General features: G+C 46.4%; 1 protein-coding gene and 2 long non-coding RNA genes across 4 annotated transcripts; 1 reads left to right on the top strand and 2 right to left on the bottom strand.

Annotated features, from left to right (window-relative positions):
* Positions 1-17,249: 17,249 nt before the first annotated feature.
* Positions 17,250-34,525, bottom strand: LOC146036364 (uncharacterized). Of its 2 annotated transcripts, none has more exons than XR_014460809.1 (3): positions 34,366-34,525; positions 32,209-32,330; positions 17,250-17,453 (listed from the first exon to the last, which is right to left on the bottom strand). It is a non-coding gene; the product is annotated as an uncharacterized LOC146036364 (long non-coding RNA). The 2 variants fall into 2 exon arrangements; XR_014460808.1 differs by lacking the exon at positions 17,250-17,453 and adding an exon at positions 30,326-30,541.
* Positions 34,526-58,540: 24,015 nt separating this feature from the next.
* LOC146036361 (protein diaphanous homolog 2-like) lies at positions 58,541-276,907 on the bottom strand. Its single transcript, XM_083160325.1, has 4 exons — positions 276,749-276,907; positions 232,471-232,606; positions 195,253-195,348; positions 58,541-60,227 (listed from the first exon to the last, which is right to left on the bottom strand). The coding sequence occupies exons 1-4, from the start codon at positions 276,866-276,868 to the stop codon at positions 60,163-60,165; spliced, it is 417 nt and encodes a 138-aa protein (XP_083016451.1). The 5' UTR covers positions 276,869-276,907; the 3' UTR covers positions 58,541-60,162.
* On the top strand, positions 91,580-144,986 carry LOC146036772 (uncharacterized). The gene is made up of 3 exons (XR_014460955.1): positions 91,580-91,628; positions 94,064-94,297; positions 144,832-144,986. It is a non-coding gene; the product is annotated as an uncharacterized LOC146036772 (long non-coding RNA).
* Positions 276,908-288,358: the final 11,451 nt, after the last annotated feature.

The raw sequence follows: 288,358 nt of genomic DNA, 5'->3' as shown, positions 1-288,358 counted from the left end.
TAGACATATGGTCTATGTTAGTTATTAACTATTTTGAGTGGTATGATTATTTGTCTCACAAGCCGAAAATTTAACATTTTGAAAATTGCTAAATTTTCCATTTTTTTACGACATTTTGGTATTTTTCACAAAAAAACACAGACTGTATCGACCCAAATTTACCACTAACTTGAAGTACAATGTGTCACAAGAAAACAATCTCAAAATCACTGGGATAAGTAAAAGCAAAAAAAAAGTTATCCCCACTTAAGTGATACATGTCACATTTGAAAAAAAGGGCTCTGTCAGGAAGGCAAAAACAGGCTGCGGCGGGAAGGGGTTAAACAAATAGTTTTGTTTTTGCTTTTTCACTAAGGAGCCGGGACACAGAGCTTATCTCCGCCCCTGACACCCGCAAAGTCCCACCCCCGCATTTTGATTGGCCCCCAGGCCAATCAATCAAAGTAAATGGATGACCATCGATATGTAAAAACATTGATGGTCATCCATTGAAAAGAAATACACTATCGATGGTCTGTTGCCTTTTTTCAATCGATGGTAACCATTGATGGCAAAGGCAACGATGGCCATCCCTAGGTGAAATCCTGACTTCAGGTCTGGTAGCCCGCTGTGCTCTGCTCATGGTGTAAATATTGTTACTTGTATTTTATATCTAACTTAACTTTTATTGTAGCATTTTATTACATTATTATTTCTCTTTAAGTGATTTTAATTGAGCTACCTGAGTGCTGCATTATTATAATGTGACGTTCCTTCTTTGCGCCAGTACTTGCATGATTGGTGCTAATTGTGACCCTATACCAGGCATGTCCAAACTGTGGCCCTCCAGCTGTTGTAGTGAAACTACATGTCCCAGCATGCCTTGTCATAGTTTTAGCATTCCCTAATAGTAAAACTGTGGCAAGACATGATGGGGCTTGTAGTTTCACCACAACTAGAGGGCCATCGTTTGGACATACCTGCCACCTCCTATGGACTGGGCACCCCCAAGGTGCGAGGTGGCAAGGGTGAGAGTGGAGGAATCGCTACTGCTGTCATCGCGCCCGGAGCTGGTGGAGGGTTGGGGCTGAGGAAGGGAACAACCACAGGTGACTGAAAGCGCCGCTGCCCTGAGCCGCATCATGAGGTGGGGAGAAGAGGGAGCGCATCAGGGGACACTGCTGCCCGAAGCCGCACCATGTTGCCCAGAAATGCTCCGTACTGAGGGGAGGAGCTTCTGCTATTGTCTGGTTAAGGACAGAAAGTAATGGTGAGCATTCCAGCATCTATTTGTCAGTTTGTCTTTGCCCCCCCCCACAACTCTTCCCTCTGTCTATGCTGCCCCTCCATCCATCTGTCAGTCTGTCCCCCAATATGGTACTTGTCCCCATCTGTCTATTTCCCCCCCCCCATCCATCCATCCATCCATCCATCCATCTGTGCTTGCCCCCCCCCCCCCCCCCCTCGTCCATCTGTCTATCTATATTGTTCTATCTGTCCATCTTTGCCTGTCCTGTGTTGTATAATATGTAATGGGCATTACGGTGTGTGTCATAATATGTAATGGGCATTACGATGTGTGTGTCATAATGTGTAATGGGCATTACAGTGTGTGTCATAATGTGTAATGGGCATCACGTGTGTCAAATAATGTGTAATGGGCACAACGGTATGTGGCATAATATGTAATGGGCAACACGGCGTGTGGCTTAATGTGTAATAGGCATGACGGTCTGAGACGTAATGGGCATCACGGTGTGAGGCACAATGTCTAATAGGTATCACATGTGAGGCGCACTTGTAATGGGTATCACGGTGTGAGGCGCAACATGTGATGGGCAATTTGGTATGTGGCATAACGTGTAATGGGCATCACTTGTATCAAATAATGTGTAATGGGCATCATGGTATGTGGCATGATGTGTAATGGGCATCACGACGTGTGGCATAATGTGTAATGGGCATCACGGTCTGAGATGTAATGGGCATAACCGTGTGAGGCACAACATGTAATGGGCATTATGGCATGTGGTATACTATGTAATGTCTGTGTGATGTGTAATAGGCATTACGGTGTAAATTTTCAGCGCGCACACTGTCCCTATGGTCCCTATATTACAAAAATTTGTCAAGCCCTGGCATGTGGATTGGGCATTACAATGTGTGGCAATATGTGGAATGGGCATTACTCTGTGATGGGCATTATGGTGTGTGGCATTATGTGGAATGAGCATTATGTTGGATGGCATTATATGTAATGGGCATTACTGTGTGTGGCATTATGTGGAATGGGCATTACAGTGTAAATTATTGCAGCGCACCTTCGGCGTGCACTCTCCCTGTTTTTAGTATTCTGAAGTGCATATACATAAATAAGTCACCTATTTAGTTTGCATTGATGCCCATAGGCGGTGATGGACACACCCAATAGACCAGTGGCGTAACTATAGCCACGCAGCCCCCGCGGTGGTGAGGAGTCGCTGAGGAGATGTGGGCGTCGGGGAAGCTGCGGGGCTATAGTTAGTTGCTGCCATCTGCCCCTGCCACCGGCGATTCTGTCTTGTGGGTCTCCCGGCTCCTGCTTCTTATAAAAAAAAGTGACATTCAGAAAATGGCTGCGAAAGACAGTTTTTGAGGATGCTAGAGGAGGCGGCGCCCCAATATATTTTGTAGTGTCATTGTGATATTTAAATATATAATCTCAATCAAAGAATTTAGAGGACACTCACCAGTTTTCTAAAACAGCGTTTCGGTCTGCCCCCAGACCTTTTTCAAGGCCCCCACTATCTCCTCCTAAAGTGCACTTTAAGAAGACTGAAGACTAGTGAGTGTCCTCTAAATTCTTTGTTATGATGGTGAACAGGACTTATCTGAAACTCGTGAGCTGACACCCCGGCAGTTGATCCCCAGCAGTTGATCCCCGGCAGTTGATGTTATTAGGAGGAGAGTGTGTATGTATGTGTGTGTGTATATATATATATATATATATATATATATATATATATATATATATATATATATATATATATATATATATATATATATATATATATATATATATCTCCCAGATGAAGCAGCACATCCGCTGAAGAAAAATACTTTAAAGGGTGCTCAGCCAGAAGACCAATGGTGGTCCCCAATACAATCTCGGTGGCACTCCCCAATAATACGAGATACACACAGGTATGTGGATAATGTTTCGAGGCACTTTATTGCCTCGTCATCAGATGACGAGGCAATAAAGTGCCTCGAAACGTTATCCTATCCACATACCTGTGTGTATCTCTATATATATATATATATATATATATATATAATCCCAAACTTTTTTGAATTACGGCACTCTAGAGTATCAGAATATTTTTTGCGGCACCCTTAGGTTAAAAGCTGGTTACCGAGAATTTCAAAAAATATATTAAATGAAATAAGTTGTGCTTGCATGTCATCCTTAAGTCCAGTTATGTGGTACGGACAGGGTTGCCAACCCTTCCGGAATTTCCGGGAGTCACCCGAAAATGGGGTCCCCCCCCCCGGCCCCCCGGAAGGGTGGGCAACCCTCCCGGATTCAGGGGGGACCCCTGATGTCCCCCGGATCGCGGCATTAAAATGCTGCAATCCTCGGGTCTCAGAGGAGGGGGCAGAGCTAAAATGACACAATCGCGTCATTTTAGCCCCACCCCCTCCATGGAGATCCCTGAATTTGATGGTTTAGCATAGTGTGGGCGGGGCTTAGTGATGTCACGCTTAAGCCCCACCCCCTGAGCGGCTGCTGAAACTCTCCTCTCCGGGCTTCTCCCGGAGAGGAGAATAATAAAGTCGGCAACCCTGGGTAAGGAACATGGATAAACACTTCTGTTTATCCACATATTTATAGATATATATAGATATTATAGATACATATATATAAAACTAGGTGATTCATCGCACCCTACGGGCGCTCTTCACACCGTCGTCAGGGGCTCCGCCCACTTAACATGTGAACGCCTTTAGTGTGTGAAATCTGGTTTGTATTATATGGAGGATTACCTGTATTGGTACTATAGTTAGAGGTTTCATTTTTAAGATGAAAAGGGCATATGATTGTGAAGAGGGTGCAGGTTCTTTTGTTGGTATGAAAAGTACTTACAGACGATGGGTGTCTGTGGTGTTGGTGTGTCTTGTTGCAGGGGCAATGCGGAATGGAGAGGGGCAGGTGCAGTGTTTTGGCAGGTGGATGTGGGGGTGCTGAATGTGGTGAGGGGGGGGTCTTGGTGATGTTGGAGTGGCGTTTCTTTTGCGAGTGGTGGAGTTGGAGGTGCATGTGGGTGGTGTAGGTGTGTGAGGTGCGGGGATGAGGGTGCTGTAGTTGGGTGGGGGGTGGTTGACGCCAGTGTTGGAGGGGCGGTTGTGGGGTTTTGGGTGGGTTAGGGAAGGGGTTTGGGCATGTTGTGGATGTGTGAAAGGCCGGTGTAGCATTGGTGGGGGAGGGGTGGTGTGGCTGTAGTGGAGGTGTGAGATGGGGCAGTTGTCGTGTTTGCGCAAGTGGATGGTGGGTGGTGGTGTGTTGTGTGTGTTTTAGTATGGTGTGTGGCAGGGGGTGGTTGTGGTGTGGGTGGGCTAGTGTGAGGTGCGAGATAGTGAGAGTGGTGGAGTTACGTGTGTAGGTGTGGTGCGTGGGTGCACTGGTTGCGAAATATGAATTTGCGGAGGTGCTGTGGGAAGTGTGTGGTGTGGTGTGGTTGGGAGACAGATGGGTGTGTGGTTAATGCGGGAGGGGAGAGGGGCAGGTGCAGTGTTTTTGCAGGTGGATGTGGGGTTGCTGCGGGTGTTGGGGGGTGATGTTGTTGTGTTGTTGTTGTGGGTGTGGTGGGTGTGTGAAGGTTGGGTGCAAGGGTGCTATGGGTGTGAAAAGGCATTAGGGGGTGGTGTGTGTGTGTTGTGAAGTGGCGGATGGGGGATATTGTGTGTTGTGGAGTGTATGTGGGGTGGTTAGGTGTGGTGGTGCACCAATTTAGTGCAGTGCATTTGCGGTGGTGGTGTGGGTGTAGTAGCAAGGGTAGTGTGTTTGGGTGAGGCATGGGTGCATCGGCAGTGTAGGTGGGGGATGGGCGGGTATGGTGTTGCCATGGGTGGGTGCATGGATACTTTGAGTTAAGGAATTTGGGGTGGAGGTGTGGCGTGTGTTGGTGTATTCGTGCCACGAAGGGCAGGTGCAGTGTTATGGCAGGTAGATGGGGGAAGTGTAGTGTAGGTGTGGGAGGGGCGGTTGTCGTGGTTGTGTAAGTGGATGCGGGGTTGCTGTGGGTGCTTGAGGGGCGGGTGCGGTGGTGTTGCGTGTGTGTTGTAGTGGTGTGGGTGGAGGAGGGTGCTTATTGGTGTGGGGGCAGTGGTTGTGTGGGTGTGGGCGCATTGGTAATGCGGTAGGGTTAGGGGAATAGTGTTCATTCTAGCACCCGATATCTTTGAAAACCCATGCAGTTCCTGTTCCCTGCCTGGGTGTAGCTGTCTGCTGTGGTGTTTCTAGCATAGATCTGGTTTGCATATCAGTGCTGATATACAGACCAGACTGTGCTAGAAGCTCTACAGCAGACCGCGACACCCCAGGCAGGCAACACTTTTGCCATCGTTGGTGGGAAACCATCTGGTTCTCCCCCATCGATGATGCACAAGGCATATTATTGGCCCACAGCCTACTGAATTACAAAGCAGGAATGACCATCAGTGGGTGAAACCATCAATGGTTCCCTTGCAGGTGGTTTCACACCATTGTGGTGACCTATCAAAGGTACTATCGATGGGTAACTTATAGGTGACGATCCCTGTACAGCATGTTACATGTGGGAACTTGTTTTATATCCTTTAAACCTGGGGTAGCCAACCCTAGTCCCCGAGATCTAGTACCAACAGTGCATGTTTTGCAGGTCTCCTCACAGAATCACAAGTGAGCTAATTAGCTCCATCTGTGTATCTTTTAAAATGTGTCAGTGATTAATGAGTGCAGCTGTGCAGCAGCTAAGTTGTCTGGAAAATGTGAACTGTTGGTAGCTCTCGAGGGCAAGGGTTGGCTACCACTGCTTTAAACCTATTTATACGGCATCTAACGCGGGGTACACACCAGGACGACCCGCTCACGATGCACATCGTGGGCGGGAAGTCAGTGTTTGTTCCGACCCGCTCACGATGACGCGGGGGGCACGACCCACTCACAATGTGCACCATGAGCGGGTCCGATCCGATGGCGACCCGCACCCGGGAGTATGGTCATTTCCAGATCCTACCTGCAGCAGGTATGATTTGAAGCACGACCGACCCACTGGACCGCGCATCGGATCGGTATTGGACCACACAAGGACAGAAAAGGGTCCAATCGCCACACAATCTACATCAAATCGGTCGGAATTGGATCTAGATTGATGGGATCGGACCCTTGTCGTCCTGGTGTGTACCCAGCATAACAATAGAGGGTACTTTCCTGTAAGTAGCAATCTATTGTGCAATAGGTCATTTTAACTCCTCCTTTTTTTATTTATTTTTCATTTACTGTGATTACCCTTTAGCAAGAACCTGGATTCGATGGCGCAGAGAACCTAATCTCTGTATCACTCCGTACACCAGTGCGATTATTTCCGAGAGAGCGAGCGTGCATTTGTGTCGTACAACACAGGCGGCAGCTCTGGGACACGTATCATGTGAGTTGGAATTAATCTCAAAGACCGACATTAAAAGGGAAAGAAAAATATCTAAAGAGCAATATTTTCGAAATGTCAGGAAGTGGTGGAGATAAGTCTCAGCAAAAATGCTCTGCATCACCTTCTGCCACGCTGGCCCTGTTTACAAAGTAGCGCTGCGAGTTGAGCATCTCTGCCTTGTCTAGAACATCTGTGCCAAGGGCTGGAGGGGGTTTCAGACTGTGAACTATAAAACTCTTCTAACAAAGTGCCGGCTCGGCCCAATGACCCAAAACAAAAGCACGCAATGGATGATTGGGTTAGGTTGGGGTGGGGTGGGAAGGAGGAGGAGGGGGGATATATCTTGTAGATCAGGGCAATGCAGGAAGATGGAAAGGTTGGAAGAATACAAGTCTGAATGTGAGGAGTTCTGACAGTGTCAGGCCGCAGATTACCAGGGAAGTAAAAAATAGGTATAGGTATAGTTCAATGGTGGAGAGATGTTCTACGGTGGAGATGTTCTACGGTCCATTGACTAGATCAATGTGGACAGCGCGATTAAAGGATTTCGGCAGTTCCCTTGGAACAGAAAGAGGTCACATTAAATGATAAAGTCATATATATATATATATATATATATATATATATATCTATATCTATATCTGGAAAAAAATGATGAGAGCAAGCGCTCCATAGTGCGTGAATCAATTTAAAAGAATTTTATTGGTACACGGTAAAAACAAGTGATAGACAGCAGGGATCACGTACCAAATACAGCGGTATAAACACCGCAGAATGAATCGCATAAAGTGCTGACACCGCAGCAATGTGTTGGAGTGGTTACACTCAGATGTTTTTCTCACCCAACGGCAAACAGCACGTGGCGGGCGGTGATCCGATGCAGACAGCGGCAGTGGTCTGTGCTCAGAATGGGATTCGGTCAGAGATGACGCTAAGCCACGCCCCAACGCGTTTCGTCATCGACTTCGTCAGAGGGCTGGCTTAGCGTCCATCTCTGACCTCTTTTAACAGGTAAATGCAATTAACAATCGTGGTAACAGCTGGCTGATTAACCTTCACTTTGCCAGACAAGTTTTATGCCGACTTGCGTCATCTCTGACCGAATCCCATTCTGAGCACAGACCACTGCCGCTGTCTGCATCGGATCACCGCCCGCCACGTGCTGTTTGCCGTTGGGTGAGAAAAATATCTGAGTGTAACCACTCCAACACATTGCTGCGGTGTCAGCACTTTATGCGATTCATACTGCGGTGTTTATACCGCTGTATTTGGTACGTGATCCCTGCTGTCTATCACTTGTTTTTACCGTGTACCAATAAAATTCTTTTAAATTGATTCACGCACTATGGAGCGCTTGCTCTCATCATTTTTTTCCAGATAAATCTACCTGTGGATTCAGGATTACCTCGTTGGAGGTGGAGAGTTTAAGCTGCCGGGGATACAGTCACCTGAGTGCATTTTCAAAGACATTTATTACAGAGGAAACTCTCTGACGGTATTATTGTCCGAATAGGACATTGGCTTTCTTCACTAATTTGCGCACTGTTTTTTTCTTCTTGTATGTATGTATATATATATATATATATATATATATATATATATATATATATCTCCTATATATTTGGCTACATCTGTCACTCAAAGTGGGTGTCTGTGTCTATAACGCTCTGTTCCTGGACTTTCCTCTTAATGTGTGATTGCCTTCATCTGTGCTGAACACCTTTCTGAGAAATTAACCTGTTTAAAACAGGTGATGGCAATCATACATTAAGGGGAAGTCTAGAAACAGAGCATTGTGTCCCTCCTGGAGAGGGTCATGTTGGGAGGTATGTGACAGAGAACCAGCCCAGTGAGCCCACAGACAGTGGCAATTCGCGTCACACCCCCCGCAGCCCCCCCTCCGGCAATTCGCGGCAACCCCCCACCGGAACCCCCATGAACCCCGCTCTCCCGCGATTCGCGGCACCCACCCCCCGCAACCCCCCCCCTCCCGCAAATCGCGGCACCCCCCGCGATTCGCGGCAGCCCCAGGATTAAATGGCACATGCAAAACACTGGCACGGCTATGGTCGACAATGAAAAAGGTTGACATGAGTTTTTGAAGATTTATTTCATTTTTTGAATGTTTTCATATTCATTGTCATGTGTCAACATGGACACCAATGAAGTGGCACACTTATGTCAACATTTACATGTGTTGACCTTTCTGTGTTGAGTTTTTCTTGTGGCGATTCGCGTCACACCCCCCCCCCCGCAAACCCCCCTCCCGCGATTCGCGGCACCCCCCGTGACCCCCCACCTCCCGCAATTCGCGGCAACACCCCACCGGAACCCCTGTGAACCCCGCCCTCCCGCGATTCGCGGCACCCAACCCCGCGACCCCCCCCCTCCCGCAATTCGCTGCACCCCCCGTGATTCGCGGCAGCTCCAGAATTAAATTGCACATGGAAAACACTGACATGGCTATGGTCAACAATGAAAAAGGTTGACATGAGTTTTTGAAGTTTTTTTTTTCATTTTTTGAATGTTTTCATATTCATTCTCATGTGTCGACATGGACACCAATGAAGTGCCACACTTATGTCAACATTTACATGTGTTGACCTTTCTGTGTTGATTTTTTCTTGTGGCGATTCGCGTCACACCCCCCCACCCCCCCGCAACCCCCACTCCCGCGATTCACGGCACACACACACACCCCCGCGATTCTCGGCACCCCACCCCGTGACCCCCCCTCCCGTGATTCACGGCACATCCCCCACGACCCCCCCTACCATGATTCGCCGCAACCCCCGCCCCCGTAACCCCCCTCCCGCGTTTTGCGGCAACCCACCCCCCGACCCCCCTCCCGCGATTCTCTGCAATCCCTCCCCTCCCGCGATTTGCAGCATCCACCCCCCCACAACCCCCCCTCCTGCAATTCGCGGTACCCCCCGCGACCCCCCCTCCTGCAATTCGCGGCACCCTCCGCGACCCCCCCTCCCGCGATTCGCGGACACCTAAGTTGCAATACAGGGCATCTTTCATACAATTCTAACCATATTTCTCATATACAAACGTTCACAAATTAAGGGGGCGCAGCCCCTTACGACGGTGTGAAGAGCGCCCGTAGGGCGCGATGAATCACCTAGTATATATATATATATATAATTATCCATATTGTAATGCTACATCAGACTTTCCGTGAAGGTTTTCTTGTCCAAGCCACAATTCAGAGTTTGCAGAAAGAGGTCGGGGAAGACTCGCTGGTTGTGTCTTGGATTGATAAGGCTCCGTAGCCCATTTGTAATCCACTTTGAATAATGATTTGCCAAGAGGTCTCTGAAGATTCTTTTTGTGTTTTATGCCCTGACCTGTTTTTCTTCGGCTGCAAGAAACCGCGGCTGCGATGCGCGGCGCCTTATGGTTGGTCCAGATGTGTGTTTAATCCTCTCTGTTCCAGTGTGCCATAGCTTACCCGCGTACAGAAGAAGTAAGCACAAATGCAAAGGTTAGCCATTTATCAAATGCTTTGTTTGCTCAGGATAATAAGACCTGAAATATAGTTTTGTTACAAGTTCAGTGAAGTTATGCAAAACTAGAGCAACTGCACAGTCTCCCCCCTCTTTCTCCCTCATCGGAGGTTTTGCAGACCTAACCTGCTACTCTTCAGTAATTTATTCTAATGTCTGCACTCTAAGGAATTTAAGGAAGACTGAAGACCATGTATATGCTTGGTTGGATTTAAACTATACTAGGTTGTGTCAGAATACATTACAGAGCAAGGGTTAAAAAATAAGGTGTGTCCACTTCGTATAGCCTGCATTTTGAAGAGTTACGTTGTGTGGTTGATAAATCTTTATATGATTATGAGGTGACTTCTACTGCATAGTTTCCTCCCCTCCCCGCTTCCCGCAGGAGGCTCCTGTTTTGCCATAAATCTCCTGCTGCCCTGCACCGTACTCCTGATCTCCCGGATTCTTCAGGTTCTGCCAGGGATGCCACTAGGGAGTTTCTTTGCAAGGAGAGCGATTTGCTGTAGCTGCTCAGGAGTTTCTGTTGGCGACTCTCCTTATCCCCATCCCCGACCCCATGTGTGAACCCCTGACAGGAGAGACAGCAGCACAGGATCACACACAGGTCATCTGATCTGTGCTGGTGTGCACTTATCTATAGCGTGCTCCTGCTGTTCTGCAAGTTATTTGTGATTTAGGGTAAGACTTTTTGATAGTAATATTTCTGTAGTTGCCCTAATTTAAAAACAAATGTGTTTTTTTTTTCCTGGTGTCCATATTGATTTGGCTAATGCAGGGCCGAAACTAGGGTTTCCAGCACCTGGGGCAAGGCAGTCATTTGGTCCCCTGACTTGGAGGAGGGGGGGACGACGGCGACACACCAAATGACTGCCTCTTCCCTGGCGCCGGAGGCTGAGCGAACCCTGCGTCCACATACCTCTGTTGTGCCACGGGGTCCGGGGTTGGGTAGCAGGGTCCGGGGAGGGATAGCAGGGGTTCCGGTCTGGGCAGTGGGGGTACCAGGCTGGGCAGTGGGGGTTCCGGTCTGGGCAGTGGGGGTTCCGGTCTGGGCAGTGGGGGTTCTGGTATGGGCAGCGGGGGTTCTTGTCTGGGAAGCTGGGGGATGGGCAGCGGGGTCCGTGGACGGGCAGCGCCACGGCGGCTTTCACTTGTAGCAAGCTATGCTATTTGCCTGGTGGCGGGAAGTGCTGCTGATTTTTAAAAGACTTGCCGAATGCTGATTGGCTGAGAGAATTCAGCCAATCAGCGTCCAGCAAGTCTTTCAAAAATCTGCTTCCCGCCAGGCAAACAGCATAGCTTGCTTCCAGCTGCCGCTACGCCCATCCCCCAGACCCCCACTGCCCGTCCCCGACAGCGCCCCCCCCCCCCCCCATGCAGCACTCGGTGTATGTGAGCCCCCCCCAGTTACGGCCCTGGCTAATGCTACAATAGTATGGAAAGCAGCACATCCAATAAATAACGGTAGTGCCTACAAGATGCTAACAGACCAGTGTTCACCATAATATAACATTTACTACATCAAAAACATACTTCTATATTTAGGGATGAATATACACAAGGTTGAATTGCATTTGGAATGTCTTGTATTGGCATCACATTAGTCATGTATACTGTGCTGCATAAGAAGAAGAATATTCCGGTGAAAAGATATTTGCAAACAAGAAATCTCGCTTTGCAGGCTGCAATGTTACTATCAATACTGTCAAAACCTAAAATATAATAATGTTTTTTAGAAACAAGGCGCGTCATGCTGTAATCTGCCTGATAGTTTTCAAAAGTAAGTTAGTAAGTTTAATTTATATAGCGCACTTTCTCCAACAGGACTCACGGTGCAAATGGTCTCTTGCCTTTTTGGAATTTTCAACCCCCTCCAAGTTATTGTTGTTATCAGTTTTACTGTTCGGCGGGAAAAAACAGGATCACTGGAGGTGATTGCAATTGTTTTTTGGGTACTCCAAAAAAAAATGGCCGCTCATGGGAGTAATTCAGCTGCGCCCAAAACTCGACTTCAGTCCAGACCAAGATGTGAAGAGTGTATTGAAGGTGCCCAAAAGGGGAAATTCTTGCACAGAAATGTTGGCACCCATATGGTCGCACAATTGAATTGCTGCTGTTGGACAGCCTCTATTGGTGACCATCCAAACAACAACATATTCTCCTCCAGTCTTGTTGTAAGTCTAGAGACTCTCCTGGCCAATAGACTCTGATTCTACCCTATTTGGGGTCAGTGACATGCCATTCATGGTAGGCCGTGTTTGCCATTGGCAGAGGAATTTGTATACCTAGAGTTGTTGGTAATGGGCTGGCATTGGTCTCCATCAAGCTTAGGTACCAAGCTGTTTCCAGGTGCATGAAGATGAGATCTGTGTATATACCATTGGTTCCCTTCCCACACTAGGGCCTCAAGGCCAGGATTTACAGATATCCATGTCTTGGAATCCCTGATGGACTCCAGTGATGTCTGCCATAACTGCTAGATTGCAACAAATCTTCATGGGTCAGTTCTGGGGCAAAGTGTGGTTATACCCAGTTATCGGAGGTGGATCAATGTAATGGTTATCATTACTGCCTCATCACGCTGGGTTCATGGGTTCCATTCCCACCATGGCCCTAACTGTGTGGAGTTTGTATATTCTCCCCATGCTTGCGTGGGTTTCCTCTGGGTACTCCGGTTTTCTGCCACAATCCAAAAATGTACTGGTAGGTTAATTGGCTCCCAACAATATTACCCCTAGAATGTCTGTGTGTGCGTGTACATGTGGTAGGGAATATAGATTGTAAGCTCCACTGGGACAGGGACTGATGTGAGTGTTCAAATAGTCTCTTTACAGCGCTGTGGAATAGGGATGCGGTCATTTGGTCTACAGCCTGATGGTTCATGGAAAAAGGTCGACATGGGTCTAAGTCGACATAGGAAAAGGTCAACATGGTTCTAGGTGGAAAGGTCGTTAGTTCGACAGGTCATTAGTTCGACCGTGTATAGGTCGACAGTCAAACTGACATGTGCCGACAGGCGGTATTTCATGCCCTACCATCCGCTAGGGCGTGGCGGGAAAATAAAATAGTGTGCCCAGCGTAGCGAGGCACCGTGCCCGATGCATTGCAAGCGCAGGGAGCGATGTGAGAGGATGCAGTGCACTTTCAACTGTGTCCATGTCGACTGTGTTGACATTCAGGTAAAAAAAACTGTGAAAAAACCATGTCGACCTTTTGCCTTTCGACCTACACATTGTCGAACTAATGACCTGTCGAACTAATGACCTTTCGACCTAGAACCATGTCGACCTAGACCCATGTTGACCTTTTTTCAATGTCGACCTAATGGTGTTGAACTAATGACTGACCATCATGATGTAGACCAAATGATCCCAACCCTGTGGAATATGTGTGCGCTATAAAATAACTGGTAATAAATCTATAAATAAGTTAAAGAGTGTGTGTGTGCGCGTGTGTGTGTGCGCCTGCCTGCATGTCTGTCGCATTGTTTGGACATGTGGCCACCAAATTCAGCAACAAAGTACCTCTGGATCCGGTGGTGTGCACCTCAAAGCCAGTTTTGGGAAATTTCATTTAGAAATGTAACCCTGGTGGGGTACCATGAAAATAGTCACGTTGTTAGTACCAAGTCCATGGTAAAAAATGTACTTAATATATCACCAGATTAAACACTGCTTATTAGGGTAAGACTTTTTGAGAGTAATATTTCTGTAGTTGCCCTAATTTAAAAATTAATGTGTTTTTTTCTGGTGTCCATATTGATTTGGCTAATGCAGGGCCGAAACTAGGGTTTCCGACACCTGGGGCAAGGCAGTCATTTGGTCGAGGCCCCCCCCCCCCCTTCCCCTGACTTGGAGGGGGGGGGACGACGGCGACACACCAAATGACTGCCTTGTACCTGGCGCCGGAGGCTGAGCGAACCCTGCGTCCACATACCTCTGTTGTGCCACGGGGTTCGGGGTTGGGCAGCAGGGTCCGGGGAGGGACAGCAGGGGTTCCGGTCTGGGCAGTGGGGGTACCAGGCTGGGCAGTGGGGGTTCCGGTCTGGGCAGTGGGGGTTCTGGTATGGGCAGCGGGGGTTCTTGTCTGGGAAGCTGGGGGATGGGCAGCGGGGTCCGTGGACGGGCAGCGCCACGGCGGCTTTCACTTGTAGCAAGCTATGCTATTTGCCTGGTGGCGGGAAGTGCTGCTGATTTTTAAAAGACTTGCCGAACGCTGATTGGCTGAGAGAATTCAGCCAATCAGCGTCCAGCAAGTCTTTCAAAAATCTGCTTCCCGCCAGGCAAACAGCATAGCTTGCTTCCAGCTGCCGCTACGCCCATCCCCCAGACCCCCACTGCCCGTCCCCGACAGCGCCCCCCCCATGCAGCACACGGTGTGTGTGAGCCCCCCCAGTTACGGCCCTGGCTAATGCCACAATAGTATGGAAAGCAGCACATCCAATAAATAAAGGTAGTGCCTACAAGATGCTAACAGACCAGTGTTCACCATAATATAACATTTACTACATCAAAAACATACTTCTATATTTAGGGATGAATATACACAAGGTTGAATTGCATTTGGAATGTCTTGTATTGGCATCACATTAGTCATGTATACTGTGCTGCATAAGAAGAAGAATATTCCGGTGAAAAGATATTTGCAAACAAGAAATCTCGCTTTGCAGGCTGCAATGTTACTATCAATACTGTCAAAACCTAAAATATAATAATGTTTTTTAGAAACATGTCGCGTCATGCTGTAATCTGCCTGATAGTTTTCAAAAGTAAGTTAGTAAGTTTAATTTATACAGATGGGGCAGGTCCCATCTTGGCAGGGGATGGCGCTGGCGTCGCCAGCCGCCATCCCCCGCCAGCGCCATGGTGATGGTGAGAAGGGGACGCGTGCGCACGAGAGGCGCGCGCGTCCCCTTCCGACGGCGCTTCCATCCATTCCACCGGGACCCCGCCGGCTTGCCGGCGGTAACCCGGGGTCCCCGCCGCCTGCTCGCATCCCCCCCTAACCCCCCCTAACCCTGTCCGTCTCCCTGAGGCGGAGACGGACAGGGTTTCCGTCGCGCTGGCGACGGAGACTGAGACGCGCGTGCGTGTGAGACGCACGCGCGTCTCAGTGTATTCGCTGGCGCGGCTGCTGGCGGGTCGCCAGGGCGGACGTTCTGGCGATCCGCCAGCCAGGATGGGACCTGCCCCATCTGTATAGCGCACTTTCTCCAACAGGACTCACGGTGCAAATGGTCTATTGCCTTTTTGGAATTTTCAACCCCCACCAAGTTATTGTTGTTATCAGTTTTACTGTTCGGCGGGAAAAAAACAGGGTCACTGGAGGTGATTGCAATTGTTTTTTGGGTACTCAAAAAAAAAATGGCAGCTCATGGGAGTAATTCAGCTGCCCCCAAAACTCGACTTCAGTCCAGACCAAGATGTGAAGAGTGTATTGAAGGTGCCCAAAAGGGGAAATTCTTGCACAGAAATGTTGGCACCCATATGGTCGCACAATTGAATTGCTGCTGTTGGACAGCCTCTATTGGTGACCATCCAAACAACAACATATTCTCCTCCAGTCTTGTTGTAAGTCTAGAGACTCTCCTGGCCAATAGACTCTGATTCTACCCTATTTGGGGTCAGTGACATGCCATTCATGGTAGGCCGTGTTTGCCATTGGCAGAGGAATTTGTATACCTAGAGTTGTTGGTAATGGGCTGGCATTGGTCTCCATCAAGCTTAGGCGTTGTAACAAGCTGTTTCCAGGTGCATGAAGATGAGATCTGTGTATATACCATTGGTTCCCACACTAGGGCCTCAAGGCCAGGATTTACAGATATCCATGTCTTGGAATCCCTGATGGACTCCAGTGATGTCTGCCATAACTGCTAGATTGCAACAAGTCTCCATGGGTCAGTTCTGGGGCAAAGTGTGGTTATACCCAGTTATCGGAGGTGGATCAATGTAATGGTTAGCAAGACTGCCTCATCGCGCTGGGGTCATGGGTTCCATTCCCACCATGGCCCTAACTGTGTGGAGTTTGTATATTCTCCCCATGCTTGCGTGGGTTTCCTCTGGGTACTCCGGTTTCCTGCCTCAATCCAAAAATGTACTGGTAGGTTAATTGGCTCCCAACAATATTACCCCTAGAATGTCTGTGTGTGCGTGTACATGTGGTAGGGGATATATATTGTAAGCTCCACTGGGGCAGGGACTGATGTGAGTGTTCAAATATTCTCTTTACAGCACTGTGGAAAAGGGATGCGGTCATTTGGTCTACAGCATGATGGTAGACGGTCATTAGGTCGACATGGGAAAAGGTCGACATGGGTCTAAGTCGACATAGGAAAAGGTCAACATGGTTCTAGGTGGAAAGGTCGTTAGTTCGACAGTGTCTAGGTCGACAGTCAAACTGACATGTGCCGACAGGCAGTATTTCATGCCCTACCATCCACTAGGGCGTGGTGGGAGAAGAAAATAGTGTGCCCAGCGCATTGCGAGCGCAGGGAGCGATGTGAGAGGATGCAGTGCACTTTCAACTGTGTCCATGTTGACTGTGTTGACATTCAGGTAAAAAAAGTGAAAAACCCCATGTCGACCTTTTGCCTTTCGACCTACACATTGTCGAACTAATGACCTGTGGAACTAAAGTCCTTTCGACCTAGAACCATGTCGACCTAGACCCATGTTGACCTTTTCCAATGTCGACCTAATGGTGTTGAACTAATGACTGTCGACCATCATGCTGTAGACCAAATGATCCCAACCCTGTGGAATATGTGTGCGCTATAAAATAACTGGTAATAAATCTATAAATAAGTTAAAGAGTGTGTGTGTGTGTGTGTGTGTGTGTGTGTGCGCCTGCGCCTGCGTGCCTGTCGCATTGTTTGGACATGTGGCCACCAAATTCAGCAACAAAGTACCTCTGGACCCGGTGGTGTGCACCGCAAAGCCAGTTTTGGGAAATTTCATTTAGAAATGTAACCCTGGTGTGATACCATGAAAATTGTCACGTTGTTAGTACCAAGTCCATGGTAAAAAATGTACTAAATATATCACCAGATTAAACACTGCTTATTACAATGATTTTATTTTTGTCCAAATGATATTGCACAACACTTCCTGTGTGAGTTTCTGATTATTTTACATTAGGTGATTATCATTATCACTGGAGGCCTAACTTTTACTGCTCCCAGCTCAAATCTTCAATATTGTCCTCATCTCCACTGTCCCCCTAAAGACGCGACAACGGCTTCGGGTGACCATCTCTGTCGTTTAAAAATTGTGTTCCGCTGTGCACTTCATAGAACCTTGAAATAAGGAAAAATACATATAAAACATGGAAGGTGCTATGGGGCCCATTTTAACCTCAACACAAATAACAGTAAATAGAAAATAAACAGACACAAAAACTAGCGAACATGTGCCACATTCTTAGGAAGTCCTTATGGGAAATAACGTGAAAGGCAAGGTCACTATTGGTGATCGTTTCTTTGAAACAATGGTTCAAAGAGGAGTGGGGTCAGATAGATCCCATGGTACCACACCAGGGTTATAAAACACCAAGGTTCAATTTGCCATGATTGAAAACGGAAAAGATTGACTATCTGGGAAACTGATGAGGAAGGAACAACACCACACCTGATTTCATTGCGGTCATTGAGTATGAATGCAAACACATTCTAACATACAGTATGGTGGAGGCTTTCAATAATTGGGAATACTTGGGGATGTTCTGTACATATACCACACATCACACACACACACACACACACACACAGTATGCCACCATAGGCGAATCTAGAATTATGGTAATGGGTGGTCCCAGATGTAGACATAACAGCAGGGGAACCTTTGCGCGGCGTAGCCGCGCGGCAAAAAGGGGGCGTGGCCTCATGGGAAGGAGGCGTGGTATCACAAAAAGGGGTGTGGTATTACACTTTAGACCATACACAGTAATGCCCATTACACATTTTAGCAAACTCCGTAATACCCATTACACATAAAGCCACACGCCGTAATGCCAATTACACATAAGGCCACACACCATAATGCCCATTACACATTGTGCCACACATCATGATGCCCATTACATACATATCAAACTGTAATGCCCCTTACATATTTGCCACATAAGTGCTGCTTACCTACGTGCTCATTGCTAGGGGGTTCTTGCTTGATGGCACCATAGTACCCATTACACATGATGCCGCACACCATAGTACCCTTACACATGATGCCGCACCCCATAGTACCCATTACACATGATGCCGCACACCATAGTACCCATTACACATGATGCCGCACACCATAGTACCCATTGCACATGATGCCGCACACCATAGTACCCATTACACATGATGCCGCACACCATAGTACCCATTACACATGATGCCGCACATGATTAAAGGGGGGCGGGCTGAGGTGAAAGCGTGGAGAAGAATTGGAGCGGAAACTGCAGGGGTGACAGTCATTGACAGCTGGGCAGAGAGCAGGGGGCTGCCCGGCTGTATTCAGAGCACTGCAGGTCACGGCTGTTTGAAATAATACCCCTTTCACAATAGAAAATGCAGGGATTTTCCCGGGAATATGGTCCCAGGATCATGCAGGGACATTCCCAGGCTGACCCCTTATACACCAGCCTAGTCCCTGCATTTTATGGTATGAGGGGGAGAGACAAACACTCCCCTCTTCCTACCCCCCTTTAACCAACCAGCTATATCATCGGAACCAACTGACCCATTTACAGGAGACCAGTATCATATTGAAGAACTTTTGAGTTGGCTTTGAATGATTTTGGTCCCGTGAAACTGGGCTGCTTGGTTCCAGAGAAATCTGCCCTCAAAAAACATAAATAGTCATGAAATTACAATTAAGAAATGAAAAAAAAAAAACAACCAGTTTAACCTCAATATCCCTGGAACCAATTAACCCATATGGATCCAGCCTGGTATCAGATTGAAGGCCCAGCGATTTGGGTTCGACTGAGATCAACCTCGAGCTTCAGTGATACCGAAGGGGGAACTGGCAGCCATTGAACTGGGTGGGGGTCGGAATTAGTGGGTCCCACCCCCTAGATTCGCCTATGTATGCCACATATGCTCACTACACACACACACACACACAGGCAGAACTGTGGGAGGCAATGGAGTCATCTGCCGCCGGGGTCCTGCTCCCAAGGGGGCACCTCTCCTCCCCTGCAAGTTTAAATCCGTTAAGCGGGGGAGGCTTGCACCGGCCCTGTATACATGCAATTCAATATACATGCCATATAATGGCCCATGCGATTTACCTACGGTGCCGTACGTAGAAAATCTGGGCGCCGTGGTAGGAAAAAAGTACCCAATTTTTAAATAAAAAAGCCCCCAAGGTTTTCCCGGGCAGGTCAGCTAGTAATAAATAAATCAAAGCCTTCATCTCTCGGCCCCTCCACTTCCCCTCTCCTCCTTACTCACCAGCAAATATTTACACTCCTCCTCTTTTCCAGTAGAGAAGGTGTGAGGCAGATTCTTGTTGGCCACACATCCGCAGGGCCGTCATCAGGGGGGTACTATGATAACACTTGTCCCAGGCCCTGTCACTCTGAAGAGGGGGGGGGGGGGGGAGTGTGTGTGTGTGTGTGTGTGTGGAGGGCCCTGCCTATCTTGTCAGTCCCAGGCCCCACATCCGAGTTACGGTGGTGCTGGCTGCGGCATAGGGAAGGTCGGTGTTGGCCAGGCCCTGGGGCAGGTTGGTGATGGCCAAGGCCCGGAGCGGTTTGGGCTGTCCTGCTAGTCCTAAAAATGTGTACCTAATAAAATGTCTATTCTACGTACATACATAGAGAAATTCCTGAGGCATGAGGTACTTCCTTAGGCTCAGTACTGGTTCATGACTCATAGCTGTTACCATGTCTAAGCACCGTACTACTGAATATTACTTCTGCTCACAAAATGGCCGTCTCCAGTGTCTAGGTGACTGATGCTCTATAATCATGTGTTGGGCATATAATAAGGATAATACATTACCCACCTCATCACAATTACCACACTCTTGTTCCCCAGCCATAAATGGCATCACCCAGTCAGTTGTTTGGTTCCTCAAGTCTACTTAATGGGAAAAAAAAAGAAAACAAGCTATTTAAACTGCACCCGCAGGTCCCCTCTGCCGACACCCGGCTGCGGAAATAATTGCAAGTTGCCATTCTATGGAAATCTAATGGAACTTGAGAACCGCACATTATGTAGCCTTCTGCTCTGTTAAATAATAACAGAGAGGGACAAATGACAAATACAGATGTGTATTAAATTGCGATTCTAATCTAAATTAGCATAACGCCTGTGAGTGATCCTGCGGAACAGTTTCATGAATTCTGTACTTGGTTCCAGTCCAAGACGCTATATTTAGTTTGTATGCCAGCGCCGCGGCGTTTATTTACTGTACATTAAATTATATAAAGAGGGAGCCTGATTATTTGCCGTGCAGGCAGAAATATATTACAGGTAATTAACCGGAGTCCTCAGGAAAATAATACCGGAATACATGTGCTTTAAATGAATTTGTGTACTCCTAATTCTATTCATTGATGAGTATTAACATTTTGAGCAGAATTTTTAAAAAAAATTTATGTGACTAAAGAAAAATCTTAGAGTAACGTCTTCTTTTCTGACTGTTCTGATTGTCTGCTTTATATACTGTAGCACCAACATATTATTTAGTATATTTAACCCCTTCATGACAGAGACAGTTTTTGCCTTCCTGACAGAGCCCTTTTTTTCAAATCTGGCATGTATCACTTAAGTGGGGATAACTTTTTTTTGCTTTTACTTATCCCAGTGATTTTGAGATTGTTTTCTCGTGACACATTGTACTTCAAGTTAGTGGTAAATTTTCGTCGATACAGTCTGTGTTTTTTTGTGAAAAATACCAAAATGTCGTAAAAAAATGGAAAATTTTGCGATTTGCAAAATGTTAAATTTTCTGCTTGTGAGACAAATAATCTTACCACTCAAAATAGTGAATAACTAACATAGACCATATGTCTACTTTATGTTGCCATCATTATTTCAACCTCATTTTCATTTTTTTGGACACTAGGAGGCTTCAAATATGAATAGCAAATTCTCAAATTTTCAAGAAAATTTCAAACTCTGATTTTTTTAGGGACCAGGTCAGTTATGATGTGACTTTGAGTGACTTGTATGTGAGACACCCCCATAAATGATGCCATTTCAAAAACTGCACCCCTCACAGTATTCAAAACAGCATTTTGGAAGTTTGTTAACCCTTTAGGTGTTTCACAGGAATTAAAAGAAAGTGTAGGTGAAATTTCAAAATTTCATTTTTTTTGCAGATTTGCAATTTTAATACATTTTTCTAAGGAACACAGTAGATTTTACTAGAGAAATGTGACTAAAAATTGATTCCCCAAATGCTTTTGTTTTCATAAATATCCTATATGTGGCCCTAGTGTGCACGGTGACCAAACCACAGGCTTCATAATAGAAGGAGCACCTACTTGATTTTGGAGCCTCCTTTTTATGAGATTATTTTTTAGGCACCATGTAGGTTTCTAGGCACCATAAGATGCTAAAAGTTAGGTACCCCCCCACAAGTGACCCCATTTTGCAAACTACACCCTTCAGGGAATTCATCTAGGGGTATAGTGTACATTTCAAACCCCCAGGGGTTTCACCAATTGTGGTACAACTGGGCAGTGAAAATGAAAAAAATTAATTTTTCATTTTCACAGCTCAGTTGTATCAAAATTGGTGAAACCCCGGGGGGTTTGAAATGTACACTATACCCCTTGATGAATTCTCTGAAGGGTGTAGTTTGCAAAATGGGGTCACTTGTGGGGGGGTTCCACTGTATGGGTGTTTCGGGGGTCATTCAACCAGAATCTGTGCTGCAAAATCCAAAAATCACTCCTTCCCTTCTGAGTCCTGCCATGCACCCAACTGGTATTTTTTGGTCACACGTGAGGCATTGCCGTACTCGGGAGAAATTGGGGCACAGATTTTGGGGTGCTTTGTCTCCTTCATTCCTTGTGAAAATGAAAAATTTTGAGCCAGATCTGCATTTTTCTGTAAAAAAATTTAATTTTTTACAGAAAAATGCAGTTCTGGCTCAAAATTTTTTATTTTCACAAGGAATGAAGGAGACAAAGCACCCCAAAATCTGTGCCCCAATTTCTCCCGAGTACGGCAATGCCTCACGTGTGACCAAAAAATACCAGTTGGGTGCATGGCAGGACTCAGAAGGGAAGGAGTGATTTTTGGTGGTGGAATGAATGGTGGGTGCTATGTCGCATTAGCAAGACCCCCGAAGCACCAATACAGTGGAACCCCCCCACAAGTGACCCCATTTTAGTCACCAGATTTGGGAGGGGGGCTGGCGCTGCGGCTGGCGGGGGGGTGGGAGGGGTGCTGGCGCTGCGGCAGCCGGGTGGGTGGGAGGGAGGGGGGCTGCCGGGTGGGAGGGGGGGGGGGGCTGGCGATCGGTGGTAATCGGTGCGGTATATACACACACACACACACACACACACACATATATATATATATATATATATATATATATATGTGTGTATATTTATATATATATATATATATATATATATATATACACATATATATATATATACACACACATATATATATATATATATATATATATATATATATATATTCCATTGACAAAAAACCTCACGGTTTCACATGTCCCATTAAGGCTTCTTACACATGATCTGGCATTTCAGAAACCTGTTGTAACTCTTCCACTCAAACGCCAAAAAGCAATGAAATTACGATCATTAAGGCTGATGCCTTAATGGACGTGTTCCTTGCGCAATACAGATATGGTACGCCATCACAGCCTGTGGGTAAGTGCAGATTCAGCACTCTCACAGAGTGAGATTGCTGTCACTCACACAATGGTGGAGCTGCTAATTCACAGATTTGTGTGCTCATTGGAATACACACATGCAGTCTATGCAACTGAAGGTTTGAGCAGTAAACAGAGCCGAGAGGATGGGGTAAAAGTGGTTTTGATTGGGGTAGGAGGCAGTGTGGGGCGGATGGGGAGGAATAGAAATGCGTAGATGGTGGGAAGGCAAAGCAGCACTGATGGGGGACTAATGAAGCAGATGCGTGGAAAACAGTGGCACAGATTGGGGAAGGTAAGACAGAATGATGCGATTGGGTGGGAAACAGAGGAGCAGTTGGAGGAAAGACAGCACTGATGGGGGAGGGGGTTCGGGGCAAAGGGGATAAAGGGAAAACAGAGCAGTACAGATGGAGAGGGGAGACAGCAGTACAGATGGAAGGACACTGTCATGGATGAGGCGGGCAGAGCAGCATGGATGGAGGGGGAGACAGAGTATCACTAATAGAGGGGAAGCCAGTGGCACAGATAGAAGGAAACAGTAGCATCTGTGTGGAAAGACAGGGCAGCACAGATGGGGAAAGACACATTGGTGCAGATAAGGGAATACACACAGCAGTAGGTATCGGGGAAGACAGAGCAGCATTAAGGCGTATAGGAGAACAAAGTGTAGATGCATAGTAGTTGGGAGTATTATAGTTACAATTATGAAAGATGTTTCTGGTAACTGTATGTGAATACTAAATGAAATGGATATATGTAGTGAGCGTGAAAGATGTTGGACCCTCAGTGGAATAGATCTAGTAATAATGTTTATTTTAGCACCCGCTATCTTTGAAAACCCATGCAGTTCCTCTACCCAGTCTGGGGTGTTGCTGTCTGCTATAGTGTTTCTAGCACAGGTCTGATTTGCAGTACTGATATACAGATCACACTGTGCTAGAAGCACTACAGCAGACAGCTACACCCCAGGCAGGGAAGAGGAACTGCATGGGTTTTCAAAGATGGCGGGTGCTAGAAAGAACACTATAGTAATTCAGTGGGATAGACAGCGTTAGATGATTGCAGGTACTTATTAGGATGAGTGCGCCACATAACTGCTCAGACCTTCAGTTGCATAGACTGCATGTGTGTATTCCAATGAGCACACAAATCTGTGAATTAGCAGCTCCACCATTGTGTGAGTGACAGCAATCTCACTCTGTGAGAGTGCTGAATCTGCACTTACCCACAGGCTGTGATGGCGTACCATATCTGTATTGCGCAAGGAACACGTCCATTAAGGCATCAGCCTTAATGATCGTAATTTCATTGCTTTTTGGCGTTTGAGTGGAAGAGTTACAACAGGTTTCTGAAATGCCAGATCATGTGTAAGAAGCCTTAATGGGACATGTGAAACCGTGAGGTTTTTTGTCAATGGAATTTCATCGCTTTTTTTAAATTTATTTTTTGTTATTCAAAATAAAAATTTCAGTGTAAGAATAAACATTGGATTTTTTAAAATGTTTAACAATAACACACCCTTGGCAACGAGCATTACCACTGCCTACAAGCATTACAAACCCCTGGCAGGAGTATGACACCCGTCCCAGAGCATGAAAGCCCTGGCAATGAAGACACCCATCCCATGAAACCCCTGGCAATGAGCAGTACTTTTAAGCAGTAGTTTTAAGCAGTACTCACAGTGCCAGGGGCGGAGGGCTACAGGCTCAATAGGGCCAGGCAGCAGAAGTGTCCTCAAGGGAGTGTAGAGAGCTGCCACCGCATCCCAGACCGCTTCCTCAGCTGTATGCAGTCCTGTGCTGGGTCCTGCCGGAGAGGCCTCCGCAGGTGATATTAGCCCAAGAGATGGGCTGCTGGCACTGTCGGGTCTAGTAGCAGTAGGGACGGCAGGTGGACAGATGGGACCCATGTAAACATCTACAAAAGAGAGGGCCATCCTGGAGAAGAGTGGGGAAGGTTTCATACACGGGGTGTGTTGTACAGGGGGGTTACAAGCCAAGGATAAGAGGGTTGTCACACACAGAGAAAGGATGTAGAGTGTGGAGAAGGTGTCACACACAGGAGATGTGTGGTACAGGAGGGTCACACACTATGGATAAGGGTGGAAGAGGGGACAAGGTGTCATACAAGGGAATAGGGGGTGCAGGAGGAAACACACCAGGGATGATGGGGGGTCAAGGGGGGTCACACACAGAGGAAGAGGGTAGGTGGGTCAAAAGATTTCATGCACACACACAAGGGATCACACACTGGTACAGGTAGGAGTGTACAGGGCTCCATGGGCACTGACCAATCGGGGGGTTGAGCTGCAGGAAATGGGGCCTGTGGATCCAGCCACAGGATGAAGGGGAGACTGGTGGCAGGAGAATCCAGGCTGGACTGCAGCAGTGTCATCCCTGTATGGGAGGCAAGCCCAGCGCTGCTTATTTTCCATCATGGTGCAGCTGCTGGAGGAGGGAGGCTCTGGGACTGCTAGGTGGGGGAGAGGGAGACGCAGCATCTCCGGCACCTGGGGGGAGCATGGCGACGCACATTTCAGTGTCTGGGGGGGGAGAGAGCGGCGCAGGTCGCACATTCGCCAATATCCTCCCCTTTCTGTCAATCTTCTAGCGATGGCCTGTGCAAACATTTTTTTCGCACAGTCCACCGCTGAACAGCTAAGTTTTTTGTATGCGTCCAACGCACATGTGTGTTGCGGTGCATATGCATGCGCAGTTTGAACCTGATTGCAGCCGTGCACAAAACACATGGCAGTGATCAGGTCTGAATGACCCCCTGTGTTTCCTACAAAAGATGCTATTCTTTATTGAGAGAAATCATACACGGACACTTCTTGTTGGACAAGTGAGTCAGGCCAAACCTTTTAAGAAGATAATAAAAGTTATGAGATCATACACTGGGTACAGGTAGGAGGGTACAGGGCTCCATGGGCACTGACCAATCACGGGGGGGGGGGGAGCTGCAGGAAATGAGGCCTGTGGATCCAGCCACAGGATGAAGGAGAGACTGGCGGCAGGGGAATCCAGGCTGGACATAGCAGCGCTACAGCAGTGTGATCCCTGTGTGGGAGGCAGGCCTAGCGCAGCGCTGCTTATTTTCCCTCATGTTGCGGCTGCTGGAGGACGGAGGCTCTGGGACTGCTAGGTGGGGGAGAGGGTGGCGCAACATCTCCGGCGCCTGGGGGGGAGCGTGACGATGGGCGCACAACTCAGCATCTGGGGGGAGCGGCGCAAATCTCAGCATCTGGGGGGGGAGAGGGGGCATCTGGGGAGGGGGGAGAGGTGCACACATTTCCAGCGTGCTTCACCATGCTCCTGCGCCCCTGTGGAGTCGGCTCCCCCACCACCGCAAGGGCTGTGGAGCCCTAGTTACGCCACTGCAGTCACCCACACAGCATCCAGTCACACACACACAGCTGTCACCTACACATGGCAGTCATGCACACACAGTACCCAGTCACTGACACACACTCATGGCAGTCACCCATGCACAGCACCCAGTCCGTGACACACACACACTCATTGCAGTCACCCACACACAGCTCCCAATCACTGACACATACACACAGTGTTACCCACTGTCACCCAGTCACTGACACACACACACACACACACACACACACACACACAGCAGTCACCCACACACAGATCCCAGTCACTGACACACACACACACACACACACACACAGTGTTACCCACTGTCACCCAGTCACTGACACACACACACACAGCAGTCACCCACACACAGATCCCAGTCACTGACACACACTCACAGCAGTCACCCACACATGGGAGTCATTCACACAGCACCCAGTCACTGACACAGGATCCAGGTGTGCTGGTACTGGGCTCTGGCTGGGGATCAGGAGCATGTGTCAGAGACATTGACAGTGACCATGTGCCTCGTACATTCTACCTGGAACTCACACCTGAACGAGAAAAATAGTGATTTACAGTACAGAGGATTAGCTAGGTGACATGGTGCCTGGAGCAACAGTATGTTTCGGCGCCCCCCCCCCCCCCCCCCCCCCCCATGACATTTTAGTGCTACTTATACACCCCCATACTCACAGTCACTGCCCATCAAATTAACCACCCCCCATGCCCAGTCCTTGCCCAAATTTCACAGCTTCATGCCCAGCATACACCCCCATGCTCACAGTCACTGCCCAGCAATACACCCCCACCATACCCAGACACTGCCCAACATTTCAGCCTCATGCCCAGCACATACTTCCCCATTCTCACAGTCACTGCCCAGCACATACCCACTCATGCTCAGTCACTGTCCAACATTACACAGCCTCATGCCCAGCAAATACACCCCCATGCCCACAGTCACTGCCCAGAACACACACCCCTACCATACCCAGTCACTACCCAGCACATGCACCCCCATGTTCACAGTTACTGCCCAGCAGATACACCACCCTCCATGGCCAGTTACTGCCCAACATTTCACAGCCTCATGCCCAGCAAATACACCCCCATTCCCACAGTCTCTGCCCAGCACATACACTCTCCATGCACACAGGGACTGCACCATGCATGCATCCCCCCCCCATTCCCGCAGTCACTGCCCAGCTCATAGATATTGCCCTCCCCCCATGCCCACAGTCACAGCGGATCACACATACTGTACCTTTATAAATATCACTAAATGTCTGCCTGCCCGCCCATCCATAGCAGAGGAGCAGAGTCTCTGACAGTATTAGAGACCCTGCGCCCCTCCAATGATGGCCGCCGCCACAAAAGGAGACAGCCGCTAGAGGTCCCCCTGCATCTCTAGCGTCTGTCAGTGTGACAGACGCAGGAGGACCTAGCATGTGTCTCTTGTGTTTCCTGTGGCGGCGGCAGGGGCGCAGGGTCTCTGTAATACTCTCAGACTCTGCGCCTCTGTTATGGACGGGCGGGCGGCATCCAGACAGTGGACCGGCGGCCGGGCGCCCTGCTACTCGTCGGCAGCCGGAGCTCACGCTCACCCGGCACCACCCTCGCTACGCCACTGAGTACAAATGCAAATTAGGACAAGTACATGGTAAATAAAAAAAGACAGTTGCAGCAGCAGACACTGATGTAATTATAATAGTGGCAGAGATATATTCTTAGAAAAGCACATGAGAGAGGGCCCTGCTCGTTAGAGCTTACATTCTAAATTACTACATCACCTTACTTAGAGACATCGGTGACAGGCAAGACTAAGGGCCAGATGCACTAAGCTTCAAAAGTGATAAAATGGAGAGTGATAAACAGCCAACCCATCAGCACCTACCTGCCATGTCACAGGCTGTGTTTGAAAAATGTCAGACAGGAGCTGATTGGTTGGTTCTTTATCACTCTCCATTTTATCACTGTTGAAGATTAGTGCATCTGGCCCTAAATCATCAATAGTGTCTGGAACTATACAGCACACATGGCGGCTCCCCTTGACTGATTTGGCATACTTAACAGCACCCTTGCAGTAAGAAAAAAATTATATATATTTTTTCTTATTTTAATAAAAAAAAAAAGCCAGCTCCCCTGGACTGATACGGCACACATGGCGATGCCCCTGGACTGATATGGCATACATGGAGCACCCCTGGAATTATATGGCACACATAGTGGCACCCCTGAAATTATGCAGCATACATGGCAGCACCCCTTGACTGATATTTCACACTTAACAGCAAACTTGCAGTAAGCAAAAAATTAAATACATTATTTTAATAAAAAAAAAAGGAAGAAAAAAGAAAAAAAAAAGCCCTCATACGTGCATACATACACCGCGGCCCTCATACGTGCATACATTTATACACCGCCACCCTCATACATACATAAATACATTTATACACCGCCACCCTCATACGTGCATACATTTATACACCACCACCCTCATACATACATTTATACACCGCTACCCTCATACGTGCATACATTTATACACCATCACCCTCATACATACATACATACATACATACACCGCGGCCCTCATACGTGCATACATTTATACACTGCCACCCTCATACATACATAAATACATTTATACACCGCCACCCTCATACATACATAAATACATTTATACACCGCCACCCTCATACATAGATACATACATTTATACACCGCGGCCCTCATACGTGCATACATTTATACACCGCCACCCTCATACATACATACATACATTTATACACCGCCACCCTCATACATACATTTATACACCGCCACCCTCATACGTGCATACATTTATACACCGCCACCCTCATACGTGCATACATTTATACACCGCAACCCTCATACATTCATACATTTATACACCGCCACCCTCATACGTTCATACATTTACACCACCACCCTCATACATACATTTATACACCGCCACCCTCATAAGTGCATACATTTACACCACCATCCTCATACATACATTTATACACCGCCACCCTCATACATTCATACATACATTTATACACCGCCACCCTCATACGTGCATACATTTATACACCGCCACCCTTATACGTGCATACATTTATACACCGCCACCCTCATACGTGCATACATTTATACACCGCCACCCTCATATGTGCATACATTTATACACCGCCACCCTCATATGTGCATACATTTATACACCGCCACCCTCATACGTGCATACTTCTGCAACGGGTGGGGGGGGAGGCAGGGCTACCCGGGGACACGGACTCGGGCTGCCGTCTGCCACTGAGGCTGAGATGTACACTGAGTAATGAGGGGCCCGGCCGAATTGTGTGGGCGGCACTGGTGTGCTACACACCCGCCTGCATCTTTCCTACTAATCGGCCTCCCGTGAAACTTCCCGATGAATTTAATAGCCAATCCGCCCCTGCCCACACACACAGCACCCAGTCAGTGACACACACAAAGCTCCCAGTCACTGACACACGCAAGGCAGTCACCCATACAGCACCGTCACTGACACAGACACAAAGCAGTCACCCACACACAGCACCCAGTCACATAAACACACAAGGCAGTCACCCACACAGCATCCAGTCACTGACACACACACAGCTGTCATCCACACATGGCAATCACACACACACAGCACCCAGTTAGTGATACACACTCACGGCAGTCTTTCACACACACACTCATGGCAGTCACCCACACACAGCACTCCGTCAGTGACACACACTCACAGCAGTCACCCACACACAGCTCCCAGTCACTGACCCACACAGCGTTAACCACTGTCACCCCGGATATAAGTCTCAGCCCGCCCCTAGGCACCAGATTATTTGCGCCCCCCCCCCCGGCTATTATAGGGAGGGAGAGTAGAGAAAGCAGAGCATACGAAGTACCTTCAGCAGCGCAGGTGCTGTAACTTCATGCGTGTGGCTGCATGTCTTCAGTGTAACTTTAACTGCATGGGGCTGCATGTCTTCAGCTCCCTGGCAGTGCAAAGCTCCGTCTTCAGCATCAGGGCGGCTCCAGTGCTGTGTCTTCATTAGCAGACAGGCATCATAGGGCTGCCTCTCTCTTGCGCTGGGGATTGGGTGCCGAACACCCGGAGAGAGGCTGTCCTGTAATGTCAGTGACAGGAGTTTGTGCTTCTGGTGCCAGGGATCAAGCAGGGGCGGATTGGGATTTTAAACCAGCCCGGGAAATTTCTCAAAGCAGCCCTAATGGGGGTGGGATCTCGTGAGGGGGTGTGGTCAGCCAAGGGGAAGGGGATACTCCTGCCTCATATATCACTCCTCCCCCTCCTGGCTGACCACGCCCCCTCACAAGATTTAATCACCACAGATATGAATAGGGTTAAGTTATGGGTATGTGTGTAGGGTTAGGCTGCAGCTGTGGGTACTTATGTATTATCTGGGCTTTCTTAAAGCTTTCTTATTCGATTCCAAAATCGGGCACCCAGATAATACATAAGTACCCAGCTGTGTGTATATGTGTGTGTATTGATAGGGTTGGGCTGCGGCTGGGTATGTATGTGTGTATGAATAGGGTTAAGATATGGGTGTGTATATGAATAGAGTTAAGCTGTGTGTGTGTGTGTGTGTGTGTGTGTGTGTGTAGGCTTATGCTGCGGCGGTGTGTATATGGACAGGGTTAGGCTACAGGTGTGTGTGTATGTATGGGGTTAAGCTATGGATGTGTGTGTGAGTGTGTGTATGAATAGTGTTAAGCTATGGATGTGTGTATGAATAGTGTTAAGCTATGGATGTGTGAAATCAGGGACCACCTCCAGGCACCCCGGAAAGGGGGGCAAGTCTCCAGCCAGAGCCCCTGCACCCCCCCTTCCCTGCTGATTACCGGCATTTACCGCAAATCGCGGAGAGGGAGCGTGGCTAAAATTACACAAATCACATAAATTCGCGTCATTTTAGCCCCACACCCTACTCGCGTGGATTGGGGCAGGACTTTGAGTCAGCCGCCTTGTTCCCGCCCCCGACCCGGAGATTTGGCTGGCCTCTCCGGTCTTCTCCTGGAGAGGCAAATGTAAAACTCGGCAAATATGGGCTACAGGTGTGTGTGTGTGTGTATTGATAGGGTTAGGCTGCAGCTGGGTGTGTATGTGTGTATGAATAGGGTTAAACTGTGTGTATGTGTGTAGGGTTAGGCTATGGCTGTGTGTATATATGTGTGTATGGACAGGGTTAGGCTACAGATACGTGTGTGTGTGTGTGTGTGTGTGTGTGTGTGTGAGTGTGAATAGGGTTAAGCTATGGGTGTGTGTGTGTGTGTGTGTGTATGTATGTATAGGGTTAGGCAGTGGCTGTGTTTTTTATGTGTGTATGGATAGGGTTAGGGTACAGGTGTGTGTATGGAGAGGGTTAGGGTACAGGTGTGTGTATGAATAGGGTTAAGCTGTGTGTGTGTGGGCTTAAGCTATGGCTGTGTGTATATATGTGTGTATGGACAGGGTTAGGCTACAGATAGGTGTGTGTGTGTGTGTGTATGAATAGGGTTAAGCTATGGGTGTGTGTGTGTGTGTGTGTGTGTATGTATATGTATAGGGTTAGGCAGTGGCTGTGTTTATATGTGTGTATGAACAGGGTTAGGCTACGGCTGTGTGTATGGAGAGGGTTAGGGTACAGGTGTGTGTATGGAGAGGGTAAGGCTATTTGTGTGTGTATGCATAGGCTGCGCTGGGGTGTGTAGTGGCTACTAACCTGGCCCTCCAGTGGTTGAAAGGATGAAATAAACCTGCCTTTGTGGGGGAGACACACAGAACATCATTCACCTCATGTCACCGCACTCCGGCTCTGGATACCTCCAGCGAAGAACTCCGGTTCCCTGGATCCTTCACTCCATCCTGAGCTTTCTAATCTGCATTAGCTCCAGAAGATGCTGAGACCACAGTTACTGTTGACAAGAACAACAACCAATGTTGTTTCCAATTGACACAGTGATGCCACGCGCACACCTCTGCATGGCCTACAGGAGTCATGGGGATCTGAGGCAAAACCGTGAGCTGTCGCTCAAGTGCTCTGCTCTGTAAAGGCACATGAGAGGAGCTGCGGGTAGCAGCGCATGCACCGCAGTCCACCTGCAGCCATCTTGAATCCTCTCTCACACACACACACACACACAAAGCACCAACCCCTGCCCCACTGACAACTCTCCCACACACACAAAGCACCAAACACCTCTCACACAGCACCATCCTCCCCCACTGACACCTCTCCCACACGCACAAAGCACCAAACACCTCTCACACAGCACCATCCTCCCCCACTGACACCTCACACACACACACACAAAGCACCAAACACCTCTCACACAGCACCATCCTCCCCCCCACTGACAGCTCTCACACACAGCACCATCCCCCCAACACCCGCACTGACACCTTTACACACAGAACCATTGCTCCACACTAACAGCTCTCTCACAAACACAAAGCAACCAACCCCCACCCCACTGACACCTCTCTCACACACACACACACAAAGCACCAACCCCCACCCCACTGACACCTCTCACACACACATACAAAGCACCAACCCCCCCACTGACACCACACACACACACACACAGCACCAACCCCCACCCCACTGACACTTCTCACACACCAAAGCACCAAAACCCCCTCCTCAGTGACAGCTCTCCCACACAGCACCATCCAACCCCACCACCCCCCCAACTGACATATCTCTTAAATACGCAAAGCACCAACCTCCGCCCCCCCCCCCCCCCCCTTCCCCATCTCACTGTTCACATCAGCGGCAGGCTCCGGAAGCTAGGGGACCGACACTTAATCAGTGGCCTTCTCTCCTAGCGCGGCATTAGGCAGCGGCGCATGAGTGTTGAGCTGTGCCCGCTGCTTAGATTTCTACTGTCCCGCGGCAGTGCCTGTCAGCATGGCGGGGGGCGGGATATGGCTGGAAGAGCATACACACTGTTCTGAGTTCAGCAGTGTGTTTCCTCTTCCAGCCGCATCTCGCCCCGCCCCCACCGCGCTGATAGGATGCTCGGCGCTCACTGTTTCTACTGAACTTTGTTAGCCACATTCTTCCCCCGCCACCCTCAGCCACTCTACAACTTGGTTTTGGCCGCTGGTAACCGCTGAGATAGCGCGGCCCGCGGCCAAGCCATGGAGGAGAGCAGGCAGCCCTGGTTTAATGTGTTATGAGCCAGCCCACCAGGGAATGGCCCGGTTTCCCTGCAGGCCAATCCGCCCCTGGGATCAAGTACCCATAGTCAGAAGTGCAAGCTCCTGTCACTGACAAAACATGGGCCTAGTGGGAAATACGGCCCTGCACCCAGTCACTGACACACCCACACATCATGGCAGTCACCCACACACAGCACCTAGTCACTGACACACCCACACATGGCAGTCACCCACACACAGCACTCCCTCAGTGGCACACACTCACAGCAGTCACCCACACACAGCACCTAGTCACTGACACACCCACACATGGCAGTCACCCACACACAGCACTCCGTCAGTGACACACACTCACAGCAGTTACCCACACACAGCACCTAGTCAGTGACACACCCACACATGGCAGTCACCCACACACAGCACCCAGTCACTGACACACACACACACACACATGGCAGTCACCCACACACAGCACCTAGTCATTGACACACACACACATGGCAGTCACCCACACACAGCACTCCGTCAGTGACACACACTCACAGCAGTCACCCACACACAGCACCTAGTCAGTGACACACCCACACATGGCAGTCACCCACACACAGCACCCAGTCACTGACACACACACACACACCGCAGTCACCCACTGTCACCTACACACAGCACCAAGTCACTGACACACTCACAGTAGTCACACTGACACACACCAGTTCCCCACACATGGCAGTCAGTCACACAGTCCCATTCATTAAAACACATGCACTGCACAAACACACTTACATTACAAGCAGCTGGGGATCTGTAGTGGCTCCCTCTCTCTCTCACTGCTGACAGCACAGCAGCCCCTCTGGATTCCGTGTAGCTCCGCCCCCTCTGGGGTCCGTGTAGCTCCGCCCCCTCTGGGGTCCGTGTACCTCCGCCCCCTCTGGGACCGTTTAGCCCCGCCCCCTGTGCACAGTTGACTACCTCTTGGTATGGGTAGCTACTGTTTAAAAAGAAGAGGGAGCGGAGCTGGCTTGGGAGGCTGTCGGGAGTGGGACATAGGCTGTCCCGTGTAGCTCCGCCCCCTCTGGGTCCCGTGTAGCCCCGCCCCCTGAGACCCATTTAGCCCCGCCCCTCTGCACAGATGACTATCTATTGGTATGGTAGCTATTGCCTATTGTTTAAAAAGAAGAGGGGGCGAAGCTGGCTTGGGAGGCTGTCGGGAGTGGGACATAGGCTGTCCCGTGTAGCTCCGCCCCCTCTGGGTCCCGTGTAGCTCCGCCCCCTGAGACCCATTTAGCCCCGCCCCCTGTGCACAGTTGACTACCTCTTGGTATGGTAGCTATTGTTTAAAAAGAAGAGGGAGCGAAGCTGCCTTGGAGGCTGTCGGGAGTGGGAGCTGATGCAGGGGAAAAGGAGGAACCCACTGGGGCAGATGTCGGGGGGAGAAGGAGGCTGCACAGTGCACACAGTAAGATCGGGAGATGTGTGTGCACTGTCCCTGTGTGACCGCTGGCAGCACTGACTGACAGCTGCTGCAGGTACACGGAGAGCTGCTGCTGATGCTGCTGGAGGGGTGCTCAGTTTAGCTGAGCTAATAAGAAAAGGCACAGAGCTGATAGCCTGCAGGGAACATGGACAGGCAGTGCTGGGCACCTATCAAAAGCAAAGCACTTTTGAATATCCCGCCCAGTTCACTGACGTCACTGATTCTTCCCTCACCTCTGGCACTGCACGGAGCTTATCAAACTACTTAAATAAAGCGGTGCCAGTGCTATTATTCACACACTCTGTCCCTCTTAACCCCATAACACCCCTTAGCCCCCCTGTATAACACAAAGAATGGTAATTGCCCTCCTGCTCACTAAACAAAACAACCTACTCGGGCAGGTCGGCCATGTTTGTGCACCCAAGTGAAGCTTCTGTCTGTAGTGTACTCCCCCTACTGGACACAATGCGCATGCGCAACAAGTTGGAGCTCCTATCTTTATAATGGGGGACGTTTCACTAAATTTAATAAAAACTGTACCTATCTGAAAATCCTCAACCCAAAAGGCACTCCACTGGGACAATATCTACCTAATAAAACAAACCCCAAGTCTCAATTGTTCCTCTACCCCGAGTTATGCCTTCCCAAAAAAACCCTCATAGACTAACATGGGTGACAAAGTGTCATTTCTGAAGTCTCAGAAAAAAACTGGCAGTTGGAAGGTTTAGATCGCTCCCAATTGCTCATTTTTTAATATTTCGCCCTGAAATTTGGCACGCAGCACCGGTTGACGATTCTACGCGTACATGCCAAATTTCAGCTCAGTACGCCCAGTCACTTTTGAGGTGCAGTCCCTCAAACACCATGCCCCCATCCGAAAAGTTCCCTATGGGAAAAATCCGTTCGTTGGATTCAGCCTTAATATAAGGGCACTACCGTGCCCTTATAATATGTGTGTGTATATATATATATATATATATATATTTTTTTTTTTTTTCAGTGCCTATATTTATTTTTTTACTTTTTCTGCAGCTTGATGCTGCTGCTGCGGGGGGAGGGGGGAGGAGGGCAGCGCTGCGTGCGCTCCAGACGCTCCGGGGGAGCTGCTGCTGCTGCCGGGTGAGTGCCCGGCGGGTTCGAGGGGGGCTGCACATCGGTGGTGATCGGTGCTGTACTTGACAGCACCGATCATCAGTGAATCCCTGTGTTACCGAGCGGCTTAGCCGCCGGTAACACAGGAAACGCTGTGAATGGCTGTTCAGATTTGAAACAGCCAATCACAGCGATCGCCGACCGGGGGGGGCACCCCTGACCCCCCCTGGGCGGCGAGGGGGGATGTCTGCTGTCAGGGACAGCAGACATCACCTAACTGTCACTGCGTCTCTAGACGCAGTGACAGTTAGAAGTCATGACGTATATATACGTCATGTGTCGGGAAGTACTTCCCGACCATGACGTATATATACGTCAAATGTCGTGAATGTTTTCACTGTCGGTGACCATCAAATGATTTTCTCTCCCCTTTGACCGCATGCGAGGAGATGTGTTCTCTTACATATCCCCTTACAAAAAGACTATTTACGGAGTGTTGACCAGTGTAATCAGGGGCCTATTGTTGCTGTGTGGGTGTGGCCAGAGCCATGTGGGCATGTTCACCCCTATATTACCCCAACGTCTACCAGCTGGTGACTGTTCCCCCTCCTACTATCACGATGATGGGCCTGGTTTGATGTGGGGGCCTGGAGCTGTAATGTCCCATTGCCCTGAGGTGTTTACACGAGTTACATATACAGATGTGTCCTCCCTTGTATGTCCCATGCATTAGTTCTAATCATTTTACCTACATGCTTGTTGCTAGGGATTTCATGCTTGTTGCTAGGGATTTCTTCCTTGTTCCAAGGGGGCTGTGTGTTACCAGCGTGCCAGCACTCCCAGAATCCACCACTTCCGGCTAGAGCTGTACACGCTGTGGTCCCCTGACAGACTCTAATGGTACCGTAGGACCTCTTGCATCTGTCTTCTCCAAGACAGCAGCCATGTTTCCAGGGCTGTTATCATTCCATGTGGACAGTTAGAACACATGGAATCTAGGGATGGCCATCGGTGCACTCACCATTGATGCATACCCTCCAACATGACCCATTCCATTAAGTACAAAATGCTCTGTTTCTGGACTTCCCTGCCAGTGGCAGTTGCAGAGGTGGGACTGCACCACTGTCCAAAATTCAAAAAGGGGGGCCACACCTACTGCCACCCCAAACATCACTGTCCTGGACACACTGGCAGTTGATGTGACTCCCCTCTTTGAATTTTAGACTGTGCTGGAGTCCCACCTCTGTAACTGCCACTGGCAGGGAAGTCCAGGAACATAGGGGCAGATTTATTAAGCTTGGAGAAGAGATAAACTGGAGATAAAGCGGAGAAAAGGTAAAAGGAGATAAAGCACCAGCCAATCAGCTGTGTGTGAAAAAGACAGTTGGGAGTTGATTGGCTGATGCGTTATTTCCTTTTACCTATTCTCCGCTTTATCTCCAGTTTATATCTTCTCCAAGCTTAATAAATCTGCCCCAGAGCATTTTGTACCTAATGGAATGGGTCATGTTCGAGGGTATGTGATGGTTGCCATCAATCGTAGCACGTATGATGTAATGGTTGGCATTACTGCCTCACAGCGCTGAGGTCATGGGTTCTATTCCCACCATGTCCCTAACTGTGCAGAGTTTTTATACTCTCCCCGTACTTGCGTGGGTTTCCTCCGGGTACTCCGGTTTCCTCCCACAATCCAAAAATATACTGGTAAGCTAATTGGCTCCCAACAAAAACGAACCCTGTGTGTGCGTGTACATGTGGTAGGGAATACAGATTGTAAGCTCCACTGGGGCAGAGAGTGATGTGAATGTTCAACTATTCTCTGTACAGTGCTGCAGAATATGTGTGCGCTATATAAGAAACTGTTAATAAATAAATGGTGATACTGCTCCTAGCCATTGATGTCAATAAGCTATGGGAGGATGACCTTCGACAGTTTTAGCTATCGATGGTAATCCATTTTCTTTGACTGACTGGCCATTGGGGGCGGGATTTCAGGATTTTCAGGGGCGGGGCTATGCTCCATATCTCGGTCCCTTGGGGGGGGGTTAACATATCCGTGCTGTGCAATCTATGGAGGGAAACCATCTGGTTCTCCCCAACGATGGCAAAATAGTAAAAGTATTCAACATTGGCCATAAACCATCGATTTATTTTGAATCATCAATGGTCATCCCTAATGGAATCTGCAAAGACCCTGTGGCTTCCTCTCGCCACCGCTTGGGCTGTGCCACTGCTTACAGTATCTGTACATTACCTGTTGATCAGGGGGATATACATTATGCTAGCGGTATTAGGAGTGATGGAGGGTAGTTCGGTCCCAAGCTTAAATATCTAATTTGGGACTTTTAGCTGAATGACTGCTTTTAAAATGCAGAATTTGCAGCCTCTTTAGCTGACGGAAACCAAATCAAGACTGGGCCTCGCATTTCTCCCTCATCCTTGCAGAAATCCATAAGACTTAATATACCTTTAAAACCCGGCATATTTTTATGTCACAGCAGGAAAATCAGCCTAAATGTAATCGTGGAGCACATTTCTGTGCATAATTCTGATTTGAAACACACATCTTTTATGTATCTCTTATAATGTGTAACTTCAGAGAGTGCTGTCACTTCTCAGATGCTAGGAAAGTGGATGGCGTACTTGAATAGTTTATTTTTATGCAGTAGGACGGTATAAAACCACAGGAAGGATCTGAAGTAATGCAAATTTAATTTGCACTGATACCAATGCAGGTTTCACATCTCAACTTTAAATGCCAGAGAAAGTGAATAATAGGCAGTTAAAATAGACTTTCCCGAGTCGGAGGAGACATATTTTTTTTTTCTTTTTCTTTCAGTAAGTTTGAGATGTTTTTTTCATCGTAGATTAAAGTATTTTCATTGCTCCAGACAAGTGCGGTGTGAGTTGCAGGAATGTGGGGCACCCTCTACATCCGATGTTGACTAATAAAAACAGCCAGGTAGGATGACGATTATAACAATAATAATAGCCGTAATATTGGTGCGTTCAGCGCCAGGCACATTATTAATTCCAAATATTTATTTCCCGACATTAAAGCCCCTTTTCCTAGAATTTCTTGTTGTTATTTTTAAACTAATGATACAAAAATAAATAAAAACTAATAAATAAATCATACTGGACAACCCCATATCTCCACCCCCCCCCCACCCCCACAGTCAGGGGGGCCTCTTGTGAGGCCACTACTGGGTAGGCCAGCAACAGTCAGGAAGGCCTCTTGTAAGGTCACTGCTGGGTAGGCCAGCAACAGTCTGGGGGGCCTCTTGTGAGGTTGCTGCTGTGTAGATCAGCAACAGTCAGGGGGGCCTCTTGTGAGGTTGCTGCTGTGTAGGCCAGCAACAGTCAGGGGGGCCTCTTGTGAGTTTGCTGCTGTGTAGGCCAGCAACAGTCAGGGGGCCTCTATTGGTTTTTAATGGTCTGTAAAAACAGATCAAATGTACCATTTTTTTTTTGGGTGGCTCCTGAATCCTAGATAATTCTTTACTCTGGGCTTAACTTGTACCTCTTCTGCACCCGTTCCCAGTGGGTCCGGGGTGGGGTTCTGGCAGAGGGGGGGGGGGGATGCGGGCAGACCTGCCACTCACCTGGTGGCTGTGAAGTAGCAGTGTCTTTGCCTGGCAGCATGGGGAGGCAGAGGGTGTCTGGCACTGTGGGCTCCTTCTCTGTCAATATGTGAGTGTGTGTGTGGGCGGAGTCAGAGGCTCTGATAGGCTATTAGCCTATGAATCCACCCAGCGTTATAGACACACTCACACATTGAGTGACAGATGTAGCCAAATATATAAGATCTATGTATAAGTATAGGGGGGCCTCTTGTGAGGTCACTGCTGTGTAGGCCAGCAACAGTCAGTGGGGCCTCTTGTAAGGTCACTGCTGTGTAGGCCAGCAACAGTCAGTGGGGCCTCTTGTGAGGTGACTGCTGTGTAGGCCAGCAAAAGTCAGGGGGCCTCTTGTGAGGTGACTGCTGTGTAGGCCAGCAACAGTCAGTGGGGCCTCTTGTGAGGTGACTGCTGTGTAGGCCAGCAACAGTCAGTGGGGCCTCTTGTGAGGTGACTGCTGTGTAGGCCAGCAACAGTCAGTGGGGCCTCTTGTGAGGTGACTGCTGTGTAGGCCAGCAACAGTCAGTGGGGCCTCTTGTGAGGTGACTGCTGTGTAGGCCAGCAACAGTCAGGGGGCCTCTTGTGAGGTGACTGCTGTGTAGGCCAGCATCAGTCAGTGGGGCCTCTTGTGAGGTCCCTGCTGGGTAGGCCAGCAATAGTTCTTGTTGTGTCAGCAGATACTGCTAGGTAGTCCTACAATATTTATAGCTCACGGAAGCTCGCCAAGGTTGTGTCATGTAACAAGGCAAAAAGCACCTCACTAGCCTACAATTGATTGGCTTAAAAAGAGAAGAATCAAGGTTTTGAAATGGCCATAACCTCAAAAGACAATTAAAAGTCAGTAATAAACCAATAAATAGTTGAAACACATCTGAGACATCTTTTGCTTGCACCTGTACATACGTATTGGCTTTGAGTACAGAGATGGAGCAATAGTTGCTTATTACTAATTAAAAAATGGTTCAGTCTGGTTAAGAATATTTGGGAAGCTGGAAATCTTGCTACAATAGTCCACGAGCTTTAGACCAGGAAGTTGTCTTGGCTGCTCCGGGACATGTGCAATGGAGAACAGATGTGGTAAAAGGCAAACTTCCTTCCCAATTTTTGTGTTCTGAGAGGGGGTGGGAGGTTCCTCCTGCAGTGCGCACTGGTCCTCTTCCCATTGTTACTGTAAAAAAAAGATGGCGCTTGTTACTTAAACACCATATTCTTTACAACCGAGCTCCGAGGAATGTTTAATAGCTTGCAATAGACTACTGTTGACCAGTGGCGGATCCAGAGGTGGAGCTGCAGTACAGTCCAAAATTCAGATAGGGGAGCCACACCCATTGCTATTTCAAATGCTACCAAACATCACTGGCTTGTTCTCACTGGCAGTAGGTGTGGCTACCCTGTTTGATTTTTGGATTGCGCTGTAGCTCCACGCCTGGAGCCGCCATTGGTCTTCAACGCTTCAGCAGATGTCTGCCCCTCTCTCCTCGTTTGCATTGTTCTTTCATCTCCCTTTTCATTACATAGATTTTTTTTTTAAATTGTTTACAAGACATCCCGCTGTAGGACCAAAGAGAGAGGTCATTTACAAAGAATTGACATGAGGTGACCACGAACGTCTAAGGCAGCAGTGTCCACGAGTCAATGAAATGAGTTGATGTATTACACCTGTTTCAGCTTCTATTACAGGGGGTATGAATACTTTTATCAATATGATGATACTAGTATATTAGTAACTTGGAGCAAGGTATTGGAACCTCTGTTGTTTTTTTTTTTTTTGTCTTAGTTTTTTTTTTTTACTGAAAAAAAAATAATATTTTGTACACTGAAGAGCTAACCATTGTCCTGAAAATGAGCACGATTTCTCTTTGCCACGGGACAACTGGCACGACCAGCCACAGCTATTTTTCATTGCCTGCCATCTGTAGGAACACGTAATTGGGTATTTAGGGAGTAGTTGCTTATCACTACAACGGAAAGTGTCAAGATGCGAATGGAGAGACGCTTGGCGAGAACTTCTCTCGACACTTACTCCGGCCACATCCTAATTGAATGTGCCCCAGTTTTGCAAACTTTTTGTGCCAATTAATTCCAGTTCAAGTAAGTGTTTGCCCCAGTCCCCAGGAGGCATCATACAGAACTGGGGATAGGGATTTGCTTTTATTTTTCCACTTTTCCTTTTAACTGTAAAAAAACTGATTCCGAAATATCACACTCTGGGCAGATCTGTAAAATTGTATGTTTGCACAGTTGTTGGAATATTCAGCAGTTGTTATAACTGGTCATGGTTTATGGTTATTACTAATTAGTGGTGTCTTTGGTGGATGATGGTCACTATAATGGTGATGGCCCCACTATACGATTATAATAGACCATATAATAGTAATGGTCCATACACACTGAGCCGCTTTCCCCTTGCCCGACACTGTCAGCGGGGGACAGATGGCATTGCATAGCGCAGAGCTATGCAAAGCCGTCCACAAAGTGATCCTCTGCTGGTAATACCAGCAGATGAGCGGCTTTCCCGGCGATGATGCGGGCAGTGGGTGTTTACAGGCACTGTGCTAGTTCCTGGCTCTGGGCAGTGGGTGATTACAGGCACTGTGCTAGTTCCTGGCTCTGGGCAGTGGGTGATTACAGGCACTGTGCTAGTTCCTGGCTCTGGGCAGTAGGTGTTTATAGGCACTTTGCTAGTTCCTGACTCTGGGAAGTTGGTGATTACAGGCTCTGTGCTAGTTCCTGGCTCTGGGCAGTGGGTGTTTATAGGGAATCGGTACATCTGTCAGAATGAACTTAGGTCTACAGTCATTAGGTCGACCCCACTAGGTCGACTGGCAGGAAGGTCGACCTGACTTAAGGTCGACATGGGCCAAGGTCGACATGACTTAAGGTCGAATTTGCATAAAGGTCGACATGAGGAAGGTCGACTGGTCATAAGGTCGACATGGGTTTTTCACTGTTTTTTTATCCGAATGTCGACACAGTCGACATGGACACAGTTGGCAATGAGAATTGGACGCTCGCAATGCATCGGGCACGGTGGCTCGCTTCGCTCGCAACAGCTTTAATAACCTCCTCCACGCCCTAGTGGATGGTAGGGCCTGAAATACCGCCTGTCGGCACATGTCGGCTCAAAAAACAGTGAAAACCCCATGTCGACCTTATGACCAGTCGACCTTCCTCATGTCGACCTTTATGCAAATTCGACCTTAAGTCATGTCGACCTTGGCCCATGTCGACCTTAAGTCAGGTCGATCTTCCTGCCAGTCGACCTAGTGGGGTCGACCTAATGACTGTAGACCTAAGTTCATTCTAATAGATGACCGCATCCCGTTTATAGGCACTTTGCTAGTTCCTGACTCTGGGAAGTTGGTGATTACAGGCGTTGTGCTAGTTCCTGGCTCTGGGCAGTTGGTGATTACAGGCGCTGTGCTAAATCCTGGCTCTGGGCAGTGGGTGATTACAGGCACTGTGCTAGTTCCTGGCTCTGGGCAGTTGGTGATTACAGGCACTGTGCTGGTTCCTGACTCTGGGCAGATGGTCATGACAGGAAATGTGCTAGTTCCTGGCTTTGGGCAGCAGGTGATTAAAGGAGCTGTTTTATTTCCGGGCTCTTGATAGTATTATAGGCACTATGCTAGTTCCTGACTCTGCGCAGTATTACAGGCACTATGCTAGTTCCTGGCTGTTTGCAGTGAATGAATACAGGCGCTGTGCTAGTTCCTGACTCTGCTCAGTATTCCAGGCTCTGTACTAGTTCCTGGCACTGGGCAGATGGTGATGACAGGAAATGTACTAGTTCCTGGCTCTGGGCAGCGGGTGATTAAAGAAGCTGTGCTACAGTAGTTCCTGGCTCTGGGCAAATGGTGATGACAGGAAACGTTCTAGTTCCTGGCTCTGGGCAGTTGATGATTACAGACACTGTGCTAGTTCCTGACTCTGGGCAGTTGATGATTACAGGCATTGTGCTAGTTCCTGGCTCTGGGCAGTTGGTGATTACAGGCACTGTGCTAAATCCTGGCTCTGGGCAGTTGATGATTACAGGCACTGTGCTAGTTCCTGGCTCTGGGCAGTGGGTGATTACAGGCACTGTGCTGGTTCCTGAGTTTGGCATTATTACAGGCGCTGTGTTAGTTCCTGGCTCTGGGCAGTATTACAGGCGCTGTGCTAGTTCCTGGCTCTGGGCAGTATTACAGGCGCTGTGCTAGTTCCTGACTGTGCACTTACAGGTGCTGTGCTAGTTCCTGGCTCTGGGCAGTGGGTGATTATAGGCACTGTGCTAGTTCCTGGCTCTGGCCAGTTTTACAGTCGTTGTGCTAGTTCCTGGCTCTGGGCAGTTTTACAGGCGCTGGGCTAGTTCCTGGCTTTGGGCAGTATTACAGGTGCTGTGCTACTTCCTGGCTCTGGGCAGTATTACAGGCGCTGTGTTAGTTCCTGGCTCTGGGCAGTATTACAGGCGCTGTGCTAGTTCCTGGCTCTGGGCAGTATTACAGGCGATGTGCTAGTTCCTGGCTCTGGGCAGTATTACAGGTGCTGTGCTAGTTCCTGGCTCTTGGCAGTATTACAAGCGCTGTGCTAGTTCTGGCTCTGGGCAGTATTACAGGCACTGTGCTAGGTCCTGGCTCTGGGCAGTGTTACAGGCGCTGTGCTAGTTCCCGGCTCTGGGCAGTTGGAGATGGGAGGCTTCTGTCCTTATGTATGTGGTTTCAAATTTTTATTACATTTAAATAAAATAAGTCTGTGTAATCCTTTTGTTTTTTTAAAGTATCACGGGAATATCAGACGGGGGCATATATTAATAGACAGATTTGCCTTTTAACTGTTTTCTTTAGCGCAGGAAACCTTGATGCACCGAATAAACGACGCAGATCTAAACTCTCGTCACCTCCTTTTTGCAAGGAAGTTCTCATTTGTGACAGTGACACATTTATTCCCACGCAAAGCTAATGATCTCTTGTTGCTTTTATTATTAAGGGGGAATTGCTTGGAACTGTTTTACCAACAGAGTTTTATCGGAGGCGAGAGGTTAACGAGAGTCGATTCGCTCTTCCCTTCTGCAATTGCTCCGAAAAGACGGAGGGGTTAAATTTTCTCACTCTACATAATAGTTGGAGTGAAGTGTGTTTAGTCTGTGCCCGAAGCGTATTGTTCTCCTGTTAGAATCAGCTTTTTCGTCTGAGAGAAGTGTGTACTGTAACACTTCACACCACCTCGCAGCTGATGAAAAGGTTCAGGCCTGGCAATGTTTTCTGTTGTTGATTGCTTGAAGATGTGTGGAGAGCTAATGACGTACTCGCTCTGGGTTTATGAAGTATTTTTTCTCCAGTTTGTCATTTAAAACAACACAAAGCACAAATAATAAACAGTACAGAATAAAGATGGGATTAGCGTAGAACAGGCCATCACTGACTGCCAAAGCCATTATAATAATGCACAGGGCCGCCATCAGGGGGGGTGCTCTGGGTACAACTGTCCCGGGCCCTGCCAATCTGGCAAAAAGGGGAGGGCCTGGACCTGTTCTGTTGCACATTCCACCCCCCGGATGATGGTCAATCGCATCTTCATTTAACAACAGGGGGGGGGGGGGGGCCTTCCGCTGCTGCAGCCTGCCACCAGCCTCCTTCATTTAACAGATGCGGGTCTTCTGCTACCCGGTGGTAAAGCAGGCAGTTCAGCAGCCAGACAACTGCCTACTACCGCGCGTAACGACCTCACACCATGCCATAACAGCCAGCAGAGGATCCACCATCCCAAAGAGAAGGGAGCTGAGCAGCCTGTTAGCATAAGCAGGGAGAGGGGGGCCTTGTCTATTTTGTCCGTCCCGAGTCCTGCCATGGTGCCGACTTTTTAAGTTCTGTCTTAGCCAAAGTTCTCTAATTGGGGTTCTCTGATTCCTGCAGCCCACTAACTAGCAAGGGACCACATCCAAGGTCTCACCTGAATCCCATATATACAGTCAGTGGCTGGACAGGAGGAGAGCAGAGCATTTCAGCAAAAGGGGTCTCTACGAAGTAAAAAATCAGGGAACCGATTATGCTTTCCAATCCTAATACAGGTTGAGTATCCCTTATCCAAAATACTCGGGACCAGAAGAATTTTGAATAACAGATATTTCCGTATTTTGGAATATTTTTATATTTGAGTGAGATATGTTGAGGTATCCTGTATTTATGTTGTATAATCACATCAAACACATGAAATACACACAAATATATTTTATTTGTGCATGAAAAAAGGTTTTAAAACATGGAACAAAGATTGTGTATTATTTCAGAAACTGAATCTGAATGCCAAGCAATCATGTCCTTGCACATATTTAGTGCCAGTTACATGCTTTTTCCCCAGTAGTGCCAATTACATGCTTTTTCCCCAGTAGTGCCAGTTACATGCTATTTCCCCAGTAGTGCCAATTAAATGCTTTTTCCCCAGTAGTGCCAGTTACATGTTATTTCCCCAGTAGTGCCAGTTACATGCTATTTCCCCAGTAGTGCCAGTTACAGATGTCCCCAGTAGGTTTAAAAAAAATAAAAAATAAAGTACATTTTGGTTTTCGGAATAATTTGGATAACGGATATTTGGATAAGGGATACTCAGCCTGTATTATCATTTTATGCTGCCACAATTGTTGCTTCGGGCACACTATTCTATTCTCCCTCCATGGAGCAGGCATGTCCAAACTATGGTCCTCCAGATGTTGTGAAACTACAAGTCCCATCATGCTTTGCCACAGGTTTGCTATTAGGGAATGCTAAAACTATGGAAAGGCATGCTGGGATGTGTAGTTTCACAACAGCTGGAGGTCCGCAGGTTGGACATGCCTGCTCTAGTGGATGGTAGGGCATGAAATACCGCCTGTCGGCACATTTTTGCTAAAAAACCCCAGTAAAAATAACCCATGTTGAGCTAATGACCCTGTCGACCTAATGCTTGTAAACCATCAATCTGGTGACCCAATGACCGTATCCCGTTTCCTCCGAGTTCTAACCTGCAACTCGCACAACCTCACTTGCTAACCGTAACCCTGTTCTTCCTAACAAGCCCTTCACATAGCACCGGATCATGCAGCCTTTTGTTTCAGAATACTGTACATCAGACTGACGCATGATGGAACATGTTACTACTCTTAGTGTGTGGATATAATGTCACCCACTTCTTCCATGTCACCCCTCCTTCTGTCACCCACTGCCTCCATAGTCACACACCATCTCCCTGTCACCCCTCCTTCTGTCACCCACTGCCTCCCCAGTCACACACCATCTCTCTGTCACCCACTGCTTCCATGTCACCCCTCCCTGTCACCCACTGCCTCCCCAGTCACACACCATCTCCCTGGGGGGGAGCGGGGGTCCTCGAATCGGGGGTCCTCGAATCGCGTGAGTAGAGGTCAGAGAATTGCGGGAGGGGGGAGGGTACGGGGGGCCCCCGAATCATGGAAGGGGGGCGGATTGCGGCTCACCTACACCATGGTGGATGGTGGGTGTGTACTGTAGCCCTGGCTGGGTGGGGGGAGGTGATGTCAAGGGGGTGGTGGTGTGTAGAACACTGGTCTTTTCCCTAGGGGGGGCGTGTTTGTGTATCCCGCTGGGTGGGAACGTTATACACATAGAACACTGGTCTTTTCCCTGGGGGGGCGGGTTTGTGTATGCCGCTGGGCGGGAACATTATACACACAGGGGATGAGTGACAGATCTGGCTAAATATAGAAGAGATTAATAGAGCTACCGCCACATTATGCAGTGTAAGGGACAGAGCGGAGCTGATGCACATGCCCAGTGTACCAGATTCGGTACTTGTTTCCTAGCACGGCCACACCGATTTGTATCGGGGTGATCCTGTCGGAAAAATCGCGTAGGTCGCATCGCATGCGACCAAATCGCATGCGATGCGATTACATTGAATCAAATGTTAATAGGGCCCCTGGGACCCAATTTTACATTGGATTGAATGTAAAGTATTCCCCAGACCCCCAATTTTACCCCCTCAACGGCACCCCACGATTGACGCCAACCCGAAGCGTGGCGAGCGCAGTGAGCCCACGAGGGGCGGCGGTACACGTCCTCCGACCTTTTCATACCCCCACTATCCACGTCGCCGTGGAGTTGAGAATAGAAAGTGTGGCGAGTGCAGCCACAATATAATAATATTTATATAGAAATGTATATTCACATGTAAACTAGCACTTTATTAATGTCTGTAAAAATGATACTTTGAAGATAAATATAGTTGGAAATGCAGAGGACACCAAAGGATGCGCCTATTGGGAATATGCATATTGCACTCCCTGTCTTTGGAACCATACAGAGACACGGAGGACCAGATGACGTACACATCCCGGAAATAAAGAGACGATGCGTTCCAGGCGTCAGTACGCCTGGAACGCATTCGTCACTTCCGGTCCCGCCGTTACTATGTGACGGGAGTCAGCGGAGTTTATAGAGAGAGCATTTACTTCTATTTAGTATCACCATCGGACACCTCTGCATAATAAATTTATACCAGACACTTGTACAGCTCCAGTGTATCCTAAAATAAATCGATGTAATGGCCGTGCGTTCCACTGGGTTGGAACGCATGACCACTTCCGGCGGATGTTAGCCCCGAGATATGGCTTTCTTACGGTTTTCATTCTGTTTAAATAGGAAAATTCAGCAATTTATTAAAGATGTATTATGGAATTTATATATTGAATGTATAGGCTGGATTTTAGCCTTTATTTGAAAGATGTATTAGAGAGGAACCCCATAACCCAGGAAGTGCAAATGGGGTGGGAGGTCCTTACTTAGGTATATAAACAGGCATAGTGTGTTTGCCTCCACACACCCTGAGGAAGACTTCTTATAGTCGAAAAGCGTTGGTGGTTTTTGAGGCACCTGGGAACCTGTCTGGAAACCTACACGCCGGGATCAGCTTTTTGAGAACCTATGCAGGGGTCCACCCGGGTTGTTACATATGCTCCTAAACCGGCCTTTGGTGAAAGGCCAGACACGGTACCAGGCTTTGTTTGTGAGTGTTTCCCTTATATATCTCTGAGGAAACGGAAGAACAGGACCTAAAAGGGAAATTATTCCCTGAATCTACTAAGTGACCCCAGACATATGCTTGATTTCTTGGCCTAAAGGAGAGGCCCACACATGGTACGAGTACCCCCACTTTCACGTTATTTGATGTTGTGTGTGTGCTAGACATCCCAGCATGCACTGCTACAGTTTTACTATTTTGCCATGCTAACACTGTAGCAAAGCATTCTGGGATGTGTAGTTCAACAACAGCTGGAGGGCTGAAGGTTCCCCATCCCTGCACTACGGCGTGGAGGGAGAATATAACAGTGCTCGGAGTGTAGCGAGGCACCGTGCCCAAAGCATGGCGAGCGCAGCGGTACACTTAGACAGTATCCATGTCGACCTATGTCAACATAGACACCAAAAAACATGAAAAACTCATGTCGACCTTTTCCATGTCCAATTAAGGACCTTGTCGACCTTTGGGCCCTGACAATATTTTGACTGTTGACCTTAGGACATGTCGACTTTTTCACTGTTGACCTTTTGACTGTCAACCATTAGTGGCCTACCATATGATTGTAGACCTAGACACTGTAGACTATGTGTCTTCAAACTGTGGCCCTCCAGATGTTGTGAAACTACATGTCCCAGCATGCATTGCCACATTTTTGTCCTATAAGAGCATGCCAAAACTGTCAGGGCATGCTGGGACATGTAGTTTCACAACATCTGGAGGGCCACAGTTTGAGGACCTATGCTGTAGACCCATAACCGTATCCAGTGCACAAGAAGACCACTGTGTACATTAATGTCCAGGGTCGTTACTAGGTTCTTTTACCGCTCCACCAGACCCCCACACTTGCTCCAATGTTCTGAAGGGTGGGAGATTGTGGGCTGCAGTTGGAACCCCCACTCTAGAAATCCCAGGTTTGCCACTGCAGGGCAATCAACACGTCAGCCTGATGATGTAGATACCAAGCCGATGAGCACAGGAGACATTCGTGTAGTTAGTAAAAGTTACAGCGCACAAGCCAATCTCTTTGCCATGTGTGAATAACCCCTTCGCCTTGACGCCGTCCCTGACAATAGTTTTCAACTGTGAATCTTTAAACTTCTCAAAGTGCCGCGTAATTATAGATCATTTCTTTTCCAAAGGCCGCATTCCGTTAGCACTTCCAGGATCTGACAAGCCCTTGGCGACTATTGAATACAGCGTAATCCGTGTCTGGCGGATGTAGAGAGGAGAACAGATGGGGCGCGTTACTTCTACTCCCACACTGCTGAACGATGGGAGTTTACATGAGGAATCTGCCAGATCTGGGCTCACAGACACCTCTGTGTGTGTTCAGCATTTTCTTGGGAATTCTTTTGTGTTCTTCTCCGCTGCAACTTTCTTAAGTGGTCAATGTAACGTGGCACGTGCGAATGGGTGGGAATCGCAGCCGCGCGAACCAGGGTGTCTATAAACGTGCAACAGCTTGGCACAGCATTTCCATGGAATTATTGCAATTATAATACATTGTGCGCAGCTACGCGTGGAAATAATCGTCGGCTAATTAAATGCCAACTTGGCTAAACGCTCCCGGAGATGTTGGGGCCAGCCCCGTGTCTGTTTTTGACGCTGGCGCGCTAACTTATCTGGCTGCTCTGAAACCTGACTGTATACATAGACGTATAAGCAATGACTAACATTATATTTTTCCAACCAATGTAGAATGAATACGCTATTTATATTCTGATCTAAATAAGCGGATTTAATGTGCACGATTGCTTTGTATGATAGATGTATCATGCGGCATAGTTGGTGTAATGGTTAGTATCGCTGCTTCACACACTGAGGTCACGGGTATGGTTTCCGCCACTGTGCAGTTTCTACATTCTCACCATGCTTGCTTGGGTTATATGGAATATGGAGAGTAAAGGTGGCCATAAACACGCAGATTTATCTGCAGATCTGTCTGGTTGGAACAAAAACCTGGTAATGGATGAGCGTAAATGACAGTTGACCATTTGCTTGGAAATGCTGGAAAACTGCCAAACTGTCACTCATCTATAACCATGTTTTGCTTCCAACCAGCTCGATCTGAAGATACATCTTACTAGTGTATGGGCACCTTAAGCTCCAAAGGCCAGAGACTGATGTGAATGGGCAAATATTCACTGCGGATGGAGTCAAAATCCCAATGGTCAGAATCCCGGCGGACGAAATACCGACGCCGGAATCCAGACTGCCGCAGTGCCGGCAATTACTCCCTCCATGGGTGTCCACAACACCCATAGAGGGAGTAGAAAATAGTGTGAGCACAGCGGGCCCGCAAGGGGGGGGGGAGATCCACGGCCCCCCCTTGTCGGTATTTAGGCGGTTGGGATTCCGACTGCCGGGATTTCGTACTGAATCCATTCACTGTGTAGTGTTCCGGAATATAAATGGAAAGCATTTTGAGCTATCTGATGCCACTGTTATCCTGCAGTGGATCTAGTAAAGATTACATCTATTTTCTTAGGTGCTAAATAAGAAGTCGATTCTGATTGGTTGCCCATAGCAACATCCCTTGTGAAATAGAAATCTTAGTAAATTTTCCCTCTCGACTCATGCGAAGACCAAAGGCGGTGATCATGGCCAAGTGCTTGGCTACCAATGACCTCAACAAAAGGCCGTCTCTCTCTAAAGGTGCATACACATTGGGTGATTTTTGCCCAGCGTGTATGCACAGCGATGATGGGGAATATTTTTGAATCGTTCAGTGCATACACACAATGTAACAAAAGTTTTTAAATGAGTTTAGTAGTTATTTACATTTTGCCCCATATGCTGTTCAGCAAATAAATCGCAAGGTTTTCCCGTACAAAACTAGGAGATCCGATAACGGATACTCCCAACTGAATGCAGTGCCTCTGCCTGAAATGACATGTTAAAAGCAGAGAAACACACTTCTGTGCAATTTACCAACTTGAAAGTAATGGCTCTTCCTTACCAACATCTGTAACCATGGGAACAACTTGTGCAGCGTAGTCATCAGAAACACTGGAGGGTCATCCGTAGCACCCAGCAGAGATGGTTATAAATATTGCTAAGGAAGATCAGCTCTATACAATATATATTTAAAATATCAAAGTTTGTTTCTAAAGTTTTTTTTTTAACTGTGTATTTCGTGTAGGGAAGTCCACTTTTAAGTATTAGTGTTTATACCAATACATTCATACTTGGCATGATCATTTTGAAATGGAATTTTTATTTATTTATTTATGTTAACATTTTCTTTAAAATATGGATGGTTTAATGGTTTGCGTTACCTCACAGCACTAAGGTCATGGGTTCCCACAAAGGCCATGTGTGGAGTTTGTATATTCTCCCCATGCTTGTGTGGGTTTCCTCCAGGTATTCTCCCACAGTCCTAAAAATATACTGGTAGGTTGATTGGCTCTCCACAAAATTAACCCTAGAATATCTGTGTGTACATGTGGTAGGTAATATAGATCAGAGTTGCCTACCTCCCGGAATGGTCGTGAGGCTCCCGAAAATCGGATCCCCCTCTGGAAAGGTGGGCAACCCTCCCGGACACCGGCGGGCTCCACCGCTGCAGGGGTAATTTCCTGCGATTCGTTGCTTTTCGGGAGAGGGACGGGGCTAAAGATTTTGCATGAAGCCCCACCTCCTCCAAATTGCAGAATTTGCCATACTTGATGGCATATCCTGATGAAGTGCTGCTGGGAGGAGAGGAGACTTTAAAAGTAGGCAACCCTGATATAGATTGTACGCTCCACTGGGGCAGGGAATATTCATTGTAAAGAGCTGCAGAATATGTGTGCGCTCTATAAATAAGTTAAAGGTAGCAGTGTGTAGAGTAGACTTGTCATTGGGACAGGAAATTATAAATGTTTATTTTCTATACAGAGCGGTATATTCCTAATAATAGGATCACACTTTGGTGGCCAAATTGGGACAGTCCTGTCTATTTGGCATTAAGACTTTGGGTACTTGTGGAGTATCACGGCTCCCACGACCTGCATCGTATGCAGATCGTATGCTAAAAATCGCATCGCATCAAATCGCATGTGGCATACGATGGCATACGATGCGATGCGATGTTTTACCGATTTTTGACTATTTTAGCTCAAAAATCGTATGCCATCGCATAACATCGTATGCCATATGTAGTGGCATACGATGTCCTACGATGCGATACGATGTTTTACCGATTTTTGAGCAAAAATGGTCAAAAATCGGTAAAACATCGGATAACATCGTATGCCATATGTAGTGGCATACGATGTCATACGATGCGATACGATGTTTTACCGATTTTTGAGCAAAAATGGTGAAAAATCGGTAAAACATCGGATAACATCGTATGCCATATGTAGTGGCATAGGATGTCATATGATGCGATACGATGTTTTACCGATTTTTGAGCAAAAATTGTGAATAATCGGTAAAACATCGCATGGCATCGTATGCCATCGATGCGATACGATGTTTTACCGATTTTTGAGCCATTTTAGCTAAAAAATCGTATGCGATCGCATCGGATGCCATACGATGGCATCCGATGCGATGGCACCCGATTTTGCACTGAAATGCATCAGAATGCATTGAAATGTGTATTAAAGTAGTGAAATGCCCCCAAATGCCATTTTTCATAGTACACCACCCCCACTATCAACGTCAACCCGAAGCGTGGCGAGCGCAGCGAGCCCGCGAGGGGCGGCGGTACGCGTCCTCCGACCTTTTCATACCCCCACTATCCACGTCGGCGTGGAGTTGAGAATAGAATAGTGTGGCGAGCGCAGCGAGCCACCGAGCCCGAAGCGTGGCGAGGGGACGCGGATACCTTCACAGCTATACGCGTCTCCTCGCAGGCTTTACAGGTATCCGCGTCCCCTCGCGGGGCTCGCCGCGCTTCGGGCTCGGTGGCTCGCTGCGCTCGCCACACTATTCTATTCTCAACTCCACGCCGACGTGGATAGTGGGGGTATGAAAAGGTCGTAGGACGCGTACCGCCGCCCCTCGCGGGCTCGCTGCGCTCGCCACGCTTCGGGTTGACGTTGATAGTGGGGGTGGTGCACTATGAAAAATGGCATTTGGGGGCATTTCACTACTTTAATACACATTTTAATGCATTTTGATGCATTTCAGTGCAAAATCGGGTGCCATCGCATCAGATGCCATCGTATGGCATCCGATGCGATCGCATACGATTTTTGAGCTAAAATGGCTCAAAAATCGGTAAAACATCGTATCGCATCGATGGCATACTATGCCATGCGATGTTTTACCGATTTTTCACCATTTTTGCTCAAAAATCGGTAAAACATCGTATCGCATCATATGACATCGTATGCCACTACATATGGCATACGATGCCATGCGATGGCATACGATTTTTGAGCAAAAATGCTCAAAAATCGGTAAAACATCGTATCGCATGCCACTACATATGGCATACGATGCCATGCGATGGCATACGATTTTTGAGCAAAAATGTTTAAAAATCGGTAAAACATCGCATCGCATCGTATGCCATCGTATGCCACTACATATGGCATACGATGCCATGCGATGGCATACGATTTTTGAGCAAAAATGCTCAAAAATCGGTAAAACATCGCATCGCATCGTATGCCATCGTATGCCACTACATATGGCATACGATGCCATACGATGGGAGCCGTGATACTCCACAAGTACCAGACTTTGTTTGGTTGGCACTTGGCAGATGAATGAACAGCAGCATAAATAGCATTTGTCAGTCAGCAATTCTGTTTTTTTATGTGATTAGGGTGGATTGACCAAAGGGCACACTGGGAAGATTCCTGGTGGGTCGATGTGTATATGAGGCTTGTCCAGCCCACCTGCATACATTACCCTGCATTGTTTCCATTCATTCTGTTATTCCACCTCTGCAGTACAGACTCTGCCATCCAGTGATGCTGGCATGGCCAGTGGCATAACTACTGTAAGGCAGCCCCAGCTTTAGCTTGGGGGAGCAAGCAGCAGCGAGGTCTGTGTGGGCTGGCACCAGCTCGACGCACTGACATGCTGCTGCCTGCCACTGCCCACTGACTGAGCACCGAAGGCGAGTCAGCCGCAGCGCGGGTGCTGCCATGGCAGAGACGTCAAATCCCCCCACTGATTCAATTGACTGTATACAGAGCCGGCTATTGGCTACTGTGTACAGGATGGGCGGGCGCATGGGTGTACTGGGGCGGCCTGGGATGCATCGGAACCAAGGGAAGCAGCAGTGTCTGCTGGTCTCTCTACCTCTCTCCTGCTTCAGCTTCTCTGTTCGGCGTGTGACGTCATCACTCCACACATTGGGGAAACACGTTGGAGGGGGGGGGGGGAGGCACCACAAACTTTTTGGCAGGGGGGAGCAAAATTTATAGTTACGCCACTGGGCATGGCTACACAGCATGTTATACCTCGGGTGCTGCCCATGTCTGGCCATGCCTACATAATCTTCCACTTTTAGTTCCCAATCCATCCCTGAATGTGAACATCCTCGGTCATGCAGAGTGGGGCCTAGTGGGCAATGATAGTGTGTGTGTGTGTGTTGTATGTTTGTACAATTAGTCACTTTATCAGCTGAGTCCTTTTATTAAAATAAATGAGAAACACATGTTTTTTTTTTTCTTTTGGTCACAATTTATTTTATGGTCACCTGATACATCAGGACAAGTCAATAAACACAAAGTAGAAGAATGCATAGTGGTATGTTATGTATAGTCACCAAACTGTAGTTTTTGTGGTGTAACATTGTAGAGCTGCGACCCAAACTCACGGAAGGAATCCTAAAGGCACCGAATTGTCTCGTCCACTGTAGGAACAGTGTGATGTCAGCACTGAGGGCAAAGAGCTGCCGCTACGATTTGTAATGTGAATGTACAGTATACAGTAGTTTGTTCAAGGTATAAAATATACATTTATGTGGCAAGAACATTAAATTGTTTTTTTTTTTTTTTTTTGTGTCCGTAATCGGTACTTTCCAAAAATACTTCTTTGATGCCAGTCCACAACAAGGAGTTCTAACTTGAAGAGTTATGGCCGCCATCTTGGATCAACTCTGCTAAGGGGATACCCAGACAATAAAAGCTGCCTGCTTAGTAGTCAGTGCTGCAAGTAAGGGGGTACGGCGTGGTACGGAGTACCTGTAAGAAATATGTTGCAGGTACGCAGTACCACTTACCCTCTGACCCACTGTCAATTCTATTTTTATTTTAAGTCTAAATATAAAGCATCCGCAGCCCACCCACCCAGCGTTATGATTGGTGATGGATGCAGCTATCGGCTACTGCTGATTTAGCCTGTCACACTGACAGGCATCAGCGGTGCTGACAGCATGAAGAGCAGGCTCCACAATTGTAAGCTCAAGCTGTCCTGCTCTCCCCCAAGCAAGAGCCAACCCACCCCCAGTCATTCCCAGTTTCTCATTCCTTGTCTCCTGATGCCATGCTACTATTGTCATTTAGTCACTCCTCTAGCTTTGTATGACCATTCCCCCTCATGACACATGGCCACGCCCATTTTTGGTGGAGGCTATCAGTACCACCAAGAAAAAAATCTTACTTGCACCACTGTTAGTAGTACAGTGGGGACCCAGCACCAAGATACTATTATTGGGGAAGAATATATATGTAATAAAAATAGATTTTTTTTTTAAGCGGAAAACACCTTTTAGTTTACCAGTGTATACATTTAAATAACAACTGAATGTTACACTATTTGCAGACACTGGTAGCAACATTAGCTGGAGCGCTGTGGGATCTGCAAAATTAAGCGGATTCCTGCACCTGACCTAGAGGCAAAACCCACAATCCTTAATCGAAAACCATCGGATTCTGCAAACACATGTTTCAGTGCCGCTAGGGGAGCTGTGCAGCATTACTATGGACAGGCGTTTTCATGCAGAGTTATAATTTGTGTAAAACCATCAAAGTTTTTGTTTGTTATAGTTTAGCCTTGTTAAACATTTCTTTTGTCCATTTTTTTTTTTATTATACAACAACATAATCCTCCTATTAGCAATGTGTGTAGATGTATAAATGTATACAGGGCCTATTTGCTGGAGAGAAGGAAGCAGTTGAAAGGTGTACTGTAGGTACATTTGTAATAGGTTATTGACAAAATGTCGAAAAAAAGGCTGACATGGGCTGGCATTGGACGTCAGCTCATTTTTTTTCTTTGTTTTTGAACTTTTTCATACTTGACCGTTCCCAACTTTAGAACACGTAGTTTACAGTTGGGAATGGTAAACTGTCTAGACTAATTGGGGGTCCATGACAATAGGTGTTAACGGTGACACCATAAAAAAGTGAAAAATTCATGTCTACCTTTCCATGTGTCAACATTTCCTGGTCTATATATTGCATGTCGACCTATTGACTGTCTACCTAGATGCTGTAGACCAACTCAGTACACATCCGCTGGGGATGCAGAACTTAAGGGGAGAATGCCTGTATTTTTAAAGCGGCAATCATTGACAAGGCAAATCCTACCTGGTTTTGCCTAGTCAATGATTGCCGCTTTAAAAATACTCGACACCCATTACATTTACCCCATGACTTGTCCTGTGTGAGATGGATGATGCACAATTACTGTATATTAATTATAGGGGACAGTTCATTGACCGCCATTGGCAGAACTATATAAGGATTGCAGTCAATAAAGAGAGGGTTAAATATTCATTTTAGAGTATTTTACTTACACTTGTCCTTTCAATTCTACAATACAGAATAGTTACCCGTAAAATGATACTGTAGCTCTAAATACTCCGTTAGGAGCACGGGGCTTGAAGAGCGTTAATTACGGCGTAAGGGAAATACAGAATACAAGTTCCGACAGGGAGTGTGAAATAAAAAAAAGTTTTTTAGCATATCAATATAAATTCAATTATTTTCCAAAATTTTACATAAACACTTCAATAAGATAAGTAATAAGTCTCTATAAAATAATTTTGTAAAAAGTACAATATCGTAAGTGCAGAATTAGAAAATACTTTCCTTTTTAATTCAATTACAAATTCCTGCAGCTGCTACTTGTGGATTAATCGGTTACCTTTGGTCGTCTGTGTTCGCAGTGCTGGAGAGATTAGGTTGTGATGTCACTCAGGAGCATTTTTATGACATCATGCACTTTGGCACATGATCTACAGGCCCCATCGTAACGCATGGTTTCAAAGGTCAAAAGAAGAATTCTTATAATTGAAGCCGTTTTGAACACTTTGGTGACTACTATATTACCCTTCACATCCCCAGAAACAATCTAAGGCTCATCAATGAGGTCATTGATGATGACCCCGGTGAACTCAAAAAAATGCAGAACTGGGGAGCTGCCTGTCCCATAATCCTTTGCCAGCAAGACATTTTAAATCCCCAATTGCCACATAAGACACCAGGAGGGCATCTGATAATTGGTTTGTCATGACTGCTGACACTAATGGGAAGAGGTGATATAATGTTGTATAAAAAGAGGCACACACACACACTTATTACGTTTTTGCCCAGTGTATATGCAGAGCGATTATGTGAAAATCACTGACCGAAAATCGCTCAGTGCATACACACCAAGCAATTTTCATGGTGGGGAGCAATGACGGCCACAAACCCAGGGCTGGCACAACCACCAGGCAGCTTTAGGCATTTGACTGGGGGCATCTGCCACTGGAGGGTATTTGGGAGCATCCCTACCCCCCCTTGGCGCCTAGTGAGCAGCGTCCGCACCAACTCTCCCCCCCCCCCAGACTTGGTGGCTGCATCACCCCCTCCCCCCCAGACTTGGCGGCGGCGGATGCATCTCTCCCCTCGCCCGGACTCAGTGGCGGCATACATATTGTGTATGGGCCTTTAGGATCTACTTGTGGGTACATTCTAATTTTGACATTTTCAGGGTTCAATTCAATTGTTTTTCCCCACAGTTACCACTAGAGGGAGCCAAATAGAGAAATTCAATTGTTGCTTAGTTTAGTAGTCTATTAACCATAGGGGTAACATTTCTTCTAGTAGCTAAATGCATCAGGTTTAAACAAAATGGCAAAAATAGATCTTTGCACCTACTGCAATGCTGGGTACACACTAAACTATGTGTGTACCCAGTGACCTCGTAAGCAATGGAACTAGGTGGGGCAACTGGTATAGGCGTACACACTTCTCGGTGCGGGGGGCAGTGTTTGGTATGGCATCGACAGCTGAATATCTCCCCTTGCTTCCCCGTCACTTTAGCTGGATCTGGCCCAATATAACAATTGAATTCCGCCCATGTCTATAAAAGAGAGACCAGCTGTGAAAAATGTGTGTGCTAGATACACCCTAATAAATGCTGTATCTGAATCCTGCATGCAAACGATCCCCCTTCTCAGATGTGTGAGCGCCTCATTTTATATGTAACCATAGAAATCTAAAAAAATCTGCCCCCATCAATCAGTCCGAATACGTTCTACAGCAAATTCATATTCACTTCCGGACTCTCGTTAGTGCTAAACTAAATGTTTGTGGCTACTATAGTGTAATTCCGCGCAGGTGCTAAATAGTAATGTTAGAACTCACCGGTGGCACAATACAATTATAGTGAGGATGAGGCCGGAAGCCTTCTGACCTGTGCAATAATTGCTTATAGACTAACAAAAATATATATATGTGGAAGTTTGTGTCTAATACAGGGTACACACCAGAACGACAAGGGCCCAATCCCATCAATCTAGATCCAATCCCGACTGACTGGATGTAGATTGTAGGTAGATTGGGCCCTTTTTTTCCTGTTCTGATTCGATCCCGATCCGATGCGCGGCCCCGTGGGTCGGTCGTTATTCAGATCCTACCTGCAGCAGGTAGGATCTGAAAACGACCATACTGCCGGGTGCGGTTCGCCATCGGATGGGTACCCGCTCACTGTGCACATCGTGAGCGGGTCGTGCGCTCCGCGTGATTGTGAGCAGGTCGTCCTGGTGTGTACCGGGCATTAGTTTACAAGTAACCTCCGTGCCTCATAATAGTCATAGTTCCTAATATATCTCTTACAAATAAACCTCCTATATATATAATAAAGTCCCGGCTAAATTCTTGTTCATAATCATTTCAAAGTATCTGTATACCGCTCTTCTGCCATAACGTAATGACAAAAAAGTTACCATACAGTATATAACCGCACATCGCTAACACTGTTTACAAGAGTGGGGCATTTAAATCTTTCTTAACCGATATAATTATTAAAGTCTCTGCAACGCAACTCAGCGTAGCGTAATCCATCTCGTTCCTCTGATATTATAGAGCAAAAAGTTGTTTCCATGGTCAATGTTTTGATTTTTTTTTTCTGGGCGCCTGAGCTGACGTCCGGTGCCAGCCCAGTAATATTCCTTTTTATCGGAGCCGGGTGCGGCGCCGAATCCTCTGTTTGGCGGGCGGAGGCTCATGTAGCCAGCATTTTCCCATGATGCCTGGAGCGCGACCTTTCCAGAACAGGTACCCGATTATCTGTAACATGAAGAGAAGACAAAACGTTAGGAGGTGCCAGAAACACGGATACAACTTTGTCGACGGTTCTTCAAAGTGCCTGTAAAACTATATGAGAAGGAATATGTAAATAGGTATCTGGGAGGCAAAACGGGTTCAGAGTACAGTCAGATGCATGAAATGAGTGTGTGGATCAGAGAATACCGGGGTGATAAAAGCTGGCAATAGCGGAACAAAAAAAAATAAAAAAATGCAAAGGTATAGAATGTGTGTCACTTTGTGGAAAGCTACTTCAATGACCTCCCAAGGTATAAACACAGGAGGTAACGCGTACGCGCAGACAGCTGAGCAGCTGAAAACAGTCTAGATCTGCTTTTAAAAATGGAAAACGTAACCTTGGTTTGTGCTGCCAGACCTGTATGTTTCTCAGTGAGCGAGAACTAATGGGGGCAAGTCAATCAAAGCCTGGGCCCATGGTAGCCTTACATACTGCATTTTCCTGCACAATTGTATGGGGGGGGGGGGGGAGGTATAATGCACACATACAGATGGGCCCGCATACACTATTGCTGCAGTGGTGCCAAATAACTCATCTTGCCGCACCTGATATAGGAAGGTTCTGGTAGTGTTTTCATGGTAAGTTCTGTTCCGCATACAGATTCATCCGCACACAGACTACATATCAAACTAATCAGTAGAGTCTCCTGGTGCGTACTAGTCACATTGCGTTGCAACAAAGACACTTTTGTCAAAAAATAAAAAATCAGTAACCTCCGTCACTAAGGAAGCAATTCAATTGATTTATGGGAACTTATTGGAGCAATTTAATTGTTGCTCCAATTGGGAGACCATTTTGTCTGATGTAACCAAAAGCACTAGGTTTAGCTGTAAACCCCATCCACAATGCAAAAAGTACCATTTCAGGTGCAAAACAGTAAATTTTCATACAACTCTAATATGCACAAAAAAATAGATCAATTGAATAACGCACATCTCCTGTCACTTTCCAACTCCCATCCAAAATGACAGGAGATTGTGGTGCGGTATTCAAATGATCTATTTTTTTGTGCATTATGTTCAAGTTTAGCTGCGTATTTTATCTCACTAGCCCCAGGTATATCGAGCTGAAATGCTGGTGAAAAAAAAAAAAACAATTGAATATGTTTAAATGCAAAATAAGCAATTCTTGTTATTTCAAATGTCAGGTTCAAGTGAAAGGTGCTGCAGGCCATTCACATGCTTTACATCATAAGCCCCACCCCTGCGGAACGATACTGCAAACTGTTTTGTTTGGGGTAGAATTTTGCAAGTATTCTAAAATTGCAGCCTATTCCTTTCCTGATTAGGCCACACAAATGCAGCAAATTCAGTGTCAGCCAATTATTTCCACCCCAAGCTCACAGTTATTCCCCGCATCTAACAAAACGTGTTGATCCCTTCTTAGCAGTGATTGTTACTCCTGTTGTTATTGCTGTATATTGTTAAACTCCTGCAGGAGATGTGTGTCAAACCAGCATTTAATAACCATCCTAATGTGTTACACAGATGTATACAGAGATTTAACTAATAATTTCTGATACAGAACGAGCGTAAATCATCACTGCATTTTCCAAAGTAACTTGCATTAAAAATAGATTGGTCTCCTCGGGGTACATACAGATTAATTAAACATTTTTCTGTGATAAAAAATGAAGTGTTTTTCCAGCGGCTGAATCTTACTTAAAATATTGTTTCATTAAAGTCTCATCTGCTTCCTGTAATCCATTTAGCTGAAGAGTTCCCATCACCTTTTTTGTCAACTGCCACCCCTATTGTTCCCCTACAAATAATTGATTCCCTTTATTATCATGTATTAGGGTGTAACAAGAGCTTAATAAGCGTCTAGGAACAGGCAGGGACATTGCTTCGCCCTCTGTTACACCCCGGGAGTTATTTTGGTTCACTGGCAAAGGCAAATTCACTCTCAGATGGGCAAAACCATATGCACTGCAGGTGGGGCAGATGTAACAGAGAGAGTAAGATTTGGGTGGGGGGTGTACTTCAAACTGATATCTAATATTGCAGCGTAAAAATAAAGCAGACAGCATTTACCCTGCACAGAAACTCGCCCAAATCTACCTCTCTTTGCACATGTTACATCTGCCCCACCTGCTGTGCATATGGTTTTGTCCATCTGAGTGAATTTGCCTTTGCGAGTGAACCAGAAAAAAAAAACCATATCTAGCCCATTTTTATTCAGTAAAATATCCAAGAAGTTGTTCGCAGCTTTTCTCCATATAAGCTTAGTGGTTTCCCTCATTGCTTTTAATTTTCTGGGATGGATGTAAAAACTAAATTTACTAAGACTTTTGCTTGCAGAATGAGATGTCTCGGCGATAAATACAGTAGACTGTGGTTAGGAGGATAAAACATTCCCATTTCTTCCACGTTCTTGTCAGCTGTAATTCACGCAAGTGTCAGAAGGACGCAGCTTTCTTCCATAAACGCAATTTTTAAAATGGATGTAAATATAAATAAAAAGGTGGGCGCGAATCCTTGGTCACTCCTGGCTGGGCCGCAGACCGCACTACCACAGCTGTTAGCAGCTGCAGCGACCGTCTCCTGCCTGCCCAAACTAAATATGGGCACGGCCGGCCGCAGTTTTGACCGCTTTAAAGATGGCCGCAAGTCACAGCGCACCCGGGAATGAACGGCTGCAGCGTGGCGTTGGGCGGACTCGGCCCCAAGCCGGGTAAGTGCCGTCACACTCCCCCCCCCCCCCCCCCCCCTAGGGTCGTACGATTTAAAGGATATGACTTTAAGGACCTAAAACTACATGAAGGTACAATCCGAATCTGTCTCATTTTATAGGATGTAATATAGAAATGATAGACAGACAGAATCAGATTGGTTGCTATGGGCAACTGCACCACTTTTTTTCTTTTTAGAAGCTTTAGTAAGCACACATTACTATAAACCCGCCCAAAACACAATACACGAAAGATACATTGATACACCAAATATATACAGCACAAATAGGGGCACTGATCAAACAATCCGATCTGAGTATAATGGGGGCGATTCAGCCCGTCCCCGATGGTGGGAGTTTGCATATGCCGGGCCGTTTGCACCAGGAGGGGCGGGCAGGGGCACGCATAGTGTTTTTAATGGGCATTCCCCTGCACACGCAGGCTGGCGTCACATGGCATCAGCACCCACCCTGAATTTGTCCATCTCTGGCCAGGATAAATCAGTCTAGACTGACTTTTAGCTGAGATGGGGGGGGGGATCATTTGTTGGTTAACTACCATCGTTTCGTCCATGCAGCCGCCTGTGAGGGGATCTGTAAGTGTAAACATCGCCTCCCATGCTAGTGCTGGGATATATGTAGTCTAGCGTGGTGGTTATATTCCGCAGAAATGCTTACGCCGGTCCAGAGCAGTGCGGCCTATGTGTAGCAGGAAACGGCAATTATGTAAATGTCATTTAGACTTTTATATCCCATCCGCCCCCCTGACCAATATGTGTCAGCAGCCTATTAATAACTGGCAAGCCGTGGCGAGAGCAATGCTGCAGAGCAATAATATGTAGTAGAGATGGGTCGTTTGCGAAAGAAGTGGGTCTTTTGGACGGATCCCATAAAAGAGTGAGCGAGTCGCCGATCCCAAAAAGGTGAACCGTCGTTCTTTTACTTTCAGTTTCGTTTTCCATTACAATGCATTTGCGTGAGCTCAGCACTGCCACCTGTGGCAGCTGAGATGTACTGAATATGGAGACTGAGTTCAGTGCTGCTACTGCAAGTGGAAGAAAGAATAACAAGGCTGCTGCTGCAAGGGATGGCCATCGGTGCAGACGCCATCGATGGTTGCCATCGATAGCGATTCTGCACCCAGCCATCGAACAGTGTTTTTGCTCGGACATGTATGTTCTTATATGTTCAGCTCAATGTTAAAAAAAAAAAAATGGCAAAAAATGATTGTAAAACAAATTATGCTTCGTTATTATCAAATTACCCCTTCTTTCAAAGCGAACTGATGATTTGTGCAAAAGATCCGGATCTTTCCACGGACTGATCTACTGGATCCCAGCTCTCGTTAGCAAACCGTTTTGCCCATCTCTAATATGTAGTGGCTGAATGCGTGACCTGTCCTTATACAGGGCCCTCCGCACTGTCTCTATATATAGTGTGTCACCAGTCTGATGGCGTGAGGGACTAGCACTAAACCAATTCTTTTTTCAATTCCCTGCTCAACATTGCCTGAAGATCTTAATATCTGCAGCTCGCTTCCATCGCAGCCCGGGAAGCCAGCGAGAGCCAGACCACACTTTTATGAACTTTACCCTTTAAGTTCTAGAACTTTTTGTCTGCTCGTCGCATCAAAAAAGTCTCTTTCCTATAATTATAACACTTTGCACAATGAGTCATACGGGTGACTATAAATACATTGGAGATAAAAGCATACACATTTGCACAGCTTGAGACTGCATTAAATACGCCGGCATTCATGTCTGTGTCTAATGCTCGTTAACGAAAGAACAATATGTGATTTATGCCCAGAAACCACGGAAATCGGTGAAAAGTAAAACTTTTTCCACCCTCCCCATATGAAACGTTATGTTTTTGTTTTTTTTCCTTCAATGAGTCTTATTGGGTGAATGGGAAATCACTTAACGTGTTGACTGTTTACAAGATCGTGGCCGGTTGCGAGTTATACGGCTGATGAAACACTGGCTGGATGTTCCGTCAGGACCCAAAGACACAATCTTCTCTTCTACAGTCTCTCCCCAGGGAGGTTATTGAATTCTAACGAAGGACACACTGAGTCTATGCAGATAATCCCTATTAACCGCTTGGCGGTTGGAATGGCTGCGAGGAGTACTGGGCACATGGGCTGTAATAGGCTTCTGTGCCCGCGAAGGGGTTAAACTGTTGACTACTAATAAAGTGTGGTACACTTAAATAATACATGAGAATATGGATATGGTAACGTGGAACCTGACACTTTGGGAGAACTCTGAAGGAAGAGGAGAGAGGAATAAAGGCATACTGCCACCTACTGTAGCAGCTGCTAGCTTATGTCTTATCTGCAGGATACATACAATACCTCAGCCAGTATACAGTCTATAGACACAGTGGGGTAACTCGGATGGGGAGGGGCAGGGTCGGGATGCAGCCCATTCACTATTTAGTCCTCTTCTGAGCATGCTCAATGTGCTGTTATGGCAACTGGCACTTCCCCGTGCATGTACTGCCCACTGCGCAACAGCATTCGCTGGGGCCGTCTCATCACTGCCCTGCACCTTATTATCGCCTGTTATGCATAGTTACCTCCCCTCCTGCATTCTGCAGGAGACTCCCTGTCATAGCAGCAATCTCCCTCTCTCCCTCATTAGTCTAGCAATCTCCCTCATGTCACCTAGCCCACATTACACTGTTACATTATAGTTACCTCCCCTTCTGCATTCTGCAGGAGACTCCCTGACATAGCAGCAATCTCCCTCATTAGTCTAGCAATCTCCCTCAAGTCACCTAACCCACATTACACTGTTACACCATAGTTACCTCCCCTCCTGCATTCTGCAGGAGACTCTCTGACATAGCAGCAATCTCCCTCTCTCCCTCATTAGTCTAGCAATCTCCCTTATGTCACCTAGCCCACATTACACTGTAACATCATAGTTACCTCCCCTCCTGCATTCTGCAGGAGACTCCCTGACATAGCAGCAATCTCCCTCCTCTCCCTCATTAGTCTAGCAATCTTCCTCATGTCACCTAGCCCACATACACTGTTACATTTTTGGGGATAAAAGAAATGAGAGATAGATACATTTACATTGAATCATCAGCGCCATTTCCCAGCACTTTACCAAGTATAGTAACTCTTACTAACTGCTTTGGGGATCATCTACATTTGGATATAAGACATTGTATAAGAATTCCTCTCAGATGTAGCAGTACACACCCACGCTTCTAGGTTGCTGCGTTCACAATCTCTTTTCACAATCTCTACATATATGGAACTAGACACGCCCTTTGGGAGGAGCATGGCACACCCCCTCAATGGGCGCTTTACAAAATTCTATTACCAACTATAATTCTCCTGAAACTAATTTTCAAAAGTAGACAAGTATGCTGTTATGACCTCTATCCACCAGACCCCTGGTTCGGATTGATAGATCTACAGTGTCTAGAGTAGATAGTCAAAAGGTCTTCCCCAAAACAGCGAAATGCAGGTTTAAAATGTCAACATGAAAACCGTAGACACGGACAGTTCGACATGAGTTTTTCATGATTTACTTTGTCATACAGAGAGAATATACGTGAGGCACCGCGTTTGAAGCATGGTGTTCACGTTACACTAATTGGGGGTCCATGTCGACAGTTTTTAAAAAAAGGTGAAACTATGTTAACCTTTTTCATGTATCTACATTTAGACCCTATTGACCTTTCCCATGTCAACCTTTTTGACCCTGTCTTGTGATCTACTTATTGACTGTTGATCTATCTAATAGCCCACACCCAATACCCCCATTATCCCAGATCGCCCAACCACTGCTTGATCTGTCCAGATTTTTTTTTGGGGGGGGGGGGGGGGTTTTGGTTCAAAGTTTCGACAGGAAATAGCTCAGCAGTCAATTGGTCAACACCCACTAGGTCAGCATTGACGAAAAGGTAGACATCAGGCAAGAGATGACACTTTTTTTTTTGGTGTCAATGTCGACACCTGGTCATGTGGACCCCAATTAGTCTACCACGTTGCCCTCACAAGGCTCGCTGCGCCTTGCACCTTAATCTGATGCAGTCAGGTCTGACCCCGCACTGCACCCATTGTGATTGATGACCTTTTTAACCCTTGAACTGCCCACTACATTTATCCGTGCCCGGACCCAAACTGCTCGGCGTTGAATTACAGCATCTTTTTCTGCACCATTATATAAAGTACGCGCCAGTTGCCAGAAGCTTTATTCCAGAATGTGCGTCTGTCGTATTACTTTGAGATTCAATCTCACTTTTACAATGATGGATAAAAGAGACAATGAAGCACATTCCCGTATCAAACGCACGACACCGCAGCATTTATAAATTGTGTATATTGTTCTGTGTACATTGAAGCAGGCAAACATGCCCCGGAATCTGAGGCGAATAATTGCAGCCAGGATGACAGCGTACGTGCTGCAGCGGTCTGTGGGGAATATTTTATTCCTCTACTGTGATACAAGTTACACTCGGATGTGATATGTGTGGGAGGCGAGTTATATCTGCTGGTTGTCTTGGTATGCAATTGATGCTGTTAATGCCATTATTTCATACACAGTTTTATTTCTTCTAAATGTCGGTTTCTTCAAATCCAGAGTTAATCTAAACCTGACAGCCCTCGGCTGATTACCATCTGTATGGGAAGGTAATGGGAGGATGCGCTAATGTAAGACAATGGCTGATCTGCAGGAAGAAAACCAGTGCAAACTAAATAAGATAAATAGTCATTTGTGACATTTAATAGGATGCGAAAGTGATTTTTCGCCAAAAACGGGCGAAATCGCACTTTTTTCCGAATTCGCATATTTCATGATACCTCAGATTTTGCCGCGAAATTGCACATTCTGAAAGTGCGATTTTTAGTCGCGCCGGAACTCGCATCCAGATGTTTTCCCATTGAAAAGTATACAATATTTAATGAGATGCGAAATCGGGAAAATGTGTCTAAAATTCGCCACATATGTAGACCAGGTTCTGACAGGCGAATTGCCCAGAACCCTGCACAGATCATTGAGATCTGTGCATGGTCCTGTCTTAAAAAATGTGTAAAGTTTTTTTTTTTTTTATTTAAAAAAAAAAATATCGCACATTTTCCTTATTAAAATTCGCACATTATCGCACTCATTCGCACTTTTTTATCTGGAATACGCACCTCATTAACTATGCGAATTTGCGGCAAAAATGCGATTTTAAAAAGTGCGATAATGGCGAATTTTAAAATGACTAAAAATCGCATCCTATTAAATGTCACCCAAGAAACTTCACTCCCACCCCCCCCCCCCCCATTCTGAGCCATTTCTGCACTAGCATACGAGTGGTTGTGTGCGCTCACAAATCGACTCGCAAGCGGGCGCATCTAATAAAATCTCTAGCCTTCGCTCTGAAAAGTAAGTCTATACTTTTTCGGTGTGGTCTGTATTTCAGCACTGATACACAGACCAAACCTGTGCTAGATTGTAAGCTTGCAAGCAGGGCCTTCCTTCCTCTGTCTGTTTTATCAATGTTGATTCCAACTGTGCAGCGCAACGGAAAATGCTGCGCTATATAATAAACTGGTAATAAGTTAAATAGAAGCACCACAGCAAATAGCGACACCACAGGCAGGGAATAGGAACTGCAGGGGGTTTCTCAGATGCAGGGTGCCAAAATGAGCACTACCAGTACAATTACCCTGTTCCCTACTTACTAGACTGCCTTGAATGGGGCATTTACTGCAAGCTCTGCCTAGTAAGGTATATTAATACCTCCTCGCCTGTGCATAGTATATATGTGTTTTTAGAAAAAACAGGACATCATGTATGGAGGGCTGCAAATACTGAAACCGAAGTCCTTGATATGAGAAACTGCCGGGAGATACAAAGGCAGCAGGAAAAGCCAGGTCAGCTCGATAAGAAGTTGCACATGCATAAAAAAACCAGGAGATAAAGGACATCAGGGATTCTCTTCACAAGACAACAACTGAAGATGACTCGCTGCGAATTTGCTTTCATTCTTTATGCATTTTAAGTGTAGATTTCAATAAGGACGAGGGTCTGACCTACTTGGTCCTCAAAGAAAACTGCAAAAAAATAATAATAATTTGAGCGTTTTATGTGCAGATGTAATTCCCCGGCTCTGTGTCGGCACGTCAATCTAGGATGAGGTTTGCTGTAGGAGACGGGCGAAATGACTCCACGGGCGCCTCGCTTTCTGCAGTCCTCTTCGATAACTGAACGAGGCATTGTTTATTGTTGCTTTATTTATTAGTGGTTTGCGGAATGGGAAAGTTTGAGGGCGTATATATTTTTCGTTTGATCAGAAATAACCAAAGTTGTTTCCCATCATTGATCCTTAGGGGATCATTGTGGATAAGGGACAGCACAAATGGTGTAATGGTTAGCATTGCTGAATTGGTCACCCTGTCTTAAAGGAGTGGCTATGATTCCATGTGGGCCTTGACCGCTTACTCTGCTACAGTGGCGTAACAATGGTACTGCAGCCCATGCGGTGGCTTGGGGGAGATGGCACTGTTAGTAGGGGGGGGGGGACATGGTCTTTGCAGATTACAATGGGTCTGACCGTCCGAATGGAATCTGCTAAAAATGTTCCTTCAAAAATGGCTGCTGCCTTGAGGTAGACAGTTACTAGAGGTCCTATTGGATAGGTGGATAGATGCTAGAGGTCCTACTTGGTAACATATATAGCTAACTGAAAGTTTCTGAGTAGCCATATATATTGCCCCTTGCAATAAGCATGTATCTCCTGTCGCCAATGAGCAAAAAATGATAATAAATGTATTGGGGATGATGCAAGCTGTTAAGATTAACATCAGCCATTGGATCAAACAGCGGTAAATGGCCCAATTTATTATGTTTTACTTTTGCCTTATTTGGGTGAGGTTTGGGTGAGGTTTGACCCTAACAGTGCCACAATACAATAGAAAAAGAAGTCCCCTAAACCACGGACCACTCATAGGCAGGGTCAGCATCCCAAAATTCCTATTGGAAGAGAGAGGGAGGAGGGGCAGCAATGTGGGTGTGCTCTGTGTGCAAGCACTAACCCTGCCTACCTACAGTATACTGGTTTTTCCCTCCCTACAGCAGGGATGGGGAACCTTTGGCCTTCAGTTGTTAAATTACACATCCCAGCATGCACTGCTAGTTTTGCTATTTGGCCATGATAAAACTGTTGCAGAGTATGCTGGTATGTGTAGTTCAACTTCAACAGCAGCTGGATGGCCAAAATTGCGCCCTCCTTGCCCTACGGCATGGGGTCCTCAAACTGCAGCCCTCCAGATTTTGTGAAACTACAAATCCCAGCAAGCCTTGCCACAGTTTTAACACTCCCTTATAGCAAAACTGTGGCAAGGCATGCTGGGATTTGTAGTTTCACAACATGTGGAGGGCCGCAGTTTGAGGACCCATGCCCTACACTAGCTATCTAGTGTTCATTCTAGCACCCTACATCTTTCTAAACCTGTGCAGTCTGTATGTCAGCACTGATATACAGACCAGACCTGTGCTAGAAGCACCACAGCAGACAGCGCCACCCCAGACAGGGAAGAGGACCTACCTAATATCCTTCTGGTAACAAACATAAGGGCCTGGCTGTATACAGTATGTGCAGCTATAGCACAATGGCCGGGAGTGTCCTGAAAATCATTCCCCCCCCCCCCCCCCCCCCCCCAAAAAAAAAAAAATAGTGGGCAAGTCTTCCGCATTTACCGGGGCCCCTGCACAGCCTCCCTCTGCCGGTCAAATACCAGCATTCCTGGCTCATTGGGGAGGGGGCAGGCTAAAATGATTCATATTGCGTTCTCCCGTCATATGTAGACCAGTCTAACTTTGTACTTGTAGTACTACTGTCTCCTCTGTGCGGTCTACCTCTGGTGTGCTGTGCTGTAATTATTTTATTCGCTGGGTCTGTCTCCCTCAGTGCTGCTGTGTACTCTGTTCTCCTCTATGCTTAGGAGAACAGACTAACTGTGTACTTGTAGTACTACTGTCTCCTCTGTGCTGGGACCTACCTCTGGTGCTGTGCTGTAATATTATGTATTATATAATAATTAATTATATTATATATATATAGTCCACAGGTGCTGCCTGCACTGAATATGCCAGTATTATTAATACCCCATTCACACCAGCCTAAATTCCCGGGTTGAGTCCGGGAACAACCCGGTACTAGCGCTGGTGTGAAAGGTTCCCGGGACAAAATCCCGGGCAAATTTCAACCCGGCTAGGTACCAGGGTTGTTCCCGGGTTCAACCCGGGGACCTGGCTGGTGTGAAAGGTACAGGGTATACTTACCCGGGTTGCCGTGTCCTCCGTGTCCTGTCCGATGGGAATTAATGCAGGCGGCGGGCGCAAATGACGGGACAGCCGGTGAATGATGATGACGCAGCTCTCCGGCGGCAGTGAGGACGCCGGAGAGCTGCGTCATCTTCATCCGCAGCCTGTCCCGTCATTTGCACTGCCGTCTGTGTGGATCCCTGGCCTGCATGGAGGACCAGCAACCGGGGTGAGTATTCTCCCCACCTCCGCTGCCTGCCGACTGCCCGCCTCCTCCCCACCTCCTTCCCGCCCCCTTCTCACACCAGAAAATGCAGTGACATTTCTGGTGTGAATGGGTCCAAACCCGGGAATGTCCCTGCTTGTCCCGGGAACTGAATTCCCGGGTTTGTCCCTGCATTTCTGGTGTGAATGGGGTATTAGTTACTCAGTCCACTGTTGCCACTGGCAGTGCTACTGCCTACCTAGTGTACCTACCTAGTACATACTAGGCTGCTATATCTAATTTAATTAAAAAATAATACTTGTGCTGTGTGGGACTGTAAAAAATAATTCCATGCTGCTGGTGCACTGACGTGTGCCACTGAGTGCCACTGCCAAGCAGTACCTAATATAAAATTAATTATTATAAATTCTGCTGGTGCGCAATACTAGTAATTGCTGACGTATCTACCTGTCTTGTGCATAGTGTCCAGCTACCTTGGTGCAACCTTTTGCCCTAAAAACAATATTGTGAGGTGTGAGGTGTTCAGAATAGACTGGAAATGAGTGGAAATTAATTTTATTGAGGTTAATATAGCGTAGGAGAATTAATTAATATAGCGTAAAAAAATTTAGCAGTTTTTATGCTTAACAAAAAAATCAGAACCCAAAACCCAAAAAATCCAAACACAAAACACTTAGGAGGTGTTTTGCCAAAACCCATTAGAACCCAAAACCTCAAGGTAATCAGAACCCAAAACCCGAAAAGTGGCCGGTGCACATCCCTCATTTCTGTGCAGTAAAGTATATAGATTCCCATGTTGAATGAAGCAGTATCACTTAGTACTGTAGTGGAAGTACACACAGCAAAGACCCTGGTAGGCACGTTTGTGGTGACCTCATTCACACCCTAGTTGGATACATCCGACACCTCTGTACCGGGCTCCGACCAAACTCTCACCCCCTAAGTTTAACTGACGCGCTCTCTTTCTTCTCTTCTATTACGGCGCATCTTGTCACATCCCTCTGACCTTTTATCATCTGCCTGTCGCGGACATGATTGCAGGATTACAGCAGCACTGTCCTCACAAAGCTGTTTAAGCCCTGGGTGCAAGTTTAAATCAAACACCGGATCCCGCTGCCAAAAGTGTGGTAACGATTCACAAGGGACAGACAATGAGGGTCCTCACATGGGATGTTATCATTAAATACATTATGATTCAACGCCGAAAGCATCCCGACCTCTTTTTCTGTGCTGCGACACATTGGGGGGGTGATGTTACATTGTATCTCGGCCTGGGTTGCAGACAAGCTCAGACAATCCAGACGGCTGGCAACGCACAAGAAAAAAAAATAATACAACAGGGAATGAAACGGAAAACTTTTCCAAATATCTTTATTTTATTTCATCACCTAATACGCCGCCTTTGATTCGAGCTCCTGGTGCGTAATGCGAACAAAAGTTGTTTTTAGCCCGTCTGCAGAGCGCTGTGAATGTGGCAGATTGACTGCGGACTGAAGTAACCCACATGGAAACGGAGATCAAAAGACCTTTATAAGCACAGCAAATATGCTTTTTCCCTTTCTTTAAGACACGCGGCTTACATTAGCCCTTCTTGTTTAAAGGAAATCAGCTTGAAGTGTGAGCAGATCATTTATGGCTAGAACAAGGTTTATTCCGGGGAACAGAAGCAGACAGACGGTATTGTACTAAAGCTGGACATGTTTTTTAAGAACGGTGGACACAGAGGGGTCTGATTATGCTGTGGTACCCCCTTGAGGGGTTCCGGCGCAGAGACCTGTTCCCCACAAGTTGCGCAATCCGCCATTTGTGGGAACAAGACTGGAAAAAAAGAAAAACTCGTCTTAAGCATATGTTATGTCGAACATTTGACCGTGTTGACCATTTGCTGTCGACAATATTGACTGTCGACCGCATAACCATCAGTGGACCATTAGAAGGATCTTGTGGGAGGGTCACAATTGGGATGGGGTTGGTGGGATTTGTAGTCCAGGCTCGGCTGTATAGAGAACAGTAAGTAACTATGGATTAAATATGGTGATACTAGTAGTGAAATGGTCAGACAGAAGCGATGGTCTGTAATGGGCTACCGGGCAATCAAATATCAATGATTTCCTCTACTCGGCCGATGTTTTCCCCATCGATTTGGGGAGGTTCAATAGTAAAGGCTGTTGTTGCTTTTTTGCGTTCGCTTCGGCTGCCAACTGTGCCCGTGTGTCCGCGAACCTGACTCAATGGTATTGACCCCTCAATGGTTAAAGACCAATGGTTAAAGACCATTGATCATTTCCTTGTCAATGGACAGCCCTAGCACAGAGACAAACAGTATGTCAGGGCCTTTGCCATCGGCAAGTCGATAATCAGATGAACAGGCCATAGGTCTACACATGAAAAGGTCGACCTACCTTATGTCCACATGAAAAAGGTTGACGTGTTTTTTCATACTACATGGACAGAGTGTGAGAACATAACAGTTTTCCTGAGTGAGGCACCGTGCTCAAAAAAATATGGCGAGCAAGGCGGTAGACTTATACAGTGTCCATGTCGATGTAAGTCAACGTAGATGCCAAAACCCGTGAAAAACTCATGTTGACCTTTATTGCTTGTGTCGACCTTTTGACCTTTTTAATGTGATAACCTTTGGCCTATGACCAATACCCTTTAAATTGCAGGGAAGGAGGCCCAGTGCTGGCTAATGGCATACAAACTAAAGGCACAGAAGCAGCGGGTTGTGATCAGGAATATAAGGTGAAGCTGCTAGAAGCGGGGACGCGATGCGCTGCGGCAGGCTGCATCTATTTAGAGTAAAAACATCATCACGTATTAATTTTGAATCTCTTGCAAACACAAGTAACTGAATATGCAAGTGGCTGAATTCTGAATTATGGCTCCGGGTCAAATTGTTGTTGTGTAAGTCATTTAACTGACAATTAAGTAAGTTAATGTGCAGAGTCTGTCTGTTAACTTGTACGTATGATGACATTTACCAGTCCAACAGCCAGACCCAGATGTGACTGCATAAATCAGAATAATTAAAGGGAAGAGAATTGTGTTCCTTGTCTGCCTTTATTCCCAATAAGCAGCGCTCAACGGTGGTGGCTGACAAGTGTGCAGGAATAGCAACACTTCCCTCTCTTCTCGTACATCCAACAGTGTTGTCCCTGTAGACCAGTAATGTGACGGATTTTATATTTAACGTACTCTTCCACCTAAGGGGTATATTCAGTTGATGTTGAAACTGCCGTCTTGCCGAAAAGATGGCAGTTTTCGACATGAATACTGTAGGTTGGAAGGGGTTCCGATCTATTGAATGCTAGCTGTTTTTCTGGGGGAATGTTCCAAACTGCCAAAAACCAGGTGGATTGACGTAATAGCTAATAATCGACCTGCTTTTGACAGAAACACAGCCCACACCGGAAGGTTTTGGCCATGTTTACGTCAATCTCAATCCGACATGAAAAGATGTTGAATTGAGGCAAGGAGGATGGCGCCAGACGAGCAGCAGCAGCTTACGCAGCGCCATCCTCCTGCCTGCCATCTCCCATAACCACCCACCGCACTCACCTGTCCTGCCGCCGGGCTGGGTGAGAGCATTTCACCCGGTCCCGTCCCGGCTCCCACTGCTTCCCCCCGAAGCGCTAACCCGGTCCCCACACCGGATGAGCATCAATCAGCGTCCAAATCTGACATCCGGATTTGCCCACTGCATTGAATAATGGATGACGGATCCGTTACTAGAATAATTAGACGCCTGTATTTAAAGCCTACTACATAGTGTATAAAGGGAAGAAGTGCCCGTTGACCTAATGCTTCCGTCTATCTTGCTTTACCATCGATCTAGACGCTGTTGACTATCTTTATGCGTCTAACCAGCAGTCAACCACGTGATTTGTAGATCTAGACGCCGTATAGCCGTATAACAGAACCAAATAATAGACAGTTGAAGCTGATTGGGTAACTTCAACACTCTATCACTCTGGAAGGTTTGCTAACTCTCTCTCTATGACTAGTGGAGGCTTCAGGGATCCGGCGGATTAAGCAAATGGTATACAGTAATTATCATCAAAGCAAACTCCACCCAATATCAGTCTTTTTATTTCCATATGATGATCATGGCAAGCCCTGTCTTTACCTACTAGATCTGCAAATATGTCCGCTTCTAATTCAGGTGTCTTCAGGTACTCACTGCTGGGGATAGGATGCACTTAAGTGAAAATGCGGTGAAAACCCCATTTTTGGGGATATTACCGCATTTTCATATGCACTAAAGACCCTCCGCCGGGGCACTGCTGAGGAGGGGTTTAGACAGAAAAAATGAGATGGCGATACCCTATGGGTATCGCCATCTATACAGTGCTGTGTGAGGGGTCCTAGCAGTTTGAATGGCTGCCACACTGCACTGAGGTCTTGGGTACGAGTTTATATGTTCTCCCCAAGTCTGCATGGGTTCCTCCCAAACACCAAAACATACAGTAATGTATGTTGACTGGATTTTCTACAATATATAAAGTGTGTGTAATGTCCTCATAGCAAAGGCACCCACTACGGTTACGCTTCTCTTCCTAAATTAGAACCTGCCACAGTAAAAATCTGTTTTCAGGGATTTTGCTGCATTTCCATATATACTAATGGTGTGTACACACGTTAGATGTGCCTTTAGATCCTATCCACGATCTGATCAGATAGGATCGTGGATAGGATCTTAAGGCACATCCGATTTGCATCCTATCTTGACTATATAGTGCAGATCTGCACTATATAGACAAGGCAGCCAAGACTTTCTGGCTTCCGATACATGAACGCGCATCAGGATCGGATCGGGATCACAAGGGTTAAAACCCTTGCGATCTGCATCCGATGCCGATCCGATGTTGACTATATCGTCAACATCGGAAAGGAAATCGGACCGTATGTACACAGCATAAGGCACCATTCCAATCTGTCCTCAATGCTGCTGCTGGCTCATCTTCCTCTCCAAACGTACTATGTCCACCTCCCCTCTCTTACACGGCCTACACTGGCTCCCCTTCTGTATCCAATTCAAGCTCCTCACACTCACTTGCAAAGCCCTCACCCATTCCTCTCCCACCTATATATCTGACCTCATCTCTCTTTACACTCCCACCCGCCCTCTTCTTTCCATAAATACACAATATACCTTCTGCCAACTGGTTACTTCCTAATATTTCTGCCTCCTAAGATTTTGACTGTGCTGTACCTACCTCAGGAACTCTCCCTTATCAGAACCTTCAACTTTAAATAGGCTCTCAAGACCCATTTCTTCATCAAAGCTGTTCAGCTCTCTTCTTAACTCACTGATCCATCAAAGCCATCCAGCTCTTTTCTTAACTCATTGCTCAATCAAAGCCATCCAGCTCTCTTCTTAACTCACTGCTCCATCAAAGCCATTAAGCTCTCTTCCTGACCTACTGCTTCATGCTCATTGTCTTTCACCCCGTTAGAATGTAAGATTTTACAAGCAGGGCCCTTTTTCTTTCTCTCCTTTTCCTTCCCTCACTTATACCATCATCTAATTCACATTCCCTAAAACTGCACTGGGTATAGGTCATAGGGCCGACACTATAAAGGGTTGACATACATCAGATCAACCACTAAAGGTAGACAGGGTCAGAAGGTCAACACAAGCATTAGGTTGACAATGGGAAGGTTGACAAGTCAAAAGGTCATCAAAATGGGGTTTTTATGTTTTTTTTTTTTTTTACCAGTAAGTCGCCATGGACACCATATCAGTGTACCACTCGCCATGGGGCACTATGATCTTCTCCCTCCATGCCCTAATGAATGGTAGGGTATGAAATACCGCCTGTTTAGAGAACATTTTTTTAAAAACTCCTTTTGACTGTTGACCTTGGCTCTGGCCTCCTCCCTGCTATTCATGTACTATGACCGTTGATGCAGCGACGTTCTGTGCTTGAAGTGGTCTTTTTCTTTTTTGGTTTGGACCATGGGTGGCCAAACCGGTCCTCGAGATCTACCGACAGTCCACATTTTCCAGATCACCCATCTGGTCATTACTAACTGTCACATTTTCAAACCTGCTGCATTAATTCCTACTATATTTACCTGATATACATGAACTGTTGATAGATCTTGAGGACATGTTTGGCCACCCCTGGTTTAGACAGTTTATGTTCTCTGTAAGGCACAGTGGACCCTTTGCAGCGCCCTATAAATATTGGATCCTAATAATCCCGTACCACGTCCTAGCAGAGCAATGATATACCTCCCTCCCATGCTAATAATTCGTAATCTGTAGGAGTAGAACGGTAGAGAGTATTTTATATTGATCTAGGAAATGTGGCCCAGGATACAATTGCCCGTCTTCCCCTCCGGTTTCATGAAGAGGAATGTGGGCCGAGGAGTGTGATCTTTGCTCTTCGCCAATTAATGTTTGAAAGCGTCTCTGGCAGCGCCGGGAAGAGAACGTTTATTGGCAGAGAATAAGTCTTAAAATAACAGCTCTAAAAGTCCTGCTGGGCTCTGACAGCAACGTGCTAAAGTCACAGTAACCGGCGGTAGAAGAGATTCCTGCAGTTCCTGGCTCAGGATGATTATTCTCTATGTGACATTATGTACAGCCTGGCACCTAAAGACGCTGGGGTGCAGGGAATGGGTTGGTATAAAGGGGTAAATATACCAACACTTATCAACCAAATCCAGCCTTTTTAGGGGGATCGCGCCACAAAAAACGGCAAAGTATCCCCTAGACTAGTGGTTCTCAATCTCGGTCCTCAGAACCCCCCAATAGTTCAAGTTTTCCAGGTCACCCTACAGGTGCAATCATTATTCACTGACACATTTTAAAAGATCCACAGGTGGAGCTACAGGTAATTACTTCACTTGTGATTCTGTGAGGAGACCTGGAAAACTGCCCTAGACATTGTAACCATACTGCGGAGAAGGCATCCCAAAAATTCTTTATATAAAAAAACTCAATTTCCACCATTTCAGCTGTCAGCCATTGCCGTGTTGACCTACTGTTGACCCCAGATCCAGACGTTCCCTCCTCAGGACTCCCTGCTTGCAGATACTGCTCAGCCAGAAAACGTTGCGTGCGCAGTACTGCACCGATGTCCTGGAAATTATTGCATCACCAATTTCTTTTTACGCATTTTTTTTTAAAATGAATTTGGGAGATATTTAATTTCATATACTGTAGCTGCTATAAGGGGCGGTAGACAATTATAATTATCGTGATTATTATAAATCTGCCCCTGAAATATTGTGTGTATGGCAGTGGTTCCCAAACTGTGTGCCGTGGCTCCCTGGGGTGCCTCGGGACACTTACAGGGGTGCCACGGGTTGGTGGTCCAGGACAAATTCAAATTTTTTATGATCAATTATTTATGGACAAAACCAGTGCTGATGGCTGCCAATCATAAAATATGTGTACAATAAGAAGCAAATCCTGCTCTTTACCACATAACTGAACCTAAGAAGCACATATAAACACAGTCTACTTAATGTTATTTATATATTGTTTTGGGCCTAGGGGTGCCGTGGAAAAATTCTGATATTCTAGGGTGCCGTAATTCGAAAAAGATTGGGAACCCCTGGTGTATGGTATACAGGCCGAGTATCCCTTATACGAAATGCTCGAGACCACAAGCATTTTGGATAAGGGTTTATTCCGGATCATTATTATTTATTTTTTACACACTCAGTTGGCGGCCATTGGTTTCATCTTCAGAGCTATCCGAGTCCCAAGGATGCATTGCGCCGGTGCGTAGATGATGTCATGATGTCACCGATCTTTGGGATCAGGGATGTCTATAAAGACAAACCTGATGGCTGGTGTAAACTCCGGGAGACCAGGTGAGTATGAAAAAGGGGGAAACAAAAAAAAAAAAAACGTCAAAATATTCTGAATACCTACTGTTTTCTAAATATTTCGGTTTTTAGATATACGGATAACGGTTACTCCATCTGTAGTCGATTAGTCATCAAAATACTATTTATCGAATATATATTGAATATTACAGGAAAGCATTTAAATAAATAAAAATATATACTTTATAATGTTCCCTTACCATGTTACCATTTTCATTTTCTATCAGTAATGAAGCGACTTATTTTCTTATACTAGTTTTTCCCAAAGGAAAACTTAAAGTGCATAATCCGGTAGCCCCGCCCATTACGCAATACCTCATTAAAGAGCCGTAAACAATCCTGCCTTGTGCGTGTTTGTCATTCGCCCTTCCATGTGTGTCCTTACTGAATGACCGTTGCACATACATGTAGAATTATTTCTTTGCAGTGTTGGAGTTCTAGAGAATACCATAGAACGACGATTTTATTTTAATATTGTTTCCTTTTTTTCCTTCTATTTCATAGTCCATAACAATGGCGGGCGAGCAGCAGGCGCAAGCTCTTATCTCCGCGGCAGTCCTGCTGATCAGGCGGCATTGGAATGATTGCCAGACGGAAACCAAAGTTACTGTCTATCATCGAGTCTTTTAACACAACATACGCCGGCCCCCAGGGGTACTCTACAAATCAATCTGCTTTAACCTTTCCCTCCAAGGGTAGATGGCCTCAGACATCACAGAGAAAATAGTCCTCTGCGAGAAAGCACGGAGATCAGCACCGACAGCACCCCCCCCCCCGCTCTTATTCTGCATCTGAGTTCCCAGGTGAGCGTTAAACACACACAAACGCAGACCTAGGGGATGACAGAGGGATAACATATGTCACATTAATGACACTTAGACGGTTTCTGAGGGGGGGGGGTGTATTAAACGCTCTTTGTGGGCTTAATTGGAAGTATCAAAGGAAATTCACTCTGATGTGTAGGGAAAGGGGAGACGCAGGTTTATCGGATATAGGGGCAGATGTATTAAGCCTTAACAAGAGATAAATGCAAGGGTGATAAAAAGAGATAAACGTCCAGCCAATCAGCTCCTTACTGACTCTTTTCAAACACAGCCTGTAACATGGCAGTTGGCAGGTGATTGGCTGGACGTTTAACTCTCTTTATCACCCTTGGATTTATCTCTTGTTAAGGCTTTAATACATCTGCCCCACTGAGAGCATTCTGGAGAGGGACAGGCCGTTAAATAAAAGAGAAACAATTATGATACTCTGGGGGTGATTCAGGATGATTTACAAGGCACATTTGGTTTGCTTATGCGATAATTATAGCACAGGACAGCTCTTGCGTTAAGAGCTGTCCTTTGCGGTGAGAGTCGCCGGTTCCCAACAGGTCCCGGCGGCTCTCCCCTCCCTCCTACACCTGGCGCTGCTGCGCCGGGCTCTCCTCCTCCCTGCACCCGGAAGAGGATCAGTGCAGGGAGGAGGTCACAGGTCCGGGCAGCACAACTCTGCCCGGACACAGGTGAGGGGGCGATGTGGGGCGGCGGGGGTGCGTGCGGGGCGGCGGAGGGTTGCGGTAGAAGCCCATTGGCATCTATGGGGCATCGCCAGATTTTTCTGGTGATGCCCCCCCGCCGGGCGATGCTTACAGCATCCCAAATGCGGTAAAACCCCTGATAACTGGGTTTTTAGCGCATTTTTTGCTTAGAGAATCCCGCCCTAAGTATTTGGCATATTCAAAGCAATTTATTTTGCTATATGGCGTATTTCTGGGTTGGATGGTGCAGAAACCCTGTAACTGGGAAATGTGTGTAATGTACACTCTGCACCAGTATAGAGCAGGGGAATTTGACTGTAGAGTCTTGGACCCATCTACAGTTTAAAGGAAAAAGTCTAACTCTCTGGAGTGGAGGGGAGGTGGTGGTGACCACTCGCCCCCAGGTACTGTGGAAGCCACACCCTCTGCGCCTGCTGTTTCCACCACTTTTCCAAACCAGCACTGTTAAGTGACTGCTAATAATTTATAACTACAGGATAACATTCTACCTAAGTTACCACAAGTGAGTGCAACATACAGTAGCGTTCCCAACACAATGTACCGCCGCCGGGGAACCTGATCCAAGACACTCTCTGACACCTTAACGCGAGCCTGATGACCAGGACCGTGTATTTAGGTGCGCAATAATCACATGATTGGAAATCTACATGATTTCAGGACCCCCACAAGAGTCCACACAGCAGAGTGACCCCATTATCTTGCATCAACTTAATTATTCTGACTGGTGAAACATATAAGACACGACTTTGTGATTTGAGTTAAACCAAATGGGAGAACTCATTATAAAAATAACACAAAAGCAAAAGAGGGCTCTGATGAAGAAAAGGGTCTTTATATTTTTGGGTTATGTGTACGTACATTAGACAATTGTTACATCCGTTTGCTGGTTCCAGCAGACATCCGGGGCCGCGAGAGGCTGTCAAATATTCAGAGGCTTCAGAAACATTTGAGGCTGAGAAACAAAGTGGGATCTGGCGATAGAAGCGGCTAATGAGCGCTGCTGTATATCTGAAGACTTCATATTAAATAATGAATATTAGAATTATCCTTTCATACAACTGAACAAATAGACTGAATTATGGCAAAGGCGATTCTGTTCCTGCGGATCGTACAGTGCTCTGAGAGAAATATATTATACACTGATAAGAGGAACTGTGGCCAGCGGGCATTGGTGGCAAGGAATGCCAGCCAGAGCCATATACAGAGTGTCCCCCCAGTGCGTCCACTAGGCCGCACATCATCCCGTCACCCCCCATATACAGATACCTCCCCAGTGCATCCACTAGGCCGCACATCATCCCGTCACCCCCCCCCCCCCCCCCCGCCATATACAGATCCCTCCCCGGTGCATCCACTAGACCACACATCATCCCGTCACACCCCCCCCCCCATATACGGATCCCTCCCCGGTGCGTCCACTAGGCCGCGCATCATCCGGTCACCCCCCATCAATGTTCCCTCTAATTTTACGAAGGCTGTGTGCGGCTAAAGATTTTGGCTGTGCAACTTTGAAATGAAATTAAAATTTTTGTGCGTCACTTATATATAACTGGAAAATGACATTCAGCATTTGTGTTAACTTTACTTCAAAATGATATTAAACATTTAAACATTCAAAATACAGTACACAATGTAGTTAATGGGTGAAACACACATTAATTGAGTCCACAACTGCAAAAAGGGACCACTGCTGCTTTGTGCGCTCAGTTGTAATATCTGTGCGCATGCTCCTCAAGGTGTGTGCGCGCGCACGTGCGCACAGCTTAGAGGGAACACTGCCCCCCATATACGGATCCCTCCCCAGTGCATCCACTAGGCCGCACATCATCCCGTCACCCCCCATATACAGATCCCTCCCCAGTGCATCCACTAGGCCGCACATCATCCCGTCACCCCCCCCCCATATACGGATCCTTCCCCGATGCATCCACTAGGCCGCACATCATCCCGTCACACCCCCCCCCCATATACGGATCCCTCCCCAGTGCATCCACTAGGCCGCACATCATCCAGTCACCCCCCATAGACAGATCCCTCCCCAGTGCGTCCACTAGGCCGCACATCATCCCGTCACCCCCCATATACAGATCCCTCCCCAGTGCATCCACTAGGCCGCACATCATCCCGTCACCCCCCCCCCCATATACGGATCCTTCCCCGATGCATCCACTAGGCCGCACATCATCCCGTCACCCCCTATATACAGATCCCTCCCCAGTGCATCCACTAGGCCACACATCATCCCGTCACCCCCCATATACAGATCCCTCCCCAGTGCGTCCACTTGGCCGCACATCATCCCGTCACACCCCCCCCCCCCCCCATATACGGATCCCTCCCCAGTGCATCCACTAGGCCGCACATCATCCCGTCACCCCCCCCCCCATATACGGATCCCTCCCCAGTGCATCCACTAGGCCGCACATCATCCCGTCACCCCCCATAGACAGATCCCTCCCCAGTGCATCCACTAGGCCGCACATCATCCCGCCACCCCCCATAGACAGATCCCTCCCCAGTGCGTCCACTAGGCCGCACATCATCCCGTCACCCCCCATAGACAGATCCCTCCCCAGTGCGTCCACTAGGCCGCACATCATCCAGTCACCCCCCATAGACAGATCCCTCCCCAGTGCGTCCACTAGGCAGCACATCATCCCGTCACCCCCCATAGACAGATCCCTCCCCAGTGCGTCCACTAGGCCGCACATCATCCCGTCACCCCTCATATACAGATCCCTCCCCAGTGCATCCACTAGGCCGCACATCATCTCGTCACCCCCCATATACAGATCCCTCCCCAGTGCTTCCACTAGGCCACACATCATCCCGTCACCACCATATACAGATCCTCCCCAGTGCGTCCACTAGGCCGCACATCATCCAGTCACCCCTCATATACAGATCCCTCCCCAGTGCATCCACTAGGCCGCACATCATCCCGTCACCCCCCATATACGGATCCCTCCCCAGTGCGTCCACTAGGCCGCAAATCATCCCGTCACCCCCCATATACAGATCCCTCCCCAGTGCTTCCACTAGGCCACACATCATCCAGTCACCCCTCATATACAGATCCCTCCCCAGTGCATCCACTAGGCCGCACATCATCCCGTCACCCCCCATATACGGATCCCTCCCCAGTGCGTCCACTAGGCCGCAAATCATCCCGTCACCCCCCATATACGGATCCCTCCCCAGTGCATCCACTAGGACGCACATCATCCCGTCACCCCTCATATACAGATCCCTCCCCAGTGCTTCCACTAGGCCACACATCATCCCGTCACCACCATATATAGATCCTCCCCAGTGCGTCCACTAGGCCACACATCATCCCGTCACCCCCCATATACGGATCCCTCCCCAGTGCATCCACTAGGCCGCACATCATCCCGTCACCCCCCATATACAGATCCCTCCCCAGTGCATCCACTAGGCCGCACATCATCCCGTCACCCCCCATATACAGATCCCTCCCCAGTGCATCCACTAGGCCGCACATCATCCCGTCACCCCCCATATACAGATCCCTCCCCAGTGCATCCACTAGGCCGCACATCATCCCGTCACCCCCCATATACAGATCCCTCCCCAGTGCATCCACTAGGCCGCACATCATCCCGTCACCCCCCATATACAGATCCCTCCCCAGTGCGTCCACTAGGCAGCACATCATCCAGTCACCCCCCATATACAGATCCCTCCCCAGTGCGTCCACTAGGCAGCACATCATCCCATCACCCCCCTCCATATACAGATCCCTCCCCAGTGCGTCCACTAGGCCGCAAATCATCCCGTCACCCCCCATATACAGATCCCTCCCCAGTGCGTCCACTAGGCCGCACATCATCCCGTCACCCCCCATATACAGATCCCTCCCCAGTGCGTCCACTAGGCAGCACATCATCCAGTCACCCCCCATATACAGATCCCTCCCCAGTGCGTCCACTAGGCCGCACATGATCCCATCACCCCCCCCCCCATATACAGATCCCTCCCCAGTGCGTCCACTAGGCAGCACATCATCCAGTCACCCCCCATATACAGATCCCTCCCCAGTGCGTCCACTAGGCCGCACATCATCCCGTCACACCCCCCCATATACGGATCCCTCCCCAGTGCATCCACTAGGCCGCGCATCATCCCGTCACCCCCCATATACAGATATCTCCCCAGTGCATCCACTAGGCCGCACATCATCCAGTCACCCCCCATATACAGATCCCTCCCCAGTGCGTCCACTAGGCCGCACATCATCCCGTCACCCCCCCCCATATACGGATCCCTCCCCGGTGCATCCACTAGGCCGCACATCATCCAGTCACCCCCCCCCCATATACGGATCCTTCCCCGATGCATCCACTAGGCCGCACATCATCCAGTCACCCCCCCCATATACGGATCCTTCCCCGATGCATCCACTAGGCCGCACATCATCCCGTCACCCCCCCCCCCATATACGGATCCCTCCCCAGTGCATCCACTAGGCCGCACATCATCCAGTCACCCCCCATAGACAGATCCCTCCCCAGTGCGTCCACTAGGCCGCACATCATCCCGTCACCCCCCATAGACAGATCCCTCCCCAGTGCGTCCACTAGGCCGCACATCATCCCGTCACCCCCCATATACAGATCCCTCCCCAGTGCATCCACTAGGCCGCACATCATCCCGTCACCCCCCATATACAGATCCCTCCCCAGTGCATCCACTAGGCCGCACATCATCCCGTCACCCCCCATATACAGATCCCTCCCCAGTGCGTCCACTAGGCAGCACATCATCCCGTCCACCCCCCCCCCCCACATATACGGATCCCTCCCCAGTACATCCACTAGGCCGCACATCATCCCGTCACCCCCCATATACGGATCCTCCCCATTGCATCCACTAGGCAGCACATCATCCCATCAACCCCCCCCCCCACACACATATACGGATCCCTCCCCGGTGCATCCACTAGGCCGCACATCATCTAGTCACCCCCATATACAGATCCCTCCCCAGTGCATCCACTAGGCCGCACATCATCCCGTCACCCCCCCACACACACATATACGGATCCCTCCCCAGTGCATCCACTAGGCCGCACATCATCTAGTCACCCCCATATGCAGATCCCTCCCCGGTGCATCCACTAGGCCGCACATCATCCCGTCACCCCCCCCACATATACGGATCCCTCCCCAGTGCATCCACTAGGCCGCACATCATCCCGTCACCCCCCCCCATATACAGATCCCTCCCCAGTGCATCCACTAGGCCGCACATCATCCCGTCACCCCCCATATACGGATCCCTCCCCAGTGCATCCACTAGGCCGCGCATCATCCCACTACCCCCCATATACAGATCCCTCCCCAATGCATCCACTAGGCCGCACATCATCCCGTCACCCCCCCCACATATACGGATCTCTCCCCAGTGCATCCACTAGGCCAGGCATCACTGCAGCAGCTAACTGATTGCCGGGCTGCCAGAAGTAGCAGCCCAGCGATCTGATCCGAATTGGTCCCATAGTCTATATTCCGTGGTCAACTGATACTTTCTGTATGTTTGACCGATTTATTTAATAACACTTACAATAATTGTTTAAGGGTCCCTTTAAAGCACAACAAAGACGCAGCCCCCAACATACAGTAATTATGTCTCCTCTCCCTCCACGCAGCAGAGCGACTTGTAATGTGTATAATTATTGTTTGCATGTATTAAATGGCAGAAAGGTCACTTGTGTCTCAGAGACCTGGACTTGTACGGGAGAGAAGAGAAAGCCTCTCGGTAATATTTGGAAGCAGTACACGGAGTTGACCATATAATTCACTTTGCAGATAGAAACCAGCGGGGAAAAGGCTGCAGTAAACACTTTACCACAAGTAATTCCTCAGTGCCACTTGTGTTTCTTCTTACAAACAACCTGAACTGACATTAAAATGGTCCCAGAGCCCCTCGCCTTCTCCCACTAATGATATGTAACGTCTGCTGAGCCGGCAATCACTGTGGTGGTGTCCGGTCTGATTGCCGTCAATCCACAATGCGATCTGGAGCTTTAAAAAGCTGAGCCTATTCGCAGGAGACTGGCACCGGCTCACCCTTCAGGCGAATCCTGCCGTCAGGCATCAGTTTGTACATCAGTGAGATACCCTGTCACACCGCACAGCAGTCTGGAGACGCGGCTCTAGTGGAAGAAGGAGAAAAAGGCCTTGTTTTCTTCTCTGCAAGATGGAGAGCCAAGGGCAAACAGTGTGAGGGTAACACAACTGAGAGGCGCCTGAGCGGTAGCTCCTATGGGGATGCAGTTAAAATCCCGGCGGTCGGGATCCCGGCGTTCAGAATCCCGACGCCGGAATCCCGACAGCCGAAATGCCGACACATTCTCCCTCCTGGAGTGTCCACGACACCCCTGGAGGGAGAATAAATTAGTGTGCCGAGCGTAGCGAGGCACCGGGCCCGCTGCGTGGCGAGCGCAGCGAGCCCGCAAGGGGGGGCGATCCACGTCCCCCCCTTGTCGGCATTTCGGCTGTCGGGATTCTGAACGCCGGGATCCCGACCGCCGGGATTCAATACTGAATCCCTCCTATGCGGTATAAAGAATTACGTATTGAGCAATCATGAGTTTGCATTATGCTTTGTAAGAAAACCAGGTTGTGTAGAGGGATCGTATTGGATCCCTACACCCCCTTTTGGGCCAGAAGCATGGCCCATACATGAATATAAAATAAATAAGTGTTCAGGAAAAGGTTAAACATACCATAATAAATACATACACAAGCATTCTCCCACCTCATGGTAAGGCTCCTGTCTCTTCTTCCTGGCACCTGCTCTCTGGTCCAGGGCACTGATTGAGAACTCAGATCCACACACAGCAGACGTGATAGAAGAAGCTGCCACCGCTGGGCATGTGCAGTAGTAGCTCTGCCCTGTCCCTTATTATTGTCCTATTATATACCATTGCTATTGTAGCCATCATTTGAGCCATTTGCCAAGAGGCGGGGGGTTTCCCATAAACTGTAACCCCCCCCTGTGTTTGCCTATGCACATGAATGAATACTGCCAGCATTGTGCCATTCTGCTGCTACTAATTAGCGGGGGAATCTGTGGTGGTAAGTACCGTGGGCATGAGCTCCTTTCAAAGCAGTCACCCGTGAACAGGAGCAATTCAATATTTGTGGCTACTTGGATTCCTAATTGTCCGGCACCAATGGGTTTGTGATAATTAAGAGAACCGTAACTGAGCGGAAAATAAATTTCTGTAAAAATCTGAGAATATGTAAAAATAAGATTTTAGAGTTATTAAACAGTTTGCATGACCTCGGTCCATGGTTACTTTGGCACTCGCTGCCTTCTCCGTTCGCAGTATGTAACACATTAGTATTTGAGCCTCAGTTTGCTGCCCTAGCAGAAGATGTGTTAGCCGAACACATTAATACCCCCTCATTGGCCCCGTCATAAACGTTACTGACACGCATCTGTTCACACGCTGGTACAGGGTCAGCAATTCATTACCCGGTGCTAATTTATTGGGTTTGCGGCGCAGCCGCTCTCCAACCCTCAGAATTATTTTAGCAGGCAAACAGCCAAGCCTTAATTTGCCCTATGATGCTGGGTCTTAAAGAGCAGCTTTCCCCAGAGTGAGGATTATTTAGTGACAAGTGAGGGGTCCGGCTATCACCTCTGTGCCGTAGAAGGCCTTGATTAGAATAACCCCTTGTCATATTTTATTATATGGAGTGGATGCTACAAAATACCATTCCATTGTCCCAGTACCTGGGTAGCAACAATGTGTTCTAAAGAAAGAGAAGTTCAGAGAGGGCGTGTCTATGCAAATGTGGTCTATGCAGTACTGGTGGTCATCGGGTGGATTAGTGTTCGGTGATGTGTCTTGTGCATCTTGTATGGGGACGCACTCACTGAGGATGTGGATTTATCCATTATTACTCCAGTCTGCTGCCTGATATTGTTCCCTATGGGTACATAGGTACTGGCATGCAGTTTTAAAGCAGCTACAGTCAGTAAGTACAAAAGTAGCTTGAATTGACACGTCTGTGTGTGTACTGCGTGTGTGTGTGTCTGCGTGTGTTCAATGTTTAGCCCAAAGAGATTTAGGACATCATTGCTTTTGGTGTGACTCAGTTTGGCGCAGGGATGAACCGGATCTAAATCGGACATACTGGAGGGGGTGGGGTGTGTGTGTGTTTAGGGGGGGGGGGGGGGGTATAAATACTGTGGCCACTCTACTGATGAATTCTCTGGGTAATGGGATCCAGATAGGTCAACAATGTTTACTGCACGTCAACAGATCAACACCACAATGTCGACTTTGGCAACAGGTTGACACGAGTTATTCACAATTTTCTTTTCAGTTTTTTAGACTTTTTCATACTTTAATATCCACGTGGACAACGGATAGGAACGATCGGAGCGAACCATGCAAGGTAACTCGCTACACTTATTGGGGGCAATCACACAGAGGCAATCACAAAGTACTGTAGCAGACTAGCTTTCGAAGCTTTTGCTTTGAGCGGGCTTACTAGTGTTATATAATACTGGACGCTACCGGTAATTCTCTCCCAGCTTTATGCAGCAGTAGGAAGTGAGCGAGGGGCTACACAAGATCTACAATACAGAGAGATAAACCAACGCTCCTTACAGAGGTGACATTGAGAAGTTTATCGTCCCGTGCTCGCGGTTTTAAATGCAATTTATCTTTTGATTATATGGTGCCCCCCCCCACACTTTTATTGACAGAACCAATTGTCAGTCACCCGCCTCTGCCAATAAAGCCTTCCAGATTTCGCTGTGACCCCACTAAACGTGATTGCCCTCCCTTATGTGCACCCCCAGCTTCCCTGTAATACAGAGGAACACGCCGTTTGATTCATTCCGGCAGCAAAACATATCAAACTCGTTTGTCACCCCCGTCGCCTGTTCCAGGTTCCTCAGCGGTCTGCGAAATAATACAGAAAGGTTATACAGCCTAAGGTGGGCTATTAAGTCCTGTAAATAGTATACCGCAGCACAGGGAAATAGGACATCGTTTACCAACTGCCACCGCTGCAGGAGCCATCTCTCCTTGGCACGGTAATGGCGCTCTCGGGTGGGTTTCGCAACGGCGCAGCTGTGTGGCTCAGTGCTCTTTCTGTAGTGTTGGATTCGGTGGAAGTTCATTAGAGTTGGAACGTCGGCGAGGACAGAGCACATTGTTGTGTACAGCTGCCCGCGAAACAGGACTATTTACCAGGGAAATAAAGAGCCTTTAAAATAAATCTGGCTGACAAAGGTTTTGATCTGGTGACCAAAGCGTGTCGGCATCTGAACGCGCCGCGGCGTGTGGCAGTGGGAACACTGCGAGATGCGCTTCTTTTTTTCTTATAAAAACTAGGTCAGGCAACCGATAGCTGAGGGTGGTGATGAGCTTTTATGTATGTACATTAATTAACAGGCGTAACACATTGAAAATACAGTTGTCAACATTTGTTTGTTTTTATGGGTGATTTGCGATAGGGCAAAATCTATCTGTTTAGCTGTGTGTGTGTGTGTGTGCGTGCGCGTGTCTGGATCCGTATCTCTTAAAGACGCATCCACTTGGGGCAAGATCACGAAGGAATATGGTATCATGTAAGGTGCAATCCGACAGGCCCTATTTTTCCCAGCGAGTAAATCCCGCACAGAGATCCAGTTTAACCCTTTGAGTGCCAAGGGAATCTTTCAAAATAGATGTGGAAATTGCCAAGCAAGGCTTTGTTTTTTTTTTTTTTTAACCCTGTGTCAACATTGTTGTGAGAGAGCCTTAGAAGTATCTGCTAAAAATGCCAGCGCCGCTCACAGCGCCTTTTTTTGGGTGCAGTATTTAATTTATATTTGGCTGCATTTGTATGTAATTATACTGTAAAGAACAGTCGCCGGGAGAGTCGCTGGCATTTTTTGCAGATATTTTTAGGATTGCTCACGGCAACGTTGGCACGCAAAGGGTTAATAAGCTTCTGCTACCAGCAATATCTTCCCTGTGATTTTGGCCCTTATTCAGATCAGATCGCAGTACAAATTTGATCTCAAAATGGGCAAAACCATGTGCACTGCAGGTGGGGCAGATGTAACATGTGCAGAGAGAGAGTTACGTTTGGGTGGGATGTGTTGAAACGGAAATCTTAATTGCAGTGTAAAAATAATGCAGCCAGTATTTACCCTGCACAGAAACAAAATAATTCACACAAATCTAAATCTCTGTATACATGTTACATCTGCCCCACCTGCAGTACACATGGTTTTACCCATTTTGAGAACAAATTTGTACTGCGATCAGATCTGAATAAGGGCCTATGTGAGATCAGATCCTGGACCAATAGCAGGACAAGATTCTTCCATTTACCGTCGCTGCCCCATTCTCAAACCTCCCAACTGTCCCATTTAGTGGAGTGGAGCAGTCCCACCTGCGGGTCACAGTGTCCTGCGGTGGGCTGCCCAGCTGTGTGGGGAGCGCTGGGCACGCCCCCAAAATGGCTACCCAGTTTGTTTTATCCTTATTTCCAATTGTAAAGTGCATGCAAATTTGCTGCACTGTATAAGAAACTGTCAATAAATAAAAGTAAATAATGAAAATGGAAGGTCGCGGAGCTAGGTCACGCCCGCTCTACCCAGAGGCCACACCCACTCTCCAGTGGCTCCTCTTTAATCAAGCACGGCAGATCCCAATTCAAGGAGGGACAAAGTTGGGAGGTATGGTTTCTTGAAAACGTAAACGTAACATAACACCTTCATTCCCGCTTAAACATGCAACGAAGAAAGAACGTACTGATGTAATGTAAGTAGAGCATTTACAAAACAGCCGATTACAAGCATTTCACTAGTGACGGTCACCTTTGTCATCCTCGATGGTCCACTGCCCCTGTACTTCTGCGTCTCTGCTATGTCTCTGCATGCTACAGCTGTGCAAAACAACACTCATACTGCAGACGGCCTGTACCAGCATTGCACCGCCACTGCCACCCTGACCCGTTACACCCCAACAGGCACGTAAGGGTGAAACGGGCAAAACCACCCAAATGTGCATGATTCACTGCCCTGGACGGTATCCAGTTGACAGGTTACAGGTCGACACCAAAATATCGACATGCGAAAGTCAACATGAGTTTGTCACTTTGAAAGCGCTTCACAAATTGTGGGTCTGTGTCAGTAGACACAAAATATTTAAAAGCGTGTGTCGACCTTTGTCAATGTTAAACTTTTGCATATCGGCCTTTTTGCGTAGACATTTCCATCCACAACCATCCCGGACATGCGCAGTGCAAACGCACTGGCGTAGTACGCGTTCCCCACCAGCCCGTATGACACAGGATCCCGAATTGTGCATAGAACCAGGCGCGAGACGAGACAAGCATCTTCTTATATTTATTTTATTTAGGATGAATTTGATGGAACCGTCTTATTCAGTTTAAATGACTGACGATGTCACTAATCCGTATTAATTGCACAGATAAGTGACTTCCGTTCCTGCCGTACAAGAGAGAACAAGAGGAGAAATGACAGCTAGTCGAATATAGGTCATCGGAACCCTAAACACACACACGCACAACCTGGTGCAGCGCCCAACATTTCATCTGACATTTCATAAATAGCTTTTACACTGACATTTTTCCGTTTGATGTTCTGGAGGTCTGGCTGGAGACGATTTGAAGAGATATTTTGATGATTTGATGAGAGATACTTTATTCTGACATCCTGTCTCTGTCCTCGGCATTTGCTGACGGGAGGCTGACCTGATAGTCTTTCTGGAAGTGTCTGATACTCTATTGTTTATGTAAGGTTCTGAGGCAACTGTACAATAGCGGGAAAACTTTATTTTAATGAGTTACAATAAATAGATCTTCATTATAAGAGTACTTTGCAAACGCTGCTGCCTATTTATGGATTCTGGAATTTTATAGAAATATGGTAGTGTGCGGTAAGTCATTTCTCCCAAAAAAGAAAAAATTAATTCGGTACTTGTGAGTTATCTGGGCTGCCGATTTTTTGATTGTATGCCTTAAGTTAAGGCATACAATCAAATGCGATGCGATGACCCGATTTTTCCATAGGAATCAATGTTAAAATGGACTGAGTCCATTTTAACATGGAATTCAATGGGAAAAAGGGGTCCTTTTCATACCCCTACTATCCAAGTGGGCATGGAGTTGGATATAAACCTGTGGCGAGCGTAGCGAGCCACCGAGCCCGAAGCGTGGCAAGCGTAGCGAGCCCCGCGAGGGGACATAGAATACCGTTCGCTCGCCACGCTTCGGGCTCGGTGGCTCGCTACGCTCGCCACAGGTTTATATCCAACTCCATGCCCACTTGGATAGTAGGGGTATGAAAAGGACCCCTTTTTCCCATTGAATTCCATGTTAAAATGGACTCAGTCCATTTTAACATTGATTCCTATGGAAAAATCGGGTCATCGCATCGCATCGCATCCGATGGTCGCATGCGATGCGATGCGATGTGCCCGATCCGACCCGATTTAGAAATCGGCAGCCCGGATAACTCACAAGTACCATTAATTCACAGAGAGTATGTTACACCCACTCCCGCTGCAAGCTTCTTCGTCGACAATTCACCCCGAATACATAATATGAGCCTCTCAGAATACCCCTGCAGCCTAGTTACTGTACATACCCAATCAGGGGGCCCGAGCTAGCAGCTCAGACCAAAAAGCAAGGCTGGGAGTACTCTGAGGATCCTTCACTGGCATGTGGAAGCCCCCTAGAGGTTATTCAGTATACTTCAGACCAGACATGTCCAACGTTGGCCCTCCAGATGCTGTGAAATTACACATCCCAGCATGCTCAGTCAACATCTGTTGACATGGGCCACCGATTAGTGTAGTGCAAACATTAACAACTATATTATACAAGACTTTGTTGCTTGATATTTGTCAAAAAGACGGCTTCTGCAAAGCACTTTCCCTTTGAACTGTGACCGTTTTTATCCCACAAACTCTCCACCCCCCACCCCCCAGTCCCTATCTGCTCCTACCTCCAATCTCTCTCTTCACAGCTCCCTCTCAGTATCCCTGCAAAAAATGCTTTCACTTTCTGAGTAATTTGTTCCGTTCAGTGGCCTCTAGTGGTCACTGGCGTTTCTTCACCTCATAGAGGTGAGGAGTAGTGAGCCTTTTATATATAAGTCAAATATAAAAAAAGAAGAAAATAGAAACTCAGAAACAAGATAAAAATAAAGCAGAAATTACCTTTCTTTCAGATGTCTCTTTTATAAAGCTATGTGAACAATAGGCACTGAGAGAGGAGGTACACCGACTCCAAAAAAACATAAAAAGGTCACACAGCATGGAGAGAATAGACCCAGAGCGAGAGAGAGAGATATCTGAAAACAATTCTCTGTAGTCACGTGTGACTCCTGAAAGGGAGAGGTGGGAAATATTGTGAAGGTTAAAACGAATCAATGACAACGGCTTCTTCATTTTCCCGGTCAGAGGTAAGAACAGCTACTGTACGCAGCGAGTTCGGGGAAGAATCGCACAGCTTGGTCATTATCGGAAGACGCTTACTCTACATAGCGCTAAATATGATCATTTTCACATTCTTATGGTTGGTCATATAATAATGTTCCTTAGCTTCAGCTGTGCATGCAACAGAAAAGCTCTGAGACACTTGGCGTATATAGCTTGGAAGAGTCTGTGGGTGACTTGGCCAAGGTCAACTGGATCCGTCATCGAAAAGGAACACTTTTTATCTGCAGAATGTCTGAGTTCTGTGCAGATGCCTTGTTAGGGGAAATTACTGGTAGGACGTTCATCTAACATTTTAGAAACTCTGTTGGGGGTGGGGTGAGGGTGACAACAGGACTACTATAAGTGGAAAGTGGTGGGAGCACAATGGATCATCTAGATCCAGTGGTTCTCGGACACAGAGGTCATGTTTTCCAGGTCACCGCGCAGGAGCACTGTGACTTTTTCTTTTACTTTTTCATACTTCTCCACTCATTATAGGTAATGGAACTCGGGGGGTTCTCCACTACTGTTGAGGTCCGCACCTTGCCCGAAGCATAGCGAGCATAATTGGTACACCAATTGGGGGTCCATAAAAGAAAAAATCCTTGTGTCAATATTTTCACGTGTCAACCATTTTCACGTCGACCCTTTGTGTCAACTTTTTTTGTTGTTGCTAGAAATAAACATATTTATGCAAAAGAATACCCTGACCCTAGGGGTGAAATAAAAAACCACAGAGATTGTAACTATTTACAGATATTGAGGTCTATTTATCAAAAATTCTACGTGGCTGAAGGATTTCGGTGATATACGGTACAGAGGCTGAGATATTTCCTGTGTTAGGTTCTACCGCTGCTTATATCATCTTCCATGGGGACTTTGGTTGGACCCAGTCTACCGGTCTTGTTAGATAATGCGATCTGAAGAAATATCACTGGGTAGGATCAGAAGGTTCATCAAGGGCAGTCTCCATGCTCCCCATCATACTGTAGATTTATTTTCAAAATGGTCCTGGGTATTTACCATCAACCTATTCCATTGAAGCCTCTGTCGCTGTCATGGTGTCTTGTTTATATAAGTCCTTTCGAGCAACCAAAGATACCCCCCGCCCCCATGATCTTCCTCTACAAGTTATGTATCAATGACGTAACATTTCCGCCTGCCATGACCTCATTGGTTGGCAAGCCTTGGCTTGTAAACGTCATTAAACCATGGGGTCTGGATCAATAAATGCATAATTACTTTGAAGAAAAAGTTAAATTCTTAATTTTTTAAAGAAATTTTCCAGCAAAACTGAATTGACCTTGGCTTGGTAGGAGGATTCTAATTACTGAGAAGAGCTCAAAATATTCCAGTTAGAGGTCCTTGTAATCAATCGTAAATCAGCGCGGTGCCCAACCGGAGACATTTGGGTATGGTACAGAAAAGCACATGAAACGGATCATTATTAGTCTTTTCATCACCGTTACAGTTTTCCTGTTGGTCAGACATTCCCGGCGTCAGGCTCTGGAAGCGTACCGGTACATTTGGCGTACTGTAGGTGACAATACATTTCTGTCGCACACAAGATGATCTCTGCTTAATTTGGAGTTGTATATAGAGTGACGCCAGTCTCTATTACTTTTAATAATGTATCACATCGATGACTAAGTGGGTGCCAGGGGGCTTTCAATTGTCCGACATTAATGTTCTGTGAAAGATTGCTGGCAAGAGGCCAATGCCTACTGGGGTTAGGCGTAAAGGCCAGCGTGCGCCCGTCCACTGTGGCAGCAGACTGAGAGCACATATGGTCAATTTCTCTGCAAATACTCAAATCTGCTTCTAAGGACTTCAGTATCCACAGAGAACAGCTGGACCGTGTGCAATGCAATTAGGTTCTCTAGGAGTCCAGTTAGCGGAACAGTATCTAAGTCAAAGTTACGTTTGCTTGTTACAGAGTATTACAGCCATGATGGGACGGACAAGCTGTACAGGTTATTTCCTTATCTAGGCTGTTTAGTAGGAGAGTTTGCCAGGCGTCTGGGATCTCCATGTTTATGCCCTGATGATAAGCCCCTTAATGCTGCCCCCTCATTTACCTGCAGGTGGTGGATGATGGGCAGGGCCGGCGCTACCCACTCAGCAGCTCCTGCAAAGCAGGGAGGCGCCATGCTGAAAAGGCACCGTCTCCCTCCCTGCTCTGCTAAAGCTGTCTCAGCCCTCACTGTCACTGCTTCCTGCACGCCGCCCACAGCGCCTGTCTGGCAGCGGGAGGGCGGCAGTATAAAGAGCTGCTCCCTGCACCGCGCACACACTGTCCTCCTCCTGCGACCTGCCCCCTCTTCCTCACGGACACTTGCGCTGAGGAATGTAGCGCTGTCTGTGAACGCCTGGATGACATGTCATGTCCGGATCCGCCCCCTACCCATTGCTTCCTGCGCCTGTCAGCTGTCAATCAAATGACGAACAGGCAGCAACGCCGCCTCCCCTTCCTTCCCTCTTTTCAGTGTGCTGTGCCAGTGCCACTGCCAGTCCTCAACACTCCGCCCCCTCAATCTCCTCCCCTCTTCTTCCATCTCCTCCTTCTGTCCCCACCTTTCCCCCTCAGTCACGAGAGGGGTGTAATGTGCTGCACATACAGTACTTTTTTGTACTGCTTTCGGATTGCATCGCACACACATTGCATGCTGTGCGTGTGATCTAGCCCATAACGTATGCGATACTCGCAGCGTGTATGGACACCTTTAGTGCCTGCAACATTTTGCAGACACAGCACTGGGATGGCGTATGCAAAATGTACAGTACATGTACATACACCCGAGATCCTCCATAGGATCGCATGTTGCATACACTCCCACAATCGGGCTGCAGCTTGTTGCAATGGCAATGTGAAAGGGCGCAAAATGTATGGTTTGCAAGAGGGCGCCGGACACCCTAGCACCGGCCCTGATGATGGGTCAAAAGTCAATAGGTCGACACCATGGGCGCTCTCCTCCACCAATAAATCTGTTATTAGTGCACACATCCCACAGCACGTTACAGGTACTGATCCAGTGCAGCTTGCAATGCAAGGTCGACACATGAAATAAGACAACATGCTGTAGGTTGACACAGCTGTTAAGTAAACAAAAGCATTAAGTCAACATGGAAAAGCTCGACATGAAAAAGGTCAACGTGTTTTGTTTTTTATTGTCTGTCGACATGGACACCATATAAGTGTACGGTTTCGCTCGCCCCGCTTGAGGCACGGTGCCTCGCTACGTTCCTCACACTATTATATTCTCACTCTATGTCCACTTGGATAGAAAAGTATGAAAAACCACCTTAAAAAAAAAAAACCTAGTAACTGTTGACCTAATGCATGAAGACCTAGTGACCACCACCCCACAGCAACCAATCAGATTCTACTTCTTATTTAGCAACTTCTAGAAGATAGGTAGAATTTGGTTGCTATGGGCACCATCCTATATTCAATAGATCTCCCATCTTATTACATTTACCCCATTGAGTGGAGTGAGAGACAGAGGGTGTCTGGGAAAGAGAGCAAAAAAAGAGAGAGGAGCAAGGGAGGTACAGAGGGGTGGTCAGGGAAAAGATAGAGGGTGTCAGAGAGAAAGGTGGAGGAGCAAGATAGGTAGTCAGGGAGAAGGAGAGCTTCATGCAAATAGAGAGAATGAGAGAAAAAGGGCGAGGAGAAAGAGAGGTAGAGAGGGGTGGTCAAGGAGAAGGAGAGCTTAACTGAAATAGAGGGTGTCAGAGAGAAAGGGGGAGTAGCAACGAGGTAGTCAGGGAGAAGTGGAGCTTCATGGAAATAGAGAGAGGGTGTCACAGTGAAAGGGGGAGAAGCAAGAGAGGTAGAGAGGGGTGGTCAGGTAAATGGAGAGCGTCATGTAGAGCATCATGTAAATAGAGGGAACGAGATAGAGGGTGCCAGAGAGAGAAAGGGGGAGGAGCAGTGGTCGAAGTGGGGCGGTATGGGATGGTATGCCATACCGCCACTTTCATATTATGGGGGTTAAAAAAAAAAAAAGGAAGCCTGGCAGCCGCATATCTTTCCTGAGCGGCCCGGCCAATGACTGATCGGAGAAAGCAGGCGCCGGGGGTGGGGTGGATGTGCAGTTAGGTTACTGCCCGCCACTAGCTAGAAACAATTTCTCTGAATACCTGCTGCTCCCTCCCTCCTTCTTCAGCACAGCCGCGCAGCTCACTCGCAGTGACAGCGGAGTGAGCCAGGTCCCCAGCGTGGAGGTCAGCAGGGTGACCCAGATGACCTCCGTGCCGGGGACCCGGCTCACTCCGCTGTCACTGCGGCTGAGCTGCGCGGCTGTGCTGAAGGAGGGAGGGAGCAGCAGGTATTCAGAGAAATTGTTTCTGCTGGCCGAAGGGTGACCCGGATGTCCTCCGTGCCGGGGACCCGGTTCACTCCGCTGTCACTGTGGGTGAGCTGTGTGACTGTGCTGAAGAAGGAGAAAGCAGGTATTAAGTGAAATTGTTTCTTCTGGCCGAAGGCTTAGGGTGGGGGGCATAGGCGGAGACATCTCTGAAGCAGAGGAAGGAGAGCGGAGAGTGTGCGTCGGCGGGCTGATATGTCCTACACGCCGGGGGAGAGGTGAGCCGGCGGTGATGGAGACAGGGACCAGAGACACCCTCCCAGCCAGCGGCAGCCAAGTGACCGGAGGGGCAACTGAGTGCGGTGGTGCCTGCACTAGTTTGCCCTCTCTGGCGGACATCAGAGAACCGGAGTAGACCGCCTACGTATGTGCCCAGCTACTGAGGCAGCAGACGGCGAGGTGGGGAACGGCAGCATGACCCGGAGCGGGAGTTCGTGACGGGCAGGAGCCTGCAACTTGATGCAGCATCCAGGTATACCCCACCACGCAGTGCCCACTCGCCCACTCTCACCCCTGAACAGTGCCAGCAAGCCGCACACCCAGTAAGGCCACAGCAGTGCATTCCCCACACACCAAGACCCCAGCCTGGTGGTTATCAGTGTCAGCAGGACTCTGGTGAATCCCTCTTGTAGTTAGGGGCCCCATAACCCCCACCAGGAGTTCCAGGGAAGCGGGTAGTGTATCTGGACAAGAGGACACCCCATACGGGGAAGAGTAAAGCTGCCAGACACAAAGGCATTGCGGTGTGCGGCATATGTATAATGGAAATCACGTGTGTGGCATATGGATAATGGGCAGCACGGTGTGTGACCTATGTATAATGGGCTCATTATACATATGCCACACACCGTGATGCCGATTATACATTTGCCACACACCGTGATGCCCAATATACATTTGTCGCTCTCTTCTTGTCCCCGCTGTCACTCTCTCTGTGTTCCCGCTGTCACTCTCCCTGGGCCTTATTCTAGTTCACTCAGAGGCAAATTCCTTCTTAGCTGGACAAAGCCATGTGCACTGCAGGTGGGGCAGATGTAACATGTGCAGAGAGAATTACATTTGGGTGGGGTTTTTCTTCAAAGTGAGATCTATATTGCAGTGTAAAAATAAAGCAGTCAGTATTTAGTCTGCACAGAAACAAAATAACTTACCCAAAGCTAAATCTCTCTGCACATGTTACATCTGCCCCCCTGCAGTGCACATGGTTTTGCTAAGCTAAGAAGGAATTTGCTTCAAAGAGTGAACTAGAATAAGGCCCCCTGTCCGTTTGTCCTTGCTGTCCTTGAATTTTGGCTCATACCACGTGGCACAATGTGTAAGGGGCACTAGTATTAGCTAGTATAAGGGGTCCTACTAGTGTGGTGTATAAGGGGTATGTGGTGTGGTACGCTACACTTAAAGACATGCCCCCTTTTCAGTGGCCACACCCCCTTTTTCCTGGAGCGCACGTATAACTAAATTTTTTATTTTTCCATACCCCCACTTTCAAATTTCCACTTCGAGCACTGGGGAGGAGCAAGAGAGGAAGGTGCACGAGAATGTCAGGGAGAGAAAGAAAGGTGGGAACAAGAGAGCGTGACAGCGTCAGGAAGAGAAAGGGTGATGAGACGGAGTGAGATAAATATGATGTCAGGGAGAGAGAGGGGCATCACTGCGGAAGGTATCACTAGCTTTTACTGGCGATACCCTGTATAAGCCTATCGGCTTTTCTCCGCATCGCTGTGTGAGGGATCTGTAACTGATCCCTCCCAGCATGCCCTGCGGCCAGTGCCGTCACTGTGCGCATGTGCACGGGGGCTCTTGGTTCTCAGAAACGGATGTCCAGGACCGGCGCCATGTCGCAAGGGACAGCTCTTATCGCGAGAGCTGTCCTGTGCTTTACTAATCGCATATGTTAGCACATATGTGATTAGTAAGAATAGAGAGGTGAGATGGAGGGAGAGTAGTTAGAGTGGGTTGAGAGAAAGAGAGGGGTCAGGGGGAAGAGAGCTGGAGAGAGCTAGAGTAGGAGGAGAGAGAAAAAGAGGAAGACTAACAGGGAAGAGAGGATGAAAGACAGGGTGTGAGAGATAAAGCATGGGAGAGGAAATTTTTAAAGGGGGTGTGGAGAAAGGGAGCGGAAAGACAGGCAGGGTGGTAGGTGACAGAGGGTAATGTGACGGGGAAAGAAAGAGGGGGTGTGGTGACAGGGGGTGCGGTCACTGGGTGATGTGACAGGGGGAGGGGTTGAGGTAACTTGGGGTGTGGTAAGAGGGGGTGAGGTGAGAGGGGGTCTAGTGACAGGGTGTGGTGAGAGGGGGTAAGGATGAGAAAGAGGTAGCCACTGAGCTCCTGCTTTGGCCACAGCAGTGGTGGGTCTCCTCACCCACTCTGGCAGCCGCAGGGTCACTGCTCCTGCCACTGCAGCGGCAGTTCTCACTGGTACCACTGCCAGCACGCCACTATTTTCAAAAGAGAAACTTACAACAAAAAAAATCAAAAGGATACAGGGCTCCTTAGTAGTTGCTACCCCTGTACCCTCTATAATTACGCCACGGCCTACAAGTATATTTTTGGAGTGTGGGAGGAAACTGTAGTACCTAGAGGAAATGCAAGAAAGCACATGAAGAACATACAAACTCCACACTGTTGGGGCCTTGCTGTGAATCAAACTCAAGACTACAGTACTGTGAGCAGTACTCCTAATCTTTGAGCCATGACAATGCAACCACAGGGACACCATGCAACTTGTTTAAATTCAGGTTCCAAGATGTGTCCTTGCCAAAAGTTGTGACCTGAACAGATGTATTTCTATTGCAGCTATGATATGCAAACACACATTTATGATACTATAAGCGATCTCCCAACCTCCCTCCACCATTAAAAGGGTGTAGTATGCAGCTTCGATTGTCGGTCATTATACGACATCAGAATCCCGACTGCCGGTACTCTGACACTGGGTGGCGAGTGCAGAGAAGCCAATTTCGGGCTTGCTGCGCTCGCCTCAGGTTCTACTATCCCTCTATGGGAGTCATGGAACCCCACGAGGGAGAATAGGGAGTCAGGATCCCGACTGTTGGGCATCTTACAATTGGGATTCCGATGTTTGTGCACTGACTGTTGGGACCCGATTAAAAAAATAAAGACTAATTCCATTTGCAAGAGAAAATTTAGTTATGAATAGAATTTGCGGAGTTCTTATTAAAAAATAATTAAGTTGTAATGGATAGATGGTTATAGCACAAGTGATGAATCCACCTAGGTCTCCATGGCGATAACACCAGGGATGGGTCCACCAAGGTACCCATGGCTATAACACCAGGATGGACCATAAAGGTCTACAGTAGATAACAGCAAAGATGAGTTTGCCAATGTCCCCGGAGGCTAGAACACCAGAGATAACTCCTCCAAGATCCTTGGGTGTCCATAGCACCAAGGTTGGGTCCACCAATGTCTACAGTGGCAAAAAACAGCAAGAATGGTTTTACCATGTTCCCCAGTGTCTAGAACACAATTGATGGGTCCACCAAGGTTCCCATCACAAGGTCCTTTGGTGTCTGTACCACAAGGCTTGGGTCATCCAAGCTTCCTAGATAGCTACATCACATGGTACTTTGTTGTCTGTAGCACCAGGCTTGGAGTTACCAAGGGTCCCGGATAGCTACATCATAGGCACCTTTGGTGTCTGTAGCACCAGGCTTGGGTCCATCAAGGGTCCCAAATAGCTACATCATAGGGGCCTTTGGTGTCTGTAGCACCAGGCTTGGGTCCACAGAGGTCCCAAATAGCTACATCATAGAGACCTTTGGTGTCTGTAGCGCCAGGCTTGGGTCCACAGAGGTCCCAAATAGCTACATCATAGGGACCTTTGGTGTCTGTAGCACCAGGCTTGGGTCCACAGAGGTCCCAAATAGCTACATCATAGGGACCTTTGGTGTCTGTAGCACTAGGCTTGGGTCCACCAAGGCTCCTGACATTTATTATGACTAGGAATGGTTTCCCCGTTCTATTTAATTCCATATCTGTTCCAATGTAATCTATTCTATCTTCACTGGTATATTCCAAATTTTTCGCCAGCAAGCTCCTATTTATTACCTTATTATTCACAAGTTCTGCGCTTCTTCCTGTATTAAGAATGTAGCTTTTGTGATTATTATGTAAGAACAATTATAATGATCCACTTAAGTGCACTCTAACTCATAATGAATACATAAATCAGAGGCCTCGCAATAATCTTTGCTGTAAATTATGCAGTGTGACAACAGTTGTTTGATATCGTTATTTGTCATAAAAACTAGAAGGCCAATTCCAGCTTTCAGCTATTTGTCACTTATCATCGCTATAAATATTATTTTTTTCTTTTACAAATGCATTTTATTTTTCAGCGACTTGTTTTTTTTTTTTTTTTTTCCAATGATTTCAATTTGTTTCAGAGGAAACGATAAATCACTTAGGCCGCTCTCTGATTTATATTATCTGAGGAAACGCGTAAATTATGCGATTTATCAGAATTGCTACCCCAGGAGTTACAGTAGCAATTATTTTTCTTCGCTCTTAGAAAGAAAAGAAAAAAAAAACGTTTTGGAACAGAAAAATCCTAATGTTTCAAAATAAGTCAAAGGAAATGTTTTTCATGTTACATATACAAATAATATTTAGCGTAGAACAAGAAAGGATGACCTGTACTCTGAAAGGACGGTTTATTCTGCCGGTGTAGAGTAAACCAGCCACCTACTAACAGCGGATACAGACGCTTCCATAGAAAGGCAACAAATTAATTCACAAGTAACCAGTGACAACGCCGCTAAAGTACTGTATGAGTTTTAATGATCCTCGGAGAAGACATAGAGGCTGGTTGATACAGTAGGTGGATGCAGGAGTGCCCACATTGCTAACGGCGGTCTTCTTTTGTGTACAGTACCACTGTGCGTCAGGATGTGCAGGATTTGAGACACCCATATTCAGCTTCCTTACATAAACATCCCCCCTCTATCCCCCCCCCCCCCCATCCTATATGTCCATGTGCCACCTATCTTTTACATGCTGTTTCTGCAGCAGCCTTTGTACCCTTAACCCCTCTCTCTGTCTTAACAGAGCCTGTGCACGCCAGAGACCCAGCAGTGATGGGAACGAGCGCAACGTGTTGTGCTTTATTCCCTGCTGTACGCAGTAACAATGGGGTGTGGCATAGCTCAGAGACAATGGGGTTTATTCTAGTTCATTCTTTCTGACAAAATCCTTCTTAGATGGACAAAACCATGTGCACTGCAGGGGGGCAGATGTAACATGTGCAGAGAGAATTAGATTTGGGTGAGTTATTTTGTTTCTGTGCAGGGAAAATACTGACTGCTTTATTTTACACTGCAATATAGATCTCACTTTGAAGAAAAACCCCACCCAAATCTAATTCTCTCTGCACAAGTTACATCTGCCCCCCTCGCAGTGCACATGGTTTTGTCCATCTAAGAAGGATTTTGTCAGAAAGAATGGACTAGAATAACCCCCAATGTCTTGTCACAGTCAATAAGATCGACACCAAAAGTTAGACATGCATTCGTTAGACATTGAGAAAAGTTAGACATGTGCCCGAAGCAACGCGAGAAGACCAGATACACTTAGACGGTGCCATGTCGACTATGTCAACAATCTGGACAAAAAAAAAAGGTACTTGTGAGTTATCCGGGCGTCCGATTTTGTACTTACGATTTGCATGCGATTTGCATGCGATATCGCATACGATATCGGATACGATTTGCGATTTACATACGATTTACATGCGATTTAGCATGCGATTTGCATAAGATTTGCTATTCATTTCATTACCCCACTATCCCCAAAGTGTGTCTATCAACGTGAACCCGAAGCGTGGCGAGCGCAGCGAGCCCGCGAGGGGCGGCGGTACGCGTCCTCCGACCTTTTCATGCCCTACTATCCACTAGGGCGTGGAGTGAGAATAGAATAGTGTGGCGAGCGCAGCGAGCCACCGAGCCCGAAGCGTGGCGAGCGCACGCGGACACCTGTGAAGCCCGCAAGGGCACGCGGATACCTGTGAAGGTGTCCGCGTCCCCTCGCGGGGCTCGCTGCGCTCGCCACGCTTCGGGCTCGGTGGCTCGCTGCGCTCGCCACACTATTCTATTCTCACTCCACGCCCTAGTGGATAGTAGGGCATGAAAAGGTCGGAGGACGCGTACCGCCGCCCCTCGCGGGCTCGCTGCGCTCGCCACGCTTCGGGTTCACGTTGATAGACACACTTTGGGGATAGTGGGGTAATGAAATGAATAGCAAATCTTATGGAAATCGCATGCTAAATCGCATGCAAATCGCAAATCGCATGCGATATCGCATGCGATATCGCATGCGATCTACTAACAAAATCGGACGCCCAGATAACTCACAAGTACCAAAAAAAAAGTGACAAACTTTTGACTGTTGACCTAATGCTTGTGTCCACCTTCCGAGACTGTCGACCTTAGACATGTCGACTTATTTCAGGTGTCGACCATTATTGTTGTATAGGATAAGCATTTATCTGCATGAATCGTTGGTGATGACAAAGACAGAAATGATGATCCGGTCACAGAAACGCACCACATTCAGCGGCCATATACCAGGCGCTGGAAATATTGAAATCAATGACTTGATTCTTAGAGAAAGAAAACAAACAAAATGATTTAATTTTCCGCTGAAAAATCCCCTTCCCGTCCCATAAGATTTAAGAGCTTGGCCTGGAGTAATAACACAAATTTATTTTTAAACACTGGCTGTGTACATAGAGTTAGAGTCGCAATTAACTCCTGCCCCGGAGAGCTAACGGGGTAATTTAGTGCTCAACAGTTATGGAGGGATGAAGCGACTTGACCGTTGTCATCGGACGAGATGCCGGGACGTGCCGTCTCGCCGCACAGCCGCAGCAATACAGGAAAGAGCATATTGTGGGGCCAAAGTGCGTTTGACGAGAGCCGCAGTATTGTACTGAGAATTTTTAATATCTATGGGCCCCGATTATTTGGAAACAAAGCAAAAAAACGCATGAGACTGGGCAATACCGTGCTGCACTGCAGATGGGGCAGATTTTACATGTGCAAAGCATAATGTTGACACTTCAATGTAGATTTCAATTTGAACACACCCCGCTCAAATCTGTCTAACATCTGTGGGCTACATGCAAAAGCAGTCAGTATTTACCCTGCACAGCAACAATATAAATAGACTTACATGCTTTTTTTCTTTAATTACAAACATGAATCAGGGAGATGCCAGTGTAAAAGGGAACAAACACCGGGCCGCACCCAAAGTGCAGCCGAGTTCAAAAACCTGGGTGTGACCGGGCATTTTGGTGTAAAAGTGGTATTAGTAAGGTAGAGGGTAAAAAGCAAGGGCAGAATATTGAAAGCCCCATACACACTAGGCAATTTTTTTGAAACAATATCGCTCATTTTGGCCCTTCTAAGCAATATCGTTCAGTATGTACACTCAATCACCTTAACGATGTGCACTCCCGCAGATCTTTAATGCTTAATGTTGACTATATTGTTAAGGGATGCATACTAGAATTGGGGGGGGGGGGGGGGGCAAGGGAAGTCACTGAACGATATCGTTAACGATAACGTTCAGTGACATCACCCTATCCTAGCATGCATCGTTGTCAACATTGAGCATGCGGCACAGACAACACGGAGGGTCATTAAAAACCTGGAACTGCGCGCAACGTTAACGATGAACAATACTATAAACGAGCCATAAATGATCGATATAATTTAATATCCCTTAGTGTGTTTGGGACGTTTGTCTCTTTAATAAAGGTGTGGCAGCGCTGGTGGGTTAACTAGTTAGATCATAAGCAGGAGATGGATTGAATTTCTGCACATTTACTTAAGAGTACATTGGGATTCTGTTGCAGAATGTATGCGTTCCTGACTCCTTACACGGATGGATCTCAGACTGGTCCTAAAGCCCAGACATGTCACAGCCTGCAGACACTTTGATTTTGAGACAACGTCTAGGTGAATCATCTGCTGAGAACTGACAGATGGCACCTTGCCTTAATTATTTATCCACAGGACAACACAACACCTCTCCGCAGCGCAGCCTTGACCTACTTCTGCTTCCTTTCTCCAATTAAACCTGTCGGTGGGTCCTGCAGTACATTAATCTGCAGCATGCGGTGGCTTCGGTCATGGAACGGATCGTTCTCTAGTCATTTTAGCTGTTATGACTACATACAACTGACCCTGCGTTCCAACAGCAAAGGCCAGAAAATCATTAATGATAAACATTCCGGAGCTTTCTCCCTGCATTCATCGCTGTCCCCAGGGTTCTCGTACGGAGATGTCCCCAAGCTCTTGAGAAATGAACCTTAATGAGTTTTTGTATATAACGTAAACACTCTCTATAGACCTCTCCATAATTTGCTCAGCTAAAAAAGGACTGACATGCTTTTACCAAACAATCGACAGAACCTCGCAAGTTGTACACCCACAAATGTTACATCTGCGGTGAAATGGAATGTTGTAACCGCTATAGATGCCACATTCCTCTAAAGTGGGCCTTAAGTGCTCTCATGTCCCACTATGGAAGGCAGCATTCGGAACACAGGTTGTAGAAAGCTGTGTGAGGGTCACTAATGAGCGGCTTCAGTCGTTGGGTTGAGCTTACTTAGTATCCGTCTGCTCAAAAGGATCTAGCATCCTCACTGAGGCCTGAGGTCCAAGGTGATTGCAGAGGGGGGTTATATGGCTGAGCCAGCACTGGTAAATTACGATACAGTATATAATTTCAAGGCAGCACAGTCATGGGCTGGATCTGACTGCAAGGTGGGCAGTATAAGACCCGCAGGGCCGTATGTGGCCCACATCTAGAGCAATGCCACCTGAAGATCCATTTTGGTTGGATCTCCTTAGACCAGGGATGAGAAAACTCTGGCCCTCCAGCTGTTGAACTACACTTCCCAGCATGCCCTGCAACAGTCTTAGCATGGCCAAATGGAAACACTGTTGCTGGGCATACTGGGATGTGTCAACAACAGCTGGAGGGCCAAAGCTTCCCCGTCCCTTCACTAGAAACGCCCTTTAAGTGGAGCATGACACGCCCCCTCAATGGGGAGCTGTGTAAAATTCTACTACCAACTATACTCTCCCTGAAACTAGTTTTCAAAAGTAGGCAAGTCTGGTTTATACCCCTGGATTTTTTTTCCAACTAACGTATGTTTGTTTTTACTCCCCTAACCGAAAAAGCATTTCCTTCTAGGGGTACGAAATCATCTCTCCTCTAGTCTGAGCGCATGCACGTGTGTCCTAATCTCAGTCCTCAAGGTAAATAGGGAGCCTGACAGGTGCGTATATCGGCCCCTAGCTTGTTCAATAAATGCATAAAATAATATATCTTACCTTCAGTTACATGTACAGTATTATACGGTTTAGCTTTACATGTATTACACTGTATAAATTATACAAAGGCGACTAGCCTACGCCACATACACAAGATTTTACCAATAATCTGAATTTTCCCCAAAGAAGAAGAAAGTAATAAACATCGACCTTGTCATGTACAAGATTTCAATCAGAAAAGTATATTATTGAGAAAACAAAATGAAAAACTGACTTATTGGCAAGAGGGTGACATTTCAATGAAAGCACAATACACAGCGGAAACAGCGAAATAAGAACAGAAACCGGCATTTTGATTATTTATCTATATTAAAATGGACTTTCCATCATTGTGCTGCCAGCGCTGCGGAGATTTCCGTTAATTTATGGTGGGCTTGTTGGACGTGGGCAAAGAAAACAAGGTCGTGTGGTAGTAAGGCATCACCGTGTTACTTTTCTTAATGGTGCACAATCTGGGTTTTTGACTTTCTCTATTTCCTCATTGTAACCTTTTGTCTCTCCCCCTCTTACTCCAACTTTTTCTCTTGCCCGTCTGTTTTTTTTTTTTTCCACAAACTTTCCACACATCTGAGACAGTATTGCGTAGACATAATCAACCTGTGTCTCTCCCATAGATGTGGCGGACCACAAGTGACAGCATGCCTTACCGACATTTCTAGAATTTTAACAACTGCTTGGGAGTCAAAGGAACAAGCAATATTTGGGTTATTCCAACTTTCTTAAATTATTTTAAAAAAGATAGTAAAAAAATTAATCAACTCAAAGAAACAAAAAAGTTCCAATAACAACACTGTAGAGAAAATACTGTACTAATGTTATGAAACCGTTAATAGCTTAAAATACGCAATCGATAGACGTCAGATGCACATAACAGTTTCCAGATGGTAGATTGATTGTTGGTAATATTAAACATGTATTAGGAGATACATTTACAAACACACACACCCCTTTTCTTCCACATGATGGAGGAGCTGGGTCAAAGGAGAAAACAGTTGGAGGCAAAGGGGCAATTAGTCGGAGAAAGCAGAAAAAGAACCGAAACTGTTGGTGCGCTATCGGAGCGAAGAGCTGCCCTGTTTCCAGTAATAGATGCAGCATTGAAAAGGATTGGGGTGGCTGATGTGTGGCCCATGTTTTTGGATGATGTCCAGTGGCCCAAGCACTGGTGGGGTGGAGACGGAGACGCGTGGCGCTGGGTCTCTGGCTGCGGATTCCATGCAGTCTGAATGTCCGCCTAGAATCTGAAAAAATGGCCGCCACCTTAGAAGAGACAGATGTGAGAGGTCCCACCTGACCTCAAGTGTCTGTCAGGGATCACAGCCTGTACAGCACTACCCCGAAGCACCTACACCCTGGCAACAAGCAAGTAATCCCTGGCAATAAGCATGAAACACCCAACAAAGAGCATGTAACCTCTGGCAATGAGAATGTAGGGTAATAAAATAAAGGTTAGGGTGGTGGGGTGCCATAAACTTCTTTTGAGGTGCTCATGCCCCTTGGCTGGTGAGGACATGTCTATGAAGACCCTTACTACATTTTTCCCCTACACAAGTCTATATATATATATATATATCTGTATGCCTGGATGCATTATCATCACTCTGGGGTAGATGTATTAAGCCTGGGAAAGCGGCAAAGTGGAGAGAGATACAGTACATTATCACAAAATCACTGTTTGGTTTCTAGCACAGTCTGTAAAAAGAACAGTTACAAGCTAATTAGTTGTTACTTTATCTGTCTCCAAACTTTGATACCTCTCCCCCCAGAACAACTCCCATCCACAGTATTAACCACAGTGAACAGCATGGAATAACGAGAGACAAAAACAGCCCAGGAACTCGGAAGTAACCACCTGACTGTATTTTTGATGGTTAGACAAATATCTACTGCAGCGCCGCAGGTAGACAGCTGTCAGTTAAATAACCCAAGTACAGTAATTAAACCGCCACCGCCAGCCTGCTGAGGAAGCATTGTGCATGGACATATATATTCTAGCGGGACATATTGACCATCAGATTTACAGTTTGGACAATAATCTAGAATGTCACGTATAAGTCAATGTTCAATTTATTAACTCCTGAGCATTCAGCTGCCTTGTTCCAAGGTGTTTTACACAAGCTGACACCCCCTCAGCCCACACCGAGACCCCTTCTATCTTCCCCGCACGTCTCAGCAGTTATCTGCACACAAGACGCAGCGACAGGCTGCAGTAACTTCACAAGGAGAACCCCTCTGTGGCTCCAATTGATTTTCCTCTACCGATGGCTTGCGATCTGCGGCTCGGAGGGGAGAGAGAGGAAAAAATGGTCGGAAAATCATAAAACTAAGCCGTTTAAGGCAATAGAATATAATGTCCGCGGAGCCTTGGTTGATTGGTAAGTAATTGACAGCTCTTAAGTGAGGCGGCGGTGGAAATGTGTGTGGGTTTCTTTATTGCATAAAGATCTCTAAAATCTGCGAGGGATCGATGAGTGTGTTATTCAGCTAAATGCGCTTCGATTTGCACAGGTACATATTATGAAATGTAGGTTATTGATCCTTTATATTGCAAGAAAAAAAAAAAGGGACGCCATGTTTTCCCACCGAGAGCCGTCTAAGTAGATGAAAATAGATTTTTATTGCAGAAAAACAACTGTATTTGTCCATTTTAACCCAGTTAAACAGAAACAAATATAAGAGGAAAGAGCCGCTAATAAGGTGAGCTAATCCTCCCCCCGGACCCTCGACGAGCTTAGTGCAAAATTGGAAAAACAATTTACATTCGAGAGAGTATTCAAATATTCCACGTCAATTCCTCCACCGGCTCAAGATTCATTCGACAGGCGAAGACTACTAATTCCGTCTGACAGAAAATCAAGATTTAATGAACAGCTGACAGGCCGGCCAATGTTCAGGAGACGGAGAGCTAAGGATCTCGGAACGGGCAACTTTGTGAAACAACAACCAAGACTGGCCAGAGTCAAGGATCTGCTGGCGGTGTTCAACGGCTCGATCTCCACATTTAGATCTATAAATCTATTCAGAATAGTGCATGTAAGGAAATATGCAACTAAATAAAGAACTCTGGTGAGCATCTAAGTGTAGAAAATGTTGTCTGGACCTCGGAGTTGGAGGAAAAGGTGGGTCTCCGACCAATGGAGAGCTTCCATTTGCATGGTCAGGTTACCCTGTTGTACTAATTCTTCCCATTTTACCAGAAATGTTACCAAGTCTTGAATTTAGCAATCACGGCAGTGTCTTGGCAGGATTGACTCATAACCCTCCCAAATGTGGGGGTTTCTTGTCATGACATCACATATAAAGTGATGGCAAAACACGAAGCAAGAAGATGGTTGCTGGTCATTTTAGAAGAATGAGCAGACACCCTGCAAGGTACAAAATGGTGGTGGGTTGTCATTTCAGGGATCCTTTAGGACAGTAATTGTGGTGCCTCCAAGGACTCTACCATGGGCCCTGGGTCTGCCTAATGTGGGGAGGGGAGTGGGCAGGGGTGGATTGGGACTTGATTCCGGGGGGCATACGTAATGCGCGCAGGGGGGGGGTGTGGCGGCGGGATGTAACGTGCACGGGGGTGCAGCAGTATGCAGTGCGCGCGGGGGCAGTATGTAATGCGCACAAGGGTGGCGGCTCACCTGCTGCTGCTTCTTTCTGGGAGGTGCCGCTTGAAGGCCCTGGGAGGTGCTGTGCGCGCATGCACAGCAGCCTCCCGCGGCCATTTTCGATTTGTGCATAGTGAGGTGGCCGCTACCCGCGGCCAGCCAGCCCAGGGGGGATCGCGGCTGGCCCCTTTTTAAAGAGTTTTGGGCCAGCCCAACAGGAAATGGCCCGGTTTCCTGGTGGGCCAATCCGCCCCTGGGAGTGGGTTTATTAGGTGGCAGAGGGATATTAGTTCCCCACCTCTCCAGGACCACTTGCCCCTATTATATACATATATATATATATATATATATATATATATATATATATATATATATATATATATATATATATATATAGATCGATAGATAACTATTTTTTCAGAGATTTCTGCTCACAAGTACAACAAGCAGATCTGAAGAAGCGACTGCAATGTGGTGACAACACCTTCCATCTCCCACTTGTAAATACATCTTGTCAGATAAGGCAGGTGAGACAAAGCCAGGATGTAACTCTGTCAGACAGGGATCAGACTGGTATTTGTCTGGGAGATGGAACCGAGCAGCATATGATCTTTCCACCAGGGACCAATCTCCGATGTGAAGAGGAGCCCCCGGAATGAAGTCACTGCCTAGCCGCGCTCCCAAGTTAATTGGCTCCAGTCATTATATATCACTACTTCTCATAAGGTTAAAGCAGATTTAAATGTCAAGTGCATTTATAAATAAGCTAAATTTCCTGCCAGGGGCCCACAGTAAGATACCGGCTTTATCTCCCATGTTCTCAAGTAAAAATAAAACAAACACTGTCAAACCCCATAGGAACCGTTAAGGAGTTAAGTTTCTCTGCTGCCATTGAATGTCAGGTTAAGTTATCATTTATTCTGGGAAATGCTAAGGTAGCAACTGTACTTCTGATTTCCCTGTTCTAAGCACACTACAGTAGTTAAACAGTGATCCAGTCCAGGTTTTGGTTCCAGTCGAGGACACTACTGCAGGAGAGTTGATTGGTGGCACCTGTGAGCTGCCTTTTAAAAATGGTTTCTATGGACAAGTCCAACGCTCCTGACGGTGGTCTAGCTGCCCAGGTTATACAGTAGGCTTAGAGTCTGGGATTAATATAGGAGCCTTGCGATTGTTAACTGTACGAATGCTGTAACCTGTTACTGCTGGACTACCTGTGTACTTTTTACCAATATAAAATATACATGGCACCAAGATTCTCATAATGATGTCTTTGACTGTTATTGCATCAGGGTTAAGTGGGAGGGGGCATCATGCAAATCACAACAAGGCCCTGCCCACTTTATGTCGGCAGTGGATTTACTGTACATCCTACGCAGTCTGTGTTCTTCAGCTCAGAGAGGCCATAAGGGAAACCTGACGGTCACTGGGTCTGCATGAATAGTGTGGGTGGGGCAAATCATGTGTGAGGGTGGTGCCAACAAGAGGGGGAGAGCTGCAGAATTGGGAACAGCACCCCCATCTCAAGTGCCCTCCCCCAACCCATACCACACCCCTCACCCTCGAAAACATACTCAGGCCAGAATCTACAGTAACAGCCTTTGAATTGTGGGCATTAGCTTGCTGTTGGAGAGATGAACAGGTAGGCGCTGAGTGGTCAAGCCACCCAGATCGTTACGGGTTGTCGCCCACTGCTTTAAGGCAAAATTAACCTGGTTTTGCCCTAAAACTTAAGCTCTGCTTTAATTACAGGTGTTCTAAACAAATGTATTTGCTGCAATCATTATAATATGTAGCTAACATTGTAACCACTTCTGCGCCCAGTGTGGTATGCAATTAAAATGTATCTAATGGAAGGTAAAAAGGATATCGACATGTAAATACTCCAGTGACATTAATGTGGAAGAATTCTCTACCTATTACAGTGAGATGCATCATGCCTGTCAGTCAGGGGGTGACAGGACGGAGCCCTTAAGTCACTGGCACGGTGTCTGTGTAACAGAGGTGAGTAACCATAAGCAACGGGATCACTACAGAGCAGGAGGCTCAACGCTCTGCAAATATCTACACCTCGCGGCCGCAGAATTCCAGCTTCCATGGAAACTTCTTCAGAAATTAGATTTTATGTTTAGAACGATAGTTATGTTTAACTGCTACAGGAGCGGCCTCTGCATCCCACCAGCGCACATCATCCCCCGCGTCTTTATCAAAGCAATATCTGCTGCTATGGTGTCCCAAAAATCACACATTTTTGGGGAATAGCCGCAAAAGTGTCCACTGGATGTATGAAGGAGAGACACCATGCCGCACATAGGGGTATTCCCCTTAGTTTAGCCTTTAGGTTACAGATGGGGAATGTAGATCATGGGTCCCTTTGAAGTGGCTGCTGTGCAGCGCATCGCCCGCGTGGGCACCATTCAGAACCAATGTCCCTGCGAGTGCTGATCAGTACTGGTTCCGTTAGTGACTAGGTCGAAAGTCAATTGGTCGACATGTGTAAAAGTTGAACATGCACTATGCCGACACATGAAAAATGACACAAGCTTTTCACAACTTTTTTAACTCCGATAACTTTACAATCCGTATGGCCGGAGCATGGTGAGTGAAGCGAGTCGTGCGCGTGTTACACTAACTGGAGGTCCATGTCCGCAGGTGTCGACATAACAAAAAACATAAAAATATTATATCAAACTTTTTCTGTGTTGACCATTTCCATGTCCTTTATTCATGTGTAGACCTTTTTTTCACTGTTGACAATTTAGAGTCGACCAACTTACTGTTGACCTAGACATTGTCGACACCTGATCACTACATCAGCATGATCCAATGCGATCCTGGGCAGTAAGATCCGAACCAGCTTGCAGGCAATATGCAATCCATGATAAATGGATCGCACAGACACTGCCACGTGACCCGGAGCAATCGCTAGAGCAGCCACATCTGAATTAGCCCCATTCCGCACATTCAGTAGAAAGGGAACCATTATCAGTGGTAATTCAGCAGAGGCTGCTAGGGTGTTACTGGATGTTGGGCAGTGGCGGATCCAGGAGGTGTGTGGGGGGGGGGGGGGGGGGGTGGCTGCCACACAGTTTACAATTCAAATAGGGGAGCTGCATCAACTGCCAGTGAGTCAGGTAGGAACGGCAGTTGGTGGCAGTGGGTGTGACTCCCCTATTTGAACCCCTAATGGTGCCGCCATTGGCTACTACGCAAAGTGCTGGCGGTCACTGGAGAAGTTTTTGAATGACATTTATTTAGTAAACCTGGCGCCTGTTGTTCCGAGAGAATGGAACCTGGCATCTCCTTCCCACGCAGGGTACAGCGCTATATATATATGCATAGAGATTTCACGTTCCATTTCACTCCGGAAAGATTACACTGGTACCTGTAATGGCAAACACCAGCAAGCTCCTAATAATCCTGATGAGTTAGCATGCTGCTCAGTCACTGAGAGCACCTAGGCGGGAGAGCGGATACAACACAAGGGCTGGGACGCGATGGAGTCTGACAGCCTCTCCAGGAGCTGCCTCTCTCTCGCCGCCCCAGATGTGTCCTTCGCTGCCTTTGATATTCCTCAGACATCAGCACTTTCCATTCCGTGTTTATTTGCAGCATGTTCCCAGTATTGAAGTTCCACGCGTGTAGAATCGCCTCTTATCGCCGATTTACTGTCCCAGAAGGAATTATGTGGTTGATGTGGAAATGGTCAACATATTAAATGGTCGACATGAAATTTTTATGGTGTTTTTTTTTTGTCCATTTGTAAAATTTCATTGCATGAAAGCAGTTGTTCTGCTTCGCCCCATCCTCAAAGATGGTCAAGTATGAAAAATTGTAAAAAATAATGTTTTCCATGATGGGGGATGGGCGATGTGGCATTGGCAGCTCACCTCCTGCTGCCGCCGGCTGTGCTGCTGCCACCAAGTCACTCCACGGAGGGCGGGGGGATGACACCTGCTCCAACTTCCGCCCTCAAGTGGCCGGCACCCAGCCTAAAGCTGACGGCGATGTGTTGGGCCGATCCGTAGGTGTGTGCCAGTATGAAGCACCACTGGCACACACCTATGTGCAGCAGTGGGGTCCAGTCAGCGGGGTAGGAGTGGCAGCTGTATTTGGGGGCAGCGGCGCGGGAAGCTCTGCTGAATTTGAAAAAAATATTTTGATAAGACTGGCTAGATGCCGATTGGCTGACAGAATTCAGCCAATCAGCGCCCGGCTAGTCTTTTCAAAATGTTTTCAAATTCAGCATCGCTTCCCGCCCCACAAATACCACTACGGGCTCCCAGCCGCTGCTACCCGAACCCCGTTTCCTGCCCCCCCCGCCGCTGCTGCAGCTCCCCGGGGGATATTACATGTAATAAATTGCATGTGATTTATTGCATGTAAAAATGGCACATCAAGTGCCAAATTGTAAGCAGCCTCCCGGGAGCTGACAGGGGGCGCTCAAGGGCAAACTGCTTCCTACTTGTCCTTAGGATATGTTGGACTAGGGCTGGGGTAGCCAACTCTAGTCCTCGAGAGCTACCAACAGTGCAGGTTTTGCAGGTCTCCTCACAGAATCACAAGTGAGCTAATTAGCTCCATCTGGGTATCTTTTAAAATGTGTCAGTGATTAATGAGTGCAGCTGTGCAGCAGCTAGGTTGTCTGGAATATGTGAACTGTTGGTAGCTCTCGAGGGCTAGGGTTGGCTACCACTGGACTAGGGTATTGGGCCTTAAGACATTTATTTTCCAGCTAGCTGATACTGAATGTGATGTAAAAACAGATTAGTTATTGTAACACAAAAATAGAAACATAACAATGTTATAATTTATAAATAGAAGGTGCTTTATATACAAGTGGACTCCTGTGTGCAACAAAAGAGGCGTGGCCTCATGCCAGTGAAGGCCCGCCTCCCATTTGGGGGGCGTGGCGACATACCAAACCTTATTCTCGTCAATGCTAGGAGCTTGCAAATGCTAACATTAACGTAATGATTTTAAATGATATTAATGGGTTATGGATCATATAGTCGACAGAACTAAGGCTGACATTGGGTTGCACACAGAAGGTCGACATGGGCTTAGGTCGACAGGGTCATTTAGTCAACACAAGCATTAGGCCGACAGTGAAAAGGTCGACATGCACTCGGTCACTATTAGCAAAAGGTTGTAATTGCAGCCTTTCCCATGCCATCATTTTTGCCTGTGTCAACCTTTTTGCGCGTCTTGACTTTTTGTCAATGTCTATGTCCATTTTGAGCATGTCTCCTTTTTGGTGTCGACTACACATGGCCTTTTGATGCAATTGAAGCCACAGCGTATACAGATGTAGCCGGCCTGGTCTTTGCAGGGGATGGCGGCAGAACCGCCAGCCGCCATCCCCCGCCAGCCGCCATCTGATCTGCGAAAGGGGAGACACGAGATGCGTCGCCCCGCCGCATGGAAACTGAGACATGCGTGTGAGATGCGCGTGCGTGTGAGACGCACGCGCGTCTCAGTCAGATGGAGCGCCTCGCCGCTGGTGGATCGCCAGCGGAGACAATCTGGCGATTTACCAGCAAGAGAGTGCACGGCTACATCTGTAAGTACCCACTTGCTTATACACTGGTCACACACCCGCTGCAATAGTTATAAACCCATCGGCCACCTGGCTAAAACACCTACAGTATGTCCCCATGCCTTGTACCGATCGCACTTATATACATAGCTAACTACTCCTCACCTCTATGAGGTGAAGTACCGCCAGTGACCACTAGAGAAAACTCAACGGACCAAACAACTCCTCTGTGTGCTAAAAGATGTCAAAACAGAAAGTGAAAGAAATGTTTGCAGGGACAGAGACCTGTTTCAAACTCGCTGGATATGGAGAGAGGGAGCTGGGAAGATGGAGATTGGTGGTAGGAGCAGATTGGGACTGGGGGCGGGGTGTAAAAGTTTGTGGGCTAAAAACTGTCACGGCTCAAAGTGAAAGTAAAAACGGTCACAGCTCTAAGTGAAAGTACATATCAGAAGCCGTCATTTGACGGACTTTCAACTACAATAGTATATCATGACAATAGTAGAAGGGAATAGCATAAAATAAGTATGTGATAAACATTGTCACAAAACAGTCAAAGCCCATAAAAATATATATATTTATGGGGGGAAAGGTTAGTAATGGATTCCATGCTCGGCCCATAAACCACATCCTGGAGAACGTCCCGATAACTCACAAGGCCACCTTAAATCCTGCTCACACAATGCGTAATGACAGTAATGGCTACCAGAGGATCCCGGCTGTTTGGTGAAATTTCCTCTGTACTTATTGAGAAGTGTGCGAGGTAGCAGAGTGACACGGTAATGTGCGTCCGTTACAGCCTCCATCAGTTCCCCGCCTGCGCCCAGCCACAAAGCACTCTCCTCTGGCTTTTGTTGTCTGCACATATTTGGGGGAAAATATTATTTTAAAGCATGTTGGCTTTTGACAGCCTACAAAAGAGAAAGTCTGGCTTTCATTAGGATAGTAGGGCTCTGCCGCTGAGAATAAATTCGGGAACCTTAGGAGATGGTCTCCAATTATTGTTCTGTAGAGTGCTAGATGCCGGCTTTGTCTGGCTGAGGAGAGAGGCAGCGACTAAGTCTCTACCTGTATTTTATTTTGTTGCTGCGGTTACTAATAATTATCTGTCGCATGGCACCAAATATCACAAAGTGTCCTATAAGCTGACACTACACGACACAGTAAATTGTTAGAAAATTAAATTATTACAGTATTCTAAATTGGTTAACATTATTTTGTTTGTTTTTAAATAGGAAAAATTACACAGAATAAATACTGAAAAATAAAGTTTTTATTTGTTATTTTTTGTTTTCTGTTACTGTTATCTACATATCATTATAAGGCCAGATACAGTGTACACGCGGTCAGATTCCCTTGCTATTTGACTTAACATTCGAGTGCTATACAATCTTTGCTATCTCTGTACCATACCTCCCAACTTCTGTCCGTATGAAGGGGGCGGGGCGTATGTAAATGAGGGCGCGGCTTATGCTAATTAGCCACAACCTCATTTTCATACGAGAATAGACGCTGTGCGCATGCGCACAGCGTCTATTCTACTAGATTGGGGGTCTCCCAACTGCCACCCCCCCGCAGCGGGACAATGCCTGCCGCGGGTGGGACAGCGGGACAGGACCCGAAAATCGGGACTGTCCCTCTAAAATCGTGACAGTTGGGAGGTATGCTGTACTTACAATTTTTGCTATCTGCATTCGATTTGCACTATATAGTCATTGCTGCCCTGTCTATCTGGGTTTCGATTTATGCTGTCACGGGAGCGAGCATCGGGATCGCAAGGTAAAAAACCTGTGCGACCTGCATGCGATTTTGACTATATAGTCAAAATCTCATGCTGGATTGTACCGTGTGTACACAGCATGATCCATAAGGGTACTCTGCGTGGGGATCCATCCTCTCCTCTAGGTTTAAGAATCTGTATTTGAACTATACGTTATAAATGTGTTACATTATACTGCACAGGACTATTGTGTATTTTCTACAGTGAGATTTGTATTATTAATCACTAGTACATTATCATGCATGCACTACCTAGATATCAAGAGGCCCAACCTATGCACTCTTTAATGGTTAGGCAAACCAATGTTGTGGTGACCACACCCCCTCTGGAGACTGGCCACACCCCTAAACATGGGTCCCTACCACTGCAGGCCCTTCATGCCCCATTCCAACACTGGTCACTCATAGCAATCTTTTAACCGGGGTATTTGCTTGGGCAACTGGGATTGTGGTTTGGTATGAACCAGACGTGTTACCCGGGGATCTGATCCTGGTAGCTCCCAAGGCCAAACTTGGGGCCGACTCGGATAACTGTGTGGTGCAAACGGCATGACCCAAGAAGTATAGACAGCCTATCACTGGCACGTGGAGATGATGCAGAACAATCAGACTTGGGAGCAGGCTGGGAGGATTCTAAACAACAATGCGCGGAGTCCAGCCTGTGGTGTGACTGGGGTCTGACCCAGCGGTAATGCAGAATGGTTTAGGTTTGGGTTGGATGTGGCCTATAGGTAGAAAAGTGGGTATTACTGAAGGATGAGTGGTTCCAGACAATATCTGTATGATAGAGCTACAATGTCTATATAGAACGTCAATAGATTAACACCAGTGGCGGCTACAGAGGTGTCTAAAATTCAAATAGTGGAGGCACACCAACTGCCACACGAAACTCTGCCAACATCAACGGCTGGGACACACTGGCAGTTGGCGTTGCTCCACAATTTGAATATTGGACTGTGCTGCAGCCGCCACCTCAGGAGCCATCACTGGTCAACACCATATTGTTGACATACATTAGGTTGACAGATGAAAGATCGACAGTGTTAAAGGCTGACAGGCTCAAAAGGTCAACAGAATCAAAATGTTGACATGACAATTGGCGACACCTAAATAATACAAGTTTTTGTGGTGTTTTTCACCTGCTTTACCAACAGTTGCTTGATTTACTAGTCATGTGGACCTCTACTGGGAATAGTGAGCCACCCTGGTGCAGTGTGGGGAAGGTACACATTTGTACTGGTGGTGGTCACATATCGTTGAATTTACACGTGGCCTAAAACCCCACAAAAGCTTGTGCCTACCATTTTGGCCAGTCTACCATAATGTTGTCAATCATCAGTTCCAGCCAACTAGTATCAATGTTATTTCAGAAGTCTGAGCTATAAGCTGGGTACACACTATACAATGTGATAAAAAAGGGGGGGGGGGGGGTGTTTTAGGCAAAAATATATTTGGGCGCTTCTCCCAATCACCGGCAGCCTCAACCTCAACTAAATGGGACTCATCCCATCGGTCCGATTGCAGAAATAAAAGTGTTAACAGGGGTTTTGATGAGTGTGGAGGTGCTAGACTGATGTTAATCTATAGTGAGATAAGTATTTGTTCTCACTATAGATTAAGATCAGTCTAGCGCCTCCACCCTCATCAAAACCCCTCTTCACACTAGACAATGTTCCTGATTATGTTGGTCCGGACGTTGGTCTTGGTGTCTACAGAGAACATGACTCCCATGGGCCAAGAATCTGTTACAGTCCTTTTTGACACCCGTAATCCTGCAAATGAATGCACAAGGCAGAATAGGGCCATTTGTGTAACTCTAAACCCCCTATGTGTCCGCCTATTCCGTGCTTGGCTAATAAGCCCCGCTGTTCTCTGCTGCCGCACTACAGAACTACAATCATTTGCATTTCTCGCAGAGTCTAGAACACTTCCCTAAGTGGGGAAGGAATGGGCCATTTTCCTGTAGGGTAACCCTCCCCTACCTTCTAGCAATCCATGCTCAGCATCCGTTTCCTAATGCAGTTACATTAACTTTAACCCCTTAAGCACTTTAGCGATTAATTAAATGAAATAAATGAATACAGCTTAATTAGGTTAATGAAGTAAAAAAAAAATAAAGAAGAGAGAAAACTAATGGAAAGACGGAGGGGTCACCGGAAGAAATGACTCGGAATTGTAGAGTGAAACGGATTTAATTGTTAAAAGGGAAGAAAGAAAAATGACAATTAAGCGAAATATAATTAATAGACTGATTTAAGGTTAACCGCTCGATTAATGTTCTGTAACATTAATTTAACAGATCTAATACACACATAGCTGATGTTGGGGAATTGTACGAAGCTCATTTGCCAGCGACACAATCAGATATAGAAATATTTTATATTACTCTCATTTGTATTCATATAATATAGAGATGTGCAGGTTCTGATTTACTCTGATTTCAAAGCAGGATCTTATTGGCTATCCCAAATCACATGACAGTTGTTGATAGGCAATAAGATCCTGCTTTGAAATCAGAGTAAATCTGAGCCTGCACATCTCTAATATAATACCTATATCTCGGTGTGCGTTAGTCTAACACGTCGTTTGCAAGGAGTAAAGGGAGGTGTGCTTTATTTAAGACCCCAGGTGGGAACTTATTTGTGACTTTCAGCACCCCAGGGGTGTCACTCTGATTTGATTTCTCCCACGCGCGAGCGATGTACGCATGTGCATCATGAATTGCGCAGGGTCCCTAAGCGAAAGGACTGTTCACATGGTACAGTGCCGGCGGGTCCAGAACTTCATGGGCGTCGGTGGCCATTCCCATGGGATTGTGGATGGGAGGAGGTGCGCCGGGGGCGTGTGGCTGACGTTACTTGACGCCCGCCCTGTCTTCGGCCAGGCCCACGCAAATATAAGTCGGTCTCTACTAACTTATATTTGCGTGGCCTGAAGAAATCATCCGATTTTCGCCGACGATCATATGATTTCTCCGCCAGCGGGACATGTGAGGGATGTGTCTTCATGACAGATTCCCTTGCATGGTTGTGAAGGGATACGGCGGGGCGACCATTCTGGGAATCTGTAAGCTGTAAACTCCGCAGCTTACAAGTCAACCAGAATGAGGGCCCAGGTGTATTGGACCTACAAGTCCCTGCTTGCACTGTTAGTCTAGGTATGCAGGTCTTGCTGGAACTTGCAGTTCCTCCGAAGCTAACAAGCCACTGGTCTACCTAATAAAACATATACAGTATAGCTATCAGGGTTGTGCTTTCTTTGAGCTGCATTAAAAACACAATTCAAAATGCCAATGACTCAGCAGGTCAAACAGAGACTAATTGGACAAGTAGTTGTTAACTAGCGTCCTCTCTTGCGTCTGGAAGGTCGCTGAAGGTCACTTTGTTGACCTCATTGTCTTTAATTTGAGCTGCGTGCATTGAATGGAGTATGAAGCGTTAAGTACAAAAGTACAAAACCAGCGCAAATGAGCCCTGAAGAACTGGGTATAGATGTGCCAACATAACCAACCTTCAGTTCTACTTACAGGCGCGGTGTATGCCCAGCGCGTATGTACCCCAAAATACTGGATGAATCTGGCAAGTAGCACAGGGAAGAAAAAATATTGGTAACGATATAGTGCAACCACAGTAGAGGGCGCATTGTTGATGAGAGTGTTTGGAACAGACCCAATGTGCACACACCCTGGCCCTTATTCTGATCGCAGTACACATTTGGTTGGAAAATGGGCAAAACCATGTGCGCTGCAGGTGGGGCAGATGTAACACGTGCAGAGCGAGTTTGATTTGTGCGAGTTATTTTGTTCCTGTGCAGGGTAAATACTGGCTGATTTATTGTTACACTGCAATTTAGATTTCAGTTTCAACACACCCCACCCAAATTTATCTCTCTCTGCACATGTTACATCTGCCCCACCTGCAGTGCACATGGTGTTGCCCATTTTCCAAATAAATGTACTGCAATCAGATCTGAATAAGGGCCTCTATCTGATTGCTACGAAATTGTGCAAGCTCAGTACTCGGATTAGAATTCTGCTTACTACGTAGTAAAGTAAAGCACTTCCCTATTCACAAAAGAAAAGGAAATGTTTTCCTACCGCAATGACCGACTGTGTGCCAACACATATGACGCAGTCAACTAACTAAATCTGCCCTAATATTTATGCTCTGTGTTTTTACTAATACAGACACAGAGAAACCATACAAAATACATGCAGAGAGGGCATAGTCTAGAATTGAGACCGTGATCCTATAATTGTGAGGCAGCACAATGCTAACCACTGTCCTACTGTGCTACCCACATATTAAGACATTTAATGTATAAGGCGCCACAAGGAGTTTGCGCACCGTACACACATTAGAACAATACTGGGCACACACAGTGGCGTAACAATAGCGCCGGAGACCCGTGATGGCGGGGAGGCGCTGAGTAAGTGTGGGCACCGGGGGCCATTGTTAAGCTACCACCTGCCTTACCACGCGTCTGTGTCCCGGTGCTCCTCCTGGCTCCTCATGAAAAATGTCCCTCACAAAATGGCCGTCCCCTTACAGCAGACATTTTTTGAGGATGCTAGAGGAGCCAGGATGAGCGCCGGGACGCAGACAAGCAGATCTGCGGATCCCAGCCACAGACATGGAGTACAGGTAAGGAAGGGCTGTGGGGGGTAGTCTTAACTCTACTGGAGGGGGGACGGACGAAATTTGTTGTTACGCCACTGGACATGCACAACATCACATTACAGTAACCTAAACTAAAATGGAGCACAACTTACAGATTGCAGCCCAATTGTAAGTAAACAATCCAGCTGGGATGTAGGGAAGCAGTGGAGGGGTCCGCATACTACCAGGGGTGGCTACTGTAGGTAGAATGAATAAGCACAGGTCAGGAGAGATACCGGTATAGACGGTCGTCGCTGGGTAGGAGACAGCTGTAACTGAAGTGTGAGAGAGGAGAGCTGTGAGGAGAGGAGGGTAGGGGGCCCTGCTCCAAAAAGCTTGCAGGGAGGTCTGAAGGTATAAACCATGAGGCGGCACTTAGGGAGAGTGGCTACGGTACTAGGTTATGTGGAAGGGTACTCTGTAAGGAACAGGTGGGTTTACAGTGCCGTTGAAGGTTGGGGAAAGTCTAATAAAGAGAGCAAGCTAATTCCAGTGAATAGGGACAAATCTTGGATATGATCATGGGATGCAATGACCAGAGTTGAGGAGAGGCGACGGTCATTGGCCGAGGGAGTGTTTAGGGGAATGAGGTTGGAGATGTAGGGTGCAGTGGAGTTACAAAGGGCCTTGTATGTGAGGGAGAGGAGAGGACACTAGGGAAATGGGGGCCAGCGCAGATTTTAGCAGAGGAAGAGGAGTCTAGCTGCAGAGATGAGAACAGACCTACACACACCGGTCAGCCATAACTTAACGCATGGCTTAGATCAGCGGTCCTCAAACTATTTTGCTCTGGGACCCCGTCAGGACAATAAAAATTATTACAGGACCCCAGCAAGTTACCACAGAATGGTCACACATGTGTGGTCAGCAGACAGCACATACATGACAGTATGGTGGAGGCACCTAATGGTGGGAGGAGTCTGAAGTAACAGACAATTCAACGTATTTTTCAAACTACTTGGATGAGTGATTAGAGAAGTCATCAGCCTGATGGTCAACAATATGGAGTCGCGACCCCATGCAGAGGTGGTCGTTACCCACTTTGGGGTCAGGACCTACAGTTTGAGAACCACTGGCTTAGATACATTCAGTGTTAGGCGGGTAGGATACTTCTCAGCGACAGTGCCCAGATGTTCTGTTAAGCTCTTGAGATACCAGAAAGGAGAAGACCGTGCAATGATCAGGGGATGATAAGGAGCTGATGGGAACAGAGCCTCCCAACATTCATTCACGGTACACAGGTTCCTTCTCTCTGCAACCTTGGGATGTATTAAAGAGACACTAGCAACGTCAGGGTAAATAAATCCGGTTGTAGGAACACAATGCGATTTGGTTAAAAAAGACAATAATAGGCTTACAAGGCCGATGGGAGCTATAGAAAATGCTGGCGTCATCTTCTGCAGATGAAAACACTTATTACTACTGTATAATATTCAGATCGGTAATCAGGAATCAGATACAATTTAACCTATTAAATCTGCAGTAAGATCTTATCCTAATTGTTACACGGCAGATCTGTGTATTCTCACGTGCGCTGCCAATATCTCTGCAGAAAGCAACAGGGGGTCAATGAATTAAAAGTACAACATGCATTGTATAGATTTAATTGTGCTCTAACTGCTGCGGCCGACGTGCATTGTGTATAGATGTATTGTATTGTGCTCTCAGAATGCACGTAAGGACTGAAATATTTAAAAAAAAAAAAACAGTTCCCAGCCTGACAAAATGACGTGACTAGATAACAGTAATGTCATAACAGAAAGTGAAAGCAATTTTTGCAGGGACACTGATCTGTTTCAAACTTGCTGGATATGGAGAGAGGGAGCTGTGAAGACAGAGATTGGAGCATACTTGGCTACTTTCAAAGTCTCCTCTCCGGGAGAAGCCCATAGAGGACGGTCAGCAGCACTTCGGGGGCGTGGCCTGATGCAGACGTCATCAAGCCCTGCCCCCAGCACTGCAAATCCCCCGATTTGCACATCCCTGAGGAGGGGTGGGGCTAAATTGCACTATTTGCATATATAGCCCCACCCGCGAAAAGCCGTGAATTTAAAGAGGCGGCGTCCAGGGAGATGCAGGAGGCCCGGCAGGATTGCCCACCCTTCCTGGGGGGGGGGGGAGGGGGGGCAGCAAGGGGACCCAATATCTGCGACCCTCCCAGTCAATCCGGGAGTGTAGGCAACCCTGGATTGGAGGTATGAGCAGATAAGGAGACTTGGGGTGGGTTGGAGAATTTTAAACGGTTACAGCTCCAAATGAAAGTAAAAACCGTTACAGCTCAAAGCAAAAGTACATTGCAGAAGCCGTCATTTTAACAGAGTTTTAACTCATCTGTAATAATCATGTGCACAAAGCTTATCATTTCCCCTCCCACCTACGGGTTATAATTGGCCACATCTGTCCTCTCTGTGATGCACAAGCGATGCAAGAGAACTACAGTAGGAAACAACAAAGATTGCTGTCAAAGGAGAGCAATGATGCTCCATGGGTCAGCCCTTACCCCCCACACATGTCATGATATGACATCACCAACAGGGGGCAGAGCTGCTAGGAAGCATAAGCAGCCCAGTGCCTGGTTTGTCCTAAGGCTATAAATGTGCCATTCTCATACCTCCCAACTGTTTATTGCGGTAACATCCCATTTTTTGGTGGAAGTTCCCGCGTCCCTCCCGGGGCCAGCAGTGTCCCGCGGTGTGGGTGGGGGGGGGGGAGTTGGGAGTCCCCTGGGAGTCCTCTCCTGCAGCCAGAGGAGCTGGGGGCATAGCCAGCAGCTCACGGAGCTGCTGGGCATGCCCCCACAGCGGCGCAAACAGGGCAGGCACGTCCCTTTTTTGCAGTCCCTCTTTTGGACTTCAAGAAGTTGGGAGGTATGCATTCTAGTCCCCTGAAAACCAAATACAGATGCCACCTGGCAGCAATAGTGCCGCCTCCTAGAGGCTGTGCAGCGGCACTACCCACACACCCTATGTTACGTCACACATGCTGCAACCAACTGGTGTTTTATGGATTTGCATACTTCCCTTGAATAAATCCAACTTATAAAGGCCAGCCAATATATAAATATATATATATATATATATATATATATATATATATATATATATATATAAAATCGCAGAAAAATATATAAAGAAAGGAATTAAATGACTGTAGGTCATTAATTCAAAATTTTGACACCTCCCCTGCGACAGTGCCTGAAAAGTAGGGACATTTGGCAGAATCCATGATATTGGCGATTGTCATTTTGTACAGCTACGTCACACTCCCCCCACCGTGGCCGTACGCGGTTTCAGCCCGGTCGTGTTCTACTTACAGCATTACATGGTTGCCGGCCCATACAATGAAGCATTTCCCTGTGTGTAACGTGAACTTCGCTTCCCCTGTTAGAACCCAGCGAGTCTTCACGATACACCGGCAAATTATATTTGACATTTAATTTAAGAACGGAACTTACCTTAATCTCGAGCTGTAATACAACATCCACAGTGAAGCGATGAAGCTTTTCCATAGGACTAAATTATTTTTTTTACTCAAGATAATTTTAGTTACCAGTAATTGAACATGCAATTTAAAACATTTAAAATTCATTACTTTTGATAGTTAATTACACAAGAACTTGAACAATTCCTGGAAACGATGAACCTCCGCGTTCCAATTTTCTATATAAACTGCAGCCGGCCTAGGCTGACGGAATGTACATGGGAAGTGGAAATCCGTACACAGACCTCTGTACACCACAATGCTGTATGCCGCAGGTTCTCAAAGTCGGTCCTCAGAGACAGTGCATGTTTTGCAGGTCTCCTCGCAGAGTGAATTAAGATAATTAGCTCCAACTGTGGATCTGTTAAAATGTGTCAGTCAGTAGTGACCTGGAAAATGTGAAATGCGTGGATTCCTGAGGACCGAGTTTGAGAACCACTGCTGTATGCAATACATGGGTCATATGTCCAGGTTTTTCCATATACAAGGAAGTGGCACAGGACAAACCATGCTGCAAAGCAATGGGGAGCAACCACCTTCAATATGTTTGCATGCAGGGTAAATACTGGCTGCACTTGCATGTAGTCCACAAATACTGGGCAGTTTGATTTGTACTGTGCGGCATTATGTAAATATATATATATATATATATATATATATATATATATATATATATATATAGAAAAAGAGATACCCAGCGCAATTAAGTCCACCACAGTCTTTAAATCAGGTCCAATCCACAATCACCAATGTGTGCAGCTCCAAACAATAGGATCCAACCACGAATCCAGGGCATATGTTTTGTAAGAGAAAAAATAGATAGAGCGCACAGTCAAAAAACCATATGTAAATTTGTAATAGTTTTTACTGATATTTTTAGCAGGGATAAAAAATGACATACATGGGATATAAAAGATAAATTGCCACAATACGGCGTTTGTCACTAGCACAGCGGGGTTAACCAGATTTTCAGGAACACGCGGGGTGATCAGCCCAGCGGGGTTTGTCCACCCGCCGCAGTCAGGACAGAGCCGAGAAAGTCTTTTCACCGGACCAGAGGACGTCAGCCGTCAGCAAAGGAAGGTAGCCACGCCCAACGCGTTTCGACAGAGGTCTTCTTCACCCCCTGAAGAAGACCCTCCCGCAAACCGCGGGACCCCAGCGACCCCTCCCTCCCGCGAGCCCCCTCCCGCGATTCGCAGGACCCCTGCATCCTCCCCTCCCGCGATTCGCGGGACCCCTGCGACCCCCCCTCCCGGCATTAAAAGGGCCCCCCGCGACCCCCCCTCCCGCGATTCACGGCACCCCCCCTACTATGATTTGCGACCCCCCTCCCGCAATTCGCGCCGCCCCCCTCCCGCGATTCACGGAACCCCCCGTAGCGCCCCCCTCCCGCGATTTGCGGGCCCCCTCGGCACTTCTCGCGATTTGCGACCGCCCCCTAATTCACACATTCGGGGACCCCACCTCCCGCGATTCATGCCCCCCTCACACTATTCACGGCACCCCCCACACCCCCCTTCCTGCGATTCGCAACCCCTCACGACCCCCCCTCCCGCGATTCACGAAACCCCCCGTAGCGCCCCCCTCCCGCGATTTGCGGGCCCCCTCGGCACCTCTCGCGATTTGCGACCGCCCCGTAATTCACACATTCGGGGACCCCCCCTCCCGCGATTCATGCCCCCCTCACGCAATTCACGGCACCCCCCATACCCCCCTTCCTGCGATTCGGAACCCCCCACGACCCCCCCTCCCGCGATTCATGCCCCCTCCCGCAATTCACGGACCCCCGCACCACCCCCCTGCGCCCACCCTCCCTTGATTCACGCCCCTTTCATGCAATTCACGGCAACCCCCCACACCCCCCTCCTGCGATTCGCAGCCCCCCCACGACCCCCGCCTCCTGCGATTCATGACCCCTCCCGTGATTCACGGACCCCCGCACCACCCCCCCTTGACTCACGGCACCCCACGCGCCCCTCCCGCAATTCACGGACATCCGCAACCCCCCCTCCCGCAATTCACTAACCCCGACAACCCCCCTCCCGCAATTTGCGGACCCCCCTTCCCACGATTCAAGCCCCCCCGCGCCCCCGCCCACGATTTGCGGACCCCCGCCCCCTCCCGCTAACCGCGGATCCCCACACACCACCCCCCCTCCCACAATTTGCAGACCCCCCAGACTCCCTTCCGGCAATTCCACCCCCCAGCGGACCACCGCGGCCCCCGCTCCCGCATTTCACGTACCCCCGTGACAATGGGGGATCCTGTACCACCACAAGCAGGTACCGCCCCTAGGTGGAAAATCCGGCCCTGGCTGCCGCACTGCAGGTTTCCCCACTGCCCTCTGCACCAGCGCCACAACTTTTATCAATGTCTTGCCCACATACCACTATTATACAGCCTCCTGCTCTCATGCACGCTCACTCCCTTCCAGTGGGAGGAGACGCTCACCCACTGCCGGGAGCTGCATACTGTCCCCCACCCTCCTCCAGTTCTAGGGATGCCCATCGACCATCAATGATTTTCAAATAATCGATGGTTTATGGCCGATGTTGAATACTTTTGCCATCAATGTGGGAGGACACTGCCCTGCCTCCTGTTCTCCTGCCCCGTAACTTCCGCCAGTGGAGACCCGCTCACCCTATGTTGCCCACATTCCCCTATCATGCTTTACCGCCCAGCCTCCTGCTCTCATGCACCCTAACTCCCACCCAGTCGGAGGAGACACTGACTTCTGTATTTCTGTGCTGCCACGCTGGACCCTCACCCACTGGCAGAAGCTGCACAGTGTCCACCACCCTCTTTAGTCCCCCGTATGCCCACACACCCCTATCACTACCCAGCTTCCTGCTCTCCTGAACCGTAACTTCCACCACTGGGTAATCGCTGACGCTGTGTTGCCCACATACCCCTATCATGCCTCATATCCCAGCCTCCTGCTCTCATGCACCCTAACTCCCACCCAGTAGGAGGAGACACTGACTCAGGGCCACCGTCCGGTACTCCTGTGCTGCCACGCTGGACCCTCACCCACTGCCAGAAGCTGCAATACAGGGCATCTTTCATACAATTCTAACCATATTTCTCACAATACAAATGTTCACAAATTAAGGGGCGTAGCCCCTTACGCCGGTGTGAAGAGCGCCCGTAGGGCGCGATGAATCACCTAGTATATATATATATATATATATATATATGTGTGTGTTAGGACCTGCAGAAAAGTGGGGTCCCATGAAGGGGGCTGCAGGCTTAAATGCATTGATCAATTCATGAACCAAATCTCCACTATTTATTATCAGTTAATTTAGTGTGTGCAGAGCCCCTACAATGGGCGGTATTCAATGAGGCAGAATCGCCAAGTTTTATGGCGATTCTGTGTTTTTTTTCATGTGTGCCGGCGATTTTTTGAGCTGTATAAGCGAATCACCCTATTCAACGTCTTCTATTCGCCGATGACGACCGGTGAATGAAGCACCAATCGCCAAATGTTATTCTCTACAAATCGCCGTTTTTTGTGTATAGGGATTTTCATGGGGATTCGCCGGTAGTCGACGGGAATCGCCAAAAGTGTATTCAATGAGAAGTTGGCGATTCTTATTTCTTGTTTCATATCGCCGTTCCTCACCGAGTGTCCCTCGTCATCTTTTTGTGGTGAACTTTTATAGGAACCTGTGAAATAATTGGTTTTAAGTGTTCAATTTAACTCTGCAAGTGTAATATAATATTATTTGCTGCCCTTGTGTGATGTGATGGTCGTAGAAGTGCTATACAAATATATATTTAATTTTTTCTCGTATTTTTTTTTTCTCCCACAAAGCAATGTTCTTACCCATGGTGCACCTCACTTACCCATGATTCTCCTCCCCACCTCACTACTTCGTTTGGCGTTTGCGGAGATTACACAGCTTTTGCAGTCTGCTGTATAGGAATCGTTTTTTCAGGGTAATTTGCATTTTTCTTGCATTTCACTGCAATTTCTTACAGTACTGAAGCTGTTTAGGGAAACGCCGGATTGGCTGAGAATCGCCGTTGGGGGCGGCGATTCTCAGCCACGTTGAATAGGGTGACACATCTAGTCCCGGCGACTCCCTACGCTTGGCGAATCGACGTAAAAAAACGGTGAATGGCTGGCGAATGTAAAATCTGAATCACTGTGACCAACGATTCAGGTCATTGAATACCGCCCAATGTCTGTTTAAACAATGTGGTCACAAGCCATAGGGCACCCCAAAACTAGGAAAAGTGAGTGCCGATGTTTAGTGTATATATATATATATATATATATATATATATATATACACACAAGAGCATTATCAATGCGTGGCATAATGTGTAAGGGGCTAACTGTGGTGTGAATGTGTGTAAAGGTTGCTATTACTGTGGCATTATGTGTAAGAGGTGCATTAGGGTGTGGCGTTATGTGTATAAAGGTCATTACGAGTGTCACATAACATGTACAAAGAGCGTGAGTACTGTATGAGATGAAGTGTGAATAAGGAACTATACAGTGTGGTGTAATGTACATAAGGAGCTAGGGGACAGTGAACAAAATCTTGCCTCGGACATAAAATTAGCTAGGGTTGGCTCTGTGTGTTTGTGTCTATTCTTATTAATACCAGTTATTTATATAGCACACACATATTCTGCAGAGCTGTACAGAGAATACTTGAACATTCACATGGAGCTTACAATCCACATTCCCTACGTTCCCACATGTACAGTACATGCACACACAGACATTCTAGGGTTACGTTTGTTGGGAGCCAGTTAACCAGACAGTATACATTTTTGGATTGTGGGAGGGAACGGAACCTACGCAAGCACAAGGAGAATATACAAACTCCACACAGTTGGGTGGGAATCGAACTCCTGGCCTCAGCGCTGTGAGGGAGTAATGCTAACCATTACACCGCCCATGCTGCCTTATGCCTGTGTGTATGGTTCAGTGTGTGTATAGGGGTCAGAGTGTGTGTGTTTGTGGCAGTGTGTGTGATGCGGGGGTCCTGCCTACTTCATCAGTCCCGGTCCTCATGATTTCTGATGGCTGCCCTGCATGAAGCGGTTAGAACAGAACAGCAGAATGCGGGGACACTATATACGTGCAGCACTGTACAGAATATACTCCTATACACAGCCAGCAGCAGCTACAGTAAGTGGAAAGTTTTGTGCTGCACAGAGATACAGAAGTTGTGGTGTCCGTCCCCTCTGCTCTCGGTGGTGGTGACCCAGTGGCCTCATTGTGTGACAGTAATGCATTGGTGACGCTCAGGTGCTCTGTCCCACCGAGCCAAACACAGGTTACACCATGCGGCATGATGAATCAGAAGATTAATGGTTACCGGATGTAAGTAGGAGCAGAGCATCTCCTTACAGAAGAGAGGTGTGCGGCTATTACTGCCAGCAGTGGGAGGCCATGGTGACGCCGCCTAAAGTCTTTCATTCCCAGGGAATTCTCCAAAGTCGTCTGCGTACAGTAAATAGGAGCTCGCTGTCTATGGGGTATACAGTATACATTTACTATACAGCACTGGATATTAATACTGTACTGTATATATACTACGATGCCTAGGTACAAACTGTCACCCACCCATAATACACTTCCTATTGCTGTCAGTGCAGTTCATAAACATCTGGAGGGCCGGTGTTGCCCAGCCCTGCCCATGTGGATGGTAGGGCATGAAATACTGCCTGTCGGCACATGTCAGCTGAAACAAAAAAGGGAAAAACCCTATGTCGACCCAGCTTGTGTTGCCCTTCCATCCATGTCGACTGTAGGCATGTCGACCTATTGCATATGTAGACCGAAGCCACGTTGACTTTTAGTTGCAACCCTTCCTTTGTCGACCTAATGACTGTGTGGTGGCCACCAATATTTATCTTACCTCCAGGCAACAGGGACGAACTTACGCCACTGTACTGTATACTATATAAGGGCGGGATGTTCCAACATCTGCTGCCCAGCTCCGCCCCCTTCGCCGTCCATCACATACATTATTATCGCATATGCTCTAACATATGCGATAATTATGGCAAAGGACAGCTCTTGCGTTAAGAGCTGTCCTTTGCGGTGAGTCAGTGGGTCCCGGCGGCTCCCCCCTCCCTCCCTTACCTGGCGCTGCTGCTGCACCGGGCTCTCCTCCTACCTGTACCCGGAAGAGGATCATAGTGCAGGGAGGAGGTGGTCACCGGTCCGGGCAGCACAGCTCTGTGCTGCCCGAACACAGGTGAGGAGGGGTCGATGCGGGGGTCGGTGCGGGGCAGCGGTGGGTCGGTGCGGGCGGTGGTGGGTTGCGGTTAAGCAATGCAATCGTTGAAAAGCACTGAGTGGATGGCGGAGGTTTCCCTGGGACTTCTCTGCATCTCAGATGGAAGATGAACCTCGCCCTACCGAGAAGTTTGTTCTTTTGAAGCACATTCCCCAAATCAGTGAAATTGCCTCGGTTGCGCTGATCACCTGGCTGATCGCACCCCCCAGAGGTTCATCTCACCTCAACACGGCTCAATCCAATCAAACTCAATCAACTCAAGCACTCTTGGAGCAATCAGCCGGCTTATTTATTGATGGTACATGTCTGGCTCGCAGCGTGCGGCGTAAGCGGGGAGACATTATTACGCTCTTGCTGTATCCTTTGTGGCCATCTTAGCAAATTGCTCACTTGCAGCTTTCCTGAGCATCTCGTGCTGGAGTCAGTCTGCCATGATATCTGTTCCTGGTGATACCTGCGGCTCTGTCCCACGCCCAGGGGTGCACTGTGTCACCAAGGGGTCTTGGGACCCTAAAAGCATTATACAGTACTTGTAATGAAGGAGAACATTGAGACTTCCATAGATGTAAGAGTAATGGTATAGTGCAGCGTAATGTGTGCAGTCAGCCCTGATGCTGGCATCCCCTTAATCCCCAATAATCAGCCGTCTGGACCTGCGAAAACACATAGGATCAGAGACTTAGGGGGTCATTCTGATTGACTCGGTAAGCGGGGAAGTTTGCAGCTTACCCAGTCCCTGTGACACCGCCTGCACAAAGGGTTGGGATCATTTGGTCTACAGCATGATGGTCGACAGTCATTAGGTCAACACCATTAGGTCAACATGGGAAAAGGTTGACATGGGTCTAGGTCGACATGGTTATAGGTCGAAAGGTCATTAGTTCGACAGGTCATTAGTTCGACAATGTCTAGGTCGACAGTCAAAAGGTAGACATGAGGTTTTTCAGTGTTTTTTACCTGAATGTCAACACAGTCGACATGGACACAGTTTCAGGTGCACCGCATCCACAGTGTCTCGTTGCGCCCAGCACACTTTTTTTATTCTCCCACCACGCCCTAGTGGATGGTAGGGCATGAAATACCGCCTGTCGGCACATGTCGGCTCAAAAAACAGTGAAAAACCCATGTCGACCTTTTGAATGTCGAAGTAACGACCTGTCGAACTAATGACCTGTTGACCTTGACCCATGTCGACCTAATGACTGCCGACCATCAAGCTGTAGACCAAATGACCGTATCCCCTGCACAAATCCCCCCGCCCCCCCCCCCCACTGCCGCCGCTTCCCCTCGGGCATGTGCCTGCTGCAGGAAAAATCATTTGATGGTCGTCATCCATCAAATGATTCCCCCGCCTTCGTAAATATAAGTCAGTTGAGACTCCGCCAGGACGACTATAGGGTGGGTGGCTGGTTGGATACCGTATGGACGAATATAGGGTGGGCGACTAGTTGGATACCGTATGGACGAATATAGGGTGGGCGGTTGGTTGGATACCGTATGGACGAATATAGGGTGGGCGGCTAGTTGGATACCATATGGACGAATATAGGGTGGGCGGCTAGTTGGATACCATATGGACGAATATAGGGTGGGTGGCCAGTTGGATACCGTATGGACGAATATAGGGTGGGCGGCTAGTTGGATACCATATGGTCGAATATAGGGTGGGCGGCTAGTTGGATACCATATGGACGAATATAGGGTGGGCGGCTAGTTGGATACCATATGGACGAATATAGGGTGGGTGGCTAGTTGGATACCGTATGGACCAATATAGGGTGGGCGGCTAGTTGGATACCGTATGGATGAATATTGGGTGGGTGGCTAGTTGGATACCATATGGACGAATATAGGGTGAGTGGCTAGTTGGATACCATATGGACGAATATAGGGTGGGTGGCCAGTTGGATACCGTATGGACGAATATAGGGTGGGCGGCTAGTTGGATACCATATGGTCGAATATAGGGTGGGTGGCTAGTTGGATACCATATGGACGAATATAGGGTGGGTGGCTAGTTGGATACCATATGGACGAATATAGGGTGGGTGGCTAGTTGGATACCATATGGACGAATATAGGGTGGGTGGCTAGTTGGATACCATATGGACCAATATAGGGTGGGTGGCCAGTTGGATACCGTATGGATGAATATAGGGTGGGCGGCTAGTTGGATACCATATGGACAAATATAGGGTGGGTGGCTAGTTGGATACCATATGGACGAATATAGGGTGGGCGGCTAGTTGGATACCATATGGACGAATATAGGGTGTTTGGTTCGTTGAATACCATATGGACGAATATACCATATGGACGAATATAGGGTGGGCGGCTAGTTGGATACCATATGGACGAATATAGGGTGGGTGGCTAGTTGGATACCATATGGACGAATATAGGGTGGGTGGCTAGTTGGATACCATATGGACCAATATAGGGTGGGTGGCTAGTTGGATACCATATGGACGAATATAGGGTGGGCGGCTAGTTGGATACCATATGGACGAATATAGGGTGGTTGGCTCGTTGGATACCATATGGACGAATATAGGGTGAGCGGCTAGTTGGATACCATATGGACGAATATAGGGTGGGCGGCTAGTTGGATACCATATGGACGAATATAGGGTGGGCGGCTAGTTGGATACCATATGGACGAATATAGGGTGGTTGACTCGTTGGATACCATATGGACGAATATAGGGTGGGTGGCTAGTTGGATACCATATGGACGAATATAGGGTGGGCGGCTAGTTGGATACCATATGGACGAATATAGGGTGGGCGGCTAGTTGGATACCATATGGACAAATATAGGGTGGGTGGCTAGTTGGATACCATATGGACGAATATAGGGTGGGCGGCAAGTTGGATACCATATGGACGAATATAGGGTGGTTGGCTCGTTGAATACCATATGGACGAATATACCATATGGACGAATATAGGGTGGGCGGCTAGTTGGATACCATATGGACGAATATAGGGTAGGTGGCTAGTTGGATACCATATGGACGAATATAGGGTGGGCGGCTAGTTGGATACCATATGGACGAATATAGGGTGGGCGGCTAGTTGGATACCATATGGACGAATATAGGGTGGGCGGCTAGTTGGATACCATATGGACGAATATAGGGTGGGCGGCTAGTTGGATACCATATGGACAAATATAGGGTGGGTGGCTAGTTGGATACCATATGGACGAATATAGGGTGGGCGGCTAGTTGGATACCATATGGACGAATATAGGGTGGTTGGCTCGTCGAATACCATATGGACGAATATACCATATGGACGAATATAGGGTGGGTGGCTAGTTGGATACCATATGGACGAATATAGGGTGGGTGGCTAGTTGGATACCATATGGACGAATATAGGGTGGGCGGCTAGTTGGATACCATATGGACGAATATAGGGTGGGTGGCTAGTTGGATACCATATGGACGAATATAGGGTGGGTGGCCAGTTGGATACCGTATGGACGAATATAGGGTGGGCGGCTAGTTGGATACCGTATGGACGAATATAGGGTGGGCGGCTAGTTGGATACCGTATGGACGAATATAGGGTGGGTGGCTAGTTGGATACCATATGGACGAATATAGGGTGGTTGGCTCGTTGAATACCATATGGACCAATATAGGGTGGGTGGCTAGTTGGATACCGTATGGACGAATATAGGGTGGGTGGCTAGTTGGATACCATATGGACCAATATAGGGTGGGCGGCTAGTTGGATACCATATGGACGAATATAGGGTGGTTGGCTCGTTGGATACCATATGGACGAATAAAGGGTGGGTGGCTAGTTGGATACCATATGGACGAATATAGGGTGGGTGGCTAGTTGGATACCATATGGACGAATATAGGGTGGGTGGCTAGTTGGATACCGTATGGACGGATATAGGGTGGGTGGCTAGTTGGATACCATATGGACCAATATAGGGTGGGTGGCTAGTTGGATACCATATGGACCAATATAGGGTGGGCGGCTAGTTGGATACCATATGGACCAATATAGGGTGGGTAGCTAGTTGGATACAATATGGACGAATATAGGGTGGGTAGCTAGTTGGATACAATATGGACGAATATAGGGTGGGTGGCTAGTTGGATACCATATGGACCAATATAGGGTGGGTAGCTAGTTGGATACCATATGGACGAATATAGGGTAGGTGGCTAGTTGGATACCATATGGACGAATATAGGGTGGGCGGCTAGTTGGATACCATATGGAGGAATATAGGGTGGGCGGCTAGTTGGATACCATATGGAGGAATATAGGGTGGGCGGCTAGTTGGATACCATATGGAGGAATATAGGGTGGGCGGCTAGTTGGATACCATATGGAGGAATATAGGGTGGGCGGCTAGTTGGATACCATATGGAGGAATATAGGGTGGGCGGCTAGTTGGATACCATGATTATGACCATCGTCATTAATCACGATATCTGTCCGATTCTGTTGGCTGTAACAGCGTTGGTGATAACAGCATTTCCCCCAAATATGTTTCTGTGGATGCTCCAGGTCATAATGGTCACTACAGATCTATGGGGCAGATTCAGTAACCAAACCATGTTGCAATGCAATTAGGGAGGAGCAAATACATTTATATTGTTTCTGTGAAAGGTAAATACAGTCTGCTTTTGCATGTAGCCCACAGATGTAAGACTGTATTATTTTTACACTGCGATTTAGATTTAATTTTGTACACACCCCACCCAAATCTATTTCTGCACATGTTACATCTGCCCCAACTGCAGTGCAGCATGGTTTTGTCCATTGGCATGCTTTGTTGGTTTGCTAAAAAACCTGAATCGGGCCCAACAGATGTGGTATGAAACATCTACAGTGTCTAGGTCTAGACCAGGCATATCCAACCTGTGGCCCTCCAGATGTTGTGAAACTACACATCCCAGCATGCCTTGCCATTGTATTGCTATTAGGGAATGCAAAAACTATTGCAAAGCATGCTGGGATGTGTAGTTTCACAACAGCTGGAGGGCCACAAGTTGGACATGCCTGGTCTAGACAATCATTAGGCTGACCCCATATATTTGACATACAATAGGTCAAAAGGGACAAAAGGTCAACAGTGGGTAAGGACGACAGGGTTAGAAGATTAACAGGTCATTGTCAACACAGAAATGGTCAACACAATTCTTTTTTTTGTATATTGGGTGTCATTTTATATGTTTCATCATACCACATAGTTCCATCAGTAAGGTGACGGCTTCTAGTGCAATAGGTCAGGGGTTCGAATCCCACGCGTCACACTTCCTTAAACTTTTTATAATAAAAGAGATCTGTGCAGGGACTAGAGTTGGAGCCAACACAGATGAGATAGCCCCAGCTATCAATTAACGGATTGAAACGTGAATTGGGGGGCGGGATGTTGTAACATCCGCAGCCCTCTATTGCCCCCCTTCGCCGGCCACCGCATTCTTAATGATCGCATATGCTCTAACATACGCGATAATTAACGCAAGGGACAGCTCTGGCGATAAGAGCTGTCCCTTGCGATGCGGCGCCGGTGCTGGACTTCCGGGTCTGAGACCCGGGAGTCCATCTGTGCATGTGCAGAGCACGGCGCCGGCCGCAGGGCATGCAGGGAGGGATCCGTGATGGATCCCTTACACAGCGCTGCGGTAAGAAGCCCATAGGCTTCTGCAGGGAATCGCCTGCTTTTGCTGGCGATTCCCTGCACAGCGCTGGCACTGCGGACAGAGCATACAGAAATGCGGTAAAAACCCGATAACGGGTTTTTACCACATTTCTGCTTTAGAGAATCTCCCCCATAGTATGGTGGAGGAGAGCTGCCCCCTTCAGAGCAGGAGCCCGGTAGCTGGTGACTCCCAAACTTCTTCCCCTGGAAGGAAGCCAGATATCAGACCCCCACAGGGAAAAACACATTGGCCCTCACGGCCGTGATTTTGATCCGTAAAAGAGCAAAATCTGTCAAATTTTTCCCTTTGTATATTTGCCGGACCAACATGGGTACAGACAGGACATTCGTACCCATCCGATCTGATGTGAGCACATTTCCCTAACAGTGGGGTGATTCTGGGATAACTCTTATGCCTCCATTCCGGAGCTCTCCGCTCAACACATTTCCCGCTCGCTCCCGATGCTTCCCCGTTCCAGAGAGACCTTGACAAATAGTCTTAAAAAATCATCACAGCGCCGATAAAACGTTTATTATTCTCATAATTGAACTCAACATGAAAATATATGCAAGAAATACCAAGATGAAGAGACAAATAAGATGAAATGCCCTTGAAACAGAAATGCTTGAAAAAGCCTTTGAAACTCCCGTCCCTGCTTGTATCTTATTTTTACTTATTCTCTGCAGATACAGTCAGAGTATTCTTTCATCCTCGGAGCAAAGCTTTGTTTTGCTGCTATTCAAAATGATTTTCGCCATCGAGAGTCATAAAAAAAAAAAAAGAAACTCATTATCACAAGGAATTTACTTCTATACAAGCAAGATTTGGTTTTTAAACACCTATGTTAAGTTAAATGCTACATCCCAGTCCCCCGGGGATCGTAGAACGGATCTATGGCGTGTGCGGAGTCTAGGAATCGATGGGGCTTAGCAATGCGATTTGCTGTCAATTGCGCCATTTCGTAAGTGATGCGCTAAATTGCGCAGCGGTCGGCTGGTCCATGAGGACAAAGAGGTGCCATGGTCACATCAAATCAGTTGGGTGCTGATTCTAGAGGGGGGTGTTGACATGCATCAAGGGGGAGTGGCCGCACCACCTTGGGGGAGTGGTTACACTGCACTGACAAGGCAGGGGGCACTTGGTCTCTTTGCTGATTGGCCTCCCTGGTCACACCTCCGTGCTCGCCCTTTCGACCTCCCTTCCAGGATGGTGGCTGATGGAGGTCAAACCCAAAATTTTGACATGCGCAAGCCGAAATGGAAAAAGGTCGACAAGCCAAAGGTTAACACCTGGAAAGGTCAACATGCGGTTTTCACTTTTTGGCGGTCAATTTGAAGATTGCAGCACATGGATGCCAAATTAGTGTACCGCTTAGCTCGCCATGCTTCGGGCAAGCTGCCCCCGACTTTACTGCTTCTAATCATAGTCCACATAGACCGTAAAGTATGAAAAACTTCTACAAATAAAGAAATCGTGAAAAACACATGTCGACATTTTCACGTTTGCGACAATGACCACGTCGACCCTTTTGCTTGTGTTGAGATATTGTGCGTGTCAACCTAATGCATGTCGGCCAATCCAGGTGCCTCGCCCACTTTACTGTTCCTGAGCATTGTCCACTTGGATGGTATAGTATGACAAAATAAAAAATAAAAAAAATCGAGAAAAAGTCATGACCTATTCATATCTCGACAACAACCATGTCAACATTTTGCTTGTGCCGACCTAATGAATGTCGGCCAATCCAGGTGCTTCGCCCACTTTACTGCTCCGGATCATAGTCCACTGGGATGGTAAAGTATGAAAAAGTTCTAAAAATCCTAAATAAAACTCAGGTCGACCTTTCCATGTTTTGACCACAACCATGTCAACATTTTGCTTTGTGTCAACAAATTGTCCTTGCTGCCCCAATAGTAGTTGACCTATTGACCCAAGGTCCGGTTCCCTTCTCATGTACGCTGACGCCTTTCTGCGTCTGCGTTTAAGGCTTGGAGGTTAGATCAGCGCGTGGCACAGGAGAGAGGACAGAACAATAGCAGATGGGGGTGAAGGAAAGGCTAGGCCTCTTTTAAAGACCCACGTGTGGGAAGCAATGGAGATATTATATGGACGTTTATTACGGCCAGGCGAGGTTGTGCTATTAACGGAAACAAAGGAACACCGAGTCGCTGATCTCAGAGATTCCATAAAGGAACCTGGCGGCACATAAGTAAACACATTTTATGGGGCCGACCTTAGTGTAAGTGTGGCCGGGACGGATACACCGAGGTTGTGTTCTCTCTGCCGCCTCGGTGCTAACTAAGCACCAGAAGAAGATTTTCAATTAGAAATAAAGCAGGATGGAGTATTATAATCGGAGAGGTTTTATATGTACACAACATGCGGAAAGTGTGAGAACGGTGTAAAAGCCGCTTTATGTTCCGTCACAGGAGAGCGCTGGAGCCGTTTCAGGCGGTTGGTGAAAGCACATATAATCGTTTAATAAAAGGAAATAAACTTGTGTGTTCTGTTCTGGGAAATGTTAACATTCTATGGCGGTGAGAGGCGGAGGAGGGGGCGACCTAGGCAGGGACACGTCCCCACTGTCTGCCAGACATACAAGGGGACGGGGTGCACTAATTGGGGTCCACAAGTTCAGCTGTCCACAATGACACAGAAAATTGTAAAAAATACATGCTGATCTTTTCATGCGTCAACAGTTTCCCAGTGTTGACCTTGTGCATGTCGACTTAGAGATTGTTGACCTAATATACCTCATCCCCCCCAGATTAGATGACCAGGGTTTTAGAGTGTAAGCTCTCACGGGCAGTGCCCTCTTCCCTCATGTGCTTTCCCTCTCGCATAGTCCTGGGGGCACCTATATAAAGGTGTGTGGGGTCTGATTCAGCTTTATTAACTAAGCAAAGAAGCACACAACTGGGCAAAACAATGCCGCGCTGCAGGTGGGGCAGATGTAACATGTGCAGAGAGAGTTAGATTTGGGTGGGGTGCGTTCAAACTGAAATTTAAACTGCAGCGTAACAATAAAGCAGTCAGTGTTTACCCTGCACAGAAACAAATGAACCCACCCAATGTCAAAATAACTCTCCCGATATCTTGCAGCAGTGTATGGCCATCCCGATCCCCCTTGAGCCGTCTGCCTGGTGGCTGGATCACGTGCGGGCCTTTTACGTGCGATGCATCTAATTTGAACCCATTACCAGCCACTGGAAGAGGGGTCAGAGGTCGGACCTGCATGGATGTCCAACCTCAGACTCCGATCTGAGGCGCACGAGACCGCGCATCGGGGAAGATGGAAATGTCAAACACATCTGATCCAAATCGGACTAGTGTAGGGGCCTTTACTGTCTCTCTGCACATTACATCTGCCCCATCTGCATTGCAGCAGGGATTTGCCCAGTTGAGTGCTTTTTTTTCCCGCTTTGCTAACCGATCCGCACAGCCCTTCGCCATTTGGGATTCGCGAATACTAATGCCGAATATTTGTGCCCCAACTGCTCATGCGTGTGCGATTATTTAGCGTGTAATTCTACAGCGACCACGCCAAAGCAACGTTCCTTTGATGCCGCTGCCAGTTGGGAGACACCCTGTAATCTATAAATTATGAGACAAATTGGCTTTTATCTTTTATTATTTTACTCTCATTCAACGTAAAAACGTCTCTTTCTTCCCCCATAACTGATTCACGTGAGGCTGGAACGAGTCTCTGACATTTGGGTAATTGAGTTGTAAGGTTTATCTTCTTTATATGGCTGAGTGTCATTATACGGGATGGGGCGCACTTTCTAAAACTTCCTCCTTTATGACAGATTTCTAATTAGGATTGCTGGTGCTCTCATTAATTCAGAGGCTAAAATCTCATATTTCTTCCCCAGTGTTTGTGTCCCGGGCAGTCCGGTAATGTCATTACGGCATCTTTTTATGGTACATCTCAGAGCAGGGTGACAACTGATAGGTCAACTAAGCAATGAATGAATATCTATCATACTGTGTTTTTATCGTTTAATCGTGTATCATCTCTACGTATAATGGTCTTACAAGGAAATGACTGTACGCGCGGAGCTTCCACACTGCTATGTTCCAGGATCAGCCGTTCTAAGCAAACTCACTATACAGTAGGTTCAGGTTAGCTGTGGCTACCCAGCTGTTGTGGAACTACAAGTCCCAGCATGGCAAGCCACCTTCTTCATCTTTTATGAAATGGGCAATATCCCACGATAACCTGTGTGTAAAGTGTTATACTAGACTTTCCATAAATGCTCCCATACCTGCCTATTTTTAGGAATCCCCTCTGGATGGTCCGCTGCGACGCAATGCGCATCATTGGGTAGCGCCCGCCCTCAGGGTCAAATGAGCCTGAGGTTAAAACTCATCCTTGGCCTGTTGTGAGAAGAGATGGAGCTGTGACCAGTAATGTGTGGGTGTGGCCAGTGCCATGTGGGGGCGTGGTCAGCTGTATATGGGTGTGGCCAGAGCCATGTGGGCTTGTGCACACCACCTATACTAGCCCCCTTGTACCCACTAACACAAATAGTAGAAACACTGCATCATTCTATGAGGACAATAGAAATACAAGCATCCATACTTGATTCATGGCCGCCCGTATGGCTAGCTGGATGGACATCTGGCCATCACCATGTCGTCATGGTGATGGGTCTGTTTTTATGTGGAGGCCCGGTGGCGTGGCTCCATGTGCCTTGTTATTAATCTGGCCCTGCCCATTTCACTGGGGAAGAGTCATAGATATAAGTCAGTGGTCTTACGAAACTGGTGCCAGAAGACATTTCCATGGGTGCCACGAATTGGTGGCCCAGGACCAAATCATTTGTGGTCCAACTCAGTGGCCTTACTGTGCTGCCCTAGCTGGCTTCTATGCAAGGGCATAACTACCATGTGATAGAATAAACCAGTGCCAGTGGCTGCCGTTAATAAAATATGTTGCTAGCAGAAGGGCAACCCCGGCCATCACCAAATAACTGACCCTAAAGGTGCACATACACTGTACAATTTTTTGGACCAACTTTTTTGACCAATTTCGTTCATTTCGGCCATTCAGAATGAAATTGGTCAAAATATCTTTCAGTGCGTTTGCGACGAACGACGAATGATGATGCGCAGACCCGCCAGCTGTTCATCAAGGTTGTTCATCAACTGTGCATGCAGCGCAATTTGGGTATCTTTCAAATTTGGATATATTTTTGTAGCTAGATCTTTCGGCTTTCGTCTGTCGTCCATATCTTTCGTCAACATCTTTCGTTCAGGACACTGGGTTAAAGGGAAATGTCTTTCAATGAAATTGGTCCAAAAAATTGTACAGTTTGTATGCACCTTAAGGATGACAAGTTGGCATCATTTACTATTTCAAAATATTGGCATCATTTCCCAATAAATAATCTTTGGCCTAGGAGTTCTGTACAAGACATGGATATGGCATCATTGTGAAGACAGTCAGTTGGTGGAAGACACCTTAAATGGGTGACAAGTATAAAAGGTGGAAAAGGCCGACATGGAAATATTTGATAAGTTTTTCTTGGGGTTTTTTAGTTTAATTTTTTTTTAATGTTCCCAATCTTAGTCTACATGGAAGGTAAATGTTGAAGTGACGTTGACCATTTCAATTTGTTGACTTAATGAATGTTGACTTGGGTCATATTAGGGTCACGATTCTGAGATTAGACAGAAGAAAACTTGCAGCATGGACCACATATGCATTTTGGATATTGCAAAACATTGTTCTAGATGGCCAAACTGGAAGATAATCCCTTTTCTGTATTACAGGACTACACAGGACGCTGTCTGTGGCCCAGCTAGACACTTCAACAAGCTCTAATAAACTACTTTGGAAACACCAGTGATGACTTCTAGACTATTCCTCTGTTTTGTGCTTTTTGATTTATTGTAAATGACACATTCATAGTGATAATATAGCTAAATGATGCATTTGTAATTCATCTGAAACAACATAATTAGTTCTCCAAGGATTCAGTGATATATTATTCCGGCTAAACACAAGGCTGGGAACTACACTTGAGCTTTAAATGTTGTATAAAGTCTTTTATTTTCAGCATGGCTGCCCTCGTTTTGTATTACCATAATGAATTTACAGCGCCATCGGATTATATTTTAATGTAAATCGCCCGCACTGTACAAAACACAATTAAATATTGCATTGTCAAAAAACAGATCTCTCACATTCCGAAATGACTTGTGGTAGGGGGGAGGAAATGAATAACGAAAAGTAGATCAAGTATCTCTCACCAGAAGGCCAGAGATATATTGCGGGGAGCTGTGGCCGAGTGACACTATTAACGAAATGATTGATGTTTTGGGGCAAATTACTTTAATGAATATGGTTTTAATGAGCTAACTAGTCGTCATTCAGTGGAGATTTGAGTACAGATGCGAGAGGGCAAATACTTACATTATGTTCCCTGCTCGTATTATTGCCTGATTAACGCACCCACACCACCTCGAACGGACCCCCGCCGCCTCGCGTCGACCCCCCGCCTCACCTGTGTCCGGGCAGCACAGAGCTGTGCTGCCCAGACCGGTGTTAATCACAATGCTATGCAATCACTTGCCCCCAAAACACGTGGGGTGGGATGTAATGCTGCCTGACTTCTGTGGTCATACGGGATGCTGGCCGAACTCACAATTTTTTAAAGGGGCAATCACTTACAAGGCATGGTCAAGTCTTGTAAGTGATTGCCCCTTTAATAAAAAAATTCCGGCCTGCTTGGCATCCTACAGGCCTCCGAACTAGGGCGAAGTTACATCCCGGATGTGAATTTGCACCCTTGCGAGTCAACCAGAACCCGCCCTGCAAATAGTGGTACGTCGCCCCCCCCCCCCCCCCTCGCAGCCTGTGGGGCAACACCCACATCATTCGATGGTCGCCGACCATCGAATGATGTGGAACGTGCGCGCAGATCTAAGTGACTCTCAGGTCATTTAGATGTGTGTGCACCCTCGGGAGGAAGTGGGTGGGCAGCCGACGTCATGGGCGGATTATGCACGCACCCGGCGTATGCACATGTGCAGAAATGCCGCTGCGCCAAACATCAGTCCCTGTGGCTGCGAATGGACCAGAATAAGGTCTTCACAGCTCCCTCTCCCCATATCCAGCAAATCTGAAACAGATCAGTGTCCCTGCAAAAATTGCTTTCACTTTCAAATGGGGAATTTGGGGCCTGATTCAGACCTGCTCACTAGGCTGCATATATTCGCTGGTAAATGCCGCCCCGTCAAATTCACGCCCACGCCGCCGCCACCTCATCCACAATGTATTGCAAAAATTCAAGGGCCTTGAGATCATACAGTAAGTATCTGCAGCTTTCCTGTGGTGGAAAAACCTGGAGACAAGGAGCCTGACTAAGACCCAATGGCAGGGCTCCTGCACTGCAGGTGGGGCAGATGCAAAAGGTGCGGAGAGAGTTAGATTTAGGTGGGGTGCGTTCAAACTGAAATCTAAATTGCAGTGTAAAAATAAAGCAGCCAGTATTTACCCTGCACATACCCAAAGTCCGATTATTTCCACAGCAGCCTCTATAGCCCCCTGGTCAGATATGTACACCGGCTGTCTATTCCTGTACGGCTATTTATCATCGGGAAACGGATACTCTCCGCCGTCATTGTCTTTTTTGCATTTATTACGCCGTTCCTGCGGATTTATTTTTGTATTTCCCCTCCTGTGCAGACAGCAGCTTTCTCCGCTCGGCAAGAAGTGGGCCAGATGCCCCCGAGGAGAAAGTACAACATTATTTCATTCCCACCTTTTGCTTTTTCCTTGGCATCTCTGCGGCCTACTAAGCCCAGAAGTGCTTCTCCTTAAGCCGGACCATCAAATCAATTATCACAGCAGTCGGCTTTCTAAATATGAATGGCGATGACTGACAACGGGCAAAGCTAACTTTCAGCTTTGATTTGTCACTGGCGATGTAAATCTTACAGCCCCCCCCCCCCCCCCCCCCCCCCGCTCCCTCTGTCCCCTCCTCAGAGATGCTGCTGCTGCTGCTTCTTAGTACTCTGACAATCTGGTCACAAGCTTCCCCCTGCTGTCTGCAATGGCAATGCCGGGTGATCTGAGGAAAGGCTTCACCTTCTGCTGAGTGAAAGTCACAGAATAAGAATGAAGCGGTGGTCACTACGGCTGTTAAAGTCTCCGCGGTGACCTTTTTGCCCCGTTTATTTTTGCAGAATGAAAAGTTGCTTTATCGCAGCGCCTGAGGCGTCTTACTCTGCTGTAGACTGTCACCATCAACACCCCCCCCCCCCCCCCCCATTGTGTCTAAATGTAAAAAATTGTGTTTTATCCACAAAAATGCAACTGGTGCAGCTTCCTCTATTAGCTTTCTCTATTAAGTGCAAAACAATACCTCCGAATTGGGGTCGCTCAGGAAACCTCTTGTTCTGCCGGATCAATGTCTGACCACCATTCGAACGATGACGTCCAGCTTATTATTTGCAGAACTACATGTATTGTGTTAACCTTTGTTTATTTCACAGGTGCATCAGAAGGGGGTTTGGTAAAAGTATCCTGGTCTGGGGGCGGGGGAGTGCAGGGAAAGAATAGCCACGCCCCAATATGTAGTGACCACGCCTCTTAACGTAAGCCACGCCCCATCATCCCCCGTGTCTCACCGACCCTGTTATTTCAAAGTGATCAGAGGGCGGTTTCCTGCAAATGAGGAGGGGGAGGGGGAGGGGGGAGGGAGGGGGGAGGGGGAGGGGGGAGGGAGGGGGGAGGGGGTTGTCCTTGACTATACGTAAGAGTGAGCCCTTGACTGCACCCCCTAATGGGATACAATCGCTAGGTTGACACTAGGAAAGTCGACGTACATTAGGTCAACACATGAAATAGGCCAATATAAATAAGGTCGACAGGGTTGGAAGTTCGACACAAGCATTAGGTCGACAATGGGAAGGTTGACATTTTTGGGGGGGCGACAGGTGGTATTTGATACCCTACCATTCACTCCTCCCCCAGAGGAGCCCAGAAACACCCCAGAAATTGTTACATCCCCAGATAACGCTATTTACCCTGCACAGAAACAAAAAAACTTACTTTCTCTTCACACGTTACATCTGCCCCACCTGCAGTGCACATGGTTTTGTCTGCTAGAGAGAGAATTTTCTTTTACCAAAGTGAATTGTAAACAGGCCCCAAATGTGCAAAGAGGTAATGAAATTTGGGTACTAGTGTACTAGCACGGCGCCCATCGCATCGCAGACCATATCGCATGCGATGCGACGCGATATTGGCCGATGTTGTACAATGGCATACAATGTGATGCAATGCGATTATAAATTGTATAAGCACCCCAATGGGTGATTACAATGGTTAAATGCACCCCCACGCCACCCCCAAGTATAAACGTGAACCCGAAGCGTGGCGAGCGTAGCGAGCCCGCGAGGGGCGGCGGTACGCGTCCTACAACCTTTTCATACCCCCACTATCCACGTCAGCGCAGAGTTGAGAATAGAAAGTGTGGAGAGCGCAGCGAGCCCCGCGAGGGGACGCGGATACCTTCACAGGTATCTGCGTCCCCTCGCGGGCTTCACAGGTATCCGCATTCGCTCGCCTAGCTGCGCTCGCCACACTTTCTATTCTCAGCGCCACGCCGACGTGGATAGTGGGGGTATGAAAAGGTCATGGACGCATACCGCCGCCGCTCACCATGCTTCGGGTTCACGTTTATACTTGGGGGGTGGCGTGGGGGTGCATTTAAGCATTGTAAGCACCCATTAGGGTGCTTATACAATTTAATATCGAATATGAGTTAAAATCGCGTCGCATCGCATGCCATCGGGTGTATGGCATGCGATGCGATTTGATTAAAAAATCGGGCGACTAATTATCGGGGCGCCGTGCTAGTACACAAGTACCGAAATTTGTATTTGCACATCTGGAGGAGCCACAGGCTGCGCCCCACCGCTCAACAGCCGGATTCCACTTCTCTACCCGCAGAACATTTCATTTCTGTTCTCCCCTCTTCCAGCAAGAAGGCGGCGAAATAACTGCAGTCACTCGGAGCCGTAATGGAACTGCAATCTATCCAACGCACATCACTCACACACAACCTAGTAAACAGGAGTGGAAATAGAACTGGAATAATTAGCTTCCAAATGGTCCATTCAGCAACAAATGATTTGGAAAATCTAGGCTGCATTTTCGGAAATAGTCATTTTCCGTGTATTTGCTAATTATTTAACTGCTCTAATGAATGCATGAAAACACAATGTTTATTGTTGTCCAACACAGAGAGAGAGAGTTGTGTTTTCCCTTCCGCTCTATAGGAAGTGTATATACCAGAGACAGATACATTTATGGCTGCAGACGTGGATCTGTCACTCCCAGACAGTGATGCACATTACCGCCGCTCGGTTAATGAGCATGCAGGCTATAGCATAGATGCATATGCAGTATTTAGAAGCGACAGGCAAACATTAAAAGCTTAACGAGCAAACAAATGAGAGGTGCAGGATGTAATGCTAGTGGTAACGAGATGCAGTCCTGTGCTGTGGATCTGGCGCAGGATGAGACAGGCTTTGGTGTGTGTGCTGTTCCCACTGAATCACTACTTCATAGGACTCTGCGGCGTGAATGACAGCGTTTGCCGGTCGTTCTTGGGAAATCTCTTCCTCTGCCAAAAGCAATTAGGCGCTGGGAGAGAGGGAGCGCGCCAGTGCGCAGTAGGCAGGGACGGCGTGCGCTGGGGAATAAACAATGAAACTTCTGTGTGTTTGAGGAACGATTCAGTCAGTGCTTGTCACTGACTGCACATATATTACCTCCATACACTACTATCCCGCACTGCGTCACCTGATATTACCTGGGATCCGGCCCCGTACACTACTATCCCACACTGCGTCACCGGATATTACCTGGGATCCAGGACCGTACACTACTATCCCGCACTGCGTCACCAGATATTACCTGGGATCCGGCTCCGTACACTACTATCCCGCACTGCGTCACCTGATATTACCTGGGATCCGGCCCCGTACACTACTATCCCGCACTGCGTCACCTGATATTACCTGGGATCCGGCCCCGTACACTACTATCCCACACTGCGTCACCTGATATTACCTGAGATCCGGCTCCGTACACTACTATCCCGCACTGCGTCACCTGATATTACCTGGGATCCGGCCCCGTACACTACTATCCCGCACTGCGTCACCTGATATTACCTGGGATCCGGCCCCGTACACTACTATCCCGCACTGCGTCACCTGATATTACCTGGGATCCGGCCCCGTACACTACTATCCCACACTGCGTCACCTGATATTACCTGGGATCCAGTACTGTACACTACTATCCTGCACTGCGTCACCTGATATTACCTGGGATCCGGCCCCGTACACTACTATCCTGCACTGCGTCACCTGATATTACCTGGGATCCGGCCCCGTACACTACTATCCTACACTGCGTCACCTGATATTACCTGAGATCCGGCTCCGTACACTACTATCCCGCACTGCGTCACCTGATATTACCTGGGATCCGGCCCCGTACACTACTATCCCACACTGCGTCACCTGATATTACCTGGGATCCGGCCCCGTACTCTACTATCCTGCACTGCGTCACCTGATATTACCTGGGATCCAGCCCTGTACACTACTATCCCGCAATGCGCCACCTGATATTACCTGGGATCCGGCCCCGTACACTACTATCCCGCACTGCGTCACCTGATATTACCTGGGATCCGGCTCCGTACACTACTATCCCACACTGCGTCACCTGATATTACCTGGGATTCGGCCCCGTACACTACTATCCTGCACTGCGTCACCTGATATTACCTGGGATCCGGCTCCGTACACTACTATCCCACACTGCGTCACCTGATATTACCTGGGATCCGGCCCCGTACACTACTATCCCGCACTGCGTCACCTGATATTACCTGGGATCCAGGACTGTACACTACTATCCCTCACTGCGTCACCTGCTATTACATGGGATCCGGCCCCGTACACTACTATCCCGCACTGCGTCACCTGATATTACCTGGGATCCGGCCCCGTACACTACTATCACGCACTGCGTCACCTGATATTACCTGAGATCCGGCTCCGTACACTACTATCCCGCACTGCGTCACCTGATATTACCTGGGATCCAGCACCGTACACTACTATCCCTCACTGCGTCACCTGCTATTACATGGGATCCGGCCCCGTACACTACTATCCCGCACTGCGTCACCTGATATTACCTGGGATCCAGGACTGTACACTACTATCCCTCACTGCGTCACCTGATATTACCTGGGATCCGGCCCCGTACACTACTATCACGCACTGCGTCACCTGATATTACCTGAGATCCGGCTCCGTACACTACTATCCCGCACTGCGTCACCTGATATTACCTGGGATCCAGCACCGTACACTACTATCCCTCACTGCGTCACCTGCTATTACATGGGATCCGGCCCCGTACACTACTATCCCGCACTGCGTCACCTGATATTACCTGGGATCCGGCCCCGTACACTACTATCCCTCACTGCGTCACCTGCTATTACATGGGATCCGGCCCCGTACACTACTATCCCGCACTGCGTCACCTGATATTACCTGGGATCCAGGACTGTACACTACTATCCCTCACTGCGTCACCTGATATTACCCGGGATCCCGCTTCGTACACTACTATCCCGCACTGCGCCACCTGATATTACCTGGGATCCCGCCCTGTACACTACTATCCCGCACTGTGTCACCTGACATTACCCGGGATCCAGCCCTGTACACTACTATCCCGCACTGTGTCACCTGATGTTACCCGGGATCCAGCACCGTACACTACTATCCGGCACTGTGTCACCTGATATTACCTGGGATCCGGCCCCGTACACTACTATCCCGCACTGCATCACCTGATATTACCTGGGATCCCGCCCTGTACACTACTACCCCACACTGTGTCACCTGATATTACCTGGGATCCCGCTACGGACACTACTATCCCACACTGCGTCACCTGATATTACCCAGGATCCAGCCCTGTACACTACTATCCCGCATTGTGTCACCTGATATTACCCGGGATCCAGCACCGTACACTACTATCCCGCACTGCTTCAGCTGATATTACCTGGGATCCGGCCCCGTACACTACTATCCCGCACTGCGTCACCTGATATTACCTGGGATCCCGCTCCGTACACTACTATCCCGCACCGTGTCACCTGATATTACCTGGGATACAGCTCTGTGCACTACTATCCCACACTGCGTCACCTGATATTACCTGGGATCCAGGACCGTACACTACTATCCCGCACTGCGTCACCTGATATTACCTGGGATCCAGCACTGTGCACTACTATCCCGCACTGTGTCACCTGATATTACCCGAGATCCAGCACCGTACACTACTATCCCGCACTGCTTCAGCTGATATTACCTGGGATCCGGCCCCGTACACTACTATCCCGCACTGCGTCACCTGATATTACCCGGTATCTAGCACCGTACACTACTATCCCGCACTGCGTCACCTGATATTACACGGGATCCGGCCCCGTACACTACTATCCCACACTGCGTCACCTGACATTACCTGGGATTCAGCCCCGTACACTACTATCCCACACTGCGTCACCTGACATTACCTGGGATCCGGCCCCGTACACTACTATCCCACACTGCGTCACCTGATATTACCCAGGATCCAGCCCTGTACACTACTATCCCGCACCGTGTCACCTGATATTACCCGGGATCCGGCCCCGTACACTACTATCCCGCACTGCGTCACCTGATATTACCTGAGATCCGGCTCCGTACACTACTATCCCGCACTGCGTCACCTGATATTACCTGGGATCCATCCCCGTACACTACTATCCCGGACTGTGTCACCTGATATTACCCGGGATCCGGCCCCGTACACTACTATCCCGGACTGTGTCACCTGATATTACCTGGGATCCGGCCCCGTACACTACTATCCTGGACTGTGCCACCTGATATTACCCGAGATCCAGCACCGTACGCTACTATCCCGCACTGCGTCACCTGAAATTACCCGAGATCCAGCACCGTACACAACTATCCCGCACTGCGTCACCTGATATTACCCGGGATCCGGCCCGTACACTACTATCCCGGACTGTGTCACCTGATATTACCTGGGATCCGGCCCCGTACACTACTATCCCGCACTGTGTCACCTGATATTACCTGGGATCCAGCACCGTACACTACTATCCCGCACTGTGTCACCTGATATTACCTGGGATCCGGCCCCGTACACTACTATCCCGCACTGTGTCACCTGATATTACCTGGGATCCAGCCACGTACACTACTATCCCGCACTAGGTCACCTGATATTACCCGGGATCCAGCACCCTACACTACTATCCCACACTGCTTCACCTCATATTACCCGAGATCCAGCACCTTACACTACTATCCCGCACTGTCACCTGATATTACCTGGGATCCGGCCCCGTACACTACTATCTTGCACTGCTGGGGGGAGTAGATCAGTATGACGGGAGCACACGGTGTTGTGCCGTTACAGTTTACGTGTTTCTCTGCACATTTTCCTTTAATAATATCCATTGAAGTTGTCTCACATTGATATGAAATATTAACCATAGACTACAATACAGCAGGAGAGGAAGCTGGAACAACCATATTGCATAATTAATGCAACAATAAGACAATACCTGCTTGGCGTGAAGATGCCGTACAGTCTGAATAAAGTGTCTCTTCGCCAGAGTGCCGGATGGGTTCTAGTCAGCAAAAATAAATATTCTAATACATATGTTTCCCTAATTCTCTGTATCTCGTTTTATTTTGTGTATTGTTTTTGGATCCTCTGTCCCCACATTCTATGTACGACATAACCACACTGACGCGAGCTCTGTACCAGACGTTAATTCTAATGGCTTCACCCGTCCAGAGCTAAAGCCTGCAGCTGTCTCCAGCACCCCTGGGCTGTGGGTGCATGGCTGATTTTTTGGTGTAAAAAAAAAAGATGAATAAAATTAACATTGGGTTGTGCTGTTGAACTACAAGTCCCAGCAAGCCCTCATGCCTCATGCAGGGACTTGGAGAACCACAGGTAGGAAAAACGAGTTACCCGACCCCCAGACTTGAGGAGCTTCAGTAGAACTCCCATCTTAGTAAATTTAGCCCAAAGAGAGGTGCCGGGAACTTCTTACCCATGCGGGTGTGGTATAGTTTACCGACAGTCGGGATCCTGACAGTCATTAGCCCGACATCGGGATCCCGACTGCCCAGACTCAGACAGCATGGTGAGTGAAACAAAACCCCTTACGGGCACGGTGGCTCCCCACGAGGGAGAATAGCAGGTGGCCGTCGGGCAACCCTCTGTCGGAGTTTTGACAGTCGGGATCCCAATGTCGGGTAAATGACTGTCGGGATCCCGACTGTCACCCACCCATGCATGGGCTTGTGTTAGAAAGGCCTGGGCCAGCTGGGCTGTACGATTGGGAAGAATGTGATGGGGGGAAGGGGGGCACTCCCCATGATTTGGACACTGCTCCCCCACCACCTGGGCCCGTCATTGCGCTCTGCGACCCAGTCCAGGAGACCGCAAGTGCATTCCGTGGCATGTAACGCGTCGGCTGACATGAATAACAAATCAGAATGCTAATTCACCCCTCAAATTTGTACCGTTCCATCCGTAGGATTATAATACTACTATAAATTACCATGTGAGAAATATAATGACCTCATTACCGTTCCCGTCACGTATAGAAAGCCATAGTATCTACTGTAATGATTTTATAGCTGCTACTAAGCGTTTAAGCAGCACAGAAAATAAAGCCGTTTTGCGTTACATCAAGGTCATCGGAACCGTCATCCGGCTGAAAGAATGAAAGATAGAGCCCAGTGAATATCTCCTTCTGTCCGCCAGAGATGAAGATTTCCCTGTGGTGTGTCTCAGCAGCTGTGACAGTGGGGGGCTGATGCTGGAGGCCCCTCACTATCTCGCTAACCATCCTTATTCCCCCAGCAGCCTGTGATGAGTGACATCTTTTGTTGGTGAACCTAATGAGCCCTCAAGCATTAAAACTGCGCACGTCCAGCGATAAGTGGCAAACAGAAGCCGGTGTCAGCGGAGCCTGAGAGAGCGCAGTGCCAAGATGGTCCGGCATGCTCCAGGGATGTCCCAGCAGGGGATCGCTGTGATTTATCCCCCTGATATTCCCGGCTACATTCCGAGGACTTTGCAGTTATTCAGCACAATGAATACTTTGCACGGAAGAAAGTTTTCTACGTACGTTTATAACACGCCGCTTCCCTACGGGAGGAATTATCCGCACAGCTACGTGTCTCACCTACATATAGGCCACATTATTTTTTTATTTTTTTTTCTGAAATATTATTATTTCAATTATTCTTTATTTATATACAGCCGCAAGGTCATCAGAACACCTCGCAAAGGGCCCGATTCCATAACAATCAGATGTATTCTCGTATAAGCATGTGGAGGGCCGCTGTATTGACATGCACAGTCGCAGAGGAGTGCGCGGGGGGGGGGGGGGCGGGTGGACGCTGTCACATGGGGACACCCAGGGTTTCCTGGGAGTGCCCACAAAAAAAAAATGGGCATCCAAATGCATAAGCAGGCAAGCCGATGCTTCCAGGTGCATGATGTCAGTGCCCGCCCCATTCTCGGAGCCGGACGCCGCAAATATAGGTCAATCAAGACTGACATATCTGCGAACATGGGAAAAAACTTCTTTTCACCTGCTCTGCGCAGGTTAAAAATTGGGGAGAATCCCTATTTTTGGGTAAAAAAGGAATGAATTGGTTCAAAACCCCTTAGCCACCCCTCTTAGGCCCTTATTCTAGTTGACTCGGATGGATGCATATTTTCAGAAGGTCACCGAGTGTTCTTAGCCCCGCCTACCGTACGGATCGCTCACACCGTCCGAATGCGGTAAAACGCAGAGCGAACGGACCGCGAGTGGATGTTTCATGTAAACACCTCCCCCATCTGTGGGAACCTCCCCCATCCTCCGATGGTTGCCGACCATCGAATGATGGACCGAGGGGTCAGGCAGCACCGAGTGCTCCAGACCACTTGGACATCTCTCCATGCAAAAGAAGGGATATGGGTAGGCAGCTGGCATCCGGCTATGTCAGCTGTCCGCCCCCCACACGTGCAGCACGGCCGGATTACCATACGCATGCCCAGCGTTTTCATGGGAACGCCCATGAAACGCGGGGCAAACGCATATGGTAATGCACCCAAACAGCCCTTCACGCCCCTCTCCACCCCCTGCTCGGATTGTTCTGACCAATCGTTTTCTGTACGGAATTGACCAACCAGGCAGTTCAAACCAGACTCTAAGAAGGGTTAAACCTGGGTCACCCTCTGTCTCAGTCCGACCCGGCAGCGCCCCACAGCTTTCCGTGTCGCCGTTTCGTGAGAATGGAATGTGCGTGTGTGTGAGACGCTCGCGTGCCCCATTTGAGGCAATGCGGCGTGCATATCGGCTAGATGGAAAGCTGTGCCGTGCCGCGCCGCCATTTGTATGTCATTAGCACGATCATGAGCGTAACGTCTACACTGAACAAGACCCCGCCACTGGTGACTATGGGGCAGACAGTTTCAATCTGATTGGACGGTACTTTATCTCTCTCTCACTCTGAGCAATGATAAATCTGCCCCATCTGTATATTATGCTTCCAGATACATTGGCTAATCCTGGAGAGCATTTCCATACATTCTGCGTCCCTTCCGTGAGCCGCCCAGGGTTGCCGGTGGGGATTACGGTGACATTACTGATGTATTATACATTATTTGTTTGCTGGAGCAGTTATGCAGCAGGATAATAAGTGTAACCGCGGTTAACGAACTGCCGCCCACTCCAATAAACCGTCAATTCACCGTCAAGCGTTGACGATGATGAAGATGGTTCTGGTCAGATGAGTATTGACGGGAGTCACGGAATGTTAATGGATGAGGATGAAGCCCAGGCAGAAAATGAATTAGCAGCCATGGCGCACAGAATTGTATACATCCAAACTGACACGTGCGAGGCAACGATCAAGAAGAGGCAATAATTTAATCGATACCCTGCTGGGTCCACACTCCGGGTGTATAAAGGGGAATATACTCGCTGCATGACCAAGGGAACCTGTATTTTGCTTTGCCAAGAAATATAATAAAGTAAGAAAGTGAAATGTGTCAACAAAAAATGCAGCTTACAAAACTGTCACCAGAGCTACACATGCAGGTCTGTGTCTCAGTGCTGAGAAACAGACCAGAGTGTGCTATAAGTAAGAAAGCAGATTGTGACACCTCAGGCAGGAAAGAGGAACTGCATGGGTGTTGAAATGAGCAGGGTGCTAGAAGGAACACTAGGGGCATATTGGCATATGTAGCCTTTCAGGTTGACTACTCCTGGGTGGGGGGAGGTGACTGCAGCACAGAAATTCAAATAGAGTAAAATCCAACTGCCAGAGAGTCAGGTTGGAATGGCAGTTGGTGTGGCTCCTCTATTTGAATTTTGAACTGTGCTGCTGTCCCTCCCCTGGATCTGCCATTGCTTAATAGCACGAGTAACAATCCAACTCCTCAGATTAATCTGTCCACTCACCAATCCCGCTCCAATTTAATCCCCTCCTTCTCGTTCATCCCATTCCCTCCCTGCCATCAAAGCCTATTCCTCAAGCAATTAATAGGAGGTGAGCCCGTTATGAAATACCCATAAGGACACCGTTGAGAATTAGGCCTGAACGATAATACACCGCCTGCATACCGGGTGAGAGGCTATAACTCACCGGTGGCTACCGGCATTTCTAAAGATATAGTTAATCTGTATACGTTTTAGGGCTATATACCGTATCAAGCACTTCCACATACGGCGTTGTCACTACTATCCCGCACTGTGTCACCTGATATTACCCCGGATTCGGCCCCGTACACTACTATCCCGGACTGTGTCACCTGATATTACCCGGGATCCAGCCCCGTACACTAATATCCCGCACTGCTGGGGGGAGTAGATCAGTATGACGGGAGCACACGGTGTTGTGCAGTTACAGTTTACGTGTTTCTCTGCACATTTTCCTTTAATAATATCCATTGAAGTTGTCTCACATTGATATGAAATATTAACCATAGGCTACAATACAGCAGGAGAGGAAGCTGGAACAACCATATTGCATAATTAATGCAACAATAAGACAATACCTGCTTGGCGTGAAGATGCCGTACAGTCTGAATAAAGTGTCTCTTCGCCAGAGTGCCGGATGGGTTCTATTTAGCAAAAATAAATATTCTAATACATATGTTTCCCTAATTCTCTTTATCTCGTTTTATTTTGTGTATTGTTTCGGGATCCTCTGTCCCCACATTCTATGTACGACATAACCACACTGACGCGAGCTCTGTACCAGACGTTAATTCTAATGGTCGGAACTCTCCACTATACACAGTATATAAAAACAGAATATACATAAATCCAATCTAATGTGATATGATTGAGTAAAGGTCTCAGCAGACAGTCACTGAGTAGAACAGAGATTACATTACATTTGTTCCCATTGGTCACCGGTCCCTAAGATCCCGAAGGGTATGATACAGAGGAAGAGGAAAGAGGACATATTGGCTGATCAGGAAAGAATGAAAGACCTTTAAAGAAATATTGAAAAATCTAATTGAAGTGAGATTTTTCCCCCGACGGATGAGGAACTTGGCGGGAATGGCTGCCCCTTAAGATATGGAAAATTAAGGTCAGCAAAGGCGAACGTGAAATGCAGAATGGAAGATATGAACTAGATGGAGCTGAGGTTACGGCAATAATGGAATCATCCTACATAAATAGACACAGGCCCCTTGGTGGGACGGACATTGGTCACATAAGGAGAACCAAAAAAAAATGAGCATTGATGCGGGTAAGATGGGATGACGCGATAGGCTACTTATTCAACAATTTATGCACTGGTATAACTGGAAATTAGAACCTCTGTCAGTTCATATATTTGGGTCAAATCTGAACCGTTGACTCATTTAAAGATTCATGAAATTTCATTTTTATTCCTGAAGTTTAGTTTTACAACCTGCAGGCCTAGAAAATGGGATTATATACCTGTAGGCAGTGTCATTATTGAGAAATAGGTCACAATTATTCCATCCCTTATCACCGCATACTGCGTCACCATGGAAGGTACATTCCTAGGTAATTTCCCAACATTCTCTTTCCAGGACAAGAGCTCCGATAGGGCTCCAGCGACATAGGGTGAGAAGTAACAGGGTACATTTTATTGTAATGAAAACGTGCGATTTTTTAGTAATGGGAGTGTGTGGTTTTTCAGTAAAAATAAAAATAACAGCGTGGGGTCCCCCCCCATAAAGGGGTCCCCGCTAGGCTTCACCCGTCCACAGCTAAAGCCTGGAGCTGTCCCCAGCACCCCTGGGCTGTGGGTGCATGGCTGATTTTTTGGTGTAAAAAAAAAAGATGAATAAAATTAACATTGGGTTGTGCTGTTGAACTACAAGTCCCAGCAAGCCCTCATGCCCCATGCAGGGACATGGAGAACCACAAGTAGGAAAAATGAGTTACCCGACCCCCAGACTTGAGGAGCTTCAGTAGAACTCCCATCTTAGTAAATTTAGCCCAAAGAGAGGTGCCGGGAACTTCTTACCCATGCGGGTGTGGTATAGTGTACAGACAGTCGGGATCCCGACAGTCATTAGCCCGACATCAGGATCCCGACTGCCCAGACTCAGACAGCATGGTGAGTGAAACAAAACCCCTTACGGGCACGGTGGCTCCCCACGAGGGAGAATAGCAGGTGGCCGTCGGGCAACCCTCTGTCGGAGTTTTGACAGTCGGGATCCCAATGTCGGGTAAATGACTGTCGGGATCCCGACTGTCACCCACCCATGCATGGGCTTGTGTTAGAAAGGCCTGGGCCAGCTGGGCTGTACGATTGGGAAGAATGTGATGGGGGGAAGGGGGGCACTCCCCATGATTTGGACACTGCTCCCCCACCACCTGGGCCCGTCATTGCGCTCTGCGACCCAGTCCAGGAGACCGCAAGTGCATTCCGTGGCATGTAACGCGTCGGCTGACATGAATAACAAATCAGAATGCTAATTCACCCCTCAAATTTGTACCGTTCCATCCGTAGGATTATAATACTACTATAAATTACCATGTGAGAAATATAATGACCTCATTACCGTTCCCGTCACGTATAGAAAGCCATAGTATCTACTGTAATGATTTTATAGCTGCTACTAAGCGTTTAAGCAGCACAGAAAATAAAGCCGTTTTGCGTTACATCAAGGTCATCGGAACCGTCATCCGGCTGAAAGAATGAAAGATAGAGCCCAGTGAATATCTCCTTCTGTCCGCCAGAGATGAAGATTTCCCTGTGGTGTGTCTCAGCAGCTGTGACAGTGGGGGGCTGATGCTGGAGGCCCCTCACTATCTCGCTAACCATCCTTATTCCCCCAGCAGCCTGTGATGAGTGACATCTTTTGTTGGTGAACCTAATGAGCCCTCAAGCATTAAAACTGCGCACGTCCAGCGATAAGTGGCAAACAGAAGCCGGTGTCAGCGGAGCCTGAGAGAGCGCAGTGCCAAGATGGTCCGGCATGCTCCAGGGATGTCCCAGCAGGGGATCGCTGTGATTTATCCCCCTGATATTCCCGGCTACATTCCGAGGACTTTGCAGTTATTCAGCACAATGAATACTTTGCACGGAAGAAAGTTTTCTACGTACGTTTATAACACGCCGCTTCCCTACGGGAGGAATTATCCGCACAGCTACGTGTCTCACCTACATATAGGCCACATTATTTTTTTATTTTTTTTTCTGAAATATTATTATTTCAATTATTCTTTATTTATATACAGCCGCAAGGTCATCAGAACACCTCGCAAAGGGCCCGATTCCATAACAATCAGATGTATTCTCGTATAAGCATGTGGAGGGCCGCTGTATTGACATGCACAGTCGCAGAGGAGTGCGCGGGGGGGGGGGGGGGGGCGGGTGGACGCTGTCACATGGGGACACCCAGGGTTTCCTGGGAGTGCCCACAAAAAAAAAATGGGCATCCAAATGCATAAGCAGGCAAGCCGATGCTTCCAGGTGCATGATGTCAGTGCCCGCCCCATTCTCGGAGCCGGACGCCGCAAATATAGGTCAATCAAGACTGACATATCTGCGAACATGGGAAAAAACTTCTTTTCACCTGCTCTGCGCAGGTTAAAAATTGGGGAGAATCCCTATTTTTGGGTAAAAAAGGAATGAATTGGTTCAAAACCCCTTAGCCACCCCTCTTAGGCCCTTATTCTAGTTGACTCGGATGGATGCATATTTTCAGAAGGTCACCGAGTGTTCTTAGCCCCGCCTACCGTACGGATCGCTCACACCGTCCGAATGCGGTAAAACGCAGAGCGAACGGACCGCGAGTGGATGTTTCATGTAAACACCTCCCCCATCTGTGGGAACCTCCCCCATCCTCCGATGGTTGCCGACCATCGAATGATGGACCGAGGGGTCAGGCAGCACCGAGTGCTCCAGACCACTTGGACATCTCTCCATGCAAAAGAAGGGATATGGGTAGGCAGCTGGCATCCGGCTATGTCAGCTGTCCGCCCCCCACACGTGCAGCACGGCCGGATTACCATACGCATGCCCAGCGTTTTCATGGGAACGCCCATGAAACGCGGGGCAAACGCATATGGTAATGCACCCAAACAGCCCTTCACGCCCCTCTCCACCCCCTGCTCGGATTGTTCTGACCAATCGTTTTCTGTACGGAATTGACCAACCAGGCAGTTCAAACCAGACTCTAAGAAGGGTTAAACCTGGGTCACCCTCTGTCTCAGTCCGACCCGGCAGCGCCCCACAGCTTTCCGTGTCGCCGTTTCGTGAGAATGGAATGTGCGTGTGTGTGAGACGCTCGCGTGCCCCATTTGAGGCAATGCGGCGTGCATATCGGCTAGATGGAAAGCTGTGCCGTGCCGCGCCGCCATTTGTATGTCATTAGCACGATCATGAGCGTAACGTCTACACTGAACAAGACCCCGCCACTGGTGACTATGGGGCAGACAGTTTCAATCTGATTGGACGGTACTTTATCTCTCTCTCACTCTGAGCAATGATAAATCTGCCCCATCTGTATATTATGCTTCCAGATACATTGGCTAATCCTGGAGAGCATTTCCATACATTCTGCGTCCCTTCCGTGAGCCGCCCAGGGTTGCCGGTGGGGATTACGGTGACATTACTGATGTATTATACATTATTTGTTTGCTGGAGCAGTTATGCAGCAGGATAATAAGTGTAACCGCGGTTAACGAACTGCCGCCCACTCCAATAAACCGTCAATTCACCGTCAAGCGTTGACGATGATGAAGATGGTTCTGGTCAGATGAGTATTGACGGGAGTCACGGAATGTTAATGGATGAGGATGAAGCCCAGGCAGAAAATGAATTAGCAGCCATGGCGCACAGAATTGTATACATCCAAACTGACACGTGCGAGGCAACGATCAAGAAGAGGCAATAATTTAATCGATACCCTGCTGGGTCCACACTCCGGGTGTATAAAGGGGAATATACTCGCTGCATGACCAAGGGAACCTGTATTTTGCTTTGCCAAGAAATATAATAAAGTAAGAAAGTGAAATGTGTCAACAAAAAATGCAGCTTACAAAACTGTCACCAGAGCTACACATGCAGGTCTGTGTCTCAGTGCTGAGAAACAGACCAGAGTGTGCTATAAGTAAGAAAGCAGATTGTGACACCTCAGGCAGGAAAGAGGAACTGCATGGGTGTTGAAATGAGCAGGGTGCTAGAAGGAACACTAGGGGCATATTGGCATATGTAGCCTTTCAGGTTGACTACTCCTGGGTGGGGGGAGGTGACTGCAGCACAGAAATTCAAATAGAGTAAAATCCAACTGCCAGAGAGTCAGGTTGGAATGGCAGTTGGTGTGGCTCCTCTATTTGAATTTTGAACTGTGCTGCTGTCCCTCCCCTGGATCTGCCATTGCTTAATAGCACGAGTAACAATCCAACTCCTCAGATTAATCTGTCCACTCACCAATCCCGCTCCAATTTAATCCCCTCCTTCTCGTTCATCCCATTCCCTCCCTGCCATCAAAGCCTATTCCTCAAGCAATTAATAGGAGGTGAGCCCGTTATGAAATACCCATAAGGACACCGTTGAGAATTAGGCCTGAACGATAATACACCGCCTGCATACCGGGTGAGAGGCTATAACTCACCGGTGGCTACCGGCATTTCTAAAGATATAGTTAATCTGTATACGTTTTAGGGCTATATACCGTATCAAGCACTTCCACATACGGCGTTGTCAGCTCTTAGTAAATCCTGGCCCCTAGCTCAATTGAAAGCAGCGTAAACAACCGAATTCTTAATAATACACATCCGGTCCAAATTATTTGCTGTACTGCTGTTCTAAATAGGGTGAATCAAACCCCGTCCAAAAAGATATAAATAAAAAAATAAAAAATAAAATAAAAAAATCTAAAAACTATTTTTAAACCCCGGAGGTAAGCCGTCAACTTGAATAGTTTTCTTAAGCTGTCTCCAAACATTCATCACTTCTAATGCAGTTTAATAGAATAACTCCAATGATATATCCCATCATACGGCCGTATCGTTAAAAGGGAATCAAAGAGTCAGGGACCCCAGGCATTTCCAGATAATGATTCTTTAGCGAGATGGCTTCTCGGCGTGGACAGGTCTTGGGATGATCCTCTGCCCAGAGCTCAGCATTATTTCTGAAGGCCTGCTGCATTTCTCATTTCCAGGCAGCCACAGGACGCTGATGGGTTGTGATTATACCTTTCGTCTGAGCAAATACAAAACTTAAATATTAATTTAATATGTGAAGCCCGTGACACCGCTGAGGGATTCAAGGTTGCTTCGATCTTAGGGGTCCCCTGGATTCTATTTATCGCTGGTAATTGATGCATGCATGACGGTAACACAGACAGGACTACAGAAGGTGATATTAAAGCCGCTGTCGGGTCGCGTTCCACAGAAATACGGAAATAATTATTTGCGCTCCTTTTTTTTTAATTTTAAGACTACGGTTTACTATTTAATGTTTTTTGGATCATTTATGACTATGATATTCGAAGAGTAGAGGTCACCAACATTGCTGGTTTTCCATCTGGTTGTGGATTATTAGATAAACAGTCAATAGTTCTACCCCCCCAAAAGATGGACATGCAGTAGATCGGCAGGGTCAAAAGGTTGACCTGGGAAAGGTCGACAGGGTCAGAATGTCAACATGAAAAGATAGACATGAGCTTTTTTGTTGTCAGTGTCGACATGGATCCCCAAATAGTGTAGTGCGTGCACTCGCCACGCTTCGGGCACGGTGCCTCGCTACGCTTGGCACATTATTATATTCTCCCTCTAAGCCCGTCATGAAAATCTCATGATGACCCTGTTATACCGACAGGTGGTATTTCATGCCCACTAGGGCGTGGTGAGAGAATAAAATAGTGTGCCGAGTGCACCGAGGCACCGTGCCCAAAGCATGGGGAGCGAAGTGAGGGGATGCGGTGCACAGGAAACTGTGTCCATGTTGACTGTGTCAACATTTGGATAAAAAAACAGTGAAAACCCCCATGTCGACCTTTTGACTGTCGGCCTAGACACTGTTGACCTAATGCTTGTGTCGACCTATTGATCTGTCGACCTAGACCATTGCCACATGTCGACCTTTCCCTATGTCGACCTTTCCCCATGTTGACCTAACAGTGTCGACTAATGCTTGTTGACCAACTTGCTGTAGACCAAACGATCCCAACCCCACCCCATAGGGATGTATATGTAAAGCTACATCAAATTGGAGGTTTTTATGCCCTGGACTCGAATCTTAGGGGGTCATTCAGACCCGATTGCTCGGCTTCAAATTCACAGCCTGAGCGATTATTGAACGATTATCGCATTGCACACTGCGAACCAGCAGTGCGATCACAGCCAGCGATGGCAACGCTATTGCTGGCCGTTTGCAAGTTCCCGGTTATTGGGAGGAAGGCCCGCCGACATCAGTAGCTACCTCTTTCTCTCCACGGCCATCGCATCACCGACACCGTCATTTTTGCAAGAATTCTAATAGGCGTCCTCAGATTACGCTCAGAGTTGAATCTAATAATTCTGATTATCAGTGTTTAGTATTTTGGAGAGTACATCTGCATTCTCTCTTTATTCCTTGTGGAACACTTGACCTGGAAGCAAGTACAGCTGGGGAACAATTATGTTCCAGAAGTGGAGAAGACCAAGAGTAAAGGTCAACAACAGACACCAAGATAAACGTGAAGGTAATTCTGCAATGTTACTGTACCATAGGTCTCGCCGACACCTGAGGGTAGCATTCAGAAATGTACTCTACACACATTTTTGTGTTAGCAGTGTGACAATATGCAAATGTCACTGCCGTCTGCAGCAGTGGAGTCCGGACTGCCGCCTGCAGCAGTGGAGTCCGGACTGCCGCCTGCAGCAGTGGAGTCCGGACTGCCGCCTGCAGCAGTGGAGTCCGGACTGCCGCCTGCAGCAGTGGAGTCCGGACTGCCGTCTGCAGCAGTGGAGTCCGGACTTCCGTCTGCAGCAGTGGAGTCCGGACTGCCGTCTGCAGCAGTGGAGTCCGGACTGCCGTCTGCAGCAGTGGTGTCCGGACTGCCGTCTGCAGCAGTGGAGTCTGGACAGCAGTCTACATCAGATTGCAGATGGTCTTCTGCCTTGACCACAAAGTCCAGTGAGTGAGGTGCTGGGAAGTTGTCCTTCGGAAGAGGACGGTTGGTTAATGTTATGCCTAGGACACTGGGAAACCTTGCAGCAACCTTGGGCATGGAAGAGCACATGACCGGACACTAAAGTGTAATTTGGGGGGTGGGGTGGCGTTGCCCAGTATTATCATATACCAATACTTACCCATTGCTCTTCTACTCTTCGCATATGTACAGTATTACCATGGCCTACTAGTAGGATATGTGTTTTGAGAGGAGACTCAATTTATTCTATGAAGCCAGAGACGATGACAGACTGAGAATTGCACAATGCGAGGAACTGTATTCAACAGTTATTAAAACATCAGGGCGCTTCCAGGAACACAAACGTGAAGGGACAAACGTGTAAAACTTGGGACAGTGGAAATCGGGCCAGTAGGATGCTCTGTAATGCATCCTGCAAGACTAATCACTGCCAAGCATCTCACAGTAGATAATGAAACCCCTGCCTTTGTCCTCTGCGATTGCCATCTGCTGTGTCTTATTGTGTTTATATGTCTACAAGACGCTCAATATAATATTTTGGGAGGCCTCAGAGACAGTGCCTGGAGAAAGTGAACTTTACAGGCCCTGATGCTTGGGACAGTCTGTCTCAATGTATTTATTGTTAGATTGCAGCGCTCAGCGCCTGTCTCCGCATACACTGCTTAGTGTAAGACTTACAGTCTTCCTTTTCCCCCTTGCAACCAACGTAGTTAAGCGTCACCCTGAGTGACAGGTCGCTTAAGCGAATAGCAGGGCAGAGACCCCTGACCCTGCTGGCAGCGTTACTCTTTCCTGTGAGGAAGTCCCCGCGTTAGAGTGTGCCTCAGATCGTATGTGACTCCGTCCATGCTGTTTGTAGCTCCACGTGCACCGGAGCGCATAGGAGCAAGCCCCCGCTGTAATCCCGTTACCAGCGTGACTTTTGCACAGGGAGATCAGTCATCATTGGCAGCAGCGAGACTGGGAGAGATACCGCAGCGTAAACCAGCAGACTGTCATTTACCCTGCACGCGCCAAAACGCTACAGCTAAGTAACAACCAGAGACTGTCGTTACCAAATGTACAAGTTGTATTACTGCTTGAAGTTAACTACTAAAGTACTGTTGTAACCTACAAGCCTGCCACTTGAATAAACCCTTCAAACTGGTTATATCTTCTAAGTGTGAGGTCTAACAACCACACTGCACGTACTTATATACACTCTGCCAATAGGTTATGGGCCCAGCACGTCACGTGCGCGAAGATTAACCCCTGAAGACAAAGTGCTAGCGCAGTACATAAAAGAACACAAAGGAATTATTTCTAAATTGCCATTTGTGGAAGAGTTAACGAGAATGCACAGTGCAGGGCATAGCATGAACTTTCCAAAGCTCAAAGGCTCAGAGAATTACACTACATGGAAGTTCGCTATGGAAATGCAGCTTAAGAGGGAGAAGCTATGGAAAGTCACAATAGCCCCAGGAGAAAGTCCAAACCCAGAAGAGGTAGACAAGGCCATTGGCACAATAGGCCTGGCTGTGGAGCAGCATGTTTATTCTACTATCTGTGGGAAGGAGTCCGCTAAGGACATGTGGACAACTCTACAAGGTGCTTATGAAAATAAAGGCTTAATGAGAAGGATAAGTCTGAGACGCACACTGTATGGAACAAAATTGAATGCATGCAAGGACATGAACGATTATATTGATAAAATACTATCGATAGCTCAGCAATTGGCGTGTGTAGGAGCAAAAGTGGATGAGGAAGAAGTAGCAATGGTAATGCTGCAGAATTTGACAGAGGAATTTGACTTTCTGGTTGTCGCACTAGAGTCAAATGAGACCAAGCTTACAACTGAAGTTGTGAGAGCCAAACTACTACAGTTCCAAGAGAGAATCCACAAGGATGCCATAGCTGAAGGTTCTGCCTTAGTAGCAAAGGGTGCGAAACCCAAGAAATGCACATTCAAATGTTATGTGTGCCACAAAGTAGGGCACAAGGCTTCAGAATGCAGGCTGAAGAACACTAGTGACATGCACAAGCGGCATGATAAGAAGAACGAGTCAGCACTGAATGTAACAGACAAGCCAAGGAGGGATCTCTGGTACATGGACTCGGGAGCCTCTAGACACTTCAGCTGCAACAAGGAGTGGTTCAATTCTTTAACACAGTGTAACCCCACAACAGTTACCGGGATTGGTGAAAAGATCCTTACTGCTTCAAGTGTTGGGACAATCACAGTGAGACTAAGAATTGAGGGACAGACAGTAGTCACAGATATCCAAGACGTTCTGTATGTACCAGAATTGGGAAGTAACCTCATCGCTATCAGCGTACTCGAGGCAAAAGGCTACAGAGTCCAGTTTGCAAAGGGCAAGTGCATGGTGCATAATGAAAGAGGGACTGTAATTGCTTCAGCAACCCGATGCAACCAACTATACGTCCTAGACACAGATGAATGTGTAGCTTTGGCAGCCTCTGCTGAAAATGAGTCCATGGAGCTCTGGCACAGACGTTTGGGACACTTAGGATATGATAATGTCCAGAAATTAGCTGATGGGATGGCAAAAGGAATCACAGTGAAAGACACCGGAAGACCTGTGTGCGAGAGTTGCATAAAAGGCAAGCAGACCCGCAACCCATTTCCCAAGTCAGCAGGCAGAGCAGAAACACAACTAGCTCTGGTACACACAGATGTGTGCGGACCAATGGAAGAGGAGTCAACCAGTGGTTACAAATACTTCATGACTCTCATCGATGACGCCACAAGAATGACACACGTATACTTCATAAAGAAGAAAAGTGAGGTGGTCAAGAAAATTGTGGAGTACAAGAACCTAGTGGAAACTCAGACGGGCCTAAAACTAAAGGTCCTGAGATCCGACAATGGGGGAGAGTACGAAAATGAAGTACTAACCGACTTCCTAAAAAGGCATGGCATAAAGCATCAGCTGACGATGGCCTACACGCCTGAACAGAATGGCGTAAGTGAAAGGGCGAACAGAACAATCGTTGAAAGAGCACGAGCGATGGTGAACGATGCTGGCCTGGAGAAGAGTTTTTGGGCAGAAGCTGTATCTACTGCAGTATACCTGAAAAACAGAACACCTACAGTGGCCGTGAAGGGAAAAACCCCCTTAGAGGCCTGGTCTGGGAAGAAGCCAGACATCAGTCACCTCCGTGTCTTTGGGAGCAGAGCTTATGCACATATACCAAAAGAGAGAAGGAAGAAACTTGACCCAAAATCAAGACAGTGCATATTGCTAGGCTATTGTGAGGAGAGCAAAGGGTACAGGCTCTGGGATGCAGAGAACAGACGTCTCCTGAAATCAAGAGATGTGATATTTCAAGAAACAGCATCACCCACAAAAGCAAAAGAGCAAGAAAAGCAAGCACTAGTAGAGGTATGTGAAATAGAAAGCATACCTGCAACAGAAAATACTGAAGAAGGAAGCGAACCAACTAAAAGAGCTTCTGTGAGAAGAAACAAGGGCATACCAGCCAGAAGATATGAGGAAGAATATGCGAATATTGCTTTCAGTGAACCTCAGAGTATTCAAGAAGCGAAAGCGTGCAGTGATTGGGCGAAATGGAAATCTGCAATAGACACAGAGTTATCAGCACTGAGAGAGAACGATACTTGGACCATAGTAAATAGGCCAAGCAACCGCAAGACAGTCAAGAACAAGTGGGTCTTCTGCAAGAAGTTAAATTCAGACGGAGAAGTTGCCCGTTACAAAGCCCGTCTTGTTGCTAAGGGATACACACAGAGATCCGGAATTGACTATGGGGAGATATACTCACCTGTTGCGAGGTATAACACTCTCAGATTAGTAATTGCAGTCGCCACTTTACAAGACTTACTGCTATACCAATTAGACTTCGATTCAGCGTTTCTAAATGGAGAACTACTTGAAGAGATCTATATGGAATCACCAGATCATTATGATGAGAATGAACTTCAGACAGAGAAAAAGTGTCTTCTGAAGAAATCCATATATGGCCTAAAGCAGAGTGGTCGTTGCTGGTACATAAAATTGGACACAGTACTGCTTGAAATGAATTTTATTAGATCAGAGACTGACCACTGCCTTTATCACAAAACTCTGGGAGAAAAGTTGTTCATCATAGCAGTCTATGTGGATGATATACTTATAGCAGGTCACGAAGATCACATCACAAGTGTAAGAGATCAACTGAAACAGAGATTCAAGTTGAAAGACTTAGGTCCAGCCAATCATCTGTTGGGCATGAGGATTGTTCAAAACTTGCAAAAGGGAACAGTCACAGTCGACCAACAAACGTACATCGAGGCAACAATCTTGAAGTATGGGATGGCAGACTCCAAGTCAGTGAATACACCAATTGACAAAAGCATCAAGATTACAAAAAGTATGTCACCAACCACACAAGAAGAAATAGAGGAAATGCAAGATGTTCCTTACAAGAACGTGGTTGGAAGTCTTATGTATGCAAGTATTGGAACTCGTCCAGACATCACTCATGCAGTCAGTCGGGTGAGCCAATTTGCAATAAATCCTGGAAGACAACACTGGATCGCAGTGAAGAGGATTCTGAGATACCTAAAAGGTACAAGTTCCTTGAAATTAAAATTCGCCAAGACAAGCAATTCAAATTTGAAAGTCTTCTGCGATGCCGACTGGGGAGCAGATGAAGATGATCGTCGTTCCCACACCGGTTACCTGTTCACACTGGCCGGAGCAGCAGTTAGTTGGGCGAGTAGAAAACAACCGACCGTTGCTCTCTCAACAACCGAGGCCGAATACATGGCTCTTACAGAGACATCAAAAGAAGCACTCTGGATCAAAGAGACTTTGTGTGAGTTAGGTCTACTTTATGAAGAAGAGACTATCAGTATCGCATGTGATAACAGGGGAGCAATAGATCTTTCCTGTACTACCAAGCACCATGGAAGGTCAAAGCACATCGCGATAAGACATCACTTCATCAGAGAACTAGTGGAGAACAAGTCCATCGATGTTGAATACATTGCAAGTGAACAGAATGTCGCTGACATGCTTACTAAAGGACTGTCGGGAAACTTGCTTATTAAGTTCGTGAAGGACTGTGGACTTGTCTAAGTTCAAAAATGTTGATTTGAAGTTTTGATGTTCTGAATGTCTTTTTTTTTTCTCTAACCATATTTTTCGGTTACAGGTATTACAAAAGGACAAAGCATTGTATTGAGTTCTTTTATGTAGCCGAAGACAGCCTTAAGCGAGGGGGAGTGTTAGATTGCAGCGCTCAGCGCCTGTCTCCGCATACACTGCTTAGTGTAAGACTTACAGTCTTCCTTTTCCCCCTTGCAACCAACGTAGTTAAGCGTCACCCTGAGTGACAGGTCGCTTAAGCGAATAGCAGGGCAGAGACCCCTGACCCTGCTGGCAGCGTTACTCTTTCCTGTGAGGAAGTCCCCGCGTTAGAGTGTGCCTCAGATCGTATGTGACTCCGTCCATGCTGTTTGTAGCTCCACGTGCACCGGAGCGCATAGGAGCAAGCCCCCGCTGTAATCCCGTTACCAGCGTGACTTTTGCACAGGGAGATCAGTCATCATTGGCAGCAGCGAGACTGGGAGAGATACCGCAGCGTAAACCAGCAGACTGTCATTTACCCAGCACGCGCCAAAACGCTACAGCTAAGTAACAACCAGAGACTGTCGTTACCAAATGTACAAGTTGTATTACTGCTTGAAGTTAACTACTAAAGTACTGTTGTAACCTACAAGCCTGCCACTTGAATAAACCCTTCAAACTGGTTATATCTTCTAAGTGTGAGGTCTAACAACCACACTGCACGTACTTATATACACTCTGCCAATATTTATGTCTTGCCATGAAATTAAACAGAAATCAATAGGAGAGTGTAGTCGGATAATCATAAATAATATCTGCGGCCAAGGGGAAGAGTTTAACAGTATGGTACAGACAGTGAGGAGATCATCCAGAAGGAGGGGGGGGGGGGTCATTCACCAATACTGTGTAGTGATGCAGGCTCACATCAGAGAATAGCAGCCAATCAGAGCCTCCGGCATAGTTCATAAGTGCATCAAATCGTTCAGCGTACGTACACACGGAACGATTTAATAAATGCATAAATGCATGGAAGATCATAGACCGATGTTAACGATCAGCAGGAATGCGTATCGTTAACGGTGCACGGAACGATTTGAACGATTGGTCGATCCAAACGATAGGGTACACCCACATTGTTCTTTAAATTGTTACGTGTGCAGGCACCTGAACTGCTGTGACACTACATATACCAGCATACCTTGTCATCCAGATGCTGTTCGTACAATGCCTTGATTCTGTCACTGCCAGGAAGGGTACACTTTATGGGGTATTACCGGTAGTACCGGACTTCACGTTTATCTTATTTTCTCCCTTTCAAATTTTCTTGTAGAATTATTTTGTTATTTTATTAGTATCTCAGGCTCCATCTTCATATTTTAGGGGTATGGTTTATTTGGTTGACAGTGAAATGTGGACAGCATCTAGCTCGTCCCAAAATGGTCTACATGAACAAAGTCAACACAAGCAACAGGCCAACTTAGTAATACCATTACTGTGTTGACCATGTTGGAATCCGAGCCACTCAAAACATCCGGGATCTGAGTCTTCCGGAGCAACGGCTTGTGGGTTTTGGATAGTTTCTACTGTTTGTACTGTTTGGTGCACTTTACCCTAGTGCGCTTTTGTTCAGGTGCACATCTAAGCCCTGTTATCCACGCAGTCTGAACCGAGCAATGAGTTTGAAAAATAAAACTAAAAGAAAATACAGGGCTCTATTGTTTGTACTGTTCTGTGCACTGCACCCCAATACTCTGCCACAATGTTTCATACAGTATATGTGCAATGAACCGCCATGTGTTTGTGCAGCTGCTTTGTCGCTTAGTAACCAGTCAGCTCGCTGTAGCTTTTGGGCTTGAAACGGATGAAAACAAAATTGTGAGGTGGCCCCAATTAACTGGAAATTATTATTATCGAGGTTAATGATACTCTAGGAATAAAAATAAAAAAAAATGTGATTTTAGCTTATCTTGTACACTTTTGGAGAGTCCAAAACCAGCCACGGGTGAACCAAAACCGGGCCACAAATCAGAACCAAAACCAGCAAAAAAATTGTCAAGGGCATATCTTTACTATGTATGTATTTTTGTGGGCCTGATACGCTGCTACAAACATACTTTACTAGAAAAAAAAAAAAAAGTAAGGTTTAATTGGAAATTTAAAAATAGAATTTGATTTCCGCCTTGAACTCATTACGCAATACGCTCAGTGCTAAAACACATTAGAAGTCGCCCAGGTTTATTACACTAATGAAACGTCCTCCCAGGGTGTAAGGTGAGCACACTATTTTTTAGTATCCCATCTAAAACCTTTATGTCATATATTTAAATGACATTTAGGCTAGGTAAAGAAATTACACTTTATGAAGACATTTTTCTGTCTCTTTTGCAGCTGAACTTTGATCGGGATTCAATAAGAAGGCTCCGAAATATATTCAATAATGTATTATTTAATGCGTTTCTGTTGCCTTTGGGAAGCTTTCCCTTTTCACTTGAAATGACCAAAAGGTCACACGCATTTTATTGCAAATATAAATATTAAAGGGGAAACTGCTGGCCGTATTTTCCGCAGACAGAAGCCATTTGCACTTACAGTGCTTCCTTAGTTCAGACTTAATGCAATGTGTGGGATAGTCTAAGAACACATTCATCCGTTACAGAGGGACTGATGTATGGGCCTAGGCAGCACAGAATGAGAGCCAGGTACTCCAAGGACTGCAATAAAAATAAATAAATTATATATATTCTGTATCTCATTGATTTGTTTTTCTGAGTATTCTAATCGCAGGGGGAAAACAAACGGATCTGAGAGTAATAAAAAGTCTGACTTAAAATGTCACAGTATTCCGATAATGCGTCCAATTTTGGAAAGTCCCCCCTCCTCTTGTATGCACCTGTTATTGATGGTACAATAACTTCTAGTGCAGGGCTGGGCAACACCGGCCCTCCAGATGTTAATGAACTACACATCCCAGGATGCTTCATATTAGTTTTGCTACTGTATGTGGCCATGCTAAAACTGATGCAAGGCATGCTGGGATGTGTAGTTCATAAACCTCTGGAGGGCCGGTGTTGCCCAGCCCTGTTCTAGTGTAACATCCACCCAATAACTGCTACAGGAAAATTTTCTGGGGGGCCTCGTAATTAGCACGAGGAAGCCTTTCGTATCATGGGCAGCTGGGGTACAAGACTCCCCAGCGTTCACCGGGGGAGCAAACAAGAAGAAAAATTCTATCTGTAAAATAAATTATTTTACCGGCTTTTATTTTTCATTTTGACGTTTTTTTTTTTTGTATACAGGTTGAATATCCCTTATCCAAAATGCTCCGGCCCAGAAGCATTTTGGACAATGGATTATTCTGTTTTTCAGAATGATTTTATATTTCAATGAGGACGGTACCCACGTGTGAGCACAAAATGCATTTATGTTGTATAAACACATCAAACACATGACATACACACAAATATATTTTATTTGTGCATGAAACAAGCTTTGTGTACTATCTCAGGCACTGAATTCGAATGCTAAGTAATCATTTTCATACACATATTTAGTGCCAGTTACATATCAGGACCCCAGTAGTGCCAGTTACAGATCATGTCCACAGTAGTGCCAGTTACATATCATGTCGCCAGTAGTGCCAGTTACAGATATCCCCAGTATTGCCAGTTACATATGTCCCCAGCAGTGCCAGTTACATATCATGTCCCCAGTAGTGCCAGTTACAGATATCCATAGTAGTGCCAGTTACATATGTCCCCAATTGTGCCAGGTACATATCATGTCCCCAGTAGTGCCAGGTACATATCATGTCCCCAGTAGTGCCAGTTACATATCATGTCCCCAGTAGTGCTGTTACAGATGCCCCCAGTAGTGCCAGTTACATATCATGTCCCCAGTAGTGCCAGTTACATATCATGTCCCCAGTAGTGCAAGTTACATATCATGTCCCCAGTAGTGCCAGTTACATATCATGTCCCCAGTAGTGCCAGTTACATATCATGTCCCCAGTAGTGCTGTTACAGATGACCCCAGTAGTGTCAGTCACATATCATGTCCCCAGTAGTGCCAGTTACATATCATGTCCCCAGTAGTGCCAGTTACATATCATGTCCCCAGTAGTGCCAGTTACATATCATGTCCCCAGTAGTGCCAGTTACATATCATGTCCCCAGTAGTGCTGTTACAGATGACCCCAGTAGTGCCAGTTACATATCATGTCCCTAGTAGTGCCAGTTACATATCATGTCTCTCATAGTGCCAGTTACATATCATGTCCCCAATTGTGCGTTACATATCATGTCCCCAGTAGTGCCAATTACATATCATGTCCCTCATAGTGCTAGTTACAGATGTCCCCAGTAGTGCCAGTTACACATCATGTCCCTCGTATTGCCAGTTACAGATGTCCCCAGTAGTGCCAGTTACATATCATGTCCCTCGTAGTGCCAGTTACAGATGTCCCCAGTAGTGCCAGTTACATATCATGTCCCTCGTAGTGCCAGTTAATAGATGTCCCCAGTAGTGCCAGTTTCATACCATGTCCCTCGTAGTGCCAGTTACAGATGTCCCCATTAGCGCTTTTAGCAAAAACTTGTACTTGATGAATCCTTAACTGAACGCCAACGTCTGAGAGCCGGGTTACACAAGCGCTAACAGGGAACTGACTGGTCTGGCGGGTAATAGGACAGCTCTTCCTACAACCAGCCAGGGCCTCTAGCTGGAAACATTTCCCATAGCTACAATGAACAGTAATAGAAAACATGAAAATGAATTTAAAGATCGTCTTAATAAATGATTCTGAACAGTTAAGAATTGGCAATACATATGACAATTTGGTGGGGGGGGGTCCTTATATAATGATCGGTAATTAGGCTTCACTTCAGCTACATAGCTACTGTATACTGTGGGCCAGATGCACTAAATGGAAAGTGATAAACAGCCAGCCAATCAGGTCCAACCACCGACTGGCAGCAGGTCCAACCACCGACTCCCGTTCGATGCGCACAGGACCGCACATTGGACCCGATGGGATGTCATTAACATGCGATTTGGGACGACAACATCAAGCCCCGGCCCCATGACAGTCAAACAACGTAATTTGCGGGTCTGTGAATTGGAAGAGGGGCTAAAATGACGCGATTTGTGTCATTTTAGCTCCGCCCCTCGACGCAGACCTGCAAAAAAAACAGTAATTTTGTGCTGCAGGGAAGGGGGGTGCGGGGGCTGCCTGGCCAATGCGGGAGGATTGCCTACCTTCCCAGGGGGCCGGGAGGGGGCCTCGATTTTCGGGAGCTTCCCTGCAAATCCGGGAGAGTAGGCAAGCCTGAGATATATGTAGTCTCCATGGGAATTACAAGTAGCCCTGACCAGGACTTAGCTAAAGGGGAGGTGCACCTACTACTATAGCAGCGGTCGGTGGCGATTGCATTGATACGGTGTCTGCTGTGGAGGGAATTGGCCGGTACGTCATAAGCAAGAGTCGTGCCCTCAGGTGGAGCATGCCTTAACAAGCCCGGCCTTCACGAAGGTCATTAGCTACAGGAACAGCAGCAAGCGGTCTCTGCAAGTCTTCCCACAAGGGGCTTTCTTCACAGTAGGCAAATGTATGCGTGTAGGTTTGGCTCTCTCGCTACCTGCCATATATACCACTCAATGCTACATTTAAATGACTGTATCGCTCTGCACTCTGCAATTACTGATAACCGTTTCTTAAGAGTTATCGTTCTCTAGGTATAAAGTGACCTTAACATTAAATCAATACTTCCATCATTGCCAGCGTGATTTACTCCGGACACGGTTAGCATGATAACAAAATGACGCCTGGCAGCTTCCGCGGCACAATCCCGGAGCATCTTACGGTGCTGAATAATGCAACGTATTATATCAGAAGGAAACACATTGCCATCTTCTCCCTCACCACAAATCAGAAGTATAAACTTTCTTTACAAGGCCTAATCCCATTAAATGAATTGCATTTACTGCGGCAGCATTTGTTTTCATGTGGGTTAGTGTCAGGTGTGCGCGGTTACCCCTCCGCCTGTTCACATCTCTGCATACGGTGTATATATCCCTGTTCTATCACAGCGGTGGGTTTGCAAGATTACTATCTACGGTAAAACAGATAAAAAGAAACTGCAGGTTTTTGGGTTTTTTATTTTGTATAAAATTTACGCTTCTAGCAGAACCCTGGGAAACGCCAACAGTAAATCAGTAGAGGCGTATGATTAAGGGGTGGTACGGTGGTGTCTGCATTTTATATCATGTGAGAGAAACAGAAAGTCAGATAAAAGACAATAAAAAATCTCCTGCGGCGTCACGGTGCGTCATCTTACAAGCTGTGCGGCGCTGCGTGATTAATGTCTGCCTTCACCTAATACTGTATAATTATATTTAAAACTTGTTTATAAAAAAATACAAATACAAAAACAACAAAAAACATTTATATAATTTCCAATGACAACAATATAATTGTCACTGTCGGGCGTATTCCTCATGGGAGCTGGAATTGCAGGTTGCGGCATATAAAAATTATTAGCCGAGCAAGTCAGAGGTCACGTTTGTGCATCCACACAGATGCCCCATTGCAAAGGCCAAATCCCCCTTCCATAGGAGCAGGAAAATCAGTGCCATCTGAAGATAGCATTGGTTCTCGTGAGCAAATTCCCAGAGTTTGCTGATCACTGAGCGGCAGCCCCCCTGTGTGATAGGCCCATAAGTGATGATCAACAGGGTCCTGAACCAATTAAGACCCCTTACTAATTTTTTATATTAGCTAATGGAACAAAGGGGTGTGGCCAGTATCCCTGGAGATGCTGGTTTGGATTTTTCAAGTCACAGGGCAAGGCAGCGAGGTGCTGATTGGCTGATACTTATCTCCATCTTCTTTATCACTCTCCAAGGCTGATTACATCTCTGCCGCATGTAAAACATGACATGCGTATATATTTCAGATAACATACACCCAGAAGCATAGGTGCCAATTCTGTGGGTGTTCAAGGTCCCGAGCATCCACGGAAATTGATGAGCACCCACAGGCCCGAGTCCAGCTGCTGGGCCGCCATATTAACTTGCTAATTTGCGGCTGCAGCACCCACATTGCCGGACCAGCCACCTGGGAAACAGTATGCCAGGAAGAGTGTATTCTGTCTGCGGAGTACCTGCACTGTGGGGGCATTTATGTACCTGCACTGTGGGGGCATTTATGTACCTGCACTGTGAGGGCATTTATGTACCTGCACTGTGAGGGCATTTATGTAACTGCACTGTGCGGGCATTTATGTATGTGGAACTCTGTTGCCGTCATTTGAATATTGGAGACAACTGTGCTCCGTAATATAAATTGGTATTATTTTGTGGCCACACCCCTTCCCCGTGAAGCCACTCCTCTATATTTTTGGCGTGAGCACCCACCAGCCAAAACATAAATCGGCACCTATGCCCAGAATCTGAATATAAAGCCTGTGTCCTGAGATATTCCAACCACCTATAGCGTAGCCGCAGCAGATGCAGCAATATTCAGGAGACTGTTGCCTATGGTGCCTCGCTGAGGCACGAGGCACTCTGTGTACATGTACTGTAACCCAGGCAGCTGCTGTAAAAAGTCTGCAGCATTTTGACAAACAATCGCTGGCTCCATTACAGAGACCCAACCTTCATAAATATCACCATAATTATCCAGGGCCTTCTACGGAAACATCCAGGAGCATTCTTTCTGCAGCGGGGTGGAGGAACAATATATTTGCCGACATTTGTGCCGCTCCGTAGCTGTCCAACGCAGTCACTGTAACACCACTATAACCTATTTCCTCACTTTATCAAAACGGAATCTTTCATATGAAAAACAGAATCATCTGGTAGCGAAGAGGCCAGGAGGCCATGTGTTTCTGACAAGAGCCGCTCTTCCTAGTGGAAAACATACGCCGGGCGTGAGATTGCTAGTTTGGCGACAACCATCTGCCCGCACGCGTTTCGCTTTCCTGTTACTTTATTGTTGTGTAAGAGAACAATGCAGCAGTGGTTATTACAATACACACATAGGAACGGGAAACTGCATCTGTCCAAACAGGTCCGAGAAGAAATTACCCAACCAAAATAATATATAACTTACCAACCGGCATGCTGCAGGGTTACTATGTAGAAGAACATAATCCTGTATACCCTAACTTTACCATTTATTTGTGCCCCCTTGGTCACAGCGGGCACATACCGCAGTAATGCAAGCCTACAACATGTCCCAGCGTTTGGGGGAAGTTGCCCACACTAACAATCAGCTTCCAAGTACTAGTGTTCATTCAAGCACCCTGCATCTTCCAGAACCCATGTAGTTCCTCCTCCCTGTCTAGGCAGTAGCTCTCTGACGTGGTTCTCCTAGCACAGTGTGGGCTGTATTTCAGCACTGATATGCAAGACCACACTGTGCTAGGAGCACCACAGCAGAAAGTGACACTTCAGGCAGGGTAGAGTAAAGCTACAAAGCACCTCATGCCTCTTTTCTGGGCCTCATTATTGCCCAATGGTCTATAAGAACCACAACTAATCCCAGAACTAGGAATAATGCTGCCATTTATGAAATCCAATGCTTATTACTTTACTATCACTGCAATCTATACCTGAGACACCGGTTGTGCTCCAGCAGTGACACTACAAATACCAGCATGTCCTGCTAGCCTCATTGGAATAACATCAGCGTATAACACATTCCACATCGGAAGTAGTTGAGTTGCTTTATCAGCAGGAGAGGCTGACAGAGTGCAATTTCGTGGGACACCTCACAGTCACAGCCACCGGCGTTGCCTTCCACTACCCCCACCCCTCCCTCGCAGATACACTGTGTAATGGATAATCTGTACTCCGACTCCCAGAGCTGGGAATGGCCGAAACCTACACAGTGTGGCGTCTCTCATACTGAATGTGTGCTCCTCAATCATATCGTCCATCTAATTACGGTGACCGGCTAATTCATTACACGGTAATCATCCGCGTCATCTGCAGACTCCCACTCAGCGTAATGCGACAGCAAATCTCTCCCTAAGAACTGGGAATATTTACTATACCCTCAGCTCCATCTTAATGTGTATCTCCTCCCTCAATTCTGATACCCACTATAAACATTATGGGCCTTATTTTGGTTCATTCTTTCTGACAAAATCCTTCTTAGTTGGACAAAACCATGTGCACTGCAGGGGGGCAGATGTAACATGTGCAGAGAGAATTAGATTTGGGTGAGTAATTTTGTTTCTGTGCAGGGAAAATACTGACTGCTTTTTTTTTTACACTGCAATATAGATCTCACTTTGAAGTAAAACCCCACCCAAATCTAATTCTCTCTGCACGTTACATCTGCCCCACCTGCAGTGCACATGGTTTTGCCCATCTAAGAAGAATTTTGTCAGAAAGAATGAACCAAAATAAGGCCCTATGTTAGGAGATGTACAACTGCAAAAGGCACCAAGGGAAGTATAAATGATGAAAATGATGAAGGGGGGAGGGGTGTATATACTGAAAACAGAATATATATACTGTATCGGGATGGCAGATGTTTCATCGTTACCATCCCCTTCTTATGCAGCCATTTTTTCACCACGACTTGCAGTTAGTAAAGTAACACTTCTGAGGTTCTCCAGAGTCCTGTGGTGATTTGCACACAGACCCTTTACAGGGAGGATTTAAAAGAATAAACACAGGGGGCAGTACGGACGGTGTAACGGTTAGCATTACTGCCTCACAGCACTGAGGTCATGGGTTTGATTCCCACCATGTGTTATATATACGGGGCAGTACGGATGGTGTAATGGTTAGCATTACTGCCTCACAGCACTGAGGTCATGGGTTCGATTCCCACCATGTGTTATATATACGGGGCAGTACGGACGGTGTAATGGTTAGCATTACTGCCTCACAGCACTGAGGTCATGGGTTCTATCCCCACCATGTGTTATATATACGGGGCAGTACGGATGGTGTAATGGTTAGCATTACTACCTCACAGCACTGAGGTCATGGGTTCGATTCCCACCATGGCCCTTAACTGTACAGAGTTTGTATATTCTCCCCGTACTTGCGTGGGTTTACTCCGGGTACTCCGGTTTCCTCCCACAATCCAAAAATATACCGGTAGGCTAATTGGCTCCTAACAAGTTAAATAAATAATAGGCAATTAAGAGAGATACTTGCCTATATTACTGATGACTCATGGAAGTGGATGGAGGAGAAGCATTAATGAGATGGGGGCAGGGACATATGTGAAGGATGGGCTGTAATGTTTCCTGGTTCCTTTCATATGAGCACAGCTACTGCAGTACCACTCTTGACCACAGTAAGCAGTGTAGAGCACGCCCATTTTATTTCTTGCTAAAATCATCACTGCTTAGCTCCCTTTTGTCATAAATCAATGTTTCATTCACCTTCCTCATCAAATGCACAATAAAATAATGAAAACCGAACCAAAATCTGTTCCCGGGATTAGTCCGAACATATTTGAGGCTTGCAAGGGACTTTATATAAAGAGAAAGGTACACAAACACATATAGTATGTAGGGTGCCTGTGATGCATTGCCGGGACTGATATCAGTAATGTCGCACAATGGAGGAAATTAAACTTTGTTACTTTTGGAGCAATACATCAGTTGACTCCTAACCACAGTCTTTGACTATATTCCCAATGTAAAAACAAACAGTAAATATGCAAGTATAAAGTAAGTAGTGTTCCCTCTAGAAATGAGGGCGGGCAGGGGGCGTCACAAAAAGGGGCGTGCCCGGGCCGCGATGTTGCAAAAAGGGGCGGGCCCGGCCGGCGCCGTCACTAAAGGAGGCGGGGCCGGCACCGCCGAAGTTACCGTGCTGCCGGGGAAGCCCTGGGAATCGGCGTCTAAGGCGGCGCTGCACTTCCCCGTGCACACAGCCAGGGCAGGCACCACGCTGTTTTAGCGGGGCGCTGCTAGCAGGGCAGGGCGCATTTTGCCCTGTAAAAATCGGGCAGGGCGCAGCGCCCTGCTAAAACAGCCTAGCGGGAACACTAAAGTAAGGATAAAACGGTTAAGCAATTGTTACAAGCTACAGCAACCAATGGCAGGAAGAGGCCACAGACGAAGGCTTGGGGGGCCACATGTGGCCCTATAGCCATCATTTTCCCATCACTGATATACAGAGTTCAAAGAAAACAAATTGAGAGACCGATACGGTTCCCCTTCTCCAATTTAAAAGCTTTAACGCCCCATGATACATAATAAGCAGAGAGCGCTTATTGACACGCTGGGATTATTATTCAGCAGCTTCTCCGCCAGGACGCAACGTCATTTGCTTTTACTGCTTTAATTACAAAAAAACATAAAAGATGCAGTAAAAAGAGATTATGCAACAAGCGCGTCAGCCTGGGTGTCCGGGGAGCATTAATGGCGTTCCTTATATTTTGGATGCAATTACCCAAACTATATTTGTGCTGCTCTATAAATAGACTTCCTTTATATAGCCCACGATTGCTATTTATCAATAAAAGCCGAGACATGAGTCGTGCAATAATGCAGTGGCAGAGCCGGCAGAGCGAATTTATTACCTTCGATCCTGACTTTATCTCTGGCTATTAGATTTGGGAGGGCTCCGAGGTGCTCGGATGATATGAGTAAATCTCTCATCAGGTCACGTGACTTTTCTGTTGTAAACACCAGACTCTAAGAACAGAGAACGTGTCTCCAGCGGGGGAAGGAGGCCACGGATATAGCGACAAGCAGGGTCACAGTTCCATCGTGTCGCGTTCTGTATTATCAGAAATGAATGTAAGTGTACCCCTTAAGTACAATCAGCTGGGACAGCGCTGCCGACGAGAAGGACCTCTGCCAACCACGCAGATGTGGAAGAGGGACTGTGTACCCTAATTTCTGTCTAATGAGGCGCAAAGCAGGACTTGTAAGTGATGGTCCAGCTGCAAAAATATGCGTGGGGCTCCCCTCCTCTGCCCAACACCTAGTTCATAATATGCCACATGGCAAAGGTGACAGGGAGAGGCAGTAGGTGACAGGGAGAGAATGACAGAAGTGGGTGAAAGGGAGAGAATGACAGCAGTGAGTGACAGGGAGAAAGTGGCAGCAGTGAGTGACAGCAGAGAGTGACAGCAGAGAGTGACAGCAGTGGGTGACAGGGAGAGAGTGGCAGCAGTAGGTGACAGGGGGAGAGTGGCAGCAGTAGGTGACAGGGAGAGAGTGGCAGCAGTAGGTGACGGAGAGAATGACAGCAGTGGGTGACAGGGAGAGAATGACAGCAGTGAGTGACAGGGAGAGAATGACAGCAGTGAGTGACAGGGAGAAAGTGGCAGCAGAGAGTGACAGCAGTGGGTGACAGGGAGAGGGTGTCGGAGAGAGGGTGACAGGGAGAGGGTGACAGGGAGAGGGTGACAGGGAGAGGGTGACAGGGAGAGAGTGGCAGCAGTAGGTGACAGGGGGAGAGTGGCAGCAGTCGTGACAGGGAGAGAGTGGCAGCAGTCGGTGACAGGGAGAGAGTGGCAGCAGTCGGTGACAGGGAGAGAGTGGCAGCAGTCGGTGACAGGGAGAGAGTGGCAGCAGTCGGTGACAGGGAGAGATTGGCAGCAGTCGGTGACAGGGAGAGAGTGGCAGCAGTAGGTGACAGGGAGAGAGTGGCAGCAGTCGTGACAGGGAGAGAGTGGCAGCAGTAGGTGACAGGGAGAGAGTGGCAGCAGTAGGTGACAGGGAGAGAGTGGCAGCAGTCGTGACAGGGAGAGAGTGGCAGCAGTCGGTGACGGAGAGAGTGACAGCAGTGGGTGACAGGGAGAGAATGACAGCAGTAGGTGACAGGGAGAGAGTGGCAGCAGTGAGTGACAGGGAGAGAGTGGCAGCAGAGAGTGGCAGCAGAGAGTGACAGCAGTGGGTGACAGCAGTGGGTGACAGGGAGAGGGTGGCAGCAGTAGGTGACAGGGAGAGAATTAAAGCAGTGGGTGACAGGGAGAGAGTGGCAACAGTGAGTGACAGGGAGAGAGTGACAGCAGTAGGTGACAGGGAGAGAGTGGCAGCAGTGGGTGGTAAGGAGAGTGGCAGCAGTGGATGACAGGAAGAGAGTGGCAGAAGTAGGTGACAGGGAGAGAGTGGCAGAAGTAGGTGACAGGGAGAGAATGACAGCAGCAGGTGACAGCAAGTGGATGACACATATATACTGTAGCATTGCAGATTTCTGGGCCCAGACCTGCAGTGCGCGGACTCCATTTAGGTAAAGTAAATGTAAATATCAGATATAATTGTGTGTTACCTATTGCATCTACCTCAAGCCAGCGCATTGCACACGTCAGCAGTGTATTCCACGTCCCCACCGTCTGGGGTGGGACAGGTGGCAGCACATGATAAATAGCAGAATATTCTACTGTAAATTGTTGACCTAAAATCTTTGGAATTTCTTCTTTTTTTTTTCCTCTCCAATTACGTTGAGTTTGACTAATCGGAGAATTACCTGGGCGCTCAGGCACGCCATAAATCTGCCTGTCCGCGTTTCTCCCCGGTCCCCACCTACAGAATGGAAAATGAACTGTGGCAGCTTCTCAAACGCCGGCATAAAATATTCAGATTAGTGTCAAAGTTGAGCAAAGCAAGTTTGTTTTAATTCCCTTCCGTCTGCTAAACAAGGAGGCTGCTAACTGGTAATGCTGCGCCGCTCCTTTGTATTCCGTGGTGGTGGTCACATGGCCACTCAGTGTACAGTACGCCATAATTAAAGGGGGCTCCTCATCAAACCATGATGTGGGGGAATTATAATAATGGACTGAACTTTGCAATCCATCTATTATATCTCTGCTACTGGATGCACTAATGTATGTAAGAATGCATATATCAGTATTGATTATAAATGCAGCAAACACTGCGAATTATCCTTCCGCCAGCCTGGATGCCTCAGTGATAATCTGTCCATAAAAATGAAGGTTTGTGCACATATATCCGCTACATCCGATCCATGTTAGTGTTCATCTAAAGGTGTAAATTCCATGTGAGGCGACTGCGCTGGAATATCCAGGAGACGCCACCCAGCGGCATATCTCACCTTCCCAAATCTCACTTCACTTTATTCTGAAGTGGGTGGGGCAGAGCTTGGGGGGGGGGGGGGGGGTCCCTCAAAACGCAGTGGCGGAGAGAAGCCCAGTGTAACACCAACTTTTTCTGACGTTATTATATTGCAAAACAAACCTGACCATTGGGTTTTAGTGCATGGGAAAATGCGGTAAAAATACAGACTTAGTGCATTTTCTCCGTGGCCTGTAACTAGACAGTTGGGAGCTGAGTGTCTGCTACAATCCTAACACGTCAGTATTCTGCCTATAGATGGGCACACGCCAGGCGGTTATGTGGTTCGACCCTGCTGAACAAACCATCATGTCGTGCAGATCAGCCAGTGAGTACAGACTGCTGTGGGCTGCGATGGCAGGATGCGGGGACTGACCAATAACGCGTGCCATTGTGGGCTCTATCATTCAATGTGTATGGTCGACAGACTTACTGCGACGTCTAGTTTGTACCCAGCTTAATTTACAAATGAGCAAAACAAGAAATCCGGGACTTAGAGTACAAAGACAATATAGGACATGTATAAGGTGGTGTAGCAATGGCTACAGGCGCGGTGGCTGGCAGGCGCTGGAGGTCTGCTGAGGCTATTGCTACACCCCTGCCAGGACTTGCAGATAGACGCCTGAGGACCCGTCGCTCACATAGTATAAATAAACACAAATGCTGAAAAATCAATCGATTGAAGTTCAGTTAAATATATAGTTAAAATCACCCCCCAAAAAAGGAACAGTCGCTGTGAGCGGCGCTCACATTTTTGTGTAGCTATTTTGAGCGTCTCTCACAGCAACGTTGGCACGCAAAGGGTTAAGGATGGGAGGGAAGGAAGCGGAGAGACATTTTTAATGTGAGCTAGAGAGAAAAGGGAAGGAGTATGGTATATAAGACAGTCTAAGTAAGAGAGGGAAAGCACATGAGGGTGCGAGGGCCCTGCTCGTGAGACATCTAGTTATAGATGACATCGTTAGAAAGGCAGACCTATGTACCGTAGCGCGTTTCCATATTGACGCTGCACTACCCAATGGCTGCGCATGCGTATCACGCTCGCACTGTGACAAATAAGCCCCTCGGTACTTGATACAGTAAATGACTAGAATCTAATGTAAGAAAAACTGATAATTGCAGGTTTTGATACAAGATGGCTGCATCTCCTGCTTCACTGTATATTGGCCAAAATCCCCCACAGATACCGGTCTGAGAGACTGTGAAAATAATCACTTTACAAGGTGGGATCTGATCGCATTACAGTGTTATGGGGGGGGGGGGGGGGCGTACAATTCTGCCACAAGCAGGAGATGTGACATATTGCATTATAACCTAAATCTATATAGAGAGTAACACAATAAGACCAGAACCCTGCTACGGTCACCGCTCCCCTGCAGTCATTAAGGCACAGGCAGAATGCAGAGGCTATATTTCTGATTCTAGGACACCTCACAAAAGGGCACCGGCTATTACGGCTTCTGGAAATATTAAGTTTAATTCCAGCGCACAAGATTTAGCAGATTTCGCTTAATGGAAGGGAGAAGAAAAGCCCTTGAAAGAGATAAGAAATTTGCTTAAGCTAACATTAAGGGGAGGGAGGCTGGATCCCAGCAGAAGCAGTCGCTTTATTACATCCTGAGGCTGGAACTAAAGGTCGCCCCCAATTAGCGCTATGGAGGCACCATGCAGAAAGTCTACAGCGCCTACCTATTGACGAATGTCACTTAACCAATGCCCTTTGCGATTCCGCCAGGTCACTGTACAGCGCAGTACGCAACGAGAGATACTCGGATTCAAAACATAAATAAAGTAAAAAGCCAGCGGCCTAATGGCGCAATTTCTGTGCTCAGGATTATCCTCCAATTAATGTAAAACCAGGGAGAGAGAGACAGAGCGAGTAATATTTGTAAAAGGTGTACAATACATTGGCAGAACCTCGTTACTCCTAATTGATGTATATTACGGCTGCAACGTTACGAAGCAGACCATCCGAGGTGGCGTCGTTTTTGGAAAATAAAAGTGGAAACGTGCAGATCGGCGGCTGGGTGATGTGATGGATTCACGGCGCACTGATGAGGAGAGTGTTTAATACAATAGATTTGTACAGACGGGCAAATGAGGAACACAATTAGTGTTACTGAGAATGAAATATTACTTAGTTACTTCTTGGTTAATGTTTTATTCATGTAAATAGATTTGGCGTCTCGGTCACTCGCGATGAGCGGAGAGATATCGGCGTGAGCAGTATACAGACGGAAGCTCAATTCCGGAGAACTAGATTTATATTCCTGTAAGATAAATACATTGTAACCTATCTCTGATTATCGTCGCTGCACTCCTAACGAGATTCCCGCAGGTGTTAATCACAGATATGGTTTGTATGACTTGGCCCATAATTCACCAAATTTTAATGATGCGACAGCTAGCTTTACCCAGGGATGGCTCTACAATTAGGCAGCTGCCTAGGGGTTCCAGAATCTAGGGGTGGACGCCCCTGAGTCTATCACAAAATTAAGGATGACTCAGAGAGGCGTCCTTGCTGAACTTATTGCAAACAGCAGGTGTGGGACTTCAAAGACTCCACCTCCACACGTTGAACAGAGGTCCTCAAAAGTCGGTATTGGTGTGTGGGTGGTGGCACTTGGCTTGGTTGTCAGAAAAACCTTGCACTTGCCCTGCTCTCACCGGCCGCAACTGCCCATATGGCATTTTATTGACCCCAATCACCCACATAGGTAGCCATATGTCTGTACTGCACCCCTGAATTCTCCTGAAAGGCGGGGCAGCTGTGGTCCACCGCTCCGACCACGGGCACCTTGGTTCATGGTTTGGAAGAGATGGTATTGGGATGGTGGCAGTTATGCCTGGTACACACCAGGATGACTAGGGCCCGATCCCCTCAATCTAGGTCCAATTCCGACCAATTGGAAGTAGATTGTGTGGTGATTGGGCCCTATTCTGTCCTGGTGTGGACCGATACCGATCTGATGCGCGGTCCCGCAGGTCGGTCGTTATTCAGATCCTACCTGCTGCAGGTAGGATCTGAAGAACGACCATACAGCCGGGTGCGGGTCGCCATTGGATCGGACCCGCTCACGGTGCACATCGTGAGCGTGTCGTCGTCCCCCCGCATCATCGTGAGCGGGTCTGAAAAAACACTGACGACCCGCTCACAATGTGCATCGTGAGCGGGTCGTCGTGGTGTGTACCCCACATAACTGCGCTCGGCATATTTTTCCAAATCGGAGTCTATGTGTTTGGTCAAGTATGGAAAAAGTTCAAAAATGCTTTTTCCTGCGTCAACCAATGTCGTGTCAACATATTGCTTACATCGACCGCTCGACCATATGTATGCCGAACCATTAACTGTTGACCTGGACATTTTAGGTGTGGTTGACATAAATCGATCCCTGGAACCAGGGGTATATTAAGAGAGGAGGGAGATCATGTGCAGTGTCTGTCTGTGCCTCCAGTAAAATGGTGCAGCGGCCATCTTTACCTACTGCATATGTGCAAAGTGCCAGAAAAACGGCTGCCACGCCATTTTCCCAGAGACCCGCGCACCGCCTAGTGCTCAGAGTCACTGTTTCTGCTGTGCGACTCCGCAGAGCTAAGTATTAAGGAAATGGGTGCACGGTGTGGGTCCCTCTAGATCCGGGGGCCGGTGTGACGCATTACCGATACGCCACTGCCTGGATCACATGCTCGCTATGTTGTTGATATTGTTTTCCAAATCTCACCCGGGCATAAACAGTATAAGATGCACTTGTTTAAACAGAAAAAAAAAACACATGAAAAAAAATCGAGCGTTCATTGAACTTTACGCATAATTTCAGTAGCAAACACTTTACACAGTTCCACAAGTACAAATGTCCTTTCTTCAGCCGCGGCCTTGAAGATGAAAAAAAAAGCTTTATGTGAAGAAAATCTCCCACATTCAGGAATTCTGCCTCCGGGAAAACAATGACCTGTTTCTGGCTTCAGAGTCTTCCTTAAAAATGATAGATGTGTCACATAAACTTACACTTTGTTCTATTAACTTGTCACAAACTTCCCTCTCAGCATAACACCTACCAAGCTTTTCCTCTCCCGCTTAACCGTTAACCCATCCGCACATTTCTGTCATTTAAGCTGCTGAAGATTGCCACACAATGATGTACACAACGCAGATGTTATCAGGCAGAACTTGTGGTATTATGACTCCGGTGTTACCATAATGTGCGCTGGTTTGTTGCTGCTATATAAATGCTAATTGCGATGACAAAGCTGCGACGGGAAAACGAGGTCAGGAAAATGGATGAGAGCGCGCAAAGGTCCAGGCACCCAGTCTTTCTCCAGCCGGTTGCATGTCATACTTCGCCCGGCATAATTAGGTCACAAAGCAATTAAGTTCACTCCGCACCCCCGTCGTGTATTTCCAGCGTATGAAACAGGGGAAATCAATGAAGAAAAACTTTCATTCATTTAAAAAAAAAAAAAAAAAGTTTAATTGTTTGGAATATTCGGTGGAGAACGGGTAAGAAATCTCTACAATGGCCTCGTTTTATTTTATTTTTTCACCGTCGACAAAGTTATGTCATAATTTGCCAAGCTGGGCAATGAGATATAATAAAACCAAATATTATAAAAGAAAAGGTCATCAAAAATGTATTAATTTAAGCGCCTTTTATTCAACTAGTAATTTAAAAGCAGAGTCATTTCCTTTTTTTGCTGTCCTAAGTGGTTATTGAGTTAGCGGCTTCTTCAACACTTCATGGAACTTTTAAGTGGCCATTTTTCTCTGCGTATAATTTAAGTGAAATTGCCAAGTTAAAGTGCCACGCTGTAATGAGGAAGGGTGGGTGGGGGGTTAACGGGGCTCGAGTTGTCCGCCGTTCCTGCATCCCTCCTCGTTTTTCCTAAATGTTGCGCTTATTTGAGCCTCTGAATAAAGGCAATAATGATGGGCCTCATTCAGAGACGTACGCAAGTATGTTTGCGCACAACTCCAGTCGGCGCAGAACCTGCGCACATGTGGGGCTGCAATGTCGCTTGCTGTGCCCCAAACTTGCATTTTGGCACAGTGACCGGTAGGGGTGGTGAATACCCGCTCACTAGGAAGCGGGTGCACACTGCCTAGCGAGCTGTTCTGAATCAGACCCTATAGTATTATTATAATTACCGTCTAGCAAACAATCTGATGAATACTCTTATAGTTATTGCTTTGTGCCCAGATGTAATGTTAGCAATGAGCAGTGCAATGATTAGCTAGAACTGAGGTCTTGGGTTTGGATCCCACCAAGGTCTGTGTTGAGTTTGTATGTATTATTTGTGTTGAGTTTGTATGTTCTTCAAGAGTCTGTGGGAGGTGAGAAGGGGACAGGGATGGAGGCGGGGCCAAGCACACACTAACTAGCCACACAAAGTAGAGGGTGGAGCTGCATGTAAGAGGACGAGGGACCCGGGGAGGGAGTGGATTATTAGGTCGCCAGTGTCCAGACCAACATTCAGTTGGTTGACCATGAAGTCTCACCAGTGAAAAAGGTCGACACATGAAAAGGGTCGACATGCACTGTTCACACGAGCCAGAGGTTGACATGGAAATGGTGGACATGTTGAAAGGTCGACGTGTTTTTCACAATTTATTTTCTTTATTGGACTTTTTCACGCTGTACGATGCAGGCCAACTACAATTGGGAATGTTTTTTGTGTGTGTGTGTCTATGTCGACATCTGTCAACATGGACCCCCTATTAGTGTAGCACGATCACTCGCCATGCTTCGGCTGGTGCTTTGTTCGACACACTTCACCGTTCCCAATGTCCCCGGCCAATAGTCACTGCCGACCTAACAACTGGGACCCCCTGGAGATAGGTGAAGAAGGGCTGTGGGGAGACACGAGGTGGAGCAGCCAGAAAGTGGTTGATCTCCAACCTGACAAAGCCTAAATGGGGGCCACACTGCACCTGGGATATGGTCATTGGGTCGGCCTTCTGTGCATGACAACATAATTACAGTGCATTCCACAGCACAGGAAAATTAATAATAAAGAAAATATTGCAATACGTGATTCCCATTCCTGGAGATGACAGTTTATCATCCTGAATGGATCGTAGGAAACGTGGGACCCCTCCCCTGCCATCTCTTAGGTCTCTCCCGCGGTCCCGTGCGTCCTGGGGAAACGAATGTTTTGCATCTTGAATTGAATATTTTTCTCCACTGACAATTGAGCTGCTACAATATTGGTTTCTGAACAAGGGATCTGCGGTTTCCTGGTACAAACAACACTCTCAGGTGGTTTCCCTGTGTTTGCTGGTGAGATTCAGCATTGCAGCGCATTTTAATATGTTAATTAATGTTTGCGCAGAGGCCCAGAGGTGTGTTCAGATCACCTGTGGCCTTTCAGCTACTGCGGAGCAGTCAGCTTCTGGATCGCCGGCCATGCTGATACTTATGGTCCTACAGTAACCTAAGCCTAACCTAAGGGTTCTCTCTCACTTCAAATGGCCAGGAGACGCGGAGTCCTGATATTTTGCACAGAACTTCGATAACCAGTCCAGTGGCAAAATAATGGTGCAAGTTCATTTAATTCATATTTATTGCAGCAGCATAATAGGCCGACGACATAGGACGTGACAAAACAAGACATTGGTAATAAGAGTGGTAAAAGAATTATCAGGGGTGGAGCAAAGTTTAAAGCTGCCATATGTCAGCCTTGCCCCCAACCGGTGACACCACTGGAGGGGCGGGGCTACCAGTAGGAAAGCCACCTAGACGCTCCAGTCTGCTCCACTCAGCATGGTGGTAAAAGTGGGGGTGAATGGGGTGGAACAGAATTCCACCACCTGTAATGGTAGGTGAAACTAGTTCCACCGCCACCATGGCCCTGCACAGTAATTCCAACAGAAAAATACCACCCACTTCAATAGATGATGCAGCCACATCCCAAATCCCTCTTCCGAAGGTCCTCCACCTGCGGCCCACTCCTACTGATACTCGCGTGAGTTCCACCACCTCAACCCCGGTGCGTGCCCATAGCCATATTTGCAGTACAGTAACAACCTCTGGACAATAATATACTATACAATTGCTAGAACAGGTGTTCATTGCTATGTTTATGATTACCTTATTTACTTCATAATGTCCTTTTCTATCCATATAAAGTAAAATATCCTACATACTGTATTTCACAGATTCCATTCTATATACAAGTGATGGAGTAAAACTTATCATATGCATACCGTACAGTATTGTCCTAGTCCTTTATTCATATATATGCACCAGCTGATAATAGGATAATTCGCTAATATTTCTCATTATGTTATGCAAACTCACATGATACAGGTAAGCTGAAATCTCCAGCTCACAAGTACATAGGGACAAAGACATTGAACCTATGTACCAGGCAGCGGAATTAATATCAATCATTTGGAAATAATTTTCCTAAAGTTTCGTAGTATGAAGGCGATATTTGTGGGGATCCTTTTATATGGGGGAAATGTATCGAACCTTCTAAACCGTAAAAGTCTAGAAGTTGCCGATCGCAAACAGTGAGCTTCTAATTGTGGCTGTGTAGAAGAGGCTGTATAGCCAATATCTGGGGTCTGATGCTTTGCCATGGGTTAGGTCTACACAGGTTCTCAAAGTCGGTCCTCAAGACCCCACACGGTGCATGTTTTGCAGGCCTCCTCACAGAATCTCAAGTGAAATAATTAGCTCCACCTGTGGATCTTTAAAAAAATGCATCAGTCAGTATTGAGTGCACCTGTTGGGTGTCCTGGAAAACATGCACTGTGTGGGGTGCTGGGGACGGAGTTTGAGAACCTGTGCTTTAAACTATCACACAGCACAGAGGAAACACAGTACATTAGCTGGGCCGTCCGTGCTTAACAATGATGAATGAATACAGCGCACAAACCATGCAGCAAAACCCTGGAAACATTACATTCTGGTGATTAATTGCAGGTCCTGTTAATCGCCCAGTATAGAAGCATATTATTAGATACTGTACAAACACATTATAAATTTGTTCAGTGAAATATCAACATAATTCACTCCTCCCCCGCTGAATTCTTGGTCATGAGCCGCTATCTGCCACTGTGGGCTTTTTTATGAGAATACTGATGGAGCAGACAGTATTGGAACATTCCGTTCACCTGGCTTATTGATGGGCCAGTACAGAAACAATGGATGACAAGTCCCAGCATGGAAGGGGTCAAAATCCCAAGGGTGGGAGGGATGAGGGAGCCTGCAAGTATAACTAAACACTTCTCCCTATACCTGTAGTCACTTCTTGGGGGAACAGCAACTAGCTAGAGGCGACCTGTTTGATTTCATGTGGAAACCCCCCCACTACAGAATGAGTACTTGGGTGTAAGATACAGTTCTGTCATTTTTTAATTCCTTTTTATTTCTGAATTGCATTTCTCTTGTGTGTACTTTTAAAATCATTGTAACATCTTGTAACCATTTTTAGCACTTAAAGCTCTGTAGTATTTCTAGGAATAAATAATACATATTCCCAGTTCTGATTTTGTGATTCTTAGGACCTTTAAAGCCAAAGAAGAGTGGTCAAAATGTTACCTTTGTTCTATACTGTATTGTGTGGTCAGGGGCAGCAAGGCGCCCTTGCGCAATTCGACAGCACTAAATCAAGCCTTCTGGTGGCGGCGTACCTCATAGAGGGGACTTGTGTGTCCAAAGAGAACCCCAGTCATGGCCGGAGCTGTTCAGATTGACGTATCTGAACAGGCGACCGGTGGGTCCATGACACCTTCAAGCACCAAAAAACTATAGAAAGCTTCTGTACTCATGGGCAACAAGTCAACAATTCCGAACATTTTGACATGGTATCTTTCGTTGTGTCAGCATTACATCACCATACTCATGGGCAACAAGTCAACAATTCCGAACATTTTGACATGGTATCTTTCTTCGTGTCAGCATTACATCACCCTACTCATGGGCAACAAGTCAACAATTCCGAACATTTTGACATGGTATCTTTCTTCGTGTCAGCATTACATCACCATACTCATGGGCAACAAGTCAACAATTCCGAACATTTTGACATGGTATCTTTCGTCGTGTCAGCATTACGTCACCACCCTGGGGCCTATTTAATGCATTTCAACTTCAATGTGAAGGTCAACAAAACCTACTGGACCCTATCATTGTGCCGCATGCTGCAAGTGATGTGATTGGTCCCCAGAGTGGTCACGACCTCGGTGATGTCACAATTCTCATGAAGACTCCACCCCCTAAATTTGGCATCCTCCATTTAGAGCTTGTGCATCACTTGTTGCTGAGCGTTATAGGACATGTAGTTCAGCATGAGCCTCTCGGACCCTCCTTGCCTGGGTATGGGTCACTAAGTTGACCCTATTTATGTCGACATGCCTTGGGTCAACCACTGAAGGTCGGCATGGCTCGGGTTGACACTTGGAATAGGTTGACATGGTTAAGTTTGACAGCGGTGGAAGGTCAACACAAGCAATAGGTTGACAATGGGAAGGTCCACAGTCAAATGGTCGACATAAGTTTTTCACGTATTTTTTCTCGAATGTCGACATAGTTGACATGGACACTGTTAATGTGTACCGCTGTGCTCCCCATTATTTGGGCATCATGATTCTATTCTCCCTCCACGCCCTAGTCTATGGTACGGTACAAAATACCATCCGTCGGCGCGTCAGCTGAAAAAAAAATGATGTCAGCCTTTTCACTATTGACCTTTCCATTATCGACCTAATGCTTCCAACCCCATGAACCTTTGCCATGTCAACCTTCAATGGTCGAGCCAATGCATGTCAACGAAATATGGGGGACCCTAATGATCGTATCCCCCATGGCGGACATGTGCGGTCACAAGGTTCTAGGACACATTGAAGTGTTTTTTTGCCTTAAATTAAAATGCGCAAACCTTTCTCATATTAACCAATGGGATAACTTCAAAGTGGGTGTCATGGATGCAGCTACAGGAGCTTAGAATTAAATGACCATAGTGCACAGGGAAAGTACTAAGATCATGTAACGGGGTCTCCCCCCATAGGAATACCCACGCACCAGATGATTCCTTCTTCTAAGCACAGCAAAAAGAAAAACCTCTGCAAACTGAGTCGATGTGTTGCATTGAAACGCATCATTACATAGCAAATATCTCATAGCAGCCTTTAAATATTTCACAGCACAGACACAGGCAACAAGCAGGGGCCTGTGATCACATCGGGGGACCCCGCCGCGTCCTCGCAGGGAAGAGAGGAGGCGGCCTTCTTATACAATGCGGCGCATAACGTAAGACAGTATCAGAGGCGCTCACTCACCGCTGGCTTTCGGAGTTCGTTTTCTGCGGTCCCTAAATGCGGCGCCTGACTGCAAGGCTTCAAGCAGGCTATCCATTACTCCTGTCTCCTCACCCTCTGTGAACGGGGAAAGACAATGCAAAATTAATCTCAGTGCAATTAAACTTGGACAATAAAGAGCGCACATCAATAGTCACATTTTCATAAAACGATTGAATTAAAAACATACATCAGTTAAAAGATTATAAATGCTGTCAGTCTGGGAGGACCACACACTAGTTTTGTTTATGAGACTCCATTAAACAAAATTCACTTTTTGCCCCGCTGTTTCTCTAACGCGACGGCCTTGTCTCTTTTATTATTAATGTACGTTGGGCACTCATATAAACATTGCTAAGTTGCTCTTCGCTTCCCTTCAAGTTGCTCCCGACCAAGTGGTTGATGACCTAATTTAATGAAATCAATCTTCAGTTGATCATACAGAGATGTTTATAGCTGCTAGGCTCCTGTATAAGTGCTGGCTGACACTATTTAATATCCTGAAATGTTGCATATCCGGCGGGAGGTCGGCTCAGACCGCGAGGCAACACTTATATAAGTATATAAAGAATAGTTTCATAACTTCTGATAAGTAAGACAACTGTCAGCTGCGATTGACTGACGTCTGTTTTGGAGCCTTATGGATGAAAAACAGCATTTTCTATATCCCCCTACAGTACTTTGCTAACAACTGAAACATTGCTTCAATAGTGTAAACATCAAAGACCAGTTTTCTGCCAGGTTCCATTGTACTGAATAGTCAAGATATGGCAATTAAGACCGTGGCTTACAATCAGCTATAATAAGTACTTTATATCCACCATAAAGAAACAGAAACAAGAACATTAATAGTTTGCTTAATTAGTTCTATGCTACATCCATCACGCGTTCAAATGATGTTCCTCTGATTTGGCCTTGGGGCAGGGTATAGATACATCCATCATCGCCAGCACAGACCTCACTATTCACAGGGGCTTTCCGCTGCTGTACTAATGTCATTTATTATATGACGCCCCACAATGCTTACTTAAATACATCACTTTATATGACTGGCTCCCATAATTGTTACATAATTATTCAGGTAGAGATGGTTTATTTCTGTTAACTTTGGATATGATGTATAATAGCTTTAGATTGTATACAACACATTATCGATAGAGCAGTTATGCGTCGTATCCAAAATAAAAAAAAAGAACAAAAAAATAAATAAAAAACTGCCTGGGTGAGATAAAGAACTTGGTGAAAAAAGAAAGAAAGCAGAAGAATTTAACTAAAAAATCACAGAAATAGCGTACAGGATAATAATGTCATTTTCTATGATAGTGGACAACCTACAGCATATAATAAACATTGTTTATACTGGATTGAAGGGCCCGAGTGCTGGAAATCATTTATGAATCATAAAATGCTATCCTGATAGCAAATAGAGGTTAATGACAACACACTATTTCCGTGAAATAAAACAGATCTCCCAGTTCTTTGGATTCTTTTCTGTAGACAGAATTCCACAAAAGAATTTCTGTGCCAGGAGAGTATTTTACTGTATTCACTAGCATGACCCCTGCACAGGCTCATCAGCAAAACTGTATTAACAGTAAGAATACAGATTGTCTTACCCCTGTGAGCTGGGTCTTCTTATATCAGCTACAAGAGTGTGTGAGCTATGGAATATTTTATTAGTAATCTTTAGTTAAACACACAAAAAATATGAGATGATCAGTATAGTAAGAATTCACACAAGGTCAAATTGCATTTGCAATTGAATGCATAGGCATTTCACTTAGACCGAGAAGAAAAGGCACATTGCAGCGATTAGATGAAATAAGAAATCCATTATTGCAGGCTGCAATATTTGTACCAATTACTCCTAAATTTTACCAAAATAGATTGCTATTGATATATACAGAAATATTTTGAAACAAGCCTTTGTGCTTAGACCTGCCCATGGGTGGAGCTAGATAAGCTCTTTGGGTGGAGCTAGATACGCCCCCTTAACAACATGACATGTTTTGAATCCATTGTCATATCCAGTGGTAACCTCAACACCGAGGATAATGTATTTTACAATGCAGCTTTCAGTCAGCCGAAACGAACAAATGCAGTAAAATTCCTTTAGACCTGTAATTAGCAAATAAAGCGATCAAGCATTATGCCAAGTCATTTGATTGTGGGAATTAAGTTAATGAAAGGAGAAATGTCACTGAGACTTTGCTGTAAATAAGGGATCCATCCCCCCCATTTTATGAGATGAAATTGGAAACAGCTTCGCTAAAGTTTTATGTTTCTCTGATTTTGGATCAATTGTGACAAATGTAGGATGAGGAGCAGCACAGGAGAACCTGCATAAGGTGACATTAATGGACGCTGGCTTTTACGGTTTACAGTAAATGTCTTGACAATCGCTGTGACGCTGCAGTGTGCTGTTGTACATTCTGTGCTGAGGCATTGTTAACGCTGGGTTATATATTGCAGAACGGAGAACAGAAAATATGTCTTTTTCACAATTGCTGTACCCAATATGATTACTTCAGACATCATGACGGATGACCGTAGTTTGGCTTTGGAAACCGGTCTATAGTCTATCACTGGTTCTCTCCAATCGGGTAATGGAAAGTTGCAGACAACGTGTGAAGAACAAAGTGCCTGTTAACATCAATACCGCTTCTTGTTCTCGTTAGCCTCTGGATGATTGCAGAGTTCACTTTTATGTTTGTTTATGAAAGGAAGTAAAACTTCAAATATTTTAAGCAGTAAAGAAAATAAATCAATTTCCTTTTGTAACTAATAATTAGAATGTCATTATTAAGCAGCAAATTTGCAGGATAATACAAAAGGTGTATCAGGCTCAGCCTTTAGATAATAATACAATTAATATAAACAGAAACCTTTATTGTGAGTAATGAATGCACCTGTGCTCCTGCTGGGTGACCTGGGAATAGGTCTGTGAGTAATAAGTACACTTGTGCTCCTGCTGGGTGACCTGGGAAATGTTGGTGAGTATTGACTACACCTTTGCTAATGCTGGGTGACTGGGTAATATGTCCGTGAGTAATGAGTACACCTGTGCACCTGCTGGGTGACCTGGGAATAGGTCTGTGAGTAATGAGTACACTTGTGCTCCTGCTGGGTGCCCTGGGAATATGTATGTAAGTAATGCGTACACCTGTGCACCTGCTGGGTGCCCTGGGAATATGTCTGTGAGTAATGAGTACACATGTGCACCTGCTGGGTGACCTGGAAATGTGTCCGTGAGTAATGAGTACACCTGTGCACCTGCCGGGTGACCTGGAAAATGTGTCAGTGAGTAATGAGTACACATGTGCACCTGCTGGGTGACCTGGGAATATGTCTGTGAGTAATGAGTACACCTGTGCACCTGCTGGGTGACCTGGGAATATGTCTGTGAGTAATGAGTACACCTATGCACCTGCTGGGTGACCTGGAAATGTGTCTGTGAGTAATGAGTACACCTGTGCACCTGCCGGGTGACCTGGGAAATGTGTCAGTGAGTAATGAGTACACATGTGCACCTGCTGGGTGACCTGGGAATAAGTCCGTGAGTAATGAGTACACCTGTGCACCTGCTGGGTGACCTGGGAATATGTCCGTGAGTAATGAGTACACCTGTGCACCTGCTGGGTGACCTGTGAATATGTCCGTGAGTAATGAGAACACCTGTGCACCTGCTGGGTGACCTGGGAATAGGTCTGTGAGTAATGAGTACACTTGTGCTCCTGCTGGGTGATCTGGGAATATGTCTGTGAGTAATGAGTACACATGTGCACCTGCTGGGTGACCTGGGAATATGTCAGTGAGTAATGAGTACACCTGTTCACCTGCTGGTTGACCTGGGAATATGTTTGTGAGTACTGAGTACACCTGTGCACCTGCTTGGTGACCTGGGAAATACCTCTGATTAATGAGGACAACTGTGCACCTGCTGGGTGACCTGGGTAAAATGCCTCTTGAGTAATGACTACACCTATGCACCTGCTGGGTGACCTGGGAAATGTTGGTGAGTATTGACTACACCTTTGCTAATGCTGGGTGACTGGGTAATATGTCCGTGAGTAATGAGTACACCTGTGCTCCTGCTGAGTCACCTGGGAATATGTCTGTAAGTAATGAGCACACCTGTGCACCTGCTGGGTAGCCTGGCATCCAGTTGGGTTCCTTAAGCATTTTACTTGGAGAATTGCTTTGTTCTCTCCTTTCTAACTATAGACTGCCATTCCATTATTGGTGTAACCAGCGCCCATGGAAACTCCACACTGAAGCAATAAGAATTCTTATTGGCCGGGATCTCGGCAGCAGAGGAGAAAAGGGGAACATTTTGGAGAAATGTAATCTGAACCACCTGTCCCACCTCTCCAGACTCTGAAGTGTACAGTTTGGGAAATGCATCAGTCCTACATTGCTGTTTTCCGGGCATGACCAGCGCAAATTCACACAACATCGCTAATGAACATTCCTTTATCTCAGCTTGGTCCCCGTGATTTCTGCAGTGTATAACATCCTCCTAATAGTAATAATGATAGAGACACTTCTTGCTGCAGGAGAGATGCATCCAACCTTCCAAAGAGGACATGGAGAAATGCATAATGTCTTAAGAGGAGATGAATCAAACCTTCTAAAGATATATGGAGACATGAAAAGACCCATAACGTAAGATGAATACAGACTTCTACAGAGGACATGGAGAATGCCTAGACCCTTAAGTGGAGCTGAATCCAACCTCATCAAATTTACATGCGGAAAGCTTAGGCGCGTAAGGGGAGATGGATCAACACTTTTAAACGGGACATGCAGAAAAGAGTAGACATTTAAGGGGAGAGGAATCAAACCTGAGAAATATCACATGCAGAAATAAATGCGTACAGTAGGTCCCTAAGGGGAGATGAATAAAACATCCTAAAGAGGACATACAGAAACGCACACCTGGGAACAGGGACAGCCGCACTGCAACACATTAACCCCCACTGGGCCCAATCACCTGGAGCATTCGTCTGCAGAGTCGGAGGAGTGGGCACCGTTGCAGAAAATCGGTACATGGGTACATTTGTTTTTTAGCCGGTACAGTCCCGGTAAAATCAGTACAGTTGGAGGGTATGTGATTAGTAGAATACCGAAATTAAACCACAGATACCTAAATGCAATCTCTCCGGGGCTATTTATCTCAGGAACCAGTGGCCAGATTGCAACATACAGCGAGTGAAGATATCAAATGGTCTAAAGCAGGGGTGCTAAAACAGGTCCTCGAGATCTACCAGCGGTACACGTTTTCCAAATCACCTAGCTGGTGCACAGCTGCAGTCATTACTAACTGTCTCATGACCCAAAACACCTAGCCGGTGCACAGCTGCAGTCATTACTAAGTGTCTCATGACCCAAATCACCTAGCTGGTGCACAGCTGCAGTCATTACTGTCACATTTCCCAGATCACCTAGCTGGTGCACAGCTGTAGTCATTACTAACTGTCACATTCCCCAGATCCCCTAGCTGGTGCACAGCTGTAGTCATTACTAACTGTCACATTTCCCAGATCACCTAGCTGGTGCACAGCTGTAGTCATTACTAACTGTCTCATGACCCAAAACACCTAGTTGGTGCACAGCTCCAGTCATTACTAACTGTCACATGACCCAAATCACCTAGCCGGTGCACAGCTGCAGTCATTACTAAGTGTCTCATGACCCAAATCACCTAGCTGGTGCACAGCTGCAGTCATTACTGTCACATTTCCCAGATCACCTAGCTGGTGCACAGCTGCAGTCATTACTAACTGTCTCATGACCCAAATCACCTAAGTGGTGCACAGCTGCAGTCATTACTAACGGTCACATGACCCAAATCACCTAGCTGGTGCACAGCTGCAGTCATTACTAACTGTCACATGACCCAAATCACATAGCCGGTGCACAGCTGTAGTCATTGCTAACTGTCACATGTCCCAGATCACCTAGCTGGTGCACAGCTGTTAGTCATTACTAACTGTCACATAACCCAAATCACCTAGCCGGTGCACAGCTGCAGTCATTACTAACTGTCACATGACCCAAATCACCTAGCCGGTGCACAGCTGCAGTCATTACTAACTGTCACATGACCCAAATCACATAGCCGGTGCACAGCTGCAGTCATTACTGTCCCATTTCCCAGATCACCTAGCTGGTGCACAGCTGCAGTCATTACTAACTGTCACATGACCCAAATCACCTAGCCGGTGCACAGCTGCAGTCATTACTAACTGTCACATGACCCAAATCACATAGCCAGTGCACAGCTGCAGTCATTACTGTCACATTTCCCAGATCACCTAGCTGGTGCACAGCTGCAGTCATTACTAACTGTCTCATGACCCAAATCACCTAGCCGTTGCACAGCTGCAGTCATTACTAACGGTCACATGACCCAAATCACCTAGCTGGTGCACAGCTGCAGTCATCACTAACTGTCACATGACCCAAATCACCTAGCTGGTGCACAGCTGTAGTCATTGCTAACTGTCACATGTCCTAGATCACCTAGCTGGTGCACAGCTATTAGTCATTACTAACTGTCACATGACCCAAATCACCTAGCCGGTGCACAGCTGCAGTCATTACTAACTGTAACATGAACCAAATTACATAGCCGGTGCACAGCTGCAGTCATTACTAACTGTCACGTGGCCCACATCACCTAGCTGGTGCACAGCTGTAGTCATTACTAACGGTCACATTTTCAAAAATTTGCATTCATCCTACTATAGATCTACAGGTTGATACACATGAACTGTTGGTAGATCTTGAGGACAGGTTTGGCCACCCCTGGTCTAAAAAGCCTGCCCCATCTCGAGGCTGTGCATACTGTATATACGCCACATATACAGATGGGGCAGGCCTCTTCCTTGCTGGCGAATCGCCAGAACGTCAGCGCTGGTGATCCGCCAGCGGCCTGCCTAACCATCTGAAGCACGTCTCAATCTCCGTCGGGGGGGCGACGGGAACCCTGTCCGTCTCCGCCTCAGGGAGATGGACAGGGTTAGGAGGGGGGGGGGGGGGGGGTGCGGGCAGGCAGGCGACGGGGACCCCGTGTTACCACCGACAAGCCGGCGGTGACCCGGGGGAACGGCTAGAAGCGTCATCGGAAGGGGACGCGCGTGCCTCTCGTGCGCGCGCGTCCCCTTCTCGCTATGCAGATGGCGCTGGCGGGGGATGGCGGCTGGCGTCGCCATCGCCATCCCCTGCCAAGATGGGACCTGCCCCATCTGTACAATCAAGTACAATTATAGGGGCAAATTAGTAAAACAAAGGGACTGGAAACATTATATGATTTTAAGTGAACTAGAATGAAAGCTAAAATCACAACTTTGTGCAAGGCTTCGGAACATAGCATGAAACAATGCCAGGTGATACACAGGAGGAATACAGAACTGGGAGACTAAACCGCCAGCAGGAGAGACTGAACCGCCAGCAGGACAGCAGGAGAGACTGAACTGCCAGCAGGAGAGAGCATTCTGATATGGCGATAGCCCATTGTAGCCTATGGCTACACATCGCATTGCCCGAGCAGGGCAGTGCGGTAAGAGGGGTCGGCGGGGGTCAGTGCATAACCGCGCATGCACTGACCCCCCGGCTTCCGGGTTAAGGCTTTGCAGGGATGGGCTCCTTTCGGAGCCCTGTCCCTGCTCCCTTATTATTGATACATTGCCCCAAAATGATCGCATTTTACAATGCGATCCTGGGCGGTAATTCTCCGCCCAGATCGCATTGTAAATGCTATCATGATAAATGTGCCCCTAAGCCGCCATCAGGAGAGACTGAACCGCCAGCAGGATAGACTAAGCCGCCAGCAGGAGAGATTGAACCGCCAGCAGGACAGCAGGACAGACTAAGCCGCCAGCAGGAGAGACTGAACCGCCAGCAGGAGAGACTAAGCAGCCAGCAAGATTGACTGAACTGCCAGCAGGAGAGACTGAACCGCCACAGTCTCACGTGAATACGTCTCCCTACACGTATCATCGCTTCCAACTCCAAGGAAGATTAGCATGTGAATTCTCAGCACCATCCATTAGGGTAGCAAGGACCTTCAGCTCACACACTGCACACATAATCCATTTGTAGAAGCCAAGCTTTAACAACTGAGAAAAGCAATTTATTTTAGAATCGTCCATATACTGCTAAATTAACCTAGATGAATGAGTTATAAAGGTGGAACCGGTGTCACCGTGGAATAGAGGATGATAGAGAATGTGTTTATTCAATGTTTTCCCAACCACAATCCTTTACAAATATTTACAGGGTTATTTCTCGCCGCGCCCGGCTGCGGCGACTGCTCAGAACGAACACGTAGAGTGTCATAAAAAGAGAGAAGGGATACAAATATCCACAGAAAAAGGCGCTGGTGTATGAGTGGGTTGGCTAATGAAGCTGCAGTCTGAAAAAAAAGGGGGAGTCAGCCCCAATATAATGGTAAACAAAAACGAAAGTGGTTGACTGCGCTAAGTGATGGGAGCAAATTATCTAGTACAATGAATAAATTCGTAAAAAAACAATACTGATAATAGTAATAATAAGAATAAAAATGGATATAGAATAAAATACTGGCCAGGTGTGTGGTAAAAAAAGGGGGTTGAACAATTTATTTTAACTCTATTGACATGAATAAAGACAGAGTAAAATAGCAATAAAATAGTTAAAAGATGACACTGGTCATATAGTCACCCTCAGATGCATGTGAACAGTCCAGTTCAATTGATTGGTCTCAGATTTTGGATCCTGTTGGTAGAATTGGATGAGTGGATCCACACCTGGAGATATCGAATTCTCCCGTAGAATGGTGGCAAAGTGAGGGGCCAGTTCACTTTGCGAAAGATGATGAATGTCACACTGTGTGTGATCCTCGGTGATGGTATTGTGGTGCTTGGGGGAACACTGGACCTCTATAATCCCAGCCGGGCTTGTTAAGGGGGTGGCGTGCCTCCAGATGGATCAAAGCCTCAGATGGAATTGTGGGTTTCCCAAGTGTAGCACTCGTTGGTAGTGTCCAGATGGTAGATGGTGATAACTGGATATACGATACTCCCGTTTGTAGAGGTGCAAAGTTCAATTGCATAGAAAGTAGGGACCGTGGATATCAGATCTGAGGGGTGAGCAGGTCATCAGAGTGGCACCTACGCGTTTCGCCGCTCTCAGCAGCTTTTTCAAGGTGACTCGTGTGGTATATTGTCTGGGTTTAAATACCCTGTGTAATGAGCAAGATTACACACACCTGACCATGATCGTTAGAAAAAAACATATTCGCTAAACAAAACATATATGTTTTGTTTAGCGAATATGTTTTTTTCTAACGATCATGGTCAGGTGTGTGTAATCTTGCTCATTACACAGGGTATTTAAACCCAGACAATATACCACACAAGTCACCTTGAAAAAGCTGCTGAGAGCGGCGAAACGCGTAGGTGCCACTCTGATGACCTGCTCACCCCTCAGATCTGATATCCACGGTCCCTACTTTCTATGCAATTGAACTTTGCACCTCTACAAACGGGAGTATCGTATATCCAGTTATCACCATCTACCATCTGGACACTACCAACGAGTGCTACACTTGGGAAACCCACAATTCCATCTGAGGCTTTGATCCATCTGGAGGCACGCCACCCCCTTAACAAGCCCGGCTGGGATTATAGAGGTCCAGTGTTCCCCCAAGCACCACAATACCATCACCGAGGATCACACACAGTGTGACATTCATCATCTTTCGCAAAGTGAACTGGCCCCTCACTTTGCCACCATTCTACGGGAGAATTCGATATCTCCAGGTGTGGATCCACTCATCCAATTCTACCAACAGGATCCAAAATCTGAGACCAATCAATTGAACTGGACTGTTCACATGCATCTGAGGGTGACTATATGACCAGTGTCATCTTTTAACTATTTTATTGCTATTTTACTCTGTCTTTATTCATGTCAATAGAGTTAAAATAAATTGTTCAACCCCCTTTTTTTACCACACACCTGGCCAGTATTTTATTCTATATCCATTTTTATTCTTATTATTACTATTATCAGTATTGTTTTTTTACGAATGTATTCATTGTACTAGATAATTTGCTCCCATCACTTAGCGCAGTCAACCACTTTCGTTTTTGTTTTTACGTAGAGTGTCATGGCTGCTAAATCTCCAGGCTCATTGAGTAACCCTCTCCATGATGGGTGACAGGTGGGTGTATTAAGTGCATCCATGATAGGCGGTATAATGTGGTGTGCCAAAGTTGGCACAAAGGCTTAGAGGGCCCATTTATCAAGCTCTTCAGCCCTTAAATCAAATGAAAATATCAGTTTGTTATATTTAAATGTAAATAATGTGTAATGTCAAATCAGGAGATATTGCAGATACACAAAAAATGCATCATAGCACAGTCCCCATACAATAATGGGTCCATCGTGGTGGTTCTATATAACTTGCTCCAAAAGTTATCAGAGCACCTCTGCATAAGGTAAAGCCCCCTGCAGGTGGTGGTGGTACTCCGCTCACCTCCTTGGGGCATCACCCAGCAGGAGGCGTGTCATACCATCTGTCTCTGGTGGGGTATGGCTGCAGCCAATGCCCCTCCCCCATAGTGACTTGAGTGGTTAGACCGCACACATGAGTTGTGTGACCAGATTACAACCTGGGAGCAAAGTGGTCCCATAGGTGGTCCCTTTCATTGCTACTAATCTTCATAAACCGGCAACTCCAGCTCATTATACACACCCCCCCCCCCCCCCATAAAAAAAAGTATCAGGGGTACCTTATCAGGTTTCAGGGGTATCACTGTGTGGTATATTGTAAACTGGGTGTCACTGGGTGGCATAGTGTAAACTTGGGGGCACAGTGCGGCATAGTGTAAACTTGGGGACACTGTGTGGCATAATGTGAACAGGGGGCACTGTGTGGCATAATGTGAACAGGGGCACTGTGTGGCATAATGTTAACGGGGGGGGCACTGTGTGGCATAATATGAAATGGGGGTACACTGTGGCATAATGTGAACTGGGGGACTGTGGCATAATGTGAACTGGGGGCACTGAGGGATAATGTGAATTGGGGACACTGTGTGGCAAAATGTGAACTAAGGGGGAACAGTGCAGCATAATGTGAACTGGGGGGGGATGGGATGGTGCGGCATAATGTGAACTGAAGACAGGATGTTGTCCATAGCAACCAATCAGAATATACTTATTTAGTACCTTCTAGACAATAAAATAATCTGGTTGCTATGGCAACATACCATCTTCAATGGAACTCCGGCCTTAGTTGGGAATGGAACTCCAACCTTAAATGGGAGTCCTATTGAAGATGGGGTGTCCTCGAGAGCTACCAACAGTCCATGTTTTCCAGGTCTCCTCACAGAATCAAGTGAAGTAATTAGCTCCAGCTGTGGATCTTTTAAAGTGTGTTAGCCAGTAATGAGTGCACCTGTGCAGCAGCTGGGTTGTCTGGCAGATGTGAACTGTTGGTAGCTCTCGAGGACTGGAGTTGGCTGCCACTGTTCTAGTTCCATCCGATCCCCTCTTCTTCTGTTTGTCTCCAGTTACACCTAACGAAGGACGTTTATTGCAGTGGGATGTAATCACAGGTTACACCCGGCGTACCACGGCAATGCATCGCTTTAGGAGGCTTTAATTAAGACGACAGAATAGAGCCTAATCACGTTATTAGATTTACTGGAATGCAACTAATTGCTAGCGAGAATTCACCAGCATCCTGCATTCTCCATGTTGTCATCTGTGCAGTGAGGACAATAAACTCTGCTGCTACTGTAGCTTCTAACCGGTACCTGGGTAATCCAGAAAAACAGGGACTGCGTCCCCTACTATCAGCCTTGCTGGCATGTTTACTTATCGATTCACGCGGTTGACGGTTGTGATGAGAAATGATTGAGTAAAACTAATGAAAAATAACAGCCGGATAAGAGTCCGTCCTGGCAAAGGAGCCTGAGGGCCAGATTTACTGAGCTTCAAAAGTGATAAAATGGAGAGTGATAAACAGCCGGCCAATCAGCTCCTGTCTGACATTTTTCAAACACAGTCTGTGACATGGAAGTTAGGAGCTGATTGGCTGGCTGTTTATCACTATTGAAGCTTAGTGCATCTGGCCCCTACTGCCAGCCAACCTAATGTGCCGACGGGAGGCGATCCAGGGGGCCCCTCTACGCTCTGATGTCATTTAGAGGTCATCAAAGCACCCTAACAGTCCAAGTATGAAGGATAACCAGAACGTGACGTAATTAGAGCATGGTTGCCTACCCTCTCGGAATGGCCGGGAGGGTCCCTGAAATTGGGTCCCCATCCCGTGCCTCCCAGAATTGTGCCTGTCCTCCAATCAGGGCATGGCATAGCATATCACTGTAGCTCCACCTCCCCACTATACAATGCCTGAAATGCCAGCATTGCACGTCAGGGGGTGTGGCTAAAAGGATGCGCTCGTGCTGGTCATGCCCCCAATGCATCATACTTTTGTAGCACCGCCCCATTCTGCCCCTTTCCTACCCTGACCCCTTCCTCAAGAGAACCGGCCCAAAGGTAGGAAAACCTGAATTAGAACCTCAGTCATTTTGATTTAACCATCTGTGCTCACTCATAAATATCTTTAAATTCTTGACTGTTTGGGCACCTTGGGGACAAAGTTAGGGAACCCCAGATATAGGCTTACTATGCACACGCACAAACAAAGAAGGTAGCAGATTAGATGGGATCTTCTATAAAGTCCCAGCGCTGAGGCTGCAGGGGTTTGAGTTGCTGTGACATCACAAGCCCCGCCCCTGGACACAGAGTGATCAATCCAGACTGTGCATTTTTGTAAGGCCACCAGGTTGTAACTGCCACTCTAGCACCTGCTGCAGCAGGAGACAGGGATTATGATTGACGTACCTGGTCATGCATTAGCACTCCAGCTATTTCATGTCCGCTCTTCCCCTCAGTAACACACAACCTCCCATATATACTGTATTAATGGCAGGGAAATAGTGGCTTTATATCGCTCTGTAATAAGATGACAGGGACCTACAAAGGGAGGCGTCATATGCTTGGGGGTGAGGAGGAATACTCAGAGAGCTACCTCTGCTTCCATTATCTTCATGCGTGTTCTGGGACATCAGTAATATCCCTTCCAAACAATTCATTCATTGCTAATTGTGATTGAGGCGACGGATTCTCTACCTGATCCTCATACTGCCAGTAAAGAGGTGACCTTTAATTGCTGTAATAATCGGCTATAATGAAGTGAGTAGCATTTGCGTCGGGGTGATGACTGCAAGTTTTCCTTTCCCTGAGCGATGGCTGCGGTGTCGCGGTGACAGGTTAACCCCTCGTGCAGGGGAAAGAGCAATTTAATGTTTTCTCAATTTTCCCCTCACCTGCACAAAATACATGTATTGTTATATGCAACCTTTACTTCACTGCTTGTACTGTGCACACCTCCCTGCAACCTTTACTTCACTGCTTGTACTGTGCACGCCTCCCTGCAACCTTACTACGCTGCTTGTACTGTGCACTCCTCCCTACAACCTGTACTTCACCAGCTTGTACTGTGCACGCCTCCCTGCAACCTTTACTTCACTGCTTGTACTGTGCATGCCTCCCTGCAACCTGTACTTCACTGCTTGTACTGTGCACGCCTCCCTGCAACCTTTACTTCACTGCTTGTACTGTACACTCCTCCCTGCAACCTGTACTTCACTGCTTGTACTGTGCACGCCTCCATGCAACCTTTACTTCACTTCTTGTACTGTGCACTCCTCCCTGCAACCTGTACTTCACTGATTGTAATGTGCACGCCTCCCTGCAACCTTTACTTCACTGCTTGTACTGTACACTCCTCCCTGCAACCTGTACTTCACTGCTTGTACTGTGAACGCCTCCATGCAACCTTTACTTCACTTCTTGTACTGTGCACTCCTCCCTGCAACCTGTACTTCACTGATTGTAATGTGCACGCCTCCCTGCAACCTTACTATGCTGCTTGTACTGTACACTCCTCCCTGCAAAATGTACTTCACTGCTTGTACTGTACACACCTCCCTACAACCTTTACAACACTGCTTGTACTGTGCATGCCTCCCTGCAACCTTTACTTCACAGTTGTACTGTGCACTCCTCCCTGCAACCTTTACTTCACTGCTTGTACTATGCACACCTCCCTGCAACCTTTAATTCACTGCTTGTACTGTGCACTCCTCCCTGCAACCTTTACTTCACTGCTTGTACTATGCACACCTCCCTGCAACCTTTACTTCACTGCTTGTACTGTGCACACCTCCCTGCAACCTTACTACACTGCTTGTACTGTGCACACCTCCCTGCAACCATAACAACACTGCTTGTACTGTGCACACCTCCCTGCAACCTTTACTTCACAGCTTGTACTGTGCAAGCCTCCCTGCAACCTTTACTTCACTGCTTGTACTGTGCAAGCCTCCCTGCAACCTTTACTTCACTGTTTGTACTGTGCACGCCTCCCTGCAAGGGGGGGGTTGGGGGCTTCCAGCACCGGTCCTGACCAATGTAGTGTCCTATGCTTTTTGTGCATCTTAAACAATGTGGGGGGTGGGCACTGTTTAAATAATAAAAACTAAAAAAAAACATTATGAACAACTTGTGTTGACCTTTCCCATGTCAACATTTGCTTGTGTCAATATCTACCTAGACCATGTCGACCTTTTTATGTTTCGACCAATAGTAGTTGACATATTGATCTAGACACTGTCAGCCCATGGACCGGATACCATTCTGCAGCCTGACAACAGCTCATAAGCATTATCTTATATAGTCATTTAAAAGCATCCAGCTGGGCTATTTTGTCCCCTGACATGATCCAACACATGTCGATCTTTGGTGTCGACTGTTGACCCTTTGACCCGATGGATGGAAGCCCTATTTTAGCCAACCTGGCTTTTCTCCATATGATAAATACGTAGCCCTGGAATCCTGCAGACTCGCTCCCCCCTCCCAATAACCCAGAAGTGGTACATGACCTTGACCGTGTGACCTCCGCACCTGCACAGCTGTCCCCCAGAGAAGCACAAGACAGAGACCGCAAATCGACAGGTCCATCAGAATTAAATAGACAGCACTTAACAATATAACACAAGCGAATGCACTAAATCTCTCCCCCTGACATAATCCCCCGTAATCTCACTGGTTGATCGCATTGTCTCTTATCCGTAAATATTTATCCGCTGACTACATGTTTGCATTTGGAGGACTATGAAAAGAACTGCGCGGCACTCATATGTATTTTCAAGCCAAGGGGCTCTTGTTATACATCGCGTCCTTATAACATCACATCATTATATCGCTGAATTGCCGCTAGGGGGAACAAAAGAAAGAAAGAAATTTGAACATGAAATGGTTCCTCGGGGTTCTGTTCCCAGCAGACAAAGATCTTCTGCAAATCTAATGTTGATGTAACAAATAATAATGAAAATAAAAATAAAAACAAGGGGGAGAGAAAAAAAAAAAAAAAACGAGGTCTCAGCGTGACATACATCACCATTTATTATATAGCGCACAAAGATATTTATCTGGGATGCTCCGGGCTTAATGTGGCAGGAGAGGAATTGCTTTGTCAGGCACAGAAATAGGATTTGCTTAAATTCCAGAATGAAGAGGATATTACAGTATATTATTTGTGTATATTTCTCAGCGCACTCTGGGAGTGCCGGCGTTGTACAACTGCTGACAACAGGATGTGTGTGTGTGTGTAACACCAAACTTTGCATCTTCCCGGTGATGTTGGCGCTGGAATTGCTCCGATAACACCATCTAGTTGCTTTTGGTGTGCAGAACACTTGAATTCCCCACATAGAGGGGATGAGCATTTTGTTATATTGTGAAAAGGGGAATCTGCTGTAGCTCTGCCTCTAACTATGATACAAGTTGAGTGTCCCTTATCCAAAATGCTCGGGATCAGAAGCATTTTGTTGAACAGGTTATTCTGTAACTATTTTGGAATATTTTTTAATTTCTCAGGCACTGAATTTGAATGCCCAACAATCATTTTCTTGCAAATATTTAGAGCAAGTTACATATCATGTCCCCAGTAGTGCCAGTTACATATCATGTCCCCAGTAGTGCCAGTTACATATCATGTCCCCAGTAGTGCCAGTTACATATCATGTCCCCAGTAGTGCCAGTTACATATCATGTCCTCAGTAGTGCCAGTTACATATCATGTCCTCACTAGTGCCAGTTACATATCATGTCCCCAGTAGTGCCAGTTACATATCATGTCCCCAGTAGTGCCAGTGACATATGTCCTCAGTAGTGCCAGTTACATATCATGTCCCCACTAGTGCCAGTGACATATCATGTCCCCACTAGTGCCAGTGACATATCATGTCCCCACTAGTGCCAGTGACATATCATGTCCCCAGTAGTGCCAGTGACATATCATGACCCCACTAGTGCCAGTTGCATATCATGTCCCCACTAGTGCCAGTGACATATCATGTCCCCAGTAGTGCCAGTTACATATCATGTCCCCACTAGTGCCAGTTACATATCATGTCCCCACTAGTGCCAGTTACATATCATGTCCCCACTAGAGCCAGTGACATATCATGTCCCCACTAGTGCCAGTGACATATCATGTCCCCACTAGTGCCAGTGACATATCATGTCCCCACTAGTGCCAGTGACATATCATGTCCCCACTAGTGCCAGTGACATATCATGTCCCCACTAGTGCCAGTGACATATCATGTCCCCACTAGTGCCAGTGACATATCATGTCCTCAGTAGTGCCAGTTACACATCATGTCCCCAGTAGTGCCAGTTACACATCATGTCCCCAGTAGTGCCAGTTACACGTCATGTCCCCAGTAGTGCCAGTTACACATCATGTCTCCAGTAGTGCCAGTGACATGTCATGTCCCCAGTAGTGCCAGTTACATATCATGTCCTCAGTAGTGCCAGTGACATGACATGTCCCCAGTAGTGCCAGTTACACATCATGTCCCCACTAGTGCCAGTGACATATCATGTCCCCAGTAGTGCCAGTGACATATGTCCCCAGTAGTGCCAGTGACATATCATGTCCTCAGTAGTGCCAGTTACACATCATGTCCCCAGTAGTGCCAGTGACATATCATGTCCTCAGTAGTGCCAGTTACACATCATGTCCTCAGTAGTGCCAGTTACACATCATGTCCCCAGTAGTGCCAGTGACATATGTCCTCAGTAGTGCCAGTGACATATCATGTCCTCAGTAGTGCCAGTTACATGTCATGTCCTCAGTAGTGCCAGTTACACATCATGTCCCCCGTAGTGCCAGTTACAGATGTACCAGTAGGTTTTTAGCCCCCCAAAAAAGTACATTTTGGAAACTATGGCTTTTGGAATAATTTGGATAACGGATATATGGATAAGGGATACTCAGCCTCTACAGTGTTGCATAATATCGCCAGATACAGTAGGAATGTAAAGCCGATTTTCTGTCCTTGATGGCATCTGAACTCGGAGTGGAGGCCCATTTCTCTCTGTGAGGCCTTAGAAACCCAGCAGTCTATTTATCAACCGGAGAAGAGCCAATTGTCTAGAGAAAGTTTTCTCCAGGGAATTGCTTACTGCAAGTTATGAATGGGGTCTCTCCGGAGTCTGAGGAAAGGTCGCACCATGGCATACTGTAGGCTGCTGTCTGTTACATTACAGATGTGTTAATAAATACGCCTTTCCCGTGATTGGACTGACGCGATAATGTCACAGGGTAACCGGTTCTGCAGATGTGGACACTACTGCGTCGGCGTTATTTACATGTCGGTAAATCCTCGTTTCCTCCGGGGAACTTTTAGATTTCAGACTTTATATCTTGAGCAGATTTTTCTTTCAGTGATAAAATTCTGTATTTCCATTAAGATGTCATTTGTGGCAGCACATCACATAAATGTACAGCACCTCAGAGACTCTGCTCCTTGGAGGGTGACATATCTGGATTTAAGCTGAGAGTTCCTAGTTCAGGTTCCTGTCAGCTCTCATTTGCCTTGGGAGACTCATTTACTACCTGAGTGCTGCACACATCATTTATATGATGCCAAGGATATAATGCGATTTGTGGAGATGGAGGCATCGAGGATCGAGGTACGGAGGCATAGAGGTGCAGAAGAAACAATACACATGGGCATAAGTAACACTGGGGTACTAGTTAAAAGCTTGTCAAAATGACGGCTTCTGCAATGTACTTTCATTATGAGCTGTGACAGTTTTTACATTCCCTTTGAGCTGTGACAGTTTTTAGCTAGCAAACTCCCCACCCCAACCCCAGTCACTATCTGCTACTACCTCCAATCTCTGTTATTGCAGCTCCCTGTCTCTATGACATATTCAGCAAATTTGAAACCGATTCAGTGTCCCTGCAAATATTGCTTTTAATTTCTGTTAAGACATATTTTAGCACACAAAGGCAATGGAGCACGTTACCAAGGTTGTCAGCTCCATACTGCGCAAGTTTAAGAGTTCAATCAGCGCACACGTTGGAGCAGGTTACACTCTCTAAGACGCCGGCTTGTTACACCGATGCTAGGACACGCCCCTACATGTTTCGTCATCCAGACTTCATCAGAGGGCTGGCCTAATGGCGGTCAATATAATATCAAATATCTTACAAGGTTGGCTCCACACTCCATTTCAGCCAAAGTGTGTGGAGCCAGAGTCCAGATACTGCACAACTAAAATATTGAGAGGTATGCAAAAGTGCCAGGCCCACAGACCTGTAACTGGAGGGGGAGTTGGAGAGGAAGATCCCGATGACAACGAAAAGGTACTGTGGCAATGTGGCATAATTAGTAAGGCATAATATGTGGCAAGGGATAGTACTGTGTGGGGTATAATATGGTGGTGGTGCAAGGGATAGTACTGTGTGGGGTATAATAAGGTGGTGGTGCAAGGGATATTACTGTGTGGGGTATAATATGGTGCAAGTGATATTACTGTGTGGGGTATAATATGGTGCAAGGGATATTACTGTGTGAGGTATAATATGGTGCAAGGGATATTACTGTGTGGGGTATAATATGTGGCAAGGGATAATATTGTGGCCTTTTTTCAGATCTGATCGCAGTACAAATTTGTTTGGAAAATGGGCAAAACCATGTGCACTGCAGGTGGGGCAGATGTGCAGAGAGTTAGATTTGTGTGAGTTATTTTGTTTCTGTGCAGGGTAAAAACTGGCTGCATTATTTTTATACTACAATTTAGATTTCAGTTTCAACACACCCGACCCAAATGTAACTCTCTCGGCACATGTTACATCTTCCCCACTTGCAGTGCACATGGTTTTTCCAATTTTCCAAACAAATTTGTACTGCAACCCTAATGATTAACCCCTTCCTGACAGAGCCAGTTTTTGCGTTCCTGACAGAGCCCTTTTTTTCAAATCTGACATGTCTCACTTAAGTGGGGATAACTTTTTTTTGCTTTTACTTATCCCAGTGATTTTGAGATTGTTTTTTCGTGACACATTGTACTTCAAGTTAGTGGTAAATTTTCGTCGATGCAGTCTGTGTTTTTTTGTGAAAAATACCAAAATGTCGTAAAAAAATGGAAAATTTAGCAATTTGCAAAATGTTAAATTTTCTGCTTGTGAGACAAATAATCATACCACTCAAAATAGTTAATAACTAACATAGACCATATGTCTACTTTATGTTGACATCATTATTTCAACTTTCTTTTAATTTTTTGGGACACTAGGAGGCTTACAATATGAATAGCAAATTCTCAAATTTTCAAGAAAATTTCAAACACTGATTTTTTTAGGGACCAGTTCAGTTCTGATGTGACTTTGAGGGACTTGTATGTGAGACACCCCCATAAATGATGCCATTTCAAAAACTGCACCCCTCACAGTATTCAAAACAGCATTTTGGAAGTTTGTTAACCCTTTAGGTGTTTCACAGGAATTAAAACAAAGTGTAGGTGAAATTTCAAAATTTCTTTTTTTTTGCAGATTTGCAATTTTAATACATTTTTCTAAGGAACACAGTACATTTTACTAGAGAAATGTGACTGAAAATTGATTCCCCCAATTCTTTTGTTTTCATAAATATCCTATATGTGGCCCTAGTGTGCACGGTGACCAAACCACAGGCTTCATAATAGAAGGAGCACCTACTTGATTTTGGAGCCTCCTTTTTATGAGATTATTTTTTAGGCACCATGTAGGTTTCTAGGCACCATAAGATGCTAAAAGTTAGGAACCCCCCCACAAGTGACCCCATTTTGCAAACTACACCCCTCAGGGAATTCATCTAGGGGTATAGTGTACATTTCAAACCCCCAGGGGTTTCACCAATTGTGGTACAACTGGGCAGTGAAAATGAAAAATTATTTTTTTTACACAAAAATGCAGTTCTGGCTCCAAATTTGTTATTTTCAGAAGGTATGAAGGAGACAAAGCACCCCAAAATCTGTACCCCAATTTCTCCCGAGTACGGCAATGCCTCACATGTGACCAAAAAATACCATTTGGGTGCATGGCAGGACTCAGAAGGGAAGGAGTGATTTTTGGATTTTGCAGCTCAGATTCTGGTGGAATTTTGGTGGGTGCTATGTCGCATTAGCAAGACCCCCAAAGCACCAATACAGTGGAACCCCCCCCACAAGTGACCCCATTTTGCAAACTACACCCCTCAGGGAATTCATCTAGGGGTATAGTGTACATTTCAAACCCCCAGGGGTTTCACCAATTTTGATACAAGTGGGCAGTGAAAATGAAAAATTACATTTTTTTACACAAAAATGCAGTTCTGGCTCAAAATTTTTCATTTTCAGAAGGTATGAAGGAGAAAAAGCACCCCAAAATCGGTGCCCCAATTTCTCCCGAGTACGGCAATGCCTCACATGTGACCAAAAAATACCAGTTGGGTGCATGGCAGGACTCAGAAGGGAAGGAGTGATTTTTGGATTTTGCAGCACAGATTCTGGTGGAATGAATGGTGGGTGCTATGTTGCACCAATACAGTGGAACCCCCCCACAAGTCACCCCATTTTGCAAAGTACACCCCTCAGGGAATTCATCTAGGGGTATAATGTACATTTCAAACCCCCAGGGGTTTCACCAATTTTGATACAAGTGGGCAGTGAAAATGAAAAATTACATTTTTTTACACAAAAATGCAGTTCTGGCTCAAAATTTTTCATTTTCAGAAGGTATGAAGGAGAAAAAGCACCCCAAAATATGTGCCCCAATTTCTCCCGAGTACGGCAATGCCTCACATGTGACCAAAAAATACCAGTTGGGTGCATGGCAGGACTCAGAACGGAAGGAGTGATTTTTGGATTTTGCGGCTCAGATTCTGGTGGAATTTTGGTGGGTGCTATGTCGCATTAGCAAGACCCCCCAAGCACCAATACAGTGGAACCCCCCAACAAGTGACCCCATTTTGCAAACTACACCCCTCAGGGAATTCATCTAGGGGTATAGTGTACATTTCAAACCCCCAGGGGTTTCACCAATTTTGATACAAGTGGGCAGTGAAAATGAAAAATTACATTTTTTTACACAAAAATGCAGTTCTGGCTCAAAATTTTTCATTTTCAGAAGGTATGAAGGAGAAAAAGCACCCCAAAATATGTGCCCCAATTTCTCCCGAGTACGGCAATGCCTCACATGTGACCAAAAAATACCAGTTGGGTGCATGGCAGGACTCAGAAGGGAAGGAGTGATTTTTGGATTTTGCAGCTCAGATTCTGGTGGAATTTTGGTGGGTGCTATGTCGCATTAGCAAGACCCCCCAAGCACCAATACAGTGGAACCCCCCCACAAGTGACCCCATTTTGCAAACTACACCCCTCAGGGAATTCATCTAGGGGTATAGTGTACATTTCAAACCCCCAGGGGTTTCACCAATTTTGATACAAGTGGGCAGTGAAAATGAAAAATTACATTTTTTACACAAAAATGCAGTTCTGGCTCAAAATTTTTCATTTTCAGAAGGTATGAAGGAGAAAAAGCACCCCAAAATCTGTGCCCCAATTTCTCCCGAGTACGGCAATGCCTCACATGTGACCAAAAAATACCAGTTGGGTGCATGGCAGGACTCAGAAGGGAAGGAGTGATTTTTGGATTTTGCAGCTCAGATTCTGGTGGAATTTTGGTGGGTGCTATGTCGCATTAGCAAGACCCCCAAAGCACCAATACAGTGGAACCCCCCCCACAAGTGACCCCATTTTGCAAACTACACCCCTCAGGGAATTCATCTAGGGGTATAGTGTACATTTCAAACCCCCAGGGGTTTCACCAATTTTGATACAAGTGGGCAGTGAAAATGAAAAATTACATTTTTTTACACAAAAATGCAGTTCTGGCTCAAAATTTTTCATTTTCAGAAGGTATGAAGGAGAAAAAGCACCCCAAAATCTGTGCCCCAATTTCTCCCGAGTACGGCAATGCCTCACATGTGACCAAAAGATACCAGTTGGGTGCATGGCAGGACTCAGAAGGGAAGGAGTGATTTTTGGATTTTGCAGCACAGATTCTGGTGGAATGAATGGTGGGTGCTATGTTGCACCAATACAGTGGAACCCCCCCACAAGTCACCCCATTTTGCAAAGTACACCCCTCAGGGAATTCATCTAGGGGTATAGTGTACATTTCAAACCCCCAGGGGTTTCACCAATTTTGATACAAGTGGGCAGTGAAAATGAAAAATTACATTTTTTTACACAAAAATGCAGTTCTGGCTCAAAATTTTTCATTTTCAGAAGGTATGAAGGAGAAAAAGCACCCCAAAATATGTGCCCCAATTTCTCCCGAGTACGGCAATGCCTCACATGTGACCAAAAAATACCAGTTGGGTGCATGGCAGGACTCAGAACGGAAGGAGTGATTTTTGGATTTTGCGGCTCAGATTCTGGTGGAATTTTGGTGGGTGCTATGTCGCATTAGCAAGACCCCCCAAGCACCAATACAGTGGAACCCCCCCACAAGTGACCCCATTTTGCAAACTACACCCCTCAGGGAATTCATCTAGGGGTATAGTGTACATTTCAAACCCCCAGGGGTTTCACCAATTTTGATACAAGTGGGCAGTGAAAATGAAAAATTACATTTTTTACACAAAAATGCAGTTCTGGCTCAAAATTTTTCATTTTCAGAAGGTATGAAGGAGAAAAAGCACCCCAAAATCTGTGCCCCAATTTCTCCCGAGTACGGCAATGCCTCACATGTGACCAAAAAATACCAGTTGGGTGCATGGCAGGACTCAGAAGGGAAGGAGTGATTTTTGGATTTTGCAGCACAGATTCTGGTGGAATGAATGGTGGGTGCTATGTTGCACCAATACAGTGGAACCCCCCCACAAGTCACCCCATTTTGCAAACTACACCCCTCAGGGAATTCATCTAGGGGTATAGTGTACATTTCAAACCCCCAGGGGTTTCACCAATTTTGATACAAGTGGGCAGTGAAAATGAAAAAATACATTTTTTTACACAAAAATGCAGTTCTGGCTCAAAATTTTTCAATTTCAGAAGGAATGAAGGAGAAAAAGCACCCCAAAATCTGTGCCCCAATTTCTCCCGAGTACGGCAATGCCTCATGTGTGACCAAAAAGTTGCAGGACTCAGAAGGGAAGGAGTGATATTTGGATTTTGCAGCACAAATTCTGGTGGAATGATGGTGGGTGCTATGTCGCATTAGCAAGACCCCCAAAGCACCAATACAGTGGAACCCCCCCACAAGTGACCCCATTTTGCAAACTACACCCCTCAGGGAATTCATCTAGGGGTATAGTGTACATTTCAAACCCCCAGGGGTTTCACCAATTTTGATACAAGTGGGCAGTGAAAATGAAAAATTACATTTTTTTACACAAAAATGCAGTTCTGGCTCAAAATTTTTCATTTTCAGAAGGTATGAAGGAGAAAAAGCACCCCAAAATCTGTGCCCCAATTTCTCCCGAGTACGGCAATGCCTCACATGTGACCAAAAAATACCAGTTGGGTGCATGGCAGGACTCAGAAGGGAAGGAGTGATTTTTGGATTTTGCGGCTCAGATTATGGTGGAATGAATGGTGGGTGGTTTGTGGCATTAGCAAGACCCCCGAAGCACGGTGAAATTATGAACCTAATAATCCATAGATGTGTGGTATATTTTAAAACACTCCTTTATACATAGGCCGGGTTTGTCGGGGCAAGTGTCACACTGGAAAATAGTTTGCTTTCTTATTCCCTTTTTATAGCAAACTTTGCACCTTTTTTGTGTCCTGCCCTTTTTTCCAGTGGAGGGGATTTCATCAGGAAAATGCTGCCCTGGTACAATACGGGGGCCAGTACTAGAAGTACTGGGGCCCTCAGCCTGCTGGTTCCCAAATATTAGGCCCTTTATGACTTCCTCTTGAAAGTGCATAAATGTCCCCCTCTGGCCGGTAGAACGGAATAGCACGTAAGCGTTATACAGTGCCATCTGGATGATATACACGGCCAGCTTCTTGTACCAGATTTTTGTTTTCCGCAGGGCACTGTACGGCTTCAGTACCTGATCTGAAAGATCCACTCCGCCCATGTACCTATTGTAATCCAGGATACAATTAGGTTTGGAGGTGTGGGTACTGGTACCTCGTACAGGGACGGAGGTGGTACTGTCTCCGTGAATTGTTGTCAGTATAAGGACATCCCTCTTGTCCTTATATTTGACCAACAACATATTTTCGGTGCATATTCCCCTGCTTTCACCCCTTCTCATTACTTGGGCAATGTGCGTTTTTGGGAGGCCTCTTTGGTTCTTGCGCACAGTACCGCAAGCTGCTGTACCTCTTGAACCAAGGGCCTTAAACAGGGGGATGCTGGTGTAAAAGTTATCCACATAGAGGTGATAACCTTTATCCAGGAAGGGGTGCACTAAATCCCAGACAATTTTTCCACTAACACCTACGAGGGAGGGGGGGCATTCTGGCGGTTCAATTCTTGAATCCTTCCCTTCATATACCCTAAACCTGTGGGTGTACCCTGAGGTGCTTTCACACAACTTACACATTTTTATGCCATACCTTGCCCTCTTACTGGGAAGGTACTGGCGGAATTTAACCCTTCCTTTAAAATGTATAAGGGACTCGTCTATGCAAATGAATTTATCTGGGATGTACATGTCTTCAAATTTGGCACTGAAATGATCAATGACCGGCCTGACTTTGAATAGCCGGTCAAAGGTGGGATCATCTCTGGGTGGGCACTGTGCATTATCGTTGTAATGCAAAAATTTAAGGATCGTCTCAAATCGAGCCCGGGGCATGGCCATACGGTAAAATGGGGTGCTGTACAGAACATCTGTACTCCAATATTGCCTAATTTCTGGCTTTTTTACTATGCCCATATGAAACACCAGACCCCAAAACGTCATCATCTCTACTGCATCTACAGGGGTCCACCTAGCAAATGATGACGTGGGGTTTTGAGCAATAAACTGCTGGGCATATAAATTAGTTTGGTCCACCATTAAATTTATAAAATCATCAGAGAAAAATAATTTGAAAAAGTCAATTTCTCTGAGACCTGTGGAATCAAATTGGATTCCTGGCATGGCCAAAAACTCAGGAACCTGGGGCTCAAAATTGTCTGGTGGTGGGGTCCATACGAGATCAATTATTGGGGGGGGGGTCTCAGCTGCTCTACGGGGGCGTCTTTGAGGGGGTCCCTCATCACCAGAGGAGGAAGAGGAGCTTAAGGCGAATCCTTCAAATTCCCCGCTTGCATCACTGGCTGTGTCAGAGTCAGAAGCAAGCAGGGCATATGCCTCCTCCGCTGAATACATTCTTCTGGATGACTGGGATGACATTTGGGATGACATTTGGGATGCCATTTTTATTTTTGTGTTACTGGTAGTGAAATGTTTCAACACGTGTATAGTGTAGGAGGGGGTACAAACTTTATTTCAACCCGGGGGGTATGTAGTGTGTAGTGTGTATGTAGTGTGCAGAAAAAAAAAATACTTTATACAAAAAAAAAAAAAATGGAGGGGTTAAAAAAAAAAAAATTGAAGGGGTTAAAAAAAATTGAAGGGGTTAAAAAAAAAATTGAAGGGGTTAAAAAAAAAAAAAAAAAAGGTCCTGCGCCAAAAATTGAGCACAGATGTTGGTCAGTAACGTCCGTCACTGAACAGCGCTGAAAGGCAACAGGAATTTGATCAAAAAAAAAAAAAAAAAATAGATCAACCCTGTGCCGAAAAAGATGATCAGTGATGTACGTCACTGATCCGCGCACAGCGGCCACAGGACACCCACAAAATCACAGTGTGTGTAAAAAAAAAAATTAAAAAAAGACCCCACAGCACACACAAAAAAAAAAAAAGGTGATCAGTGATGCGACACTGATTACCAGTGAGGGGTAGCAGGTGCAACTGACAGTGCAACTGGCAGGTATATATAAAAAAAAAAAAAAAAAACCTCTGCACCCCTAAAAAGTTGCTGATCACCTCAGATATAGTGATCAGCACAAAAGGCGGGGGCAGCAGACACAAAATTTAGCACTCTCTATCACTCTCTGTCACTATCTCTCTCTATCTCTCTATCTCTCACTATCTAACACTCTATGACACTGCAGCAGCAGCAGTGACAGGTATATATATATATATATAAAAATACCCTGCGCCCCCAAAAAGTTGCTGATCAGTTAATTTATACTGATCAGCGCAAAAGGGGGGGCAGCAGTCAGTTATATAAAAAATATATAGCACAATCTGTCACTATCTCTATCTCTCTCTCTCTATCTCTCTCTATCTCTCTCTCTCTATCTATAACTATAACACTGCAGCAGCACAAAATATAGCACTCTCTGTCACTAGGCCTCTCTATCTCTCTCTCTCTATCTCTCTCTATCTCTCTCTATCTCTCTCTATCTCTCTCTATCTCTCTATCTCTCTCTCTATAACTATATCACACTGCAGCAGCACAAAATACAGCACTCTCTGACACTATCTCTCTCTATCTCTCTCTATCTAACTAACGCTATTAAACTGCAGCAGCACAAGTTCACAGGAAGTCACAAGTAACAGGATCCAGGAAGCATCCAGCACACTACAAGCACAGATGAAGCAGCCAAGATATTTGCAAGGATCAGGTAAGTATTTTGCCAGGTTCTGGTCAGTATATCGCGGCAGATTGGCACGGTGACCGCACTGCACGCAATTCCAGACCGGAATGGCGTCTGCAGTGCAGTCACCGTTAGTTTAAACCCCCCTCCATGGCTGTGATTGGTCCGTCGGTCCGACGGACCAATCACGGCCTTTGGGGGCGGGCGGGGTGAGGTGGGGTGACACCAGTGTCACCCTTACACCCCGCGGTGATTGGTGCTGTACTTTACAGCACCAATCACCTCCGATCGCGTGTCACCGGCGAACGTTATTCGCCGGTGACACAGAAAACGCTGTAATTGGCTGTTCACACTGAACAGCCAATCACAGCGATCGCCGACGGGGGGGCGGCATCGCAGCCCCCCCTGGGCATGCACGGACATGTCTGCTGTCAGGGACAGCAGACATGTTGAAACTGTCACCGCGTCTATAGACGCGGTGACAGTTAAATGCCATGACGTACATTTACGCCATGTGTCGGGAAGTACTTCCCGACCATGACGTAAATGTACGTCAATTGTCGGGAAGGGGTTAAGGGTCTGTTTGGGGTATAATAAGGTGGTGGTGCAAGGGATATTACTGCGTGGGGTATAATATGGTGCAAGGGATAATACTGTATTGGGTATAATATGGTGCAAGGGATATTACTGTGTGGGGTATAATATGGAGCAAGGGATATTACTATGTGGAGTATAATATGGTGCAAGGGATATTACTGCGTGGGGTATAATATGGTGCAAGGGATATTACTGCGTAGGGTATAATATGGTGCAAGGGATATTACTGTGTGGGGTATAATATGTGGCAAGGGATATTACTGTGTGGGTATAATATGTGGCAAGGGATATTACTGTGTGGGGTATAATATGTGGCAAGGGATATTACTGTGTCTGGTATAATATGGTGCAAGGGATATTACTGTGTGGGGTATAATATGGTGCAAGGGATATTACTATGTGGGGTATAATATGGTGCAAGGGATAGTACTGTGTGAGGTATAATATGGTGCAAGGGATATTACTATGTGGGGTATAATATGGTGCAAGGGATATCACTGTGTGGGGTATAATATGGTGCAAGGGATATTACTGTGTGGGGTATAATATGGTGCAAGGGATATTACTGTGTGGGGTATAATATGGTGCAAGGGATATTACTTGTGTGCCCATTCAAATGCCCTGCACCTGGCCACCTCATCCCTCTCTGCTGCAATCTGTAAAACAAACGTGCAGAAAATAAATGTGTTTTCCTGTAAAAGGTTTCCCGATACCCACATCAAACGGCGCAGGAAGCAAGGCATTCTGGGTATGGGAAGTCAGGCGCCCCGCCAGCACCAACCTTCAGAAGCAAAATCGGGAGATCTGAGCTCAAAATCCGGAAGGCGTACCACGCGGAGGATTAATGTGTGTCATTGTTTGTGTGGATTCTCTCAGAAAGAATAATAACATGATTGTACTTATATTTGGGTGACAGAGGAGCATCCTCACGGGAGCGCGACGAGCGGCTCATCTTCTCAAAGTGACTTCCAAATGGAGGCTTTGCTTACCCATTATAAAAAGTAGCTTTTGAACCGGTTGCTGAAGTGCAGAAACTTTTATGTCGGCATTGTTGTCTGCAAACTTGGTGCGTCTGTTTCGGAGGCAGTTATCTCTGACAAATAAGCAGTTCTTACAGAGGACTTGACATCACCGCTACTCCCTCAAGTATAATTGAGTAACAGCTGGCTCTGAATTCATAATGTGATGCCCTTTTTATCAGCTCGCAAGCATAATTGATAGTCATTGTGAGTTTAACTAGCATTCCTATAAAATCACTTACAGCTTTTATGCGATTTCATGTATGTCATGCACAGTTCACCTGCACACTCTTACCCAAAAGCCGTGACTCTAAAGACCCTTCATGGGCAGTGGTCGGACTGTGCTCTGTGGTGCTGCACATATCGGCTGTATTATTACCTCAGTCATCTTACATATACCATCTAGATATACCATACACAAGCAGGGATATCCCTAAAACATGCTATGAGATAATACTACACTATGAGGTACAATACTAACTAGGGCACTACTAGGAGCGATAATACCAACTAGGGCACTACACTATGAGGTATAATACTAACTATGGCACTAATATGAGGTATAGTTAGTATTATACCTCATAGTGAGGTATAATACTAACTATACCTCATAGTGAGGTATAATACTAACTATACCTCATATTACTATGAGGTATACAACTAACTAGGGCACTACTATGATGTATATTAATAACTAGGACACTACTATGAGGTATAAAACTAACTAGGGCACTACTCGGAGGTATAATACTAACTAGGGCAATACACTTTGAGGTATAATACTAATTAGGGCACTACTATAAGGTATAATAATAACTAGGGCACTATGATGAGGTATAATATTAACTAGGGCACTACGAGGAGCGATAATACTAAGTAGGGCACTACACTATGAGGTATAATACTACATTTGGCACTACTATGAGGTATAATAATAACTAGGACACTACAGTGAGGTATAAAACTAACTAGGGCACTACTATGAAGTATAATACTAAATAGGGCACTATTAGGAGGTATAATACTAACCAGGGCACTACTATGAGGTATAATACTAACCAGGGCACTACTATGAGGTATAATACTAACTAGGGCACTACTAGGAGGTAGTAACCTCCTAACCAATAGTAACCAAGGCACTAATATGATGTATACTAACTAGGGCACTACAATATGAGGTATAAACTAACTATGGCTCTAATATGAGGTATAATACTAAGTAGGGCACTACACTATAAGGTATAATAGTAACCAAGGCACTAATAGGATGTATATTACTAACTAGGGCACTACTATGAGGTATAATACTAACTAGGGCACTACTAGGAGGTATAATACTAACTAGGGCACTACACTATGAGGTATAAACTAACTAGGGCTCTAATATGAGGTATAATACTAAGTAAGGCACTACACTATAAGGTATAATAGTAACCAAGGCACTAATAGGATGTATAATACTAACTAGGGCACTACTATGAGGTATAATATTAATTAGGACATAATTTTGAACATAATCTCTGGCACTACAATGGGGCATAAAATGAATAACTGTTCTGAATAGGTGTCTCCCAAGAAGCATTGGGACAGAGGCCTCCTTCAATATAATGAAGTGTATACAGTTGCCCAAGCCACCAGCTCCAATGTACAACAATGTCGTACGTAGCAGTGGTGGCACGTGCACCCCCTGTCATTTCTGCAGGATACCCTTGGACCCGCTAATTACAACCCCCACCTTGTTCCGATGGCTCAATCCATGTGGCATTATGTGAATTTTGGCTCAATCCTTGTAGCTTTATGTGAATTTGAGCTTAATCCGTGTGGCATTATGTTAATTTTTGCTTAATCCGTGTGTAATTTTGCCCCCTCCCAAACCCTCTCCTACAGTATCACGGTGCCCCCCTTGTCCTTTTCTCCTGGATCCGCCTCTGGCAAGTAGTATTATATTTATAATGGTAGCATAATATTGCCACTAAATTTAGAGTAACTGTTGTCATAATTCTTTTTTTGAACATTGTTACGTCCACGAACACTGGGCTAGGAAGTGTTCCGCGTAGAACTCACAGAACCTCTCCTTTTCAAACTGGTTTTCAATGCAAGAGTTTATAATACCAAGAGATAAACCTGCCGCGATTAGATCCTGTAATAAATAACTTGCCAAAACTGCAACAAGACACAAGATAAAAAAGAATAATAATAATGATAAAAAAAATACAAGTGTAATTTCATAAGAAGGAGTCAGAGGAGACAGCTTGGAGGAGCTGGAAAATGCAGAACGCAGCTTATTTCTGGCCAAACTAAGTAAATATGACACACAGGCCAGAGACGGAAAGCGCACATATATTCTCAAGCTGTCATTTTGACAAAGTGACTTCTCACCAGTGGGAGATGGAAACCTAATAACATTGTTTTGTTCATTGTGTTAACCACATCCGTATAGATAAAAAAATAAAAAATAAAACATGCAAGTCTAATGCAGGGAGGATCACGGGAGCCTAAACGGAGCGCGGTGTAATCTGGATCCTACGTGTGTACCTGCTGATACCGCATTACGCCGCAGGGGGAAATGCACATAGAGTAGCCATTTACCTAAATTACCTTAGTAGCCTATATTTTGTGCTCCAAGGGGGAGATGAATCAATGTTTGGAGAGCGATAAAGTGGTAAGAAGTAAAAAACAAAAACGACAGCAGTGGATTGAGAAAAATCATGGAAGCTGATTGGTTAGTACTATATTTTATCACTCTCCAAAGTTTGATAAACTCCTCAATAAATAATCCTTACTTTAAGTAACCGTGGGATCTATTTACTAAGCTGGGAACGGAAATAAAGCACCAGCCAATCGGCCCTCAACTGCTACGGTACACGCAGTGTACAAAAATGGCAGTTAGGATCTGACTGACTGGTACTTTATCTCCCTGCTTTACCTCCCTACACGGCTTAGTACATATACTGTTGCAGGGATCCATCAAGGCATCAATGAACTAAGAGGAGATGTGGGTTTTGCTTGCATAGTTTAAGCTCCATTATGGAAACACAGTGGCACAGGGGTTAGTATTGCTGCCTCTGCACTGGTAGCAGGGATTCTATGCTTTCCTCTCACAAATACCTCAAGGCGTTAGAGTAAATTAATTAGCATATCGGTATGCGACAGAGAATTTTGATTGCAATCTCCACTGGTGCCACACTTTATAGAGAATGCATAGGTCAGTCTCAATGGTCTGACAGCAATGACTAAACAATTCTCTATAGTGTGGTATAATATGTTGGCAGGAGTGGAGTGCCGGGAGGGGGGGGGGGTGATAGGTCAATAATCAATAGGTCAACGCCATAGGCTCTACAGTCAATGGGTCAATGGGTCAATGCCATAGGCTCAACAGTCATTGGGTAGACCCCATAGGCTCTATGGTCAATAGATGGACACCATAGGCTCTACAGTCTATGGATGGACACCATAGGCTCTACAGTCCATCGATGGACACCGTAGGCTCTACAGTCAATGGATGGACACCATAGGCTCTACAGTCAATGGATGGACACCATAGGCTCTACAGTCAATGGTCGACCCCGTAGGTTCTACAGTCAATGGGTCGACCCCGTAGGCTCTACAGTCAATGGGTCGACCCCGTAGGCTCTACAGTCAATGGGTCGACCCCGTAGGCTCTACAGTCAATGGTAAAAAAGAAAACTGCACAGCACTCGGAGAGGGAAAACCCCTAGCAGCCCTCACTCCTTGGGGGAAGTCTCGGTCCCCCTAGTAGTACAATGGAAAGGGTAGGAGAGGGGAATGCTGGCGCTCAGAAGTTTGGTGGGGATAGTTTGGCGTAAGGAAAGTAGGAAGCTGGGAGCAATAACTGTGGGCTGGGTGTTGTGATGATGAAAGCAGGGGGCAATAACTGTGGGCTGGGTGTTGTGATGATGAAAGCAGGGGGCAATAACTGTAGGCTGGGTGTTGATGATGAAGGTGATGGGAAGGTCAAATCCTGGAGGTACATCATCTACTCCAGGATTTGACGTGAAGGGATCTGGGTACCGCAACACCACAACCATTCGGTGAGACAACAGGCATTGCCTCACCGTTGGACAGGTTACCTTAACATCTACCGCAGTCAGGGATTACCTTCCCATCACCTTCATCATCAACATCCTGCCTACAGTTATTGCCCCCTGCTTTCATCATCACAACACCCAGCCCACAGTTATTGCTCCCAGCTTGCTACTTTCCTTACGCCAAACTATCCCCACCAAACCCCTGAGCGCCAGCACTCCCCTCTCCTACCCTTTCCAGTCTACAGTCAATGGGTCGACCCCGTATGCTCTACAGTCATTGGGTAGACCCCATAGGCTCTATGGTCAATAAATGGACACCATAGGCTCTACAGTCAATGAATGGACACCATAGGCTCTACAGTCAATAAATGGACACCATAGGCTCTACAGTCAATGAATGGACACCATAGGCTCTACAGTCAATGGATGGACACCATAGGCTCTACAGTCAATGGTTGACCCCGTAGGGTCTACAGTCAATGGGACGACCCCGTAGGCTCTACGGTAAATGAATGGACACCATAGGCTCTACAGTCATTGGGTAGACCCCATAGGCTCTATGGTCAATAAATGAACACCATAGGCTCTACAGTCAATGAATGGACACCATAGGCTCTATAGTCAATAAATGGACACCATAGGCTCTACAGTCAATGGATGGACACCATAGGCTCTACAGTCATTGGGTAGACCCCATAGGCTCTATGGTCAATAAATGGACACCATAGGCTCTACAGTCAATAAATGGACACCATAGGCTCTACAGTCAATGAATGGACACCATAGGCTCTACAGTCAATGGATGGACACCATAGGCTCTACAGTCAATGGATGGACACCATAGGCTCTACAGTCAATGGATGGACACCATAGGCTCTACAGTCAATGGTTGACCCCGTAGGGTCTACAGTCAATGGGACGACCCCGTAGGCTCTACGGTCAATGAATGGACACCATAGGCTCTACAGTCACTGGGTAGACCCCATAGGTTCTACAGTCAATGGATCGACCCTGTAGGCTCTACAGTCAGTGGATGGACACCATATGCTCTACAGTCAATCAATTGGTCGACCCCATAGGTTCTACAGTCAATGGGTCGACCCCGTAGGTTCTACAGTAAATGGGTCGACCCCGTAGGCTCTACAGTCAATGGGTCGACAGTTAAAAGATCAACATGTAAACGTTCGACATGACAATGGTCACCACTCTTTCAAGGCTTTCTGAAGATTTGCTTATTTTACTATGAATGTATACAACTCCTCAGAAGTGAAAGTTGTGGCGAGTGGACGCGTTTCTCCTAATGTGGGTCATATACTGTATGGTTAAACCCAACAGTATCATAAAACATGTCAACTTTATGGTGCTGAAAATTTTCATTACTACCTATTGACATTTTACATGTCAACATTTTGACCCTGTTGACCCTATTATGTTGACCTTCTGACTGTCTACCCATTGCCAAAGGGGGCGCAGGGATCTCTCTCTTTGCAGTCTGGAACTATTTCTCATAGGAATGAGTTGAGTTCCATGCGCTAACGCCACTGTGAGATGGTAAAAGTTCCTGTATTCAAATTCTGAAAGCTTTTCGTTTTTGAGTTTGATGAATGAAAAACCCTATACAGTACTGGTGTAGACAATAGGTACAGGGGCGTCTCTACCATTAGGCAGCTGCCTAGGGGCCGGGATCTAAATGGGCCACCACCTAGTCTGTCTCTTTTAACATTAAGGCCATCTAAGAGGAAGACATCCTTGTTGTAATTAATGCAGGTGGCGGCTGTGGAACGTCTAAGATGCCACCTCCACACATTCACTTGAGGGGCTGGAAAGCGGGTATTGGTGGTAGTGTGGGGTTGTAGGGTAGTAGATTGGCGTTTTGCCTAGCGTGCTCTGAAGTCTTACTGTGGCCATGTGTAGGTACAGCACCAAGTACAATATCAGGCATTACCTTTATAATGAAAATTCCTCTTAAAAAAAAAAAAAATAGTGCCATCAGACTCTACATTGCATTAATTCCCAGCATTCAATCTCGACCACAATCGTCCAGGTTCAGGCAAACACAGGGAGCTGTGCAGAGAATTGTGTCCGTGTACGTGCAGTGGTTAAAAAGGACACACTGACGTCTCACACTGGGCATTGTTATATGTTTTATGATTGCAAAGGATTAAGCTCAGCCTTGCTGCAGAATGGCAATTCTCCCAGAGACAGGAGAGGAGCCCACTGCAGCCTGCTGTAATCTCTCCTTCCATCTAATTCTTCCCTGGGCCATCTCCCCTGCCTCCGCTGACAGGAATGACTGACTGAGAGCCCGCAGTGTGCTCAGGTGACAGCCCTCGTGTAGTAATCCTGCTTTTTATAGGAACATATGGGAATAACAGATAGGTGCAAAGTGTAATTGTAAGTGCAGACCTGTCATTTGCTTACACATGCAAAAAGCACAGAGCAAAATCCCTTCTGTACAGCAGGGAGATCGCTCTGATGTTACATGGCATGCAAATGCAGTAAGCCCTGATCCCAGATACTGTGCATGCGTCATTTCTAGGTACAAGCTGTATGATCTAAGAGACGGCATCTCTCCACATGAGAGTAATGTGGAGGATCCAGACCAGGTTTTGGAACAGAAGCAGAAGGTGTGTAATCAGCAGCACCTGTGATCTCCTAACATAAGTGTTTCCAGGGCAAAGGGTAAATTCTCTTAATGGTGGATTAGCTGCCCAAGTGATAGGCCGGGGTGTGGGATATGGTAGGGGCCACTGGAGCATTTGCAAGAGTCTGTTATATGCTGTGATTACCTGTATGCTGCTGCCTACAAAAACGCTTGCCTGTGGAATTAATCTGGTATGCTGGACTTCGTCAGTGGGGTCACCCCGAAGCCCATTGACGAAACGCGTAGGGGCGTGGTCTGTGTGACGCATCTGTGAAGCCGCTGTGTTCACGCTGTTTGGAAGCCCCGCTGCTGAGACGCTGAGGCGCCGGCGTCTTGCCGAGTGGTACCGTGAGTGACACCGTTTAGTTCTGGGCCTGCAGTTTTGAGCCAGTGGATTGTTTTACATATCTTGTGGTATTCAGCCCACACCGGATGATAACTTCGGTACGGGCATTACCTTCTCCGTGGGAGAAAAGTTTTTAAAAAGTGATTTCCACGTTTTATTAAAACGGTATTACACCATGAAGCGCCCCCTCTATTTGTTTTAGGTGGAGTTGACGTTTAAAGTCCCGTGGGAATCGGGTCACTCGGAGGGGAGCTGCACCTAGTAAAACTTTATTTCGGATTGGTGTGGATTGTATATCCAAAGAACTTGTTTCCTTGGAGAGAACGGACTTATTAGTGTCAGCGCACCTATATCTGTTATATATATATATATATATATATATATATATATATATATATATATATATACGTCCAAGAAGCGGATGGCACTCCATGCAATAATGACACAAATAGTCGAGTTGAAGTCAACGTTTCAGGGATCTGGTCCCTTCTATCAAGACATGTCTTGATAAAAGGGACCAGATCCCTGAAACGTTGACTTCAACTCGACTATTTGTGTCATTATTGCATGGAGTGCCATCCGCTTATTGGACGTATATTACATTGAATTTGGAAGGGCACAGTGAAAGTTGTTCACACTGTGGAGTGCCGGTCCTTGGGGTCAATATATATATATATATATATATATATATATATATAGCAATTCCTGAGGTGGCACTCCAAAGTGTCTGGGGTATAATAATAAATGGCTGGTGCCTTCCAATAGAGGAGCGGTGTCCCGGTCTTTACAATACAGGTAGGTGGGGGCGGCGGCACTCAAGCAATGATAAACGGAAAACCAGCAATACTTTTGCCAAAAGTATTGCTGGTTTTCCGTGTATCATTGCTTGAGTGCCGCCGTCCCCACCTACCTGTATATATATATATATATATATATATATATATATATATATATGTATATAAGTCACTAACTCCGGCAATCTGTGTACATACATTATGTGTCGATGGCCTTTGTGAAGCAAACATCTATATTTGCATCTCCGTTATTTCTGCTGAGCATATAATGGAAATCTCTGTGTGTATTATAAAGCTACATACATTAAACATGGCCACATTAGCATATTAATGACAGGCACTCTTGATATTTGTAGTCTGGAGAGGAGATCAAATAATTAAGAGAGCGCGCAATAAATAACATCCAACCTGGTAGACGTCGTAAGAAAAGACAGATGGAAATAAAACGTATGGATGAAGAATACACCGACTCTTGCCCTTGAAGTATACTTACGGCTGAGCGAATACCTGGGGTCAGGAGCGCCCGATGTAACGATGTATAATTAAGTCATGACTAATGTATGAATTTGATGCAAAAATAAATATATAAATAAAAGCCTTTGCTGGCTTGTAGTATAATGAGGAATCTGCATAAGTTAATGAGATTTGGGTACCGGAGGAGAATACACAGCAGACAGTGAGCTCCTGTGGTCCTACCTTTATTCATATCAATGAGTTGCTTCTTCTTCTGCAGGCGTTCCATCTTATCGCGCTCGGCTTTTTCCTTTGCTATCTTAGCGCGTTTCATCTTTTCCTCCATCTCTCGCCTCTTGTTGTTGTCTTTGGCCGCCTCCTGCAATATAAGATTCATTCATTAGCGGCATACCTATAATTAGACTAAAAAAACATTAAGTAGATACGAAGTTGGGGGATCAGCCTAGGCCAGTGGCGGATTAAGGGGGCGGGGGCACCAAGGCAATACCCCCCGTCATGTAGAACTATTCATTTCTGACTTAGGCGGTGGAGGACCTGTGTTTAGTGTCCTCCTAGTAACCTATGGTTTCGCGAGGAAGAACAGAGAAATTTGGAACTAAGCGGTCAGTGGACGCCTATAGTGGGAAGCGCTGAGAGACTGGCAGGGAACATTTCATTCGTTCTTTAGACCAACGTCTTGACAATGATAAACTCGAACAACAGTTCACTGGGTTGTGGACAGAAATGGATTTTACTGTAGGTGCCGCTAATTATCATTTCTGCTTTTTTGGTGTATAGATTCAAATTGACATTTATCCAGTCAAATAGCAGAACGTGATTTATATTTAAAGGGTAACAGTGGTTTATAAACAGGGGAGGCAGAAGTGATCGAACATTACGGAATGGCAAAGGGTTAGGGATCAAGTGCCTCCCCCCAGTACAAAACGTTAAACAACATAATCACAATAATAATAATAATAATAATAATAATAATAATAATAATAATAATAATAATGTCACATAAAATACAAAAAAAAACATTTCCCTACAACTTATCAACATGTACAGTACTTATGTTACATGAGCGTCACACATGCCTGCATAATGTATCACCCATGATGTAAAGTACATTCACCCAAACCCTTGCAAAGGCCTCACCCCTACATCCACCAGAACGTGTTTTACCACCAAATTTGCCAGAGAGGGTGGAGAGAAACAGCATACCGTGCACATGCGCTGCCATTCGATAATCAGATGGCTGCAAATTCGCAGCCCTTCCAAAGGGGTCTGAATAAGCCCCCAATTTCCTGGGATGCAGAGCGTTCATGTCCAATAAACCAGGATTCATCGCACTGTACAGAAATTCTTGACACTGTCGTAAGGGGCTCCGTCCCCTTAATGGCCCTTATTCTGGTCTGCGTGTTCGGTCGGACGGCCGATGTATTGTGTTTGCGCATGTGCAGAGGCTTTTCTGCGCATGTGTGAACGCCGCGCACGTCCGAACACGGCGTGAATTCCGTACAGAAAATGATCGTTCGGAACAATCCGAGCAGGGGGGTGGAGAGGGGCGTGAAGGGCTGTTTGGGCTCATTACCATATGCGGACGCCCCGCGTTTCATGGGCGTTCCCATGAAACCGCTGGGCGTACGTATGGCAATCCACCCGTGACGCACGTGTGGGGTGCGGACATATGACATAGCCGGATGCCAGCTGCCCGCCCATATCTCTGCTTTCACACAGAGAAATGTCCGAGCGGTCTGGAGCACTCGGAGCTGTCTGACCGCTCGGTCCATCATTCTGTGGTCGGCGACCATCGGAGGATGGGGGAGGTTCCCACAGATGGAGGAGGTGTTCACATGAAACACCCACTCGCGGTCCGTTCGGTCGGCGTCTTACCGCATTCGGACGGTTTGAGCGATCCGTACGGTAGGCGGGGCTAAGAATACTCGGTGGCCACCCGAAAATACGCATCCGACTGAGTCAAATAGAATAAGGGCCAATGTGTGAACACCTTTACTGGAGAAATATGGTTAGTATTATATCGAGGATTCCCTGTAGTGGGTGTGGGAGCAGGGGAGGGGTGGGTGCTGCAGTTGGGTGGGGGATGGTTGTGGCCGGGTTTGCGTGCTGTGGATGGGGTAGAGACCGGTGTGCCGTGGGTGGGGGAGGGGCAAGTGTGAGTGTCGTTGGCGTGGGTAGGGGAGGGTCTGGTGCGAGGGCGCCGTGGGTGGGGCAGGGTGCTTGGAGGTTGTGTGGGTGAGGCAGTCCAAAAGGGGTGGAGTTACATGTGTGGGGTGCCCCTTGTGGGTGGTGTAAGTTGGTCAGGTTGAGGGGTGCTCCAGTTGAGTGACGGGCAGTTGCGGGGGATGCGCGCGTGGGTACTGGAGGTGGGGGATAGATGGGTGCGGTGTGGGGGTAATGCGGGTATAGGAGGTCCGGATGTAGGGGTGCCGTGGGTGGATGCATTTATTCTGCGGGTGGGGGATTGGCGGAAGTGGGGTGACCGCAGGTGGGGGAGGGTGTCCGGTGGTGCTATGGGTGTGGGAGTGGCGGGTGTGGGTGTGCTGCAGGTGATGCTTACTTACAGAGGCGGAACTACCATTGGTGCAGCCGGTGCATTGCACCGGGGCCCATAAGGACTAAGGGGCCCACAGCTGTCAACCACTGCTGTGTGGCATATTGTGAACTTAGGTTGGACTGGAGGTGGGTGGCCTAAATTATATTTTTGCACCTGGGCCAACCACTCACAAGTTCCGCCACTGCTTACTTATACTGCTTTATCACTTGCAAGTCTCTGAGTGATGCTTTTTTCCTGCTGAGAGATTGGGGAGGGGCGATCTCGGGAAGTGCTGCGCTGATAGGCTATTAGCCCGGATCTGTCACTCTATGACTCCGCCCAGTGTTATACACACAGTCACAGATTGGCAGATCTAGGAGATACATAGGAGATAGTCAGGAAAATTAGCTTATTATATTTTAGGGACCTCATCAGTTTGTCAATGGGTATCTCAGGCCTTGCTTGGTCCTACACATGGATATGCATTGGAAGTGTGGATCCCATCCACATCTGCCCCCACTCTAGGATGAGTCCAGCACAGATTATCCGAGTCCGCAGATTGACGTCTGAAATACGGTGTAAGGTTCATTTAGCGCTTTCCTTTTATTTCATTCCTGATGAAATAAAATCCATCACTGTCTCCTTGCAAGTGTCAACTATTTTAAAAAGATGATTTTAGGGTTTGTCAATTAAATGTCTGCCAGACCACTTATTAGCACGGGTTCCCTATAACCTGACACATTCCGAACGTAAGTCAAGATCTAAAATTAAAATATGAAGTTTGGCAATGGACGTAATAAAAGTAATGTCCTTATTATAGTGTTGAACTACCTGAATGCAAGGTCAACCGGCTCGTGAAGTGCCATTGTATTAGCGGTAAACCAGCGGACCACTCCGGCTTTGTCTGGTATGTGTGTATGTATGTATGTATGTGTGTATGTATGTATGTATGTATGTGTATATATATATATATATATATATATATATATATATATATATATAGTTTTAGAATGTAGCTCTAAGACACCAGCGGTTTTGATCACCCATATACATTCATATAGTATTTAATCTAGAAAGTTTTGTTTGTATTTGATAGGTTGGCAGCCTAGTTCTCTGAAGTCCGACTTGGTAGATCGGATGGTTTTTTTTTGGAAAGATGTGGAGAGAACACAGGCGCCTGACCAGACTTAGGGGGAGATTCTCTAAGGTAAAAATGCAGTAAAAACCCCGTTATCGGGTTTTTACCGCATTTCGGGATGCTCTAAGCATCCCCTGCCGGGTTACCGCAGCGGGGGGCATCGCCATAAAAATCTGGCGATGTCCCATAGAAGCCAATGGGCTTCTAACGCGAACCCACCGCCGCCACGCACGGACCCCCACCGCCCTGCATCGCCCCCTCACCTGTGTCCGGGCAGCACAGAGCTGTGCTGCCCGGACCTGTGACCTCCTCCCTGCACTGATCCTCTTCTGGGTGCAGGGTGGAGGAGAACCTGGCGCAGCAGCAGCAGCGCCGGGTGTGGGAGGGAGGGGGGGAGCCGCCGGGACCTGCTGGGACCTGGCGACTCTCACCGCAAAGGACAGCTCTTAACGCAAGAGCTGTCCTTTGCCATAATTATCACATATGTTAGAACATATGCAATAATTATAATTGCGATGGGCAGCGAAGGGGGGCGGAGCGTTTTAGAGAATCTCCCCCTTATATAGTAAAAACTTATATAATCAATTTAAACCAATACCAGAATTTCAATTAAAAAAAGCATTTTAATTTATAATCAAGGTAGACACAATATATAAAAGTTTGGTATAAAACAAACAGTATAAATATAAATATAAAAAGACAACACAATTAATGCAGATGGGGAGGGGGAGGGTGTGGGTGGGGGGAAGAGAGGATTATAGGGTGAGTGGGTAAAAGTGGTTATCTCTTAGGCGTGGAAATTCTTAGGTAAAAAGCATAAGTTAAAAGCCACAGTTCTCTGTACTTAGCTCATAAAAGAGATAAATAGTATTTGTCCTTTTTCCGTTTAGGATCTGTAGAGCAGAGCATCAGTTCCAAAGCTGATTAGCATGGAGGAGTGGAGGGATGGTTCCAACGCGTTTCGTCCACCTATGGACTTCTTCAAGGGGAGCAGGATCCTGCTCCCCTTGAAGAAGTCCATACTGTAAGTAGACGAAACCTAAACAAATACATCTCCTCCGTACTGGTTTCACAAAATAAATCTTTATTTCTTCCAGTGTATTGTACCCTACACAGGGTTTGCCAAGATAAGCCCAGGCCACCAATCTTACCACCATATTACCCCACAAACCTAAACACCTGGACTGAAATGTAGGCACAGCAGCACAATTTGAGGTTTGTGGCCCCACCAATGAGTTCTTTTCAGTGAGCAGAACCCTTTCTGTATGGCTAGAATTATGCCGGAAATAACAAATCAAAAACAAAAGGTGATTTTGGAACAGATTCCATGATCTCTTGGGTAGTCGCACAATATATACACACACACATACATACAATTTAAGCTGTTCAATTTTTCATTGACTGTAGAAGTGACTTCCACAACGATTCCCAAGGGCGCCAAACTTAGACTACATTTCTCCCTTGGCGGGTAAGGCAGAAACTCTGCAATTTATTCTGAACACTGAATACAATGTAAACATTCCATTTATACAGACGCTAAACCGCAAATGATACACGATTCGGGGCTCCAGGTTTTTCCCACAATAGCCATTGCGAGAAGGACCGTTTGAAAGGAACCATAAAGACCACAGCCCCTGTGAAGTGCCTGTAAGGTTGCTCAGCCGATACAGTCTTTCTAGAAATTTGTAATTAATTTTACATACTGTGAATCGTTCAACCTGGAAGCGAGAGATTCCTATCTGCATTCCTGCTGGTATCTGGGATTGCTCTGGGATTTGGAACTATATCCCCACGGTTTCTTAATATTCTCTATTATAGGTGACTTGACTCAGTCAGCGGCAATAATCACAGTCTGTAATGCAGCATAGTATAGTGTTACTGCCTCTGCAACCCAGGAGAGGTGCAGCACTCATAAACAATATTAGCAATTGTTAGTTTAAATGACCACCCATCCAGGATTATTCTGGACAGTTCCATAATTAAGACCCACGTCCGGAGGGGTGGCGTTCCAGGACTATGCAATATCTGAGAATCAGAGTCTGGAGTTGGGGACAGCTGGGCAGAGAGCGGTGTGGGCAGCTGGCATTATCAGATAAGTCGGTGGCTATTTCAAAACCTGTTATGGCTTGTGAGCCAATTGGAACTCATGGTCCAGTAGCCAATCAATTTAACTCCTTCTTGGTAATGAGCATTTCACTCCCCTGTGGCAATGAGCATGTAATCCCCATAGCAACGAGCATTTAGTTCAGCCGTGGCAGGATTTTATCGCAGGATGGCCTCGCAGATGCATGCTACACTGGGCACTGCCTGAATGATCAGGAACATAGGAAAAAAGTTATGGGACAAGTACATTGTGGTGCTTTATGACTGCAGGAAGTATTTTTAGGCTTTCAGGTGGGAGTAATCATTTTTTGGGAGACAAATGACCCAAATATATACTTATACCCATTTTATGCACCCACAAGTTTATATGAGCTGATATTTTGATGAAAAACACGCTTTATTTATTTTTTAAGACAAAATTCGGTACTTCTGTAGTTTTCACGGCTTCGCTCGCCCACGCTGCGGGCTCGGTGGCTCGCTACGCTCGCCATGCTGTTTAAAATCAACTCCATGCCAACATGGATAGTGGGGGTATGAACTATCCATGTTGGCATGGAGTTAAGTTACATTTCGTGGCGAGCGTAGAACCCGGAAGTAGCACGGCGCCATGCTGAAACTACAGAAGTACCCAAAATTATTTTAATAGCCACTCAACAGCCCGGTGACGCCGGTTCTTCCCAGCAGACGTGCAGATATATTCTACAGGATGGACATCGCCACTTTTGAAATAGAACTTTGCAAATGCACATTAGACCGGTGCGCTTACCGCAATCCCAGGACATTGGGTCAGTTCCATCATTTAGCATTAGATTTTCTATTGTGTTATCTATATATATATATACACACACACACACACACACACACACACACACACACGATGGCTGCGTTTCTGTTCCACATTTAAACTGCTAAATGCTGAGGACTGTGCTAGGGGTGAGTGTGGCCCTTGTATTTTATGTGATCATTTATTTATTTCCCCTGCAGTCCCTTATTGTATTCCTGTATTTTCCGTGTGCTAAGAGACCAATTATCGCACTGAAGGGACACACCGGAGAGGTGGGCAGCCAGTCAGCGAGTGACAGTTCCAGGAAATGCTGGCTTTTGGGTTCAGGTCACCTTACGTTTCCGATTAACCCCTCGAGTGCTCCGGGCGGGGAGAGCAGGAAGAAGCCCGAGTGCTGAATGGTGAACTAGTCTGTCTGCCTGGAGCAGAAGCTAATACATATATATCTCCTACTTTGTAATGAGTTGCAGTCGGCTACATTAACTTTACAGATTCCGTTGGTGAAGCATGAACCGCCCGCGGTGTACGCTAGTTAGGAATGCGGTTGTTGGGGCTTATTCACCTGCGGATTTGCGATGCATGGGAAACCAGTAATAACTCGACCAATGCGATTTGCAATTCTCCACCTCGGTCTAAGAAACCGTTTCATGCGGATTATCTGTAACCTATGGGGCTATTTAATAAAGGGTGACACCGGCTACCTCCTGCTTGGATGGGGAATTAGTGCTGCCTCGGGCGGTTCCTCATTGAGTAGCTCTGGCCCTTGTCGGGGAGCAGACAGCCCGCAGGTAACAATCGGCAAGGCGTTTTTGGACCACAGCTCAGCATCGCTGTAAATGAGGCACTGGCAGGAGTGTCGGCAGGATTGGCGGATGTTATACAACTGCAACGCACCTGAATAATCTGAATTATTGTTATGGGATCATTATTAGATGTTGGGGTTCATTTGGTCAGACCGTATCGGCAGATCACCGCTGTTTGCACAGCTTGTTTTGATTGCTTGAGGTCTCGGGGGCAATGTACTCGGGTACGGGTCGTTAGGTGGACGGTGACGTCAACAGTAAAAAGGTCAAGCACTATTGGTTGACAGTCAAAGATCAACACATAAAAACAGTCAACATGCATTAGGTCGGCGTGGTCAAAATGTTGACACAAGCAAAAGGTCAACACGAAAAAGGTTGACGAAGAAAAAGGTCAACATGAGTTTTAAACTTTTTTGGGGTGTCTATGCCTACGGGGATGGTAACGTATGAACAAGTTGATAAAAAAAAAACATGAAAAACTCATGTCAACCTTTTGCTTGTGTTGACCATGCATGGCGATGTAATGCAGATCAACCTTTTTCATGTGTCGACCAATAGTGGTCGACTGTCGACCTAGATACCATCAACCCTAAAGAGAAGCCACACCCACGGCCAGTGAGTCAGCTTGGAATAGCAGTTGGTGCATACCCTCCAACATTTTATCTATGGATTTCGGTACAGGGGGCATGGTCAATGATATAGGGGGTGTGGCCATGCCCCCACCTGAAAGGACATTAATTTTAAATGTGTACTGTACCCCCAGTGACGTTGATTCTGAGGACAAGACACTGACTGCACGGCCGGCCGCTCCCCTCACCACCAGGTGCTGCTCCGTCATCAGAGTCTCGCCGCGCCAGATCAGTGCATTGACCTGGCATCCAGATAGTAAATGGATGCATGCGCCAGGAGGTCTTTACTTTGTGGGCAGCCCCTGAGTATGGGAGCGGGGCCGCGCGCTGACCTCATGTGATGCTCGCACACTGGCTGCAAGGCACCACTGGGAACGGGGGCAGCCACACTGGGACACAATTACCCCCGCTGGGATCTATCGCAGCCCGAAGCCATCACCTGCGGGTCGAAGGAGCCGCTGTCGCCGAAGAAAACCGGTACATCGGTACATTTATCTTTTAGCCGGTACAGCCCGTTAAAAAAAACGGTACTGTTCCAGCAAAAACGGCACAGTTGGAGGGTATGTTGGTGGCAGTGGATGAGCCTCCCCTATTTGAATTTTGAACCATGCTGCAGCCGCCACCTCTGGAGGCGCCATTGCGCCCCACTCGTTACCAGCCTGTTAAAATAACAGAACATAACATAAAAGTGGCAGCAGCTGTGCGTGCCCCAAGATGCGCACCACTTGATTTGCTTCATTGGGCGCCACCTACTGGCGGCCGGTGCGAAAAACACTTGAATTCTCTCGTAGAGGTGAGGAGCAGCCATAGCTTTTTATTATATAGGATAGTGCTCCGCTTTACCGATGCCCTGGTACTGGTTAGGGTCCACTTACCAGCCGGATAACATTGTGGTTAATCGGGAAACCCTTAAAATCAGACCTCCAAAATGTACTGAGTGTTGTAACGGCTAATGAGATTTATTTCCTCTGCTATTCAGATAACATGACAGGCGTTTGCCGATGTACCCCAGGCTGGTTATAGCGGAATCATTTGCATGTTGCCAGAGGGCTCACTAAACAAGAGGTCACATCCTGAGCAGAACTAGCCAGTGTAATATACATACATAAGTGCTCCGTGTACTACCCGTGTGGGGATTCCATCAATGGTCCCAGCCAATACGCCGCACTTCCGCTGACAGCTAAATTTGTCATCTAAGCTACACCTGGAGTGTGCAAGGTGCCGGGGGCGCACGGTGTCAGAAGCAAATCTAAAGACCGTTTAAAAGAAGCAATTATAAAGCGGAACGTTTGGATCCGTATTGAGGTGTCACCCTTGTCCTGACCAGCGTAGTAGCACAACGCAATACCCCCCCCCCTACACACACTGTCAATCACCCAAGTCAACTTGAGTAGTCTGTGTCCCAGAAAATCATCTGTACCTATACTGGGAGAACTGGTGCGGAGGAAGCCTGAGAGCTCTGCTCCTTTCAATGATGGAAGAAGAAATTTTTTTGTAATAATGAAACTGACGGTACTTATATGTTAGTTGGGCGCCCACTATAGTTAGTACGCTCGTACCCCCACTATCCATGTCGGCATGAAGTTAATTTTATATAGTTATATAGTTTATATGTTTAACCCCTTGAGTGGTGGGTTTTTCTGGGGCAGGACAAACCTATCAGGGCAAGTTTGTGTTGCCCCAGAAAAACCCACCACAGAACTTAGGCGCAGTCTCTCCACTGTTGCCCACCCCCCCTTTTCTCACCGCCATTCAGTGCCAACTGAATGACTCGGGCAGCCGAACTCCCTAGCAGCCCCGAACTTCCCCAAGTGGGGCCTGCTGCCTGCGTCTGCTCACTGCTGCAAATAGTGGTGGGTGTAGCGGCAGGGGAGCCCCGGCATACGATCACCGATGTGGGGAGTCGAGACTAGCGGGGGGGGGGGGGGGGGAGGGAGCGACAGAGGGGTGGGGTAGTGACAAAGGTGGGTGGGTGCCCCTAGTGATCTTTTTTTAACTTGCATAATAACCATATCAATGGTATGCCCGGCTCTGGACGGAAAATTTCCAGGCATACCACCGACATGTTTTTAATGAACATTCAGGGGTATATTTACTAAGATGGGAAGTCTATTGAAGATGGGATGTTGCTATGGGCAACAATCAGATACTATCTATTATCATCTAGAAGGTGTTAAATAAATAAGAAGTAATCTTATCAATAGTCTGATCTTCAATAAAACTCCCATCTTAGTAAATGTACCCTCAGTGTTCTGCTTATATATATATATATATATATATATATATATATATTTATATTTGGCCTTTGGATATTTACTGCCGAATCCATGTTCTTGGTGAACATCTGTCTGGTTGCAGCGGGGTCAGTGAGAGCCAAGTAGCATCTGTTCCTGTGTAAATTGATAATCTGGACTATTAGGACACGTTTATTACTGTTGATTTCAGTATTTTTCACCCTTTAATAACTGACCTGTGAAGTGTCATTTTAATTGAACAGTTATATACAGAGGGGCGGAGTAACAGTAGGTTTGGAAGTGCAGTGAAAAAAAATGCAAGCAAGCAATCTGGAACAACCCATGCTGAAACGCAAGGAGTATAAACATTTCTATATTTTTTCTGTGCAGAGTAAATACTGGCTGCTTTTACATATAGCCCACATATACAGGAAAGCTTTATTATTACACTGCAATTTAGATTTCAGTTTGGACACCCCCACCCAAATCTAACTCTCTGCGCATGTTACATCTGCACCCCTGCAGTGCAGCATAGTTTTGCCCCATTACTTGCTTTTTTGATGAATCAGGCCCTATTAGCTCAACTGTTCTGCAAATAATAAAAATGAAAACAAGTTAAGATGTCAACAGGTTTTTACGTGTTTTAAATCCCATATCCGTTGTGCCAGTAACCTGGCGTTTAGCAGCCCGATGACATGGGGCTTGGGCAGTTAGGGGTTAGCGTAAATGTATACAAAAGTCTTTGAGCACATTTATTTATCATTTATAATCAGTTTCTTATAAAGCGCACACATATTCCACAGCACTTAACAAAATATAGCTGTACACACATCAGTCCCTGCCCCAGTGGAGCTTACTATCTATATTCCCTACCACATATACACGCACACATTCTTTCAATGGTTAATTTTGTTGGAAGCCAATTAACCTACAAGTATATTTGTGGATTGTGGGAGGAAACCGGAGTACCCGGAGGAAACCCATGCAAGCACAGGGAGAATATACAAACTCCACACAGTTAGGGCGATGGTGGGAATGGAACCCACGACCTCAGTGCTGTGAGACAGTAATGCCAACCATTACACTGTCCGTACTGCCCCGTATATATAATACATGGTGGGAATAGAACCCATGACCTCAGTGCTGTGAGGCAGTAATGTAACCATTACACCGTCCTTACTGCCCCGTATATATAACACATGGTGGGGATAGAACCCATGACCTCAGCGCTGTGAGGCAGTAATGCTAACCATTACACCGTCCGTGCTGCCCCGTATATATAACACATGGTGTGGATAGATCCCATGACCTCAGTGCTGTGAGGCAGTAATACTAACCATTACACTGTCCGTACTGCCCCGTATATATAACACATGGTGGGGATAGAACCCATGACCTCAGTGCTGTGAGGCAGTAATGCTAACCATTACACCGTCCGTACTGCCCCGTATATATAACACATGGTGGGGATAGAACCCATGACCTCAGCGCTGTGAGGCAGTAATGCTAACCATTACACCGTCCGTACTGCCCCGTATATATAACACATGGTGGGGATAGAACCCATGACCTCAGCGCTGTGAGGCAGTAATGCTAACCATTACACCATCTGTGACCTTGTTTAACGGTGAGCTGTGGCTGAGAGAAGCGCCCAATTACCCAGCCATGGATATTGGTAGGAAACCAGTTTACGTCCAATTCTAATCTGCCCATGATGAAATATTCCATTAACACCAGTTCCGTACATTTTTTTGTAGCAAATGTATTAAAACAACAATCTGCCGTCATTAATTGGTTCGCTCGGTTGTCTGAAGGGCACTGGATATGCAGACGCCATTTTGAGCGGAAACAACTCTGGAGTTAAAGCGCAGAAGGACGTTTTAATGACTGTTTTTATGTTAGAGGCTATAAAGACTTTGATAGTGTGAGTGGTAGGATGATCCCAAAAATCAACGGCTACATTAATTACTGTTTAACAATCCCAGGGAGAGCGCGCTTCGATTTCAAAGGAAGCACTAAAGTATATACTGTAGGTGTATGGAAACTAATTGGGCTTGCATGTAATAAATCAAACTGGAAAAGTAAAAAGTATATAAGTAATGTGTAATAAAGCAAAGTCATCAACCCAGCTTCTCATTACGCATGACCGCTTTTACCGGATGGGGTTGGAGGTACAGTATAACACGGTTCAAGCTGGTGTTTCATGTATGGTGACTGAAGCGGTGATGGAGACTTTCTACCGCCGCAATAGAAGAAATTCTAGCGTTATTGATCAATAAAATGTTGCCAGGGCAACAGGGTAATGCTCCCTGAGGATTCCGGCCCAGAGAAGGTCCCATCTGCTCATGCGTCACCCGAGTCACATGTGTGCGTTACACTAGAACAGAGGTTTTAAAACTCGGTCCTCAAGACCCCAAACAATTCCCGTTTTCCAAAACTTCAAAAAGTTGACATGAGATTTTAACCCTACAACCACCACGTGGATCTTCCTACACACCACCGCGTGGATCTCCCTACACACCTCTGCACGGGTGATCCTACACACCAACGCGCTGATCTCCCTACACCATACTTGCCTACCTTTTGAAAACTAGTTTCAGGGAGATTATAGTTGGTAATAGAATTTTGCAAAGTGTCCCATTGATGGGGCGTGTCATGCTCCCCCCAAAGGGCGTGTCTAGTTCCATATATGGAGAGATTGTGAAAAGAGATTGTAAACGTGGGTGTGTACTGCTACATCTGAGAGGAATCTTTTAAAGTGACTTATATCCAAATGTAGATGAGCCCCAAAGCAGTTAGTAAGAGATACTATACTTGGTAAAGTGCTGGGAAATGGTGCTGATGATTCAATGTAACTGTATCTATCTCTTATTCCTTTTTTCCACAAAAATTTAACAGTGTAATGTGGGCTAGGTGACATGAGGGAGATGGCTAGACTAATGAGGGAGATAGGGAGATTGCTGCTATGTCAGGGAGTCTCCTGCAGAATGCAGGAGGGGAGGTAACTATGATGTAACAGTGTAATGTGGGCTAGGTGACATGAGGGAGATTGCTAGACTAATAAGGGAGAGAGGGAGATTGCAGCTATGTCAGGGAGTCTCCTGCAGAATGCAGGAGGGGAGGTAACTATGATGTAACAGTGCAATGTGGGCTAGGTGACATGAGGGAGATTGCTAGACTAATGAGGGAGAGAGGGAGATACTGTAGCTGCTATGTCAGGGAGTCTCCTGCAGAATGCAGGAGGGTAAGCAACTATGCTCTACACACCACCGCAAGGAACTACCTACACACCACTGCAGGTACTGTATCTCCCTTCACACCACCACATGCCCTACACACCACCGTGCAGATCTCCCTACACACCACCGCATGTACTGTATCTCCCTACACACCATTGCTTAGATCTCCTTACACACCACCGCTCCGATCTCCTTACACACCACCGCTCGGATCTCCATACACACCACCGCATGGATCTCCCTTCACACCAACGCACGGATCTCCATACACACCACCGCACAGATCTCCCTACACACCACCGCATGGATCTCCCTACACACCACCACACGGATCTCCCTACACACCACCACACGGATCTCCCTACACACCACCACACGGTTCTCCATACACACCACCACATGGATCTCCCTACACACCACCGCATGGATCTCCCTACACACCACCACACGGATCTCCCTACACACCACCACATGGATCTCCCTACACACCACCGCATGGATCTAACTACACACCACCACACGGATCTCCCTACACACCACCACATGGATCTCCCTACACACCACCGCGCAGATCTCCCTACAGGCCACCGCAAGGATCTTCCTGCACACCAGACAGCTCTATATCAATGCAGTAATATTAACAGGGCCCAGATTCTGCAACTCCGCAAGCAGCGCAGACTGGCCCCGAGCCCGGTGAAAGGCTCTTACGTTTCCCTTCGACATTTTATCGATCAATAATACATTAATGTCATCAGGAGACTGAACAGTCTTCAAACAAATTGAAATGAGATTAATTTATATGTAATCATATGTCCAATAAGAGTAAATAGCACATGCGGTCTGATTACATTTACCTAATGCACTGCTAGGAAATTTGCACCGTCAGCCATTCCTGCCTGTAATAAATCTCTGCAGACTATGTAATGAGTCTGGACTGAGGAGCAAATAGGCAGAAGTACAGTAAGGTGGGGTAGAATCGCTTTATAATCCCCACGGAAATGACAGTTACAGCAGAAGCTCTTTGGATGATGCTTTATCTCTCGCAAAACTTTGATAAATAATTTTGCTGCTATTTCAGGGAGTCTCCTGCAGAATGCAGGATGGGAGATAACTATCATGTAACAGTATAATGTGGGCTAGGTGACATGAGGGAGATTGCTAGACTAATGAGGGAGAGAGGGAGATTGCTGCTATGTCAGGGAGTCTCCTGCAGAATGCAGGAGGGGAGGTAACTATGATGTAACAGTGTAATGTGGGCTGGGTGACATGAGGGAGATTGCTAGACTAATGAGGGACAGAGGGAGATTGCTGCTATGTCAGGGAGTCTCCTGCAGAATGCAGGAGGGGAGGTAACTATGATGTAACAGTGTAATGTGGACTAGGTGACATGAGGGAGATTGCTAGACTAATGAGGGAGAGAGGGAGATTGCGGCTATATCAGGGAGTCTCCTGCAGAATGCAGGGGGAGGCCACTATGTTGTAACAGTGTAATGTGGGCTAGGTGACATGAGGGAGATTGCTAGACTAATGAGGGAGAGAGGGAGATAGCTTCTATGTCAGGGAGTCTCCTGCAGAATGCAGGGGGAGGTAACTATGATGTAACAGTGTAATGTGGGCTAGGTGACCTGAGGGAGATTGTTAGACTAATGAGGGAGAGAGGGAGATTGCTGCTATGTCAGGGAGTCTCCTGTAGAATGCAGGAGGGGAGGTAACTATGATGTAACAGTATAATGTGGACTAGGTGACATGAGGGAGATTGTTAGACTAATGAGGGAGAGAGGGAGATTGCTGCTATGTCAGGGAGTCTCCTGTAGAATGCAGGAGGGGAGGTAACTATGATGTAACAGTGTAATGTGGGCTAGGTGACATGAGGGAGATTGCTAGACTAATGAGGGAGAGAGGGAGATTGCTGCTATATCAGGGAGTCTCCTGCAGAATGCAGGAGGGGAGGTAACTATGATGTAACAGTATAATGTGGGCTAGGTGACATGAGGGAGATTGCTTGACTAATGAGGGAGAGAGGGAGATTGCTGCTATATCAGGGAGTCTCCTGCAGAATGCAGGAGGGGAGGTAACTATGATGTAACAGTGTAATGTGGGCTAGGTGACATGAGGGAGATTGCTAGACTAATGAGGGAGAGAGGGAGATTGCTGCTATGTCAGGGAGTCTCCTGCAGAATGCAGGAGGGAAGGTAACTATGATGTAACAGTGTAATGTGGGCTAGGTGACATGAGGGAGACTGCTAGACTAATGAGGGAGAGAGGGAGATAGCTTCTATGTCAGGGAGTCTCCTGCAGAATGCAGGGGGAGGTAACTATGATGTAACAGTGTAATGTGGGCTAGGTGACATGAGGGAGATTGCTAGACTAATGAAGGAGAGAGGGAGATAGCTGCTATGTCAGGGAGTCTCCTGCAGAATGCAGGAGGGTAAGCAACTATGCTCTACACACCACCGCAAGGAACTACCCACACACCACCGCAGGTACTGTATCTCCATACACACCACCGCATGCCCTACACACCACCGTGCAGATCTCCCTACACACCACCTCACGTATCTCCCTACACACCACCGCATGTACTGTATCTCCCTACACACCACCGCACGGATCTCCCTACACACCACCGCACGGATCTTCCTACACACCACCATGTAAATCTCCCTACACACCACTGCGCAGATCTCCTTACACACCACCGCTCGGATCTCAGGTTTGGGTGTAGGGTGTATGCATCTTAAGCATACCTGCCGACTTTTAAAAACTCCTCAGGAGCGGGAAGGGGGACTGGGAGGGTAGGCAATTATGATCTTAAGGGTTACGTCAGACTGCAATGAGTTTAATACTTAATTCCCACAAAATGAATCTTCTGTGGACTAATAATATGATATAATAAATAGATCCCTGGCGGCAGTCCACAATACTGTATATAGTCTACAACAAAGGGCGGGATGCTCTAAACCAGAAATGCGGTAAAAACCCTGTTTTTTACCGCATTCCTGTATTCTCTATGTCAGCGCTGTGGAGGGAATCAACAGCAAAAGCTGGCGATCCCCTGCAGAAGCCTATGGGCTTCTTACCGCAGTGCTGTGTGAGGGATCCGTCACGAATCCCTCCCGGCATGCCCCCCGCCGCTCTGCGCATATGTAGATGGACTCCTGGGTCTCAGACCCAGAATTCCAGCGCTGGAGCCACATCGCGAGGGACAGTTCTTATCGCAAGTTAGGTTAGAGCATATGTAATCATTAACAATTGCGGTGGACGGCGAAGGGGGGGGACGACGACGACACAGGGCAGCGGATGTTAGAACCAAAGTGAGCTATGAAATATGATAAATAAAGGCAAAAGGGGTGTACAGATTTGCCTATTCACGCATTGCTGGGGTCCCAGAATAAGCAGGGCATTTCCCCGTAATAACAAATAGCCAGCATACAGCACTAAAACACAAGAACAAATCGCCACGTTTTGCTGCTTCCAGCCAATGACACCGACGTGACAAATGTGAACAAACTGCTGCTCAGTGCAGCAAAACCAGCAGCGCGGGGCCTGGAAAGTGTTTTCCTTCCCATTATATTACTTCCGTTTGACGCGTTCCTCTCCATGATATAATTAAAAGTGACATGACCCGGGTGAGTGGCTGGCATATTGCAGCCATTCCTCAGCGCTGGCTGGGTGTAGATGGATGCTGTTTGTGTGTACTTGTATGGCTCTGACACATTAACACTGCTCAGCGTGCAGCCCGGCTGCTAAACACCTCTACAGGTGAATTATTAATACGGCAGACAGGAGAGAGGAGATCACACTACACGGATACCCGTGGATCTCGCTGTAAGTGGCGCTGGGGGCAGATGACCCATAATGGGCTCAGCCGCTGAAAACACAATTTGATGTTTAGATTCCGTCACGGAAACATTTTTTTTTTTTTTTTTTTTTTAAGAATTGTTAGATGTTTGTGATATAGTTCCGTGTCATCGTCACGGACGGTAACAGGTGGCTGCTCTCTGTTCATTGGCACTAACAGAGAAACCACGTGGTGAGTGTGCGGATCCACAGTGTTTAGGTCAAAAGTAGATATGGTCAAAAGGTCGACAATGGGGGAGTCTATGCCGACATGGACACCATATTATGTACCGTGTCCCCTCGCATGGCTCGCTGTGCTTGGCACATTATTATTATCTGTGCACGCATGGATGGTAAAGTATGAAAAACTAATGTCGACCTTTGTTGACATTTTTCATGTCAACCTTTTGACCAAGCTGATCTTTTGACTGTCGATTAATAGTTGTCAACCTAGACACTGATTTATTGACTGGAAACCAACGTGTGGACCCCCAATTAGGGTACAGCTTTGCTCACCCCTTCGGGTCAAGTATACCCTTCCCAATATGAGTCCACCTGGATGGTAAGGTAGGATTTTTTTTTTTTTTTAATAAGAACCCCCCCCCCAAAAAAAACTCATGTCGACATTTTCATGCGTCGACCAGCCACGGTCTCTTTTTTTTTTTACTTGTGTCGATCTTTTAACCATGTCGACCATAAGAATACCAACTCATTCTTGCTGAATAATAAACTTATACGTACAGTAGAACAGATAACGAAGAAACGCTAAGGAAAAGTTTAATTTAATGTTTGTTTTTCTGCAAAAATAAGTCATTATCATTACTTTACAAGAAAAAAAAAAAGAGAATAATTCTGAGGGATTATTTGTCGATTTCAGGCAGTTTTCATAACAAATTTATTGCGCACAAAGGCTGTAATCGACAGTAAAATAGATTTTCCCAACCGTAAGCTGTAACTCAGCAGAGACAGGAATAATACATGTGCTAGTTCAGAGGGTGAAACAACTTGTCTAATCAATTACAGTTACAGCCAGACTCTAGCAGGTTATACTTGCGTATACCAGGAATTTGTTTTCGGTTTGCTCAAACAGCCAGGTACAGAAGGTAACAGATAAACAGGTGTGTGTGTGTGTGTGTCCGGGACGTTGCTGATCCTTTACCATCTTTTTTTACCACTTTTTAGCTCTGGTCAAGAACAGGTCTCGGACAGAGAAAGGTCCACCCCGTTGATCTTCTCTGCAGTTCTGACCACCTTTTGGAGACTAAATCTGTCTCTCGTGCCGGCGGAGCCGTATCATACCAGTATCGAGGAGTATCAGTCGCGGAATAGAAGAGGAGTAGAAGCTTCTGTAGAATGTTGAACTTCCTTAGTTGCCCAAGGAAGAACCACCTCTGCTGTGCTTTTCCGACAATGGTGTCCACATTGGACCCCCATTTATGGTCCTGGGTGATTGTGATCCCCAGGAACTTTAACCCCTTCCCGACATTTGACGTACATTTACGTCATGGCCGGGAGGTACTTCCCGACACATGGCATAAATGTACGTCATGAGTTTAAACTGTCACTGCGTCTCGAGACGCAGTGACAGAGGGACGATGTCTGCTGTCCCTGACAGCAGACATGTCCCTGCATGCCCAGGGGGGGCTGCGATGTCGCCCCCCCGTCGGCGATCGCTGTGATTGGCTGTTCAGTGTGAACAGCCATTCACAGCGTTTTCCTGTGTTACCAGCGAATCGGACGCTCGGTAACACAGGTGTCAATCACCGCCGGGCGTCAGGGGGCATGAGGGGGTCATCGGTGACGATGACACCTCACCCCACCCTCACCCCACCTGCCCCCAAGGCTGTGATTGGTCCGTGGGACCCACGGACCAATCACAGCCAAGGCGCGACATTTAAACTGACGGTGACTGCGCTGCAGACGCCATTCCGGTCTGGAATAGCGTGCAGAACGGTCACCGTGCCTGCCTGCCGTGAATACCGACCTGATCCTTGCTAATACTTACCTGATCCTTGCAAATACCTTACCTGATCACCTTATCACTGCTTGTAGCGTGCTGGACGCTTCCTGGATCTGACTTCCTGAGACTTCCTGCTGCTGCTGCAGTGTGATAGAGAGATAGAGAGATAGAGAGAGAGATAGAGAGAGATAGAGAGAGATAGAGAGATAGTGACAGAGAGAGCTATATTTTGTGTCTGCTACCCCCCCTTTTTGGGGGTGCAGGGGTTTTCTATATATATATAACTGTCAGTGCTGCTGCTGCAGTGTCATACAGTGATAGATAGTGATAGATAGTGATAGATAGTGAGAGGTAGAGAGATAGAGAGATTTGTGTCTGCTACCCCCCCTTTTTGGGGGTGCAGGGGTTTTATTTTATATATATAACTGTCAGTGCTGCTGCTGCAGTGTCATAGAGTGATAGATAGTGATAGATAGTGAGAGATAGAGAGATAGAGAGAGATAGTGATAGAGAGTGTATATTTTGTGTCTGCTACCCCCCCTTTTTGGGGGTGCAGTTTTTTTTTATACATATAACTGTCAGTGCTGCTGCTGCAGTGTCCTAGAGTGATAGATAGTGAGAGATAGTGAGAGATAGAGAGATAGAGAGAGATAGTGACAGAGAGTGATAGAGAGTGTATATTTTGTGTCTGCTACCCCCCCTTTTGTGCTGATCAGTATATCTGTGCTGATCAGCAACTTTTTGGGGGCGCAGAGGTTTTTTTTTTATATATATACCTGTCAGTTGCTGCCAGTTGCACTGTCAGTTGCACCAAAGGTTGTGCACCTGCTGTCCCTCACTGGTAATCAGTGTCGCATCACTGATCACCTTTTTTTTTTTTTTGTGAGTGCTGTGGGGTCTTTTTTTAATTTTTTTTTTACACACACTGATTTTGTGGGTGTCCTGTGGCCACTGTGCGCCGATCAGTGACGTACATCACTGATCAGCTTTTTCGGCACAGGGTTGATCAATTTTTTTTTTTTTTTTGATCAGATTCCTGTTGCCTTTGAGCGCTGTTCAGTGACAGACGTTACTGACCAACATCTGTGCTCAATTTTTGGCGCAGGACCTTTTTTTTTTTTTTTAACCCCTTCAATTTTTTATTTTTAACCCCTTCATTTTTTTTTTTTTTATTGGTATAAAGTATTTTTTTTTTTCTGCACCACATACACACTACATACCCCCCGGATTGAAATAAAGTTTGTACCCCCCCCTACACTATACACGTGTTGAAACATTTCACTACCAGTAACACAAAAATAAAAATGGCATCCCAAATGTCCTCCCAAATGTCCTCCCAAATGTCCTCCCAGTCATCCAGGAGAATGTATTCAGTGGAGGAGGCATATGCCATGCTTGCCTCTGACTCTGACACAGGCAGTGATGCAAGCGGGGAATTTGAAGGATTCGTCTTAAGCTCCTCTTCCTCCTCTGGTGATGAGGGACCCCCTCAAAGACGCCCCCGTAGATCAGCTGAGATTCCCCCCCCAATAATTGATCTAGTATGGACCCCACCACCAGACAATTTTGAGCCCCAGGTTCCTGAGTTTTTGGCCATGCCAGGAATCCAATTTGATTCCACAGGTCTCAGAGAAATTGACTTTTTCAAATTATTTTTCTCTGATGATTTTATAAATTTAATGGTGGACCAAACTAATTTATATGCCCAGCAGTTTATTGCTCAAAACCCCACGTCATCATTTGCTAGGTGGACCCCTGTAGATGCAGTAGAGATGATGACGTTTTGGGGTCTGGTGTTTCATATGGGCATAGTAAAAAAGCCAGAAATTAGGCAATATTGGAGTACAGATGTTCTGTACAGTACTCCATTTTACCGTATGGCCATGCCCCGGACTCGATTTGAGACAATTCTTAAATTTATACATTACACCGATAATGCACAGTGCCCACCCAGAGATGATCCCACCTTTGACCGGCTATTCAAAGTCAGGCCGGTCATTGATCATTTCAGTGCCAAATTTGAAGAGGTGTACATCCCTGAAAAATGTATTTGTATCGACGAGTCCCTTATACATTTTAAAGGAAGGGTTAAATTCCGCCAGTACCTTCCCAGTAAGAGGGCAAGGTATGGCATAAAAATGTATAAACTGTGTGAAAGCACCTCAGGGTACACCCACAGGTTTAGGGTTTATGAAGGGAAGGATTCAAGAATTCAACCGCCAGAATGCCCCCCCTCCCTCGTAGGTGTTAGTGGGAAAATTGTCTGGGATTTAGTGCACCCCTTCCTGGATAAAGGTTATCACCTCTATGTGGATAACTTTTACACTAGCATCCCCCTGTTTAAGGCCCTTGGTTCAAGAGGTACAGCAGCTTGCGGTACTGTGCGCAAGAACCAAAGAGGCCTCCCAAAAACGCACATTGCCCAAGTAATGAGAAGGGGTGAAAGCAGGGGAATATGCAACGAAAATATGTTGTTGGTCAAATATAAGGACAAGAGGGATGTCCTTATACTGACAACAATTCACGGAGACAGTACCACCTCCGTCCCTGTACGAGGTACCAGTACCCACACCTCCAAACCTAATTGTATCCTGGATTATAATAGGTACATGGGCGGAGTGGATCTTTCAGATCAGGTACTGAAGCCGTACAGTGCCCTGCGGAAAACAAAAATCTGGTACAAGAAGGTGGCCGTGTATATCATCCAGATGGCACTGTATAACGCTTACGTGCTATTCCGTTCTACCGGCCAGAGGGGGACATTTATGCACTTTCAAGAGGAAGTCATAAAGGGCCTAATATTTGGGAACCAGCAGGCAGAGGGCCCCAGTACTTCTAGTACTGGCCCCCGTATTGTACCAGGGCAGCATTTTCCTGATGAAATCCCCTCCACTGGAAAAAAGGGCAGGACACAAAAAAGGTGCAAAGTTTGCTATAAAAAGGGAATAAGAAAGCAAACTATTTTCCAGTGTGACACTTGCCCCGACAAACCCGGCCTATGTATAAAGGAGTGTTTTAAAATATACCACACATCTATGGAATATTAGGTTCATAATTTCACCGTGCTTCGGGGGTCTTGCTAATGCCACATAGCACCCACCATTCATTCCACCAGAATCTGAGCCGCAAAATCCAAAAATCACTCCTTCCCTTCTGAGTCCTGCCATGCACCCAACTGGTATTTTTTGGTCACATGTGAGGCATTGCCGTACTCGGGAGAAATTGGGGCACAGATTTTGGGGTGCTTTGTCTCCTTCATTCCTTGTGAAAATGAAAAATTTTGAGCCAGAACTGCATTTTTGTGTAAAAAAATGTAATTTTTCATGTTCACTGCCCAGTTTTATCAAAATTGGTGAAACCCCTGGGGGTTTGAAATGTACACTATACCCCTAGATGAATTCCCTGAGGGGTGTAGTTTGCAAAATGGGGTCACTTGTGGGGGGGTTCCACTGTATTGGTGCTTTGGGGGTCTTGCTAATGCGACATAGCACCCACCATCATTCCACCAGAATTTGTGCTGCAAAATCCAAATATCACTCCTTCCCTTCTGAGTCCTGCCACTTTTTGGTCACACATGAGGCATTGCCGTACTCGGGAGAAATTGGGGCACAGATTTTGGGGTGCTTTGTCTCCTTCATTCCTTCTGAAAATGAAAAATTTTGAGCCAGAACTGCATTTTTGTGTAAAAAAAATGTAATTTTTCATTTTCACTGCCCACTTGTATCAAAATTGGTGAAACCCCTGGGGGTTTGAAATGTACACTATACCCCTAGATGAATTCCCTGAGGGGTGTAGTTTGCAAAATGGGGTGACTTGTGGGGGGGTTCCACTGTATTGGTGCAACATAGCACCCACCATTCATTCCACCAGAATCTGTGCTGCAAAATCCAAAAATCACTCCTTCCCTTCTGAGTCCTGCCATGCACCCAACTGGTATTTTTTGGTCACATGTGAGGCATTGCCGTACTCGGGAGAAATTGGGGCACAGATTTTGGGGTGCTTTTTCTCCTTCATACCTTCTGAAAATGAAAAATTTTGAGCCAGAACTGCATTTTTGTGTAAAAAATGTAATTTTTCATGTTCACTGCCCACTTGTATCAAAATTGGTGAAACCCCTGGGGGTTTTAAATGTACACTATACCCCTAGATGAATTCCCTGAGGGGTGTAGTTTGCAAAATGGGGTCACTTGTGGGGGGTTCCACTGTATTGGTGCTTGGGGGGTCTTGCTAATGCGACATAGCACCCACCAAAATTCCACCAGAATCTGAGCTGCAAAATCCAAAAATCACTCCTTCCCTTTTGAGTCCTGCCATGCACCCAACTGGTATTTTTTGGTCACATGTGAGGCATTGCCGTACTCGGGAGAAATTGGGGCACAGATTTTGGGGTGCTTTTTCTCCTTCATACCTTCTGAAAATGAAAAATTTTGAGCCAGAACTGCATTTTTGTGTAAAAAATGTAATTTTTCATGTTCACTGCCCACTTGTATCAAAATTGGTGAAACCCCTGGGGGTTTGAAATGTACACTATACCCCTAGATGAATTCCCTGAGGGGTGTAGTTTGCAAAATGGGGTCACTTGTGGGGGGGTTCCACTGTATTGGTGCTTGGGGGGTCTTGCTAATGCGACATAGCACCCACCAAAATTCCACCAGAATCTGAGCTGCAAAATCCAAAAATCACTCCTTCCCTTCTGAGTCCTGCCATGCACCCAAATGGTATTTTTTGGTCACATGTGAGGCATTGCCGTACTCGGGAGAAATTGGGGCACAGATTTTGGGGTGCTTTGTCTCCTTCATACCTTCTGAAAATGAAAAATTTTGAGCCAGAACTGCATTTTTGTGTAAAAAAATGTAATTTTTCATTTTCACTGCCCACTTGTATCAAAATTGGTGAAACCCCTGGGGGTTTGAAATGTACACTATACCCCTAGATGAATTCCCTGAGGGGTGTACTTTGCAAAATGGGGTGACTTGTGGGGGGGTTCCACTGTATTGGTGCAACATAGCACCCACCATTCATTCCACCAAAATCTGTGCTGCAAAATCCAAAAATCACTCCTTCCGTTCTGAGTCCTGCCATGCACCCAACTGGTATTTTTTGGTCACATGTGAGGCATTGCCGTACTCGGGAGAAATTGGGGCACAGATTTTGGGGTGCTTTTTCTCCTTCATACCTTCTGAAAATGAAAAATTTTGAGCCAGAACTGCATTTTTGTGTAAAAAAATGTAATTTTTCATTTTCACTGCCCACTTGTATCAAAATTGGTGAAACCCCTGGGGGTTTGAAATGTACACTATACCCCTAGATGAATTCCCTGAGGGGTGTAGTTTTCAAAATGGGGTGACTTGTGGGGGGGTTCCACTGTATTGGTGCTTGGGGGGTCTTGCTAATGCGACATAGCACCCACCAAAATTCCACCAGAATCTGAGCTGCAAAATCCAAAAATCACTCCTTCCGTTCTGAGTCCTGCCATGCACCCAACTGGTATTTTTTGGTCACATGTGAGGCATTGCCGTACTCGGGAGAAATTGGGGCACAGATTTTGGGGTGCTTTTTCTCCTTCATACCTTCTGAAAATGAAAAATTTCGAGCCAGAACTGCATTTTTGTGTAAAAAATGTAATTTTTCATTTTCACTGCCCACTTGTATCAAAATTGGTGAAACCCCTGGGGGTTTGAAATGTACACTATACCCCTAGATGAATTCCCTGAGGGGTGTAGTTTTCAAAATGGGGTGACTTGTGGGGGGGTTCCACTGTATTGGTGCTTGGGGGGTCTTGCTAATGCGACATAGCACCCACCAAAATTCCACCAGAATCTGAGCCGCAAAATCCAAAAATCACTCCTTCCGTTCTGAGTCCTGCCATGCACCCAACTGGTATTTTTTGGTCACATGTGAGGCATTTCCGTACTCGGGAGAAATTGGGGCACATATTTTGGGGTGCTTTTTCTCCTTCATACCTTCTGAAAATGAAAAATTTTGAGCCAGAACTGCATTTTTGTGTAAAAAAATGTAATTTTTCATTTTCACTGCCCACTTGTATCAAAATTGGTGAAACCCCTGGGGGTTTGAAATGTACACTATACCCCTAGATGAATTCCCTGAGGGGTGTAGTTTGCAAAATGGGGTCACTTGTGGGGGGGTTCCTAACTTTTAGCATCTTATGGTGCCTAGAAACCTACATGGTGCCTAAAAAATAATCTCATAAAAAGGAGGCTCCAAAATCAAGTAGGTGCTCCTTCTATTATGAAGCCTGTGGTTTGGTCACCGTGCACACTAGGGCCACATATAGGATATTTATGAAAACAAAAGAATTGGGGGAATCAATTTTCAGTCACATTTCTCTAGTAAAATGTACTGTGTTCCTTAGAAAAATGTATTAAAATTGCAAATCTGCAAAAAAAAAGAAATTTTGAAATTTCACCTACACTTTGTTTTAATTCCTGTGAAACACCTAAAGGGTTAACAAACTTCCAAAATGCTGTTTTGAATACTGTGAGGGGTGCAGTTTTTGAAATGGCATCATTTATGGGGGTGTCTCACATACAAGTCCCTCAAAGTCACATCAGAACTGAACTGGTCCCTAAAAAAATCAGTGTTTGAAATTTTCTTGAAAATTTGAGAATTTGCTATTCATATTGTAAGCCTCCTAGTGTCCCAAAAAATTAAAAGGAAGTTGAAATAATGATGTCAACATAAAGTAGACATATGGTCTATGTTAGTTATTCACTATTTTGAGTGGTAAGATTATTTGTCTCACAAGCAGAAAATTTAACATTTTGCAAATCGCTAAATTTTCCATTTTTTCACGATATTTTGGTATTTTTCACAAAAAAACACAGACTGTATCGACCCAAATTTACCACTAATTTGAAGTACAATGTGTCACGAAAAAACAATCTCAAAATCACTGGGATAAGTAAAAGCAAAAAAAAGTTATCCCCACTTAAGTGAGACATGTCAGATTTGAAAAAAAGGGCTCTGTCAGGAACGCAAAAACTGGCTCTGTCAGGAAGGGGTTAAGGAGTCCACTGGCAAAACCCTCACTGTCAGCAATCATTAGTGGAGATGTACTACCCAGCTTTTTCCTGAAGTCCACTACCGTCTCAATGGTTTTGAGTGGGTTGAACTCTAGATTATTACAGTTGCACCACAGGGCCAACTGGTCCACTTCCCGTCTGTATGCCGATTCATCCCCGTCCTTAATGAGGCTGATGACTGTGGTGTCATCTACGAATTTGATGATCTTTTACTGATTGAGCCTCTGAAGTGCAGTCATTGGTGTGGCTATCTTATTGTAGACCTGTGGTGGCTAACCTGTGACACGCCAAGGCACTTTGACTGACACGCAGACAAAGGTCCTTCTGACCAACCGGTGTGGAGAGTGAACACCCGGAAGTGCACAAGGGAAGCGGCTAAGCCAGAACGCATGCTGCGCCGCCAACGGGAAGGGGACAGAGGGGGGCGTCGCCTGTCCACTGGAGGGAGCAGACGTGTACGGAGCTAGCCCCCCTATCCTATAGTCCACCCCTGCTGCTGTAGTTAGGCCTGTGGAAGTGACGGCTGGGGACTAAAGACCCATCTGCTGCTGAGTCCCGGCACCTGACCCGGAGGATCGACAGAGGCTACCAGAGGAGCTTTGGGCGAGGTGAGGACTGGGCTCCAGCAGCCATTTTGAAAGGGGAGACCCTGCTCTTTCTGTCCAAGGGACCCACAGATTACCCTCCCTGGGACGCCTTTCCCGCACATGAGCTCTGTTGAAAACTCTGCAGGCTCTGAACGCAACACTATTCAGTGCTTCTATGGGCACAGGTAGCTGCTTTTCAGACAGACACTGTATTAGTGCAGCCTTCTTACATTATATCTTGCTCTTTCACATTGACTTTCATATTTATAATGGGCACCATGTGTGTGGCATATGTATAATGGGCATCACGGTGTGTGGCATATGTATAATGGGCACCACGGTGTGCGGCTTATGTATAATGGGCATCACGGTGTGTGGCATATGTATAATGGGCACCACAGTGTGTGGCATATGTATAATGGGCATCACAGTGTGTGGCATATGTATAATGGGCATCACATTGTGCGGCATATGTATAATGGGCATCACGGTGTGCGGCATATGTATAATGGACATCACGGTGCGAGGCATATGTATGATGGGAACCACAGTGTGTGGCATATGTATAATGGGCATCACAGTGTGTGGCAAATGTATAATGGGCACCACAGTGTGTGGCATATGTATAATGGGCACCACAGTGTGTGGCATATGTATAATGGGTACCACAGTGTGTGGCATATGTAAAATGGGCATCAAGGTGTGTGGCATATTGTGTAATAGGCCTCACAGTGTGTGGCATATGTATAATGGGCATCACAGTGTGTGGCACAGTGTATAATGCACCACGGTGTGTGGCATATGTATAATGGGCACCAAGTTGTGTGGCATATGTCTAATGGGCACCACGGTGTGTGGCATATGTATAATGGCTGCAAAATCACAAAATTATTGATATTTCTTGAAGTTACATGTGACTCGAGGAAGGCTGCACTTTTTTACGATTTTCGACACACCAAGCTGGAAAGGTGCCATGGTTTAGACCAGGGCTGGGCAACACCGGCCCTCCAGATGTTAATGAACTACACATCCCAGGATGCTTTGCATTAGTTTTGCTATGTGGCCATGCTGAAACTGATGCAAGGCATGCTGGGATGTATAGTTCATCAACATCTGGAGGGCAGGTGTTGCCCAGCCCTGGTTTAGACTGATTCTATCCTATTGAGGTCAGCAACACTATACCACTGAGTAATGGTAATGGACTGGCAACTGGCCTGCATCTAAGCATTGAAATGTTCCTTGTTGGCCAGAAGTTGACCTTCATCTAAGCTTTGAGTTTTCGGTAATGGGCATGTAGTTAGCCGCTATCCAAGCCTTGAGCTGTTAATGATGGGCTGGCATTTGGTCCCCATCTAAGCCTTGAGCTGTTGGCTATGAACTGGCAACTGTCCCCCATCTAATCATTGAGCTGTTCACCCTGGGATGGCAGTTGGCTCCCATCTAAAGGTGGCCATACACACGCAGATTTATCTTCAGATCTGGCTGGTTGGAACAAAAACATGGTTATGGATAAGAACAAATGACAGTTGACCATTTGCTTGGAAATGATGGAAAACTGTCAATCATCCATAACCATGTTTTTGTTCCAACCAGCCAGATCTGAAGATAAATCTTACTAGTGTATGGGCACCTTAAGCCTTGAACTGTTGGTGATGGGCTGGCAGGTCATACCGACACTGTCAGAAAAGCACAGGTTCTTCCTAAACGAATGACCATTATATTTCTTCTTATAAAAATGTATCAAATCTAATTATACGTTAACTAAATGTAAATCATAAGTTGTGGGCTCCATTTGTTTCAGCAAAACCAGTTTTCTGGCTCCTGTCCTGGTCCATTAATCTACTATTATATATTGTAATAAGAGACCGTTAGAACTGAGATCTTTGTCCAGAACTTTGCTGTCAGGACTTTTAAAACCACTGAAGCAATTAAAGCGGGAGTATGACATCTTCTTTGTCTTACTCAAAGAATGGAGTAATTACACACAGTGTTTGTTATGGAGCGAAACGCGTCACTGACTCCGCTCCTATTGTTGGAAATTGGGATCTTACATCAACTGTTGCATACTGGGTATTGTTAGATAATGCTTTTTTTTTCAATCTTCATCTGCCACCTCTCTTAGATTTAGGAAATAATGGCCTTCAAGTGGGTGCATTTTCTTATTAAACTGTCCATTATATATAATTCCAGTATTATTCCCTGTGGTCTATTGGTAATGAATTGGCATGTTACGGAGTTTCACAGGGGTGGTATAAATAGGACTCCCATTATTTTGGAACAGAAACCCATGCTGACACCATGAGCTGAAGTCTACGCAGGGAAATAATTGCCGTCACTTGCAATAAAACAGATATAGAGGTTTCCTCCCTATAATAACCTTGGCATGCCGCTACCTAGTGTTTCATTTCTTGCAAGTACAAGGTACGGGTATCCAGCTGAAATACATTGCCCAAAAGGATTCTAAGGTTTACATTTACTAAAACTTCTAAAAATGAAAAGTGATGTATCCCATAGCAACCAATTATATTCTATCTATCATATCTCTATTGCAGCCCACAAAATTATAGACAGAATCTGATTGGTTGGTATGGGCAGCAGCATCTCTACATTTTTAGATGCTTTAGTTAATTTGCCCGAGACTGGAAAAAACAAAGCTGCAGTACTGCTTGTGACCAGCAGGGCACGGAATAATACAGTACAGCAGTGGCAGCTCTCACCTCTGAGGGGAAGGGGGCTAGAGCGACGATGTCACCCCAGCCCTCCGTTAACAACGCTGCTGGTCCCTGCCTCCAGTACCGACCCCCTTTACGGTTGCGGGACCGACACATGCCCAGTAGCTTCATGGGGACTGCGCATGCGCTGGCCCTCTACAGTATTAGCCTGATGCAGGTATTTCTTACTGTGTGTATGTTTAGATGTCTCTCGGTGCACACTTTATATTGCCAACCCAAAAAGAGGCATGGCCAAACAGAAAAGGGGAGTGGCCCAGTGGGGATCTCTGCTCCGTCACTGCAGGGGCGTTCCCAGCTGCCTCCAAAGTCTGGACTGTGTGCAGTACCTGCTCCTCCTCTATGATAGTAGCCGGATGCTGCAGGAGATTATCATCTGCAACACCTGGCTCCTTTCACTGCAGAAGAACCTTTGGTGTCACCCCTGACTTGCACCGAACGGGGGACTAAGTTCCAAGTAACATGGTATGACTATATGTACAGCTAATCAATATTTCTACCTGCACACACAACAACCATGAAAGGCTAGATCACAGCTCTTGTATGCTTCATTCCCGCTGCTTTGTAATAATGCACCAATAACTTATTTATAAGGAGCATCATGCTGAAGGATTGTATGTGTAGGAGAAACATCCACTGGGACGATCCCGACTTCGCTCCCCCCGAGCAGGTTTGATCAGATGAACAGAACTAAGTTCTCGGCCTGACATTGATTGTTTTGAATTTTCTCACAAGACGAGGAAACGTCGGCTCTCGCCCTAACAGCTTCTGAAGCCGGCCGGAATCCCGTCGGAGCCAATGTCACTTTTTCTGACGCGCCTCAATTTTAAGCTGAGATGAAACACATAAATAAATACAGTGAACTTGTTGTGTTTAAAGATTCATTTTGTGCTTTGAATCTTGTATCTGCATCTGAGGATTTGCCTGATGGACTGTTTGTATGGAGCTGCTATCATTTGCTATTCTCTCTGTTCCCCCTGCCTGTTGTGGTACTAACATCCGTTAGGGAGCGGGCGCTGGGTGCAAGTTCTTAGCTTTGACCTACAGTACATGGAAGCTCCAAATAACAATGTTCTCTATCAACATAATGTCTCTTTTATAACGTACAATGACACCTCTGTATAAGGCTTCGTAAATGTGTGTATAAAGATTGCACAGGAGATAATGCGGTACTCTTTACCTAGAAGGGCGCCCACGATTTTGATCTTGGGCATCGTAAGGGAAAAAAATCGCGTCGGTCGCATCGCATGCGACCAAAAAATTGCATGCGATGCGACCAACGCGATTACCGCAATTTCCCATAGGGAACATTGAAGCAGATGTATTAAGCCTGGAGAAGAGATAAACTGGAGATAAAGTGGAGATAACATGGAAGAGATAACGCACCAGCCAATCAGCTATGTTTGAAATGTGACAGTTGGGATCTGATTGGCTGGTGCGTTATCTCCTTCCACTTTATCTCCAGTTTATCTCTTCACTAGGCTTAATACATCTGCCCCAATGTTAAATGGCCCACAGAGGCAAAATAGGCACCCTAAAGTGTGAAATGGCACCCCCAATTGTTAACGCCACCCCACGATCAACGTCAACCCAAAGCGTGGCGAGCGTAGCGAGCCCGCGAGGGGCGGTGGTACGCGTCCTACGACCTTTTCATACCCCCACTATCCACGTCGGCGTGGAGTTGAGAATAGAAAGTGCGTTGAGCGCAGCAAACCCCGCGAGGTGACGCGGACACCTTCACAGGTATACGCGTCCCCTCGCGGGCTTCACAGGTATACGCGTCCCCTCGCGCGCTTCACAGGTGTCCGCTGCGCTCGCCACGCTTCGGGCTCGGTGGCTCGCTGCGCTCGCCACACTTTCTATTCTCAACTCCACGCCGACGTGGATAGTGGGGGTATGAAAAGGTCGTAGGACGCGTACCGCCGCCCCTCGCGGGCTCGCTGCACTCGACACGCTTCGGGTTGACGTTGACCGTGGGGTGGCGTTAACACTTGGGGGGGCCATTTCACACTTCAGGGTGGCTATTTGGCCTCTGTGGGCCTTTTAACATTGTTCCCTATGGAAAATCGGGTCAATTGGGACTTTTAACATTGTTCCCTATGGGCGCCCTTCTAGGTAAAGAGTACAGATAATGCACAGTATAAGGGGCTTCTAGGGAGTCTTATTAATTATATAGTATGAGCACCAAGGCAGTGTGCATCAGCACCATAGCAACGGGTTCCATCACCATGGCAATGGGTACCAGCACCAAGGCAATGTGTACCAGCACCAAGGCAACGTGTACCAGCACCAAGGCAACGTGTACCAGCACCAAGGCAACGTGTACCAGCACCAAGGCAGCGTGCATCAGCACCAAGGCAGCGTGCATCAGCACAAAGGCAACGGGTATCAGCACAAAGGCAGTGTGTGCATCAGCACCATGGCAACGGTTGCCAGCACCAAGGCCACGTGTACCAGCACTAAGGCAATGGGTACCAGCACCAAGGCAGTGTGCATAAGCACCAAGGCAACGGGTATCAGCACAAAGGCAGTGTGCATCAGCACCATGGCAACGGGTGCCAGCACCAAGGCCACGTGTACCAGCACCAAGGCAACGGGTACCAGCACCAAGGCAGCACGCATCAGAAGAAAGCAACGTCTAGCAGCACCAAGGCAACGTGTACATGCCCCAAGACAACATCTACTAGCACCAAGGCAACGTTTAACAGCACCAAAGCAACGTCTACCAGCACCAAGGCAACGGGTACCATCACAAAGGCAATGGGTACCAGCACCAAGGCAATGTCTACCAGCACCAAAATAGTACCAACACGGTCCAAAATACTGTGAATGAACAAAGGAGAGAAAACCCATAGTGGAAATTTTGATATGGGAATCTTCTCCACTTGTCTTCAAAAGAAGGTGTGATACCTCTCCCCCTTTGGCACGAAGCGGGTGTCCGTTAGAGATAGCTAGACATCAGGAGGGATGGGGGGGGGGGGCAGGCCTTGTATTGCTCCATATTGAGGCGGACAGGAAGCAGCTGGGACTGTGCATAAGCTGGAAGAGCCTGTTAGGCCAAATGAGCACCAGGTTGCTGGCAGAGATGCTGTTGGGAGTTGAGCCAGTGCCATACTTCACATGACATGAGGGCGGTTGGGTGTCACTCCTCATCCCACAAATGGACAGTGACTATCACATAGCAGGGAGGAGTGAAGAGGAGAATCCAGGCCTCAGAAGCACTGCAAATGGGCACAATGTCTCCTCAGTAACTCTCCCAGGCCCATGCTGGACCACTCCCACAAGCCCAGGCATGGGTAACAGTACCCGATACCCTCCCTCGGTCACCTGGAGATATCTGCACTTTACATTACCTACCAAAAATATTATTTTAACAAGAGTTAAAAAGTTGGGCCAAAGTGTGTCATTACACCAACCTCATCTGTGGCTGTCAAGTGATCAACTGTCACTGTTGGGGCCACCTCATCTGGTCATCTCAATCACTCCCTTTTGAGCAGCAGCTGCCTTGGAAACTTTGTGAACATGGGAAAGTAACAAATGAGAATCACGGTGGGCGGCTGTAGTAACCCGTAATAGGTTGATTCCTAAATAATGGCTTATAATAGTAAATATGCATTGGGATTTATAGCTACTAGTTTGCATATCATTGGAAGGTTGCGGGTTTATATATTGCATTGGTCTCTCTCTATATACTCCTAATGTGGATCTATTACCCTGACAACTTTTTTACTTTTTGCTCATCAATATTCATAGAAGTGAAAGTATCCCACCGATTTAATGCAATACATTATTTTTCGAATCATACGGAATGACCTGAAAACCCTTAATGCGGAATGTGCAAAAGTACCTGGCGTTCTGCATTTGTCTGCCTTTGATTTAAGAACAAAGCTAATTTCACCGATAGTTTAACACTTCTCATATACAGGATGAGATACCATGACATTAAAATCTATATGTGTTTTATTGCCATTACACCATAATATTTCCAATTAAATCAGCTCCGTGAAAAGGAAAGATGGGTTTATGTAATGGATGTGTAATTCTTATACAAAAAAACCCTCAAATGGTAATATAGTATACAGTAGTACTTAGTAACATGTGGCAATAAATCTAAAGGTGCATACACACTGGGCGTTTTTGCCAAGCCTGTATGCAGAGGGATGGTGAGGAAAATCGCTATGGAAAGCCATCCACCCCGTTGCTCATTTGCTGGTCATACCAGCAGATGAGTAGCCGCGTCCGGCGATGATGCGTAAGCGCACATCAGCGCTCACCGCTCATTGACGGGCTGCACACACTGGGCGGCTTTTCAGCTGAAAGCTCAAACGGCAAAACTGAGCTGGTTTCAGCTCATAATCACCCAGTGTGTATGGACCTTTACATTGGAGAAGAGGTATTAAACCTCCAAGAGAGATATAGGAGCCAGTTGCAATGAGTGATCTTCCTGTTATCACACATGATAGAGGATAGGTCCAGCCAATAGCTTCTGTCAACTTATAAAAACATGCCAGTTAGCAGCTGATTTGCTGGTGCCCACTTTATCATTTGTAATGAGTGATAACAAGAATATCACTCATTGTTCAATCGGTACTTGTTTCCTAGCACGGCGCCCAGATTTTCTACCTTAGGGAAATCGCATCGCACCGCATGGGCCATTATAGCGGCATGCGATGCAATGCAATTTTTGAATGTAATTTTTTCAATGGTCTTTGTTCCCCACTATATCGCATCGCACCTCACGCAAAATCGCATGCGATTTTATAGGGTGTGCGATGCCATTGCATTAGCTATACAATGATATGACTGTATGTGCAAAACATAGGTTTTACTCACCCCCCACTATCCACGCCACCCCAAAGCGTGGCAAACGCAGCAAGCCTCGCGGGGGGCAACTGAACGCGTCCTCTGACTTTTTCATACCCCCGCTATCCACGTTGGCGTGGAGTTGATTTTATATAGTGTGGCGAGCGCAGCGAGCCACCGAGCCCAAAGGGTGGCGAGCGCAGCGAGCCCCGCGAGGGGACGTGGATTACTTTACATGTATTCCGCATCCCCTCGCCACGCTTCGGGCTTGGTGGCTCGCTGCACTATATAAAATCGACTCCACGCCAACATGGTTAGTGAGGCAATGAAAAAGTCGGAGGACGCGTTCTGCTGCCCCTAGCCACGCTTCGGGGTGGCGTGGATAGTGGGGGGGTGCGTAAAACCTATTTTCTAGGACATACAATCATATTATTGTATATGTAATGTAATGGCATCGCACACCCTATAAAATCGCATGCGATCGCATGTGATTTCGTGGGAGGTGCGATGCAATGCCCTGGGGCACACAGAGCAGTGAATAAATTACATGAAAAAAATTACACATCACATGGCACTAAAATGGTCCATGCGATGCAATGCGATTTCCCTACGCAGAATAGCCCACTAAACAAATTGCTTAGTGGGTGCCGTTCTAGGAAACAAGTACCGTTCAATCTGCCCTAAATGACTCACCAATTAGCTCTGTTATGTCAGTAAATTATTATATATATATACCGGTATATATATATATATATACACACACCGGTATATATATATATATATATATATACCGATATATATATATATATATATATATATATATATATATATACACCGGTATATATATATATATATATATATATATATATATATATACCGGTATATATATATATATATATATATATATATATATATATATATATATATACATATATATATATATATATATACCGATATATATATATACCGATATATATACTGTATATATATATATATATATATATATATATATATATATATATATATATATATATATATATGGAGAACAGACTCTCTTATTGCGCCACTAATACTGGTATAAACTTTGTTAGGGCTGCCGGACTCACATGGACCCCTGTTGGATGGGGACAAGGAGAATGTGGATAGCAGTTGTGGGTTGGCGCCCCTTAGTGTGACCTTGAATAATTAGATCTGTACAGCCTTTAGTTAGAATTCCAAAACAAAATCAAGTAGGTAAAGTCCAAAATTCATATAAATTTATTAAAAATGTCTTTTGTTCCACACTACAGTGGTGGTTGAATCAGACCATAAAAAGTTCAGTGGTATATTTCATAACAGCACTTAAAAAACGATCCCTTTTTAGGGATCGTTTTTTAAGTGCTGTTATGAAATATACCACTGAACTTTTTATGGTCTGATTCAACCACCACTGTAGTGTGGAACAAAATACATTTTTAATAAATTTATATGAATTTTGGACTTTACCTACTTGCTTCTGTTTTGGAATTCTAACTAAAGGCTGTACAGATCTAATTATTGAAGGTCACACTAAGGGGCGCCAACCCACAACTGCTATCCATATATATATATATATATATATATATATATATATATATATATATATATATATATATATATATATATATATATATATATATATGAATGACTGGTTCTATCGATGCCGGCACTTAGAATACTGTACATACGACTGCATCCTGCATCCTGGTAGCGGGGAATCCCTACAGGGGTTTGATGAGTATACTTACCTTCCCCCTGCCTTTCCCAACCCTAACCCTACCTATCTAGCATCCCACCCCTAACCCTCCCCACTAGGGTGTAACCCTAACCTTCATATAAACCTAACCTTCATGTAACCCATTGCCTAAACCTAACCATTCCTCCTGCAACCTAACCTTAACCTTTACCCCCCTCTACCTCACAGCCTAATCTTGTGCCTAAACCCATCCCCTCCAGCCTAATACTCATTTGCCCCGCCTACTTCTGTTGACGGCATCCTCAATGATGTTGGAATTTTGTGGCTTGTCTTCTGGCCGCAAGTTGGGAGGCCAGTGCCGGTATTTTGACTGCCGGCACCTTGCCCTGCCAGAATGCTAACTGCAACCCCCTGTTAGATGTCGATTGACCAGTACTGTATCTTATCTCTCTCTATTTTACCTCTCTCCAAGGCTTCATACATCTCTCCTCTAGGTTATAATCGACCTAGACTGTCTATCCAGTTCTGAACAAAGGACCTTGTGGAGCAGATACTGCTACCGTTGGCAACTGCTAGAACATTCTTTCATAGGTCTGACCTATTGCATGCAGCTGAAACACTTCTGAAGTGCCCAGAATTACAGTTCCACCGCCAGGGGCTTGTGAGTCAACCAGAAATTATTAGCAGCTTCACCAGACGGACCTAGTGGCAGTCGTTTCCCTTTTCAAGTAACTTTCAAGAAATATGAAAGCAAACCGCTCGTCGTTCTTTATCCTTGAGCAGAGAAAATGCTGATAGTTCCATAAAACTCCAGCTTGTGCCTACTGTATGTGCCGCAGTGATATACAGGGGCAGCTGCCGCGCACCACCGCAGCACTGAAGCACGCCAAAGCATTGCACATGAACGGAATTGAAAATTGACAGGGTCGTTTCAATTCTTGCCACAATTTTGCACTGTAATATATTAGGCTTTACATGGGAGGAGGGGGCAGTGTTCAGTAAGTCGTGGTAGTGGAGCGGTGGTTGAGGTTGGTGCTGTTGGTAGGCACCATCATGCAGGGGGCAGTTATGGTGCCCATACACATGTGATATATTGCAAGGGATCCATGCGATTTCAATAAGTCACAGCGATAATCGCATGGATTGCATGCCATCATATGTGTCACATGATGCGATGCGCGGACCACCTGGTCGAATGTTTCGTCAATAGATAATTTGTGCTGCACTTAATATTTATCAGATTGTATGTGCAATCGCATTTGGTTTTTAACATGCAATCGCTCACAATTCAATTTGTGGTGGCAGAAGTCAGCGGTGGGCGGCAGGAGGGCTAGTGGGTGGCGGTGTAGTGGAGCAGGTGGCAGGAAGGTTGGCGGGTGTCAGTAGTTCAGAATTTAAAACAAAAATGAAAAAATGTTTTCAAAAGACTGGGCAGCCCTCTGATTGGCTGAGAAAGGGCTCTCAGCCAATCAGTGTCCGTCTGAATGTGAGCTCTCTAACTGAGGGCCGCCCGACGTTTTGAAATGTTTTATTCCAAATTCTGCTGCCCGCTGCTGACTACCCCCGCCTGCCAGCCCTCCTTCCACCCACTACGCTGACGCCCGCCAGCCCTCTTCCAGCCACTAATCGCATGAGAATTTGAGTGCTGTAAAAAAAGTACTTAAGATGCGATGGGAAATTGGTGTAACCTGGTTTTCAAAGCCACTGACTTCACTGCTCCACTGACAGGCAACCAATCAATGCCAATGGTGTAACGTGCAATAAAGGGATGGCACAGGAGATATGGTATCTTGGATTGTGAGGGCTTCAATCTCCAAGGGATAAGGTCTAATTGCTGCCCATACACTTGTGAGATATTGCATGCAATCATTCGATTTCGACCACATCTGGCAGATAAATCGAATGATTGCATGCATTTTTAAGGGGACATTCGATGCGCGGGGACGCCGGTCGAATGTCGGGTCTCAAGATCTTATGTGTTGCACATAATATTTATCAAATTGCAGGAGCGATCACATGTGGTTTTTAACTCGAATGCAATCTGCAGGTGGGGAGCGGAGCAAAAACCTTTTCAGCGGTGTGGGGATGGGGAGAAGGGGCCGGAAAGAACGTTGGCGGTGTGGGAGACTGTGGGCATTGGGCGGCATTATGTAGCACAAGAAGTAGCGCTAGCGGATAGCGGGGGTCAGTCAGCGGTGGCGGCAGAAGTGTTTAAAACACTGTGCAGCCCTCTGATTGGCTGAGATAGCATAAGCATAAGTCTTGAATCCAATTCAGACACAATTGCTAATTATACAGTTTGCAAATCGAGCGATTATCGAATGACATGTGCATGTGTGCCTTTTGCATAGCGCATGTGTGATAGGAACGGAAAAAGCGTATTGATCATAAATGCTATGTAGAAGGAACAAAAATAATTATTCCTTTAGAAAAATTGTTTGCACATGCTTAAGCATGTTCGCATCTGTTACAGCCAGTAAATGGTTGGATAACAAACGCCCAGTGATACTGCGGTATGTCAAGTTAAATGTTATTGGTTTGCAACAAGCCGATGTCTATAATATACAGCTGGGTGTCCCTGTCTATGACGGACTAAGGCTCGAGTTGCAGGTCTGAAAACCTTTGCTGGCTAATTCTTGCCCTCGTGTTCCCACTGCCGGTTCCACGTCACATTACAGCGGCTTAGCCGTCTCCCGGTTCCTCAGCCCCATCTGAATGCTCTACAGTGGATCTATTTCAGGAACAAAAGCATCCGGCCCTCACCCATCAGACAACCTGCCGCTGCCTGGTGCGGCAGCAAACAACGAAATCAATAAGATCAATATGGATACAGACTAAAGAAATGTTTTGGCAGAAAACTAAATGATGAATAAATATTTGAAATACAAAGCGGCTGAATGGGCGACTGAAGCAATCCTGGCAAATGTCACAGGGGGAGATTCTCTAAATCAGGCATGTCCAACGTTGGCCCTCCAGATGTTGTGAAACTACACATCCCAGCATGCTTTGCCACAGTTTTGCTATTAGAGAATGCTAAAACTATTGCAAAGCATGCTGGGATGTGTGGTTTCAAAACATCTGGAGGGCCAACTTTGGACATGCCTGCTCTAAACTAAAAATGAAGTAAAAACCCCGTTATCTGGCGATGCCCCATAGAAGCCTATGGGTTTCTAACTCGACCCACCGCCGCCCCGCACCGATCCACCGTCGCCCCGCACCGACCCCCCCCTTCACCTGTGTCCGGGCAGCACAGTGCTGTGCTGCCCGGACCCGTGACCTCCTCCTCCCTGCACTATGATCCTCTTCCGAGTGCAGGGAGGAGGAGAGCCCAACACAGCAGCAGCAGCTCCGGGTAAGGGAGGGAGGAGCCGCCGGGACCCGATGACTCACCGCAAAGGACAGCTCTTAACGCAAGAGCTGTCCTTTGCCATAATTATCGCATATGTTACAGCATATGTGATAATTATGTCGGCGATGAGCGGCGAAGGGGGGCGGAGCTAGGGTGCGGATGTTTAAACATCCCTCCCATAAAGAGAAGGTAAGAGGACTTTGCACATATGGTGAACAGGTAATTAGCAGAGTCTGTATCCAGGGACCTTTTACTAAGGGGAAGAGAGGGGCATTTGCCCGGTTGCCGGACAGGATCCCGACAGTCATCTACCTGACGTCGGGATCCCGACTGTTAAAATACCATTGCATGGGAGCCATCGGCTATTCTCCCTCGTAGGGTTCCCGACGTCGGGCTTATGACTGTCGGGGTCCCGACTGTCGGAACCCTATACCACACCCATTTGCCCCTGGTTGATCACAGTATAGGGCACCCAATGTTTGTTTTCTACACTGAAGTTGCAATGTATTAAATTAAAAATATTGAAGAATGTATTTATACAGTATATTTTCATTTTTTTCTTCTCTCCTGATTAAAAAACTCATTACATTACAATTCTGGATAGAGAATTTTGCAGGTCCGAAACAAAAACCTGATTTAGGTATTCGGGTGGTTCACAAATTCAATTTGGAATGTGAATTTCGGGTTTGGGATCAGAAAAATTACGCAATTTTAGACAATTTATTGTTTTTTTCTGCTTTTATCAACAAATACCATCTTTTTTTTATTGATTTTTAACTTAAACCAAAACCCAAATCCGAACAAAAATGCTTGAGGGTCGTTGAGCAGAGGGTAGAGAGGTCACAAATGTATTAAAGCAGTTAAAAAATAATAGATGCCAAGCAGAAAGGAAGAAAACAATTGCCCGTGGCAAATTTAACAAAAAGTTGTAACAAATCATTTAACATAACAAAGTGAACAGATAATATACTGTAGTATTTTCCAACATAAATTATATTTATAAAACGGAAACCTTCAGCCAACACATAATTCTCACATCATTGCCCTCTAGCTTCCATACTAGTCTCCCTCCCCCATCTGACACCGACATTATGGATCTTCATCTCCTCATTATAATTAGCCATATTTATATTATCTACTATAATTTCTTATAAAACATCTCAGGGACAAGCAAATGATACATCACCCCGAGCAATGATACCAATCTCATCTGACACATTGGGCACAATTCAGAGCTGCAACCCTCAACCCCACCCTGTGCCCGGCACTCACAGCGTGACTCTGGAGTCGTTCGGCAGCTGCATGTATTGATGAAAAGGCAGAGGTACGCCTGTGTTTACTGGGGCCCAATCAGCGTTTCTATGGGCAAGACCATCATTTATGTGGGTATTATTGTGGACACACCCATGAAATGCCAGGGTCCACCCCAGAATTTACCCAGTGTACAGCAGTCATGCCCTGTCATGACCTAGTACTGATGGAGCAGAGTCACATCTCCCAATCGCATAGTACTGATGGAGCAGTCACATCTCCCAATCACCTAGTACTGATGGAGCAGTCACATCTCCCAATCACCTAGTACTGATGGAGCAGTCACATCTCCCAATCACCTAGTACTGATGGAGCAGTCACATCTCCCAATCACCTAGTACTGATGGAGCAGTCACATCTCCCAATCACCTAGTACTGATGGAGCAGTCACATCTCCCAATCACCTAGTACTGATGGAGCAGTCACATCTCCCAATCACCTAGTACTGATGGAGCAGTCACATCTCCCAATCACCTAGTACTGATGGAGCAGTCACATCTCCCAATCACCGAGTACTGATGGAGCAGTCACATCTCCCAATCACCTAGTACTGATGGAGCAGTCACATCTCCCAATCACCTAGTACTGATGGAGCAGTCACATCTCCCAATCACCTAGTACTGATGGAGCAGACACATCTCCCAATCACCTAGTACTGATGGTGCAGTCACATCTCCCAGTCACCTAGTACTGATGGAGCAGTCACATCTCCCAGTCACCTAGTACTGATGGAGCAGCCACATCTCCCAATCACCTAGTACTGATGGTGCAGTCACATCTCCCAGTCACCTAGTACTGATGGAGCAGTCACATCTCCCAATCACCTAGTACTGATGGAGCAGACACATCTCCCAATCACCTAGTACTGATGGAGCAGTCACATCTCCCAGTCACCTAGTACTGATGGAGCAGTCACATCTCCCAGTCACCTAGTACTGATGGAGAAGTCACATCTCCCAGTCACCTAGTACTGATGGAGCAGTCACATCTCCCAATCACCTAGTACTGATGGTGCAGTCACATCTCCCAATCACCTAGTACTGATGGAGCAGTCACATCTCCCAATCACCTAGTACTGATGGAGCAGTCACATCTCCCAATCACCTAGTACTGATGGAGCAGTCACATCTCCCAATCACCTAGTACTGATGGAGCAGTCACATCTCCCAGTCACCTAGTACTGATGGAGCAGTCACATCTCCCAATCACCTAGTACTGATGGAGCAGTCACATCTCCCAATCACCTAGTACTGATGGAGCAGTCACATCTCCCAATCACCTAGTACTGATGGAGCAGTCACATCTCCCAATCACCTAGTACTGATGGTGCAGTCACATCTCCCAGTCACCTAGTACTGATGGAGCAGTCACATCTCCCAATCACCTAGTACTGATGGAGCAGTCACATCTCCCAATCACCTAGTACTGATGGAGCAGTCACATCTCCCAATCACCTAGTACTGATGGAGCAGTCACATCTCCCAATCACCTAGTACTGATGGAGCAGCCACATCTCCCAATCACCTAGTACTGATGGAGCAGCCACATCTCCCAGTCACCTAGTACTGATGGAGCAGCCACATCTCCCAATCACCTAGTACTGATGGAGCAGCCACATCTCCCAGTCACCTAGTACTGATGGAGCAGCCACATCTCCCAATCACCTAGTACTGATGGAGCAGCCACATCTCCCAATCACCTAGTACTGATGGAGCAGTCACACCTCCCAATCACCTAGTACTGAAGGAGCATTCACATCTCCCAATCACCTAGTACTGATGGGGCAGTCACATCTCCCAATCACCTAGTACTGATGGAGCAGTCACATCTCCCAATCACCTAGTACTGATGGAGCAGTCACATCTCCCAATCACCTAGTACTGATGGAGCAGTCACATCTCCCAATCACCTAGTACTGATGGAGCAGTCACATCTCCCAATCACCTAGTACTGATGGAGCAGTCACATCTCCCAATCACCTAGTACTGATGGAGCAGTCACATCTCCCAGTCACCTAGTACTGATGGAGCAGTCACATCTCCCAATCACCTAGTACTGATGGTGCAGTCACATCTCCCAGTCACCTAGTACTGATTGAGCAGTCACATCTCCCAATCACCTAGTACTGATGGTGCAGTCACATCTCCCAATCACCTAGTACTGATGGAGCAGTCACATCTCCCAATCACCTAGTACTGATGGAGCAGTCACATCTCCCAATCACCTAGTACTGATGGAGCAGTCACATCTCCCAATCACCTAGTACTGATGGAGCAGTCACATCTCCCAATCACCTAGTACTGATGGAGCAGTCACATCTCCCAATCACCTAGTACTGATGGAGCAGTCACATCTCCCAATCACCTAGTACTGATGGAGCAGTCACATCTCCCAATCACCTAGTACTGATGGTGCAGTCACATCTCCCAGTCACCTAGTACTGATGGTGCAGTCACATCTCCCAATCACCTAGTACTGATGGAGCAGTCACATCTCCCAGTCACCTAGTACTGACGGTGCAGTCACATCTCCCAGTCACCTAGTACTGATGGTGCAGTCACATCTCCCAGTCACCTAGTACTGACGGTGCAGTCACATCTCCCAGTCACCTAGTACTGATGGAGCAGTCACATCTCCCAATCACCTAGTACTGATGGAGCAGTCACATCTCCCAATCACCTAGTACTGATGGTGCAGTCACATCTCCCAATCACCTAGTACTGATGGTGCAGTCACATCTCCCAGTCACCTAGTACTGATGTAGCAGTCACATGTCCCAATCACCTAGTACTGATGGAACAGTCACATCTCCCAATCACCTAGTACTGATGGAGCAGTCACATCTCCCAATCACCTAGTACCGATGGAGCAGTCACATCTCCCAATCACCTAGTACCGATGGAGCAGTCACATCTCCCAATCACCTAGTACTGATGGAGCAGTCACATCTCACAGTCACCTAGTACTGATGGAGCAGTCACATCTCCCAATCACCTAGTACTGATGGAGCAGTCACATCTCCCAATCACCTAGTACTGATGGAGCAGTCACATCTCCCAGTCACCTAGTACTGATGGAGCAGTCACATCTCCCAATCACCTAGTACTGATGCAGCAGTCACATCTCCCAATCACCTAGTACTGATGGAGCAGTCACATGTCCCAGTCACCTAGTACTGATGGAGCAGTCACATCTCCCAATCACCTAGTACTGATGGAGCAGTCACATCTCCCAATCACCTAGTACTGATGGTGCAGTCACATCTCAAAGTCACCTAGTACTGATGGTGCAGTCACATGTCCCAGTCACCTAGTACTGATGGAGCAGTCACATGTCCCAATCACCTAGTACTGATGGAGCAGTCACATCTCCCAATCACCTAGTACTGATGGAGCAGTCACATCTCCCAATCACCTAGTACTGATGGAGCAGTCACATCTCCCAGTCACCTAGTACTGATGGTGCAGTCACATCTCAAAGTCACCTAGTACTGATGGAGCTGATTGATTGGTGGTTTATCTCTCTTCACTTTGTCTCTTTCCAAGGCTTAGTACATCTCCTAATCTGAAGATCTCACCTGACAATACATGGCAGTCCATGGAAGCTGTATGAGCGCACCCACATGATGTAAAATAGCAATTCCCATGCTCACAAAATATTAACAACAAACACAATAAATAAAATAAAATACTACTCACCAAAAAGAGAGACCGGAAGCTGCTGAGATCCCCAAAGAATTCCTCCACGCTCAGGGCCTTGGGATCGAAGGTGAAGTATTCTCCCAAGTTGTCGTAGAGCTTGCTCATATTGTTGTACATGTTGGAAAGCTTCTCGTACTGTTCCCGGGCGCTCCTTGCGAAGGTGTAAGCACTTGTTAAGCAAAACCTCTCAAGTCATAACATCTTCAACAACACTCGAGCCCCGCGCATCTTCTCAGAGTAACGAGATCAGATGTATTTACACAGTACATCAAATCAATGGGAAACGGAGCTCGCGCTTCCCTGAGCTTTTGTTGTTGTTTACGGAATAATTGCTGTTTACTTAAAGGCAACAAATGCTCAAAGATTCAAAACACATTTCATAGCTACGGTGTATATATTTATGCATTAAAGAACATCTAAGCCTGGAAACATGGAAAGTGTCAACATGCATTATGTGGACATGGTCAAAATGTTGACACAAAAGGCCAACATGGTAGAAGGTCAACTTGGATTTTTTACGTTTTTTGGGTGTCTATGTCTACGAAGGCACCATATTAGGGTACTGTGTCGCCTTACACGGCTCGCTGGGGAGGGGAGGGGGGGGGGTATGCAAGTCTCCCTGGGATGGCTGTAGTCCTCAGTGGCCACCCTTTAAACCGGACGGTCTCCAGAGGTCGATGGAGTGATTCTTTTCATCATTGCCCCGCCCCTTTACTTTAAAATGCTGGTAATCTGGTATTGAAAAGTGTGGGGGGGGGGGGGCATGATAATGCAAACACAGGTCCACACATCCATTGAGAGGTCTACAGGGGCAGCAGGGGAAAGACCAGCGTTTTATCCCCTGGGATTGAAGGTGGGTCGATGACCTGCTTGAGACGGGCAGCTGGCATCGCTTGACATCAGTGCCCGCCTCCTTTTCAGCCTTCTCATACACATCCCCTCGCATGCAAGCAAGGCGGGCGGGTAGCAAATCAGTCTGAATCAGGCCCTTTATCTCTCTCCACAGTTTCATTTGCCCCAACATGTCCTATGTACAGTAACAGAGGGGGGAGTTTTGCACTAAGCAAATCCGATACACAGTAGAGGACATGATTTTCAAGATATCGATTTAAAAATGCAATTGATGAAAAAATTATGCATCTACTGTATATTTAATTCTCAAAAAGTTCAGTAACCACCGAGCTGCCAAGAAGTGTATACATCCGCTGGACATTCATCTTGTAGATAATTGCTAGAAATTACCCGGTAATAACGGAGCTTTCTGGGTGCGCTACTTGTTGCATTCATATCAGCTATTCCAGATTGGGCTGTAACAAAACATTACCTCCGTTCCCCTATATAGGTTCATGAAAGGTAATGCTATGCGCATCTATTTTTAGTCATTAGTAATGTAATGTATATTTTTCCACAAATGGAACCTGTTTCTTTGCACATTGCTATGCAAATTGTGCCGTAATCTAAAGTACCATCTGCTATCGCTCCATAAGTGTTTTTCTCCAACAACTCAGATATTCCTGAGAGTTTTGCATAGATAAAAGTTTGCATGAACTTATTAAATCACCTTAAACAGGAAAGGTTAATTGCGAGCTTTGGTTCTAATGATGATTCAAGGAACCTTGAGAAGACGGAACATTTTATTCTTCTTCTCTCGTCGGTAAGAATACTGGTAGAAACAAACGAGTATGCACCAATGACTGGGTAATGCATTCTAAGGGAATAAGGATTATGGGATGTCAATGTATAACGTGGCTATTGTGAACAGAAGGGGTAATGAACTGTGCCCGCCAGACTACGGACAACTTTACCGTTCTCAGTCAGAGCCCACATGTTTGATAAAATATTTTAAAAAGTACAAAAAAAATGGGAAAATGTCGACCGTGTCAATATGTTCCCAATGTCAAATTTGTGCATGTTGACCAAACTTGTCATGACAACCTAGACATTGGACCAAATGTAATAGGGTTTGCGAATTAAAGTGAGAGATTTCGGGAGAGGTTTCTCATATTTTTTTTTAAAGCGGCAATCATTTACACTGAGAAACCAGGTTGATTTTGCCATGTAAATGATTGCCGCTTGAAAATAATAGGAAAACTCTCCCCAAATCTCTCACTCTTTTACGTTTAGCCCCTTGTCTCAAAAAAAGACCGACCCAGTCAATACAATAGGACAGAACATCACAGTATGTAACTTTGGGTACTATGTGCTAAGCTTTGGACAAAAATAAGGTGGAAAGTGATAGTCAATCAGCTCCTAACTCATGTTACAGGCTGTGTTTGAAAAATGACAGTTAGGAGCTGGTTGGTAGGTAGTTCATCTCTGACTACCTTTTCTGTCTACAAAGCTTAGTACATAGCCGCTATTACGCCAAGGTCCTGGTCACTATTGACCATATGTCACCTTTCCTACTGTATTCTGCTTTCAGATACTAGGGTCCCACATGCATTATTTTACAGTTTCAAGTATTACACTGAACATTACGCAATTTATCCATCATGTCAGTAGTTGGCAAGACAATAGCTCCCTGCCAGTCTCAGGCCCAAGACAGGCACAGGCACTTTGTATCCACCAGCCTTTATCCCTTGGCATCTCTGGCTGTCAGAGCTTCCTCGATGCACTGACTGCATCCCTCAGTCCCTGAATCTTTAGCCATTCTACTATATTTCACTTATCTTCTCGAATAAATACACACAATGTGATCTTACAACAATAATCCTTGCAATTTATTTGACTCTAAAAAGTTACTCTTTAAAATTGTCATATTCTTCCATATGGCCTTTTCTGTGCTGTGGAACACCGCCTACCATCCTCCAGCCACCCAACATAAAATCTGTCAGCAGCAAGTGGTTATTGGCGTTGCGAACAGGACTTTCAGTTCTTTCAATACTTTTGGATATGTGCCATGAACTCATTGACTTATCTAGCATTCATTGTGAGTCTAAGATGCACCTCTGCTGTGGAAATCCACCTAAACATAAATTCAGTAAGCACATTGCTATTGCAGTTTAGTTTGATTTTTTTGTATTTTGTTTGATATTTTTAGCACCTTTACACATGTGTTCCCTTATAATCATAATCCGCTATTATTTATAGTGTTCATTATAGCCCCCTCCACCTTTCACCAGTGCAGTTCCTTTTTCCTCTCTGGAGTGTTTCCATCTGCTGTGGTGCTTCCAGCTCATTCTGATCTATATGTCAGGAGCAGTATACAGACCAAACTCTGCTAGAAGCACCACATCAGAGGTGACACCCAAGGCAGGACAGAAGAACTGCATGGAATTTGAAAGTTTCAGGGTGCTAGAATGAACATAATTGTATTGCCTTTGTTGAACGATAAAGAATGGGCCGGTTGTTTATCTATATTAGCTGCTTGCTCATTTACATGGTCAAAAAGGTTAATGTACGGGCAAATGTTCTGTTCTGATCCCACAATTAGAGCGAAACTGTATCAGCAAGTTACTTAACCCATAACCAATCAAGGTCATAGCCGGACAATGTTTGAGTCACACACGCAGATCGCTGGTATGAGAAAACCGCTTAGAAACGTATGCATCCTGTAATGCCTTGTGGGCTTTGCGCAGGCCGGAAAAGGTCCGATGACTTCACAGCTCACACAATTAATGTTGCAGAAAGAACAATTAATCATCTCAAAGTCTAATAACATCAATGTCTAAAATCAGCACAAGACATTTCATCTTCAAGAGGAAGATGAAACATCAGACGACGAACGTGTGAATACTAATCATAACAAGGTCCTGTCCTAGAGGTCCTCTGTCCATCTTCTCCCTGCATGATATGGACTTTATCTCAAACATATGGAAAACATTAGAGGGAAGATGTTCGTATTAATCAGCTTAGCTGCAGAAGCTTTCAGCTTCCTTCCTTTTACCGCACTAATCTTTATAATATTCTGATCCCAGGAGCTTGATAAATCAGACATTCGGGCATAAAATGATCTTGTCATTATCTACTTAATTCATGTTTTATGAACATCTTTTATGTACTTAAGTGTACTTTCCCTCCAACAAGACATGGAAGATGTACTAGGCAAACAGATACTGTACCAAGCGGGGAATGAAACAAATTTCAGGTGGACCGGTCAGGTAAAACCTTATGTAGCGATGGATGCAGGCAGATGACCATCGTGACTGTTTTACATGGTTTGTATTGTACACACACTATGTAAAAGCCAAGTGCTACAGTACACAAGGAACTATAAATATGATTGGTCAAACTCTTCTGTCGCGACGATGACCTCCTCGTTTGAGCTGATTTTTTTTCCCCCACGAGCCACGTTTTCAAGTTAGGGAACAGAAAGAAGTCACAGAGAGAGCCAAGTCAGGCAAGTATGGTGGATGCTACAACAATTCATAGCGCATGTCATGCAATTTGGCTGCAACAATTCCGGATGAGGGAGCTGGTGCATTGTTGTGGTGGAAAATAAAACCTAACCTACTGTATGTATGAATCTGAAATTTGGTATGGCGTTGTTTGAAAGATGGTGGTACACAATAGTAATACCAACTATCCTCAGCAACGCCACCTGTCTTCAAACACAGGTACTTATTATTCCACCCTTGTATATATATATATATATACATACACACACATGTACATACGTACGTACGTATGTACGTACATACATGAACACACACACCTCCCCATATAAATATGAGGGGAGATGTATCAAAAATGTTCAGGGGCGGATTGGCCCACCAGGAAACTGGGACATTTCTCGGTGGGCCAGGCCAAAGCTCTTTAAAAAGGGGCCGGACCCAATCCACCCTGGGCTCGCTGGGCCGCGGTTGCAGCACTTTTCTCAAATACAAAATGGACGCAGCAGGCTGCTGCGCCTCCCAAGGCCTTCAAGCGGCACAGCGCCTCCCAGAAAGAAGAAGCAGCAGCAGGTGAGCACCCCCCCCCCCCCGTGTGCGCATTACATACTGGCAACCCCCCTGCGCATTACATACTGCTGCACACACCCCTCCCCGCACGTTACATACCGCCAACCCCCTCCTCCCCCCCTTCAAGTACCAACCCGCCCCTGAAGATGTTCATCTAGATTGATATGAAATAAAAGACATATGCGTTGGATTGATGCACGTTATTTCTGTCCTCGTACAGTAAGAGCTTGTCACATTATAGTGAAGTAGAACCACAGGGGTCAGTCACCTGAAGGAAATGCCTGATTACTATTAATAACACTTAGACAGCCCTTGCAGTGACATTATAATAATTATGCCCATTTTACTGTAACTTTCCAGAGACAGAACATAAATATCACACTGGAAATTGTTGTGAAGGCATAAAACTAATATTACCGTATTGTTACATAACGTTTGCAGATGAAATGCTTGAGAATCTGTTGTCTGAAACACGAGGTGTGTGGCCGGGGTCGCTGGCGGGAAAAGAGTGGGGCGGGCGATGAGTCATCCGGTTTGGGGGCGTGGCCAGCATGATTGTGTCCTCATGGCCACACCACATGCTGTGCAATGCCGGTATTTCAGGCATTGCACAGTGTGGGGGGGGGGGGGGGGGGTTGCATGATGCAATTTGCGACACTGCCCACATTACGAGAGTCTTGCCCCCCCTTTTCCTGGGGGCTGGGAGGGGTACCCGGGACCCTCCCAGCCATTCCAGGTGGGTAAGCAATCCTGTGTCACACTCTATATACAAGGTGTATCCTCAACTGATCTCTCCAATTAAAAGGTGAGCATACTGTATGTCATTTACTATATGTAGAACAAAGTGCACTTGATGTTATATCCGTACATAGCACTAAAGAAAGTCCCGAAAGCAAATCTGTCTGTGAATGTGATCATCTCAAAAACCGCTGGATGAATTTTTGTGCAGTTTTCGAGTAAGGTTTACGTATATATGCACCATCACCCTATCCCGAATGGGAGGAGCAAGAACAATTTTAGTGAATCAAGTTTATCATAGAGGTGCTCACGGCTCAGCTCGTGTGACCATATAAAGTGGGGAGGAGTTTGGTGCACGGGCATGAAACCATTCGTATACATACGGTACGCGTTCTCCCGACCTGTTCATACCCCCACTTTCCATGTCGGTGTGGAGTTGATTTTATAAATTGTTGCGAGCACAGCGAGCCACTGAGCCTGAAGCGTGGCGAGCACAGCAAGCCCCGCGAGCGGACGCGGAAAACGAGACTAAAGCCTGGTGAGCACAGCGAGCCCCACGAGGGGACGCAGAATACATGTCAAGTAATCTGCTTCCCCTAGCGGGCTCACTTCACTCGCCACACTTTGGGCTCATTTTTCGCGTCCGCTCACCACACTCTGTGAAATCAACTCCAAGCCAACGTAGATAGTGGGGGTTATGAACAGGTTGGGAGGACGCATACCGCTGTGCTCGCCACGCTTCTGGCTGACGTGGATAGTAGGGGTGTTTCAGGAACACACTCACACATGACGCAGGTTAAAAATGGCCAATGGTTCGGCAGCCATAACCGACACAATGTAATATGCGGTGACACAATGCTGACTTACTACGCTAACTGCATAATGCTGACTGACTACACTAACTGGGTAACGCTGACTGACTACACTAACTGCGCAACGCTGACTGACTACGCTAACTGCGTAACGCTGACTGACCACGCTAACTGCGTAACGCTGACTGACCACGCTAACTGCGTAACACTGACTACACTAACTGCGTAACACTGACTGACTACACTAACTGGGTAACGCTGACTGACTACGCTAACTGCGTAACGCTGACTGACTACGCTAACTGCGTAACGCTGACTGACTACGCTAACTGCGTAACGCTGACTGACCACGCTAACTGCGTAACGCTGACTGACCACGCTAACTGCGTAACACTGACTGACTACGCTAACTGCGTAACACTGACTGACTACACTAACTGGGTAACGCTGACTGACTACACTAACTGCGCAACGCTGACTGACTACACTAACTGGGTAATGCTGACTGACTACGCTAACTGCGTAGCGCTGACTGACCATGCTAACTGCGTAACACTGACTGACCATGCTAACTGCGTAACACTGACTGACTACACTAACTGGGTAACGCTGACTGACTACACTAACTGCGCAACGCTGACTGACTACACTAACTGGGTAATGCTGACTGACCACGCTAACTGCGTAACGCTGACTGACCATGCTAACTGCGTAACACTGACTGACTACACTAACTGCGTAACACTGACTGACTACACTAACTGCGTAACACTGACTGACTACACTAACTGGGTAACGCTGACTGACTACACTAACTGCGCAACGCTGACTGACCACACTAACTGCGTAACGCTGACTGACTACACTAACTGTGTAAGCTCTGGTTAGCCACAAACGTACACACACTCGGAAACACAAGCTGACTATACTGGCTGCGGGAACATGACGCTGATGCTGACAGGGACACTACGCTGACTACGTAAGTGGCGCCGTGAAACTACACAAGTACCAAAGAATGAATTGTGATCACAACAAAAATAAGTCCAGTTTGCACATCTGAGACACGTACAAAATGCCATTAACGGCAATGAGATTATTTCCCCTGGCACGTGACGGGTTTTCCTCCCTAATTCTGCAGCCTAGATGCTGCCATCAGTATCCTGACGTCCGTGTGGCAGAGAACATCTGTTCAGCTGCCTATAGGTTGTGACCGTGACAGGAAGAAGCTATTTCTATCACGTGAAGAAACATATGTCCTTTATTAATGGACATTACACTACATATATGTGTTTTGGCACCAGTATGTTTTACCTCATACCGTACTCTGTGTAGAGCATTTGTTACGTAGGTTAATAAAAATCACCCTCCAGGTGGCGCTGTCCCATTGTAGCACTGGGGTGATAGCTATTTACATCTCAGGAGAGAAATCTGGTCCTTTATACAGAGAGTATTACAATTGCTAGACGGATATCATGCAAATAAACTATTTTGTGTTTATCTACTAGTACTGATTATTTTTCATCAATTAACTTGTGTTTTAGCTGCTACAATTATTAGTATTTATTATATTATCGTTGGTATCTATTATATTTGTATTATTATTAGTAGTAGTAGGTTTATTAGATTATTATTTTATTGTTATTTTTAAGATGATGATGATTACATTTTGATGATGATCATTTTTTTTTTCATAATTGATGATGATTATTAGATTATATTAAGATGATTATTATTACTTTTAGAATATTACTATTTTTACCACTATTATTTTTAGTATCATATAAAGATAATTATTAGTATATTAAAATAATGACTTATTATTACTATTATATTAATATTATTTTATACTACTATTCTTATTTAATGATGATTATCATTACTATATTATGATAATTATTATCATGATTGTTATTATTATTATTATTATTACTATTATTATTATTATTATTATTATTATTATTATTATTATTATATATGAACACTGTATTTTAGGGGAACTTTTCATAACGAATAATTAGGACAATTGGTGTTGCCCATAACAGCTAATTAGATTTTTTGCTTTCATCTTGATATTTACAATAAATGACACATGTTGTCTGATTGGTTGCTCGGTCATTGGCTTTCCTAAAATGTTGATATGGAAATATCAGCTAGTCCAATTAAAATCAGTTTTGCCTTCAGCGCAACAGAAAAGTATTTTAGTAAAATATTCATTATATTACAAAAACCTAATGTTTAAAATGACAACCTCAGCAGCATTAGGACCATAGGCTGAACTGATCCACATATGTTTATATACAGATATTCCTACTGGTACAATTACTAGGCAGATGAACGGAACCAACCAATCAAATTAGGCGATTTAAAGAGACACGGAGGATATATAGTACAGAGAACATAGCAAAAGCTCCTGCCCTTAGGCTCTTACAATGTGTCTGTGTCTAACATTTCTGTATACGCTGAAGTCTCCACGTGAGAACAGCCTGGTATATATAGGCTGAAGGTCATATACATCCCTGGCTGTGACCGTTTCCGCTAAATTGCTGTAATACCAAAGCTTCTAACCAAAGTGGGGCCACTAAGATGCGACTATGACTGATACATATACTTTTCCCAGCCTATCCCTCCATCAACTCCCCGAACCCCCATTATCTGTCCACATCAATGTTCTTTATCACCTTAGTCTGTTATTTGAGGGAATTTAGCTTTTTGTTATTACTAGGGAGTAACTATGACAGAGATAACGACAGTAGTTTCAGAAAATAACACTTCTCTATGGAAAATGGACAATTTTATTTTTAGCAAGAGTCTCGGAGAACTTGATTTCTTAGAGTCTGATTTTGAGACATACACGCTTAGGCATTTGCTGCCTCATATTTGCTACTGAGCACAGTTCACGTGATCAGAGTCGCGGCCTCAAACATGCCCCCAAACAGCCACGACGTGCTTGAATTTTTGCCATCACTCCGTGATCCCGCCATTCATTCCAGACATTATATTTTGCACTCCCGCCAACACACCATTCTGTAAAATGGGGGAGATATATCAAACTTTCTACAGAGGGCAGGTGCCCATAGCAACCATATTCTACAATCATTTTACAGAATGAACTTGTTAAATAACTAGACGTATATTGGTGGATACAGGCGACTCCTCAACTTGTCCTTGACAACTAGAGTTCCTAAAGGTTACAAGAATGGAGGAGGGGGGGGGGGGGGTAATACTTTATAGGATGCCGTTTAGTCTCATATCTATGAGGTGGTCTTAGTTATTATACAGTACAGTAGTTATTTCAATCTTAGGAGAGGAATCCGGATCTTTATACAGATACAGTAGTATTAAAATAGCTAGTAACAAACTATTTTGTTTTTCCTACTAGTACTATTATTATTATTATTATTATTATTATTATTATTATTATTATTATTATTATTATTATTATTAGTAGTAGTAGTAGTAGTAGTAGTAGTAGTAGTAGTAGTAGTAGTAGTAATAATAAAATAATATAATTATAGTAATAATAAAAATAATAATTGTAGTTGTACTAATATATTACTAATATTAGTAGTAATAGTATAATTACTATGTATATATACTTTAATTATTATTACTACTATTATTATTATTAAATTATATTAATTATTAGAAATAATTATATAAATTAATTATTGCTATTAGTATATTATTATAATTACTACTACTATTATTAGTATTGCTACTACTTTTATTAGTTTTATTATTATTATTATAATTACCACTACTATTATTAGTATTACTGCTACTACTTTTATTATTATTATTATTATTATTATTATTATTATTATTATTATATTATGTTATATTATCTTTTTATAGTATCATTTTTATTATTATTATTATTATTATTATTATTACTACTACTACTATTATTAGTATTACTACTACTTTTATTAGTTTTATTATTATTATTATTATTATTATATTATATTATGTTATAGTATCTTTTTTATAGTATCATCATTTTTATTATTAATATTATTATTATTATTATTACTACTACTATTATTAGTATTACTATTATTATTATTATTATTATTATTATTATCATTATTATTATGTTATAGTATATTTTTTATATTATCATTATTATTATTATTATTATTATTATTATTATTATTATTATTATTATTATTATTAGATGCAGGACCATATGTCTACAACAAGAAGATAGACAGCCATTAGGTCGACACCATTAGTTCGACAACTCAATAGGTCGACATGCTTTTAGGTCGACATACCATTAGGTCGATATACCATTAGGTCGACATGTCATTAGGTCGACGTGCCATTAGGTCGACAGTGTCTAGGTCGACAGTCAAAAGGTCGACATGGTTTTTTCACAGTTTTTTTTTACCCAAATGTCGACACAGTCAACATGCACATGGTTTGAAGTGAACCGCAGCCCCTCGCTTCGCTCGCAATGCTTCGGGCACGGTGCCTCGCTACGCTGGGCACACTATTATAATCTAACTCCACGCCGTAGTGGATGGTAGGGCATGAAATACCGCCTGTCGGCACATGTCGGCTCAAAAAAAAGGGGAAAAAACCATGTCGACCTTTTGACTGTCGACCTAGACACTGTCGACCTAATGGCAGTGTCGACCTAATGGCATGTCGACCTAATGGTATGTCGACCTAAAAGCATGTCAACCTATTGAGTTTTCGAACTAATGGTGTCGACCTAATGGCTGTCTATCTTCTTGTTGTAGACAAATAGTCCGGATACCATTATTATTACTATTATTATTATTATGTACAGTACTGTTAGTTTATATCACTGTTCTGATACAGAATTGATTTTAACCACTGCCGCTGGCAGCTATGCATAATGGACAATTGGAGGAATATTTATTGGTGCATTTAAAAACAAATAACTATAAATATAAAAGTTTTGTATGTTTGGTGAGTTTACCTTTAAGGAGATTAGCAAGTCAACCTTGAGGTTTCCGTAGCACCTAGAACGGTACTAGGCCTATCTTAAAAAGAAAGCAGAGATGCCTTTCAACATTATAGGCTGCGTAATTTTACGTTAAAGACAGCGCAACAAAGTGTGCACCATATGGAACGTGGGTTGCGCCTCTCACCGCCATACTTGTCAAATAGAATGTGGTTAATTG

The sequence above is a fragment of the Crinia signifera genome, chromosome 9, assembly GCF_055691185.1.
Source record: "Crinia signifera chromosome 9, ASM5569118v1, whole genome shotgun sequence".
Classification (NCBI taxonomy): Eukaryota; Metazoa; Chordata; class Amphibia; order Anura; family Myobatrachidae; genus Crinia; species Crinia signifera.
The sequence above is the reverse complement of the archived record's forward strand: the minus strand, read 5'-3'. Positions and strand labels throughout refer to the sequence as shown.

Bases quoted from the DNA above. Each gene is read 5' to 3' on its own strand.
- LOC146036361 (XM_083160325.1), bottom strand. From the start codon at position 276,868: ATGTACAACAATATGAGCAAGCTCTACGACAACTTGGGAGAATACTTC. The intron at 232,607-276,748 runs GTGAGTAGTATT...CTTATATTGCAG, and splicing joins GCTTCCGGTCTCTCTTTTTG to GAGGCGGCCAAAGACAACAA. The intron at 60,228-195,252 runs GTGAGTGAGCGC...TTCATGTTACAG, and splicing joins ACGAACTCCGAAAGCCAGCG to ATAATCGGGTACCTGTTCTG.